Source organism: Anastrepha obliqua, chromosome 1, assembly GCF_027943255.1.
Source record: "Anastrepha obliqua isolate idAnaObli1 chromosome 1, idAnaObli1_1.0, whole genome shotgun sequence".
Classification (NCBI taxonomy): domain Eukaryota; kingdom Metazoa; phylum Arthropoda; class Insecta; order Diptera; family Tephritidae; genus Anastrepha; species Anastrepha obliqua.
In genome coordinates this window covers 177,552,848-177,841,205 of record NC_072892.1, presented here as the reverse complement: position 1 = coordinate 177,841,205, position 288,358 = coordinate 177,552,848, and the positions used below count along the sequence as shown (strand labels likewise).

General features: G+C 36.2%; 6 protein-coding genes across 8 annotated transcripts; 3 read left to right on the top strand and 3 right to left on the bottom strand.

Moving 5' to 3' along the window:
* Positions 1-57,871: 57,871 nt before the first annotated feature.
* LOC129235812 (uncharacterized) lies at positions 57,872-76,765 on the bottom strand. Its single transcript, XM_054869853.1, has 5 exons — positions 76,601-76,765; positions 66,409-66,525; positions 65,755-66,333; positions 65,591-65,680; positions 57,872-58,624 (listed from the first exon to the last, which is right to left on the bottom strand). The coding sequence occupies exons 1-5, from the start codon at positions 76,763-76,765 to the stop codon at positions 57,872-57,874; spliced, it is 1,704 nt and encodes a 567-aa protein (XP_054725828.1).
* Positions 76,766-97,709: 20,944 nt separating this feature from the next.
* Positions 97,710-227,165, bottom strand: LOC129241989 (all trans-polyprenyl-diphosphate synthase PDSS1). 3 transcript variants are annotated; one of them, XM_054878537.1, is made up of 8 exons: positions 225,774-227,165; positions 158,033-158,260; positions 153,664-153,803; positions 152,658-152,799; positions 137,824-137,913; positions 107,883-108,014; positions 104,343-104,537; positions 97,710-98,602 (listed from the first exon to the last, which is right to left on the bottom strand). In XM_054878537.1, exons 1-8 carry the CDS (start codon positions 226,044-226,046, stop codon positions 98,381-98,383), a joined length of 1,422 nt encoding a protein of 473 aa, XP_054734512.1. In that variant the 5' UTR covers positions 226,047-227,165; the 3' UTR covers positions 97,710-98,380. The 3 variants fall into 3 exon arrangements, with proteins under 3 accessions (XP_054734512.1, XP_054734523.1, XP_054734532.1); XM_054878548.1 differs by having other exon boundaries at positions 158,033-158,257; XM_054878557.1 differs by lacking the exon at positions 225,774-227,165 and adding an exon at positions 204,741-204,876 and having other exon boundaries at positions 158,033-158,257.
* Positions 227,166-227,868: 703 nt separating this feature from the next.
* Positions 227,869-228,774, top strand: LOC129241982 (39S ribosomal protein L32, mitochondrial). Its single transcript, XM_054878529.1, has 3 exons — positions 227,869-228,013; positions 228,072-228,338; positions 228,393-228,774. Exons 1-3 carry the CDS (start codon positions 227,926-227,928, stop codon positions 228,659-228,661), a joined length of 624 nt encoding a protein of 207 aa, XP_054734504.1. The 5' UTR covers positions 227,869-227,925; the 3' UTR covers positions 228,662-228,774.
* On the bottom strand, positions 228,729-230,212 carry LOC129241964 (methionyl-tRNA formyltransferase, mitochondrial). The gene is made up of 5 exons (XM_054878515.1): positions 229,972-230,212; positions 229,705-229,908; positions 229,428-229,566; positions 229,194-229,356; positions 228,729-229,128 (listed from the first exon to the last, which is right to left on the bottom strand). The coding sequence occupies exons 1-5, from the start codon at positions 230,175-230,177 to the stop codon at positions 228,755-228,757; spliced, it is 1,086 nt and encodes a 361-aa protein (XP_054734490.1). The 5' UTR covers positions 230,178-230,212; the 3' UTR covers positions 228,729-228,754.
* Positions 230,213-237,978: 7,766 nt separating this feature from the next.
* Positions 237,979-239,580, top strand: LOC129241953 (protein spindle-F). Its single transcript, XM_054878506.1, has 2 exons — positions 237,979-238,942; positions 239,009-239,580. Exons 1-2 carry the CDS (start codon positions 238,165-238,167, stop codon positions 239,371-239,373), a joined length of 1,143 nt encoding a protein of 380 aa, XP_054734481.1. The 5' UTR covers positions 237,979-238,164; the 3' UTR covers positions 239,374-239,580.
* Positions 239,581-253,072: 13,492 nt separating this feature from the next.
* LOC129241970 (carbonic anhydrase 2-like) lies at positions 253,073-264,991 on the top strand. The gene is made up of 7 exons (XM_054878518.1): positions 253,073-253,253; positions 259,940-260,061; positions 263,625-263,715; positions 263,785-264,050; positions 264,158-264,308; positions 264,380-264,459; positions 264,565-264,991. The coding sequence occupies exons 1-7, from the start codon at positions 253,145-253,147 to the stop codon at positions 264,676-264,678; spliced, it is 933 nt and encodes a 310-aa protein (XP_054734493.1). The 5' UTR covers positions 253,073-253,144; the 3' UTR covers positions 264,679-264,991.
* The last annotated feature ends 23,367 nt before the right edge of the window (positions 264,992-288,358 follow it).

Below are 288,358 nucleotides of genomic sequence, written 5' to 3'. Positions count from 1 at the left end.
TTTTTTAAATGCCCATAACTTAGTCAAAAATGAACCGATTTTAATAATTCTGGGTTCAAAATGATCGTAATTACTTACACGAGCGACTTCATGTAGAAACAATTGCAAAAAAGTAGTTGAAAATTTTTTATTTAGCAAAAAAGAAAAAAAAGTTGAAATTTTTTCGAAATTCAATATTTCAAAAAGTGTATGTTTTTTTTCATAACTTTTTCCAAATCAAAAGGACATCTCAAACTTTAATTGAGCTGAATGCCTAGTAGCTAAAATGAGTTGTTTTTGAGTAATGAATTTTTAAGTAAAAAACCTGTTTCGCACTTTTTGTTTTTTGCAAAATAAAAAATTTTCAACTTCTTTTTTGCAATTGTTTCTGCATGAGCTCGTGTAAGTAATTACGATTATTTGGAACCCAGACTAAGTTATGAATAATTAAAAAAAGTATTCTTATATAGATTCTTTCCATTTCAACTCAAAAGGGCTATTCGGGACATGTTCTTTGATTTCGATGTAACTCGAAAAAAATTTTTTTTCAAGCTTTGTCGGCAGTTTTGTTTTTCGGCTTAAAATCGATTTTTTTTTTTTAATAATGTAAGAAAATTTCTTTTTTAAATGCTCATAACTTAGTCAAAAATGGACCGATTTTAATAATTCTGAGTTCAAAATAATTAATTAATTACACGAGCGATTTCATGCAGAAACAATTGCAAAAAAGTATTTGAAAACTTTTTATTTTGCAAAAAACAAAAAGTGCGAAACAGGTTTTTTACTCAAAAATTCATTACTCAAAAACAACTCATTTTAGCTACTGAGCATTCAGCTTAATTGAAGTTTAAGGTGTCCTCTTGATTTGGAAAAAGTTATAAAAAAAAAGAAAATACACTTTTTGAAATATTGAATTTCGAAAAAAATTCAATTTTTTTTCGTTTTTGCTAAATAAAAAATTGTCAATTACTTTTTTGCAATTGTTTCTACATGAAGTCGCTCGTGTAAGTAATTACGATCATTTTGAACACAGAATTATTAAAATCGGTTCATTTTTGACTAAGTTATGGGTATTTAAAAAAATTTTTTTCGTATATAATTAAAAAAAAATCGAGTTTGAGCCGAAAAACAAAATTGCCGATAACCCTTGAAAAAAATTTTTTTCGGGCGAACAAAAAAATACGTGTCTCATTATTTTGACCAGAGAGCAACATATTTGAGTTACATCGAAATCGAAGAACATGACCCGAATAGCCCGGTTGAATTGAAATGGAATTCATTAAAAAAAATTTTTAGTTTACATCATTTTTTATAGGAGCACGGAAAAAACTGCAACTTTCTTGATAAGATAAAAACATTACTAAATGTCACTAATTTAAACATTTAAAAAACAATTTAATAAAAAATATATAAAAAACAAAAATTAAAAATAAAAAAATATTTAATATAAAAAATTTATTTTGTATTAATACTATTTTATTATTATAAAAATTTCTTTGTTCAGAAGTAAAGAAAAATAGAAAAATATTTTTTTTTTAATTTATAAATTTTATAATTTATAATTTTTGCTTAATAATTTTAATTTTTTTTTCAAGCCATGTGTCGTACTTTGATTGTACAAATTAGTGGTTCTGCCAATTTTGACATACGGTCGCCTAGTTTGGTGGGTAGCTCTTCAGAAGGGCTACAACACCACTAAATTAGAGAGACTGCAGCGGACTACATGTATTGGCATCTCTGCGGCATGGGGAACATACTCCACTACCGCCCTTAACGTCATTCCGCACCTACTTCCCGTTGATCTTCAGAGCGATATTAGATTGATTGGTCTCAAGAGGCAATCTCCTGCAGGGCATGGTAGCATTTTGAGACGTTCTCTAAACTTCTTACAGAACTCTCCATCCACAAACTGAGTTTTGAAGGTGGCGCTAGGGCTATCTTTTAAAGCAGGCTAGACTGGAAGGTGGGGGAGCCTGCACGGACAAAGATACCTCTGTTTTCGTCGATGGATTCAAGATGGACTCTGAAGTTGGGCCAGCCAATACTGCCGAATACTAATAGTGTTTTTCAAGCAGAGGTCTTCGCAATCCTGCAGGCGTGCAAAATGCTTAAGAAAAGCTGTTGGAAGGAAGGCATAAATATCTTTACCAATAGTCAAGCTGCGATCAAGGCCCTGTCGTCGTCATGTTATAGCTCTTGTTTGGTCAATTCCTCCCATCGAACTTAAATTCAGACTTCCGTCCCACTGTAGTGTTTTCCAAGCGGATGTATCCGCAATTAAGGAAGCAGTGAATCGGTTGCTTACCTCGGTAATTACCGTTAAGGAAGTAAATATTTACTCTGATAGCCAAGCGGCAATTAGGGCCTTGGGCTCGTTGTTTGTGCGTTCGAGATTGGTTGGGGAATGTCTGGCTTCTCCCTCGATTGCATCCGTATACCCCGACATCAGGCTCATTTGGGTTACCGGTCACAGCGGCATAGAGGATAACTGCTGGACTGATGAGCTGACTAGACAGGGAACTTTGGAGACGGTTTCGTCGCGAAATGAGAGGATTTGGGTTCCCTTAAGAACCTGTGGTCTGCTCCTGGAAAGATGGGCCTCGAGTCAACTCAGCGAACGCTGGGCTAGTGCGCAAACGTGCAAGGTCGCGAGATCCTTCTGTCCACGCGTAGATCGGGGACGCTCGAGGGAACTCCTACGGATAAAAAAGCCCCAGCTCTCGAATTTGGTGGGTATCCTTACCGGGCATTGTCTGTTAGGTGTTCATGCGGTGAGACTTGGGATTGCCTCAAGTCTGATCTGCAGAAGCTAGCTTGCGAACAAGGTAGAATCATCTCAACACCTTCTTCTCAGCTGCCCTGCTCTCGTCTGGCAAATATTTAAACATCTTCCGTACAACCCCCATTGCAGGATCTGTGGGGATCCGCAAGAGGATTAAACTGTTGAACTCTTAATTTGGAAATCTGGCGGATTTGGCACCTAGCCACTTGAGGCTCCTTAGTGTGCCTTTTGGGAGTAGCCTGAGGCAGTTCTTTATCCTGGATCCCGTTCCTCTCTTCCACTACATCTACAGCGCTGGATGGCTATAGATGGTTTTTCTTCTTTTAAGTTTTGAAATTTTTCGCTAGTAGTGGTCTACTTAGAGTATCAAAACGGCACTCTAATGAGATTTTTAATGTACCAGAGGTGTTCTTTCCATCTAAGTCACCTGCCTACCTTTTTGTTTGTACCATAAAAAGGATCGAAATAGAGTTTTATTTTGTGACATTTATTGAGGAAACTTAAAAGAGAAAATCACATCAAAACGAATATTTTCCTCCTTGAATTCACTCATAATTTCCAAAGTTTGGACAGCACAAGTATATAAAAATAAAACAATTAAATAAAAATTAGATTTTTTGTCTTTTTTTTTGTCTTTTGAGTCATCCTAGTACCTACACAAGTACTACCCTGTGCAGCAAATAACTACCGCCTCGGCGTCCATCGCCTTCATCATTGAATTTGTCCTCGCTCAATCTCGATAAATACTTGCCTCCGTGTATATACTGCACTGCACACAAATATGTATATCTGTGTGTACGCATAAGTTGGCTAGCTGTTAATTTTAAGCTGGCATGCCGAGCTCCTCGTTGCACTTTTATCGCTTCGCTTTGTTTCGGTGATTTTCCAATTATCGGTTGCAGTGCTGTTGAAACCTGCACTTTTGTCTCTACAGGTACCATGTCCAAATAGCTATGCATGTGTGTGTGTGTGTATGTGTAAATATTTTCCTTTATTTTACCAAATTCTTTGTTTGTTTCTTTAGATTTCCTAGTCATCTTAAAAACGTTTAATTCGACCTCGTTTCTTGCGTGAAGCTTCTCTGTTGCACAAAAATCTGTTTTTTTTTGTTTGCTTTTATCTGTTTTCTTGGAATAAAGTGCTAAACGAATTTAGTTTTGTTCATCTGCTTCATGACATAGCAAAAATACAATGTGGGAAATTGAAATGCAAGACTTCTGGCAATTTTCTGGCTTAGCCAAAATTTGTGCTGATTTTTATGTGCAAAAGAAAGGTTAGACTTGTCTTTCTCTCGACTGGCATTAGGTTTGTTCACGCAAAAATTATTCAGCAGCAATTTGCACGTTTTACGAACTTTTATATTAAAAATGGACAAGGACGAAAAATTCGCAAAATATATCACATCACTGGGAGCTACTGAAGCTACAAACTATACAGTATCGAAGGCCTGCAAAAAAATGGACAACGCAGTTATGCACCAACCTCCTCTAAGGACAAGGACAAATTCTTGATCGAAAACACCAAAAGAAAAAGAGAAATACTCGCTGATCAGTTCAAAAAAAACGTTTAACAACTCAAAATAATAACCAAGCCATTAACAATTCTGAATTTCATGCTCACCTCACAAATAACATAAATATACCAATCAAGAAAATAACTTCGAAAGAAGTACGAATAGCAATTGAGACAAAAATTGGCGCAAATAAATCCCCAGGATATGACGCAATCACAGGAAGGATTCTAAAGGAGTTATCTGACAAAGCAACTCTCTACTTAAGAAATATATTTAACTCAGCATTACGAGTGAAGTATTTTCCGCTGCCTTGGAAGGTTGCTGAAATCATCGCAATACCCACACCTAATAAAGACGCCTCTGAAGCTTCTTCATGCAGACCAATTAGTTTATTACCATCATCAAAACGATTTCCGCAAAATTTTACGCAAACATAATGGATTTCTTCTCCCCCAATATGGAAATGTTAAACCGCTTCCAAAAACATAAAGATATTATGTGTTTACTACCATCCCTCCAGTTTTTCAGTTTTTAACATTTTAAGAATCGCAAAAACTCGAATGATAAAAATCGATTACTCTTTAAAACAATTAATAAATGTTTATGAATTATTTCATTAAAGTTATTGTTTTAAATAAAGGTAACCGTTATTTAGTGCCTTAAGTCATTAACAAGGCTTTCAGCTAATTTTTAAAATGGTCAATTCCAAATTTAAAAACAGCTTTTTCACATGAAATTCACACAAAATCTCATACGACAAATACTAAAAATATGTTTCATATGCAAGTAATTCAATACCTCGAAACCAGAAATATATGACTTAGATCACTTTCATAATTATGGGCGCACATACCTGTATGTATGTATGCACTTATGTTTGTATGCAACCATTTATTTTTCATGAACTTTCAAAGCTTTTTCCACTCTAAGCGAGCTATCAAAAATTCATTTCAGCACATAGTAACGTGCATATGTATGCACTCTCAGTCACACATATATTTACAAACCTTTACCTGCATACATAAACATCTATAAGTGCGGTTGAATGCACAACATAGAGTCTTCTGTGGTCTCCCGGCCACTTAACGCTTTGGTCAGTCAGCCACTGCTACTGCTAAACTAAAAACTAGCTTTTGCTTTTTATGTAAAGAATTTTGCTTTGACGTTCTCGTAAAAACCGTGTGAGCTTGAGCAAATATTGTACATACACACAAAAGTATCGTTTGTAATATTTAAAAGCTGAGAGAGTTAAGAGTAATGAAATATTAAATTTTATTTATAAAGTTGAAGTTCAGAAGCAAGTAGTGCTTGGTGATTCTTTTTTTACTTACTTACTTATGTGGCGCTGCAACCGTGTGCCGGCTTTGACCGAATCCAAAATAGCGCGCCGGCTGTTCCTGTCCTGCGCTTGCTGGTTCCAGTTGGAGTTAATGGCAAATCACAAGTTCTGACAGGTCCTGTAGTACAGGGTTCTTAAAATGGAGATGTCATCTTCCTCTTTCTCGCTTTCCTTTTTGGGGTACCGTGTCATAAATTCGCCTTGCAGGTGCGTCTCCTTTCACACGGGTGACATGACCAAGCCAGCATAGCCACTCTATTTTTATAACTATGCCCATGTCCCTATATAGCTCATACAGCTCGCTGTTCCACCGTACGCGGTACTCTTGGCTAACGAAGATCCAAAGATCTTACGTAGAATTTTTCTCGCGAAGGCTCCCAAAACTTTCTCATCTGCTCTTAACATCGTCCATGCATCTGCGCCATATGGCAGAACGGCAATGATGAGCGTTTTGTAAAGTTTTAGTTTGGTTCTTCGCGAGAGAGCTCTACTTCTCAATCGCCTACTGAGCCCGAAGTAACATTTGTTGACAAGGGTTATTTCCCGTTTGAGCTCCAAGCTGCCGTCATTTATGTTGTTAAGGCTGGTCCCAAGGTTGACAAAGTCCTTCTAAACTTCGAATTGTTGGTTGTCAACACTGACATATTCTTATCCTTTCGCATATTGCAAAAATACTTGATAAGGTTACAAAACTCAAGGTAACCTCAGCATAAGTTGGGATGGTGGTGAAGAACTCAAAGCTAGTAGCAACTAACTGTTTTCTCGAAACCAGTGTCCCCAAAATCAAAATTATGTTTATCGATAGTTGGTTGAAATTACTATTATCTACATAAAGTTCTTTTTTGCTTACACGGTCAGAATTTAGTTTTAAAGGACGCCAGAACCAAATAGGGAACAGGGTTATGTGTTCATTTTGATGTACTATGCTCCAAAAAGATAGCAGTCTAATTCCATAAGATATATTTCTGTCTGGAAAGCACACGCAGAATCGAGCAGATGGGGTGATCTTAATACTCTCATAGAATTAAACACAACGGCCGCATCAACCCAACATTCCATATTGGAGGCACTCGTGGGCATATTTAGATAGGCATATAAATAGGTAAATAATGAGATTCAGACTATCTAACCTAAAAAAGGATTTTATTCGAATCTAAGTATATAAGTAGCAGCAATATATAAATTGGAAATTCAACTTCCAAGTTGGTCACAGTGGTGACCAGTATTTGAGACATAAGTTCTGATAAACTAAGGGGCAAATAATGTTTAAATAATAAGTTTCTCTCATTTACTTTTATTATATGTAGCACATACAAAGAATCAACCACTGCGTATACGTAACAAAATTTTTGCTTTGTCTCTCAACAGGGAGGAATGGTTTACATTTTGAAGCTGTGTGAGTTTTGAAAAAAAAGTATGCTTTATGGTATAAGCTTCTTAGAAGGAGAATACGTTCTAGCAAAAACCCTGCAGTAACGAAGGAAGAGTTCGGAACTTCGACTGCAGCTCCAACAGTAGCAGTAAGAAAGAAATATTGAGCTTAAAAGACTCTTATTCTCAACTAACCCACCGTTGGGCACCCAGGTCTGGACAGACTTTTTCGACTTTGGAAGTGAATTTAACATATTTCTATTGGTGAGCTTCCAGGTAGCTTCCTAAAATTTAATTTTCTATCGATTTATTAATATAAGCATTTAAAAAGAATCCTCGAGCAGGATGAATAAAAGGGTTTAAAAAGTTACACATTCGGTTACGCATTCGGATATGGCTGGACCTCCAAGTATTTACATGCCTTTGTATGGGAGTATGTGGCAAAAGCGCCACATTTATAATTAATTTTGAAATATCGCAGTTATACATTTTTAATTTCTTACCTTTTTCATTGGTTTTTGGCATGCATTGAGCCACCTACAGAAGCAAAAATAATCGCTGAAAATATATTGGTTTGTGAATAAAAGCATTGTTTTGTTTTGTTCTGTATTTTGACTCATTTCGAAGAAGGTTGATTACAATGAAATTTATGGTGATATATGAAATGACATTTAATTATGAATTCGGCGAAGGGCAACCAAAACATGTATACGAGATTTTTGAGTGCTGATGACATGATGGATTCTTGCATACAATACAATAGAAACTAGTTTTTTGACGAAGCTTTTCGCCTCCTTGTAGACAAAGACGACAATCTTTCTTCGCTGTGCGTGTTTCGTCTCCGGTTGGTTGGTTGACTACAATATTCCCAGGGATATTAATTGTTTTGTGGAAAAATGATTCCCTAGCCAAACGAGTAGTGAAATAATAGCCGGATTATTCATACGATTTTCGATGCTAGCAAGGACCAATATGTTCAATAAAGTCGCCAAAAAATTCGGTCTCGCATCACATTTTCTCAGCCAAACAATTTCCTTTATTCAACTTCTCTTTTGAATAAAATCTTTTTTCGCCAGCCATTTCTTCAAAAAAGGGAAAAAACTAATAGTCCGAGGGATCCGGGGGAGCCAAATCTGAAGGACAGGGAGGATGCGAAACGAGTTGAAACTTTATTTCCATTAATTTTACGAGCACAACTACTAAGGCGTGAGCTGGTGCGTTGTCGTGATGGAAAAGGAAAATCACATAAAATTTACAAGGGTCATTAAATAATGGACGAAACGAGAAATAGCTGCTCCATTTTTATTTTTATTGGAAACAAATCAAACTTTAAAAGGAAGAAGCAATTCCAAGCTATACAACTACAAAAAAATTTCGCTGTAACAACGCACGCCGTATATGAGTGGATCAAAATAAATCAGAAGGTCTCAAATGCATTTGCACGTAAAGCATTCAATTTGGGTTGCTATTTGCAGTGTCATGTGTGACTAACAAATGCAATTGTTTTTTATTTTTATTAGTTGCTGTTAGGCCTATTTTGGACTCATAATACCGCAAAAATGTTTCCCAATTTTGTCTACTTTTAGCTTTCGTTTTAATTTGAGTCTATCAGAGGGGTTCAATAATTTTTAAAAATTCCTCATTAAGACTACGTCGCTAAGATCCTCTAGAGACTACCCTGTGGTGCGATCCTTGGGTGCTTCAGTCCAGCGCCATTCTAATTATGTCAGTCGCTGGCTTACGCAGTATATGGTCAATCTATTTCCATTCTCGCTGTCATATTTCAATGCTTATTGGTTTTTGTCCACTTCGATCAACGAGTTGTTTGTTTGAAATCCAGTTGTCTGCCCACCAGATACGAAGTATGATTCTCAGGCATCGATCCACATATTTTCCGCGTTGCAGATGCAGATGCCAACCGCATTTCCCATCCATATAGTAGGACAGATTTGACATTCGAATTTGAAATGTGTCGCTTCGTGCTATTGACTTAGTCTTCCCGATATTGATTCGCAGTGCTACAATACATTTTCAACTTGGAAACTTAAGTCATTAGATTTTTTCTGCGTGGGTGCACTAAGCCTTGGTAGAAGAGCATAGTCAAGGTTATCTAGATATTCCATACTAATAGGATTGCAAAGGCATCCCCTCCCTGCTATCGAAAGCCTGAACTGGTATCTAAAGTACATCATCTATGTCTATTAAAAATAGAAGAAGCGAGGGTATACAGCCTTTTTGACACCAGTACCGGTTCATTAGACTCGGAAAGCGCAAAATCATGGAAATTTTTTCACGAAGAAACTAAGATTTTCTTGGTGATATATAAAACACTGATGGGACGATAAAGTGGCTACCGAAGTTACTCTCACAACTTTGGTTCGGATAGATTTTGCATTGCAGAAAAATACTCAAACAAGATCCGTGGGCCCACTCTCACATAAAATAAGATAGAGAGTTTCGCATCTAGTCATCTGTTTATTCTAAAAAAAATCCGAATTTGTGGTCAATATTACAGTTTACAAATCAGGTGTTTTGCTGACGTAATTGAGATTACGATAACAAAGGCGTCGGATATTATAAATTTTATTCCTCGATATCGTTTGATTTCATCAGAAAAGAGAATACATCGAAAAATGCATGACAAAAAAATTCAAAAAATATCTAACAAACATTGTATAGGTAGGGTAAGTTTGGCAGCCGCATCGCAAATAAAGACAACGATGGGGCTGGGCTACATTTCCCTCTCCATATTGAACCATCCTGAGCTTTTGACGAAGCGTAAAATGTTGCTGCTACCTAAAGTGTATAGATTATCTGTATTCGTAAGAAGTAGGATTTTAAAAATCGGTTCCTTCTTCTGACTAGAGCTGGGCATGTTCAAGAAAGGTGTTGAATTGTTTCCAATTCCTTCTCATTTCTGCAGCTATCACAGAAATCATGCGTGTAAACGCCTAATCTTCTTGCTTGATTTCCTATGAGACAATGTCCTGTGAGGGCCGCTACTAAGGTCCTGATTTGAAGTCTACTCAATTTTATAATACTCTTGGACAGACGTAGATTTAGCCTTGAACATGTTTGCCTAGAAATTGCACAGGTGTTAACGCTAATCCATCTTTGATTTGCAGAACTTATTAGTGCGTCCTTAATGAGAAGCTTACAAGTTGCGAGAGGTATCTCCATAAAATTACTTATGTCTGACATACAGGTACCTTCTCTTGCAACTGGGTCTGTCCTACTGCTCCCTGGTATATCTCTGCAGCCGGGAACCCAGCATAAGATTATACGATATTGTTTGGCCAACTCATTTAGAGATTGGCGACAACGTAAGACACGCCTTGATGTTGTTTGGAATGCATCCAGGGCTCATAGGGCAGCTTGGCTGTCTGATAGAATGCAGATATCCGTTGACGATATTCTGTTTATCTTTAACGCTTGAAAAACACTACAGTGATCCGGTAGTTGATAGGATTCACTAATAGAAAGCTTTTCGCAAAATAACTCTGATCCTACACCGGTGTCCATTTTAGATCCGTCCGTGTAGATCTTAACGGGTGTGTTGGTTGTTGGATCTTCTTCAAACCATTCCAGTCTAGAAGGGATTTTCATTAAGAAATTCCTTTCGAAGCAAAGAATGAGAGGGTGATAATCACAGTCACTGGGTAAGATGGTTGAATGTCCTTGTGTGGCAGTCCTCCATTGTTAGCTCGCTTTGAGCCTTAAAGCAGAGCAGGCCGCTGAGTATTCGCAGAAGAGAAGAGGGGTGGCAGATGATGTCCAAAGCCATGGATGGCTTGGTTTTCATGACGCCACATATTGCTAATTCCGCTGATCTGTGCACCTTATTCAATAAATTAGAATAGGTTTTTTTCTGCATAGCACACCACCAAACAACATTTCCATATAGAAGAATGGGTCTGACGACAGTAGTGTAAAGGCAATGAGCAACCTTAGGTTTAATTCCCCAGATCTTACCTAAAGCTCTCTTACAGGCATAGAAAGCTAGGTTCGTTTTCCTGACTCTTTCTAAGATGTTTGACTTCCAAGTCAGTATCCTATCTATGTTTAGTCCCAAGTACTTGGTTTCTTTCGAAATCACAAGAGCTTCCCCCTTGAGCATAATTGGACTTAGCTGAGGGGTTCTGTGTTTCCTAGTGAACAATATGAGTTGTGTTTTGTCTGGGTTGACTCCTAGACCACACTTTCCTGCCCACCTAGAAAGTATGTCTAGAGCATTTTGTATTAGGTATCTTAATGTAGGTACAAATTTACCAGAGACAGCAATAACAACATCATCGGCGTAAGCTATCACCTTACAGCCCACCGATTCCAGTATTAACAGAAGTTTAAGCCCACTTAAATTTTAAAGCTCCGAACTTAAGAGATTTTCGTAAGTTTATAAATATAAATTTCAGTAGCAAAAAACTACTTCAATTGCATGCTTGCCATAAATTCATATAAATCCACTCAAGCGTGAGCACTGACAATCACAACAACAACGAAAATAATGTAGAATTTTTACGAGAAATGAGAAGAGATACTCGCACAGAGCTGAGAATGTAGAAGATGTGCACACAGAATTATGCTGCAAGTAAATATCTTCTTACTGCTTTGCAATATTTCTACAAATACAAATCGACAATGAATGCAACGATGCGACCAGATAAAATGTATTGGAGGATTTTTATCATTTACTGCAAAATCAACAAAGCAACTGCAATGCAAGTGTCCTTCGTTTTTCTTAACGCCTGCACACACACACAGACAAAAAGTGCCAGAAAACAAATAACGACAACATTGCAGCCAGATGTGTTGCAGTGCACAACAAAAAAAGAGATGCTACAAATTATGTGACGCACATCGGTGAACCGACACGTTTACAGAGGCAGCCATACATTGCCTGGCAGATATGTAGTCGGGCTTAGCTTAAGGACGCAAATCCACAAAATAATTTACATGCAAGTTCTGTTTATTTAAGATTTCAAGCGGGTCTACACACACACATACATATATATATATATATGGCTAAGTATTTATGTGTACACAAATAAGGGCACAAATAAGTAAACTAAATTCGTAAAATTTCATTTTGAAGCACCTGCGACACATTTAAAAAATAAATAAGAAAGGAAATGTGTGTTGGTGTGTGTGTGTGCCTGACAAAGCCGCATATCCTTTATTATCCTCTGTAGTGCTCAACTTCACTGTCAACTTTTTATGATCTCCACTCGGATGTGGATTGTGTGCGAGATTGCGTACATGCGGTGTGAGGTTGTGTGTGGAAAGCAGAAATGCAGCAAGCGTGACGAATTCGCACAAATGTATGCGCGTGTGTAAGTGGAGAGATACTCAAATTATGATTTGTATGACATCTTTCAGCGTAAAGTTGCACACTCTAACCTCAATTGCTTGCCTCTGGCACATACACTTTTGCATACAATTGAATTTAGCGTCCTCATGTGCCCCATTTTATGTGTCATACGAGAGGTGCGCATTAGGGTGGTGCCCAAAAAAGCGAAGTTGGGGGTATTTTTTACGGCATGCCTCAGAACTGCTCTGTTTATGTGCAGTTATATAGACAAAATTGGCGATTTTTTTTTTTAATAATGGATATTTAATGGTGCGCAGAGTCCATGAAATCGCCCTTTTAGCAGATTTCGTAGAAAGTCGCTAAAAATTTAAATTTTTAAATAAGAAGACGCTTATCTATGGAAATTAATATATCAAACTATGAAATCGTATCTCTCCAACGAATGGATAGAGAATATGCTTAAAACTAGAATAGTCATCGGTGAGGTAGGCAGCAGCACGGTAAAACGCTCTGTCAACGGGGAACCCCTCAGATAGGCGACTTATCCCCTCTGCTGTGGTTACTAGTTGTCAACAATATCCTTACCAAATTCAACCGAAGGCGAATTAAAATAGTGGCGTACGCGGACGACATAGTGCTCATAGTTCCAAGAATGTACCCAACCACAATCAGTGAGATTATGGAAGGAGCTCTGGTATTATCCCAAACCCAGCTGGAATTCCAACGTACAGGGTTTGATTGAAAAGTAATGAGCTTTCACGCGCGGAGCGTCTGCCAAGCGATCAACCGAATCGGCTGGTAGGGGAAAATGATTGTTGGACCTTCCCCTTCCACTAGAAACCGGTCCGAGTTCGCTGGCAACAACGGTGCAGTCAACATCGCTTCGCGCGTGAAAGCTGTTTTAAAAGTGTGTTAGGATTTTGCAGTGGCGAAAATGCAGCGATCGTTGTCTTTTTCGACTCTCGAAGCATCGTCCATAAGGATTTTGTACCTCCAGGAAGCACTGTAAATACGGCATTTTACAAAAAAGTGCTTCTTCGGAAAAAAAAACCGCGTCGCCCGGGTTCGGCCCGACATCGTCAACAATTGGACCCTTCATCACAACAATGCGCCGGCGCACACCGCCTTCCTCTGCAGCTCTGCATTGGCCAAGATGGGGGTTCCGGTGCTTCCCCACCCTCCCTACAGCCCAGACCTGTCCCCTCCGGACTTCTTCTTGTTCCCGCCCCTGAACAGAAAGCTGAAGGGGAGGCGTTTCGACTCCATCGAGACGATCCAAAAAACTGAGACAGCCGAATTGAACGCGGTTCCGGCGGATAAGTTTAAAAAATGTTTCCTGCAGTGGAAGGACCGCTACCAGCGGTGCATTGACCTAGGGTCCTATTTTGAGGAATATTATAATAGTTGTTCAAGCCAAAAGGTTTAATAAAACTGCTTAAAAAATATAAGGCTCATTACTTTTCAATCAAACCCTGTAGAGTACAGGGTAAAGAAAGCGAATATAGCACTTTACACGTGTAAGAGAATATTAGGTAAAAAATGGAGACTCCAACCAGCCATTGTAAGGCCAATACTAAAATACGCGTCACTAGTTTGGTGGCCTGCAACAGAAAATAAATACAATAAAACTAAGCTGAACAAGGTACAAATAACTGCGTGTCTTAACTACAGTAGCGCTTAGCACCAGTCCTACTGAACCCCTGAAGGTTGTACGGTCACAGTAAGATCCTCCTACAGGGACTCTCGCTGCTCAAAAACAGATCAGACTACACTGTGCCCGACCTCAACTTCAAGAAAGATTTATGGTACGTTTCCCACCGAGAGCCGAATGGAGCAAAGGGAAGGTGATTTAAAGATACGATATCTAAATCTATATGGTTCTAAGATGAAGTGAGGTTTGGGAGCTGGCTTCCATTCGTCTCAGTCAATTCGTCTTCCTGACTATGCCAGCGTGTTCCAGGCAGAACTATTAGCGATCAGAGAAGCATGTTAATCACTAAAACTCTACAAGGAAGCTGGTGCAAGAGTAGCTATCTTCTCAGACAGTCAAGCAACTATAAAATCCTTAGACTCCAACTCCAGTTCATCCAAACTAGTCTTAGAGTATAGAGAGGAGCTGGAAATGCTTAGTCATTGGCTTGAAATCACTGTGATATGGGTTCGCGGTAACAGGAACATACAGGGTAATGAGATAGCGGATGAGCCAGCAAGAAAAGTTTCGACACTAGAAATAGCAGAGGCGATGGCAGTCTCCACCCCACTCAAAACATTAAAATCATCCATTGCTTCACACTATCATGCTTTAGCCGAAAGAGGATGGAAGCAAATAACTTCATGTATTACAACAAAAAACACATGGCCGTCAAACAAAATCTAAAGGACGAATGATCCGTTTGGATGCTCCCGGCCAACCATCTCACACATCACTGCAACGATTACAGGCCATTGGAAAGTAGGGGATCATCCAGCTAGACTTAATCTACCCTTCAATTCTATCTGCAGAAGCTGTCAAGCGGAAGGGGCGAAGGATAGTCTTTTACACTATTTATGTGAATGTCCGGGGCTAGCTAGGGCACAACTCCTTTGGTAAACCTTTCTTGCAGCAAATCAATGAGATCTCAGACATCGAGATAAAGAATTTGCTGCTATACTTGAACCTCACTAAATGGATCTGACTTAGAACAAAACAAAACAAACACCATTATACGAGAACGGTGGTAGTAAAACGGTGCTGGTCACTAATTAGGATTATTTCAGTGGAAATACTCAACCAGTTCAACAACAACAACAACTACAACATGAAATCGTAGGGGGTGTTTTATGACTTGCTTAGTGAATAAATCTTCACACATATTTATCCGTTTAATATGAGTAGCGGAGCTCGCAAACATTCGCCAAAATGAGACGCAAATAAATTTTAGGTACAGGGGGCCTGGTAACAGAATTAGGAATTATAATCTAAACTAGACTCCAAACTCCAATATATCGAACGCTCTCTAAGGGACAAGATTTCGCTCTCACCGAATCTGTGTTGACCAAGCCAACACTCTTCGCATAATAGTAGAACAATCAGCTGAGTGGCGCTCCCCGCCTTAGATGCTGTTTCATGACATTAAGAAGGCATTCGACATAATCGAATGAGACTCAGTGAGTAAGAAGGGAGTTCTCGCTAAGATAATCCGCCTCATCAGAGTTCTTTCCTAGAACTCCGAACTGACAATACTTAAAGCAAGATTGTCCCCTGTTGTCCCTTCCCTTCGCCTTCATCCCTGACGAAGTTATGAGCTCATTGACTTGTACATAAAAGGCATCGTATGGAGTCTCACCAAACATCTTGAGGACCGGGAATTCGCCGAGGACATCTGCCTCCTCTCTCACAAACTCACTGACAGACTAGTCATGCTGGCATACACTCTAAGATTAGAGGTCAAGATCGCCAAGACGAATGCTATGAGACTCAACCACAATAAAGCAAGACATATAATGATTGAAGGGTGCCCGGTGCAATTTGTCGAAAACTTCTGCTAAACCGGCTGCACTATCTCGACAGACAGCGGAGCTGATCAAGATGTCAACTGCCGAAAGGGCAACATTCGACGAATGCATACAATATGGGCGAGTTCGCAAATCTTCAGTCTATCTAAGCTGCGTATATTCAGCTTATGTGTGAAGTCGGTGTTGTTGTACGGAAGTGAAACATGGATACTCACCACACAGAAGCTAAAATTTTTCGTAAGCAAATGCTTCCCATCATCTGTAGAATATTCTGGCCGAACATCATCGGCAACGATGCGCTATGGAGATCAACGAATGAGGAATCCATCCTATAGCAAATCAAACGCAGAATGTAGGGGTGAACAGGCCTTAAGCTTAGAAAATCACCAGACAGCATCACGAGAATGGCACTGGACTGGAACCCGCAAGGGAACAGGCGTTGCGGTCGGCCAAAGATCGAAGAAGGTCGATGTTGCGCGAGCTAGCAGATGCCGACATTACATGGGGCGGCGCCGAAACAACAGTCCAGAAACGTGTACGACAGAAGAGTCTTGTCGAAGCCCTATGCTCCCGAGCGGAGTGAACAAGGATATAAAAAATAATAATATTTATTACTTAATTTCAATAATTATGTGTTGGAAAGAAGACAAGTGCAGATTTAATTTTTCTTAATTATTCCCTCTAAATATTACGTCGGTTGCACTCTTAGAGTTTGACCTCCATAAAAGTGTCAGAAAGAACGAACTAAAATTCCGCGGCTAGAGAACAAAAAAATGCTGAATCAAGTTACGAAGATGGTAATCTGAACACACTGATTGTCAATTGGACTAGGATAACGCCAAGCAAATCAGCTGATTATGTCAATTTCGCTTTGAATTCTGTCGAATTCATTATTCTCCCCATCGTTCATTCCAACAACATCGCTGTGTCAATAAAAGAATCAATAAAAAAAAATACATCGCGTTTTATTCTAATTTTTTTGTTCAAATATTTTCCCTAATATTAAATAAATGTTGCTATAAACTGATAAATTGCAAAAATTATCATCGGCCATAATTCGATCACTGATCACTGTACTCGTATGTATCGTTTCATAACAAATATTCAGTACATCGACTTTTAGTTGGCCACCCTAAAGTAAGCATATAAGTATGTACTGTATATAAGTATGTATTGTATTTTAGTTTGCATTTTTGTGGCTTGTAAGAGTTTTTGTGTGCTTTACTCGCCACTTTTGTGATTTACAAGTGTTCCGCCACTCGACGCTGACACTCTTTCTTGACTCCTTTCGGGTCATATGGTATACTTGCCACTGACAGCGCTGCAACATGCAAGTAAGACAAGATGTTGCTGTTTTTAAACACACCGTCAAGTTGTTACTGGTTTCTTCATTGCTGTCTTGGCTGCCACGTTGTTTGAGTGTAGTTGATTGCGTGCTCCGCCTCTTTCTACTCAGCTGCTCAGTTGTTTTTAAGTCGAGTGTCATTATTTTATGCTGCCGTTGTTCTGCTTTCCTCTTTATGCGAGTGCACTATTCTGTTCAACTAGTTAAGTTACTTACAGCATTGACTGTATTTTTGAAGTGAAACAATTTTAAATGATCACAAAAAGGGATGGTCAGTAATGGCAATAAAATTTCGCCACTACTCCACAAAAATTAAAAGCCAAAATTCACAAGAAATTCAGTATGAAATTTAGTGTGAAATTTGGTATCTGAAATTTTTATAATTTATGTAATATAAACCTTTCTGAAGTGATGAAAATGAAAGGGAACCGTACAAGGCGAATGCATGCCATTTTAATTAAGATATATTTTTTGTAATTACTTAGCGACTTATGAAAATGGAGGACGAGCCAATGCAGTAGATTTCTCAAAGGCAAATAAAGATTTTTTACATATGAAAATAGGCTTAAAAGTGAAAGAATGCTGATTTGGATATGGTTACGATTCTCGAAAAAGATATATTATGTCTCATATTATGAGATGCTAGAAAACGGGACAAACTGCTGTGGGTTTTTTTCATTTTCAGCACTTCAAGTTGGGGTTCTGAGAATCGATCAGATTTTGTGTTTTCGAACTGTGTTATTTATCTAAAGTTCGTACTTGGAGAAATGAGGCAAGAGAGAGACTGAATTGGAGGAGAATTGTTGATGAAGCTAAGGTCCACCACAGACTGTGAAGCTAAGAGAGAGAAAGAGAGAGAGTTATTGATCTAATCTAGGCTGATATGCTAGACAAGCTCTTTCAACTTATGTGGGGTGGACATCCTTTTCCCAATGTCACTTTCACTCATTTACCTTATCTTGGCGACACTGGGTGCCACTGTTATTCATTTACTCACATATGTAATTATCTAAAAGTACAAGGAGTTTCTTATAGATTATGACCTTAGAATTCCAGTGTGACTTACGGCTTAGTGTTATGTATGTTAAGTATTTCATTTAATAGTAATTTAATAATAATGCCATAACAAAAACGACTATAAATATATTCTCGGATAGCCAAGCGGCCACCAAATCAATGAACGGTTGCATAGGAATGTCAGGGCATAGAGATATTGAGGGAAACTGTAAAGCTGATGAGCTAGCCAGAAAAGGTACTGCTCTCCATCTGCTCAGTGACAAACGTACCATTGAAATACCCATGATCACAAGTAAACTATCATAATAATACCATAAAAAACAGCATTATCCAAGAGGACAATAGGTCATGGAGAGATGAAGATACATGGGTAACAGCTAACTATGGCAAATAAACTAGAAAAGAATAAAGGAATTGCTTAGTCTCTCAAGAGACAATATTTTGAAGGTTGAGGCTTGTTTAACCGGTCATTGGCTATTTGGCAGGTATTCCTCAATACTAGGAGTTTTCTTCCATAAATATTGTAGAAGTTGTAGAGATGAGGAAAAGGAAGAAACAGCTGAGCACTTCCTTCGCAATTGTCCAGCTCTAGCTAAAATCAAAGCAGGTTGTCTAGGTAAATACTTTTTTAATTCTCTTACAGAGCTGTCTGGCGTGGAGTTGAGATCAATTCTACGTTTCATAAGGGCCACAAAATGGTTCCACGAAGGAAGGTAAATGGGGTTCCCGTGCAGCACAGTGATATCACAACGGACCTCACAAGGTCTAAGTGAGTTGGTCGTGCAGACCGACTCCCCCCATAACCTAACCTAACCTAAATTAATAATAGTAATAAACAAAATAAAAGTTAAAGTTCAGAGGATGAAAAATGGAGAGCCAAAGATCAATTACATCAATCAATTAGAATACGTATTTCAAACTTAACTTTAAAGATGTGCCGCTCTTAGTTAGATCATAGGGTGGACGTGAGTTAGCTTCTTTTAAAGTTGTAAGTACAGTAGCATCAGAAACCTAAGTAGGTTTCACGCTAATTATAAAAAAAAGAGGTCATTACTCCAAAGCCTTTTTGGAAAAATATTATAATTAACCCCTTGGAGATGGAACCGCTTGCTGGGGAGCGTCCCTGAGGACGAGAGGTATTAGATTGCGCAGTAAAGTAAAGAAGAAAAGAAAATGTTTTCATAAAATCAAAAAATAATTAAAAACAAACTGCTATCGCTGCTAATGTTGAAATGCGTGAGTGGATTCCTTATTTCACAAATTTCTCTTCCACTTGTCGAAGTAATGCCGTTATCTTCCATCTTATCAGATTCAAAGTAATATTCGTCAGAGCTGTCACTATATAAAAAGACTGCTGGTTCCTCTGGCATTGACTCTGAGAATTGAATCGAAGAACTGAAATTCGTTCTGGCTCTACCGTAGTCTCACATCATACGTTTACATTATAAGGAAGATAAGACTTCATCGCTAATAGCCCCTAATGTCTATGAATGAAAATGTGACTCTTTTACTACACCTATGCGTACCTTATCGCTCAGAACGCCAAATGCCGCGAGCCTTGCAGCTACGAACTGATTTAGGCGGCTTTTTGCCGACACGCGTCCCCAAAGAGTTAATACGAGAAATAAAAACAAGCCTCCGGTCGTCCAGTGTACATCCAACCGCACTCTCGATTTCCAGTAGCAACTGTATTGCTCTGACTTTTTCTTATATACGAATGTATATAGTCACATGCCCATGCACTCACTATTAACAACACACACTTCCTTACTCATTCGCTCCTTCCCTCTTCTACTTACCTTCTTACATTTCTTCTTCGTGTTTTTTTAATCTACTCTTTTACTAACTGATCTTTTCTTTAATGACATTATCGAAACCAATATATTTCTCTTTGTTACATAACAACAATAGCAATTTACATTTTGACTCTCACTATTAGTTTTTAAGCAAATATAACATTTGTTAACTTGGAGAATTATATAGCTTTGGAAATTATTAATAAAGCGAACTTCGAAAAGAACTGATTATTATCATATAGATAATAGCGGCACTGCAGTTCTTTTGCATTCAGAAGCAGCTGATAGGTTTATAGTCAAGCGATTTAGTGTTTTAGTTGCAGCCCATTTTGTGAATTTAGACGGCGAGCGAGTTTTATCCCGAGAAAAAACACAAATGTAAGCATATTTCTGTATAATATAATGAATTAACTAAAATTTAATAAAGATTTCAGCGCGATCACCAAGCATCAGTTATTTTATTTGGAAGGCGGCGCTTGATTTCACTACCTAACAAGCAAGTGACTCAGCACCCAACATAGCTTTTGCGCCTTGATTAAGCAAAACTAAACTTATCAATACTTAAGTCCGCTAATATTTAAGTACATTTAAGTAAAGTTAGGTTAAGTAATACTTAAGTTGCTGTCACAAAACCCCGCACTGGATGGGAGAAGACAAATTCCACCCAAAGATCAATTTTTAAGACATTGTACGAGTATAAATTATAAAATATTTTTTTCTTAACAAAAGAATTTACAATAACCTTGTAAGCTTAGCAAAGCTAGCAATCGCAATCATCCCCAAGCTGGTCCATTTGAGAAAGAAATCCCATTAACCAATTCGAATCGGACGAAGGTGAGCTTCACACTTAATTGCTCTTTACTGTTTACTGCTCTGTTCGCTCTCCCAGTAGTTGACTCACACTTGCATGGCAATTGCAAGCAATGAGTATGATCTTTGGTGTTAACTACACTGGCTCTCACAGCAGCCAACTCACACATGTATAGTTGGGATGGTTTAGAGTCGTACGTGTATGATGTTCGTTACGTAGGTGACCAGCAGTTATTTCTCCTTAACTTATACGCTAAAGACCATAAATGCCGACACAGTTACTATAGACACAGTTAATAGGGACACAGTTGCACTGTGCAATATAGAAAAATCTAATCTATAAACAAAAGTGTTTTCAAAAATAATAGATCGGAATTGTAGTAAGTTAGCGCTAGATTGTTACTATTAAAAACATATGTATGCATGTTTTTGGGGTAAAGAAATTGCAAAATTTTGGATGAGTGAACATATCAAAATGCTTGGTTTCTTATGACTGAAACTTTTTACTACACTTTAAGGGGTTACATACGTCCAGCAGCGCCAAAAATGCACTAAAAGAAAAACGGTTTTAGAAGGGATAACAATAGAAATAAATATAAAAAATGTTGTACATTGGTTATTAGTACTTAAACTTTATAAAAAAATTATTTTAATTTTTCTTTACAAAAATTATGTACTCAAAGTTCAATCAAAAAAAGTTGCACCACGGTCTGCATCATTTCTCCTTGAAGTGTTGATGTATCTGTAAAAAGTAAAAAAATTCTTGTAAAATGAAGTTGTAATTATAGTCTGTCGAGCCGGATTTTTGAATTTCGAAAAATTATGCAATTTACGGCATTTTAAAAAATGTATGCGTTTTACGTCATAAATGTCAAACTTTAATTATTTTTATAAAATTTTTTAATAAAAATATCAAAAATCCGGCTCGACAGACTATAGAAAAAATACTTTCGAATATTAAAAAAAAAACCGCGTCAAAAAATATTAAAAACTGTATGAGATGCCATGCAGACCGCGCCGGAAGAAGCAGTTTCGAGAAAAATGAGTTTAAACGGCTAGCTGCCTCAAACGAAAGACGTGTGCGCATCAATTATGGGGAATTTTTACAATCGACTTCCACGGAAATACGCCTAAAACTATAAAGAATAAGATTATTATTGATTTTTTATTAATTCTGGACATAAATAACCCCTTAAGTTTGGTTAATATCGAATCTAAAAATTATTTACCTTTCCAAGGTAATACAGCAAAGTCTCATAATAAATTAATCACCCTTTAGCACGATTTATAATTTTTGCAAATGTTGAGAAAACTAATGAATTATAAAACTCTAAAAGTTTAAAAAAATATATATAAGTCATTTTCAAAGCCGGCCTAACCATATTTTATTCTAATATTGAAACTAATATACAATAAAAAAACAAATGTTGATTTGTTGTCATTACTTGAAGAAGCACGAACATACTTACACACATACGCACAGATTTTTATATGTAGGAACAATGTAAGGGGAACTCATTACATTAACTACATGCATATTCTCCTCACTCCATAACTTTGATTCTACACGAAAAACTGAATTTTTAATTGCAGACATGCGCTTGAGTTTAAATGTTTTGCAAGTGATGAGTGGCAAGTATTTGCACTGCTGCCAGTTCACAGATGCCGGAAGGCAGACGGTGTCACTTCAGGCCCGGTGACAATGCAACGCACCTACGAAAAGTGAACGGAAAAGACTGAAAGTACTTACCCAGGCCTAGGCAAACTTCAAGCCCCGTAAAAAGGCGCAAATTACATTAATACTTGAAGATGAATATACACAAAATAAAAAGGAAGAGCGCGCTTCACCAAATAAGGTTAATGCATGTAAGTAAATCAGTAATTGAGGACACAAAATATTTGGAAATAAAAAGGCTGAATTGTTGGGTGTAGCAACGCCTCTCTTTGTCTATGATTTTTGACATTTCGAAGGTGAAAAGATTTATGCGATTTTAGGGTACATTTTTCCATAAAAACAGGCGCGCAAAATTGGATAAATAAAAAGGTACTTACAAAATATTATATAAGTACCTATACTCGTATTTTAATATTTTATGTAGAGAAAAACATATCGTCCAACTAAACTGTATTTCTATGGTATATTATTATTATTATTATTATTGATTGGCTGTTTGTGCACTGCGACCTGAATAATTCTATTGTGCATCCATACAGCCTACTCGAACAGTTTTAGGCTCTTAATAATATGCTGGTTAGTCGCATAGAACGTGCTCTGCTTCTTCTTGTGCCTCTTTGCAGAGTCTACAAGAATCGTTTTCTATCACACCTATCTTTTTCTCCTGAAAATTATGTTTACAGTGTCCTGTTAGTAGTTCAGTGTAAAGTTTTATGTCCTTTCTGCTTAGGTTAAGGATTGCTTCTGCTTTTATGTCTTTTCTGCATAGGTCAAAGATTGCTCCTGCACTTATCTGTTCTGGATCTATGAGTCTTTCTGTTATGTATTGAACGTATGATATTTATTAAAATGAAACTGTATAATTCTGGTATACATATGTATGTAGTGTATGTGTAAATATTGGAATCCGCGGGACAACTTGTTCGGTCGGTGTCTCAATTACGTCTGTCTTTTTCACATACATGACACTTTCGATTGCCGATTGGGCTCTCCAGTAATCGATTAGGCCTCGTTGTTCCTGCTCATGCAGAAAAGCTGTTATTTACCCCCCAGAAAGGTTTAGGATCTATGAAGGCAGTCTTTGTCCCCTTTTTCGCTTAAGTGTCCGCAACTTTATTCAATTCGTGCCGCTCATGTCCCGCAACCCACAACAAGGTAACAAAGAGTGTTGAGGATTTTAAAACATTCTCAGACCAACCTTGATTGGAATGAGAAGCTATCCAGCGATTTAAGAGCTGCTTGACTGTCAAAAAGTTTGCATTTGCGGGCAGACATAATGAGCCAACATCCATCGATATCGGTTTCCATCGACCGTTTCGTTTTCTCGGCAAAAATATGCCCCATTGATGGTTTTGGTGCAAATGCTGGGCCAAACACTTATGATATTTTCCGGTCGTGCAATGGCGTTTCATGGATCTTGTGTGGATCCTCAGTTCCCCATATGCGGCAATTTTGTTTATTCACGCTGCCAGAGAGCCTAAAATGTGCCTCGTCTGTCATTAAAATTTGCATCCAAAAATTGGGTTCAGTGTCAACCACTCGAGTGAGTGTTTGGCGGTATTCCAAGCGACGTGAATGGTCTGTCGGCAATATTCTTCGTCAATATTCAATTGCACATTATACAAATTTACCAAATTTAAATCATCCTTTAAAATGCGCCGCGTTGTGGTTTCTCTGATTTCAAAATGCTGAGCGCGACGACAATTAGATATTCCTGGGCAACGCTCTCCCTCACTGCTTCAACAAATTCATTGGAACGTATTGGTCGTTGATAAACGGCATGTTGAGGATCTCCTACTGTCCCGTGCTCAAAAAAATTCGGCACCAAACGACAAATAGTATTGTCAGACGGTGCCTGTGTGCCGCGATACTTTTTGCGATGTGCGCATTGGGTTGGAATAGAACGACTATTTTCGATGTATAACGAGTTGTTTCAGTCTAGAGCGATCCATGGTTGAAATTGTACTGAATTAACGTATCGAAAACATTTATGTTGAAGTCGATCGGTTGGTAAATGACAAAGTTATTCAGCGTTTACATACCGACATAAAAGATAGCGCACTCTGTAGATATAATTATATACCAAGCCGGGAGTATTTTGATGCTGAAGGGAAGAAAATTAATTATTCAATTAGTTCATATAATGCAAATGCAAAATCGTTTATATATGCCTCCTAAATGTAGGCTACTGGAGGTTAGGTTAGGTTAGGTTGTAATGGTTGCCCAATAGGGCCCACTTGGACGAAATAGTTTGGTTCGTCCTTTGTGATACCATTGAAGGACAAAGAGGGGGAGGAAGGGAAGGAATGGGGAGTGGTGAGTGCTTGTGGACTACGAACGGTGACTAGTCCGCGGTTGTGTTATCCTCATTATGCTGCTGATGTAGTTCATCAGATTTTTGTTATCAACGCCTGCTATATCAGCAGGCGCAGAAAAGAAGTGAGAACCAAGATATTTGAATCTTAGTCCTGCGAAGGCTGGGCAGCTTAGGAGCAGGTGCTGAGATGATTCCACCTCATCCTCCATACAGCTGACGCAAAAAGGACTCGAAGTAATTCCGAGTCTCACGGCATGGGTACCTCGCGGACAGTGCCCCGTGATGATGCCCACGAAATTTGAGAGATGACATTTTGTCATCCCCAGGATATCCCTCGAGCGCCTCCTATCCAAACGTGGCCAGAAGGACTTCGCGACATTACACGTTCGTGTACTTGCACAGCGTTCGCTGAGTTGGTGCATAGCCCATCGTTCCAGGAGTAGAGCGCAGGTTGTCAAGGGGATCCCGATCCTCTCCTTTCGCGGACACATTGCCTCACAGATCCCTTGTCTGGCCAGCTCGTCGGCTTCGCAGTTTCCTGCAATGTCACTGTGACCAGGTACCGAAATTATCTTAATATCGAAGAATTCTGATGCAATCGAGAGTGAGACCAGGCATTCCCTGACCAGCTTCGAGTGCACCATAATAGAGCCTAGAGCCCTAATGGCCGCTTGGCTATCGGAGTAAATATTTACCTTTTTTGCAGTTATTACGCAAGTAAGTAGCCAGTCAGCTGCTTCTTTAATTGCGGCCACCTCTGCTTGGAACACACTACAGTGATCCGGTAGCCTGAATTTGAGTTTGATGAACAGGTTAACGAGGCCCTGTCCCCAGGTGTTGCCCCCGCTCCACTCCTCCCTTGGTGGAATATAGGTGGAGAAAGTTCCGCTTGGACTTAGCGAAGGCACACACTGGTCCGTCGACGAGGGGATGCTCAATGTTTCTGAGGATGCTTGAGTGCCCATATGTGAGGTTGAGCTTATAGCCCAAGCCCCTCAGTCTGATTGCGGTACGAGCAGCGGCAATTCTGCCTGCGATGTCTATAGGTACCACATTTAACATTACATTAAGCGCCAGAGTAGGAGTAGTTCGAAGCGCCCCACTGATCCCAATGAGAGCAGACCTCTGGACTCTCTCTAGCTTTTTGACTGATGTCGTCCTCTCCAGTGAGTTTCACCAGACAGTGACTCCATATAACAAAATTGGCTTTATTATGGTGTTGTAGAGCCAGAATACAACTCTGGGCGAGAGGCCCCACCTTTTGCCAATTGCGCCTTTGCACCCATACAAGGCGATTGTTGCCTTCCTTACTCTCTCCTCAATGTTGGGCTTCCACGTCAGCTTGCTGTCAAGGATTAGACCTAGGTACTTCACCTTGTCAGAAAGCACCAGCGGAGCGCCCCCCATCGAGGGGAGTTGAGCTCTGGGTATTTTATATTTCCTCGTAAATAAGACGAGCTCCGTCTTAAGAGGATTCACCGATAAGCCGCAATCTGCTGCCCATCGAACAACTACGTTCAGATATCCCTGCATTAAATCGTACAGGGTATCTATAAACTTTCCTCTAACAATTAATGCCACATCATCCGCGTAGGCAATCACCCTACAGCCCCTCCTCACCAGCTCCTCCAGCAAGTCATTGATAACAATGATCCAGAGGAATGGTGAGAGGACCCCGCCTTGCGGCGTGCCTCTGCTCACCTGCCGGCGGAGAGAGACGCCGCCCCACTCTGCCACGACCGTTCTGTCGCTGAGCATTCTGTAGATAAACCTGGAAAGATCAGCTCCGACCCCCAGCCTATCCAGAGCTTTAGTGATTGCTTCCGGGAGAACGTTATTAAAAGCCCCCTCAATGTCGAGGAAGGCGCCGACTGCGAATTTTTTCTGATATAGAGACTCCTCGATATCTTTAACAATTGTATGCAGATCAGATTCCACTGATCTGCCTTTACAGTATGCATGTTGGGTGTGCGACAAACGCCCCCGAGGAATTCCGCTTCTTATGTGTAGGTCAATCAACCTCTCAAGGGTTTTCAGCAAGAAAGATGAGAGACTGATTGGCCTAAAATCCTTTGGGGAGACATGTGAGCTCTTTCCAGCCTTGGGTATAAACACAACCCTCACAGCTCTCCAAGATCCCGGTATATAGCCCCTGGCTATGCAGCTCGCATAGATGGGGGTCAGCCAGCGGCATGACACCACTACAGATTTCTGCAGTTGGGCAGGTATGATGCCATCAGGACCAGGTGACTTGAAGGGCCCGAAGGATCCAATGGCCCAGGCCAAGCGGTGCTCATCCAGCAGCCAGCCCCGGTTCTGAAGACCGATTGGTGTACTTCCCGAGCTGGTGCTGCTAGATACCGGATTCGTTGGAAAATGAGCGTCGAGAAGCATTTTTAGTGATTCCTCGCCGCTCATCGCCCAACGTCCCGATTCATCCCTCAGGTATCCCAAGGGAGCCGAGCTCCTCGTGAGTATTCGTCTGAATCTTGAAGACTCATGACAGCCCTCCACGCTTCCACAGAAGTTCCTCCAAGAGTCCCTCTTGGCCTTCCTAATTTCGGACTTGTAGATTCCAAGTCCTACTTTATACAGTTCCCATCCTGAGGGAGACTTAATTCTTTTAGCCCTATTAAAGAGGCGTCTGCACGAGGCCCTAAGCTCAGAGAGCTCTGCTGTCCACCAAGGTGGTTTCTCCTTCCTAGGGAGCGTTCTAAGTGGACAGGAGCTTTCAAGAGCCTTATTACAAGCTGAGGTGAAGATCTCCACCAGATCATCGATCGCTCCCTCCGAGAGATCTAAATTTTCCCTGGGTGCTTCGGGGAGAAGGTTCAGCAGATTCCTGCCGTAAATATCCCAGTCCGTTCTCCTCAGATTCCTGTAGGAGGGTCTTTTTGGACGAGTCTCAGTGAGAGAAAATTGAATATACCTGTGATCCGAGAAGGAGTGAGTGTTAAGCACCCTCCACTCGGAAATTCGGTTTAACAGTGAAGAGGAGGCCAGAGAAAGATCCAGCACCTCCTCCCTGGTTGCGGTAATGAAAGTGGGGTCCTTACCCCTGTTGCAAATAAACAAGTCTTCGTTTAAAATAAAATCAAAAAGTGACTCACCTCTTGCATTTATGTTGGAACTTCCCCAACAGATATGGTGGGAGTTTGCATCCGTCCCTACAATTACGCCGGTTTTCCTGCGTCTTGCTTCAGCCAGGGCTTCCCTCAGCATCATTGGAGGTGGCTCCACCTCGTCCTCATGCGCCATATATGCCGACATCAACCTTAGCTTCCCCGCAGGGCCCTCTAGGCTCACAGTCACAATGTCTTCATTGCTAAAATTAGGCAAGATAAATGCATTAAGTTTCTTCCTGATGAGCATACAAGATCTTGGTTTACCTAACCCGCTGTACGCCATCAGTTTGTATCTTTTCGTCCTGAGTCCAGAAATGCCGCTGCTGCTAAGCCACGGTTCCTGGATCAGAACTATATCAACTCCCTTGAACAAGGTGGAGCAGTAGATTGGCGGACGCCGCCTTAGAATGCTGAAGATTTATCTGCATCAGCATCCCAAGGTCGGTGTCCTCACATTCCGAGGCCAGAAGCCTCTCCTCCTCCGCCCTGTCGAAGAATGACCCTATGCTGATAACGGACCCTGGTCGTGAGGGAGCGTCACCAATACTGCCAGCCTCCGACGTGACGGAGTCTATCTCCATGTCCACAGGAGCTTCCTCAACTGTGGGCCCTTCTTCCTCCCGCACCTCCGGATGAGCAGAGGCATCCGCTCTGGTATCGCTTTGGTAGATCCTAAGGACTACCTTTTCGAAACCATAGCTGATAACCCCCTTTGTTTCAGCAAGAGGGCCGAGAGATTCTGCATTCAGCAGAATCAGCGCTTGCCGATATGATCTCTCGGTCTTCTCCACCATAACCACATTCCAGTTGAGCGTGGGGAGTTTCGGGTTGCAGTACCGGAGGATTTCCTCCATTCCCTTTGAAGTAGAGAGTTCGGAAGGGAGCCAGACACGTGCTCGCGGACGCATAGGTAGATCCTTTTTGTCCACCGCTTTCAGCTTAGCTCCCTTCCATACCTCTCCCACCAAGGCCACTGCCGCCCTGTACATAGTAGCTGACCGTTCGTCAGCGCAGACAATTCTTTTAAACGTGCCGTAGTGCCATCCGGCACTCTCACAGCAGGGGGGGGGGGGGGGTCCAAGGTTTTCCCTTACTACCCTCATGAAGACAGCGGAGATGGCGGACGCTACTCTCTTCCATTCCTCCCTGGAAATGGCGCCGTCCTCCCTAGCACTGTCCATAACTCCAAGAGTGATGTGGCCGGCCTGTTTAGCGACTTCGCTAAATGATTTGGGCATGCCGCCATCAGTCCTGGGTCTCTTTTCGAGGGAAACATCCTCCTCCTGGATCGCTGCCTTTTTGCCCCCGAATCCACTTGTGGCGCACTCGCTCCCTTTCCTCTGCCCTCTTCCGCCCCCCGTAGAATCTTCCTGGCCCACTCAAGCGTCTGAAAATGTTTCTCAGATAGCTGAGAAGCACTTTGGTCACCGTAGCGCTCCAAGATTTTGGTCGCGAGACGGAGGTCGGAGAAGGACCGTTTGCTTTGCCCTCTCTGCCGTTTAGGCTTAACAGGGGGACCCCGAAGAGACAACCCCGAAGCCCCCGGAAAACTGATGGAGGACCCCTTGCTGGTACTGGCCATCCCATCCAGTACTGCTAAATTAGGAGACGCAGCCGGTTCCGCCTGCGGCCTCCTACCTACCATAAGCGGGTTCCCGCTTGTGACCCCCACGTTCTTGCTGGAAGTCGGTTCCGACTTCCCCTCGGGGTCCCCCTCTACTCTGCTAGTCGCTTCCGACATTTTGCTGCCACTGGGAAGTTCAGCCCTTAGGGTAAGACCCCGGGAGAGTTTACGAGGAGGCGATTTCGCCCCTCCTATCCTGCGAGAGATGATTTTTCGGTTGTTGGAAGTGTGTTAACAGTTCGTTTCCTTCCTCTTCCAGGACGGCCACCTTCATTACCAAGCTCCTTACATCGTTTAATTGCACGATAAACCAATGAACGTGCAATTCCAAGCTTCCGTGCTATCTCGCAGTTGCGTGCTTCTAACTGATGCAGGGCTATAAAGCTGAGTGACTATTTGACATCATTACACAAAGTATTTAAAAAGAGCTGGAACAGAAACGAATACTTTTGTTTGTACGTCAGAACACACACAAAAATCACAAAATCAGAGAATTCGCTAAAAAAAATTTACATTTATCTAATTGCAAAGAGAAGTTTGTATACAGTTATTTTTTGTCACCCGTATACCTCTCCCAGCGCTCGAACGCAAAGAATAGAGTCGTCACGGTTGACGATCTATAATATAAGAAATACTTAAATTTACGTTTTAAAAATTTTCTGGCATATTCTTAAGAGATTATATTAGTATATTAGTTAAAAAATGTTTTTTTTTTTTAAATTGTACAGGTATCTGGCCCCTTAAGAAAATTCAAGGTGGTTTTATACTTTTATTATTAAAGTGTTAAAGAGACAATCGGCTTCTAAACTAACAAAAACACAACTAAATAACGATTAAAAGAAAAAAGCGAACGCAGCTATTTCAATTGACTTCTTGTCATTTGATGACAATTTATTTGGAACTTATACTGTCAACTTATGCTGACAATTTTACCTTTTCGCTATTTCTTGCTGTCTACAACTTCGTCGCCATTAAATCGCAGTATGGGAATAGACATTTCTTCCAGCAAAAACTGACTACTCGAAAAATTACCACAGTTGTTATTTACACTTTGACATTGTTCATTGCTAATTGCTGCCACTTTTTGCATTTTCCTTTTCTTCTCTTTTTCATTCACTTCTTTTATTGGCACACTTTTTGCACAGATTTGGTCTCTGTGTTCGCTGGTTGGCTGCTTTTTCGCTGTGTGGCGTGAATGTTGCCGAAATTACGTCTGTCAATAGAACAGAAACACTCACAAACACAAACTAAGTACGTTTTTTTTGTGTTTTGACTGGTCGAATAAGAAAAATGTTGTCAAGAGAGGAGCGTAGAAAGAATTGTACATAAAAGGCTTTGCGAACCCTCCAACATAATTACAGCGAACATAAGGATTACTTATACGCCCCAGCGACCCTTTGGATGTTCACAATACCACTAACTAGGGGTAAACATTTAGTAAAGCATGGCGGCACAAACAAAATCAAATTAAATAGCAACTCATAAGCCGTGTATTTGTGCTTAGTGCACTAAATAAATAAAGAAAATGGTTTGTAAAAGTGTATGCGTGTAGTGCCATGAAAAGGCACGAAGTTTCTACGAAATTTTTTGGTAACATGCGCGCTCACGAGTATAAAGCTGGTCTTTAGGAAAATGCTATTCGAAGGGAAAGCTGGTCTTTTGGGCAACATGAAATGCTATTGGAAGCGGAAACAGGAAAATTTCGCAATAATTTCTTGTCAAAAATGCATCATAAGCTTTGGCATCTTGAAATAATTTCTTCACTAAATTGCACTGCGAACAAAAGAGATCTTCTGTCTCAGATCTAAAAGTCATATATTTTATAAGGTGCGCAACTAAGTTCCGCTGTTTGTGAATAGATGCCGCCAGCGGTGTCTGCTAGTCGGTTCTAACATAACCTAAACGTCATAAACCAAGCTTAGATAGGTATATGGTAAACAAACTGCTTCGACACATTAGTGATTTTTTTTTGGTATCATATCCTTTTGGTTTTGTGAAAATGTCTGATTTTGTGTCGAATAATCGTAATTTGCGGGAAGTGTTGATTTTCCTCTTTCATTCGAAAAAAACGGAGGCTGAAGCGCATCGAGAGCCACAAAAAGTTCATAGAGATGCAGCTTTAAGTGAAACAACTTTCCGAGATTGTTTCCGTCCCTTCTAAGACGGTGATTTTAGTGTTGACGACCGTTCGCGTGAAAGAAACTCAAAAACCTTCGAAGACGCTGAATTAGAGGCATTTCTCAATGCGGATCCGTGTCAAACGCAAGAATAGCTTGCTTCAGTATTAGGAGTTACCCGCCAATCCATTTCCAAGCGATTGCATGCTTTAGGAATGATTCAGAAACAGGGGACTTGGGTTCTTTATGAGTTAAAAGCAAGGGACGTTGAACGTCGTTTTTTCGCCAGTGAACAACTGCTCCAGTGGCCAAAAAGGAAGAGTTTTCTTCATCGCATCGTGACGGGTGATGGAAAATGGATTCATTCAATCCAAAGAAATGAAAGTCATGGGGACTGCCCGGTTATGCTTCTACGTCGCCTCGGCCGAATATTCACGCTGCGAAAGTTATTCTATGTATTTGGTGGGACCAAGTTGTTGTTATTTAATATAAATTGTTAAAGCCGAGCGAAACTATCACTGGCGATCAGTATCGACTTCAGTTGATGTGATTGAGCCGATCACTGCACGAGAAGCGGCCGCTATACGCGGAGAGGCATGAAAAAGTGATTCTACAGCACTACAGCAACGCTCGCTCTCACGTTGCCAAACAAACCCATTAAAACCTACCTGGAAACACTGAAATGGAAAATCCTTCAACATCCGCTATATTTTTCAGATATTTCGCCGTCCGATTATCACCTGTTCCCATCGATAGATTATGGTCTAGCTGACCAGCAGTTCCATTCATATGAAGACATCAAAAAATAGCTTGATCCGTGGATGGCCTCAAAAGATTAATAGTTTTACCGCGACGGTATACGAGATCTACCAGAAAGATGGGAAAAAGTAGTAGCCAGCGATGGGCAATACTTTCAATGATTCACTTGTAACCAGTTTTTCAGAATAAAGTTTTATTTTCATTCAAAAAAACAGCGAGACCTTAGTTGCGCACCTATTAAATTTTGTGAAATCGTTTTCAAAGAATCGGCAGGTGATGCTTTCAGATAAACCAATTTCGTTTAAGTGATATCTCGGACTACAGTAACCTGTAAAGCAACCAATTAGTAGTCTTAAGCCTACTCTGCTGAGCCAAAGTAGCTTATCAGTGATTCCATAGTTACCTTAAAGGGATGTACTGCTAATCTTGTTAAGAATAAAAACGTATTTTTACCACATTTTGTAACACAACTCCTTCTATAAGCTAAGCGTGGAAGTGAAATGCTGTGTATAAATTAACTTTGAATTGAGGAGGCTTCTAAAGCTTAAGCTATGTTTTGTCACAAAATATGTTACAAACTTTCCCTATTTGGAGTTTTGCTTTCAAATGCTACCAAACAGTCCTAGTTCGATTTCTGTCGACTTTCGGAGCACTGTGCGCCGGTTGATTAAGAAAATAAATACGAAGAAATTTCATTAGTTCTTGCGGTTATGGAAAAAAAATGGGCTCAGATTTTTCAACAAAGAATACAGACTTTGAGAGACCTTTGAGAGAGACCGGTGACGGCAGGTATGGAGTAAAATGTTCAGAAACAAAAGGGAATTATTTTCGTAAAACCTTTGCAATTTTTGGCGTGGAAAATTATGGATATCATTTCAGGCAAACCCAGGACTTTTGTTCATTAATTACTTACCATGCATTAATGGAGGGAAATTGTAAAGCTTATGAGTTACCCAGGAAAGATACTGCTCTTCAACTAATCAGTGATAAAATTTCCATTGCAATACCTTTGGCCACGAGTAATAATCAAAACAATATTATCCAAGAGGCTAAGAGGTCACTGAGAGATGAAGATACATGTGTAACAGCTAGGCTACTATGGCCACAAATAAACAAGAAAAGGATAAAGGAATTGCTTCGTATCTCAAGAGGCAATATCTCGAAGGTCGTGGCGAGTATAACCGGTCATTGACTATTTGACAGGCATTCCTCGAGACTAGGAGTTTTCTCCCAAAGGTATTGTAGATGTTGAAGAGATGAGGAAGAGGAAGAAACAGTTGAGAGCTTCCTTTGCAATTCTCCTGCCCTAGCTAAAATCAGAGCAGGTTGCCTAGGTGAAAACTTTTTTAAGCTCTTACAAAGCTGTCTGGCGTGTGGTTGGAATCAATTCTACGTTTCATAAGAGCGACAAAATGGCTCCACGAAGGAAGGTAAATGGTGTTCCCGTGCAGCACAGTGATATCACAACGGACCTGTAAGGTCTTAGTGAGTTGGTCGGGCAGACCGACTGCCACCATAACTACGTTGAATGGCGATACTACGGTAATTTGCTATATAAGGTACATGAGTAGCATTCGAGCACCCGGAAGATGGCAAAATATTAGTAGCAGCGAATAACTCTTGAATATTATAATAACCATTCGTTGCCACCTAATGCCCACATTTAAACATAGCACCGTTTGCATTATTGTAAGCGCACCCTATATTACCCTTCATCTCGCACAAAAGCGAAATTGTTACAAATGTTGGTAATTAGGTTCCACATATGCCGACATATGCCGACATCTTTGCAGACACCCAACTCGCGTTCATACGAGAAAAGACATCTGCATATTTACACGTAAACTCCAGTGCTGGCAAAAAAAAGAGAGCAAAATAAAAATGAGGGAAATGCCACGGAAATTTCATTAAACATTCTCAAGTAAGGTAATCATATTCCTCCTCCATTTAACCGCAAATTACACAGCATTAAGTCCACAAGAAAAAAACAAAAAAAGTGAAAATGTGGGGAAAATATCCCAACTGCGCCAAAAGCGGTGAAAAAGTACAAACACGCGCACTTAATGAGGTTGTAATTACGCTTGTTGGAAAACTTTTAAGTTGAAGCGTCAGAGTGTGGTGATTTGGTATTTTTTCTTCAGTGAGTTAAATTTTTTTCTTTTGAGATTTATTTGAATTGTATAGTTTGTTGTAATTAAGTTAAGATTGAATTACTTAATAAAATAATTCGTCATATGACTAATCAAAAAAGAAAAAATATGCTGTAGTTGAAAAATCAACAAAGCAAGAGAAAAGAAAAAGGTGAAATACGTAGAGTTGCTTAGTTGAGCTGACTAGAGGTTAGTAGGGTTTTATCATTCAATTTCTTCATATGTTTTGTGTCAATGTAAGCCCTTTAAATCACATTTTCTAATGAAGCTGTAATTTTTTACAAATCTAGTTTATTCCTGTAGTCCAACTTGATTCTTGGGTAGATTACAAAAGCATTGAGTGCAACAGTATTTAAATCCATTTGAACTATATTAACTATTTCTCAAATACTTGTGGCTAATACTTTGACTTAATTACTCGTTTCATCTAGATCTTCATATCCGAACAGAGATGAGCACAAGAGGACGGAGCTAAGGAGTAGTGAGTTTTGGTGCCGAAAAAAATGTATTTCTTTGTTTGTTATAAAATAAGAAATATTCGTAATTTTTTTTTTTTATTGACGTGATAACGTCTTATAATTCGATTTAACAGGCTGCACGCACGAAAAAATGTGTCGTTACCTTGCTCATTACTGTTCATATGTAGTTACCTTGCTCATATTAGTGTTACCTTGCTCATATTAGTGTTACCTTGCTCATATTAGTGTTACCTTGCTCATATTAGTGTTACCTTGCTCATATTAGTATTACCTTGCTCTTTAGTGTTACCTTGCTCAGTAGTGTTACCTTGCTCATATTAGTGTTACCTTGCTCATATTAGTGTTACCTTGCTCATATTAGTGTTACCTTGCTCTTTAGTGTTACCTTGCTCAGTAGTGTTACCTTGCTCATATTAGTGTTACCTTGCTCTTTAGTGTTACCTTGCTCATTAGTGTTACCTTGCTCTTTAGTGTTACCTTGCTCATTAGTGTTACCTTGCTCATATTAGTGTTACCTTGCTCTTTAGTGTTACCTTGCTCATTAGTGTTACCTTGCTCATATTAGTGTTACCTTGCTCATTAGTGTTACCTTGCTCAGTAGTGTTACCTTGCTCATATTAGTGTTACCTTGCTCTTTAGTGTTACCTTGCTCATTAGTGTTACCTTGCTCTTTAGTGTTACCTTGCTCATTAGTGTTACCTTGCTCATATTAGTGTTACCTTGCTCTTTAGTGTTACCTTGCTCATTAGTGTTACCTTGCTCATATTAGTGTTACCTTGCTCATTGCATTGAATGAACTGCAAGCGAAAGCGCGGAAGGAACGACAAAGCAAACAAAGCAAACGAACGGCAACGTTCGACATCTTGCTCTCCCCTACTTAAGTGAGCGTATATATGTATGTATATGCGCATATGTACATATATAAATTCACGTATTTGTATTTGCATATGCCTTCTTATTGATTATTATTAATTTGATATACTTGAAGAATTTAAAATAAAACCAAGTTTGTTAATAATACCTGTTGTTTTAATGTTATTATTATTAATTTTTTTATTATATATGAAGGAAAAAATGTATGGTAATATTTACCATATCTATACTAATATTATAAAGAGGAAAACTTTGTTTGTTTGGTTGTAATGAATAGGCTCAAAAACTACTGGACCGATTTTAAAAACTCTTTCACCATTCGAAAGCTACATCACGAGTAACATGGATTATATTTTATTTTGGAAATAGGGCTCGAGATATAGGTCAAAACGTGGACCCGGGTAACCTTCGAATGTGTATGTACAATATGGGTATCAAATGAAAGCTGTTGATAAGTGCTTTAATACGGGGTAATTTTCATACCTATTGATGACTAGGGTCTGGAAATATATGCCAAAACGTGGACCCACCGTGACTTTGAACCGAATTAAACCAAACTTACACACATTGTTAAGTAGGTATTGAAGATGATTTCCGTATAGTTTGAATACCTATTGGTAGATAGGGTCTCAAGATATAGGTCAAAACGTGGACCCGGGTAACCTTCGGACGTGTATGTACAATATGGGTATCAAATGGAAGCTGTTGGTGAATGCTTTAGTTCAGAGTATTTCCATCCGCTCCGTGACTAGGGTCTCGAGATAGAGACCAAAACGTGGACCCTAGAACGTGTTTGTACAATATGGATATCAAATGAAAGCTGTTGATAAGTGCTTTAATACGGGGTAATTTTCATACCTATTGATGACTAGGGTCTCGAAATATATGCCAAAACGTGGACCCACCGTGACTTTGAACCGAATTTAACCAAACTTACACACATTGTTAAGTAGGTATTGAAGATGATTTCCGTATAGTTTGAATACCTATTGGTAGATAGGGTCTCAAGATATAGGTCAAAACGTGGACCCGGGTAACCTTCGGACGTGTATGTACAATATGGGTATCAAATGGAAGCTGTTGGTGAATGCTTTAGTTCAGAGTATTTCCATCCGCTCCGTGACTAGGGTCTCGAGATAGAGACCAAAACGTGGACCCTAGAATGTGTTTGTACAATATGGATATCAAATGAAAGCTGTTGATAAGTGCTTTAATACGGGGTAATTTTCATACCTATTGATGACTAGGGTCTCGAAATATATGCCAAAACGTGGACCCACCGTGACTTTGAACCGAATTAAACCAAACTTACACACATTGTTAAGGAGGTATTGAAGATGACTTCCGCATAGTTTGAATACCTATTGGTAGATAGGGTCTCAAGATATAGGTCAAAACGTGGACCCGGGTAACCTTCGGACGTGTATGTACAATATGGGTATCAAATGAAAGCTGTTGCTGAATGCTTTAGTACAGAATATTTTTCATGCCGCTCCGTGACTGGGGTCTCGAGATATAGGTCAAAACGTGGACCCGGGTAACCTTTGGTTGTGTATGTACAATATGGGTATCAAATGAAAGCTGTTGATAAGTGCTTTAATACGGGGTAATTTGTTATGTTATGTTATGTTGTGTTGTGTTGTGTTGTGTTGTGTTGTGTTATGTCATGTTATGTTATGTTATGTTATGTTATGTTATGTTATGTTATGTTATGTTATGTTATGTTATGTTATGTTATGTTATGTTATGTTATGTTATGTTATGTTGTGTTGTGTTATGTTATGTTATGTTATGTTATGTTATGTTATGTTATGTTATGTTATGTTATGTTATGTTATGTTATGTTATGTTATGTTATGTTATGTTATGTTATGTTATGTTATGTTATGTTGTGTTGTGTTGTGTTGTGTTGTGTTGTGTTGTGTTGTGTTGTGTTGTGTTGTGTTGTGTTATGTCATGTTATGTTATGTTATGTTATGTTATGTTATGTTATGTTATGTTATGTTAAAGTGTATGTTATGTTAATGTTAACTCATTCTCTATATCCATACAAAATATGTATCAAACAAATAAAATTAAAATTTTCTTTTGAAAAATGCAACCATTCAATCAGTATTTTCTTATGACGTTATCACGTTAAACTATCGTCAGTAAACCGACTTTGCAGACAACCTCTTTTTTGTTTTAATTTTCAATTTTTTTTTTTGCTTGGAGGGTGGAGTAATGCAAAAACGACTTGCTCGGAAGCCCTGGGCTTAACTGACTTCCTTTCCATGGCAATACCACCCGCAAACTCAGTTTATTTTCAACTAACTACAAACTGATTATTTTGGTGTGGGTTTACAATGACTTATTTATGTCACGCGCCCTCTGCTATTAAGAAATTACTTATAATTAATTGTAGATTATTTGAGATGGCGGACACCGTAGCCCAATAGCTTGGTGCGTGACTATCATTTGCAAGTGCATAGGTTCAAATCTCCCTGCATGAACATCAAATAATGGAAAAAGTTTTTCCAAGTAGCCGTCGCCCCTCGATAAGCAATAATAAACCGCGCAGTGTATTTCTGCGATAAAAAAGCTCCTCCTATATGTGCCATTCCAAGTCGGTCTCTCCATTTGTAGAACAGCATCAAGGCGCACGCCACAAACAGGAGAAGCAACTTGGTCATACACCCAAAAAGGGCATAAGCGTCAATTATATATGGCAATATCAAGTAAATATAGACCTTTTTTTTAATTTTTAATTCACATTTTATTCAGAACTTTTCTAAATTACTTTTTCTCGCTTTTTTGAAAACTGCCATATATGCTTTCCATTTCAATTCAACCGGGCTATTCGGGACATATTCTTCGATTTCGATGTAACTCAAATATGTTGCTCTCTGTATTTTTTTGTTCGCCCGAAAAAAATTGTTTTCAAGATTTATTGGCAATTTTGTTTTTCGGCTCAAAATCGATATTTTTAATTATATAAGAAATTTTTTTTTTTTAAATGCTCATAACTTAGTCAAAAACGAACCGATTTTAATAATTCTAGGTTCAAAGTGATCGTCATTACTTGCACGAGTGACATCGTTTACAAATAATAGCAAAAAAGTAGCTGAAAATTTTTTATTTTGCAAAAAACAAAAAGTGCGAAACAGTTTTTTACTCAAAAATTCATTACTTAAAAACAACTGATTTTAGCAACTGGGCATTCAGCTCAAATGAAGTTTGAGGTGTCCTCTTGATTTGGAAAAAGTTAAAAAAAAACAAAAATACACCTTTTGAAATATTGAATTTCAAAAAATTTCGCACTGTTTGTTTTTTGCAAAATAATAAATTGTCAAGCATTGGAAAGCATCCATAGTTTAAGTACATTTTTTTTCAAATTTTGTTGTTACATATCACATTTTTCCGACCAGTTTTTCGGGTTGTGTTGTACCTTTTGTTGTTGGTCGTTTCTTCGTGGTATCAACAAATAAATTAAATAAAGGAGCTTACCTCATTGCATTATCGATTACATAATTAATAAAATTTTAATTAATTACGATAAGTTTTATGTCTGCAGGAGTTCACGATCACGCTTAATGTGACGTAAAACTTCCACATTAGAGACATGCTACGCAATTTTAAAAATTCTTCTAACCCCCACATTTCAAAAGCCTCAAGTCTGTTCATGTCAGCAACTTTCAGGGTCCAACATTTTGCACCGCATAGAAGTATTGTGCAAGCCACACGCAGTATTACTTCGCATGCTTCTAAAGAGCTTCTTGACAGATTTTTTCAGCATAGATGTTAAAAATGATAATTTTGAAATTATCACCTTTTATAAACCCTTTAATAAATTCAACATCTTTAGAAATATGTAGTAAAAATATTATAAATTTCATTCGATTACATTTTTTTTATTAATATTGATTCTTCTTCTTTATTTGCTATTCTTAATCGAATGTAAGCGATTATATGTAGTATAGTATCATCCCACCTCACTGTGACGATCCTTGAGCCGCTAGACCTGGTAGCGGCTGAGGTGTGTTACAGAGGTAGACGCGACTGGAAGGGCCGCCACCCGGAAAGACCACTAGTCTCGTGAGGTTCTGTGAGCGGCGCAATCTGGGCCTCATCCTATGTTGCGATGCTAATGCCTAACATACAATCTGGGGAAGCAGCAAGTGCAATGGACGGGGCTCTCGAATATTCGAATTTATCGCGTCCTCTTACCTAAACATATGACAGCTAGAAGGCAGGGTGTGATTGATATCATCCTATCAAACTCAAAAAGTGGGTGGTCAATCAAGAGCTGGAGAGTCCTTGCCGAAGATTCGTGCTCAGACCACAGGTACATTGAGTTTCAGTGTGGCGAGGGGGCACAAATGGCACTGCCCTCTGGAAACCCCAGAAAAACAGACTGGCAGAAGTTTAGGGGGACGTTGCGGGACCTTGACGTTGCTCCACCAAGACTTCGAAAAGAACAGGCCATTGAGGTAGCTGTTGAGAAACTTAACGCTGCCCTAACTGAATGTTTTGAGTCAGCCTGTCCAATTCGACCTCTCCCTAACCGGACTCCCGTTCCTTGGTGGAATCGAGAGATCCAGATGTTGAGGCGTGAGTTGAGAAAGCTTCTAAACCAGGCCCTCAAGACTAACCTTGGTGAGGACTGGGAGCGATACCGTGATGTTCAGAAGAACTACAAGAGACTTATTCGGGAATCGAAAAGAGCCTCATATAGGGAATTCTGCAGCGGTATTGAATCTCTGAGTGACACGGCGAGATTGATTGGGATCTTGAAAAGGGACCCAACTGCAAAGCTGGGGTCACTTAGGAAATCTGATGGCTTCTTCACGGAGCGGCAAAGTGAGACATTCAGCTTGCTGATGGAATCTCACTTTCCTGGTAATCAGATAATCGTCAGCCGGCAACAGCCCTTATTGATAGAGGTGGTTGTCAGAGCTGCTACACCTTCTCGGCATGACTGGTTCGTTGCCAGATCTGTGGTGAATGAGGCCGCCATTCAATTTGCCAACAAGCCTTTTGGCAGCTACAAGTCGCCCGGATCAGATGGCACATATCCTGTGATGCTGAAGGAATGCGCAGTGTCCGTGACAGCAGCCCTGAAGAAAATCTTCTCTGCATGTCTGGCACTGGCCTACATACCATACTCTTGGAGGATGGTGAGGGTCACTTTTATCCCAAAGGTTGAAAGAGACGACTACACCAGCCCCGAAAGCTTAAGTCCCATCAGCATGACCTCTTTCATGCTGAAAAGTCTCGAACGACTGGTGGAATTGCGCGTACGTCAGAATTCGCTGAAGGCCCACACTCTTTCTACATTTCAGGATGCCTATCAAAGTGAAAATCCTGCGAGTCGGCACTGCAAAACCTTGTTGCTAGGGCAGAGCTAGCCATCGACAGGAGGGACTACGCTATGGGCATCTTCATAGACATAGACATTAATCGAAAAAAAGATTATTTATAAAAAGTAGATTTTATTCACAGTACTATTTATTACTACTATATATTTGCCATATTTATTCTAATATTCCAATGCTGAAGAGGAAAATGCTACATCACTCCAGTTGCCGCGCCTGATGAACCCACCTTTCATTATTATTTAGCATCAACAACAAGTCCAAAAACTCACCACTAATGTAGTCTAAATGACCGCAATACCGCAACATAGTAGATTAAATGTCGGCGTATATTTGTGACGCAGGTTCGGTGCAAATTACATTTAAGGTTCAATTTGTGATTTAAAATTTCATTTAAATTCTATTCAACCGAAAATGGAACCTCAAATATGGTATATTAGCTTAAAGTTATGCAATGGCATACTTCCTTCATGCAAGGCGCACACAAAAATTTCAAGTGGTCTCGGTGTTGAGCGATTCCATGTCAAGTGATGCAAGTATTTTAAACATTGTCGTAAACTTTTGGGAAATTGGTTTAATTGTAAGCTTGAATATAATAAGAAGTAAACTGAAAAACTGTTTAAAGAAAATATCAATAATTTTGAGATTATTCGTTGTTGCAAATTTTGGTATAGAGTTTTCAAAGCGAAATAATATCTTCAGTTATTTTTAATATTTATTAATTTTCAGGATTAAATATATTTTTTAAAGAATTTTTCTTGGAAAAAATTTGAAAACAAAAATAATATTTTTGAAATATACTTTTCCAACAATTTTTTTTGGAAAAAATTTTAAAACAATAATATTTTTATTAAAACAAATTTGAACAAAAAACTATTTTTTTATTAAAAAAACTTTGAACAAAAAATTATTTTTTTATTAAAAAAACTTTCAACAAAAACTTATTTTTTTATTAAAAAAAATTTGAACCAAAACTAATTTTTTGGGAATTTTTTTTTTTGTCCTTTTTGAAAAGTTTTTTCCTTTTTTTTTGTCATCTTATATTTCATGAGTAGCTGAGAATATTCCCAGTATTCACTGTAAGTTTCTCAGCCGGATTCCCATAACTCTTCATGTTATATTCAAATACGTAAAGCGCTCCAGTGAAAAATCAGAGTAAAATAGTGCTTTAGTGTACATATACATACGGTTTCGTATATTACATCCATTTGCGAATGGATAGAATACTCGCTAAGTATTTTCGTAAGCAGATACACGATATGGTATGGAGGATGGTTCCGTGTGAGGAAGTCCACGCATGTGGGGAAAGTACCTGAATGCCTATTACCTGAAGGTGGCCAGGATGATTATTCTGCATGCGGTTCAAGCAGCTCACAGCATCCGGCCTTCGCCGTGTATAGCTCCCGGACATCCGTTTGAGAGCGAGCTAGCGAGAAGGCGAAGCATTCCAGGATACGTGGTCGTACACTAAGTTCGGGAATCGTCACGTAAAAATTCTTCCCCAATGGAATACCAAACAAAGCCTCAGAGGAGAACTGCTTATTCTGATCACGACCACTGCAAATGAACTACGGACTATGATTTGAGGGCATACACCTGGAATGTATGGTCCCTTAATAGAGAAGGTGCCTCTGCACGGCTGGTTGAATCCTCGTTAGAGCAAATGCTGACATCACTGCCATTCAAGAGATGCCATGGCCGGTGCAAGGCAAGAAAAGCTTAGGGCCTTGCGACGTCTACTACAGCTGCCATTATAAAGGAGTGCAAATTCGTTGTTGGATTTGTTGTAGGAGAGACCCTTCGTCGCCAAATACTTTAGTTCACTCCGGTGGTCGAGCGTCTCGCAGTAATCCGCATCAAAGGAAGATTTATCAACATCTCGCTAATTTGGGTCCACGCCCCGTCGGAAGAGAAGGACGATCCGAGCAACGATTTCTTCTATGAACGCTGCTCACGCCACGTCATAAAAATCCATCATTGGTGGCTTCAATGCCACGGTGGACAAGGAGGGAATTTTTGGTCCCACAGCCGGGAAATTCCACCTACACAACGAAACATCTGAAACATTTTCTATTTTTCTAGTTTCTCCTTATCCGTTCGAATTTGACCACTTTAAAAACCAAAATTCAACAAATTCTGTGAAATAAGATAGTTGCGGGCTAAAGAGTTCTACGAAAATTTTTGTCAGAAAGTTTCAGTGGGTTTTAGCGAAGGGTTAAAAGCCGTCTATATAATCGTATGCTCGTGATTGCTAGAAATATTCGCCCACCCCTAAATAAGGCTTAGTTGAAAGCATATTCGAATAAAATCACATTACTCCATCTGTCCAACTTCCGAAAACAATCACCAAGCACTTTTGAATCTTGGCTTGAGTTTAAGACTACCTGAAAAAAAATGCATGTTTTAATAAAATAACGTCACTTATTTAAAAAATTTCAACACCTCCATTTATACTTTTCTGTTCTCACACCTTTGCTGTGAATTTTCCGGACAACAAAAGGGAGAAATATTTCATATAAATATTTATTAAAAATATCCCACCGCTCAATATTTTAAAATACTCTGTTAGTCGCGTTGCCCTACCTTAAATTAAGCACGTGAGCACTTACATTCCACAACACAGCACTCGCACACATATACATATATAAAATTTATTACCTTGTTGAAGCAGTAATGCCAGTATCCATCACTCCTCTGTCGCCTAAGACTTTTTGCCATCTGCAATGCCAGCATTGGAATCACTAAGCCATGGCCCGCAAATGGCTTACAGAAAGTAAAACACTTTCCACAATTATTGTACATGTGTTGAACTTACCTTCCACAAGTGTTTACAATTTCCAGATAACGTTACGTATTCCAGATATGCCAAATTTATGCAGTGGCTGTCAAACAGTCTTGAAGAGGCGCAAAACAAACTGCTGGGAGGCGTATAACAGTTTGATGAACGAAGGCAGTTGGTTTGTTAACCCGCTGTTGTGCAGATATGCCGATTATTATGGCTCAATTTAATGGCTCAGATACCTATGTATAAAATTTCAAAAAAAAAATTTTTTTTTCATAAATTTTTTTTTCCTCCTTTATTAATTACACCTGTCATATGTCACTAAATAAATAATTCTTTCTACAGCTAGGATTTCACAACAATAATCATTATCAATATTACATTTTGGTTAAGGTTTTGTGTGAGTTTACAAGTGGATATACATAGCTTTAAATTATTCTATTTAGCTATCAGCTGATTTGGGGTTGGTCATTTGAGCCGCCTGGAGGTTGCCCTTTCTGTTGATGGGAGTTGTCGCATGTCAGTATTTATATGGTTCATTAAACGGACAATATGATTTGTGCTGCGATTGCTCATGATTTCTGCTACTGTATCGATGTTGAGGTCACGATGAATATCTTCGTTTGGGACGTACCAAGGTGCATTGGTTATAGTTCTGAGTATTTTTGATTGTAGTCGTTGAATAATGTCCCCCAGATTTCGATGCCGTATGCCCAGATTGACACAATCACAGTTTTGTATATACGGGTTTTATTCAGCAATGACAGTTTCGAGCGCCTGCCAAGTAGCCAGTATAGTTGTCGGAATCTGTTTTTTACCTCATTTCTTTTCAACGTGATATGTTCTTTCCAGAGAAGCTTGGATCCAATAGTCATTCCAAGGTATCTTGCTTTGGTGTTTATCGGGATTTCAGAATTGTTTATTGTCCGATTCGTGTGTCCTACTTTCTTGTTAGAATAAACTATGTTAGTGTTTTATTCAAAATCTGTTGTAACTTGTTTTTTGCTGCTTCTAAGGTTTTATGAGTTGCCAATAGGACGAAGTCATCTGCAGAAGTCGCTATCATGTCGATACTTGCAGGCAAGGTAATATTAGCTGTGTACAGCACATATAGTACGGACTCTAGTACACTGCCCTAAGGTACACCGGCTTCCATGAGTTGAATGTTTGAGTATTTGTCTCCATATTTCACATAAAAGTATCTGTTTGCTAAAAAGCTTTTCATTAACAAATAGTAGTTGAGTGGAGGATACTGTTTAAGTTTAAATATTAAACTCTTGTGACACACGCTGCCGAAAGCTTTCGCTACATCAAGATACACAGCAACGCATGTATTTCTTTTATCAATTTCTTTCCAAATTGGTGTGAAGGAAATAAGTTTCGCGCCTGTAGTATGGGGTCAAGGCGATCAAGTATAAGCTTCTCAAAAAGTTTGGATATTGATGGTAATAAACTAATTGGTCTGTATGAAGAAGCTTCAGAGGCGTCTTTATTAGGGTTGGGTATTGCGATGATTTCAGCAACCTTCCAAGGCAGTGGAAAATACTTCATTCGTAATGCTGAGTTAAATATATTTCTTAAGTAGAGAACGGCTTTGTCAGGTAACTCCTTTAGAATTCTAATCCAAAATTTTTCGAAAAAATAATTTTTTCGAAGCAAAAATAGTAGGAAAATTCGCCCCGAAATTCATTTTTTTTTAAGCATTTTATTGCGTGAATTCTTTTTTTTCATTTTTTTTTAATTCACATAGAAATAGTGACTTTGATAAACAAAAAGCTTTTTGGTTTTTTGTATTCAGATCACAGACGCCGATGCTATAATGCTCGCCGATTGAGAAGCCCCGCTGCGACCTTCCTGAAAGAGTTGACTGCACATCCGCCATTTTAAATGATTAAAATAAAAAAAAAATTGTATATTATTTTAATGTATAAATAAACTGTATTCCAATTTTTAAAAAAATATATTGACTTCTTCATTTTAAATAATTTTAATAAAAATCCCCCTTTGGGGGAACCTGTTATCCCTATAGGGCGCGTTCCCAAGTGGTGGATAGGGGAACGCCTCCCAGATATGGAAGGTAGGAGAGTTGGTCTCCCGCGAACCACACAGGTCGAAGACGTAAACTTCGTTAAAAAACTCCCTCAACCCAAGGTTTAACGCGACTCGTGCCTATTGGGTGGGTTTGGCAGCCGGGGGATAAAACTATGCTATCTTTTAACGGAGCTCTCCTGACATCAGGCCGCCTCAGGTTGTAACGGTGGCCTTACCATGGTATGGGGCGCTGCCATGGCGGACCGTTTATTTCCCCTACATCCTCATTGGTCACCGCACATGACGACATGGGCAGCCCTCTGGAAGGGCAGGTGACCGTAAGAAACAGAATGAACAAACAACAAAAACAAACAAAAAGTTCGGCTAACGGTACAAAGAAGTCGGACAAACGGACGGACACAAACCCAAAATGAACGGACAAACGGACGCTCCCATTGACAAAACAGATGGACAAATGGACAACACGGACCAACACTAACGAACTGAGGAAGTTGGGAACTTCCTTAGAGGAGGAACTCTTGGCCTCCATCCAAGAGACGGTTGATGGCAAAGCTGTGGGCCACAGCACGCCACCACAGCACGCCACCACATCCGCTGATGCCAAGGGGCAAAAGCGCCAAAACGTTAAAAAAGGCCCCGTCCAGAGGTCTCTGGCTATTCTCGGTAGAATAAATAAAAATGAGGCTGAAGGGAAAACTCATCCAAAGGACGCGGCCGATAAGGCAAGGGGCCAAAATCACCCGCGGATACAGGGTGATCAAATGCGATGATAAACTCTCCCTTAACTTCCTACAAATAGTTGTGGGCAAGATCCAGAGCGACTGGGAAGGTTGGAGGCTCAAACCAATCCCGGCCAGCGAAACCCCTCGACGGCCGAGGGCTCGCATCTGGATTCCAAACAACAAACTTCCGTTCGGCGTCAGGAAAACGCAACTGAAGATATTCCGCTCTGCAAATCCGGAGGATGAACAGGACGAGGTTGACGGCGCCAACGAGTTGCTCACAGGCATGCAACTTGACGACGCCGCATCTACCAAAAACGATGGCGCTAATGAGCAGCACCCGGGAGTGCAACTTGGCGACGCCCAAATAAACCTGCAGCACTCGCGGACTGCAAATGCCAACCTAACCGTTCTCCTGGCGGAGGAGGATGTCGGCATCGCTTTAATCCAGGAGCCCTAGGTGAAGGGGTTTACTGGAAACAACCACAACTTTTTTTACAAACGGACTGAAGGTAACCCCAGATCTTGTATTGTAGCTAAGAAACATTTGAACATATTTTTAATCCCATCATATTGTTCACAGGAAGTGACGGCTGTGGAGGTAGAAGCCGCTGACGGTGTCGGCATCATACTGGCCGGGATCATCAATGGCACATGATCGGCTAGCACCACCCGAGGAGGCTCGTTGGCTTCTGCGTGAAGCCAGAAATAAGAACCTGCTACTCGGATGCGATGCCAATGCAAGGCACTCTGTATGGGGCAGCTCGGAGACGAACGAATGAGGTGAATCTTTTTACGACTTTATTATCAAAACTAACCTGACGGTATGCAACAGAGGTAACACCCCGACTTTCACCTTTCCTAGTACGGAGTACTTTAGGGGATGGGCGGAAGTAATTGGTGTTACTTTACTGTCCGTAAACAGTTCGGTAAGGGTAGAAAAATGGAAGGTTTCCAACAAAAATTCTTTCTCGGATCACAGCTTGATCCTTTACGAGCTGGATCTGAGGGTGGATACATCCTTACCGTATCGAAACCCACTAAGAACTAATTGGAAAGAGTTCAAAAATGTAGTGAACAATAGGTTGGGAGGAATTCCGATCAGCCAAATCACTCTGACGGAAAACCTTGAGAGTAGAGTTGCAACATTGGAGAAGACATTCAATAGGGCCTACAAGACGTCGTGTCCAATTAAATAGGCAAAATAACACATCCTCCCTGGTGGAGCAATGAGCTCTCGAAATTAAGGGAAGAAGCCAAGAAAAATTATAATCTCAGCCAGCGCAAATAGGACTCGAGGTGATTCCAAGTCTCGCAGCATGCATTCCTCGCGCATAGTGACCTGTGAGAAAACCCACTAGATTCGAGAGCTGATATTTTGCGCCTCCGGTTCACACGTGGCAAGTTACAAGTTTGTGTACTTGCCCAACGCTCGCTGAGTTGGCGCGATGTCCATCTTTCCAGGAGCAGACTGCAGGTAGTCAGGGGGATCCTATTTCTCTCCCTTCGCGGGAAATCACCTCACATGTCCCTTGTCTGTCCAGCTTATCCGCCTCACAGTTTCCCGCAATGTCGCTGTGACCAAGAACCCAGATGAGGCTTATGTCAAAGAATTCGGACGCAGTCGAGAGTGGGGTCAAGCACTCCTTGACTAGTTTCGAATGCACCGTCACTGACCCTACTTTCTTGACTGTTGGTACGCATGTGAGCAACCAATCAGCTGCCTTCTTGATTGCGGCTACCTCTGCCTGGAACACACTGCAGTGGTCCGTTAACCTGAATTTGAGTCTGATGGGGAGCTCCTAGCAAAAGACTCCTCCACCTACGTTTCCTTCCAACTTCGATCCATCCATGAACAAGTTCAGCAGGCCCTGCCCCAAGTGTAGCCCCCGTCCACTCTTCCCCTGACGGAATTTACAGAGTACACAGAGCAACTTGCTAGCCTTATGCAGCTCGGCAGCTGAAGAAAGTATTCAGGTACAAACCTCCGCAGGACGATAGCCCAAGAACAGTCTGCTAGTCTTCATTAAAAACAGCGAACATTTATTTCAATAACAAAATCAGTTAATTCCAGATGAAATAAAATAAATAAAATAAACAAAAACTGGAAATATTTTTCGCTTAGCAAAAAAAAGTTAGTTTGGCACTCCAAACAGTTGCCCTAAAAAGTAAACTTCATTCCAAAACTGAATCCTTATTTGCTGCTCTCTCCCATTAATGCCACGCAGATTGAATAATCTCAGCTGCAGTTTAACTTTCATAATTTCACAACACTTAACTCGTAGCTGCTGCTTGTTTTCTTCCTCCTCCACTAGCAGATAATTTTCTTGTTTCTTTCAAAATTTCTTTTCAAAAAATGCACATCTCAAACCTTTTCTTCATAGACCGAAATAAAAAATGCATTTCATTTAACAATTTGACTTTATTGGTGTACGTAAGTAGATATGCATTTATTTACAATTTGCTCTGGATATTTATTTGGAAGTAGCTGCACTACAAATCTACATATATTTTTACAATAAACTACAAATTAAATTATTTCAACTACTCTTGCCACTAAATTCCTAAGAATTCCAACTGTTTGACTTACATAATAACGCGAAAGCCAGCTTTGAAATTGGAAAGAAAAAGTTTGCAATTCTTAAGAAAGTAAATTAGTATACAAATATTTTTGAAAAAACATATTTTCCTTAAAAAAACACAAATTGCTTAAAACTACATTTACACTAATGAAACCTTTGAGTCTTTTTTTTTACTTTTATTATATGTCAAACGAGTCGAGTGAAATTTTTTTGTTTTTGATTTAAAAAAATTTTTTTGTTAACACTTTTGTTTTGTGAAACATTAATATCGTTCAGAGATTTACTCCCTTTTTTATTAAATTTATTTAATACATTTATTTTATTTTAAATTTGTGTTAAATTGTCTGAGGCAGGGACCGTCTTGTCACATTAGAATTTTGAAACTCCCTTACAAAAGGTCGCATTTAAAAAGGGCGAAGAAAATGGAAAAAATGGTAGCAAAAAATGTTTTCTTTTTACTTAAATTATAAATGGTACAAACAGAAATTGCCAAGAATGATATTAAAAAAATGTTATTAAGTTAAACCCAGATTAATATTTTGTGAATTAATTCTTAAATTAAAAACTGGTCAAGAAGTTGGGAAGTTTTGCCAATATGAAGCTATTATATTACCTAAGCATTATGGCCCTAATGAAACCCTTTCAGAGGAGAAGCGAACTCATCATAAATTTAGTTGACTAACAATTAGTAGTGAACACGCCTTGCTTTACTATGTTATGCCCCCGTAAGTTTGCAGTTTTGACCCCCAAGTCGCGTTTATTCTTACATTCATAACTAAAGAGTGGTTAAATTTCAAAAGCCGATATTGAATTTGAACCACACCTAAACTTCAAGTTTTTTTCTACATTTCACTTGACATTTTTCAATCTGAGACTAACTCAATTTGAACCATGGAAAGACAGATAATCAAACAAAGCGTTCAAGTTATTCAGGCTTAGGTATTATAAAAACGGGCGTTCAAATCAAAATGCATATCACGCACTTCGTGAGGAAAATCATCTTCAGTGATGAGGCACATTTTCACCTCAGTGGATTCGTCAATAAGCAGAATTGCCACATTTGGGTGAATGACAATCCAAGAGTGCGGTTTATGGGCCGGCGGCATCGTTGGGCCGTATTTTTTCCAAAATGAAGCCAGTCAGGCAGTTACTGTGAATAGTGTTCGCTATCGTGAGATGATAACGAACCTTTTATGGCCCGAATTGGAAGATATGGATGTGGACGATATGTTGTTTCAACAGGACGGTGCCACTTGTCACACAGCTAACGAAACAATGGCTCTTTTGGACGAAAAATTTGATGGCCGAATAATCTCACGTCGCGGCGATGTCAATTGGCCACCAAGATCATGCGATTTGACGCCGTTGGATTTCTTTCTTTGTGGTTATTTGAAAGAAAGGGTGTACGTCGATAAGCCAGCAACAGTTCAAGAGCTAAAAGATGAGATAATTCGGCACATTAACGGCATAGAACCTCAATTATGCCTCAGCGCCATCGAAAATTTGGACCATCGGTTGGAGGTGTGCCGCCGAAGCCGCGGCGGCCATTTGGCCAATATTTTGTTCTATACGTTATTGAACCATACCAATATTATCATAATAAAGAGAAATAATAATAATTTCTTAAAAAAATCTATTTTATTCAAAATTAAGCCCGGCCCTTGAAACTTAACCACCCTTTACTTGACAAACTACCACGGGCATGGAACAGCAAATGATATATTAGGAAATGTTGTTTGTAATAGCAGAGGCACCTCGACAGGCAATGGCACACCTCCGAGTGTATATTTGAAAAAACTTTTCATAAAAAACCATCTGCCATCAGGAGGCTATGATTAGTTACATATTGCTAAATGCGCTTTTGTTGGTAACTTATGTATCTTTTAAGTAACGTAGTAAGTACTTCCCCAACCTGTATTTGAAAGGCATCGGACTCAAAAATTGTCAAAACGTCCACCTTGCACGTTCATTGCCCCAAAAAGATGCCTTATGATATCCTGATTTAAGCTGTATGTCAGTATCTTTTCCATATTGTTTTGGTTATTCACATACCGAGCAAGTGCTTATACACCCTTTTGAAAACGAAATGTTTTTCCTACAAATTTCACTTTTCTTCCACTTTTGCTAAAAATTTCTAAAGTTAACAACCCAGTGTCTTGCTAAGAGAGCCGATTTGTCAAGAGGGAATGAGAAAGCTGCTTACTGAGCAAACCTTTTATTATTGAATCATGGTCATTGGCAAGCACCTGAGCTCTATAAAATATAAGTATGCTACAATCTTTCTTTCTGATAAAATAAATATATACAGCTCAGAAAATATGCATTGTTTCTGTAGGCATGAAACACTAATTAATACTAATATCAATCACTGTGAGGCTAATGGAATTCCATTCCTAACACTGCTAAAGCTATGATAACGCCAAGATAGCTATGATAAAAGCCAAGATAACGGTCTTTTTCATATTTGTTATTCTTTTTCTTCTTTTTTTTTTAATGAGTATTAATATATTTTTTAAAATTAACTATTTAGATTTGAGCTTTTCGCATTTTTTTGACCGACTTTAATTTTTGCCAAATTTATATTTTTTTACAGAAAAATCAAAGTCAAATTTTAACTCTGTTTTTTGTTGACCGGAAATATTAAAGTCAATTCAAATTTATTTTTTTTACCGAAAAATTAAAATAAAATTTTAACTATTTGTTGACCGAAAAAATTCAAGTCAGGTTTTAACTTTTTTTGACCGTGAAAATGAAAGTAAAATTTTAATTTTTTTTATTTTGGTTAAGGAAATGAAAGTCAAATTTATATTTTTTCTTTGAGCGAAAAATTAAAGTCAAATCTTAACTCTATTTTTGTTGACCGAAAACATTAAAGACAAATACAAATTTGATTTTTAACTATTTGTTGACCGAAAAAATGTAAGTCACGTTTTAACTTTTTTTGACCGAGAAAATGAAAATAAAATGTTTACTTTTTTTTGCGAGGAAATGAAAGTCAAATTTAACTTTTTTTACCAACAAATTTAAGTCAAATTTTACCTCTTTTCTTGTTGACCGAAAATATTAAAGTCAAATACAGATCTACTTTTTTTTACCAGAAAAATTAAATTGAAATTTTAACTATTTTGTACCGAAAAAATTGAAGTCGAGTTTTAACTTTTTTGACCGACTTTTTTTATTTGGTTAAGGAAATTTAACTTTTTTTCAAATTTTTTTTTCTACCGGATAAAATAAATTCAAATTAAAACCTTTTTTTACCGAAAAAATTAAAGTCGAATTTTAACTTTTTTGACCGAGAAAATGAAAGTAAAATTTTAACTTGTTTTTTTTTGGTGATGGAAATAAAAGTCAAATTTAGCTTTTTGTGTTACGTCCGAAAAATCAAAGTAAATTAAAAAAATTTTTTTAACGAAAAAATTGAGGCCAAATTTTAACTCTTTTTGTGAGTGAAAAAATATCGGTGCAACATTTTTTTATTATATTTTTTCCCCTTGTTCACTCCACTCGGCAGCATAGGGCCTCGACAAGACTCAGTCTTGCGTTGGTTTGGTCAATTTATTTTGCTTTCTGGCAGGGTAGGCGATTAGCCTGCCGCTACTAATTAAAGAACTATTGCTTATTGACTAGTTTGAAAAAAAGCGTAACAGTTATGGTCCCTGTATTTTCCAGTTTGGAATATAATTTTTGTTTATTTTTCAATCATTTTTCAACGAAACAAAGATCAAAAATGTATTTGTTTTAAACATCTCGAATTTAAAGCTTTTAGTTTTCATGGATTTATAGGTTGGTATAGATCGAAAATTTTGACTGAATCAAAAAATATTTTTTTTTTCCTTTTCCCTTGTTTCATACTAACCAGAAATTTCCAGAAGTTACGCCAATAGCAAACTCGCATGTAGAGATAACTACCACTGAACATCACTGCTCTGTTTTTTTTATTTGTTTTTGTTTTTTAAAAAAACTCATTTCTCTACTACAGATAGTAAACATTTTTCCAAAGTTCTAAAAATAGTAAATAAAAATTTCCAATCTCAAAAAATATTAAAATATTATCGCCACTAAACTCGGTTCCCTCTTAAAGAAAGATATTTAATAATAATGCTGCGTCCGCGTTGCATATTTTCCGCGTCTGATAAGTTTCAAAATGTATCACTAGTGTAAATGTAACTTTATTTAATTAAACTGTATACAAAAAAATAAATTCTCGTTTCGCTTTCTCGACAATTCTTTTCGTTGCAACTTTGTGTAACTTGCGACCTGGCAAATTGACAAAATTTCTCACTCTACTCTTTCTCGCTTTCGTTTCGTTTCGCAGAAATAATTCACAAATTTATGTAAATGAAAATCTTATCGAAATTGCATAATTTTTACTTAAGTCAACGAGATATCCAAACCTAAGTCAATTTAAAGTGTTTTAGTAGTTTTTTTTTTGTTTTTTTTTTTCCATATTTTACTTTTCATTTTTTCTTCCTCTTGCATCACTACGAAAGCGGTCATTGCACTAGATTTGCTTTACATTCTGCATCCGTGAGACACCTCCTCAATCCCAGCACTCATTGCTAGCGCCATAAAGCAAATTGTTCAATTTCTGTTTTGCCATCACCTCACCGGGCGCTCCATGACCCGGCCGACCCCAGTAAGTGTCGAATGTTTCAAAGTGTTTGCTGCAGAGTTCGCGGTCGATTTGCTGCGCCGCGCACGTTGTCTGTCGCTTCTCAGACATTTGTGTGTTCAAGTCGTGCAGATAACGGATGTCTTGTGCTGTGGCAAGTCTGCGGTATGCGTGCGTACGGTGAATTGGCCAAAGTAGACACACACCACGAAGATCGAATGCATTGGAAACGTCGAAATCGATTGCATTCATTTAAATTGGAAATCGCCATAGAAGACATGTTTTGTCGTTGGTAGTGGTGTGGTGTAGGGTTGGTGTTGTGGCAGAATGCGAGTACAGAGAAGACGGGATATATTGGTTTGCATCAGTGTTTTTGCTGTGACTAAATTTAGATGTTTGCTTTGTTTTGGCGTATAAATTTTGCTTGAAATTTCTGTATTGCTTTACATTTCTAATTTTGTTTGCTATTTTTTTTATATTTGATATTTAATTATTTCTAAGATTATTATTTGTTGCTATATGATTTTAAATTTTCACATTGATTACAATTGAAATCTTTCTGTTTTTGTTTTTTTTTTTTTGTTTTTTGTTTTTTGCAAAATTACGGAAAATGAACAAATAAAGAACAAATCGATAAGCGACGCTAGTTTTTATATTTTTATAGTTTATGTTTAAGGTTTTGTGGGTGCATTTTAATTGCATTGCATTCTGAGCTACAGGGTTTATATGTAAATGATTACTTGATGGAATGATATGAATTGACAAATATTTTTAATTTTTTTTTTTAAAGCAAAGCATTTAGGCGCAATGATTTGAAGCTATAAATGCATTTTTTAACTTAGTATTTTTTCTGAAAATTTTTTATAGAAAAACGGTTTCCCCGTCATAAGCTAAACTAGGCTTAAAGAACTCTCATGTACACATGTACCCCTCATACTGTGGTCGAAAGATTTGGAGCGCGACGAATTAAGAAATTTTGAATATTTTTTTTTATCGCTTTTAACTAAAAATTTTGTTTTTTATTTTTTAACTATTTATTTTTAATTTTATTTAAGGAAAATTATTAATATATAACTTTATAAAAGTTAAAAAAATAATTAATTTAAGTAAAAATAAATAATTGATTTAATTTAAAAAAATTTAATTTATTTTAATAACAATAATTCATTTAAATTTACAAAAATATTCCCTTAATTATTTTAATTCATAATTTTTTTTTTTAGTTTTATAGTTATCTTCAGCAATACATATAACTCAAAGCTCCAGACAAAATTCACAAACTTCAAACTTTTTGTAAAAAATTTTAGAAAAATTCAGAGTATGCATTTGTATAACAATTCAATTTTAGTACAATAAAGCGCAAAAATTCCAGTAGCTCTAAATGATCGTTGATTTTTGAAAATTTTTTTTATCGAGGAGCAAAAGCTTATATGAAAGAAAACTCTCCACGTTGTAGGCAAAAAAATTGTAAAAAATCAACGCAATTTTAAAGTGGCTTGCACCTTTTTAAAATTGAAATTTGTTAATTTTTTTTTATTAAGTATAAAATTTGGAGCTTTGAGTCAAATTATTTTGATTGGAAAATGCCCTACACTTTTATGAAAATTGAAACAGAAAAACTATTATAAATACCAAAAAAGGTCAAAACTTGAGAATTCGTCACACTCTTATTATTGTGAACACAGATGTATGCATATTAGTAACCTTCATAAAAAATATTTCAAAGAATTTTGTTATTCCAACAATAAACTAAAGGACTAAATAAAATGTCTTTCTGCTTTGTCACTTTCTATAATAACAAATCTATTAAAAATACTATAGGTTCGACGCATAGCGCACTAATATAATCTAGTTTACTTTTAACTTTATTCTAAACTGCTACTCAAGGCAGGTTTAAATTATCAAAATTGTAACAAAACACAGGGAATAATATACCCGTATTTTTTTGAGTGATAAGTCTCACCTGAGGCGAATTCTGTTGAATTAATAAATGTTAATGCATGGAACTAAAGAGCTAAAGGGTCATTTATGAAAACTAATTTTATTTATTCCCCATAGATCAGCAAATAAAAAGATTGCAAAGTCTTTCTGGCCATGGGTGGATGGGCGACGCTCAAGGGAACTTGTATCGCTAACGAAGTTGCGATGGTGGTAGGTATCTCAACCGGTACGATGGACTGTATTCCAGTAAGACTCAACATAACTACGAGTTCTTTGTACGACGATTGTCTAGTGGATGATGTGACGAAATCATCACAGCATTCTCACCTCCGCTGCACTGCTTCCGTGCTCTCACTTTTCAGATACGCCTGAAAGGCCTTGCCAAAGCTTGCTTAACGGCCTTTCTTATTAGTGCTCAAGATTTTTCCCACTATTAGAAAAGAACCTTCGCACCTCTATTTTTTCATGTTTAATAGGAGGATAGTATCGAATTATGAGTTCGCTGACGTATGCCAAAAATTATCGGTTTGCTAATTTTGGGATGCATGGCGGTCTGAGTCTTAACTCCTATATGTTAGAAGCTTGAGCTTGCACACGAAGGTTTGTATATATCTTTTCACACGTCATAAAAGTTACACATATTACAAGTTATCTATACAGTAACGAAAGCAGCTGAATTAACGTTGGAATTTACTCCCCTCGACACTCCCACTAACATCTTCAACGATAGTGAAGCTACTATTAAAGCAATAATGGCTGGCAATAATGGCTACCTCGGAAAGTGTGCATCACTGAAAATCCAAAATGAACGAGCTCTACCAAAATGGATAGGTAACAATTTACTGGGTACCAGGGCACGAGTTAATAGAAGGAAATAAGAGAGTTAACGTGCTTGCTAAGGCAGGCATCCGCTTTCCTTAGATGACTACGTCGAACATATATCTCTCACTCTCAGTTCTGAAGACGGAACTAGACGAAGAAGTAACGTTGGTAGCACAGTCTATATGGGAAGCCTCGATCTCCCACAGGATTGCCAAAATAATGCTACGAACTTGCAACAGAAAAACAACCTACTTTATTCTATCACTACCAAGGAAGGAGTGTAAAATATTGGTTAGAGTACTGACAGGACATTGTTTCACTCCATATTAGGCAGCTGAAATGCGATTTGCTCAGAACGAAGTGTGTAACTTATGTGAAGAATAAAAGGGTACGTTACCACCTTTGTCACCGCTCTGCTCTAAGCAAAACTCGTTACCACTGCCTGGGATTAGTATACTTATCACCTCTACAGGATAAGCTGACAAAAGTTTAAGCTGTTTATTAAAAGTTGACAAGACATGTGTCACGAACTATGCTTAACACGACTCCAACAACACTGGTAACACTATGGACTTATAATCTATTGAAATATATTCAGATCAGCCAGATATACTTAACCTAACCCATACATGTCGAAATTTTCTTGTGAGAAAGAGTCGTAGATTAGATGGAACACTTTAAAAATGTATAATTTTTATAAGTTTCAGTTTCAGCTGATTTTCCCAGTGCATTGAAATCAGCGGTCGTCGTTGTCTAATGGTATACCCAAGAAAGGAGTTGTTTCGACAGGGAGGGACCAGAGAAATCGAGGTCTTGAGAGAGAGAGATGTAGTTAAGGAACTCTCGTCGGGAAGGTCGTTAATTGCCTCTATATATATTGTTAGATCTGGAGCCTCATCGTTATAGATAGATTTATTTATTTACTTTTGGTTCGTCCACAAAGGACATTAGTAGAAAAAGTTTACCAAATTTTTAAACCCCACTTGCACTTCTACGTGAATGAAGGCCACACTACATATACGAGATGATCACCAAGTCCTAGCATGTAAAGCCCTCATCAAAGCTATTGCTTTTGTATCAATAACAAAAGGAAGGAAAATTACGTCTACAACCTCCTCGTCTCCTGAAGCTTAGCGAATATGCAAAGTGAATTTCTTTAAGCAACATGAAGTGCTGCTGCCACTATTCTCATTGCTGTTGTTGTTATTGCTATTGCAGCTGATGGCATTGCTAAAATTACAAATTTTGTTAGCGATGATGCGTTTGTTCTTACATTTGCTAATGCTGTTGCTATTGCTGTTGTTCATATTGTTGTTGATATTGATGTTATTGCTATTTCTATTGCTATTGTTGCAGTGCAATTGTTGTAAATGCTGCAGATATTTGCTACGATTAATCAGGTTGCATGCGTACCTATCTTTGGAGGCAGTGCGCTTTGTCACATCCGTGCTGGACAGGCTGACTGGGCGGGCATTGGCGCGTCGCCGTGCCAACAATGGCACCAGTTCAACACCGTCACCACCCGCATTGGCACTGGTCTCGGTATTGTTCGAAATGTTATTGTCCATGGTGGGCGGCCCACAGTGGCGGACGAATCGGGGGCAGTATTTTTTCTTTAAGTCGGCAGCTGTTGTTGTGTTGCTTTGGCCTTTGTTGGGTAAGCTTTGATGTGGTTTCTTTTGTGTCGACAAAGGAATGATGCCACCGGCAACACCACCGCCGCATCCCTTATTGGTAACCATGCCCGGACAGCTGCAAATGCAGAGTTCACAGCAGCGTTGCACTTTCTTATTGGTACGCACTTTGCGGAATGTCGGCTTCTCGGCCGGTGTGACGGGATTATCCTGGTCGAGATCTTTGAGCATCTCCTTGTTGGTCCAACCCTGAAAAGCAAGAAAGATTGTGCGAAATCAAAATAAGATACACACAAAATTTACTGGTATAAATCAGTTTAATTCTCAAGTGGCTTCGATGACTCAGAAATATAGCTGGGCCGCTCTAAGACTACCTGTGTAAGCCACTTCTCGTTTCAAATTTTGAGAGATCTTAGCCATTTCGAAGACAGATTAGATTGGATTACATAGTAATAACATTGCCCCTATAGTAAATGTAAACAAAGCACATTCCACTGCGTGATCATCATCCAAAAAAAGGAGGATAATAATAAGAAGAATTTTATTATAGATGATAAATGAAAACTTCAAATATCAAAGAGCTGGAATGATAAAGTCTCCTAAGCTGTTAGCTCCTCATGCGTACGAAAAAAGGATGACCCAAAATGCTTGAGTATTAGTCTCACGAAAGCACGAAAGTATAGTTGAGATATATGTGATAAGATGATTTCATCTCATAATCCCCCATAAATGTAGCAAATTTAGAAGTAGTGACCTCTAGCGAGAGTTGCGGCCTTCTTAACATAAGGGGTTATACGCAGTTATGACTTTCAAAAAAATCGATTTTTTATTGCATTTTTGTAATGTACATATATTCAAAAGTAGACGCACGAAATTTGAAGTAGATCTAAGCAGTACTTTCGGAGTTATACCTAAATATGTAGAGATGCCTCGGCACGTTTTAAGTAGGTATTGAAACTTTAAACGTGTTTTTTTTTTCAAAACGGCATTTTTCAAGTCGGTGTACACGATATCTCGAAAACGGCTTGTTTGATCGGTCAACCGTTTTAACTCAATCTTTAAAGATACATTTTCTAGTAATTAATCGTTCCTTTTGTAAATCTGATACTTATTTTCCATTTTATAATCAATTTACGGCCAAATTTTAACGTAAAAATCGAAATCATTTCTTTTAAAAGCTGCCATTTTGTGAAAATTCACTATTTTGATTAGCCGAACGATTAATTACTAGATAATCTAATATATTAACAAAATTTGTTTGGTTTTTTGATTTCAGATAATCCAATCCTGAGTTACGATGTACACCGTAAATCGTCTTTTTTTAAAGGAGGTTCCAGAAATCGCCTGCAGCGCGCTCTATAATCAACATTTTCATAAATGAAAAATTTTTTTACGTTCTTGAAGGATGCTTTTATAACCACCAAAAATTTTCAAATTAAAATATTCTGAAGTTTCTTCAGGATAAATCCTTGACAACCCGTCTTTTATTTGCTTCATAACTGCATATAACCCTATAAATGCTAGCTCGGCTGCCTCCAAGTCCTCCGAGGCCAGGACGAATTTGCCTTCTTTCATGCCAATTATAGGCCACAACTCTTGCCGATTCCCACCTCTAGGAGAGTAAACCACGGGTACTCAATTGAGTTCTCACGCTCCATTTGTACGGAAATTCTGCTTCAACGGTGTCCTGCCTAATCAGCTCTTCAGCCATATACTTGTGTATCTTTATGCAATATTCCTGTTGCCTGGTATCCATAGAGGAGTGCAGGAAGAGGTAAAATAGAAAGATCCTTCAGCACTGAGTGGTCTTGGAGTTCCTACGTACCTACTTCGGATTATCCGGAGCTATTTCCATAACAGAATTCTTGAATACGACACCGATGACGGATCTCGAAAATATACAGTGACGGATGATGTCCCGCAAGACTCGGTTCTTGGTCCTACTTTGAGGAATGTAAAGTACGATGGCATCATCAAAATGGAGCTCCCTGTGAACGCAACACTGGTCGAAAAAGTAGACGATGTTGTGCCGATGTTGTGACGGTTGTAACGGGGGTGATGTGGATTATCTGAAGCTATTTCCATGACAGAATTCTTGAATACGACACCGACGACGGATCTCGAAAATACACAGTGACGGATGATGTCCCGCAAGGCTCGGTTCTTGGTCCTACTTTGAGGAATGCAAAGTACGATGGCATCATCAAAATGGAGCTCCCTATGAACGCAACACTGGTCGAAAAAGTAGACGATGTTGTGACGGTTGTAACGGGGGTGATGTGGAACTCGCCCGCAACGATGCGATCCCGAGGACTGAACACTGGTTGTGCAATGCCAAATGCATAGAAGCAGTTTTGTTGAGCAAAAGGAAAGAGAGGGAGAGTTTTACGGTAAATGTTGGAAGCCTGACACCCAGTCTAAGCCGCTATTATTGATTCGCACATGACCTTCACAGAACACGAAGGGCGCCCTGGTAACAAATGCTCTAACACGGTTGCTGCCGAATATTTGAGGAGCCCAAAGTACAAGAAGGAGGTTTCTATCTACTGTGAGCGACTCCATCCTGTTATATGACGCCCACATTTGGTCTCAAGCCCGAGAAACACACCTACAAGGGGCCAAGCAGGTTTATAGGGTGAGCGCTTTGCGACAAACCTACGCTTACCGGACAGTATCGCTAGTAAAACTTGCGTGATTGCGGGAAAAATACCACCGGATATCCGAGCATATGAACTTAAGTGTCTCTTTCCGAGGCAAGGTGCAAAACCAGCAAGTGATCAAAAGCGGGAACAGCACATTGCGTCACTTAACAAATAACAGCGAAGATGAGATCTTACTCTTAATTGCCACTGGACACGCGAGCTCATTACTTTCTCTCTCAGATGCTGAGCGGACACGGTTGATCTAACATTATCTGCATAGGTTTGGTCTCACCGCATCACCACACTATCCTACCTGCCCAGAGCAGTTTTAAGACGCTCAACACGTACTCTTCTACTGTCCAAGTCTCGCAAGAGAACGCGAAGAGTTAGCCACTATCTTTGGAAGACAGCTAAGTGAAACAAATTTAACTGACAGTATGTGGAATTCAAAACATCGCTGGAATGCTACATGCAAGTTTTCCAAGCAAGTGTTGCGCAGCAGGAAGAAGAAAAGCGAACAATACAGCTGTTTCAGCAGCATAATATCGACGTACTGGGCCGTGTCTGATTACAACCGACCTTCCCAACAAGTGCTGAAATAGTGTTCCAGAGGAGGTCAACTCAGATGTACCGACAACAAGTGCAGACCTTTGAATTAGCAACTCACGACTATATCATACGCAGGCCAGAAGGTAATTCACACGATATTATCGCTTATTTCGAAGTTCCATCATCTTTATAACGAAAGTAATGGAGACTTTTAACGACGTATAACCTCCATCGTAATAGGTGAAGAGCCTGGAAGCTGGTTCCTTTTGTGGTTGATAAACACAATCACGGCTCCACCCTCGGTGTACTGCAAATGCAGTAACGAGAAGGTCAGCCGTCAGCCGAAGAGGGAAGATTTGTTTTAGTTTTTAATCTATACTAATATTATAAAGAGGAAAACTTTGTTTGTTTGTTTGTTTGGTTGTAATGAATAGGCTCAAAAACTACTGGACTGATTTTAAAAATTCTTTCACCATTCGAAAGCTACATCATCCACGAGTAACATGGATCATACTTTATTTTGGAAATAGGGTTCGAGATATAGGTCAAAACGTGGACCCGGGTAACCTTCGGATGTGTATATACAATATGGGTATCAAATGGAAGCTGTTGGTGAATGCTTTCGTCCAGAGTATTTTTCATGCCGCTCCGTGACTAGGGTCTCGAGATAGAGACCAAAACGTGGACCATAGAATTTGTTTGTACAATATGGGTATCAAATGGAAGCTGTTGGTGAATGCTTTCGTCCAGAGTATTTTTCATGCCGCTCCGTGACTGGGGTCTCGAGATATAGGTCAAAACGTGGACCCGGGTAACCTTTGGTTGTGTATGTACAATATGGGTATCAAATGAAAGCTGTTGATAAGTGCTTTAATACGGGGTAATTTTCATACCTATTGATGACTAGGGTCTGGAAATATATGCCAAAACGTGGACCCGCCGTGTCTTTGCACCGAATTAAACCAAACTTACACACATTGTTAAGGAGGTATTGAAGATGGTTTCCGTATAGTTTGGATACCTATTGGTAGATAGGGTCTCGAGATATAGGTCAAAACGTGGACCCGGGTAACCTTCGGACATGTATGTACAATATGGGTATCAAATGAAAGCTGTTGGTGAATGCTTTAGTAAAAACGTGGACCCTAGAATGTGTTTGTACAATATGGATATCAAATGAAAGCTGTTGATAAGTGCTTTAATACGGGGTAATTTTCATACCTATTGATGACTAGGGTCTCGAAATATATGCCAAAACGTGGACCCGCCGTGTCTTTGAACCGAATTAAACCAAACTTACACACATTGTTAAGTAGGTATTGAAGATGATTTCCGTATAGTTTGAATACCTATTGGTAGATAGGGTCTCGAGATATAGGTCAAAACGTGGACCCGGGTAACCTTCGGACATGTATGTACAATATGGGTATCAAATGAAAGCTGTTGGTGAATGCTTTAATACGGGGTAATTTTCATACCTATTGATGACTAGGGTCTCGAAATATATGCCAAAACGTGGACCCGCCGTGTCTTTGCACCGAATTAAACCAAACTTACACACATTGTTAAGTAAGTATTGAAAATGGGTTTCGTAAAGTTTGGTTGTAATTCGGAGCACTGGCAACGGGTACAGCGTTCTTTTGAACCAGCCATAATGTCGCTTACTTTTTTAACGCTTGGAGCGGAACTGAACTGTCAAATTGACAGTGTGAGTTACAATGTGTCAATATTTCTTTCTGATTTGGATGCCATAAGGAAAAAACGTAAGTGCAACATGTAAAAATTGTTTGTGAATTTTTTTGGAGTGGATTTTGGAACAGTGAATAATTTCTTACGAAATTTGAGAATTTAATGTGAAATCCGAGTGAAATTATGTGTTCGTGGAAAAAAAATTTTTTTCGTTTTTTTTTTTTTGAAAAATATAAATGGATAATGGTTAAAAAAGCTCCAATGCTTAATAAAACATATAAATTGAAACGAAAAATTCATGGATGATCAGGAAAAAAGACGATTATTTATTCATATGCGTTGATTTGAAATTTAAAAACAATCTTCTTTTTTCCTGATTTTCAATTTATATTTTATATTTACTCAAAAACAAATAGAAAAACAAAAAATATTGTTTATGCCAAAGCGCTTGAATAAAGAATAAAGAAATAAATAATATGAAAATCATATATTTTCTGTTCTAAACCATATCTATTCTATTTTAGTGTGCCCAGCGAAGGGGGCCGGGTTTGCTAGTGTTTAATATTTCTGACATTTTTATCCTCCCCTTCCCAAAATAATAAAAAAGAACACAAAAGAGAGAGAGAGAGATGTATGTCCAAATGCCAAGTAAAGCGTCTCAGGAAGTGAAAAAGTGGTGTGTGGCAAGAAGAAAATTAAATGTTCTACCTACCAGTGGTGTAGCTAGTATGCTCACGGAGGTAATGATCCCCCAAAGAGTTTGAGAATTAACTCATACCAGGTGTGTTCAAAAAGAGTCGTGAATTTTATGTGTTTTTTCAAAAATTATTTATTTATTCATTAATATTATATCTATTTGGTCACTTGTGCCAACGTTTTTTCCAATCTTCGAAACACTTCAAATGTCTTTTTTTTTATCTTGTTCAGCTCCTTCTTCGATGCCGTCTTTATCTCGTCAATCGTAGCGTAGCGTCGTCCTTTCGTGCGCTTCTTCAGTTTCGGGAACAAGAAAAAGTCACAGGGGGCCAGATCTGGGGAATACGGTAGCTGTGACGTCATTAGTGTGTTGTTTTTGGTCAAAAAGTCACGCACAAGCAACGATGTATGATCAGGGGCGTTATCGTGATGCAAGACCCAATTTTTGTTCTTCCACAAATCCGGGAGTTTCTGGCGGATTGCTTGGCGCAAATTGCGCACAACTTGCAGGTAATATTCCTTATTGACCGTTATACCCTGTGGCAAGAGCTCATGATGCGCAACGCCACTGCAATCGAAGCAAACGGTAAGCAAAACTTCTACATTCGACCGAACTTGGCGCGCTTTTTTCGGTCTTGGTTAGTGCGGCAGCTGCCATTGAGATGATTGAGCTTTGGTTTCCACGTCATAACCATAAACCCACGATTCGTCATCAGTTATGACCCTCTGGAGCAAATTTGGGTCGTCGCGGACACAGTCCAACATCTCATTAGCAATGTTCATGCGATGCTGCTTTAGGTCGAAATTGAACAGTTTTAGTAGGAATTTTGCGGCGACCCGTCTAATGCCCAAATCATTGAAAAAAATCGAATGGCATGAGCCAATTGGTATGTCTAGGATCTCAGCGAATTCTCTAACGGTGATTCGATGATTGGCCAATACTATTTTCTTCACTTCATAAATTTTTTCGTCTGTTGTTGAAGTGCTCGGGTGTCCGGTGCGCTTTTCGTCGTTCACATCTTCTCGGCCTTTGGTCCAAAGTAGCTTCTCCGTATAACACAGTCAACATTAGGAATGCATCCGCGCACTTAATTTCGTTTTTCACACAAAATTTGATACAAGTTCTTTGATCCATCTTTTTGAATAAGTAAAAATCGAAGACGAGCCGAAACACGTGCAAACAAAGCAGCTGTCAGCAATTAACTGAACATTCAAAATGGCCGAACTCGTCAGCATGAGTAAGAGACATGAGTACCACCATACCGCCACAAAAAATTCGAAATTCGTATATACGTATCCTGCGAAGATTCAAAATTCGCTATACTTTTTGAGTACACCTCGTATAATTACAAAAGATTGAAAGTGCAAGCAAGACACTCTACTGCATTCCAGTTCTAGACTAATTGGAAGATGGAAGTGCGCTTTCGTGAGACATGTGACGTATATTAGCATTACCTCAAACTCGCCTTTGGTAATTCAGAAAATATTACCTAAGACCTCGAAAAATTAACTTTCTATGTTCTGAAATTAATTTTTAAAGCCAATTGAAAGATGGAGGTGCGCCTTCGCGTGCGATGTCTGTCTTTTGACACAAACTACTGCCCGGATATTTCTCACAAGAATATTAGTATAAACTCACCAGGGACTTCATGAAGGTACTACCGACTGCCTTCGGACTGCGCCACGGCTTACCACCCGGACCTGCTCTACCCCAAGGATCCTTGCTTGGCTGAAAAGCAACACACACAAAATGGAACAAGTAATATGAATCATTGTATTGCTTGATTAGTATCTGCAGCTCACCGGCTTTTCCAGCTTGGCAACGAGTTTCTTCTTACGCGGCGATCCCCTCACCACCGGCTCTGCTTGTATGCCTTGCACCAACGGACACTTATCGCTATCGGACACCACAATCTTTTCAAGCAATGGCTTCACCTTAACACCAGCGCCGGCACCCTGCTTGTAGCGCACCTCAATGTCGAGATGTCCTTTATTGCGAAACGACATTGAAGGGTGATCTTTGAGCGTTATATGCAGAGTCTCACCATTTTTCGTGGCGCCAAGGCCAACACCAATGCCACCACTGCTGTCGGTCACTTTGGTGTTGGTGGCACCAACTTTTGCGCCAACGCCAACATCGCCAGCGCTACGCTCGCAAACGGTCAGCACGCTGCCTGCAGCTGGATGACAGGCTTCGGTAGTGGTTTGTACTGTATGTGTATGGGTGGTGACGTGAGGTGGTGGTGGTGGCGGCGGCAACGGTGGGATGTGATGATGCAAATGATGATGGTAGCAGGTGGCAGGGTCGTGGCACTTTTTACGTTGTGAAAAGTAGTCGTTGTAGCGACAGGGTTGCCATGAGTTCAGTCGATGCATTGTGCTCTGAAATGAAGGAATGAACAAATTGAAGTTGAAGTAAATATTTGGTGTTCAATAAGAAAAAAATTGATTATTTACAATTGTGGGCGTCGAATGCAGGCCAACGGCTGTGATATCCTTGCGTCTGATATCCAAATTAGGCGCACCACCGCCAGGACGACCCCATGGATAATGCTTAACAAAGAGTTCGTAGTACTGCGAGGACAGAAAAGTTGCGAAGCATGAAAGTAAATAATTTTCGGGTATGCGATAGAAATAATTTAACTAGGTCAGTGATACACACTTTGTTGACTTTTTTATTATTTTGTTTTGTTTTATTTTATTTTATTGTTTTCTTGTATGTCGCATTGGGGGCTGTTGCCAACATTTACACCCACACTAACACACAAACACACGCACACAAAACACTATTCAGCTATTTTTGGGCGCAACAAGAAACCTCGCCAGACAGTCCCACACCCCATTACCAGAAATTTATTGTGAAAATGTGCGTACCTCGAAAACACTGCCAGCAGTCAGTTATTGTCTGCTTTTAGGCGCGCCAACTGCCTTTTGCAATGAGCACACGAAACCGTTTAGGTAAGCACAAACATATATTTAGCGCAGCTGTACAGTTGCTTGTATAGCAACACGATTTCCCCTGCCTCGCCCCCTCGCGCTATTTTCCATTTCTGCAGTACTGCTTTTTACTTTGTTTTGTTTATATTTTGCCAAAAATTAGCATCGTTTTTAGGTTGTTGTTATAGTTGCAACTAAATAACAGCAAAGACTAGAACAACAACGACAACATAAATCCATTCTATTTGCCTATCTCTACACAAAAAACCTATGGCCGTTACACAGTTTGCAAATGGCTTGACTTTTGCACGTCACTCCGCAACTTCATTACCAGCGGGGCTTATGGGAAGAAGAAGAAGCAGGCAAATTGTAGTCACGCGATATTTGCAAAAGTTCGTTGCTCGCCTTTCTGGCTGCTGGTTTCAGGCTTCTGGCTTCTGACGATTTTCATATTTGGGTAATTTTGTACGTTTGCGCGTCGCGATTTATGCTAAACTACTCCAATCAGCATTTGCAAGACACGCGAGTGAAGTGAAATCGTGAATTGTCAATCGCGACTTGGCAGCGACTGACTTCCTGGTTTTATTCATTGCAAATTGCATGGCAATATTTATTCATAGAGTATGCTCGAGCATTTCAAATCTTTTGCCCCATGGTTGTTTTTTTTTTGTTTTTTGTATAAAAATTCTCATTTCAATGCGGATTTGTAATCGAAGCAGGTCGTTAACCTCATTTGCTAAAATGATTTTTATTAAATGTTGATAATGAATCCATTATTTGTCTTATTTGCAATAACGGCGCGGAATAAATTTAGAATAAATTTGCACGACAAAAATTATTTGAAATCGTAGACTATTTCTCATTTGCATACCAGAGCGATGTTTGAATATTTTTATTTCTTTTTTTTTTGATTCGGTGCGCAACTAAGTTCTCGCTGTTTTTTTGATGAAAATAAAACTTTATTCCGAAAAAATGATTACAAGTGAATCATTGAAAGTAATTCCCATTGCTGGCTACTACTTTTTCCCATCTTTTTGGTAGATCTCGTATACAGTCGCGGTAAAACTGTTCATCTTTTGAGGCTATCCACGGATCAAGCCATTTTTTGATGTCTTGATGATGTGAATGGAACTGCTGGTCAGCTAGACCATGTGCCATCGATCGGAACAGGTGATAACCGGACGGCACAATATCAGAAGAAAATGGCGGGTGCGGTAGGATTTCCCATTTCAGTGTTTCCATGTAGGTTTTAACGGGTTTAGCAACGTGAGTCCGAGCGTTATCATGCTGTAGAATCACTTTTTCATGTCTCTCCGCGTATTGCGGTCGCTTCCCGCGCAGTGCTCGGCTCAATCGCATCAATTGAAGTCGATATCGATCCCCAGTGATGGTTTCGCTTGGTTTTAACAATTCATAATAAATAACACCAACTTGGTTCCATCAAATACATAGCATAACCTTCGCAGCATGAATATTCGGCCGAGGCGACGACGTAGAAGCATGACCGGGCAGTCCCCATGACTTTCTTTTCTTTGGATTACTGTAATGAATCCATTTTCCATCACCCGTCACGATGCAATGAAGAAAACCTTTCCTTTTTTGCCGCTGGAGCAGTTGTTCACAGGTGAAAACAACTTGGTTTTAACTCATAAGGTACCCAAGTCCCCTGTTTCTGAATCATTCCCAAAGCATGCAATTGGTTGGAAATGGATTGGCGAGTAACTCCTAATACTGATGCATACAATTTTGTATATACATATGTAGAATGGTTAGTTAGCATCAGGAAAGCCGAGCACAGCCTGGCAACTCTCGAATATTTCTTTAGAATGTGAAGTCGGGAGGTCGATGAAGCTGGATGTCGTTCAAAATAAAAAAGGAGCCGACATTATTATTTCCCTCTGACTCTTCAACTACAGGCAGACATCCAGACAGTAGACGCTGGTTAGTTCACAGACAGCCTGAGCTCTTTTGCGTACGATCTAGACCTCAGCATGGACAATTATGCACTAATACACTGGCTTTGTGACTGTAGAAGTTCGATGTCAGTACAAAATACGAATCGCCTCTATTTCACTTGATTGAGATTCTTGCATAAAATTGATAAATTTCTCACTACGGCTTTCATTAAATTCCTCTTTAACTCATCTAATTAAATTTTTTGTTATCCCTTGGCTCATATCATTGAATTTGATATGCCAGTGTTGATTCGTTTTTATTTGGCAGTAAATCTTATAGAAATTATTTCTTCATAACTCATTCGAGCAGGACAGATCATTTCATCCTTCAGTTATACGAGTTTTTTAGCCTCTTTGCCACACATCTTCCTGCACTAATGAGACTCAGCATCTGAGCTAGGAGCTGAATACTGCAAACCGCGTTTCTAGCGCATTTGTTTTCCTTGTTCACTCCTCTCGGAAGCATAGGGCCTAGAAGATTTGTCTTGCGTTGGTTTCGTTAATTTATTTGATTTCTGGCAGGGTAGGTGATTAGCCTGCCGCTACCAGTCCTAAATAGTGGGAATACCAACCTGTCGTTGCTTAGGAACAACGCCTTCTTACTGCTTGGAGCGTCATCTGTGAGTCTCATTTTTCTACTGCAAGGATCACGCAGATGGTTGAGAACTTTGCTAAATGGTGTGTCTACACTATTCCCGCGACAGCCCGCTTCCTCTTGCTGGCGCCACTGATGCAATGTGTAACTGTGAGTTTTTCTCTGTTTCTTCTTGTTTTAGCAGCCACAATGCAAATAATGCGCTGATGTGCGGGAATAAGGATGGAAACGATGAAAAGGATACGTTTTTGGGTTTGAGGAATGAGGTTTGTTTAGAAACAGGGAAAGTAGATAAACTTGGAAAAGTGTGAAGATCGTGCTTTAAGTGGGATTCGCTTACGCTAGACTACCGAGACCGGTTTCTAGCCCATAGCTTTTCAAATTTTATGCCTTGCCGCGGAATTCACAACCCATTAATCCAGTGGCCACAAAAATCCGCGCATCGACGTATTGGTGATCGACCTGGCAAACTATTAGAAATTGGTTTTAAATAAGTCGTGTGAATATCTAAGTTTTTTAACTCCCATCAGGCTTTAGGAAAGTCTTATTGTTTTGAACCTTGTGATAGTTCGACTAACTTATCGCGCTCTGTATAGGCAAATGTGCAAACAGTTATATTCCTTAAAGTTTCAATATTTTTGTTTGAGTCCATTTCATCAATTTTCGGGCTATAGCAATAATTAGAAATTATTGTATCCAAACAGATTTATTTCCGAACAAGCGGCTTGCGTAAACTGAAGCTGAATGAGAACTTTGGGAAATTGTATTTGGGAATAGTTTTAATAGTCTGTAATTTTCATTAAACAATCCAATGGCGAAAGAACTGAAAATAGTTTACGGTAGCACCCGCCGCATACTGAGAAATGATCTCAACGGCAAGCGGTACAAGATCCAAAAGGTGCATGATCTTACACCAGCAACAAGTCAGATTTGTTAGAGTGAAGGAGTTGCTTCACTTGGCCGAAAGCGGCCAATTTCCGAATATGGTGTTTTCTGACGAGAAAATTTTTCAAATTGAGCAATTTGTGAATTCCCAAAACGATAGAGTTTGTTTGACCGACCATTCATACGAGAATTTGAGTCGTCGAATCGATTGGCCGCCAGGAGACAGCACCCGCCACAATTAATGGTTTAGGCTGCTGTAACCGCATATGGGCGCTCTCCAATCGTTTACATCGAGCCTGACGTCAAGAGAAAGTATTCTGGAGGTTTCTTTGAAGCCGCGGGCAGCAAATATTTCGGTGGGCATTTCAACAGGACTCGGTATCGTCTCACAAAGCTAAAAAACAACGTTCCGAACTTTATAACGTCCCCACAATGGTTCTCAAATTCACCAAATGCGAATCCGATGGATTGTTCTTTTTGGGCCATTTTGGAGAGCAAGGTTCGAACTAAAAGATTCACCGGTCTCGAGGCGCTAAAAAAAGCCATTGTCCGCGAGTGGGCCAAAATACTTTTAAGTCACATTCGGGCAGCTTGCGATTCGTTTCTGGACCATGTCAATTTTCAAAATATTGTTTGTTTTGTATTTTCTTAAAGTAAAGTATCTTAAACAAATTGTGAAAATTTGAGGTGAATCCGACAAATACTTTTCGAGTTATTCAATAATTAACAAAGGGCGCTCCGGAACGTTCGCAAATCTTTAAATGCGGTTTTATCAAAACTATGTTTTTTGAACTGGTAATCACTGTAACTTAAAAACCGATTGGTCTATTTCAATAAAATGTATACTGCTTTTGAAAAAATTTTTAATTTCGATTTTTTAATCAATTAGTTGCCGATTTTTTTCTCGAAAATTTGAAAAATATTTCCTAAGGCCGCCGTATTGTAAATTACGAAAAACAAAAAAAAAAGCTTCGACTAGGCACAAGATTATCTATTAATAAAACTAATTTCTTTTGTCCGATTGATTTTAGATGAAACTCCAAAGACTTTTGATGATCACCGCAAGGGACTTCTGGAGAAACGGGCTCCACACAAACAGCGATAACTTTTACAATTATGATTTTTTTTTAATTTAGCTAAAGTCAAGTTATAACCTGATGTATCAATGCTATGTTTTTTTTTTTTGTAAAATGAAGCAATTGACTAGCGAAAACAGATTATTGAAAATCATCATTTTTTCAGGCCTCTGACTACTCCTTGCCCCTTAATCCTTTTTGCTTCTTTTGGTTAACACATATATATCCCCTTCAATTTTTTACATGGTTTTTGTAACGCCTTGTGTAGTATATGTCTACTAATATATGCAAAGTAAAAGCTAATTGTATTTTTCAGAAATATGCATTTTTATACGGAAGTTTTTATGAACCCTGGAGAAAGAATTTTACAAAAAAATTTTTTTTTTTTTATTATTTATTTATTTTAAACTTTTTAGACGCAGGCGTCTCAAGTTTTCAGGGCATAATTGGGATCACAAAAGTGTACAGGGGGTACATTTCCGTTTTTCTTATTTTTTATTACCTCACGATCCTCCAAATAGAGGCTGAAGTGTTTTTGTTATTTCTTATAGCGTTTTCTGAGCTACGTTGAAAATTCCAAGCCTTTGACTAATCGAAAAGCTTAAAAAATTTAAAAGTTTCGGCAAATATAAATTTGTGAATGTTCGGTTATGAAAATATAGTGTCTTCGAACCCTCCAATCTAAATATAAAAAAGAGTCTTCGTTTTTTGTTCATTCCTTATAGTACGGAGTACCACGCAAAGTACCTTGCAGTAATTTTGGATAGTAAACTATCATGGAAGTACAATATATTAGAGAGGAAGAAACAGGCCAGCAACGCACTATATGTATGTAAAAAGATGCTGAAAGTTACATGGAGTCTATCTCCTGATATAATGTGTTGGTGTTACTCAGCCATAGTAAATCCAATATTACTATATGGCGCTCTGGTGTGGTGGACTGCGCTAAGAAAACCAACATATAAAAAGCCTATGGAAAGTATTCAACGTCTTGGTGCACTTTGCACAACAGGTGCATTGAGAACTACTCCTACGCCAGCACTTGAAAGAATACTCAACCTACGACCGATTGACATTGCGGCAGAAGGTCGAGCGGTTAGATCTGCCACATAACTTAGCGCAACGGGTAAATTTACCTGTAAAATATTCATATATAGCTCAGCAGGTATGAATTATAGGACCAATACGGACTATATGACTCCGAAATATAATTGGGTGAAGAGATTCCGAACAACAATAGAAGGAGAGGGGTGGGAAAGACATATACCTAGCCCCAATATGCTTAACGGCTCCAAAATGATGGACGGAGTAGATGCAGTAGATTTATTGCGCAGAGCTGGACATCAGACTCCCTGACCATTGCAGTGTTTTTCAAGCAGAAGTCTTTTCGGTAGGAAAGGCTACAGAAATGGCATTAGCAAGGACATCGAGCAACTCCAACATAAATATACACTAGACTGGCCGCAGCTTGTATGGAGAAAAATAAAAATTGAAAATCCAAAAGTTTTCGGGTCGTAAAACATGAGGTTAGATGCAATAAAGAATGGTATATTTTTTCAGCCCGATCCGATGATGTCTAACCGTGCCCATTTGATCCCAAAGTATGGAAATTTTGAAAAAATCACAATTTTTACTAATTTTTTTTCGTTTCCAATTTTTTTGTTCGAATCTTATATTTATTGATATGATGCGATTTTAATTAATGATCTTGTTTACTTAATTGCGGTATGGCCCAATTTATATCGCGAAAGCCACCTGACAAAAGGCGCTTTCAGCACACATAACTGATTAGTGATACGTGGAAAATATGTCACCATCAGTTGAGTAATAGAAATTGTGTTTTATGAACGGTGTGTTGAACCAGCTGCTAAATGAAATAATTATTTTTAAATTTTATGCAAAGGTACTTTTTAAATAATTTTTCACACTTCACTATAATAATAAAAATAAAAATTTGTTTCATAATCAACACTTTGGTGATCACTAAACAATTCATCAACTGTTGTGTTCGCTGAATACGCTAAAAGTTTTGAATTTTTACTCGACATTTGATAGGCTTTGATATTGCATTCTTATTCAGTGTGAATTTTTTTTCTCGATATTTGAATTGGTAGGCTATGGCATTGCATTTTTATTCAGTTTCAGTTGTCTTATGCGTTTAATAGTACAAAAGTAATTAGTTAGTGAAAAAATGAGTTCAAAATCATTATCAGGCATTCCGAAAAAAAGATTACGTTCTGAGCAAAAAATATTTCTGGTGGGTGAATGTGAAAGTGTTATTTTGGGGGCCAAGTTGCCATCAATGAAACAGGTGCTCCAATTATTGTTTCACAAAATGAGGCACGAAAACTTGACTTTGGAAAGCAGTATGAAATACACGATTGGTGCCACGATTGAATTTTGGGAAAAAGCTAAAATTCCCACGGCGCAAGAATAAAATTGTATTAAAAAACTTAAAAAACTTAACGAGGAATGGAGAAATTTACAAAAACATTCCAAGACTCCTAACGAGAAGTGTCGTAAAAATGAAGCAGAGTTTAAGGATAAAATTGAAAACTTCATATTTGACATTGCAGCCATGGATGCCCCAGGTATAATGAAAATTGCCCGATGATAAAGACTTTCTTTTGCTCCAAAGAAATAGAGGACGTCCAGGTAGTATGTATAATATGGTGCCGATACTGTACTCACAAGAAAAGAAAAACGCAAAGAGCAACGAATGGAAAAAGAAAGAAAGCGCGTTGAAAAGCATTTAGTTCATAGTAAGTTTATTAAAGTTAAGCTTTACTGGTTCTTTTTTTTAATATTTGATCCCATTTGAAGCTAATTATGCTCTTGAAGTCTCTGATACCGAGGACTCTGAAAAGGATATTTCAGTTGGCAAAGAAAATGCTGGCAAAGAAAATGCAGCAAAAGAATTGAATGAAGGCGAAGATACAGACGGAAGTAACATTAATTTACTACCGAAAAAGGCAAATCGAGGAAAAATTAATTTTATTGATGATAGAATGCTTGCATGCACGGACAAATGTAACCTCTCTACAAGAGAATCCATGCATTCGGTGAGTGCAACGGTTGCTGCCTTCATAAATGCCATGCAAAATGTTAATGGAACGCCGTCAATAAAAATGGAAGATTTAATTCTTAATCGAACAACATTACATTCGATGAGGAGAGATTATCGTCGCAGACAAGCTCAAGAGATTATTAATGGATTCAATGTAATGGTTTTACTGAATATGTTTATAAGATTTTGGATTCTTGACCTTTCTTTTTACTTGTTTGTAGATTCCGACGTTTTTGTCCTTCACTGGGATGGCAAGCTGCTTGCAGAAATCCGAGGCACAGAAAAGAAAGATAGATTGTCTCTCGTTGTCACAGAAGAAAATATGGAAAAACTGCTGGGGATACCAGAAATTGAATGTTGAACGGGAGATGCAATAGCGGCAGAAATACATAATTTTTTGTGCAAGTGGAAGCTCGATGATTTAATGGAAATTGTATCATTTGATACAACAGCTGCTAATACGAGAGTTAATAATCGAACAGCGTTCTTGCTTGAAAAAAGGTTGGGCCGAAATCTACTTTTCTTTCCCTGTCGTCACCATGTTAGTGAGTTGCTAGTCAAAGCAGTGTTCGAACTAAATTTTGGCAAATCATCAGCACCGGAAATTCCCTTATTCAATCGTTTCTCTAACAGCTGGAAAAACATTAATTCTAAGTCATTCAAAAGGGTAATATCGGAAAATGAAGTTCGGAAAGTCTTTACATTGAAATTGATCACAGACTACAACAGATCGCTTACTTATAATGAAGAAGATCAACAGTACTTACTGCAAGTTGTTGAGCACTACAGGCAATTGTATCCGTCTTACACCAAAACATCTCTCATTAAATAGACAATCTAATTCTTTAATTAAAATGTTATTATATTAAGTTAAAATAAATTATATAAATAAAGTTAAATTATATATATATTAAGTATATACATATTAAATTAAATTAAATTATATAAATTGGAAACAAACAAAAATTTTGTAAAAATTGTGATTTTTTGAAATTGTCCATACTTTGGGATCAAATGGGCACGGTTAGGCATCATCGGATCGGGTTAAAAAATTACACCGTTTTTCATTACTCCTAACCTCATGTTTTAAGACCCGAAAATTTATGGATTTCCACAAAAAAAAAGTTACGGCCAGTCTAATATACACGTTGACCGACAATAAAGTCTATAAACTCATATGAAATTTCATCTAAAAACGTTCTTAGGACCAGGGAAGCCATAGAGAATCATGAAACCTTTGAAGGAGATGACCAATTGATTAGAATATGGATCACGTTTCAGGCTCATTAACCCCATTTTTTGCATCTTCCAGTTTTTAACCATATAGGCTATGCAGACGGTTTAAATGACCAACGTTTTTTTTTTTGCAGGATTTCTATTGCATTAGTCCTGTTTTTCTTTCCACGGCTATACAGAACTATGTTTTATTACTGCATGAAAAAAGCTTAGTATCAGCTATTTTTAACGAGTGTGAAATATGGCGCAATCCACTAGAAATAGAACACTTTAAATGACCTGGAAGAGTTAACAGATGATCGAATAAAAAAAATCCTGAAGATGAATAACGACAAGCAAAACGAAAAGCAGTTCCCTGACCACAACTTCAATACTCCGAAACTCACCAGACGGTTTACTATTATTACTATGTAAAATTTTTTTATAAAACAAATTTAAAAATTAAAAACTAAGCACTAACAGTTAAGGTTTCTGTCCAAAATTTCCAGCTAATTCCGCAATCGCGTACTTTCCTTTCGACAGTCGAAGATATTCTTGTTAAGCATGTTTTTTGCTACTGATCCATAATTTGATAAAGGGTCCCTGTGAGCAAATACCTCCCATAAGTTAAAATTAACCCCAAAACCAAAATTCCTACGTTAATACCGAATGTTTATTTTTTTTTTTTTTGCTGACCATAACTGTAAATAGGTATTCGATGTGAATTCTAACTTGATTCTTATTCTTATTTTTATTGTTATTTGCCATAATTTCAACCAAGTCACAACTCAATATTAGTGATTTAGAAAAAAAAATAGCAATTCATTAGCGGAAAATCATCCAGCACCAACTAAACTTTTCTAAATTAAAAGCGACAATTTTTATGTATGCAAATTTAGTTGAATAGTCGACTACTTACCTCAGCCTTATCCTTTTCCTTGCGCGCCACTTCCTCTGCTTTGCGTCGTCGCCACATACGCATACTCTCCTCTGCGTTCTTGCGTTCCACCAGCCGCTTTTTCTCATCGCACCACATCAACGGATGCTCGTAATGATCGCGGCAGAATTCATCGCTGGTAGTCATTTCGTGCCAGCAGTACGCGCACTTTTCAATTCACACACACACACACACACTCCCTCACACTCGCTCGCACACTCACGCACGCTGCCTTTGTAACACTTGAACGCTTGAATCTACGACACTTCTCCACTAAAGGATTATTGCACATTAAATGCAGCGGAAAACATTTCAAAGTGTGTGACAATGCGGATGCGAATTCGCAGTGAATGGTTGGAAGGCTTACGATGCTCCCAGGAAACAAATAAATCTGCCGGAAATGAATGCTTTGCTCAAGTGTTGCCAAACAACAACTGGCACGTCACAGGCAAAACTTCGCGCCACCAACCAGACAAACTAGGAAATTTCACAGAAAAGTCAGAAGCCAAAAGCCAAACATGAATGCGGTGCCTGGTACGGCGTGCACGTTGCCATTTATATTCGCTTCCACACAAACGCGCACCTACATGCAGGCACACAAAGAAATGTGTGTGTGTGTGTGTATGTGTGCTTTGAGCGCCTGAAATCAATACCTACCCGTAGGCGCACCACCTATTTACGAGTACTATTTAGGTGCTGACGGAGTTTACGCCTGGTGCGCGTTGTCTTGGAGTTTTGGAGCTGCCGTTTGGGCGCTTTACTGCTGCAGGTGCAACTTGTACGACAACAACTACACGACCCTACCGCACGCGCCTATTTATAGTCGCCTTTCAGTTGCGCACCCAGCATATTGGCGTGCCCGCGTGTACATGCTCGTATATGGGTGAAACGGCGCCCATATGTATGCAATGATTTTAGTGCTCTTGTTTGCTTAAGTTTCTACTTCCGTGCACGCGTTTGGCAAGTGTCCTTGAGGGCACTTGGTTTTTGTTACGAAGCGATACACATTTTTGTTTACCACTTCGCTTGCACATCTGCTCGTGCGTTTGTTTGTCAGTGTGTTTGCCCTGCAAAATGGCTGCACCGAATGCTCTGGGTTATCGGGCCAGATAAATATTTTCCCATTCGACGTTGCCTTGCTCATGCAATACACTACTTTTGTTTACACTTTTGAAAGTAAAATTTTAAGCAGTTTTTACAGCACTAATAGGGGATGGAGGAGATTTTAGCTCATATTTAAAATTCGCAAAATCTGCTGGAAAAAATTTAAGATCAACAATTTCCAGGAAATAAAATGCATTTTCTTTTCTCCACGTGCACAGAACAGGGTAAGAAACCAACTATTGAGATTAAAAAAAAAGTGCGTGGAGCGTAGTACACATAACAGAAGTGAAACTTTTAAGAGAAAGAATATATATCTAAATAAATTCACAACATTTGCAGAGAATACTAATAGACCAAATTTACAAAAAACGGAGAAGGGTCGACCGGTGTAGATAAACGCCGGACACAAACTGTGGCAACAACGCGCACTACTCCGAGCGTTTATCACCGGCACAAACGCAGCGATTCCACGACCGCAGCAACGGCACAAATTACCGCAAGGCAATACCAATAAATCCGACGCCGGAATGGATAGCACTTTATAGTATGCACAAGCACTAGCCAGGGAATGGAAATAAGCGCCAAAATGTAGTCACAAAAAAAAAAAAAACAACGCCGAAAAATTGGGACCAAAAAACGCCCCAAACAGTGGGCACCAAGGAAATATAATGCCAAAAAGTAGGCACCAAAAAGTAGGCAGTGTTATTGCTCACTAGAAATTAGCAACCACAAGGAAAACCTCAGGGCAAATAGCCTAAAGTGTATCTAAGATATATATAAGGTATAGCTCTCTCACTCCTTTTCCTCTACGTTATATCTTTTTTCTCTCTCGCGGAACGAAAAGGCCCAAAACGTTGCATGGCCTTGAAATTTTACTCTCCATTCACGCTCGTCCACCGACGCCTAAGAAGTTTCACTTCAAAAATGTATTAGTAGCAGGCAGCAAACGTTTGATTAAGCGGCTGCAGAGGAAGCCAGAAAGAATTTTAAATCCTGTTTTATATTTTTAACTTTTCATCTTCACATAACTTTAACTTTGATCAGAAAGGGTTGGCTTTAATTAAAAAAAAATGTTTATTTATTCATGGATATGTATTTTGCCTCCTTCATTGTAATTCTCGTTCCGGTATTGTAATCCTCCGATCTCGACGAATAATAAATTTTCGCTCTTTGGTGTGGCCTTGAGCTCTTCCAGCTGCCGATGCGCTCTTTATTTCTTCAATACTAGAAATGAATCCATTCAGTTTTAGTTTCTTACAGAAAAAGAACCGGGAGGCACCGTCCAGTGACTATGGTGGTTATGGCATGGTTACCGTGTTATTTTTTGCAAAAAAGGCTGATTCTTTAATTTTTAAAATTTTTTATTTATTTTCTTGTTTTGTTTTTGATCCAAGTTAAAACTAAACTAAAAATTAAAAATGATTCATAATGTTGTCAAAACTGGAAAATGTAGTGTACGAGTGTGAATTTTTTAATCTAATTTTTTAAACAAACGTTTTTTACAAAAGATAAAGCCTTCCCAAGTTCCGCCACGTCAGTACAGAAAATTAACAACTTAAAAGAAGAGGAAGAATAATCGGATGTGGGTGGAAAGTCAAAAATATAAAATAAATGGCACACAGAGATTTACTTATCTTCAGTACTGACATCACTAAATTTTCAAATTCACCGAAAATAAATTAACGATTTTTGGAAGACGCATCCATCATTCTCCACATCGCACAAATGGCTTTTTTCGACAAATTTTGTTTATAAATCCTAGAGAAGGCAATTATTGACCGATTTTAATAATTTTTGTCTTCAAATGCTCTTAAATGATTTTTGAAGAGATTGTCTAGGCCCGCATTTCAACTTTTATTTTGTATTATTCCAAAACATACCCCTCATATACCCCTTGACATAGCCCTATCTTAAAAACAAAATTCAAAAAAAAAACTTTCAAAATAAAAAATGTATGTATTAAAATTCGGCTTGGCATTTTTTTCTTGTAGTTCTATTCAAACGTAATACATCCCGTCAAGTACGCAAATTTCCAATTCCACATAGGTGAAATTATCCCCTAACTACCTAAAAACTTAAAAACTAGTTTTTTAAGGGCACTCTCTGCTGAATGTTGGCGACGGAAAATCTATGCGAAACCCATTTTCCCAGCTTCGAAACCTTTCCCAACTGAACCAGGTGCCTGTAAACTGTTCCATGCGATGAATTTAACCTCTGAGCTATCACATCGACTGCCAAATTTGGCTCAGCTTCCACGAGTTCGAGCAAGGCGTCGGAGTTAAAGACTTCAGGACGACCAACGGGGCATCCTCTACGTCGCAGTTACCACTTCGGAATTTTGAAAACCACTTTTGCGCAGTCTTTATACTCACGGCATACTCCCCGTGAACAGTGTTTATTTCTGCAGCAGCAGTTGCTGCATTTTTACCAAAAAAAATATTTAAAAAAAATACAAAATATGCCTCTTATACGCGTTCGAAGATTCCATTTTATTTTTTAACGGCACGTGCTTCTATCCGCGATTAAAATCACTTGTTGAATGCTCAATATATCAAAGAAAATATAAATAGTTCCGTTATATTCCGCGAATAATTTTTTGTATGCAAAAATCGTACAAAAGTGAATCTATGGGTAAAATACGCACGAGTTTATGGACTGACCTGATATATATATTTTATTTTGTTATTTATTTAATTTTATTATTTCTCTATTCTTTTACTTTTATCTTATTGTATATTTTTCCATTTTTACAATTTTTCAATTCTACATTTTTTATACTTTTTACTTTTTATTTTTTAATGTAATAATTTTATTCTTTTTTGAATTAAATTTTTAAATAAAACTTTCCTAATTTCTTACTAATTCACAATTTCTTATTTCTTTTTTTATATTTTTAATGTTTTTATTATTTCTCTATTTTATTAAGTTTATTTTTTATATTTTATTCTTTTTATTGTTTTTGAACTTAACATTTTTTATAATTTTTTACAAATTCAGTTTCAAGATTTTAATATATTATTATTCTTAAATTTTTAATATTTATTAATATTTAATATTTTTTAACTTTTTTCATTCACAATTTTTAATTTTATTACTTTATTAATTCTGTTATTCCCCATTTAATGCTTTTTTTGTTATTTTTCAATTCCACATTTTTTTTTTATTTTTTAAACATTCAATTTTATGTTTTACTATTTTTATATTGTTTTTAGTTTAGCATTTCGAAATATTTTTTAATTGTTTAGTGTATTAGTTTTATTATTTCTCAATTTTACTGATTTTATTATTTTTATATATTATTTAATAATTTTTCTATTTTTATTTGTCTTTAATTCCACATTTTTTTTACTAATTGAGAATTCCTTATTATTTATTTTACAGTTTACAATTTTTTTTATTCCTCTATTTTATTACTTTTATTTTTTACATTTTAAATTTTTTTTATTGTTTTTGAACTTAAAATTTTTTATAATTTTTTACAGATTCTATTTCAAGATTTTTATTTTATATTTATATATTTATTTTTAAATTTGTATTGGTTTAATATTTTTTAACTTTTTCCATTCACAATTTCTAATCTCTTACTTTAATATTTTATTAATTTTATTATTTTTCCACTTTATGATTTTTTTATTATTTTTCAATTACACATTTTTATTTTCCACAAATTCACTTTTTTATACTATTTATGTTTTACTATTTTTATATATTTTTAATATAATATTTCGTAATCTTTTTTATTTTATTAGTTTTATTTTTTCTGAATTTCGCTGTTTTTATTATTTTTATATTTTATCATTTTTCTATTTTTAGTTGTCTTTAATTTTCCCGGCGGCCGCCGTAGCCGAATGGTTTGGTGCGTGATTACCATTCGGAATTCACCGAGAGGTCGTTGGTTCGAATCTCGGTGAAAGCAAAATTAATAAAAAAAAACATTTTTCTAATAGCGGTCGCCCCTCGGCAGGCAATGGCAAACCTCCGAGTGTATTTCTGTCATGAAAAAGCTCCTCATAAAAATATCTGCCGTTCGGAGTCGTCTTGAAACTGTAGGTCCCTCCATTTGTGGAACAAGATCAAGACACACATCACAAATAGGAGGAGGAGCTCGGCCAAACACCGAACAGAAGTGTACGCGCCAATTATTTATTTTATTTTTTTTTTTTTTAATTTCCCATTGATGCTTTCCATTTAAATTCAACCGGGCTATTCGGGTCATGTTCTTCGATTTCGATGTAACTTAAATATGTTGCTCTCTGGTCAAAATAATGAGACACGTATTTTTTTGTTCGCCCGAAAAAATTTTTTTTCAAGAGTTATCGGCAATTTTGTTTTTCGCCTCAAACTCGATTTTTTTTAATTATATAAGAAAATTTTTTTTTTAAATGCCCATAACTTAGTCAAAAATGAACCGATTTTAATAATTTTGGGTTTAAAATGATCGTAATTACATACACAAGCGACTTCATGTAGAAACAATTGCAAAAAAGTAGTTGAAATTTTTTTATTTAGCAAAAAAGAAAAAAAATTGAAATTTTTTCGAAATTCAATATTTCAAAAAGTGTATTTTTTTTTTTTTTATAACTTTTTCCAAATCAAAAGGACATCTCAAACTTTAATTGAGCTGCATGCCTAGTAGCTAAAATGAGTTGTTTTTGAGTAATGAATTTTTGAGTAAACACCCTGTTTCGCAGTTTTTGTTTTTTGCAAAAGAAAAAATTTTCAACTACTTTTTTGCAACTATTTCTATATGAAATCGCTCGTGTAAGTAATGACGATCATGTTGAACCCAAAATTATTAAAATTGGTTCATTTTTGACTAAGTTATGAGCATTTAAAAAAAAACAAATCTTATATTATTAAAAAAAATCGATTTTGAGCCGAAAAACAAAATTGCCGATAACTCTTGAAAAAAAATTTTTTTGGGCGAAAAAAAAATACGTGTCTCATTATTTTGACCAGAGAGCAACATATTTGAGTTACATCGAAATCGAAGAACATGTCCCGAAAAGCCCTTTTGAATTGAAATGGAAAGAATCTATATAAGAAATTTTTTTTTAATTGCTCATAGCTTAGTCAAAAATAAGCCGATTTGAATGATTCTGGATTCAAAATAATCGTAATTACTTACATAAGCGATTTAATGGAGAAATAGTTGCAAAAAGTAGTTGCAAATTTTTTCTTTTGCAAAAAACAAAAACTGCGAAACAGGGTGTTTACTCAAAAATTCATTACTCAAAAACAACTCATTTTAGCTACTAGGCATGCAGCTCAATTAAAGTTTGAGATGTCCTTTTGATTTGGAAAAAGTTATAAAAAAAAAAAAAATACACTTTTTGAAATATTGAATTTCGAAAAAATTTCAATTTTTTTTCTTTTTTGCTAAATAAAAAAATTTCAACTACTTTTTTGCAATTGTTTCTCCATGAAGTCGCTTGTGTATGTAATTACGATCATTTTGAACCCAAAATTATTAAAATCGGTTCATTTTTGACTAAGTTATGGGCATTTAAAAAAAAATTTTCTTATATAATTAAAAAAAATCGAGTTTGAGGCGAAAAACAAAATTGCCGATAACTCTTGAAAAAAAATTTTTTCGGGCGAACAAAAAAATACGTGTCTCATTATTTTGACCAGAGAGCAACATATTTAAGTTACATCGAAATCGAAGAACATGACCCGAATAGCCCGGTTGAATTTAAATGGAAAACATCCATTTTAAAGTTTTTTTGTTTGCAAATGCAATTTCACAATTTTAGTTTTTTTTTAATTAAATTTTTCCTATTTTTTACTAATTGGGAATTCCCCAATTTTTTATTTTATTAACTTTATTATTCTTCTATTTTATTACTATTATTTCTTGTATTTTATAATTTTTATTATTTTTCAATTCAACATTTTGTATAATTTTGTACAAATTTAAATCCCCATTTTGTAATAATTTTTTTCCAATTATTAATTTAATAATTTAGTTTTTAATTAATTTTATGATTTAATAATTTTATTATTTTTTAATCCTCATTACTTTAACTTTTATTCTTCTTCTTAATTGGGCCGATAACCGTCGCCAGTTGAACACACCAAGTGAAGCCAAGTTCTTCTCCACCTGATCTTTCCAACGCAGAGGAGGCCTTCCTCTTCCTCTATTACCACAAGCTGGTACCGCATCGAAAACTTTCAGAGCCGGAGCGTTTGTGTCCATTCGGACGACATGACCCAGCCTACGTAGCCGCTGGATTTTTATTCGCTGCGCTATGTCTATGTCGTCATAAGGCTCATACAGCTCGTCGTTCCATCGCCTGCGATATTCGCCGTTGCCAACGTGCAAAGGTCCAAAAATCTTACGCAGAATCTTTCTCTCAAACTCTCAAAGCGTCGCTTCATCAGATGTTGTCATCTTTAACTTTTACTCTTTAATTTTTTTTTTTATCTTTACGATTTGATATTTTTGGCTTGGATTACTCTTAAAGATTTATTAATTTAATTTTCCCTTATTTTTCACCGAATCACAATTCCACAAGTTTTATTTTATCAATTTTATTATTTCTGTATTTTGTTAATTTTTCTTTTTTATAGATTAAATTTGTATTAATTTAAATATTTCATATTTTCCATCTCAATATTTTTCTATTTTCATTATTTTGCGATTTGACATTTTTTATATTTTGCTAGTTATTCATATAAATTCATTCAAATTTTTTAATTCTTATTAATTTAAGTTTTTGTATTTAATGTTTATAATTTCGTATTTGCTATTTTTTTTATGTTTTTTCTTATTATTTAATTTAATTATTTCTATAATGTTTCAAAAATTCGTTCAAAAGTTTTTTATTTTATTAAACTTATCATTTTTAAATAATTTTCAATTAAGTTTTACTATATAATAAAATTTAGGTTCGCAGTTATATATTTTCTATTTTCTTACTTTTTATATTTTATATTTTTATTATATTCCAATTTGGTATTTTTTGTTTTTTGAATTTCCATTAGTTTACTAATTCATATTTTTTATTTTATTATTCTTATTGCAGCTCTATTTTTTAATTAAAAATTTTCATATTTATTATTTTATTCATTTCTTTTTATACTTTTTTATTTTTCGTATTTTTAATTTAAAAATTAATTTGAAAATTTTAATCATTTTTTAATTCATTCATTCTTATTTAGTTCTTTCTACTTAATATCCTTTCTCTGTCACAGTTTTAATTTTTAATTTATATTATTTCTAAATTTTACAGAGCAAGTTTTTGTTATTTTTGTACAAAAAGTAGTATATTTTATTGTACTGATCTTAGTGTTGCTTTATCTTATCAATTTTAGTTTTTATTGTGTTAAATTTTTATTAATTCCAACTCTCATAATTTATATTTTTTTACTAATTTTTTTCAACTTTCTTTGAATTATTTATTTACTAATTTTCAATCCTTTATCATTTAATGTTTTACTAATTCGCCATTTCATATTTTTTAACAAATTTTATCATCTTTCTATTTTATGAATTTTTATCTTTTCTATTTTCCAACTTTTATGAATTTCAATCTTTTTCAAATGGTGCACCCGAGCCTAGCGAATAGTCAGAAGTCACCCAGTGCTAAGCCAGGCAAATACGGCGGTTGTGGAATAATACATTGTGAAAGAAAGAGCTGAGACAGAGAGAGAGAGAGAGAGAGAGCTCTCAAAGAATCTATGCAAACTAAAAAAAAAAAAAAAAATGATACTTTTTGAACACTTAGCGCTTGAGCAATACAAAGGCAGCATCTAAGTTGGCAAAATTTATATTTTAAGAACCTTTGCATAGACTGAGAGTAGAAAATTTCATTTCTGTGTTTTTTTTTCTTTCTTTCTTTATATTGAAAATCTTATCCGTAAAGTAACATTAAACGTGGATAATTTTTCTTTAACTATTCATAAAAGATATGGGTAGTAATACAACAAAATAGCCAGTGCAAAGTATCTAAGCAAATCCTCGCTTTCATGCCTTCCTCCTACACCATCACTTATTTTCATATGTAAAGGGTGGTTAAGTTTCAAGGGCCGGTGTTGATTTTACGTATAGAACAAAATGTCGGCCAAATGGGCACCCCGGCCTCGGCGGCACACCACCATCCGATGGTCCAAATTTCCGATGACGCTGAGGCATAATTGAGGTTCAATGCCGTTAATGTGCCGAATTATCTCATCCTATAGCTCTTGAATTGTTGCTGGCTTACCGACGTACACTTTTTTTTCAAATCACCCCAAAGAAAGAAGTCCAACGGTGTCCTTGACGTTTAGGTGTGGTTCACATTCAACATCGGCCCTTGAAATTTAACCACCCTTTATATCGAAAATAATAATAAAAAGCATATCGCCACATGAATATTTCCTGCCTTTAAATCATTTTGCTTCCCCTTCCGTTTGCTTTCATTGTTCGAGTATGTACAGTATTTCCGTTACATTTAATAACCCATTGCACTTAATTGAATCACGCAATCGGCATCCACTTAGCCAGCTGTGCCAGTTACTTAGTTAACGGTAAAATAAACAGAACTTGTTGATATTTAGAATGCACACAAACACAAATAACACACACACACACTCACATCAATATTTGCACACATACACATACGCTTGGACTGCCAGCCACTCAAATCTCGCATTACCTAAGCAGTGAGCGCTGGCATCAAGCAGGGCTTCCGGCGCATTTTACTCATCCGTCAATGCTCATGAGCCAATAACTGTAGCATCCTTTTCGAAAGGGAGAAGAAGTCGTCGAAATGGTGGCGCGCTTGCGAGGTTTGGCGCTGGCCGACATTTCTGACGACCCAGCAGCGCAAGCACTGAGCTTATAGAATGCTTCGGGGAATTTCCAAGAAGTAGGGTACATTCAAAGAGGAAAGCAGTTTATACTTTTCTGTATATGCATGAGTGGGAATGTATGCACATTAGGGTGCGACAATTCCTTTTTGACATCGTTAAAAGAAGATTCGGGTTTTACATGGAATTATAAGACAACGAAGCTCATTAAACAGCTTCTTTTAAAATTTGGAGGGCTCAAAATGGGCTTTAGAACTTTGCTTTATTAGATATTTTTCACATAATTTTATTTCGAATCCAAATCTGCTGGTAACAATATCGGAAGAAATACTAGGTATACTCTTCATACCAAGGCACCTGAAGTTTCATTTCAATCCGTCACTTCATTCTTCTTTTACAAGCCATTTAGTATCGACGTGCCAGAGTATTGTCTACAATGGAAAAAATCAAGTATCGTGCAGTTATTAAATTTGTATTTTAGGAAGGTTTAAAAGCAGTGTAAATTTATGAACGAATGTTGAAAATGAACAAGCACCTCTCGCCTTCAATTCGTACAGTACAAAGATGGGTTGCTGAATCTGCACTGGGTCGTGCAACCCTTGAAGAGGATCCACGTCAAGGACCCCCAAAAACACCAGAAATTGCAACAACACCAGAAATCGTACAAAAATACAGGTAATCGTATTGAAGAATCGTCGAGTGACTAAAAGAGATTTAATAAAGCCACATGCATCTCATTGGGCGGTGTAGTATTTTGAATGAAGTATTGGATTTCAGAAACCTGTATATCCAATGGATGCCGCATTCGGTAACAATGGAACAAAAACACATTCGAATGCGACTTTCTCAGCAACATTTAGAGGATAAAAAGTTTCGAGAGGATAAAAAGTATAAAGTGGATTTCGTGAGTCGATTCATCACTATGGATGAGACTTAGGTCTATCACCTATCTATCACCTAAATCAAAATAAGAGATTAAAGAGTGGTGCAAACCTGGTTTTTCGGTTCTGAAACGAGGTCGTGTCAAAAAATCGGTCTAGAAGGTGTTAGCATCATTTTTTTGGGATGCGAAAGAGTTTTTTTTTTATGGATTACTTGCAAACTGGTAAAACAATAAATTCTGAATATCGTTATTTACTTTTAGACCTGCTGAAGGAGGGGCCTCTTATCAGTGGCTTCAAAAAAGGTGTTTTTTCTCAATTTTTTTTTCGAAGCGATACACAGGAATAGTCTTTTGCATTTATTTGAAGGCATGATTGAAGATTAATAAATATTAATTAACATTAATAAAAAAAAAATGGCGGCCATATGAGGGATCTCGCACAGCTTCTCGTTGCGCGCTAGTAAAACGGCGTGTAAGATTGCGGTTGTAGTTTTCACCTGAAACACAAAAGAAAAATATTATCTTATTCAGAAGGCTTTCCCGCATAAATTAGACTACTCTTGTTTAAAAATATGAAAAAATTAACACACTATTAATTATTGAAGAAAAGTGCTTTTTTCGCTATTTTTTTTCAAAGAAGGTTTTAAATAATATTAAAAAATGAATTTTTTTTGTATTTTGTTAGTTAATTAGTTGCGCATTTTAATTACCTTTATATAGATTATCAGTTTGAAACGATCACTTTCTTCGCTTTTTTTTTAATCTTACACGCCATTTTCAAAAACATGGTTATGAGAAAACGTGTTTCAAAGTTTTCAGAAGGTAGACAGTATACTCACACGAGGGACGGTACACAGACCTGTAACTCCGAAATCACTTCGAATTCCGCAATAAAATTTTGAGAGCATATTCTCCTATAATATATCTATCGATTGCAGTAAAAAATCGATTTTTTGAAGCCGACTGATAAGAGGCCCCCATGAAGGAAAACATTGGAGAGAAGAACCCAGTTTGCAAAAGAAAAGAATTCTTTTTCCTCAGGGCAAAACACTGAGCATTTCACAAGAGCATTTTGACAATGGCTAAAATCTATGAATTTAAGTTCGAATTGTGGTTTCACCAGATTTAGTCCCTAGCGACTTCAATTTGTTTCCAAAGCTAAAAAATGCATGCGTGGAAAGCGTTTTTCATCAAATGATGAGTTCATAACAGCTGTGAAGGCGTATTTTGCACCCTTCCCGGATTCTCACTTCAAGAATGGAATTCATAAATTGGAATCTCGTTGAAAAAATTGTACTGATGTTCAGGGAGGCTGTACTCTTGTGTATTTCAAACTATAAAATAGTGTTTTTTCTAATCTAACCGTAAAACTTATTGAACAACCCTACCAGTAGCCTATAAATTGACCCCCCCTAATGCATACACAGCCACATATTTGCCCACACGCAAGTACACAAACATCCATGCAAGCAAGCGCACGTTTATACCCCCATTCAGTTTATACCCTACAAATAAGCTTTTGCGCTGGCTGCCGCCCCACCACCATTGACGCTCCCGAACGACCAGCGCAATCGCCATCGTCGGCCAACATCCTGGTGCCCAGCATCAACAGAGTCAACAATATTCTCGCTGCTTAAACTGTTAGCTACATTTTGTTTGCATACTTGCAATCAATGAGCCTGGTATTCTGCATGTAAACATTCATACGGGCAAATGAAATGCATATAAAACACACGCACACACATACGCATGAAATCAGTTCTGTTTTATCGGAATTGTGGCAAATAAAAAATACTCGCAAAAGAAGAAAAACAATATACTTAGAATCCTTTTGTCGAAGGGATTAAATGCATGGCATATTCACTTCAACAAATGCCAGCTGATGTTGAGTTTATCGCAGCTTTTTGCTTTTCTCACACACATACACTCACGCAGTGAAAATATTTGAAGCGCAACTCTTCTGTAAGACAACAGAAATATTTACTGCGGCCTCAACCGTCAGTCATTCAGTAGGGGCAGCAACAAACGAGTGAACGTCAACAATTCGTAACAACACTGACTTTGAGTGAAATACACAATCAGCCATGCACACGCAACATCTATTTGTTTGCCCTATTTTTATGCCATTGTGGCTTTGCACTACTTGCAACCTGGTCTTTAGTGTTTTCTAAGTCTATGCAGGAGGGTCATCCTATGAAAACTGCAGTAAAGTTTAGATATTAACAACGAAGTGCATAGATTCTAAGGCTAAGAAAATAGATGCTAATTAAAGTTTTTTTTTTCTTTTTTGCTTTGATCGAAAAGTTCCTGCAAGTCCCTGGGATCAGAAAGTACCGGGAATGTTTAAATAAAACAAAACAGAGTTAAATTTCAAGCAAATTTATTTTATCTCCTTCCAAATATGACCCGTCTGAAGCAACACACATGTGCCAACATTTAACCCAGTTCTCCATGCACCCCTGGTAGGCCGACGAAGGGATGGCCTCCAGCTCCTTCGTCGCATTCTCTTTGATCTCCTCTATCGACTGAAGTCTTCTTCCACGAAGTGTTAACCTCAACTTGGGAAACAAAAAGAAGTCGAAACACCGAATTCACCTGATATGGCCCCGTATATCAGGTGAACTCGGCGCTTGCACGAAGGTATTTACTATATGTTTGCTCAAATAATCCAACACAATTTGGGCTCGGTGCGATGGCGCGTTATCATCATGCAAAATCCAAGAATTTTTTGCCCACACTTTCGGCCGTTTGTAAGGTACAGCATCTCTCAAATGATTCGATGGCGCTAAAAAGTGACAGATATATGTCTTACAGTCCTACCAACATAAGAAAAAATATGGGCCGGTTCCCATGTGCACGGTTCGTTTAAATTAAACATTTTCGGTACTGTATATTCAGACAACTTAAAATACAAGTTCATTTCTATCGCCTTCAAAGTACTCCCTATCAGCTACAACTCAATTGTGCCAGCGTTTGATCCAGCTCACGAAACATTTCTAGAACTGAATTCTCGGTAGAGCCATGAGAGCCGTTATTGAATTCTCCATTACAACCTTTCGGCAGTTAAAACGCGTTTCACGTTCGCCGCAGCGGATTTTTGAAGATAGCCAAATAAGGTGAATTCGATAGCTGTTGGATGGCTGTCGTTTCGTTCTTGGTCGAAAATTTACGAAACATAATGACAAAGTGAGTCGGGACGTTGTCATGGTGCAAGATCTACGAGTTGTTCTTCCTTCATTATTTTGACGACTTGCCTCACGTAAATTTCTCATAACGTTGATATAATAGTCCGTATTAACTCTCTGACCTTCTGGCAAAAATTCGTGGCATAGAATACCATTCTTCCATTAATACATAAAAACCGTGACCATTGCTTCTAAACACGACGCGTTGATTCTTGGTCTTGGTTCATTCGGAGCTCTTCTCCCTCTCGCTTAATGTCTGGATTGCGTACTCATAAGCCCACGTCTCGTCTCCAGCAACGACGCATTTGAAGAATGCTGGGTCAGATTCAGCCTCGAAATTTATTTGGCGATATAAACGCGGTTCCTTTTATTGCACGAAATTCAGGACCCTCGTGGTCTTGGCGTAAATCCCAACAAAACAGACCTAATCATGCTCACCAGAAACACACAAAAAATGGGGTAGTGGACAATAGAAGAGGAATCACCTTTATACTGATGATTCCAAGCTAAATGAACAAGTAGGCGGAGGAGGCCTTCATTCTGAAGAAATGAATGCCAACATCTCATTCCGGTTACCGGATCACTGTAGTGCATTATATTTCAAGCTGAAATTCGCTATCAAGTAATTCAATAATTCAGATATCCAATCGGCCCTGAAAACTTTACAGTACCTCGTAACAAACCTGCTTTGGGTGCCGAGTCACAGCGGCATAGAAGGCAACTGCAAAGCAGATGAACTAGCGAGATTGGGTACCGCATTACCGATCCAACCAGACACAGCGAATATACCTTTACCTTTAGCAACTTGTAAGATACTTATAGACAATCACACTATCAGAGCTGTCAACAGCCTATGGACTCAGTCCCTGACCTGTGCAACAAGTAGAATGACGTGGCCGGAATGGAACATGTACCGCACAAACCAACTGTTGGAAATAAACAGGAAAAACATGAGAAATATTCTCGGGGTCCTAACAGGGCATTGTCTGATTGGCAAGCATGGCAGTAGACTGGGAGCGCCCAATAACGACTATTGCAGAAGCTGTAACGACATTGAAGGAGAAGAGACTATAAAACACTTTCTATGCGTGTCCAATATAAAAATAACAAGCCTTGTTAGATATATTAAAGCCACAGGTTGGTTCAATGAGGATAATGTGGAGTGAGGAGTGGGGACAGCCCTGGTGGTACCTATCACAATGGACCTACAGCAGGCCTAGGTGTGTCAACCGACAACCACTATACCTACCTACCTACGACCTCTTGTGAAGCGTTCATACCTCTCGTAAACGGCTGCTTTCGACAGAGTATCATTGCCGAAACAGTTTCACAACATTTTTAAGATTTTCGCACTATTGGATCCATTTTTGACTCAAAATTTAAATCATAAACCGAAAAGTGACTGTAAAAACACGAAAAGGTGGTAAGGTATGTATTGTTTTACGCTTTTACTGTTTTTATGTTCCTTTTATTGTACCGATTTGAATCACACCATTTGAATATTCCTGGTACACCCACCGTAGTTGTTATAAAGCACCACATATTGACAAGTTTTAACTATTTATTCATTTACTTTAGTCCCAATTATTTTTTATAAGAATAGAGTCCAGTTTATAACAAAAACCTTTGTATATGACCTATAAAAAGATTTTTAGTAAAACTTTCAAAACTTTGAATCAGAATTTTTTCTTATTAGGATAAGCAGTTTGTTATGCTCCTTCACAGGGCCTCGTCGTGTAGGTGTTGTATCGGGGACATCATGAGACATCCTGTCTGAAACTTCGTCCACTGCGAATCACTGGTTCCAGGCGACCAGACAGGCGCAGCATAGTCTAGAACCGGTCGGCCTATTGCCTCGAAAGTCGGCAGCAACATTTCTTTATGTGCTGCCGGCATGCGATTTGAGGACCTTGTTGCGATTCTGTATTTTAGTTGCAATAGCGGTTGGTTATAGTGTCTCCCACTGGTTTACAAATAACTCTGTGCAAGTTCAAAATTTGAACAAAGGTTTTGATAGGTCTTACTTAAATTAGGGTTTCTAAACTCAACGGGCCGCTAATTTCTTTTCAAGCTGAATTTTTTAGGAATATATTATGCATGCACTTTTATAGCCCATTGAATTTTGTATGGATGCTTTAACCGACCGATGGATTGGATGTTTTAACCGACTAAAACACCGCCTGGATTTTTAATATTTTTTCCGACGGCATCTTACATTTTGTTCCATATAAAAATTAATTTCCTGTAGAAGATTGTTTGCAAAAAACAATGGATAAGCATTAACCCAAGTTTTTATAAAGTTAAGTTATTATATGGAAAAAAATACGCTGGATCTGTTACCAAAAAATATTAAAATCGTTAAAGCAACGCGATTTTGTAGCCACTTAAAGCTGCACTTTATTATCCGAAAATTCAATGAGATCTAAATTGCATGCCCAAAAGTATGCTAAAAATTCAGCTTTAAAAGTTTTTCTAAATTTTGTAAAAAATTTGAAGGCTTGATTTGTATGATATTGGTTAAAGAAAGAATTTAAAAAAATTAATAGTAAATATTAAAGGAGTCATCATGTCAGTTATGCTCGCTAATGTAAATTCCAATCTCATAGTCATTAGATTATCATAATAAGATTTATGTACAGCGACTTGCCTCACCAGTTTAAGCAATAAAGACATGGTATATAAACATTTCTGAAAAGTGAATCCTCCTACCAGATAAACTCGCTAAGCCTTACAGTTTACGCATACCCATATAATAAAGATAAATATTTGGCCAATGAACTTTGAATGATACAAACTTGGTAAAAATTCTTTGCACTCTTTCTATTTTAGTTGAATGCGCTTCGTAGTAAGGATTCGAATTATACAACCATAGTTTAGGGGACTGCGCGCCACCGAAACACTCATTGGATCTGAGAAATATTCGGAATTCCTACGAATAAAACCCAATCACTCGAAGTGCTTTGGACACAATTTGGTCCACATGATCCACAAAATTTAATTTCGAATTGAAAATCAGACCCAAAGCGTTCTTATTATTATAAATTTTTCAGTATCTTGCCATCCAGATTGTAATTGAGAGTAATACTAATCCTTTAGAATACGACGTAACACAACATTTTTTAACACCTAGATGTAAATTAATCACTGTGCACCACGTGCTGCGGCCGCAACAACGTATTTTTGGTGTATCTAAAAGTTTCCTTATATGCTCAAACAACATGAAGCAATCCTTATTCTCAGCGTTTAAGAGTAAGCCTTAAAACCTTGGCTAAATTCCTAGCCTAGTGGATTTTTGTGCGGGCTTCCGATTAAGGCAGCTCCACAATTGTGGTTTGGTGAAAATTCCAAAGCCAACCAAGAACAGCTACGCTTTACCAAAAAGTTTCAGACCTAGAAGCCTCGTTAATGCTTAAGGGTCTCGAAGCACATTAGGACGAGGGTTCTAAGTCGAAACCCTCTCAACATCAGACAACATGCTTATCAAAGTGGGAAATCTTGCGAATCGGCTTTGCACAAGTGCTTTAGCATAATCGAAAAAGGTCTGGAAACAAGGGAGTACACTCTTGGTGTGTTTGTGGACATTGAAGGAGCTTTCGACAATGCTACCTTTGACCCTATTTGCTCTTCTATCAGAAGTCATGGAGTGGAAGAAATCATTGTCAGATGGATCCACTCTATGATATCCAAAAGACTGCTTACCATGGATAGAGAAAGCGATGAAGGAGTCAGGGTTGAGGTTAAGAAGGGTTGCCTACAATGCGGTGTACTCTCTCTCCTTCTTTGGTGGTTCTAGTGAGTATTAGTGCGAATTGCATGGTCTTTCGGTGAATCCTACAAAAAGTACCTTAGTGCCTTTACCCCTACCCACATTGAAAGGGGTAACACTGCAACTGTCTTCTGAAGTTAAATATTTAAGAGTAATTCTAGATAATAAGCTTACCTGAAAGCAGCACGTCGAGTAGAAAGTCTCTCGAACACTAAAAGTCTTCTGGCAGTGTAAGAGAACCTTTGTCAAGACATGGGGTCTTAGACCGGCGATAGTTCACTGGTTTCACATCACCCTGATTAGACCCATTATTGCATACACCTCTGTAGTCTGGTGGAAAGCTGCAATGGTTAATTCCAGAGTAAAACCCTTAAGCAGGCTACAGAGAAGTGTGTGCTTGGGTACCACAAGTGCCATGAGTACGACATCTGGTGATGTTCTTAATGCCATTCTGAACTTGCAACATCTAGATCTTCAAATTCGAAAGGAAGCAAAGAAAGCGGGTTACGGAGTCTGGGGAAATGAAGTAAGCACTGGTCACTGTCAGATATACCACCAGTTGTCGGAGCGGTGCACACTGTTCTTGATGCCAGTGGCCAATCGGGTGCCTGTCGTTAGCTTCGGTAAGAAGTATGATGTTTTGATCCCAGACAGAAATCAATGGGGAAGTCCAGAGAACCTATTAACGGGATATCAGCACACTTTCTACACCGACGGGCCCAAAACCAGTAAAGGTAGCGGTAGATCTGGATGGTACTTTTACGAAGACACTAAGTACTCCTATGTGACAGGACAGATGGCCACGGTATTCTTTACGGGAGTATATGCCATCTTGAACGTGGCATACTGGATAATTAAGGAAAAGTGGCGGGGTAGCAGTATTGGAATTTGTAGTGACAGTCAAGTTACACTGAAATTGAAGCGGCACTGCTAACCCACACGGCTCTTCGAAATTAGTCGGTGAATGCAAGACAAAACTGAACAGTGTTGCAAAACACAACAAAGTTAGTCTTATTTGGGTGTCTGGACATTGTGGTATTACAGGGAACGAGTTAGCTGATAAATTGGTCTGGTTGGTCTGGGTTGAACTCGTGCAGACCAGCCAAGTGCTTTGTAAAAGAACCAAATAGGAAAATTACGACGTTTCTCCTAAAACTCAGCAGAAAGGATCTGAGAGTACTGGTGGGTGTAACCACAGCGCACAACATCTGTGGTCAGCACATGGCTGCCTTGGAGGTCGTAAACAGCCCGATATGCCTGTCCTGTCTTGAGTATGACGACACTCAGAGCATTTTCTTTGTATCTGTCCGGCGTTTTCCAGAATCAGACTTAGGATATTGGGTTGCGATATACTGAGTATGGATACAATTCATACTCTTCCTCTTCCGGATCTCATAAGATTTATAAATGAATACAAGATATTCGTGAAAGAGTCATCTCAAACTAATTTATCCGTCTTACCACCCACATTTTATGATTTTTATCTCTATTCTTTCTACTGATATCTATCCGGGTGTAGTATCTACAATGGTCTCCTGACTGAGTGCTTGGACTTGTCCAGTCCCTCACAAATTTATCTAATCTAATTTAATCTAATCTAAGGCATTTACTGGGCAAACCTTTGTGAAGGTGCTAATCGTCTACGGATTACGGCTGTTGCCTACTTGAGGTTAATCCGCCTGATTCCAGTGTTGGCCTACGTATTGCAAGTGTCGTTCGGGTGGCATCAGTACCTATACATCCCGTTACAGTCCTAAGAGATGTGGGAATTAGTAAACTTCCAATGACAATCAAGTGCGATCTATCTCCAAGAACAACACTAACGACGCGAATGTTAAAGAAAGCACGCACTTCGTTACGATGAATTTGTGTGCGTATGACTGACTCGGCTTTATGCATACGGCCACCCAAAATTTCATTCCCTTCCATTCCATTCCATTCATCACTCTTCAAACCCTATGAAACTGCTAAGGTTGGACACTCATTAAGTAGGATTTTTTTATTCTCCACATTAACAAAAAACCTGCAACAACATTAACACCAACAATTTACTTTGGTTTTTATATATTTTATTATTCTTTATAACAAATCGTACATTTCTCAGTATTTCATTTTTTTGTATAAACAATTAATTAAGTTTTCCATTTTTATACGTCAACGTTTGTAAAATACGCTTCACATTTTAATATCTTTGTAAAGTTTCAACAATTGAATTAAAAACTTTTCATAGAGCTGCGGTCTTTTAATCATTTTTATATGCTATATTTAGTTGTAAAATTTTTCAAAAACAAAAAATAAATATATTAACTGACAAAATAATTATGCTTGAAAAACAAACTAAAAAAATGTTTCGTTTTTTTTTTTGAAAAAACAATTTTTTTGTTTTGGAAAAATATTTTTTTTTTTTTTTTTGAAAACAAAAATTTTTTTTCTCGGTTTTAACTGATACTTGACTTTATAAGCAGTAATAATTAATCAATTTAATTGAAAAGAAGCGAAGTAAATTTTTCTTTTTTAATTTTAGAAATTGACCAAAAATAAAGTTTGACTAAAATATGTGCGTGCGCTGCCGCCGCCAGGCGAGTAGCAGCCAATTAGTAGAAGTAGAATCTTGCATAAAGTTTTTTTTTAATTATCTATTACTCCATTACTCACTCTGACTGGCTCGCCTGAATGCGCATGTAGCACGATAAATTTTTCAAAAGTAAAAGAAGCATAACTCTTAACATAAATTAATTCAGCAAAAAGTTATACTTTACATTTTTACTGGCAATTTTTTTCTTTTTACGCATTATTTTCCGAGCCACTTTCCTGGCGCGCGCAAGCAACTAATGCCCTTAACAACTTTTCAAATTATATACAAACAAATTTTAACTTAAAACAATTCTCAGCTTTTTATAGTCTTGACTTTTTCGTCTCTACATATATATGTATATAGTACATAGGTGCATACAAATATAAAAAATCGCTTCTCAAATATCTTTAGTTACGTTTTCACGTTTTTTCACGAACACATTTGTCATAATTTCTTTTACATATTCTTAGGCTAACCGCTTCAACTGCTTCTGCTTTGTACAATGGTTATGTACATATGGACAGCTTTATATTTTTTACTTTAAATTATTAAATTTTTTCAATACATTACAAACTAAATTAAATTTTAACCAATCTTGCGCCCATTTTGCTTGCTTGTTTTTTGTTTGTTTGTTTGTTTGCTGGCCTTTTAGGTATATCAGTGAATAATTTTTGTTGTTGTTTTTGAGTTAGTTGGTTTGTTAATTATGCAAATGAGTGTCAGACACACATACATATAGAGCAACTAACACTTATGTGTGTGCATATTCATCCTTCATTGTTTGGGGTCCAACTGATTGGCTGCATGATTTTTTTTCATTTTGTATTTTTCTTCTTCCCTTTTAAATTACTATAAATTATTTACAATGTCAACAAGACTTACACACTAAAGCATAACATTATTAAAATAATATTTCTGTGTTTTAAACAAAAAATTGCATGATTTTTTTTTTTTTAATTTTTCGCAGTTTATTAGCAAATTTGTGCAAATATTTGTCCGATTTTGTTGTTTGCACAATTTCAAGTAACTTGCATAAACATACATACAAAGAGTCGAACAAATTGCAATCGTTTAATTTTTGCGCTGCTTGTTACGTATTTACTTTGTGTGTGTGTATTTTTTTATATATATTCTTTTTTATTTTTTGCTAACATAATATTTTTGCATATAAAATCTATTTATAATTTATTTTGGACTCTTTTTTTTCGTTTTATAATTATTTTTATTATAATTACAAATTAATGTATATATATGTAGGTGTGTGTGCATATATATTATACATATATATAAAATGTGTAAGTGTATTGAATTTATGAATCTTTTCAAATGTGTTTGTTTGTTTGTTTGGCAAAGCCACCCACGGTGTGTAGTTGCGTTATTTAATTTTTATTATTATTTTCTTTATGTTGCACATTTTTTGTTGCACCAGCTGCCCCCTGCACCCAGACTTAAACTATTATTTCATACGGTTAATGACTAAATCCGCCACCACTTGCAGACACTTTTGGTATGGCGACTCTGTCAGCTCCTGCGTCAATCGTATCGCTTCGATGCAGTGCTTTTTGGCCAAGAAGCGCGTCTGTTCGAGTCCGTGCGATTTGTGGACTAGTTCGAAGGCACGTTCGACATCACCGGGTTCGGTAAATCTGCGCATTATCATCGGATTGAGTTCGGGATACTGTAAGAGCAAGAAAAAGAGAGAGATTTAAATAACTGCTTCGAACATTGAATTATATATGCACATTAGGGTTAGTCGACTATGTAATTTTTTTAAGAAATATATGCACACTGAGGTGGCTCCACTTAAATGGAAATATTTTTTTGAAGTGAATGTTCTTAGGCGTTGATGGACGAGCGAGAATGGAGAGTAAAATTTCAAAGTCATGCAACGCTTTGGCATTTTCGTTCCGCGAGAGAGAAAAAAGATATAACGTAGAGGAAAAGGAGAGAGAGAGCTATGCTTTATATGTATCTTAGATACACTTTAGGCTATTTTTCATGAGTTTTTCCTTGTGGTTGCTAATTTCTAGTGAGAAATAACACTGCCTACTTTTTGGCGCTTGTTTGTTGGTGCAAACTTGTAGGAAATATATTTTGGTGCCTACTTTTTGGCGTTATATTTCCTTGGTGCCTACTGTTTAAGGCGTTTTTTGGTCCAAATTTTTTTGGAGTTTTTTTTTGATGCCTACTTTTTGGCGCTTATTTCTGTTTCCTGGCTAGTGCTTGTACGTACTATGAAGTGCTATCGGTTCCGGCGTCGGATTTATTGGTATTGCCTTGCGGTAATTTGTGGCATTGCTATGGTCCTGGAATCGCTGCGTTTGTGCGGGTGACAAACGCTCGGGGCACTGCGCGTTGTTGCCACGGTTTATGTCCGGCGTTTACCTACATCGGTCGGCCCTTCTCCGTTTTTTGTAGATTTTGTCTATTTGTATTCCCTGCAAATGTTGTGAATTTATTTAGATATATATTCTTTCTCTCTCTCTTTCATTCTCTCTCGGGTCTCTTTCTCTTTCTTTGTCTGCCTTGAAAGTTTCACTTCTAAACGCACTTTTTTATATTTTTTATATTAATATTTGCTAGCAGATACGAACGGATTATATGTACATAAAATTGTTGCAAAAATGAAACGATAAACGATTTAAATTGAAATAAAACAATGAAAATTTAAATTGATTGGGCCATCTTTATTAGTTTTGTGTAGAACATTTTTTTTTTGTGGTGCCGAAGTAGGGTTTAAAATGCCTTTGTGATCTAATTTCCGTATCTCACATTAGAAGAATGACTGATCTGCATCGTTCATAGGTGTATCTCCGTAGATGCATTCAGTGGTTTCCGTTTCCCCTGTTTTGTTTAGGTAGTTTCGAAACAACCCATGTCCAGATAGCATCTGAGTAATATAGAAGTTCACCTCTCCGTACCAGTCTGTCATACCATTTATCTATGTTTGGTAAAAGTCTCGCCGTCTAGCTGCCTTTCGTCTCTGCCTACCAGCGATCTTGCCATATTTGCAGCATGTGTGCTCTAATTTGTTGTTTTGCGCTTTTAGTACGGGTCCATGAATGATCCACTTTGACGTTTATCGTGCCCATTCTAAGGATCTCTCTTCGTTCTTTCGCTAGAGGATCTGTAAGTATCGTGTCGCTGATGATGAATACTGCCGCTTCTGATACCATGCGGTACGCTGAAGGAGGGCAGCAGTTCTTTGGGCTTCGGCAAGAATCTTGCGGCGACATTCAGCTTTATGTGTGCCCGCCCATACTTCACATCTGTATAGTAATGGCATTTATTTTAAAGGTAATACCTTTCAACTATTGGCCGCGATTGCCCAGTCATTTAGCCATCCATAAACACCGATTTTGAATGACTCGCTGGAGGACTCCAGTCGGTATCTCGTGAATAACTTTTGTAATGTTGGTTTCCAATCCCTCAATCGAAGCCGTTTTATCCACAAAGAATTTAGACTTAACATATCTTCACAAATAAAATTCCAAAGGTGTGATATCACACGACCTTGGTTCCCAATTCACTGGTCCAAGACAAGAGACGAATTGCTCACCGAAACGTTTACTAAACTAATCAATTTTCTGTTTACATTTGAGGTTTGTTGGCAACAGACGTCTATACGAGCTGTCTGCATTTTCATTTGAAGAGCATAATTTATATATTTCTTGTTTCTAGCTTGCTTTTTTAGTAATTGGTATTTCCATATAGTGGGAATATTTTCTTTGCTTATTTCAAATAATAGGCCTCGGAAGCTAGTGCTATACTATTACTAGTATTACAGATAGTAGCCCCGGAAGTATAAAAATTAGTTGTATTATAGAATATTTATGAAACATTTATTATAAAAACAAATGAAAAAGTTTCCTTTCGGCACAAAAATTCTTCCGCACGAAACTTCATTAAACACTCATCCATTGTTTGTGGTTACAGTTTTGCCTGCGCCAGAAACTATGTTATAAAACATGTTTACATTATCAAAACGGCTATGACTGTTAACATAACATTATCTGTTAAGCCCTAACATTATCTGTTAAGTCAAGTTAACACCGCTCTTTATAGGCGATGAGCCAGCAACTATTACACAGGCCTGCGAAATCTCGCTTTTTTACAGTTTCTAAAACCGCTATGGGTGTTTCCTGAAGGTTTTTTTATGCTGAAAACGAATATGACCTTGAAAATGACCCGGGACGTCAGGATTTTTGGCAATTTGAGGTTAAATAGTCAAAACATGCAGATTTTGGCCATTTTTTTAGTTTTTTTTTAATTGTCCACAACGGCATCGCAAAGTACTACTCTTTAGCTTTAAGGTCCTTTTTTAAAAATATTTTTACGATTAATATAAAAAAAAATTATTCCATTTTGAATTCGACCCTTACAGGGGCGTTAGAGAGTTAGAAAGGTTGAATTTGCATATCTAAAAGTCTCCAATTCAAAAAGTCTCCAAAAATCGATTTTCTTCTTATTTTATTTTCTTAATGTACATATATTTAAGAATGCACACAGAAATTTTAATATCGTTCCGGTGAATATTTTCGAAATTTGATCAGGCGTTCCAGAGAATTTTTACCCTATGTAAAGTGATTTTCAAACTTTAAACGCGTTTTTCTCAAAACCGTGTTTTCGAAGTCGGTGGACATCATCTTGAAATTTTAACGCAACCTTCTCAGATATATTCTCAAGGTATTACTCGAAGAAATAAGAATTCTGATGATTTTTTCAATTTTTTGCGAAAATTTTTGTAGAAAATTCGATTCTTTTTCATATAGCCGCCATTTTGTCAAAAATTAAAATTTTGACTATTCCTTCGATTAATACCTACATAGCTTTATCTATCTACAAAAAGAATCAAATTAGTTTTTCGATTTCAGATAATCCAAACCGGGGATAATTTGTCCACCGCCGAACGCTTTTTTTTTGGAGGACGCTTCGGAGATCACCTGCAGGAGCCGTGCACTTCAATATTTTTATTAACTTTACGTGCTATAATTAACTTTAAAGTAGACATTATTTGAATAATTAAAAATTGTATTTGTTTAATAAAATCGTTCTTTGTAAAAAATTCTCAAAAAACGTGATATTTCACCCTTACAAGTGTATATAACCCCTTAAAATAAACGACAAAAAAAACAATCTCCGAAATTTATCTTTGAGCATAAAACTCCTTCCGCATGGGAAGGCAGGCAACGTAGTTGGAAAAAGTAAGTAAATTGGTTGTACATTCCATCAGTAAATCGAATCAATCAATGAAACGAAATTGTTAATGAACTTTTCCTTTAACTTGACTGCCAATTACGCCAAGCAGTAATCCATTGAAATCCATGTAAAAAGAAGAATGACATTGAAAATGCAAATAGTAATCGGAAATTCACAAAAGTGTAAGCACAGCCAAAAGAGCTTTCAAAACTCCACACACTCCGCAACAGTGGTTAGTGATCTAAAGCGCCTAAAAGCGGGCCGTAGCGCATTCGAATGGTGCCAGAAATCGGTATTGCAATGCAGCAACACAAAAACGGGAGTCTCAAATAACTGCGCTAAAGTGATGCGCAATTTGTCGACATAATCGCATAATCCCCAAGCGTCTAGCAATCAACCACTGAACTGCACTACGCCACTTTTGACGCGTTTGAATGATACCCTGCAAATCGTTACCGGATCATTGCAAATTATGCGCCTGCACTACGTTGTAGCTGTCGCGGCGCACCTGTCACAGCTGTCAACTTATGACTGTCAACCGCTTGTGCACACACACACACACTCGCAGGTATCCACGATTGACATAAAGCAATACAATTTTTTTTTTATTTGTTATTTGTTTGCAGGCACATTTCGATTGACGCACAACATTAGTTGTTGTTTGTCACTACTCCTGCTACTAACAAATCACCGTGCGCTAGTTACACCCACACCCACTCGCCCGCTGGCGCTGAAGCACTTGCTGCAAGTTGATGTGCGCCTCACGTCCACACAAATTGCTTCGCATATCAATTTTCGAAAAACTATTCAATTTTATTGCGCTGCGTAGCGAGTAGTGCAGAGTGACACAGGTGGCTAGAGGGGAGGCGGGCATGGAGATGTCAGAATTGAGGAGAGAGACGATATGTGACGATTGACAGTGAATTACTGCAAAATTCCATACTCACTACGAGTACTCACATACAAATGTGACGAAGACTAGCCGTATGATGCACTTGTCCTATGCGCTGGCAATTAACATTGGTTTCGGATTTGCATAACATCGCTTCGTTTATATTTGATTTGGTTTTGAGTCATTGCTATTTTAATCGGTTATTATCTATTTCAACTTGGATTGCCTTTAATAAATGTGAATGCCCGGTAGGAAATGTGAGCAATAGCGAATCGAATTAATATTTGCAATAAACGTTTCCTAGATAAAACATAAAAGCATAGGCAGACGGTAGCGTTAATCGGGATTAGCGACTTAATTTGGAATTATCTCAAAATTTAGGTGCAACTAGTCTGCATGCGTTTTTACATCAAAGCCCCTAAGCGAATTTCGTTCATAACTCAATTTCATTGGCATACCAGAAAATGTTATGTTAACAGTGAGAGCCGCATTACAAAGATAAAAGGTACTTACAGGCACACCCAGAACCGTAACCTTAGAGGCAAATGTTCTATAAAATTAGTGGCATTTCACTCAAAAAATCTCTTCCAGATGCACAGCCAAACGCATTGATATGCGCACAAATATTCGCTCAGCACTCAACGAAGGTCAACATTAAACAATTTATTTATGTTGCTTCAAGAGGAATGTCGTAAATCTCAGCGAACAGCAGCTACAGTTCGGTCATGTGAAATAAACGCACTAAAGGGTAATAAAGCTTAAAATGAAACAATCAATATGCTTCAGACAGCATGGAGAACATAAGGAAGCGCATTAAGGCGAGCATGAATGCATACAAAAGTGCATAAATAAATGTTTATGTGAAGATTTATTTGACTAGAAGAAACATTAATCCGCCATATATCTTAACGCTTATGAAGCTAAAATTATTACAAATGAATAAGGAGACAACCAGCCTGAATGTCTAACGAGACGAATGAATCAGTGTTGACTTTATCAGAGAACAAGCAAATTGTTTATAGATAAAATACCATATACATACATACATACGTATGTGCATATATATTGAGGGTAAATAAGGAAGTGTCATTTATAGTTTAATACAACTTCTGAAATGCATTAAAGCATGTTTCTATTCACCTTTCTAGGCAAATCAAACTAATCAAATGGAAAAATCAGTGGAAGTGATGAATTGCTAAGGCATCTGCTTGGCAAATATGGTTTTTTATTACGTAATTACTGCTGCAAAGTAATTATTGCAACTTACGCACACACTTACAGTTACATACATAGCGTCTGTATGTTTGATGGGAAATGTTGGCCTTACCTTTTCGCATGCGAAGAGCACCGGCGCCGTGGCGAGACCCAATTTTAGATCGGCGGCCGTTGGCTTGCCCATTGTATCCGCGGAGGAGACAAAGTCCAGCATATCGTCGACCAGCTGAAACGCCAAGCCTACATTGCGGCCATATTGGAATGCCAATTCGGTGATGTTTTCATCAGCTTCAGCAATTACGGCCGTCTGCGGGTAAAAAAAAAGAAATTCTTTTAAAAAACGCAAAAGTAGAAAAAAGAAAATGACCACAAAAAATTAGAAATTAAAAATCGAATTATATGAAAAAAATGTTTATCATTAAATAACATAGCAACAACAAAACTCATTTTTATTAAATTTCATTAAATAAAATTTATTAAAGCAATTTTATTGAAAGTATTAATAAAACAAAAATTTAAGTTAAAAAAATTAATAATAAACTATGTACAATAATTAAAAAATGCTTGAAATTGGATAAGATTGTTATTACAATTTTTTCATATCTTTGTATTTAGTACAAAAAAAAATTGTTAAAAACTTTTTCGTAAGAAAAAAATAAGAATAAGATACAAATTAAAGTTAAGGGAATTTTTCAACATTAAACTGAATAAAAGTAAAAAAAACATTAAATTAATTTAAAAAACAGTTTGAGAAAACTATAAAATTAAAAAGAAATTATAAAATTGTTTGACATCAAGTTAAATTAAAACATCATATAATAATCAGTGCATAGGTGTCAAAAAAATTGAATTAAATTTTCGTTACTTATTTTTTTTTCATTAATTTAATATAAAAATAATACAATAATAATGAAAAAACATAATTTAAAAAAATTAAAATATCTTTTTAATAGTACGTAAAAGCTTTTATTTAATAAAAGATCGAAAACGAAATTTAAAAAAAGCAAAAAAGCAAAAAACCAATTTTTTTTTTAATTAAAAAAAATTAATAAAAAAAGGTAATTCTAATAAAAAGTATCTTAATTATCAAAAAGATAATTAAAAAAAATAGTTTTCTCCTAATAAAAACTGAAACAGTAAAAAAATTATTTTGTTTTTATTTCTTAACTTGTCTAAACTAATGTCAATGTTTAATCAATTTTTTTTTAAGTTTTTCAATTTAAAACTTTTTATTCTTATTTTACTTTTTTTTTTTGTTTAAAATTAGATATTTTTCCCATTTTTAAATGAAATAAAATATTTTTTAGGAATTTTTTTTAAAACAAACAAAACATAAAATTTCATTAAATAAAATTTAAATTTAAATTTTATTTTTAAAATAACAAAATTATATATAAAATAGTAAAAGTTTAAAGTTTTTAGTTTCGTAAATTTTTTAATTCGTTTAAATCTTTAAACTGTCAATATAATATTTCAAAATATTTTTTTTAATTGTTTTATAATCTAAACTTTACTTAAAGTTTGTTTCATTTTTCTAAATTTAAACAAATTTTTTTCCTATTTCCAAATTAAATAAAATGTGAAAAAAAGATAAATAAATAAACATAAAATAAAATAAAAAATAAGTAATAAAAGCAAATTAAATAACAAAATAGTAAATATTCTAATTTTTTTGGTTTCTAATTTTTCTAAATTAATGTCAATGTTAAATTTAAATTTATGGGTAATTTTTTAAAAACAAACATAAAACTCAACTCATTAATAAATTCAATATATATATTAGGGTGGTCCAAAAAAAATTTGTATGCTGCCGCCCCCCAAAATAGTAAAGAATGAAAAATAAAAAGACCCGTATTTTTTTTTTTTTTAATCAGACCATATTTAATGGTGCCGCCGGGGCTTTGAAATATCCCATGTATTTTGCATGGGAAAAAAATACTTTTTCGTAGATTTCATGTAAAAACCTGGAAAATGAATATATTTTAACCGGATAACTCAGTTTCTCTTCATAATTGGTCAGGGAATAACAACCAATTATGAAATAATTAATTTTTTTTTGTATTAACTATTTTCATAAAAGTAATATAAAATATTGTTTTTCGATTTTTTCTTAGATTTTCGTTTTATGGGGGCTTTTTGGGCTTCTATAAAAAATAGTTAATACAAAAAAATTAATTATTTCATAATTGGTTGTTATTCCCTGACCAATTATGAAGAGAAACTGAGTTATCCGGTTAAAATATATTCATTTTCCAGGTTTTTACATGAAATCTACGAAAAAGTATTTTTTTCCCATGCAAAATACATGGGATATTTCAAAGCCCCGGCGGCACCATTAAATATGGTCTGATTAAAAAAAAAAAAAATACGGGTCTTTTTATTTTTCATTCTTTACCATTATGGGGGGCGGCAGCATAAAAATTTTAATATAAATTTTTTCCCATGCATTTTTGGACCACCCTAATATATATATATATATATATATATTTTTTTCAATTAAATAAAAACATGTATAAGCAATTTTTTTGCAAACAAACAAAAAATAAATTAATTAAAAAATTATTTATTTTTTATTCGAAAAGAAAAATAAGAATACTATAAATGAAATAGTAAACATTTTTTTAAATTTTCTGATTTTTGTAAAGTAATGTCAATGTTTACTTCATATTTTTTATTTGCATTATTTTACTAGTTTCTTTAAGCAAAAATTTACTAAAAACAACTTTTTTTTAATTTCAAATCAAAATGTGTTTTTAAAAATATTTCATAAAATAAAATAAAAACATAAGTAATAAAAGAAAATTAAATAACAAAATAGTGAAAATTTTAATTTTTTTGGTTTCTAATTTTTCTAAATTAATGTCAATGTTTAATTGAAATTTAATTTTTTTTTGTATTAGTTTTTTTTCTAAAATGTTTTTAAATTTTTTTATTAATTTGATTAAAAATAAATTTATCTGTTCCATTTTTCTCTTAACTAAAATGTTTTATAAGCAATTTTACTAAGCACAAACAAAAAAATTGTGTATTAAAAAAATATATAAATTTGTTTTCAGTCTTTAAATAAATAATATATTTCGCAAATAAATCTTGGCCATAAAAACATAAACTAAGCACCATCGCTTCAAATTTAATATTAAAAACACATACATATGCACGCACAAGTATATAAACTAAAACAATTAATTGAACCATTGTAAACCAAACAAAGACATTCAATTATTTAAGAATATTTTGAAATCAGAAATAGAAATAATTGCGATAAACAATAAACTGAAAATGGCGCAATAGCAAAGCTTAACAATAAACAACGAAGCCATTGTAAACCAAACATATTAACGACATTCGATTTGGTCGCTTCTTAAAATTGCTACTTGGCTTTTGCAAAGCTCCGGCGCACGCATCACCGAATCTTAGGCATTTTCGTTACTTGTGCCACTGCACCTCAACCACTCGTCCACTCATTCCACCAATCAGTCAATTTACGATATTGCAGTGTATACTTAAGTTTGCTTAAATGCATTTATATATATACGTATATACACGTATGTTACGTATGTACGTATAGGATATGCGCATGCGCGCACATTTATTTTGCAAACGCAATGTTAAAACTGTTGGTGCTGCGCTCTTGGCGGCGACCCCTACTTACCGCTTTCAGCGCGTTCGCTATGAGTGAGGCCGTCTTCCTGTATGTCTTGGTCAGGTAGTGCGCAAACCGCTCATTTTCGGTTTCCTTTGAGCCAAGTTGCATGAATTCGCCTTGAACCAGATCGGTTAAAATCTAGAAGAAGGTTAAAATGGAATTAGTGAAAATATGCTTTTTTACTTTTTATGTGCACATTTAGGTATGTATGTAAGTGGATAAGTAAGTAAGTTGTAAAGATAAATGATATGAATGGGTAGCTTCAGTTTTTAATTGCTTTTTTGAATTTTTTGCACAGAATATTTATTTACACGTAGAGGGTTTCGAACTGTTGAAGGTGGACTCTTCGATATCAAGGTACTGAATTGATGAAACATCTATAGATTTTATCTGGTATTGATTGGACTGATGTAGAAATATTTGTGTGTATATAAATATGTAAGTAATACAACGGGTATTTTTTAAGAGCTTGAGAACTTACAGTATAATACAAAAAAAAATATTCATTTTGGTAGATGATTTCATAGCATTTATATTTATATGAATATCTCCAACACAGTTTGCCATTCTCAGCTGTCAAACCATATTTATCAATATCGATAGTTCTCATGCAGCTAAAAAAACACCCCATGCATACTTACACATCTGTACATTTGTACAAACAAATTTTTTCAAAAATGGTAACTAAAGAACTTTTTTAAATTTCCCAATTTTAACTAAAGAAAAGCTTTTTTAAATAAAAGTAAAATATTGGGTTGGTAACTAAGTAATTGCGGATTTTTTTCAAAGACAATTTTTTCATGGGACTAAATAACTTTATTCTGTAATGTATTGCCTATTTTGATCAATGACTTTTTCCCATCTTTCAGGCAGCATCATAATTCCACGTTCATAAAACTTCTGGTTTTTATTAGTAAGAAACTGAATCAAGTACGCTTTGACATCATCATCATTATTGAATTTTTTACCATTGAAGGAGTTTTGTAAAGAGTAGTACCAAAAGTAATCAGATGGTGCAAAGTCAGGACTATATGGCGGATGTGGCAAAACATTCCAACCACGCTCCAATAATTTTTGCCAAGTGGCCAAAGAAGTGTATGGAATTGCATTGTCATGATGGAATACAATACTTTTTCGATTCGTCAATTCGGACCGCTTTTCTGCAACTGTTTAATTTGAAAGAATTGATCATTCGCTTGCGTGGTAAGAGTACAAACTAGACAATTCCTTTGTAATCCCACCAAACTGATAGCAAAATCTTCTTTTGATGAATATCAGCTTTTGATGTTATTTGAGTTGGTTTACCTGGCCTTTTTTGGCAAACTTTTGCTTACTCGTTTTTAGAAGAGTGGAAAATAGAGAGTTTCGAGTGGTGAAAAAACACATCTGTGCAGTTTGAATGATGAAAATCATGGTTTACACCCTCGCATAGTCCTAGCGGAACATTCTCTACTCGCATTCTACCAAGGCAGCAGTGGGAGGGGTGCAGCATATGGAAACAGTGCTTGATGAATCTGTTCACGAATGACTTGAAGTTGGAAGGAAGGGTTGGCGGAGGAGTATTTTGTGAGGAGATCCTCATCAAGCTAAAGTCCAGGTTACCGGACCACTAGAGTGCGTACCAAGCCGAGTCTAAAACCTGTTTACGAATGGCTCAGAGTTGGAAGGTATTCTTTGCACTGAGCTCCATGCCAATGTACTCGAACTTGGTCCAGGAATGCTTGAATTCACTTTCAATCGCATCTGAATTCTTTGATATAGGGCTCATCTGGGTGTCTAGCCATAGTAACTTTGCGGGACACTGCGAGGCGGATGAATTGGCCGAACAAGGGACATATGCGGTAGTTTCCCCGCGAAAGAAGAGTTTTGTAATCTTCTTCTGTTTGATAAACCGAGACCTGCCGCTGGAAGGGTGGGCTTCGCGTCAACTCAGCGAGCACACAAACTTGTAAATTCGCGAAATCTTTATGGCCTCATGTGGATCGTAGGCGTCCGAGGGATCTTCTGAAGTTGACAAAATCTCAGGGAGTATGAGAACATGCTGTAAGACTCGGCATTACTTTGAGTCCTCGAACTGTATGGAAGATGAGGTGGAATTATCTCAAAACCTTCTCCTTAGCTATCCTTGTCTCGCTGGGCTAAGATTTAGTCATCGTGGCTCTTATTTCTTTGCTACTGTTGCTAGTATAGCAGGCCTTGATATTAGTAGCCTGATGAACTTCATCAGAAGCATAAAGCGGTTAACCCAACCGCAACTCAGTCATCCTTCGTGATCAACAAATAGTCACGTTTTCTCAAACTTTTTTATTTATTTTCTGTTTTTTTGAAGTGAAACTTCTTAGGCGTCGACGGACGAGCGAGAATGGTGAGTAAAATTTCAAGGCCATGCAACGTTTTGGGCATTTTCGTTCCGCGAGAGAGAGAAAAGATTTAACGTAGAAGAAAAGGAGAGAGAGAGAGAGCTATACCTTGTATACCTTGTACACATTTTATATATATGTATATATCTTAGATACATTTTAGGCTATTTTTCTTGAGTTTTTCCTTTTGGTTGCTAATTTCTAGTGAGAAATAACACTGCCTACTCTTTGGCGCTTGTTTGTTGGTGCAAACTTGTAGGAAATATATTTTTCGTGTCTACTTGTTGGCGTTATATTTCATTGGTGCCTCGGGCGCTTTTGGTCCCAATTTTTTTGACGTTTTTTTTTGGTGCCTACTTTTTGGCGCTTATTTTCTTGGCTACTGCTTGTGCGTACTATAAAGTGCTGTCCATTCCGGCGTCGGATTTATTGGTATTGATTTGCGGTAATTTGTGCCGTTGTTGCGGTCCTGGAATCGCTGCGTTTGTGTGGGTGATAAACGCTCGGAGTAGTGCGCGTTGTTGCCACGGTTTGTGTCCGGCGTTTACCTACACCGGTCGACCCTTCTCCGTTTTTTGTAAATTTTGTCTATTAGTATTTTCTGCAAATGTTGTGGGTTTATTTAGATATATATTCTTTCTCTCGCTCTCTCTCTCTCTCTCTTTCTCTCGCATTCTCTCTCTCTCTCATTCTCTCTCGGGTCTCTCCCTCTTTCTTTGTGTGCCTTGAAAGTTTCACTTCTGTTATTTTTCCTACGCTACACGCACTTTTCTTTTGTTTTTGCAAAATATGAAAGTTTTCGATTTATGTTGGAAGAATAAAAACCCATTTTCGGAAAGAAATTTTCTGCTAATTTTTTATACCTAACGTATCAAGAAAAAGTTTAATAAATAAATGAAAAAAATCATTTAATAAATATCAAAAATTATTCGCATGAGCATAAAAATCAACCAAGCAGCAATCAGATTGGGTTTGTATTAAAAGATATCAAAATTATTTTATAAAAACCGGAAAATGTCAAATGCATCATTGCAGTTTTTGAGTGATTTCTTTGAAAAACTAAATAATCGATTCATTGCTAATAAAGTCATATGCGAGTATTTGTTCCAGTGAAACATAAAAAACACTTGTAGATGCAATAAGACCACAAAAACTGGAAATTAGGCCATACAATTCAAATTAAACTAAACATAAATACTAATCACGCAAACATAACTAATAACTTCATTTTATTATTAATTAACATGGACTACGTATAAGTAAATCCTAGTTAATGCTATGAATATTAACTTATGTACGATTACTTACACACACACACACACACATAAAGAAGAGTGGGTCAATGAGCGTTAATTAAGTGCCACATTAATATGGCTGCTTAAGTTGGCTAATTATTCGCATTATCGCATACATCGAATTAGGCAATTAACAAAGTAATTAAAACTATAACTTCAATTCATGTTCTATGCAAACCAACAGCAGTCCCCAACAACAACAACAGCAAATTAACATGTACTTATTACAATGAATGGCCTGCTGAATAATGCAACACGCCATTAGAGCAAAGGCGTGGCATGTAAGGGCATAAACATTTTAATGAAAAAAACCCCACATTCATGTGCATGTTACAAGTGCAGGCGTGTACATACACGCATACATACGTACACACATAGAGGGGGAAATTCGCTTGGGCTGCAATCAATTTTTATTCATTTCGCCTTGAAATCGAAAAAGTTCGAAGACGAATCGCAACGCACGCAAAAAACTCTTAAATGTTAAGGTGCTGCTACTTATACACACACACACATATAAGTGCAAGAACAAGGTTTGTCTGTAAACTTATAAGTGCAGACATACATATATATGAATTTATAATACATTGGCGTTCATTGAAATAAGAGCAACATTTTTATATTTAAGTAATAGCCAAAACACACTTTCTACACCGACGGATCCAAAACCAGTGCTGGTAGCGGATCTGGATGGTACTTAGACGAAGACACTAAGTACTCTTATGCCACAGGACAGATGGCCACGGTATTCTTTACGGGAGTCCATGCCATCTTGAATGTGGCGTACTTGCTAATTGAGAAAAAGTGGCGGGACAGCAGAATTTCTAGTGACAGTCAAGCTGCACTGAAAGCCCTTATTAAACCACGCTGCTGTTCGACGTTAGCCGATGAATATAAGACAAAACTGAGCAGTGTTGCAATACACAACAAAGTTTTTATTATTTGAGTATATGGACACTGCAGTATTACAGGGAACGAGTTAGCTGATAAATTGGCGAGGGCTCTGCAAGTATGCCACTAAGCCCTGAACCATTTATAGTTGTCAATGCTGCATCGATTCAACTATGGTTTGACGACTTCATGAGTCCTACCCATAGAGGACGTTGGTCTGGGTTAAACTCGTGCAGAGTAACCAAGTGCTTTGTGAAAGAAACAAACAGGAAAACAGCGACCTTTCTCCTAAAACTCAGCAGAGAGAACCTGAGAGTACTGGTGGGTGTTATCACAAAGCACAACGTCTGTGGTCATCCGGTCCTGATAATGACGACACTGCAGAGCATTTTCTCTGTAGCCGATTTAAAAGATTTATTTTAAAATCGTAAACCAACTTCATCAAAAAGTTTCGAAACAACCGCCAGGTGACGCTCTAAGTCGGGTTATGTTTCTTTTTGTTAGGCTACCACATCTGTGATTAACATTCCTATTCAAATTTGATCGCCATTACTTGACATTTGTAAAAGTTACGCCGTCAGGAATAAATCTACCTTTGCAGGTGTTTTCGATTTTTTAAAATGGATGAATAAAACGATTTTGTATTACACTTTGCGTTCAAAATGGATTCAATGGTGTGAAAACCTTAGAAATGGTGGGTAACTGTTTCGGCGTTTCGGTAATGATACTCTAAAGAAACCAGCCGCTTACGATGACGAACTGTAGCTACGTTCACCGTCGATATCAAACACTGATGAAAACATCAAAAATTGCGTGTGGCGTAGTACATATAACAGAAGTGAAACTTTCAAGGCAGACAAAGAAAGAGGGAGAGACCCGAGAGAGAATGAGAGAGAGAGGGAAAGAATATATATCTAAATAAATTCACAGAGAACACAAATAGACAAAATTTACAAAAAAACGGAGAAGGATTGACCGATGTAGGTAAACGCCGGACACAAACCGTGGCAACAACGCGCACTACTCCGAGCGTTTATCACCCACACAAACGCAGCGATTACAGGACCGCAGACCAACGGTGGATTGAATAGCGCTTTATAGTACGCACAAGCACTAGCCAGGAAACGGAAATAAGCACCAAAAAGCAGACACCAAAAAACGCCAAAAAAATGGGGACCAAAAAACGCCCCAAACTTAGGCACCAAGGCGTTATGCCAAAAAGTAGGCATCAAAAATATATTCCCTACAAGTTTGCACCAAAAAGCAAGCGCCAAAAAGTAAGCAGTGTTATTTCTCACTAGAAATTAGCAACCACAAGGAAATACTCAGGAAAAATAGCCTGAAGTATATCTAAGATATATTCTTCTCTCTTTCTCTCCTTTTCCTCTGCGTTATATCTTTTTTCTCTCTCGCGGAACGAAAATGCCCAAAACGTTGCATGGCCTTGAAATTTTACTCTAACAAATTAATTAAATTAATCAGAAATTATTTAAGCTATAATACCCTTAAATATCTAGGAGGACTTTCCCAGTAACCCTGTCATCGTCTTCATCATTGTTTCCTTTATCTCCCGTTGGAGCATCCTGTACAGTTCAAGAACAAGAATGTTTAAGGTGTTGTATAGCTTTTCACTACAAGGGCATTTTGAAGTCGTCAATATTTTACGATAAAAAGTTGTTAATGTACCGTTCGCTTAGTCAGCGATCATTTTAGCTGGCTAAATGTTTGCTTTACTGGTATCGGTTTTTAAATTTGTTATTCGCTAAAGCGGCGGCTGCCGTAGCCGAATGGATTGGTGCGTGACTACCATTCGGGAGAGCGTAGGTTCGAATATCCGTGCATGAAACAGCAAACTAATAGAAAAAGTTGTTTCTAATATCGGTCGCCCCCCGGCAGGCAATGGCAAACCTCCGAGTGTATTTCTGCCATGAAAAAGCTTCTCATAAAAAATATCTGCCGTCCGGAGCCGGCTTAAAACTGTAGGCCTCTCCATTTGTGGAACAACATCAAGATGCATGTCATAAATAGGAGGAGCAGTTCGGACAAACATCTAACAGAAGTGTACGCGAAAATTATTTACTTTATTTTTATTTTTTATTTTCTATGCAATCTGTGGAATACTATTTTATAGAAAATCAATGGGCCAAATCACAATTTGGGACTTGTAATAAGACAAAAATACTCGTATAAAACTCCGATGACCTTAGTTCCACAATTTCACTGACTTACTGCGTACTATTCTATCATTTAACGTAGCTTAAATTACTTCATTCTGTCTGGCATCGACTCTAGATTCGACTCCAACATTAACTACATAGAGCTGATATTATCTCCAGTAGTTGAGCAACAGTTTCCTCTGAGTTTGCCATTTCATATTATTAATTTATTATTATTATTGATTCAACAAAAAAGTCTTAATGTAAAAAAATAATCCAAGAAAATATACCGCTAAAGCATGTGCACCTATTTCAATGTCTGTATGTGCAGTATATGTAGATTTCTTCAAGTCTTACCACACCTACGAACTACACATATTTTTGACTAAATCTTTTATACTCGTATGCACGAACTGCTTTGCTGAATGCTGATTGTATCAATTCTAAACTTTTAAATTCCACTGTAAGTTTTATGTGCCAAAGTTTGCACTATTCCGGTGAAAGTTTTGATAAAATTAACTAGCTAGCATCCAGTAGGTACTACATATTTATATGTATGTATGTATGTATGTATGTATGTATCTATATATGTATGTATGTATCTATATATGTATGTACGTATTTATGCATGTATTACCTGTATATTGAGGTAAATAGTCTGCAGGATATGTGCAAAATGGCGTGTGTAATCATTGTGACGGTACCAATTTGAACTTGCAGAATATTGAGGAACATTTAAATAGAAAACTTTTACGCCGTCAAAATTTGCGTAGCGCTTGAGATTTTCCCTTGAATATAGAATAGTTTTAATCTTGCTGTCTGGCGAATTAGACGGCTTTATGATGCGAAAATCAATAATTCGCAAACTTTTGAATTCAAATTCAATGTATCAGAAATGTCTCGTGGAGTTGAACTGCTTGGATAAATTGCTTTACACGATCTCCATACTTGCGGTGGATATTAAAGATAGTCCAAAAAGTCTAGCTTTTGTATACCATCAGCAGTCTTACTCGAGGAAAAATTTGTAAGTAACCGAACTAATTTTCCTAATTTTTCCCCCCATTTTTCAGTTAAATTACTGGCATTTTTCAACGCATATTCGATTCTTCAATAAGCTCCCTCTTCAATTTTGGCTCTCTGACTTTATCATCCTACGATATCTCGTAGGGATCGCTAAGCTTAAACCGTCTTTAAAAACGGATGTAGATGGGTTTTTTGCTTTTGTAATTAAAAATATTCCATCTTCGGTTCTAACATTATTTTTATTTTTAATTTTATTACTAATATTTTTACTTTTAATAAATAACTTACCTCAGGCATTTTCGTTGATAATTGGAAAGTTACCTATATTAGCCGCCGTTTAAGAGTGACAATAAAAATAATGTATGTAGCTATAGTCCTTCTGCTAAGCTTTGAACAATTTCTAAAGTCTTTGAACATATTGTTGAAGAAAAAATAAAGTCCCTCACTAAAACTTTAATCTCCCTAAATCAGCATGAATCTGTTTCTAATCTTTTAACAGTTTTTAACTTAAGTAAATGTTTTTAGCAAATACTGCACTGCTTGTTTTACATCAGGATAACAGGTTGAGTGTATAAATTATAAAATAATTATTTATTAAGAATAAGGATTTACAAAAATATTATATACTAATAATGCTAACTTTAACAGACGTAGTGGTATTTGCGACAGAACCCTCACTAACCGATTCTATTGTATGAATAAATAAAATAAAATAAAATAAATAAAAAATGTTCAACTACTTTTTTGCAATTGTTTCTACATTTAGTCGCTCGTGTAAGTAATGACGATCATTTTGAACCCAGAATTATTAAAATCGGTTCATTTTTGACTAAGTTATGGGAATTTAAAAAAAAAAACTTCTTATATAATTAAAAAAAAATCGATTTTGAGCCGAAAAACAAAATTGCCGATAACTCTTGAAAAAAAATACGTGTCTCATTATTTTGACCAGAGAGCAACATATTTGAGTTACATGGAAATCGAAGAACATGACCCGAATAGCCCGGTTGAATTGAAATGGAAAGCATCAACTGCAAGAGGTGCTGTGGAGTCAGTCGTATGTGTATGATGTTCGCTAGTTGGAAAACATCAAAGAACACGTCCGTTTATGTAGGTCGCCAGCAGTTATTTCTGCTTAACTTATATACACAAATTTTTCAAAAGCTTTTGATCATTTCATTTTAAATAGTAGATTAGCTTGCCTTGGATTTTATTCAGTTTTTCTGCAATGGGTTAAAAACTCCACGGGTATGAAAACTCCAAAAAAATAAGATAGAACAAGCGTTGATATATTTAATGCATATATACATATAAAGCATATACCAACACAAATATGAATACGTATACTTATCTACATCTACTCGTATACATAACGTTTTCGCGAATTTATTCCTTAAGGCGCATAGATTTTATTAACAGAGGCGGCATTAACAATCATGAATCACAAATGAATTATTTATACAACACAGCTCACATAAATTAATTCTATTTTTCGCACATGGAATTTATGTCATAAACAAATCAGAAGTAAATCGCAGAGTAATTTTATTGCCTTTAGAATATTTACATGTATGTATGAATGTATCTTTATTTGTATGAATGAAACGGTTGCGCAAAGCAAATACCCTTTAAATCACTTAGCAAAATAAAGTCAGTTAAACAGTTGCGCTCCAAGCATTACGTGAGCGGCATAACATCTACGAAAAATCTATATTTATTATTCCTTGGAGGAGAGGCAGCAGAACTGCGAATAATTAGAAAAAGGTAAATTTATGCCGTTATAATTATATAATTGCGCAGGCACTCAACACCCAAAAACACACAAAACAGAATATAAAAGAGTACGAAATAGAAATAAGCCTAAAATTTCAACAAATAAGACACAGGTTAATATATTATTTCAAAAACCAAATTGACAGATACGCGCACATTTAACTGTTTCTAGAATGTTAAGAGAAAGTGAAGAGAAACTCCGATTCGTGGGCAGTATGTTCGATGAACTGTTCGGCAGAGAACTTAGCCGAATGGTTTGAGAGCACTAAGGGGAAACGCAGCTAGCACGAAATGATAAAGTTTTAACACAATAATATTGAGACAGGTTCTAGAAGAAATTTCTTCCAGAAATACTTAGAAATAAAAATAAGTACATACATATGTAAATATGTACAAAATAAATAACTTTACTTCGGGAACTACCAAACTAATTTATGGAAATTCGCAACCACAATCCTATGCGTAGAGACTGAAGTGGATGAATAAGTGAATGAACTTCGCAAACTAAGTAAGTGCAAAATAAAATAGCACACACATCTACATATGTGTATATGAATGTGTATGTATGTATATATTTTGAGCTTTCTGAACGCATGAAAGCCACTTTTTATTTTGTAGTTATTATGCATGTCAACGTTTTTATAAAGAAAGTATTGAAGCTAAGTAGCTCGTATACAGTTTTCATTCATCACTTACCATGAAGCTGTTAGAATATCGGATAATTAAATGAAAGCCTTCTGTATCAATAAATATTCAACACGTACAATTTTTCTTCAATAACAAGGAAATCTGTTATGCATTCAGATCGGCTGTGTAATACATATAGCCTTCTGTTACATAACATAACACAAATGGAGAGATTGCAGAAAGTTTCGGATAAAGCGATCATAACTCGAAAGGTAGCAGCATATTTTTGACTTGAGAAAAAATCAATTAAAAATTACTTTAAATAGAGGAGTCTCCAACTAAGCTAATCATTAAAAACAACAATACACATACATTAAAAAAAACAAAAAAATGCTAAAATGAATAAAATTAAAACTTAAATGAATGGATAAAATAAAATAAAATACTATAATAAATAAAATAATAGGATACAATAAATTAAATATAAAACAAATAATAAAATAAAATAAAATGAAATAAATAATATAAAATAAGAGGAAAAATAAAACAAAAGGAAAAAATCAAATGAAAATGAAATTAAATATGAAAAAAATAAATTATACTAAAAAAATATAAAAGTTAAAGAAAATATAAAAATTAAATGAAATGAAAAAAGTAAAGTAAAACTAAATAGTATAATAGGAAAAAAATAAAATACAACAAATTTAAATGATATAAAAATGAAATGATATAAGATAAAAAACGAAATAAAAAAATGTAGTAAAATAAAATAAAGCTAAAATAAAAACAAATTAATTAAATTAAACAAAATATAAAACAAGAGTAAAATGAAAATAATAAAATTGAATTAAGTTAAATAAAAATATAAAAAAATCAAAAAAAATGAAACATAAAATAAAGTAACATGGAATAATATGAAATAAAAATAAATAGATACAAAAATTATTGAAAAAAAATTAAATAGGATGGAACAATAAAGTAAAATTAAATGAATTAATATGAAATAATATAAAATGAGAAAACGAAATAAAAAAAATGTAGTCAAGTATAATAAAGAAAATAAAATAAAATAAAATAAAATAAAATAAAATAAAATAAAATAAAATAAAATAAAATAAAATAAAATTAAAAATACAAAAAACTATATTATATATTTATATATAATAACTCCTTTTAACTACGAGTGGAGCGAAAGGGCTTTTGTTGGAAGGAAACTGATTACAGAAATCAAAAACAAAGTAAAGAAGAAAAGTAATGTGAGACCCATATTTTGCATAAAATATAATAAGTAAAATTGAATTAAATAAAAATATGAAATAAAAAAATGAAATAATAAGAAAAATAAACTGAAATTAAATTCAATAAAAAAATTTTTTTTTTTAATTTATTTCAATTAAAGTTAAATAAGTTAAACTTCATCACTTATAAGCTGCCAGCAGGCGTATGTTTGTAATTATTTTACTCGAAAACGGCACGACCGATTTTTTTCCGGTACTTGTGGGTTCATTTGGTAGATTTCAAGCTGGTTCCGCTGGGTGGCTTGTGGTCGAGATATTGCGAAAAATTTCTCTTATAGTCCGATTTGATTCATACTCTCTCATTTACTTCAATAGTGTCAATCCAAACAAAAAAAAAAATTAGATAAATATACAGAACTGGCCATGGGCTATTTAAAAACTTAACTCTACTATGCATATTTTTACTTATGGAGGCATAGTAAATTGAAAACTTAGAAACCGTTTTGTGTTTTTTCAAAATTTTAGTTTTTTGAATTACGAAGTAAATGCGTTAAAACCAAAAAAATCGTAATCTTTTGAAAAATCGTATTTACTCGCATGTCCCGAATAGGTAGATATTCAGAATATACATACAGACCGCGACAACCGATCATCATCATCTTTTGGTACTACAGCTCTTTGTGAGCTTTGGCCTACTGCACGTGGGATCCCCATACATCTCGATCGCTTGCGACTTTTTTCCCAATTCATTATCGCAAGTTTATCGATGTCCTCGTCTAGTTCGTAGGCCCATCTTGGTCTCGGTCTTCCTCGTACCGTCCATTCTTATTATATGACACAGTCATCTTAACCGGTGCACTTTGATGAAACGTATAAGATTGTTGCCATTTATTAGCTGCTCTAGCTAGGCGTTTCAACTTATACACCACTCGCCGTGATCTTTGATCGACAAAAGATAGTAACTCAGTATTTTGACCAGTTTTGACTACTTCCCTTTTCTTTTTTATGAATATTCATTGTTCTGTATTTGTACAAAAGAATATATATAATTTTTTTTTTTAATTATGTTTGAAGTCTAATTCAAATGTTGCACGTGTTAGCTATAAAAGAAATGTTTGAAACATTTAGAATTACTTGCATAGAGAAGGAATTTAATTATTGCGAAAATTAAACCATTTGTAGGCATGAGAGTATTTGAAAACAACACTTATTCATACGTAGACGTCTAAAGGTGAAACAATTACCCAGCAGGGAAAACCTGAGCTAGCAACAAATTTCTACTTTAGTATTGGAAAAATTCGTAATTACCAGTCATTTTGGCACCCATCTAACGAGCAACGGCAACTGTCTTCGTAATTTGATTGTTAAAGCGGTAAACATAAAGCTGATTCACTAGTGACTTTTGTATTTGAAAAAAGTATCAAATAAAATATAATAAATAACTATCAATTGAACTTCTTGGAGGATGGTTCCATGTGTAGAAGTACACGAAAGTGGGGAAAGTTAATGATCGCCAATCACTTGGGAGTGCCTAGGACGATTCTTCTGCATATGGTTCAAGCAGCTCACAACTCCCGGGATTAGCCCAAATACCCTCTGGGTAGCTTCCGAACACCCGTTCGAGAGTGAGCTAACGTGGGAAGGCGAAGCATTCCAGGATCGCTGGTTGTGTGCTGGGTTTGGGACCCGCCACTTAAAAATCCCCCCTAATGAAAAGATTTGCAAAGCCTCGGATGAGAACTACCTTTACTGATCAATTGAACTACAATCATTTAAAACAACAACAAAAAAATGAATAAAATACAGCTTTGGTCCTTTTAAAAGCCCTGCCCGTTGATGCGAAAATACTAGCTAGATTACAGTTATTAAATTAATCACTAGATACGAACTATAGACAGGTGGTTTAAAAAGTAGGGCAAGGTACTAACACTTGCGATGTTGAATTCCACACCAATACAAAGCTATCGAAGGTACAACGAATGTAATTAACACTTCTTATAAAGTTCACCAGTTTTTAATATACCAAGAAAGATAAGGAACTCGAACTAGTAATTAATCTGAACTCACTTTCAGCGCATCTGTTCAGTACTGTTGGTTTTCCTTGCCGGGTAATAAAGGAATTTATTTTGTTTGCATTTGCGTGCAAATATTGAAGTGGCTAAAGAACATGTGAAATTTGCAAAGCCGCATTCGTTTGTAAAGATGCTTAAACGATTGTCTCACATAAATTCCCAACCCGATATTATTACATAACATTTGCATTTAAATCACGTTTATTGACTTTTTGTGTACTGACCATTCTGTGCTGCTCATGACAACGCCTTTCACACACGGGGATTTCTAAAACAAACAGAATGCTAGAAGCGAGGTAATAAAATGTGCCCATGCAATTAATACCCTTTTTTAATCAGTTCTTTGATAATGTTCCGTTTTTTAGGATTTTATAAAAGAATTGTTTTGCTTTGCTAACTATTATGTGTTGGTTGGTATATAACCATGTGGGGGTCACAAAATTTTTTTAACGCAAAATTACTTATGAAATATGAAAGCACTGATTTGGCAGCCTGGAAAAAAGTGGTAATTTAAGAGTCTGACAGTGAAAACTCCCTGTCATCGGATCAGACATAAAATTACAGTTCTAGTCGAGTGAAAAACAACTGCATACTCAGAACTTTGAATCGACTCTCAAAATGTGGATTTATAGTCGAAAAATAAATTTTTCATAGATTAAAATATATAAATACGTACCTATAACTTCATAATTCTTTATTCAACTTGTATATCACCCCGAAGAAGATATTTAGCTGCTTATAATGGAATATAAAATTTGAATATATCTAAAGTTATCCCGGGGCCAAAAGGTAAAACATAAGATAATTCGATGTTTTTGAAAATTTGTTCAGTTGGAAATGTGTTTTAAATGACTATTTGGTTTACCAGTGTGTGTATAATAGTGTATGGGAATAACCTACTTTCAATTCTGTCTTCAACGAGCTATAAATTATTAAAATTCACTGTGGCCCGATGAAGACATTTAATCCTTTAGTTCATCATAAAAACAAATCATCACTCGTTTCCTATTTTTTAATAAATTTTTTGAAATTTTTACAGTGGCATAACTAATGATTTAAAGCACATGAATTTAGTAAAAAGTTGGAGTCACCATTTTTTATTTTTTTTTAATCTTCTTATGCTTTCATAAAAATATAGTCCATACTACAACAAATGCCATACAATGCAAAGTTTGAAACTTTGTACAAAATTAAATCAAAATTTTTTTAAAAAAGTTCAGGGTACATAGTTTTATAACCATTAGAATTTTGGTATAATGAAATTTAAGTTTTGATTTTTGACAATTTTTTTTTGTTTTTTTGGAAGTCTTGTCCGAAACACTGTCAGCTAAAAACGACATTAACGCGAATTTTGGCAATTTAATTGGTAATTTAATTGTCAAAATTGAATGGGCAACCTAGAATTCTTCTAAAAAATCGAAATAAAATGTTAGAAATTTGGATGAAAATTTGTAAACTTTTTTTTATAAATTTTTTACAAAGTTTGAAACTTTGAGTTATATGGACCTCGATGAAGTATGGAGTATATTTTTATAAAAAGAAGCAAAAACGTACGTTAGGCAAAATTTAGTGTTTGCAGAATTTTTCTAAAAAATTTCAATAAAAACCTTGAAATGTATTTCTATACAAAAAACTCAACTTTCAAATATATAAAAAATATATATAAAAAAAAGAAATTTAAACACAATATAAAAAATACAAAAAAAAAAGAATAAAGAACAACCGAAAAATTAAAACAAAAATGAAACAAAAAAAATTAAATAAATTTAAAAAACATAAATTTAATAAATAAATAAAAAAAATTAATAAAACACATTTAAAAAAAATAAACAAAATTAAAATAGAATAAAAAGCAGCAACAAAAATACATATAAAAAAAAAGAAAATGTATAAAACTTAAAAAAATGCAAATAAAAACAAATAAAAAACAACCAAAACTTAAAGAAAACATTAAAATAAACAAAACTTAAATACAAAAACACAAGAAAAATATTTATATAAAAATAAGAAAATAAATAAAAATATAACAAATATATAAAAAAAAATTAAAACAAAATCAAATATACATTAAAGAAATTAAGAAAAACTATACAAAAAAAAATATATAATATAAAAAACAATTAAATAAAAAAAAATTCAAATTCAAATTAAAAAAAAATAAAAACCAGAATAAAAAAAACAATAAAAATATATTTAAAAAATATAAGAAAATATATAAAAAAATAAGGAAATATATAAAAAAATAAGAAAAAATATAAAAATATAAAAATATAAAAAATGCTAATAAAAACAAATAAAAAACAACCATAAATTAAAAAAAAATAATTATAATAAATTTCAAAAACTAAACAAATTTAAAATAAAAAAACAAAGAAAAATATATATATAAAAATAAGAAAATATACAAAAAAATTTAAACAAAATAAAGAATACTTTAAAGAAATTGAAAAAAAAATATATAAATAAAAATTAAATTAAAAAAAATTAAAAAACAATTCAAATAAAAAAAAAGAAATAAAAACCAAAAACAAAAGTAATATGTACAAAATAAAAACAATATAAAAAATAAGAAAAAATATTAAAAAATGCAAAATAAATAAATAGCCACCTTGCAATAAATATTGAAAAGAACAAATTTACTTTTCAATGCAAAAATTTTCAAAAAAAAGAGTTTTAAAAACAAACTTTTTTACAAAAAAATGTGCGCATTCTCTATATCCACTTCCTAACCAAGACATCTACGCGTCATTCAAGAGTATTTGTTAATTCGCATTAAACGCGCTTTTTATACACACAGAACTCCACAAATCCCAGGAACGTTTGCTAAAAAAAACCTAACAAAACTAACAGTCAAACTCATTGATAGTGAGCACTTTTTTCTCCCTCTAATCAGATATGTTATTTACCTATTAACGTCTTTTTTACTTCAAGTGAAACCTAAGTTGATTACTTGACTTTCTGCTGTACATTCTTGGGCTGCTACATTAAAATTTAGGTGGGGCCGCAAACAAAGGCATTGACAGTATGGCACAAACCAGTACCTGGTACTTTGGCTATTTAGAAGCCTATTCACATCTGCGTGTGCAAGTGTAATTACCCGTATTTGCTTCTTATTAAACTCTTCAATTCTTTAATTCTTCGTTTTCAATAGTTTCACACGCCCTCCGATTAGCCACAACTTCGCCAGTTCGAGATGAATGGGCAAAATCATAAAGCATAAAATGTTTATTTAGCAGTTTACTGACTATTTATTTATCAGTTTACTGAGCAAATACAATTTGCATAAAGAACTCGCAAATGTACACCCTCTATTCCAAAACCCAAAAATTATTTTTTTAGCCACAACGAGCGACTAGCTAACATTTACTGAAGTAAGTAAATAAAATTTTACTATTTGGTTGCTTGGGAGTCGACTTCGTGGAATAGCTCTGACTTTGCCATTTTACTTGCATAAGTAACGACTAGTGATCTCACAGCCAAGAAGCTCCTCATAAAAAACCAGTTGCCATTCGGAGTCGTCTTGAAACTGTAGGTCCCGCCATTTGTAGAACAACATCAAGGCGCACATCACAAATAGGAGTAGGAGTTCGGCCAAACACCTAACAGAAGTGTATGCGCTAATTATTTATTTATTCATTGCTTTCGGGCCTGTTTTCTTTTGGATTTTTTTTTCTGCTAGAAATAATTTTTATATTTACAAAGAACTGGAATAAGCTAGACTGAGACTTTTTTCTACAAAAATGGTACATCAATGTTGTGTTCGGTCGAAATTTTTTGCTAAAAAAAATTTTTTTTTTGTTTGTTTTTGTTTGTTTTTGTTATACTTCACTAATTCAATCACTTCACTAATAGCGACACTTCAGGTAGGCAATTGTTTAATGAATTGGAAGATCTCAGTACTGTGAAAATCAAGAATCCTCTAAAATATTTGAAAAGTTTATATTGGTTTTAGGAGAGATAAGCACAGGTTTCCCATGCGGAATCACAATGGGCCCCATATACATCCCAATCTAACCTAAATGATACTAAATATGTAACTTTATCATACCAATAAAATATAAAATGGGTCTTTTCGGGTTTAAGCCCAGATCCGCATTCAAACGGTATTATGTGACGACGCAGATAGTTTAACTTTACATGAATTTTTCATTAAATTGCGCGTATTTTAGTAGGAACAAAATCGATTTGCTCACGAAATATTGAATGTTGCGTATACGCCATGTAACCAATTTGTACGAGTATTGCGATCACTTAGGAGGCTTTTAGAGTTTCTCTAATTAAACAAATTTCAAGCGATGCCCACTTGAGCTCTTCTAAACTTCATTAACTTATTTATTTATTATATTTAATGATAAAAAATAATAAATACCATAAATTCACGCATAGACGCCCCTTCAAACTGAAATGAACCATTTCGTGCAGTTAACCACCAGCAAAGTTCAAGCGAACGTAACAATGGCAAATGGAAAAATACTTTTAAGTTGCCAAAATGTTTATGTAAATATGCGGAAACAAAACATAACCATAAAATCCGAGCGATGGGCGAATGAAGATGTACGCACACATGTACATGCACATTAAATGGGCGTAGCAAATGAGAATTATGCAATAATTTAGTGTAAAAACGCTTCTGACACGCTGAGCTTTGTGCCGTTGTAGCGTAGCGTATGCGTTTTCGCTCGGGTAGCCGCCGCTTTGACAATTCAATAGACGTGCCGAATGGACAGGTGTGTGTGTCAAGACACGAGTACTGCTGCAGATGAGCGGAGCTGTGCGGACAAGACAATTTCGAATTTGTAAGATGAATATGTAAATTTAATTTTGCCACACCCTATGCACTCATAGCATTCCAACAAACGTAGTCACAACAACTGCCACCTAAAACGATGATCAGCTACAAATGAATGTTTGTAACAACAACAAGTGATCAACACATTTATTAGCATGGTATGGTAATACAAATAAATACAAACAAAGTTATAAGTACTAGTGCAAAATAGGAATTTGTGGTCTAAAAGAGCCAGAAAGCAGTTGAACTAAATATTTTATCCCACAACGCCTCTGTGCCATATAGGGCTTGGGTCGCCCTATAAAACGAATGCCAAATAGGAATTTGTGGTCAGCAATAGGCAGAAAGCTGTAAAGTTCGATATCTTAGTCAGCTAACGGCTGACGCCCTACCTAAAAAACTAATGCAAAATCGGATTTGTGGTTAACAGCAGGCAACAAGTTGTGAAGTTTGATATTTTGACCCGCCTGAAGTCGCTCATGCCTTATTTAAAAAACTAATGCAAAATTATATTATAATTTTACAGAAAGTTGTAAAATCGGATATTTGAAAAGAAAAATGAAAAATTTGAGTTTCTAAATTAATTTAAATTTTTGTAGAGTGTTCTAAAAACTCGGAAAAATTTATAAAGCGCCATTATTTATAATAATGCCATAAAAAGCTCCTCATAAAAAAATATCTGCTGTTCGGAGTCGGCTTGGAACTGTAGGTCCCTCCATTCTTAAATATTCTTTATTTACCGTAGAACCATTTGGAACGAACAACACCCTGATAATCAAAGAAAACAAGTAGCAGGACTTTTACTTTTCACCGACTTTGACGTGGTTTTTTGGGTTTCGGCTCATGTGAATAGCGCCATTCAGCCGCCTGTTGACTGGTTCACTGGTTTGCATGTCAAACTCATATACCCACGTCTCATCACCTGTTATGATACGCTGGATAAATGTTGGGTCCGAATTCACTTGCTCAAGCTTGGCTTCAGCCAACTTCTTCCGATGAATTTTTGGAAAGAAATTCAACCCTCTTGGAACGAGTCGAGCAATCACGCGTCTCATGCCCAGTTGATGGTGTAAAATGTTGCGAATGGTGCAAATGTTGATTCGTGAAACACGCTAAGGTCACGAGCTACCTCTCTCAAACTTCAGTGATGGTTTCCCAGCACCATTTCCTTGACTTTGTCGACGTTGATGGGCGACCAGATCGGGGCAAATCTTTCACCACCTCTCGACTCTCAGCAAAACCCTCATACCACTCCTAGACCCGGGTTTTTGATAAAGCTCACGCGCTACAGGCTTTCTGCAACATTATCAACGATTCGGCACACGAAATCTTGTACAAAACTTAAGGTTCAAAAATTTAAGACAACTTCTTTGTTCCACATTTTTATCCATAGAAATTCGCAGCGCTCACCAGCGATTGACTGATATAATTAAATGCCAAAAACAAGCTAATTGAGAGATCGCGTTCTGACTTTGCGCCACTATAGAGGACAGTTATACAAACATTTCAGCAAAAAAATTTAAACATCTGTGTGTTTTTAAATGAACAATTTTTGATATTTTTTTGACAGAATGTACTTCCCCTTCCAATACTCCTATTGCGCGATCTATTCCTTACTTTATTGCTACTCGTATTAGTCTTACTAAACATAGAACTCCAAATATAACTCCCCCGACTCTAGGTGGAACGGCTCTGTCATTCAGTGATGAGGCTTGCTACTTAGGTCTAATACTAGACAGAAAACTAAGATGGAAGGTCAATGTCGAAGATAACGTAAAAAGAGCGACAATAGCACTCTACTCTTGTAAACAGCTGATAGGACTAAGTTGGGGTCTTTCCCATCTATCGTATATTGGCTTTACACAGCAATTGTCAGACCAATCCTAACTTACGGTATACTTGTATGATGGCCGGATTTAGATAAGATAAGATAAATTAGATAAGTTATATATTAAAAAAACCATGTTACATGTGCAAAGAATGGCCAGCCTTTGCATCTGCGGGGCCCTTAGGACTACACACACAGGAGAACTAAATATTATGCTTAACCTTTTACCAATAGAGCAATTCGGCAGGCAAACAGCTGACAAAGCAGCTCCCAGATTAAGAGAAAACGGCCTACTCAGAACGAACCAGAGGGGGCACTCTTCAATTTTAGGAAAATTCCCCTGCATTCCTGGTACAACGAATTTCTGTAAGACCAAGGATATCAACTTAAATAAATCCTTCGTCACAGTATTTCCTTCCAAAGAGGAATGGGATAACGGGCTTGTTGTTAAGAAAACTGATACAAACATCTATAAAGATGGCTCAAAACTAGACAACAATGTAGGTGGCGGGGTTTACTCCGATATACTCGGGGTTAGCCAATCATTTCGCCTACCTGATCATTGCAGTAATAAAAACGTCAGTATTATACACAAATGAAGTCTTCATATACTCGGACAGTCAAGCGGCAATAAAAGCGCTAAATGGCGCTACAAAGTACACTTCATTTAGGTGTCAGACCACAAGAATATAGCATGGAAGTGCAAGGCAGATTAACTTGCTCGAATCGGTACAACGCTTGATCTCTAAGGGGATAAGACCTATGTCTATAGCCACTTGCAAATTACTTATAGACAGGGAAGCCATCAAAAAGGTAAATACAATCTGGCAAAACCTCACCACATGCGAACTAAGCAAACAGACATGGCCTAAACGGAACAGCGATCGCTCAAAACGCCTGTTAAGATTTAACAGAGAAGCTATAAGGGGTATTAACTGTTGATTGTTTAATAGGCAGCCACGCTAGAAGGTTAGGACTCCCGTACTTCGATTTCTGTAGAAGATGTCTTAGTACAGAAGAAGAGGAAACAGTCAGACACCTTTTATGTGAGTGTGAAAGCTTAGCTATGAGGAGGATGCGCACTCTTGATACGGCATTTTTAACTGATGTAGCGGACAAAGCGGATCTAAAACTAACGAAGCTTTGCTCGTTTATTAAAGCTACCGAATGGTTTGAAAAGAAACCCATAGGGCAAGGATAAACTCCAGTGGTATCACAATGGACCTGCGAAAGATCTAAGTGTGTCGTTACGACAGCCGCTCAACCAACTACATACCTGGACTTACTGTCTTCCTTGACTTTTTTGTTTCAAGGGTAGCTTTTCCACTCTTTTGAATTACGCCTTTTAGCTCTTAAAATTATTGCACGTTCGTTGAAAACTAATTAGTTTTACGTTACTTTGTGCCATTCGCAGCCTGTAAGATTGTAAATTCTGCGACGAAATAATTAAATAAATAAATATTTTTTTTAGGTTTCCGATAGAGTTTCCAAAATACTTTGACAACAAGCGGCTGCCATTGAACAAATTCTTTACATGGCACCATTACATACATACACTTGTACTTGCATAGATCCAAGTAAACACACATAGAGCACTCGTATGCATTAACAATTTAAGTGTGTTGTAGTGGTGCACATCAATTGGTTAAAGCAACATGACCCATAAAACTGGCTGTCTGGTATTTTGCAGAGCGTTTTGGGTGCGGAACACATATTGACTAAGTCGCTGCCACCAATTTGCAGCTGCAGCCACAATAGTCGTATATTCGATTTAATTTCATTTTATTCCGTTTGTTTACATTCGTAAATTGTGTAAACATGCAAAATTCATAGTGGCTGAGTGTCATTCAAATTTGATGGGATTTTCAATGTTTTAAACAAACAAATGAAAACAAATACAGATATGCCTGCATTTTGATCGAATTATATTCATATCCATACGTACATACATACATACATACACGCATACGAATGGTAAAAATAGTTTCATTTTCATTTGTCAATCGGACGTCTATTGAATTTGGAATTTCGCTTTAATTATGTATGCCTGCGCTTGATGGCTATTGAGCAGATATTCATATCCATATGTAAACATTGCCACTTTGCATTTATTATAAATTTTATTTGATTCATCTTCTTTTAGTGTGAATTGTTTTCTTTCATTGCTGACGAGCGCGTGGAAGTTTCCCAATCTGTAATAACTGCCTGCATTAGATGTGATCTAATGATTACGTGTTTCACAAATTAATGAAATTATAAGGCCGTATTAATCGGCACATGCAAATATTGAGCTTCGCTGTATTTATTTACTGTTTTATTATTTTTTTTTTTTTTTATCTGATGAAAATATCGGTTACTTCTGGTGCTGAAGAGGAACTGCCATGCCTTTGATGAAGCTGATTTACCAATATAATTGCGTGGATACGCAAGTCCGGATTTCTCTTTCAACGGTGCCTCATTTTGCCAGCTGCGACCGATCGATGACGTCTCTTTTGGTAGATGATAAATAGAAAATCTAATTTATTAACAGAAATATAAGCACTCATGGACAAGGCATTTTTTTGATGGTTTGGTACTTGTGGAAATTCTGCATGCCATGGGAAGCCATTATATCCGTGGCACAATGATCCGAACTCTAAATAACAGTACTATTAAGCCACATTATTTTTCTGTTTATTAATTTTGAGAAAATGTGCAGAAAACCCCCAAGTACAGGGTGATTAAATTTCAAGGGCCGATGTTGAATGTGAACCACACCTAAACGTCAAGTTTTGTTCTGCATTTCATTTGACATTTTTTTTTTAACTTTATTAGCTCGGGTTGTATGTATGTATTTATGTAACGGAATCTTTGAGCTTAATTTTCACTTGCTTCTAAAAATCTGATCGACTTGGAATTTTGCACACCTATCAAGGACCGATGACAATTCAATAATTTGATAAAAGTTTTCCATTATCCTTATTAGGATTGCCAAGATTAATATTTTCTTTTTTTTACTGTGGGCAAAAAGTAAGGTGAATTTGGTTGTAAAATGAAAAATCTTTATTTATTATTGTAAATCAATTCCATCCCCTTCAAAACAATCTCCTCTCGATGAAATACACTTATGCCAACGATTTTTTCAATCCCCAAAACATGCCAAATAGTCCATTTCTGGTAAAGCCATCAGCACCTTCTTCGATTCAGCTTTTATCTCCTCAATCGACTCGAAACGCGTTCCCCGGAGTGGTCTCTTGAGTTTTGGGAATAGCCAGAAGTCACACGGACCCAAATCAGGCGAATACGGTGGTTACGGAACAATATGCGTGGAATTTTTGGCGAAATGGTCATGAAGAACGAGTGCAGTGTGAGACGGTGCATTATCGTGATGCAAAAACCAAGAGTTGTTGGAATTGAATTGCTTCACGTAAACGAAACATAACGCTCAAATAATATTCCTTATTAACAGTTTGGCCAGGTGGAAGGAATTCATAGTGCACCACACCACGAAAATCGAAAAAAACTGTCATCATGGCCTTTATTTTTGAACGAGTTTGACGTGCTCCTTTCGGTCTGGCCTCGCCTTTAGCACGATATTCGCTTGATTGGTCGGTTGTTTCAGGGTCGTAAGCATAAATCCAAGTCTCATCTCCCGTAATGATGCATTTGAGCTTGTCTTGAGCATTGACACTGAGAGACTGAATCGAAGAACCGAAATTCGTTCTGGCTCTACCGTCGTCTCACATCGTAAGATTACATTATACGGAAGATAAGACTTCATCGCTAATAGCCCCTAATGTCTATGAAAGAAAATGTGACTCTTTTACTACACCTATGCGTATCTTATCGCTCAGATGGAAGGCTATATGCCGACACGCGTCCGGAACGGTAAAACGGCTTGGGCGGCTATATGCGGACACTCGTCCCCAAAGGGTAAAACTTTTTCATAAATCAATATTGGCGTGCAAAAACCTAATATTCAGTTGATTTCTTGCTATTTTAGCGTATAAATTAAAACCAACAAAATGTGTCTTTCCAATGCAATTTATCACCCTTCACCGCACTACCCGGCGACCGGGCTGTTCGGGGCAATATATTATATTTATTTTACCTTGTATCCCCAGTAAGCCTAGTTCACGCGTCCAATGCTATAATAAATAATTTACGTTCTTCTAAAAATGATTCTGCTCTAAGTCTTCTTCTTCTTCTTAGCGTCACAGTCTTTGGTGAACCATTACTTTTTTCACAGCTTCTGGCCATCAATCTCGATTTACAGCCACTTAGCTCCAACATTGCACGCGCCATTTCCTAACATCAGCTTCCACATCTTCCAGCCTTCATTTTCATCTGGCGTCCCCTTTTTTTTTCTCTAATTGGGCGAAGATCTAGTGCCTTTCTCGTTGATCGCTCCCTTAGCATTCTAGCAACATGTCCAAGCCATCTAAGTCGTTGAGACTTAATAAATCTTTTTATGGGTTCTTTCTTAACTATGGCTTCCAGTTCGGCATTGTGCCTAATGCGATAAGTGCCATCTGCCAGGCTAAGCGGACCATAGATCTTTCGGAGCGCTCTTCTTTCAAAGCACATTAGCTGTTTCGTCTCGTTAGCTTTCAGCGTCCATAGTTCACAGCCATATGTAAGCAGAGGTCGTATCAGTGCTTTATAGTGTTTTAAGTCTAAGCATCTATTAATGTATTCACTTCGCGGAGGGATTAAGGTCAGGCAACAGAACTGGTGCTAAATTGCATTTGGAGGAGAACTTCAAATTCCCGCCTTCCATTGGAGATATTCAATATATTCAAAAATGCAACGGAATGGATATTTGATAATTGTCTGCAATGATCTACAGGCTACTCAAGAGTCACTAGTGAGACCACCAAAATTGTTCAGTAAAATAAACCACGCCCAAAATTGTGATGAGGAACAAGTTTGAAATTATGTGGGCACCAAGCCATTGTGGTGTGGAGTGTACGAACTCCCTGATAAATTGGCGAACTAAGCCGATTGTCTGTGCAAGTTTTGCAAAAGCCGTTAGAAGAATATGGGATTTCAAGTACAAAACACACAGACGTCGTTGGTGCAGTCTCAACAGCTGCGTATCAACTAAGTACGGAAGTGGAATTTCTCATCTAACAGAAAGGGAAGGAGCTGCAATTACTGGTTCGATTGATCACGTGGCACAATTTATATCCATGTTACACAACATTTGATATCAAAAAGTTGGTGACAATTCATAGCGCTTGCTCTTGCTAGTGCCGATAAAAAGGCCGATTTGTGGGTCATATGAGAATGAATCAAGAACATTCTCTATTCTTTAAATCTCTGCTCAGATTCATCAAGAAGTCAGTGAAGTTTGAAGAAGAGTTCATCGTTTTCTTTTCTCTATTCTGACATACCGCTTTCTAGGTTCTAAGCTCAATGGACAACCTTAGTGCTTGGAACTTTATGAGCGATCTCCCGGCCTACTTAAATCCAATCCAATCATATCAACCCATTCCAAGCCATTTTTAAGAGTGAGGGTATTATTTTAAATTAGGTTTGCTATGTTACCTTCCGAACAAAAGTTACTGAAGTGCCTATTTATTTCTATGAGATCTGGTATAAATTTTATAAATTTGAATATTCATGTAAAGCACTCGAACTTTTCCAAATCTGATAGCATAGTAATTTAATTATAAGTCCATAAAATTGCTTATATTTTAATTTTTTTTTTATTTGAAGAAATTTGCGTAGAACCAAAAAAAATTAAAAGAAGTTGTCGATGTGAGACTGGTCAACTAGGCACCGCCTAGTGTTACTGACGATGACTTTTAATTGATGCCGAAATGTGGACAGACAAATAAATATAAGAAATAATTGAAATTATTCTTTTATTGTTAAGCCGGCCTTGAGTTCACAAAATAAAAATGCGAAAACTATAATAATTTATTTAAAATATGTAATTTCTTATATAAATCCTTTTTTTTTTTTTAATTTTCTCCTTTTAATGTGCCATAGCTAAAATGCACGTTTAAGTTTGTACAATGCAACAATGAAGAAAATTGGTGGAAAAAAAATTAAATTAAAAAAATGCATCATCAAAAACGATTACAAAACAAAAAGAGTGACTAATTGCGTTCATGAATTTAAAATGAAAAAAATTGTCATCATTACACCAGAAACAAACCACATCAACGAGGCATACGTGAAGAGACCAGCCAACTGGCTGTCAGTCAGGTTACCAGCGACTGACCTCCAAGAAGGTCAATATTGTTAAACAAGTTTTCTTTTGCGAGCTTTACACCGCAACTGCATCTTTATATCTTTTCCACTGAGCGCACATATTTTTTAAATCATTTTTTAAACGCTTTATATGCACGCACATACACATGCATACGTATGCCGGGAATATTGTAAAAATTCGAAATTTGTGCTTACTCATGCGGCATAAACGTTCAAGAATTGTGCAGGACGCAAGACAAGACAAAGGAGTATCAGAATAAGGCAAGTTTTTTTTTGGCGCGTAGCCTTCTTTGTGGTTGCATTATCGAGATTTTGATTTACTGGAGTTTAAAAATATAATCAGAAAGAAGAAGAAGAATAATACGCGCAGGGGGAGAGTCCGACATTGCGGAAGTAATGAATCAGCCAACAGGCAGAGTTTCAGGTTTTCGGATTGCTATCTACGATAGGAGTACCTAAGTTGCAGTCGCAGTGGTATTTTGAGGCACGCAAAAAATTAATTTTGCTGCAAATGAGTGAAAAAGGTGCAAATATTGTAAATAAATCGCATAAAACAGAAGGGGAAGCACATTTTTTGGGAATTACAGGAAAGACATTTAGCGCGATTCTGAATTTCGCAGACAATCTTATCGGCCATCTTGAAAGGGAGTCACAAGCAACTGCAAGTGGGATAGGTGTATTTTACACACACATATAGGCACATATAAATAGCGGCTCCAGAGAGAAAATGAGTTAATGCGTGACTACTATTCGGTAGTGCGCAGATTCGAAACCCACTATGGGCATGCAACATTAAATGATAGAAAAAGCAAACCTTCGAAAGTAGTTCTGTCATGAAAAAGCTCCGCTTGAAAAACCACGTGCCATTCGGCAGCTCTCCCCAAAAGACGCACACCACAAATTGGAGAAGAACCAATCAAGCAACAAATGATGTGAGCGCCCATTTATTATTAATATTATTTTATTAAAATTAGATACATATAACTGATATATATTTTTTAATATGAAGCAATTTTAAATTAGTATGAAGCAAAAAGCTTGGTGGTAAGAATAAATGGGAGAAGTATTAGGTGAAGCCTATTTGACTTTATTATTTTTTAAATATATATATATTTTTTTTTTTGGAATTTCAATTTGTATTCTAATTCTAATTTTAAATTTCAGTTTAATTTTAATTCAACTTAAATTCCAATTTTGATGAAGTTTTGATTAAACTGTTTGTTTTTTTTTAATTTTTATTTGTATTTAAATTTTAATTTTTTAATTATAAAGTTAGTGTGAATTTTAACTTAAGTTTTAAATTCAAATTTAACTCGAACTTTAAATTCAATTTAAATTTTTCTTGATATTTTTTAAATTTTTAATTATATTTCGCTTTACTTTTAAATTTTAATTTCATTACAGTTTTAGTTTATTTTTTATTTTTAGTTTAGGTTTAATTTTTTTTTATATTTTTTCTTTAATTTTTTTTACTTTTTTAATTTTTGTTTTGTTTAATTTTTTTTTAATTTTTTTTGAATTTTTTTAAATTTTAATTAAAAAAAACTTTTTTTAATTTTTTTTAAATTTTTTTAAAATTTTTTTAAAATTTTTTTTTTTATATTTTTTTTTATATTTTTTTTTTTAATTTTTTTTTAGTTTTCTGTTCAATTTTTATTTATACTTCTTTAGTTTTTATTTTAAATGTAATTTAAGCTTTAGTTTTATTTTTGGTTTTAAATTTACTTTTAATTTAATTTTAAATAAACATTTGTTTTTATTTGATTTTTTATTTGTATTTTGATTTTAATTTTTAGTTTGAATTAATTTCAAAATTTATCATTAATTTTACATATAGTTTTTGTTGTAATTTTGGTTTTTCTTTTAAACGTAATTATAGTTTTAATCTTACTTTTGGTTTAAGTGGCGGCTTTAATTTTAATTTAAAATTTTATTTTAATTTTAACTTTAAATTTAATTTTTATTTGAACTTACTTTACATTCTAATTTTGCATTAAATTTTAATCAAACTGTTTTTATTTTTATTTGTATTTTAATTAAAATATAAATTTTTCTTGAAATTTTTATTTATATTTCTACTTTACTTTTAAATTTTTAATTTTGTTACAGTTTTACTATATTATTATTTCTTTTTTAGTTTTAATTGTAATTGTACTTTTTTTTAATTTAATTTAATTTGTAGTATTAGTTGTAATTTTAATTTAAAAAAAATTTTTTTTAATTTTTTTTATTTTTGTTTAATTATTTTTATTTTGCTTAACATTTTTTTTTAATTTTTTTAGTATTGTTAATTTTTTTTTTTTTTAATTTTTATTTATATTTCTTCTTTAGTTTTTATTTTAAATGTAATTTTTGGTTTAATCTTTTGGTTTAAGTTGCGGCTTTCATTTTATTTTTAAATTTTACTTTAAATTTATTTTCATCTTAATTTAAATTTTTGTTGTAATTTTTGTTTTTTATTTTTGTTTTTATTTGTATTTTAATAATTTTTTTTTTTTTTAATTCTTGTTTACATATTTGGTCAAGTTTTAATTTCCACTTTTAGCTTTAATTTTGAGTTTAATTTTATTTTGATCTTCTCTTTAATTTTTACTTTTATTTGCGTTTTTATTTGTATTATAATTAAATTTATATTGAACTTTAAATATTTTTTAAAATTTTTGTTTTAATTAAAATTTTTATTTTTGATTTCATTTGTATTTTATTTTAATTTAGTAATTTAATTTTAGCTTTAATTATATTTTAGTCTCATTTTTCGTTTTACTATAAGTAATTCTGATTTTTTTTTCTAATACTAAAACATATAAAAATTGTAAAGGGTCTAGTTGTAAAAATCCTAAAAATGGATATCCTGAGGAAATAGATTTTTAAAATTTGGTCTCTGAGTATTTTAAAAATGATCACTTGATAATTTGGCTATCTACTTATATATTTTTCATTTATTTCGGACGAACTAAATGGGCTGCTAAATGACAAAGAAATCATTTGAATTAGCGGGACCGTGCAAAAAATTGTTAATAAAAATAAATTGGCAAAATTAAATCAATGAATTAGTTATCACTAGCGTTTCGAGTGTCCGTTTAAAAAAACCGATCATAAAAATTATAAATCGTTAAAAACGATAATCGAATGGTTAGCATATTTTATAAGGTTCACTATATTTTGATTGCTTTACACTAAAAGTAGTCTCCCAAAAAACAACTGGTTGGGTAGTTACCATTTTTCGTGGAATGTTTCACTGTCTCGCTGATATTGGTTTCGATGTTCTTCATGTGTATTTTCCTTTTACGCTTAAGCTTAAATTGAAGATCCAAATAAACTGGTAACTTGTAAAAAAACATTAATTTACACCTGAGACTTGACTTAGTTCGTGACTCAGTCACATCAAATTAAACAAAACAACACAAACAGATCCAGGGGATTTTTCTAAACCATTTTTCACAATGCAACCACAAAATCCGGTGCTAATTTATGTACCTACAGACAGTTACTAAAAGTCAACCCGATGTAGCAGCGTGTAGATAAATAAATATTTTCTTATGCAAAAAACAAAAGCAAACAATTCAATTAGATGATGATTTTCGAGAGCATTTTGAGTGAGATAAATATTGCGAGGTTGAAGTGTAGCATTTCCGCAGACTCATCCTGACACTTTTTAAATTAATAATTTTATATTTGTGTTTTTTTTTTTACTCACCTGACTTAGAACAATCGTCACATCGTCGCTCTTCAGACGTGCAATCATAATCGATGCAATTGACAGAATGTAATCACCAGCCATTGTAACCTGTAAAAAATGAAATGCGGAAAAATAAGAAAAATAAGAAAAAAACAAATAATACAATTATGATTTTGAGATTTGAAATTAATGGACATTTGCAAGTATCAACTGGCAAAAAAGCCAGTAAACCATAAATCACTCTGCTGTACGAGTAATACAATGAATTGCAATGATACAGAAAGTGCTCAACGGTACCATTAGCCTTGCCTGAGATACAGTTGGAGGGTTTCTGAGGTTAACTAAGCCGCAGCCTACGAACCCAGTGAGATCTTAACCAAAGACTGACTTGGAAGACCTTCTTTCGTTAAACAAAAGTTAGCTTTCTTGTATAGAACTTTGAAATTCTAGGTCAAGATAAATTGGAGCCCACATGAGACTTCACTTGAACAAATAATCAAATTCGTTCATTGTGATGCCAGACAGAGGAAACACAGAGGGAGAAAACCAACCAAAACCGTCAAGGGAGAAAGTAGGTGCTTTGGATTGGAGGATGATGACCAAATGGGGACTAATTACATTGCGTTAACCGCTTTAAGCTGCTGACGAAATCCTCCAGGTGTGTAATGTTTAAACCTGCTATATTCGCAGGTGTAACAAGAGAGCCTAGAAATGTAAAGCTTAGAAATATTAGTTCGTCGAGAGCAGCGCTGCTGAGGAGAAGTTGCAGAGATGACTCCACCTCCAGATAGCTTTTGCAGAAAGGATTTGAGGCAATCCCAAGCCTCATCGCACAGATAGCTAACGGACACTTACCAAATTTGAAAGCTGCGGCTTTTTTAGCCACAGAAGTTCTCTCGAGCGTCACCGATCTACCCGTGACCAGAAAGATTCCGCGACGTTTCACGTCTGAGTTGACGCAAGGTCCATCTTTCCAGGAGCAGACCACAGGTTCTCAAGGGAACCTCTTATTTTGCGGTGAAACCACCTCGAGGGTTCCCTGACTGGCCAGCTCATCTGCCTAGCAGTTTCCCGCTATGCCACTGTGACCGCGGACCCAAAAGAGCCTAAAAACGAGGTATTCGGTTGCAGTCTAGGGAGAAGTAAGGCATTTCTCAACTAATCTTGAATGAACAAACACTGTGTCCGGAGCCCTAATTGCTGCCCACCTGTCGGAGTAGATATTTACCTCCCTTACCGTAATTGCAGAAGTCAGCAACCAATCCGCTGCTTCTTTCATTGCACTACTACAGTGTAGCCTAAATTTGAGCTTGATGGGGAGCTCCTCGCAGAATACTCCGCCACGAACCTTTCCGTCCAACTTAGAGTCTCTCGCAAGCATTTTTGCCATCCCCTCCAAATGTTACACCCGTATACAATTCTTTTGAGAGAATATGAATGGAAAAGGTTCCGCTCGGACCTAGCGAGAGTGTACTATACATTGATCCAAAGCTCATCCCCACTCTTAAGTTTTTAAGGGGGGATTCTACTGTAAAAATCAAATTTTCATGGATTTTGTTTTCATACTTGTATTAATTTAATTAGTAAAAAAAAGTTTAGGGTTACATAAACACAGGTCTTGAGTGTACAAAAAAAATTTTTAAATTTATTTTCATTTCAAAATGGCAGCTGTACAGCCGCTCCCCCGAAACGCCTTTTGAAATCTGCCCACACTGTCGCGCATTTAAAAAAAATCTGAAATCAAAAAACCCAAATTTTTTTTATTATATATCATTATTTTTAGTTGTTAAGCCTATTACTTGCAAAAAAAAAAATTTTTTGTAAAATTTTTGAAGTTTTTTAAAAAATCGACATTTTTTTGTTGTCATTTTGTTATTAAAAAAGGGGTTATAAATAATAAATTTTTCTCCACCATAGCTTTAAAAACTAGTAAATATTGTTAAAAATATACTATCAAAGTTTGAGCTTGATATGTTAATTTTTCACGGAGCTGTGATGTGGGCAATTTTGAAAACGTGGTTTCGAGAAAAACACGCATATGACCGTAAACCTCTCGAGCGCTCAGTTTATACCTGCTTTGCTAAAACTTTTATAACTTGAAAACTATTCAAGATTTCTTTTTAAGATTTTCATGGAACATTCTGGAGTTGTTTCTGAGTATGTTTCAACAAAAAGTAAAAAATCGATTTTTTTTAAGTTTTACAGTAGAGTCCCCCCTTAAGAATACTTGAGTGTCCGCAGCTTAAGTCTAGCCTGTGGCCTGAACACCTCAATCTGATTGGAGGCATGCAGCGGCAGTGGTCTCTGCGATGTCCTCGGGTATCACATTCAGTATAGTCTTAAGCGCTAGAGTAAAAGTAGTCCGAAGATTCCACTAATTTTAATAATGACCTTTGAACCCTCTTCAGCTTTTTAACTGAGTTTGTAGCGAGTTCCAGCAGACAAGGACTCCATCCGGCAAAATTGGCTTTATAATGGCGGCCGCCGTAGGCGCATGGCTTGATGCATGACTACCATTCGAGGAGATTCGAAATCTCCGTGCACGAAACACCAATGGTAGAAAATTTTTTTCTAATTGCGGTCGTCCCTCGGCAGGCAATGGCAAACCTCCGAGTGTATTTCTGCCGTGAAGAAGCTTCTCACAAAAAACCGTTTGCCGTTTGGAGTCGGCTTAAAACTATGGGACCCTCCATTTGTGGAACAAATTCAACACGCACCTACCACAAATAGGAGAAGGAGCTGAGCCAAATACCTAGTAAAAGGGTGTAAGTGTCAATTGTGATTGATTCGGGGGACGATTTTTGGACCTTTGCACTTGGCAACGGCGAATATTGCAAGCGATGGAACGATGAGCTGTATGAGCTTTACGACGACACGCGTCAAGACCCAGCGACTTCGTTGTCATCCTAATGGAAACAAACGCTCCGACTCTGAAAGTATTCGATGCGGTACCAGTTGGTGGTAGTAGAGGAAGAGAAAGGCCTCCTCTGCGTTGGAAAGATCAGGTGGAGAAGTACTTGGCTTCACTTGGTGTGTCCAATTGGCATCGGTTAGCACGAGACGCGACTGGCGTGCTTTGTTAAACTCGGCCAAAATCGCGTAAGCGGTTATGGCGCCAATAAAGAAGAAGAAGGTATATAATTGAGTTATATAGCTAGAATGCAACTTTAGGCGAGCGGCCCCATCTTTTGCCGAGCCGATACCGGCCCTGCATCCATACAAAGCGACTGTGTCCTTCCTAATTCTCTCTTCACTGTTGGGCTTCTGTTAGCCTTCTGTCAACAATAAGTCCTTTATCACAAAGTCCGATGTCACAAAAGAATTCGTGTCTACATTTTTGAATGGAAATACCAAAAACTAATTTCAATTAAGAAGTGGGGCGTCCAAAACATTGTCAGAGGGGATCCAATAGCAATCCTATTCTGTAGCCTAAATAGTTTCCAATTTGAGTAGGCGATACCAGTAACACAAAATAAAATTAAGAAAATTGGAAAACATAGATTTAATGTCGACTTTAAAGGCATTTTTATGAATAAATGATAAATAAATCAAGTCACAAGTCCCAAACTCATTTGTTTGCTTCTATTATTAATTTTGTCCAACTTGTCCTTCAAGCTGTTTACAATTTAGTTGAATGCACAAACATAAAATAACATATGTAAATATGTATGCATAGGTATATGTATATGTATGTGTGTATGTATGCACAAGTACGAAAAACTAAAGCACGTTTTTGCAGCGCAGCGTTGGTGGTAAAAATTTCGATTGCTGATACCTTTAGCAGACCGAGCGCAGTCGGCCTGGTAGGCAGGCATCGCAAACGCCAGTTATCAGTTTCATTTCAAATGCGTTGGCGACCTGGGCTGGTGATCTTGTCAAAACCATGATCGCAAGCACGTTGCCGCACCTGCTGATCGTTTGATGAGTGAATCGTTGGCAAGGCGTTAAATTCAAAGCGCTGCTTGTTTACGCTTTTGCACCTTTTCTAGTTTGTGCGTTATTCTATTTAATTCTGTTAGCGGTACAAACTACGTACAATCGTCGAATGCACATTCATTTTTACACAGAAAGATGCGGATTTCACAAGCACAATTATAAATTTTCAACTACTTTGTGACCCTTTTTCTTATAAGGAAGAATGAGAATTGGAGAAAGACCTCTGTGGCCTAAGGCAGCCCAGTTCGCAACGCACACTACTACTAAGAGAAGATTATTATGTGTCAAGTATTTTAAATATAATTTGTGTTAAACAATTTGTTAACCATTTACTTAAAAAATATACTAAATCCAGTATTTTTAAATTTTTTATATTAGTATTTTTTTTTTTTTTTATTATCATTATTTTCTTATATAAGTATTTGCCTCACGTCTGCATACCTAACCACTTAACTAATGACACTAACATATGGCATGCCATTGAGTAGCAAGCGGGTTGAACGCCACTATTGACTGCTGTCTGTTGGTTGTCTGCGTGTCAGCTACCACTGTCAGCCTGTCCGCGCGCCGCCCGTTCGATTGGTATAGATCACGCTGGCAACGCGGGCAAAGTTATTTACACGCATTGCGTAAGTTTCGACTTTTGCCATGCAAAGTGTAAACTCGTCGTTTTAATTTTTTAATTTAATTTTGCTTGACTTGGCAAACCGTTAAGCCATTCTCATTTAACATTTTCCATATAATTGGTATTTTTTATCTTTTTCTGTCAGCATTTGAGGTTACAGCTTATCGAATCTGAGTTCAATACTCATTTGGCTTTTTGCATAAATTCAAAATTGCGGAAAAACATTTCGCTTTGCGCTTGTAAATGTTGTTGGTAAATGCTTTTGTACACAGCCATGTGCTGATCTTTAATACTTTCTGGTCTACAAAACAGTAATGCATGCATGTAAAAGTGGCCCGCAGTTGATGGTATTTTTCAATTTTGCAATTTTATTATTGTATTCTGTGTACTCCGAGATACTATTTTTTTTTATAATAAAAATAAGAGTACTGCAAGCATCAGAAAAATGAAGCATCAAGTAAATTTTAATTAAAAGTTTTAGGCTTTGGCATCCAAAACAAATTATTTGTCGCGGGCTGCCGAGTAACTGAATGAATACAACACATTATATATTTATTAATAGTATTCTTAGAATATCTTTTCCTTCTTCTTGATTGGCGCGATAACCGCTTACGTGATTTTGACCGAGTTTAACAAAGTGCGCCAGTCGTTTCTTTCTCGTGCTAACCGGCGCCCAAAAAACATGTGAAGCAAAGTCTTGCTCCACCTGATCTCCCCTTTTTCTCTGCTACAACCAGCTGGTACCGCCTCGAGTACATTCAGAGCCAGAGCGTTTGTATCCATTCGGATGACATGACCCAGTCAACGAAGCCGCTGGATCTTTATTCACTGAATTGTTCCATCGCCAAAGATACTAGCCGTCGCTAACGTGCAAAGGTCTAACAATCTTCAGCTGAATCTTTCTCTCGAACACTCCTTATCAGATGTTGTCATCGTCCATGCTTCTGCGCCATACGTTAGGACGGGCATGATGAGTCTTGTAGAGTGTTAGTTTTGTTCGTCGAGAGAACACTTTACTGCTCAGTTGCCTACTTAGTCCAAAGTAGCACTTGTTGGCAAGAAAGATTCTACGTTGAATTTCAAGACTGACATTGTTATTGGTTTTAATGCTGCTTCCTAGATAAATGAAGTCTGTTACAACCTTAAAATCATAACTGTCAACATTGGCGTGAGTGCCGATAGGCGAAAGCGCCGACGGTTCACCCATTCGCTTTGCTTCTTTATCCAGTTTGGAAAAAACAGACGCAGTTGTTAAGGCCGATGATGTCAATACTATCGGCATACGCCTGATGCTTTCCATTTCAATTCAACCGGGCTATTCGGGTCATGTTCTTCGATTTCGATGTAACTCAAATATGTTGCTCTCTGGTCAAAATAATGAGACACGTATTTTTTTGTTCGGCCGAAAAAAATTTTTTTCAAGAGTTATCGGCAATTTTGTTTTTCGGCTCAAACTCGATTTTTTTTTAATTATATAAGAAAATTTTTTTTTTAAATGTCCATAACTTAGTCAAAAATGAACCGATTTTAATAATTCTGGGTTCAAAATGATCGTCATTACTTACAGAAGCGACTTAATGTAGAAAAAATTGCAAAAAAGTAGTTGAAAATTTTTTATTTAGCAAAAAAGAAAAAAAATTGAGATTTTTTCGAAATTCAATATTTCAAAAAGTGTATTTTTTTTTTTTATAACTTTTTCCAAATCAAGAGGACACCTCAAACTTTAATTGAGCTGAATGCCTAGTAGCTAAAATGAGTTGTTTTTGAGTAATGAATTTTTGAGTAAAAACCCGGTTTCGCACTTTTTGTTTTTTGCAAAATAAAACATTTTCAACTTCTTTTTTGCAATTGTTTCTGCATGAAATCACTCGTGTAAGTAATTAGGATTATTTTGAACCCAGAATCATTCAAATCGGCTTATTTTTGACTAAGTTATGAGTAATTTAAAAAAATTTTCTTATATAGATTCTTTCCATTTCAATTCAACCGGGCTATTCGAGACATGTTCTTCGATTTCAATGCAACTCAAATATGTTGCTTTCTGGTCAAAATAATGAGACACGTATTTTTTTGTTCGCCGAAAAATTTTTTTTTCAAGAGTTATCGGCAATTTTGTTTTTCGGCTCAAAATCGATTTTTTTTTAATTATATAAGAAATTTTTTTTTTTAAATGCTCATAAATTAGTCAAAAATGAACCGATTTCAATAATTTTGGGTTCAAAATGATCGCCATTACCTACACGAGCGATTTCATGTAGAAGCAGTTGCAAAAAAGTATTTGAAAATTTTTTATTTTGTTAAAAACAAAAAGTGCGAAACAGGTTTTTGACTCAAAAATTCATTACTCAAAAACAACTCATTTTAGCTACTAGGCATTCAGCTCAATTAAAGTTTGAGGTGTCCTCTTGATTTGGAAAAAGTTATAAAAAAAAAAAAATACACTTTTTGAAATATTGAATTTCGAAAAAATCTCAATTTTTTTTCTTTTTTGCTAAATAAAAAATTTTCAACTACTTTTTTGCAATTTTTTCTACATTAAGTCGCTTCTGTAAGTAATGACGATCATTTTGAACCCAGAATTATTAAAATCGGTTCATTTTTGACTAAGTTATGGACATTTAAAAAAAAAAATTCTTATATAATTAAAAAAAATCGAGTTTGAGCCGAAAAACAAAATTGCCGATAACTCTTGAAAAAATTTTTTTTCGGGCGAACAAAAAAATACGTGTCTCATTATTTTGACCAGAGAGCAACATATTTGAGTTACATCGAAATCGAAGAACATGACCCGAATAGCCCGGTTGAATTGAAATGGAAAGCATCGCCTACAATTGTACGCTCTTTTAAAAAATTCTGCCCGAGCGACTAAGTTCTGCGGCTCGCGCGAAGGATTTTTCCAGCATCAGGTTAATGAAGTCATACAACAGCGAGTCACTCTGAAACCTCGTTTGATATCAAACGGCTCTCGTTTTCCAAGACTTGACGTATTGTGAATATTTGATCGATTGTGTATAGAATATAGTTATTACATATTTGGTAGTTCTATGCGCCAAACTTTATCTCCGATGTAAGATCTATTAGAGGTAATGATTGATAGCCGTTCATGCCTTAAAACTCACCTAGACTATGATGCCAAGAAAGACACGATGCCTTGTCCCGTCCGATATGAATAATGCCAAACAACTTTGGCCCTAACCATAGCAAAATAACACTATAAGTAGAGTTGTCAGCTCGGTCCCTTTGTATGCGATGCATTGAACACAAATAGCTACTGAAGAAAACTAATAGCCGTCTATCGTCCTCTTTAGCTTAGTCCATTTCATTTATTTCTATAAAATATGCATTTTTGGTGCCAACAAATTGCTCATAAATTTAAGAAATTAGCTTTAAAAATATATTTCTTGCAAAAAACAAATGTTTATTTCAATTCAATTCACATTCTAACAGCATAAAAACAGTAGAAGAAAATAACGAAAGATACATAAATAAACAAAAGTCCCAAAACAGAAAAATAATTACATTTTTCAATTAAAAAAAAATTTATTCATTTTGTAGTTGCAAATATTTCCACTAAATTTCGCAACATAAATCTGTGTCTATTGTCACGATAAATACGCTTGAAAATCGAAAATGTTCTCCCTACGACTGCAGACGAATCAGGCGCATATTTGAAGGCCACCACTTTGGAAATGGCAGAGTTGCAGATGGCACTGTCGTAAACAAAGAAAAATTCATTCAAGAAGTTGGACGTACACTAAAGTTGGTTAGAAATTCAAATGTGAGTACCTATTTAACAATTCAGTGATCGAACCGAAAGAAAGGTTGAGAAGTTGTATACAAATCAGTAAAGCAGTAAAACAAAATAAGGAGTATTTTTTCTGAAACTTTTATTTTTCTATCATCACTGAGGACCTATGTTCCATACAAGAATAAAAGAATCATATATATGTATATGTATATACTCAAAAGAGCATAAATTGGCAGTAATAACGAATTTCGAAATATTTGACTTTAACAAATGTGGCACAAAATGTTTAAGAACTTATAAAAACTGTCTCATATTAAGAATTATGCGATAGCTGGTTATAATAAAAAATTGTTTGATGCCACTTTCTGCTTGCCCTACTGATTGCATTCATTTACCTGTGTCAGGACTACTTCTATTCCATTAGTAAGCTTTGTGTATTTAACATAATTTCTTTTAAACAAATAGTGCGTCTGTCTTTTTTTCTTTTTTCCTTTTTTTCTTTTTCGCTTTCGATTGCTTTCATCTCTTCACATCTTCCGCATGGCCAGAAAATCCTTGTAAACTGCCTTACACTGATCGGCTCAATGCGCCAACAAGGTGGTCAACTTTTCTACTCACAAAGTTCAGGCAAGTTTACGTCCACACAGCACACATCTATGCACCCATGCATGTAGCCTACCCCTCGATCAGCGCAACCTGCAAATGATCAATATCAAATGCCACCAACACCATCCATTACCGAATTTCGTAATCTCTCGCAATTGCATTGACATGACAGTAAAAAAAAAAAAATTTTTTACTTTTTGTTTTTTTTTTTGTTTTTTTTTTTTTCATTCCACCACCAACAGCATTTCAGCTAAATCAAGCTGGCGAGCGCGAGCGTGCACATGAAAACGAAACCGAAACACGAACTCGTTTTGCACGCTACTCGAATTGCGCGCAAGTGGCAACAACAAATCATTGTGACAGTGGCAATGCGCTGTTGCATGCAACGACTAGCGGCCAAAAACAAAGGCAAAAAACAACAAAATCAAAAACAAATCGCGAGACAAAAATGAGTGCAATTATTCCAAAGCAACCCACTTATGGACACATAAATCGAAGGCGAAAAGCGCGGCTTTAGGAGGTGAGCGCCGGCGATCCACAGCGCTGGTGGTGCTGGTGGTGGTGGCAGTGATGCTGGCTACGGCGGCTTATGTAATGGCACGCGTAAACTTGTTCTCATTTCCCATATCGGCGTGGCCCAGCTCCACTCGGCCAGGGACCTTCAGCGTGCGATTAGGAAATTTCTACTAACCGAAAATGGTCAAATCGACAAATATTGCAAAAATCGAACAAGTTAAGCACTGCGACTTGCCACTGAAAAAACATAAAGCGCTAAGACGCCTTAAACGCTGGTAGTTTGCCTATGTAACTGCCTGGTAGCCAGCCAGGCGACTGGTCAACGACAAATCGAGTGCCTGCCCACCCCCCTGCGGCTTACAACGACAAAGTGTTTTGGCGCTATGGTTTTAATTTTCAGCTGGTCGATACCATGACACTTGGTAAAGTTTGATGTGACAACCAAGCGCTACGAGGAGTAAAAATTAAAAAAAAATGAAAACAAAGACAAAAATATCAACCAAAACAAGTCCAGTGTAAATTAAGATTTAGAAAAATTGCTGGGTTGTTAAGAGACATGCCATTATGGAGTATTAAACAATTATGAAAATAACTGTATTTCGATTAGCAGCCGTTGTCAGAGTGTTAAAGCAATTGCACGGCAATCAAAATTTAATCGATTCTTAATTTTTGCTTTATGGCGATGGAGTAATTTTTATTTATTTGTTGTTTAATATTCTTTAAGAGTAATCGTCCATTATGTGAATGGTTTTTTATTAGACAATTTTAGGTTTTCTATACGAGGATTTTATATGTACACAGTAAAAAATGAGAGTTTATATTTAATACCAGTTGCTATTGAATTTATACAATTTTGGAATTAAATTTGATTTTTAATTCTAAAAAGTTTTATTTTAAGACGATGAAATATTCTTACAATTATTTTAATTCCAAAATGGGTTTAAAACAAAACTTTAATTGGTGCTGAGCGTTGCGTTTTTGAAATTTAATACCTATTAGATTTAACGTAAGACCAAAAAAACATTAAAATGCTCTCTTTAATGTTTCAAGCTATTTTGGTTTCAGTTTAAGTTTCAATTATATTCAATTTAAAATTTATTGGTTTAAAAGTAAAACCAAAAAAGTATTAAAAAATTTTCTCACTCTCAATTAATTTTAATGTACTCTGAACTTTAGTATTATTTGCTTTAAAGTAAAACCAAGAAAGTATTTGTATTATTATTATTACTTCACTTATGTATTCGGCCGCCGTAGCCGAATGGGTTGGTGCGTGATTACCATTCGGAATTCACAGAGAGGTCGTTGGTTCGAATCTCGGTGAAAGCAAAATTAATAAAAACATTTTTCTAATAGCGGTCGCCCCTCGGCAAGCAACGGCAAAACACCGAGTGTATTTCTGCCATGAAAAAAATCTCCTCATAAACATATCATAAAACAAAATAAAATAAATGTATAAAAAAATTTTTTTTTTTGTGATTCGAACCAAGGATTTTGGATCGGAAGCCCACATTGCTAGCCGCTAGGCTATCGCGCTGTGCTGCCGGCGCTGGCCTAAAAGTTATTTTGTTATTTTTAAACCCTTAAAGTATATAATTCAGTCTCATTCTTGGTTTTTTAAAGAGAATATTTTAATTAACTTCTTTCTCTCTCTTTTCTGAAACCGGAATGGTTTTAATTTTATACTTTCTGGAATTGTTATATATAAACACCAAATTGGTATTAATATTAAACTAAAATTTTTACTGTGTACAAAAAAAAATTTGTGAACGCCTTTGTTTGATTAATGGCTTGTGGCAAATTGGCGCGCAACCTTTGTTAGGTATTTGGCCGAGTTCCTCCTCTTTTTGTGGTGTGCGTCTTGATGTTTTCATCGCAAACTGATAGTGTTGGGCTTCCCTTGAGAACTTGTGGTCTGCTACTGGAAAGATGGGCCTCGCGTCAACTCAGCGAGCGCTGGGCTAGTGCACGTGCAAAGTCGCGAGATCTTTCTGGTCATAGGTAGATCGGGGGCATTCGAGGGAACTCGTGGGAGTTCTAAGGCTAACAAAACCGCAGCTCTCAAATTTAGTAAGTATCCTTACCGGATATTGACCGTTAGGTGTCCATGCGGTGAGGCTTGTGTTTACTTGAAGTCCTTTCTGCAGAAGCTGTATGAATGACGAGGTGGAATCAAATCAACACCTTCTTCTCAGCTGTACTGCTATCGTCATGCAAAGCTCGAGACACCTGGACCTTCACTTCTTCGCTACACCTGCGTATATTATGGGTCGTCATTCCCTATTCCAAAGACCCTTTTTCCTATTCTTCCACCCGTTTGTTCCCTTTCATTCTACTTTTTTCCTACCCTCTACCTGTATGGTATCACAACGGACAAATTTTGAATTTTTGTTCAAGTGGAACCCTCGCAAGGACAGCCATTTAACCTTACCTAACATTGATATTTTGCCAAAAATGGAGGAACCTACTGTTTTACGCCGCCTCAGGACGGCAGATGGCTTTCTATGAGAAGCTTTTTCGTTCCAAAAATATACTCGGAGGTTTACCACTGCCTGCTGAGGAGCGATCGCAATTAGAAAAAAAACGTTTTCTTTTTTTTCGATTTCTTATTTTATTTCCTGGTTCTTTTCCAAATGCTACGAAACCCAATTGGCGAACAACAAACTTTTCCTATCGCCATCAACTTTGAGTTCCCGGTTCAGGGATATCTTGTACAGGTACAGACAAAATTCGTTGAGTTGAAATTTGTAAAAGGCCGAGGAGTTCTATCGCAAGGTGCGGCTCCCCCACCTACTTTCAAAAACAGCGACTATGTTTTCACTAGACCTGACGTTCGTTTGAGTTTCGAGTGTTGGGTGATTCTTTAACGAGCAGGTCGCCAAACATTGAAGAGTAAACTTTGTAGGTTTGATGCGTCTGAAGTAAAATTTTTCGCCACGCGCGCAATGTTCTCACCAGCAATGGATCAACACCCTCAAATGATAAATTTTACATTTATTTCTTTACTTCTTTGTAAAATTTTTCATTTGACGGTGTTGATCCTTTTTATAACTTGCCATCGTAAGTGATTTGGCACCAGTGACTTTATAATAAATAAAGGATTTGACAGACGCGGTCGACAACGAAAGAACCTTTAATTACAATATAAAACTCTTAAGCCTTTAAGCCGATTGCTATGAAATTTAAGTGAGTTGTTGTGCGCATGCTTCGAAAGTTTAACGAATTTATCGCCATCCGATAGGTGGCACTGGTTTCGAGAGTTTCGTACCGGTAGCCACTTGCCCCAAAACCACACCAAGAAATTATTTTAGATGAGTGTAGTGCTAGTTCGTGGAATAACCTGCAACTAGGTCTTCGGGTTAGAGACAAAGATACTAGCAACAGAGCTGCATGTGTCCATGTATCGAGCAGTGCGAGTAACTCGTTAATCTCTCAGAACTCGCTCAATGCCCAACTGCTGAAATGTTTCTTCGAAATTTTCGAGCATTTAAACAATTTTAGCAGCTAAACAAAAATGTTCAATGTTATTTATCAGAAATTTTTTAGTTCTCTAACGACCTGACATCGTACATAAATGATTTATAAAACTTAAAAAAAGGGTTCTGAAAAAAAGTCAAAATAATCAAAAGTATGGCTCGAATAGTTGTCAAGCAATGAGGCTTTCCAGGTCTCAAGCCACACTGATAAGGTCTAATCAGTTGGTTGATGGTGGGCTTCAACCCTTTACACAATACGCCCGCTAGAACCTTATATGCGATATTTAGAAGACTAATCCCGCGGTAATTGGCACAAATTGCAGGATCGCCCTTCTTATGGATTGGGCAGAGCACACTTAAATTCCAATCGGCAGGCATGCTTTCATCCGACCATATTTTGCATAGAAGCTGATGCATGCACCTTACCAGCTCCTCGCCGCCATGTTTGAATAGCTCAGCCGGCAGTCCGTCGACGCCCGCGGCTTTGTTGTTCTTTAGACTTTAGACGCGTTATCGATATTCTCACCTTGTCATGGTCGACTAGCCGAACGACAATTCCGTGGTCAACGATTGGGGTATCGGGATCTTCACATTCTCTCTGACATGCGCACCTGTCGCTAATTAACAGGTTCGAGAAGTGTACCCTCCATAATTTAAGTATGTTCTGGATGTCAGTCACCAGATCGCTGTCTTTGTTCTTACAGGAAAACGCCCCGGTCTTGAAACCTTCTGTAAGCCGCCGAACTTTCTGGTAGAATTTTCGAGCGTTGTTCCTATTGGCCAGCATCTCAAGCTACTCGCACTCACGTATTTCGGCCTATCGTTTCTTCTTTTGGATAACACGTCTCTCTTCCTTTCTTCGCTCTCGGTAGCGATCCAATATTGCTCGCGTTGCGCCCGATCGCAGCGTGGCTCTTTAGGCAGCTGTCTTCCATCTATCACAACTGGTTTCGCGTTTTTCGATCAGGGCACAGCCAGGTGGCTTGGTGTATCTTTTTATGCTGGAATCTGGTGCTGTAGACTACCATGTTTCGGGCCCCGGCGAAGTCGATCACCGGGTGTTTCATTGTGCAGGCTGAGTTTTCCGACTGTGGGACCAAAAATTCTCTCCTTGCCCACCCTGGCGTTGAAGTTGCCAATCACGATTTTTATGTCGTGGCGGGGCAGCGCTCATAGGTACGTTCCAGGCGCTCATAGAAGGAATCTTTGGTCGCATCGTCCTTCTCTTCCATCGGGGCGTGGGCGCAAATGAGCGAGATGTTAAAAAATCGTGCTTTGATGCGGATGATTGTGAGGCGCTCGTTCACCGGAGTGAACGACAGTACTTGGGGACGAAGATACTTGGGCTAATCCCGGAAGTTGTGAGCTGATTGAACCATATGCAGAAGAATCGACATGGCCACTCCCAAGTAAATGGCAATCAGTAACTTTCACCATTTGCGTGGACTTCTACATATGAAACCATCCTCCTCTATGGAATGAAGCCATCAGCTCTCTAGTTCACAAGTGTCAAATATGACTGACGAACGACGACATTTTCAAACATTATAGATATTCGGGTAGATTGATTACTTTTGCGCCACCTATAGACCAGTTTGATAGAATCTACAATACAAACCGATAACTACGAAAACTGTAAATATCGATATGGTCCTTGAAAATTGTAACCTTCCACCAACAGATTGGTTATATAATCGTTAGCGCACCACTCAAAAACCAAATCAAAAAGCCAAATTAACTCCTCACAAAATACTTAATATGGTCTTTTTAAAACCATTGAGAAAATAAGCCAATTTTGTATTACACATTTTTCACTATTGTCTAGGCACTAAAAGGCGTTCCATTATACAAACGACCTTGAATAAAAGGCATAAAAATTTGGACAAAAATTTACTAAACCACATTTGCAAAATAAATAACTAAATAATAACTGACATTAGCGTCTCACCTTTTTATGATTCCACAACGCATTCACGCTTGGTTTGCCGCGTCGAAAATCCGATTGATCGATGACATCGTCATGCACCAGACTTGCTGAGTGGACCATTTCAGAGAAGAGCGCAATGAATCTTTGTTTGTGCAGCAAATTGCTGAAAGGGAAAAAATGGCACATAAAAAATAAAAATAAAATTAAATATGAAAGATGTACAATAAACACAAAAGGGGCAGCAGCGCTGTGAAGGAAATAATTTCTGTTTAATTAGCACAGTTACGCTTTGGCCCAACTAAAAGCGAAATCACACAAAGGCACACAAACACGCGCGCATGCACAAAAGCGCCCAGTAACAAAAACCAAAAATAAAATAAGCGCGCTGCGGCTTTGGAGCGGCCGCACAACCTTTAACAGCCACCTTCAATAAACTCTATTATAGCCGGATTTATTGCTCGATGAGCATTTACGCAATGTTGCACACATTGTATGCATGTAATATGTCGGCACATGCAAAATAACAACAAAACAAGCAAACTTTGTCCATCGGCAGCGTCAGTGCCAGCGCTACATCAGCAGATCACTCATACGCCCCGTGCGCCCATGCAAACTAATGAATTTTTACGACACTAAGCGATGCTGAGTATGTGTGTGTGTGGCTGTGTGTACGTGCGCGTGTTTAGTGGCTGCAAAAATCTACCTGTAAACCGCAAGCGCGCTATACAAATACATTTTTTTTTTAATTTTTTTTAATGAAACAAAAACGAAAGTGCAGAACATAAAATCGCAAACTATTAATAGGCTTTTGCGCTGAAAAATAAATTGCAAAGCGCAATGTAGTGTGCACATATATTGTTTGCAGATTTAAGTTTTTATTTCAATAGAATTGTATTGCAGACGCTTGTGGATTAAAGTGATGCACATTTTTATTTCATTTTTTTTTATTTTTTTTTTAAGTTTATGCGCTTTTAATTGACTGCGTTTTATTACCGAAACCTTTAAATTGGATTTTCCCAAAACTTACCTTGATTCCTTATTTAAATGGTAGTTTATCGCTCTGGCCATCAGCATAGTAACCATTGGTCGCAGCGCTTTGCCCTGGCCGTCGAAGTAGTACGTGGCGATCTTATCCAATTCCGTCTGACTCGTGCCCTGCCGCAGGAGCTGCGAAGAAAAATAGAAGTAAAGCAAAAGAGAAACAAAAAACACGAATGCATAAGGAAGTCAACTTAACAAAGAGTAATAAAAATGTTTACATATTTGAGAAGAGTGCTAATTAAACGTAGTTCACATGCACCGTTTCAGCTGTGAATTAAAGCTTTAAGTGGCAATTAAAATAAGCCACTTTTAGTCAGAGGCAGCAAAAATTAGTAGTAAAAAATGCAGCACCTCCATTTAAGCAGTTCTAAAATTTAAACTTCGCCTATTTTCGTATCTTGAAGTTCTACGCGATTTCAAGGTAACAGTACTTTACACCAATACATACATATGGCATATACATACACACACATGCACAAATCAGCGCTAACGATTTGCTCACCCATTTGTGTTTTTAATAACATTTTTTGCATAATATACGGAAAAAAATTCCCACAGCGTCACACCGTATTTATCAAAGAAGCGATTTAAAAAAAAATCAGTCATCTAAATGCCGACAACGTTTCAGGTCGCAGCGTCTATCGTCGCGTCAATACGCGCTCACCTGAATTTTTGTCACATTTATAATGTTTATTTTATGAGGCGTATGCTACTTTGGGTTTAATAACAAATGCTGTATTTTATTTACAATTAGAAACCCACGCAAATTGTGTAGCGTTTCAAAAAGTTTATTTAAAATTTATTTTTAACTAATGCAATTCACGACTGCTGGTCACATGTGAAGAAATGTTTTAGTAAAAATATTTTAGGGATAGCAATCCCGAAATCCCAGTGACAGTGATCCCGAAATACCGAAATCTCGGGATCCCGTATATTACATTAGTTATGGGATAACATTCCTTTTTTAAGTTAAGTTAATTTTAGTTATTTGCTTTTTTTATTTGTAATTTTTTTTAATTTAAATTTTTATTTTTTCTCAATAAATTTTTTTAATTAATTTTTTATTTTCTGATTTTTTTAGGTCTATGGATAAGTTCGTGCGGTTTTACAACAGATGGCGTAACTTGATTATTATTCCATCGATCCACATTTCCAAACATTCATTGGAGAGCTACTGTCGTAAGGCACAAACGTCAGTATAAGTTTTTTATTTGAAGCGTAAACAACAATATTTTTACCACACTTGAAAATGTCGAATTTCGTGCCAAATAATGTGTTTTTGCGGGGAATTTTTTAATATGAAGAAAAAAGCAGCCGAAAGTCATCGTATCTTGGTGGAAGTTTATGGTGAGCATGCTCTAGCTGAGCGAACGTGCCAGAAGTGGTTTGCACGCTTTAAAAGTGGTGATTTTGGCCGCGCCGCCAAAGTTCATGGATACCGAATTGGAGATCCGGCTCAAACGCAAGAAGAGGTTGCAAAAACTTTGGGAGTTGATCAATCAACCATTTCCAAACGTTTAAAAGCCATGGGAATGATCCGAAATTCAAATTTCGAAAAAAAACCGCACGAACTTATTCATAGACCTATTAAATTTTTTTTTTTTTATTTACTTATTTTTTCTTATTTTTTTATTTATTTATCACTTTTTTATGGTTTTTTTATTATTTTTTTATTTTTTTATTTATTTATAATTTTTTTATTTTATTTACTTATCATTATTTTATTTATTTTTTATTTATTTATCACTTTCTTACATCTTACATATTATTATTTATTCAAATTTTTTTAATTAAATTTTTTTAATTTTTTTTTTATTTATTTATCATTTTTATTTGTTTTTTTTAATTTTTTTATTTTATTTATTTATAATTTTTTTATTTTTTAAGTTATTTATCATTTTTTGATTTATTTATCATTTTTTTACTTTTTTCTAGTTATTTATCATTTTTTTATTTTTTTTTTATTATTTATAATTTTTTTATTTTTTTTTTATTTATTTATCAATTTCTTACACATTACATATTATTATTTATTCAAATTTTTTAATTCAATTTTTTTTTATTTATTTATCATTTTTTATTTGTTTTTTTCAATTTTTTTTTTATTTATTTATCATTTTTTTTATTTTATTCATTTATTATTTTTTTACTTTTTTTCTTTATTTATCATTTTTTTACTTTTTTTTATTTATTTATCATTTTTTTATTTTATTTTTTGTTTATTTATCATTTTTTTATTTTTTTATTTATTTATAATTTTTTTTATTTTTTTTATTTATTTATTATATATTTATTTTTTTTATTTATTTATCATTTTTTTACTTTTTTTATTCATTTAGATATCATTTTTTTATTTTATTTTTTTTTTCATTTATTTATAATATTTTATTTTTTTATGTATTTATCATTTGCTTACATATTAACACTAAATTCATGTTTGTGTTCAATACCTTTGCGAGTTTGTATAAGAAAAAAAAAATCGCATTTTTATTTTTCAAAATTGAAATAGTGCCTACTAAACGCCACTAAGAAGAATATTCGTACGAGGGTTACCTTTTCACAGGGTCACCTTTGCAAAACAGCATGCGATGAGCTTTTATTCGATATTTTTGTCGAAAATTCGGTATTTTTTAGCACAAACTTACATATAATATCACGTTTTCACTTACGAGCCTTATTTGTTCTTGTTTCAGTGAGCAGAAAAATTCATCTCGCCTAAAAGATGGAATTAGCTCGTGAATATTTTCGTGGAATGATTTACTTCGATTTTCGATGTGGGTTATCGTGAAAGGAGTGCATTGATCAACTTACTTCGGCTTTTGGCGTCGAAGCACCACACTTAGCCACAGCGCAACGCTGATACAACGAGTAGTAATGTGGTCGTCGATTCTTGCTGAATGAATTTCGTGAAGACCGTTCAAAAACGGTTGTTGTGCCAGAAACAATTGATGATGAGCATCAGTCGATAACGCAAGATCATCGTGTGGAATATTTCAAGACAGAAGCATCCTTGAGCATTAGTCAAACCAGCATTCATTCAATACTGAATGAGCATTTGGTCCTCAAGAAGATTTGTTCTCGTTGGATACCGCAATTGTCCCAAAAAAGGACTAAAGTCGATTGATGTAAAAAAAATGTTCAAGAAATGCAGCCGCGGTGGTTCAAAGCACGTCTACGGCATCGTAACTGGTGACGAACTTTGGATCTACATATGCATATGAGCCGGAAACAAAACAGCAAACGAGAATATGAGTGTTCCAATACGAGCTTAATCCAGCAAAAGTAGTTCGCGGAAGAAGCACCTCAAATAAAATGGTCACCTGTTTTTTTCAGAAAATCTGACCACGTAGTAACTGTACCACTAGAGAACCTTAAAGCAGTCAATTTTGAGTAGTACACAACCAGAAGTTTTCGTAAAGCTAACGAAAACCAAACGCTGAAAACGAATCATCTTTCACCAATACAATGCGAGCTCTTACGTATCGGTTCAGACAACAGAGTTTTTGAGCACTCCAAGGATTGAATTAATGGGTTATCCGCCTTACGGTCCTGATTTGGTACCTAATAAGTGCCGAACATTAAAAATAAAATGTTAGGTCAATGTTTTTCCACGCCTAAAAATGCTGTTGAAGCCTTTAAAAATTTATCCACTTCTGGATGGCAAAAGTGAAAATTGATTCAAGCGAATTCAGAAATGTTAGGATTTGCAAGGAAAATATTTTCAAAAACAATAAATTAATTTTAATTATTATTTTACTGTGTTCTCATCATTGGGCGCAAACTGTAAGAGGTAATTCTCGTAGTTGATTTCTTGCAGATGAAAATTGCGGATTGTGAAATGGAAAACTTTGCTGAACAGCAGCTCATAACTTTTATACTTCCAATTGAAAAAAGAATCAAAGAAAATTATGAGCTGCCGCTGAAAATAATTATAAAATAATCTGAATGCCTCAATCACTCCAAATCAGTTTGTCCTTAAGCAGAAAATCACTAAAAAAGGCGTAAAAACTAACCTCCAAATAAAGTTGCTCTCCTTACTAAAAATTTTACACTCAACAAAACAGCAAAGCTAAGTATTTTAAATCTACTTATATTATCACAGCAATATAAACTCTTTTATAAATACAATTGCAAGTACTCGTGTATGTATTTGTAAGTACCAAGGCACTTTATGCCTTTCGCGGAAGTATCATTAACTCATTTCACACCTACTTAGGCGCAACATCAATTCACTTTGTATATCTAATAGAAATCGTTCCATCCTGTTATTTGTCATGCATAGAGATGCTCACAAACTTTTATATAATGACTCACGCGCGTATATAAGTACATATGTATGGGTTACATATACTTACGTCTCTGACATCATCGTAGAAATATTTCAGATCGTCTTCAATTATGATGTAAGGATCGATTTGTAGCTCTCGCACCGGCCCAGCTGGCTGTTGCGTATGCACCGAACTATATTGACGGCAACTGCCTGTTATTGTTGTAGGATTAGAGCTTTTATTATTTGCATTTGAGTTGTTTGTGCTTGTTGTGCTGCTGCTGCTGTTGCTGTTGCAGGTTCCGCTTGTGTGCTGCTAAAATTAGATAAGAGGAGAAAAATAATTTAAAATTTATGTGTAGATACAATAATATTTATATTAGTATCTATATAATAAGTAATAGATTTTAACAAAAAATAAGTAGTAGTAATAAGTAATAGAAATGTTAAGAAGCGACCACCTCGGCTCTCTGGCACCACAAGATGTACTCAGTTTTCTTCGGAGGTCCAGTAGATTTAAAGAAAATTATGAAAGGAATCCGAGTGAAGTACAATGGACTTAATTATGTCTGAGTGCTGTACTTGCTAGTCTGTCCCGACAAAAAAAAACAAAAAAAAATAGATTAGGGCAGCTGTATCATCAGCAAACGTCCTGATTAGGCAGGCAGATTATGCGTGAATAACAGTTATAATATGGGACCTAGGACGGAGCCACTGTGTCATATTCTCTCAAAACTTGAGAGATGTCGTGAAAACCTGTTGTGTAAAATTCTTTACTTTCGAAAATGTTATTTGTTTATTCGACGAGATGGTGCACGTGCTCAATGGTGCTGCGCTGCTTAAGGAAACCAAATTGATGTTTGGGAATCAACTGTCTTTTCTCAACTACCAGGTATAACCTTTTAAGAAATAAGATTTCCATTAGTTTGCAGATAATCGGGAGTAAACTTATCGGGCGGTATATTTCAGCAACTGGTAGGGCAAATCTTTTCAGCGAGATTGTATTAAAGATTTGGGAGAGAGATTGTACAGCTTCTTTTGTTAATTTGTTAAAAGTTTTGCTGTTATTTATTAAGTCATAACCAGGGGATTGTTTTGGTTTTATACCAAGTACAGAAGCATTTATTTTTTCCTTATTGGCAAATTTATTAGTAAATTTCATCTAAGAGTGTAAATAAAACCTTGGAGTTGGATGTTTGGGAGAAATGTTTAGCAAAGTAGTCCGTTTTCTCCACGTTCGTTTTGGCCCATGTTCCATATGACTTGATAATGGGAAGTTTTTATTGAATTAGGTATTTTATATATATTATGCAAAATTTCATAGTAATATGAACAAAAAAGCAACTGTTCGGCTAAGACTATACAGGCAACAGAATTGGGGATTCTGACATCAGTCGTTTATTCCTTTAAGATGAAGAGAATATCAGGTCTGCAATATTTCATGCTTGCACAGATTTGAAATACCAAATAAAAAGGGCCTTAGATTACTCTGTGGAGCACTTTATTTTGAATTTGTACCAAAGCAGTTCATAAGTACTACCTCTATTATATGAAACTGGGCCAATAAATCACTTAAGCTCAATATTTTGCTAGTCAAGAAGCATATTTCGGTAGAACGCACCCTGTGACTGATCTGTCAAAGACCTCTTAGAAATAGAAAACATTTGCATGAAAATGAAAAAACCAAGGCGCATTCATTAAGAGTATTGGCACAAGACCAACAGCAACGTTTTGTAAGTTTGATTGTCGTCACGGCAATGTAGAAATCCTCCTTTTACTCAGTACTGACAGCCGCATGGAAACGGCGAAAGAAAAAAAAACAAATCAGCTGATTTTCCGATATCACTTTTTATAGACTCGCTTTGCAAAAAACTCATTATTCCTGCTCATTAAATAATATTTTTTATATAAAACAGCAGATGAACCAAACACAACACGAGAGGTATTATCGAAATGTTTTAATATCCACAGGTTTACTCACTTTCGACGTGATTATTGGCTCGGGTTAATCAATTGACATTAAGCATTAAAAACACGGCAAGATATTGAGCGATTAGTGAGTGAGGGCGCGTGAACTTGGAAAGCTTCAGTTTCGCTTTATTCACAATTAAAAAAAATTACAACTGAATCCGAGCAAGTTTTTGCACCATTTCATAGCTGCGGACGAATCATGAGTGCAAAACAAAACAACACAGCTTAGGGAATAGTTCAGACAGTAGACTAAATTAACACTGACAACAGTGTTAAATAAAGGGTGGTTAAGTTTCAAGGGTCGGTGTTGATTTTGAATAAAATACAATATTTTTAGGAAATTATTGTCATTTCTCTTTATTATGATAATATTGGTATGGCTCAATTACGTATGGAACAAAATATGGTCCAAATTTTCGATGACGCGGAGCCATAATTGAGGTTATATGCCGTTAATGTGCCGAATTATCTCATCCTTTGACTCTTGAATTGTTGCTGGTTTATCGACGTACACCTTTTTTTTTAAATAACCCCAAAGAAAGAAGTCCAACGGTGTCGTTGACGTTTAGGTGTGGCTCACATTCAACATCGGCCCTTGAAATTTAATCACCCTTTATAAAAGGAATTAGACCAAAAAGCTTTGATGACAGTATTTTGTTTGCGCACAATGTTGCTACTCTGATTTACTTGAAAGGGAAGATTGGAATACACAATAACCGCACTGGCGAGAAAAATGTTCTATTCCTCTGTATTCCTTCACAAGCCCACAATCGCAATGGTACAGTTTTATGGTCTGTATTGCAAAGTACCCCATGCAATAGGCTGAGTATTTTCTATTCTCTGTATTTAGATCCTTGGGACTACTTCGCGTTTTCAAATATGAAGAAAAGGCATGGCTCTACTATATATGGGTTGAATGAAGAGGTCGCTGGTAAGGCGAATGCCTACTTTGGAGAAAAGTTGATTTAAGTGTTCGATGGAACAAAAAAAGGAATGTATGTTGAAACATTATTTATATTTATTATAATTATTTTTATAAATATTATATTAGGTGTTTGGCTAAGCTACTCTTCCCGAATGTCGTGGTAGTATTGAAGATGTTGCACAAATGGATAAGCCTGGAGTTTTATGCCGCCTATCTCAACACCCAGCGACTAATATTTTCAATATAAAAATAAGCCTTCAAGATGCCATGGAAAGTTTTCTACCTGCCAGAAAAGTACTAGCCTCTATCGGTACACTTACTTCACAGATAAGCTCTGACAATGAACAGTTACATATGCGCATGTAAAAGCATTTAAAATGTTCGTTAAAGTTGTGGTTACATGCGAATTACGAATTAAGAACTGAAAAAGCACTTTTCACAACATTCATTTATTCCTCATTTATTTTTAAAACTAAGTGCAACTGCGGTAACAGAGAAATTAGCAACACGCCAAGCCCGTAAATCGTGCCCATAAAAAATCACAATTGCTGATTAAGAAATCGCACATAATTTTCGCAAAATCATTTTAAGTAAAACAAATTATGGTCTTTGCAAAAACAAATACACCAACATTTGCTGAGACCAAAAAAAACTTACGCCTGACAATTTTGAAACACTTAGCAGAGCACGCGCGCTCACACACACACACATACAAACAACGAATGGGCCTAGAAGCGTGCCATAGTCATACTTGTGATTCAATGTATTTGTTTTTGTTTTTTTAGCAGCTCAAATGAAGTTGCAATTTATGACGAGCACACGAGCAACAACAAAAACATAGATGGTGCTGTGTTGTTGACGAATTAGCAAAATTAGTGGGGTACAGCGAGATTAATAAGTGGAAAATTGCCTCGCGCGATCCAGCCACAGCCACAGCCACAACCGCAGCATAGGGCACCGCTGAGGGTGGCGTAGTTGTAATTCGACCCACCTTCACTTTGTGACACTCACAAGCGCACACTTCGGGAGTGTTTTCGTACAGCGCAGGTGAACAAAGAAACCTTTGAGAGGCAAATTTAATGGTTGGCTACATTAGCTAAACGGCACTATGCATGTGTGAGTGTGTGTGTGTGTGTGTGTGCGATTCACATGTGAACGCGTTTACTTTGCTAACTTAGAATGACCTTGAGGGTAATTTGTATGTTTACATTTGCTAATTTTTGACCCCGCCGCAGTGACAACAGACCATTTTTATTGTTTGTACATATTTTCTAATACTTATTGTTGTTGTTGTTGTTTTATGACAAAACTAACGCACAAGCGTATCCTCACATACATGGCTGTGAACATTAACGACAATCGCTGCCTGTTTGTCTATATGTGCGTTATTAAATGCTGCAGAAAATTTCAACAAAACTATTACACCAACAAAAACAACAATATCAGTATCACCAGCAGCGCAAGCAGAAAAACGTCGTCGTCTGACTGTGTGCTGCACACCTGCATGGTAACGACTTAATTTGCACCCACTTTGACAATACTTGTTGTTGTTTTTGTTATTGCAATGCTTCCCAAGTAGTCATTGCTGTTAGTCCACGTACATATGTACGTACATGAATATCCACATGCATTGTTGTTGTTATTGTTATTAGCTGTTAGCATATGTTTTAAGGTTATCACATATGTTTGCTTTTGTGCGCGAGAGTGAGTGTGTGCTCCTCGCCTTTCTTGAGCAACTCAAGCAGCTTAACAGCAATAAACAGCAACAACAACACAGCAACTATTAGCAGCAATTTTATGTACATATTTCTACGTATTTTCCATCAATCAAATCACCGAATGATGCAAACTTTACATTTTCTATAACAATGCATTGTTGTCGCTGCTGCAATAGTTGTAGTTGCATTCAAAAATTAGTTTATTTGTATTTGATGTGTCAATACCCACGAAACTGAGAGCACGCATGCACAACCCAACGCGTTGAGCAAATGTATGCAATCATTGTAAATAATGTTCATTTACATTACCAACAACATTGGCAATGTTAGCATAACAGAAGCAGCAGCAGTAGCAGTGCTGGTGACAACATAGATACTATCAAATGGACGGCATATATACTATCAAAGCTGGGGTTAACACTTATGGATATTTTAAATAAATATTTATGCGTGATTGAATGCAGATAGAGGAAAACCTAAGCCAAATTAAAATGAGGCAAAACTTCTAATTCAAAACTAGTGACTTTGGGACCAAATAAGAACCAGTCTGAGTAGAGGTGAATGCACACAAATCGAAGTAATATAATAAAATGCGTCGCACGCAACAAAATATATTTTTTTTTAATTTGGGTTTATGTATACAAAACAAAACTCGAAATTTCAAAATTTTATTTTAAGCAAAATATTTTTACCAAAGTAAGTAAAAAAAAATCTTCACGTACAAAATGCGTTTTACATTTCAGGCCGAATTTTTTCGTAATTTTTAAATTATTGAATGCGTTTATGATTTCCAACATTATCTATAGTAGTACGACTTCACAAGGGAATATTAACAGGGCACTGATCTGTTACCCATACGATCGGAACCGATTTAACGACTTAACCGATGAACGGTTTCTGCAAAAACTATAGAGATGAGGAAGAGGTAGAGTTCATTCAGCACTATCTGTGCAATTTGAGGGTCCGGACCGTTTATGCATAGTTTCGCTGAAGGGCTGATTGAATACACCAAATAATCGAGATGAATATGTAAAGGTAGAACTAAGAAACTCATTCTTGAGAACCACACTAGACCTCAGTGGACACCGAGTGAACTCGTTTAAGGTGCATCAACTTTAACCAAACCCAGTCTAATCTAACCCAAACTAATCTATCCCAAACTAACCAAATGCAAACTAACTTCACGCAAACTATTGAATCAATTCATCAACACCTTCATCACCTTCGTCAAGGACATCTTATCGATTTTTTCTGATTAAGATCACACAATTGAAGGGAATTGAATAAAGTCGCAGATCAGCAGGCAAAATACGCTACAAATCAGCACTCCGATTTGTTATACTCCGTGTATCCACTGAGTCACGTCAAACGCCATATTCAGTCAGAAGCGTTTGAAGAGTGGCACTCTTGAAAAAGAGGCAGCGGGTTCCTGCACGAAGGTGTTCCTTTCTATCATTGCAGACGCACGATAATATAGAGAACATTTTAGTATTTCCTTCGAAATGACCCAGATCTTCACTAATCAATTTAAGATCATCACTGACGATCATTGTACAAACGATTCACTCTCCTTACAAACAATGCTGCATCTTCTCAAGGACTGTTATGACGTTATGAGTGCGGCGGAGAGCGCACAAAAATATGTTCGAAATGGAAAGACAATCTCTTTTAAGTAATATATATTTTCATATTTTCGTTGAGAGTTAATTGGGCATTTAAAGCAATACTGCACAGCACTTTTCTGGTGCATAATAATAATATACCTATGAAACCGGAATATATAGTAGAACAATATATTCGCTTTTAAGTACTGATTTCAAAAATTGTGGCAACCGGTAAAGTAGTCTGCTTCAATTTTGCCCCCTCAATTTTCTTCTTTAAACATTTTTCCTGCATATGAACTTTTCACCTATGAAACACCAAATCCTTACCATTTTTATCTGACAATATTAAAGGCATATTGGAAAATATAAACACATAAACAGAGGATCTATACAAAAAATTTACTTATGCGGAGCATGCTTAAGTTATTGGTCAATACTGTAGGTAGGCATATTTAGTATAGGCTTGTTTAGGTGCAAATTCCATTTCAATTTACTCGAAAATAGTATCCAACTTATATTTAGATTTTTTTCTCTACTAGTTTTTAATGCTTCTTCGCGTTTTCGTAACGCGCGTGCGCCTACCTACAATTATTCATGTCGAGGTGCTAATCAAAAGGACCTTCATCACTACGCGAAGAGATCACAGCAGGTGTAGTGAACTCACACATACATACTAACTAACGTAAATTATGCACACAAACATGCAAAATTACCTTCGCTTCACATACATAAATACATCAACAAACAATAAATATTGAACTATTAAATTTGGTAAGACCGACATGATTAGTTGCACAAACTTTGAAGACCTCTAAGCTTCACTATATGAATGTGTGTATGCATGTGTGTGTATATAAATGTATATATGTATGTGTTTTTTACTTTCGTTACAGAGCTAAAAAATACACGAGTTAGAAAATTTTAATTACAAATGTTAATAAGAACTTCACTGATAAATTTTAGTGCTACCTAATAAAATCTGGTGATAATCAGGCGGTACAGGGTATCATCGCCAGAAGTACACTGCTATGCAATGTTTTCTTATGCTATGTAAATACGATATGAAAGATGTTATAGAAAAAAATATCATTTCTTTCTAAATTCTCATTCAACGGAGAGGAGATTTGGTAATCCGAACTTCAAAATAGCTGAATTCTGAAGTTTTGATCATTTAAGTGGTAAAACTTGGATGAAAATTTAAGTTGTTTCAAATAAGGTTGCAAAAAGTAGAAAAAGTTGAATAAACATTACGTGGGATGCAGATGGCTTTTATAAGTGTTTTTTTTTTTCTTGGAAGGGCAAAGGTACAATCGGAGCTTTAACATTGTCTGACGGGTGGAGCGACCGCTGTTAAGAAAACCCCTTTCTATCAGCCAGGTGTCAATTTAGGCTCGAAAACATCTTGGGCAGCGATATCCAAGTGCACACAGGAGTAAGGGTGTGCGCTATGTCCGCTCTTGTTTAACCTGGTCCTGGACTTAATTATGCGGGAAGCATCTGCTAATAGAAGAGGCATCTCCTAGGGCCTAGACGGCAGTCTTGAAGACCTCGACTATCTGGACGATATTTATCTGCTCTTGCACAAGCACGCGCATATACAATCCGAGTTGGTAAGCGCATTGGCAGCGCAGGCAGGTCTAAAAATTAACATTGCCAAAACGAAGACTATGTGCATCAACCCTACAAGAGCCCCAACTTAGCGAATATGCGGTACTAGCATCAAAAAAGTAAAATAATTTTGCTATCTCGGGAGTATCAACAATAAACACGGCGGTTCGGCAGCCGATATACAGGGTTTGATTGAAAAGTAATGAGCCTTTCCGTGCGGAGCGTCTGCCAAGCGATCAACCGAATCGGCTGGTGGGGGAAAATGATCGTTGGGCCTTCCTATTCCACTAGAAACCGGTCCCAGTTCGCTGGCACTAGCGGTGCAGTCAACATCGCTCCGCGCGTGAAAGCTGTTCTAAAAGTGTCCCCTCCGGACTTCTTCTTGTTCCCGCGCCTGAAAAGAAAGCTGAAGGGAAGGCGATTCGACTCCATCGAGGCAAAAAACTGTGACAGCCGAATTGAACGCGATTCCGGCGGATAAGTTTAAAAAATGTTTCCTGCAGTGGATGGACCACTACCAGCGGTGTATTGACGCTCAAGGGTCCTATTTTGAAGAATATTAATTGTATAAGCAAAGGTTTAATAAAACTACTTAAAAAATAGGCTCATTACTTTTCAATCAAATCCTGTACGTAGCCGAATATCAAAAGGCCGTGCAGCGTTTGGTATGTTGGACAATGGAGGTCATCATATATATATGTATACTATGTATATATAGGGGCACGAAGCTCAGAATATTCGAGTCCAATGTCAAGTCAGTTGTACTATACGGATGCAAGACTTCGAACGGGTCTCTGCGTGACATGCATGACCTACAAGTTTTTACCAACCGCAACCTTCGTAGGATCATGCGCATTTTTTGGCCTAACACTATCTCCAACAACAATCTCTGGGCTATGATAAACCAAACGGTTGTCGACCTTGAAATTCGGAGTCGGAAGTAGAAATGGATTGGCCATACTTTATGAAAACCCAACGGAGACATCACCAAAGTAGCTTTAGACCAAAGTAGCTTTAGACAACCCATTCGATTACGATGACTGAAGAGAGTTTCATTACACTCCAAAAAAATTAGATAAAATTGTAAATGTGGGCTGCGCACAACAAAACACTTGCCTTCATTTTAAAGTGCTCCCAATTCTAGGCGAAGAAGTAGCTGCAGAAGAAGTTATCACCCAATTTAGGAAATGGCGCAGAAGTAACGTTTTTGGCCTCACTACAATGCTTAGCAACGGCTCAAAGTGTTAGAAACGGAATAGAAGTCTCTAATGGTAACACAATTTTCAATAACTTAAAATAATTTTAATAAAAAATTTAAAAAATAAAACTCTTTTACAAAAAACAAAATATTATTGCCTAAACCTGCATACTTTCGTAACTAATACTTTGCGCAAAGATTAGGCAAATTTCTCTCCCGCTTCTGTAGATGTTTTTTTTTTTCATAATATTTAAAAGTAACTCTAGTTTGACCCAAAAACTATTTTTTTAGTATTTTTTCTATTGAAAAGTTCGCTTGCTCTTTCACACTTTGCTGGCGAAAAACTCATTCGAAAATGTCAGCACATTCTGCCTATTTTTTTGAATTCTTATTAATACTTATTTTTTCCAAAACACGATATTCCTTTTTCGAGGTGTATTTTAAATGATGGGAAACGAGAAAAATCCACTCTGAGTTTGTATTCCTGGTAAGAAGAAAGGCAAAATGTAAAAGTTTGGCTAAAAGTTTTTATTCAGATTTAGACTGAATATAATAAGTGTTGGTCTCGTTGTATGGAAAATGTTCAGAAAATCCTCGTTTAAAACCGCACTGCTGGGAGTTATGGCTTGACTAACTAGAAAAACTCTAAATTCTTCTACACTGCTCCTTCTAACAAAACGCACCGGGGAACATGTCCGTAGATGCTCCTCATCTAGCATATTCAATATATTTAGCCCCAAATTGATTATATTGTAAGAGATATTGGTTGAATGGAAAAGACATCAATGAAAAAATGCCTGTGTTGAGCATCTCATATTATTTGCAGGCTCTTACAAAAATGGAGAAACTTTGAATGAAGTGTATCGAGTAGGCGGAAAAATAAGAAGTTCTATTTGCCAAATGGAGTTTTCCTACACAATTATTTTATTTCTTTGAACTAATCAAGTGTTTCTCAGGCCAAAAAAAAATCCTGAAAAATACTATGGCTACTCTTCACCATCTATTGGAACCATCAACCACAGGTTTACTCAACTTCGGTGTGGTTATACGAACACCAGTGGAGGAAAGTTTTGGTTACCCAATGAGGATCAATAATAAACACATATTTATATTTTGCTTCTTAGGTTAACAATATTTGTGTAACAAACTAAAATATAATCAAAAAGGAAAGTCATAAAGGATAGGCTTTAATTTTTATTTTTTTAAAAAGGACATCAAAGGATAGGCTATAAGGTTTAATTTTTGGAATTCAATCATCCAATTTAGTTTTTGAATAATTTATCACTAAATAAAAGAAATATTTTGAGTGATGAAACATTTCGTTTTGACCTTTACGCGCATCATTGCCTGTCTGTTTGTATGCTGCAGCTGTTATAGTTCGGAAGTGTCAAATATGATTGACGTATGACGCCATTTCCAAAATTATAAATATTTCGATAGGGTGACTAATTTTGCGCCACCTTATACATTATATTCAAAATGCACTGCTGAGGTACTTCCAAACTTTTGTTCAACTAATTGCATTAGAACGGAAAAAACATAATAATTTTACAACAAACTTTAACCACAAGCGGTTATTTTTACGCATAATATTTTATTGTATATTAAGTTTGTATGTGTGTGTGTGTGTGTGTGTGAAACGCATTTTTGGGTCATTCAGTGATTCAGAAGATTTGCAAAAAACGAGTGACTGTTTGCATGAATCAGCAGATGCATACTCGTACAATGATTCACACATTGCAGACAAAGAGGTTGCCCAAAGGCATATTAGATTTGGTAAAGAAGTAACTAACGCATGAAGTGTTCAATGAAGGTGAGCCCAATACTCAAATGAATTTGGTTGAAAAAATGTTAAACGAAATTGCAAGTGTTTAAGATGGATAGAGGAGTCGTCATTGGTAGATAGGAGGAATGAGAAGTTAATATTTATTTTATTATATTTCTTGTAATCTGGTTTTTGATTACAATCATCTTGGTATTAAGGAGCGCGTATCAAGTTGGACATTCATTTTATAGGCGTGATGGGAATTGTCAAGAATTCTGGCACGCTAATCGCACTAAAAGCGCCTGACGCGGGTGGAATTTTATATATGAGACGTTATATGGTGGGCGCTAATAAAGGTGACCGATAGGTCTCCGTGGCTTAGGATCTTAACGCGAACTCATGAACGTACATCAACGCAATCTCGAATTGCATCAACTTGATTTACCTTCATTATAGAATTGTTTAGCCAATAAGACAATATCCCGAGATGAACAAATCAGTAAGCTATGGAGGAGGACAGAGAATACAATTTTGAACTCAGTTGCACGGCGACTTAAGCCACCATGATGACGTTTTTGGTGAGATTTGTCTTCAATGGAAATCTGAATGGTAATCTATAGAGATGATATTACAAAATAATATCCCTATCCGGGAACAACGCTTGTGGTGATCACTCAATCATCTGCACGGAGAGGACCACACCAACAAATTTCTAAGTCAAAGCATACTTAGAATCGCACCAAGAACTGAATGGTTCAAGGAACTAAAACATGTGCATCGCTAACGGAGTAACTGTGGCCTCACCGCAGTATGGGGCATTCTCCTTTGTAATCGTTGGTTGTAAAGGTTGACATTCCGGCAGGCAAAGCAACCGCAGACGATGTCAAGCCGAGAAAATCAGGTATTAAAATTGGGCGAAATTTTTCAACAACCACGCCCACCTCTCAGTTAGTAGTAATTTTCAAAAGAGAAAAAAACCTTAACATCTCTGTTTTAAAATTACACAAATTTGATAAAAGTAATGAACATCACATACAAAATTTTATGGAAGAATAAATTTTTGCAGCCACGCCCACTTTGGGGTAAGTGCGTTCATAAGTTGGTACAAGCTTCAAATTTGGTACACGTGTTGCTCTCCAGCTCATTAAGATCCAACAAAAATATTTTTAAGATCCGTCAAAAAACATGCCCACATTTTTTATGTCAAGACTAAATTTCCGTGCGCCACTCTAACGTTACAAGATTTAACTCTCACTTTCTACGCATCTGTTTAATACTAAAAATTAACAGCCAGCCGAAATGAAATTTTCCTAAAATTTGCACGGGTATATAAAGTTTAGTTCGCACCGAATTTAGGACTCCCGTACAGTTCTTTTTTTTTGCTGTAAAATTTTGTCAAACTGATTTTATCAAAAGTGCTGCCATAATTTGCTCACGTTACAAACTGAAACATATAAACGCATGCTTGCACATACTATATATTACAATAACAAAAAAAAACAGAAAACCAAAAAAAATGTTAATGAAGTTCGCACGTGTGGAAATTGGGCAGGCATCGCATAGTGAATTTCAAGCGAATGAAGGTAACTTTCATAAATAACTGAAATATTATTATCCGGAGCATTTCATTAAAAAATTTACATATATCAGACCACACTGAATTTCACCTATACTCAAGTAATTGCATATGTGTCAAGCGAGCTCGTATACTTCCGCGCGACCCATCGAAAAAAAAAAAAATATTTTATACATTTTTTTTTTTTTTGCAGCATCACTCAGCTCAAAATGAGCTGTCTTTCAAGCCTGATTCCCCCTTCACAGCAGGCGACCACAAAAATTCATTAAAACCGGTAGACGACAAAGGTGCAGGGAGTCCCAACGCATTCCATGGCAAGCGGTTGTATGTAGTACGTAGTCCAGGTTTCTGTTTTAACTCTTTCCAATTTTGCTCTTTCGTTTTGTTCTTTTTTTTGTTTTCACTTGTAAAAACAGGTATGCAGAAGTGAAGTAAATTTATGCAGCCGTCCCATCGTCCTTGTACTGAATGGCCGGTCAACAGCAATGACCAGCAATGGCCAGAGCAACCGACAAAGGCAACATCTTTTGCGCATAATTGGAATGCGGCCACAACACAATGCGTGCAATGAAGGAGAATGTCAAACAAAAATTATAGCCCAATAATAGCCAAGTGTGGAGTATAATCAAAAATACAATAGCATCAACACTAAACTGCGACAATGAGGATAATTACAACAACACCCAATCATGTAATAACCGGCTTGGTCGCCTACCACAAGCAATGATTCGACCGACCACGGGCAACGTCTCGCACAAATAGGCCATGCTAAAGACGAAGAAGAAGCAGTGGCAATAGTGGCATAACAGCAGCTGTGAAAGATGAGGCGCTGGTGAAAAAGTATGTGCTTGTGTGTTGGTGCTAATGTGCATGCAGATGTGCGTGAGCGGGAACGCGTGTGCCGAACATCATTTTTATGACTAGTCGTAGGTTGGGCAGTTCATGGTATTGTTTTCACGTTTGCGAAGCTGCGCTGTTTGTGGGCCGTGTTGCGTTCGCAAGTGTGGTCAGTGTCAAGCATCTTGACTTTGCGCGCGAACCAACTTGACTCTCAACACAAAACACAAAACACAAAACACAATTGAACTCAATTCAACTCAACTCGAGTCCACTCTATGTTAACTTAACCTGGCTTGGCTTGACTTTACTTGACTTGACTTGACTTGAGTTGGTTCAGTTGGCTAACGGGACGTGACTCGAGTGATGATTATACGGTGAAGCGATTCGTCCTTGATATAACAAAGACCTTTTATGACACATATATGCATATACATATACATGCATACATACAGTTGAGTTCAAAATAATAGGACAACACTCTTTTTTATATCCGTCCATAGATTTTCTATAGGGTGGAGGTCAGGATACTGCCCGACATGACCTCAACTTCCCTGATCCGAAACCACTCATCGGCAAATTTACTTAGTATGTATTTTGGGTCGTTATCTTGCTGCAACAACCACTTCAATCGCATACTCCATTCAGCTTATGACAGCATTAAATTTAGCATTAGAGATTCAGTATTAGAAATTCAATTTCTTACCAAAGCTATTTCACGTTTCTAGGCTTGGATGGCCCACCTTATATATGGGTGATATATGTAGATATGTAGGTATGTATGTAACTTTATAAATAAACCTGCACTCATCTGCTCACTGCACTCTAAGCCTAAACTTGAAAAAACTTTACCGTCTGCGGCGTTAAATTAATGTAACAAAAAATATTAGATTTATTTATGACTTTTGTTGCCCAAGAAAGATTTTTGTTTACAGGATTTTCCACCGCACACACACATTTGGAAAATATTTCAAGTTGATGTTGCCGCTAATTTCAATAATCGTTGCATAATTATATCAAAACATTGATTAGCAGTTGGGGACGTCAAAAAAAATGTATTATTTTTTTTTCTTCATTCCAGTCATAGGCAATAATTTACAAAACAGCTAAGACAATTTTCCATCGGCTTTTCGACACTTGTTAAATAATTCATTGAATTCTTTGTTTGGTCCAGCTCTAAACACCAAGTGGGATTTTTTTCTTGCTTTTCAAATGTGTTTTGCTAGGCGTGTAAATGGGCACTACCTCATTTACATACACATGGATGTTTGTGTGTCGGCGCATTTGAACGAAGAATGCTTACCGCCTTGCATATGCGTGCGAGTGTGTATGTGCGCGAGGCTCTGTAGCAATAGTTGGCTGCTGTGATTCATTAAATATTTATGAGGCCCTACTTAGGTGATTGGAAGTTTGTCTATTTTGTCTCCGGTAAGTTTTTTTCTGTTGTTTTTTTTTTTGTATTTTTTGTTTTGTGGGTTTTGTTGTTTGGCAGTTTTTACAGACAGTGTGGCGTCTTAATATATACAAAAGAGGAAATTTACAAACATTGATATGCATATTACACTGTACAACAATAAAAACTTATCACCATTCTGAGGCAACGACTTGTGGTAAAGGGGTCAAGGAATAAAAACTACCATACCAAGTTTTTACAGTTGGCATCTGTATTTTTTTAAAGACCTCAAAGTTTGCATTTCAACATGCAACCGCATACGAAATCACAGAATCCCACAAATTTTTATGTGAAATAATGCATAGATAATTTTTCTGGAATATAAAGGGTGCTTCAGGAGTTATAAAATTGTTATATTCAAAATTTTTATGTGAAATAATGCATAGATAATTTTTCTGGGATATAAAGGGTGCTTCAAAAGACGCGCCTAGATTTTGTTTTAAAACGAAGAATGTATTGAAGTATTATTAAGTAACAAAGTAAAATTCACTATTTTTATTAAAAATACGGCTCTTAAAAATTCTCTATGTGTGAAAAATTACATGATTTAGAGTTCGGTCAAACAACCAGCAAATAATGCAGGTGCCATCTTCGATATTAAAAAATCTTCGAACATTCGTTACAAGGAAGATGTCAATAAAAATATTATCAAAAATTAATTTCTTCTCTAAGCCACTTGAAACTTGTGCTGTGTGTAATAAAATAGAATTAAATCTTCATTAAAAAACTTTCAAATTTTGTAAATTTTGAAAATTTGCTGAGTTTTTTTTATAATTTTACAAAGTGTGAAACTTGTACGAAATGGATAGGATAAGAAAATGTTAAAAAAAAAATTAAAAAAAAAGTTAAAAAAAAAGTTAAAGAAAATGTTTAAAAATTAAAAAAAAATTAATTAATATCTTTAAAAATATTAACAAATTAACAAAACATGTTTTAAAATAAAAAAAAAGTATTTTAACTTAAAAAAAAATTTACAAAATTTAAAGCATTTTTTAATTTAAAAAAAATTTGGAGAATAAACGAAATAAATAATAAATTTTAGCAAACGTTGTTGTGCTAAATTAAAAAAATTAAGAAATAATTTCAAAAAATTAAAATGAACAAAAATTTGAAAAAATTAAAAAAAAAATTCAATTAAATAAAAAAAATAATTTAAAAAAATTTAATTAAAAAAAAAATTTATTAAAAAACAAATTTAATTAAATAAAAAATATAATTAAATTTAAACACTATAAAAGAAAAAGTTGTTTTCTTTTAAAAAATTAAATAAATATGAAAATAAACAAAATAATAAATAAAGAAATAATTTTAAGAATATTAAAAAATTAGACCAAAAGCAATTAAAAAATTAAAATTAAAAAAAAAATTAAAAAATTAAAATTAAATTAAATTAAAATAAAATTAAATTAAAAAAAAAATTTAATTAAATAACAAAATTAATTAAATTTAAGAAACTTTAAAGAAATTGTTTTTCTCTCTTAAAAAATTAAATAAATTTGAAAAATTAAGATAATATATAGACAAAATTGAGTAAAATGTTGCTGTGCTTTTGTTGTGCTTACGGCTACTTTGTTTTTTTGGAATTTTGTACAAAGGGTGAAAGCAATTCAATTGAACTTTATTTTATTTTAGTTTATTTTTATTTTTCGTATTGCATTTGTCCAACTTTTTATTTAATTTTTCTATTTCATTTCCTTTATTTCTTCATTTTTTATTTATTATTTTTATTAATTTTAGTTAAATAAAACAATTTAAAATTCAGTTTTGATTTTATTTATTATTTTTAATTTTATTCTTTTGTATGTTTTTAAGTTATTTTAATTATTTTTTACAAAGTACGATAATTTTTTTTATTCGTTTTTTAAGTAATTTCATTGAATTCTATTTTATTGTAATATACTTTCTAGGTTTTTTATTTTATTTTTCTTTTTAATTTTTTTTATTTCTTCTTTTTTTATTTATTATTTTTATTAATTTAATAAAATACCTTAATAATTTAATTTTAATTTTATTTATTTTTAAGCTTAATTGATGGTTTTTTACTAATTTTTTGCTTTTAAGTTATTTTGCTCATTTTTTAAGTAATTTAATTGCATTTGTCTCGGTTTTTATTATTATTCTATTTCATTTTCTTCATTTTTCCATTTTTTTTTTGTTATTTATTATTTTTTTTATTTATTATTATTTTTTTTTTTTATTAATATTTTTTTTAATGTATATTTTATTTATTTAATAAAAGAATTTGATCATTTAATTTAAATTTTATTTATTATTTTTAATTTTATTTTTTTTTTAATTTTTTGCTTTTAAGTTATTTCTTTTTTTTATATTTATTTTATTTTTTACAAAATTAATTTTCTTATTCTATATTATTTCATTTTGTATTGTATTTTACTTGATTTTATTTTACTTTTCAAGCTGTGAAACTTGTACCAAATGTATAGAATAATAATATTTATATATAATAAAAAATACAAACACAATTTAAAAAAAAAAACAAAAAAATGTTTTTCTTTTTTATTTAAAAAACTAAATATTTTTTTACTTAAAAATAAAAAAACTTTGAATAAAAAACATATTATAAGTTTGAAAAGTAAAGAAAATAAATAGTAAAAAATTAGCGAAAAAAATGTACTTTTATTGTGGCAGCGCCTATTTTTTTATGTATTTTTTTAAATTTTGTACAAGGTGTGATAATTTTTTTATTATTCCATTTTTTAATTACTTTAAATGAATTTTCTTTTATTTTATTTAATTTTATTTTTTTATTTTTTATTTTTTTATTTTTTTTTATTCTACTCAACTTTTGTTTTTTCTATTGCATTTTCTTTATTTTTTTATCTGATTTCTGTTTACTTTTATTTTCTATATTAATTATTAGCTGGCATCCATAGTAGCTGATAGCATATAAGCCGCGTATAAGAAATACCGAACCATATATTGCAACAGAAAACAAAAGAGCTAGAGAAATGAGATTTTATCATCACTAAGTTCAAGTAAAACTTAAAATTTGATAAACATTAGAATACATGACTACTTTTCATAGCTACTCCGTTTGTTGGTTATTCATTGAACGTTTTTCGCGTTCAAATAATTTTTTAGCTGCATTAAATTATAAAATTATCGAAAATAACTCTCCTATAAATGGCGATCTGAATTTTAAAAGGCAAAACCAAAAGAAATCATTCAGAAAGAAAGCGTTTACAAAATCATAAAACTTTCATTTTTATTGTGTGAAGTAAATTTGAAATCAGTCATTGATGCGCTTCTGGCTTAAAAACGAAAAGAAATGTATAATAAATGCACAGACATACCTACACGTGTTTACATTGTCTAAAAGCTGCCAAAAGTTTGCTGTTAAAAGTAATGAGAGAAATAGTAAACTAAGTTGGCTTCTTTTTTTCGAATTATGGGACGTGAAAACATGTGTTTAACGGCTTTTACCGCGGCGCTAACGCAGCCCGTCAAGTGATTCCCGCTGTGAATAGAAGACGCAAATGCCAGCTGTTGGCTGCTTAGCTGCTTGGCTATTTGCTACTTTTGGCTTTTGGCCATCAACATTGCAAAATTTAAAACAATTGAATGGCAATGAAAGAAGAGAACCAATTTTTAAGTTTTTTATGATCTGCTGATCTAAGTACGACGTGAATAATCAAAAACAAATCAATTTTAATCAAAAAAGCAACACAAAAGTGTAATTTTACAAAAAAGCTTGTAAGTGATTAGCAGTAATCACAATGAATGGGGCTAAAAGCGAAATGGCTAAGAAGTATAGGAGTAGAGTGCAAAAATGTTTGAGATAATGAGTACCAATAACAACAAACATACCTACAATAAATGGTAACAGAAGAAAAACAAAATGAAAACAGCGGCAGTAATCAATAAATACTGGCATTTAGCAGTAACAGACAAAAAAAACAACTAATGAAGGTAACGAACGACAAGGTGAAAGAAAAGTGCTCAAGAAACCAGCCTCTGTGCGTTTAGCGAAGAGTAGAGAAGAGCAAAAAGCTAAAATGAAATAAACAACTAGCAATTGTAGTAAATGCGAAAATTGTGGAAAAATTAATAACAATAAATGAGGGAAAATATTTTAAGCTGTAACAAAACAAAGAAAAAAACCAAATTTTCAAGGCAGTAAACTGAAAAATAAATAAATAAATTATATTGCTATGAAATAGGAAGAAAATACATTCGCAAATTTGTTACACTTCGTTGGTTTGCTGTACACGTATTGGCTACACTTTTTTTTTGGTTTTTTGTTACTTTGTTTCCTTTACCTTTATTTTTCTCTTTGTGCAACCTGTTCATTCGTTGTCGCACAACTTGTCAAAGTGGCATAGTAAGTTGGTGATATTTTTCCGGCTATTAAACATTTTTGTTTATTTTATTTCATTTAATTAATTAGTTTTTTATCTATAACTCTTTACTTTATTTTATATATTTATTTAAATTTTTTTATATTAGTTCATTTTAATTTTTATTGTCTTAGTTTATTTTATTTGATTTAATTTAATTTAGCTTGTGTATTTATTTTTTTGAATTGAATTTTATTTTTTTTCTTTTCTTTTATTTTTTTTATTTTTTTATATTTTTTTATATTTTTTTATCTTGTTTTTACTCATTTTTTATTATTATTTTCTATTTAACGTAACTTTGTTGCATTTTATTTTATTAAATTTGTACTTAATTTAGTTTTGTTTTTCAATTTTATTTCTTTTCGATTTTGCTTTTTAAATCAGTTCTTTTTTTATTTTTTCTTTAATTTTTTTTATTTAATTATTTTTTTTTATTTTTTTTATTTTTCAATTTTTTTTTATTTTTTTTTTATATTTTTATTTTTTTTTTTTTGTTTTTTTATTTTTTATTTTTTTTTATTCTTTTATTATTTTATTCCTTTTTTACTGTTGTAATATTTTACTGTCTTTTTTATTAATTTTTATTTTTAGTATTAGTTTTTATTTAAACTATATTTTTTTTTAAATCTTTTTCTTATAAATTGATTTAATTACTTCTAATCTTTTTATTGCGCATTTATTATTTATTTAATGTTTTTATTTTTATTTTATGTTAATTTTTATTGCATTATTTTATTTTATTTGATTTAATTAAATTTAACTTTTGTATTTATTTTGTTTAATTGAATTTTACTTACATTTTCTTTTCTTATAATATATATTTTTTTATATTTTATATATATATATTTTAATTTTTTATATAATAGGTCTATGGATAAGTTCGTGCGGTTTTACAACAGATGGCGTAACTTGATTATTATTCCATCGATCCACATTTCCAAACATTCATTGGAGAGCTACTGTCGTAAGGCACAAACGTCAGTATAAGTTTTTTATTTGAAGCGTAAACAACAATATTTTTACCACACTTGAAAATGTCGAATTTCGTGCCAAATAATGTGTTTTTGCGGGGAATTCTTCTTCATTATTTTAATATGAAGAAAAAAGCAGCCGAAAGTCATCGTATCTTGGTGGAAGTTTATGGTGAGCATGCTCTAGCTGAGCGAACGTGCCAGAAGTGGTGATTTTGGCCGCGCCGCCAAAGTTCATGGATACCGAATTGGAGGAATTGCTCGATCAAGATCCGGCTCAAACGCAAGAAGAGGTTGCAAAAACTTTGGTAGTTGATCAATCAACCATTTCCAAACGTTTAAAAGCCATGGGAATGATCCGAAATTCAAATTTCGAAAAAAAACCGCACGAACTTATTCATAGACCTATTATATATATTTTTATATTTTATATATATATATTGTTTTTTACTAATTTCTTATTATTATTTTCTATTTACCATAACTTTGTTGCATATTATTTTATTGAATTTGTATTTAATTTAGTTTTATTTTTTCAATTCATTTTGTTTTTTTTTTGTGTTTTAATTTTTTTTTTTAATTTTTTTATTATATATTTTTAATTATATTTTCTTAATTAAATTTTTTTATTGTATTTTTTTATTACTTTTTTTACTTTTGTAATATTTTACTGCTTTTTTTATTAATTTTTATTTTTAGTACTAGTTTTTATTTAAATTATATTTTTTTATTATCTTTTTCTTATAAATTTATTTAATTACTACTAATATTATTGCTCATTACACCCTTTTTGGGTACTTGGCCGAGCTCCCCTCCTATTTGTGACGTGCGTCTTGATGTTGTTTTTTTTGTGACATTTTTTTGTAAATAAATTTACAACGTCGCTCTATTTGTGCTATATTTTCTTCACACATACATACACATTTTTGTATATTATGTTTTCCGTTTTTTGTTTGCTTGAAATTCATTAATTCATTGTTGGCCAAAAGTTTAAGATTTGCTAAAGTGTTTTGAATTCCTTGAGCTGCCAACGTCGATGCATTCAACCCAATTTCTTTTCGCTCATTAACCTCTTTTCAACACATTTGCTCGTATTGTCAACACTATTGTATTTCGCGTGATTATGTAGGTGTTCAAATGTCAGGTATGTCATGCACGAAAGGTCAATGTATTTTTGACGATTTCCCCTAGACATTGGTGCTGCATTTGGGTTAAGCGGCTATTCGCTACATAGATGAAAAAAAATCTGTTAAGTTATTGGGTTGCTGACTGATGACCTTTTCGTACATATTTTTCAACATTTTATATATATTTTTTAAACATATACATATTTAGCATATGAATGACCCAGTAGTTTGGATGATGAGGAAGGGAGACTAACTCGCTCTCAACTCAGGATTTAATTTCACCACCAGCATTATGAGAATTCGCACAAAATATCTCCAATTGTTCTGTTTTAAGAATTAATTGAGAAAAGTTCCAAAGCAAGTGGTGGCATCTTTGGCCAACAGGGAGTGCTACAACGCCATGATCATCGATTTTTTGTGGCCAGAAGTATCAGTCATAGACTTAAGAGATCTTTGAGACGCCTTATCGCCGCTTACGACGATATGACTCCACTTAACTTTTTTACGAGGTTTTTTTGTTAGCTTCTTCATTCACGTCCTTTTGAAGACTGAGGGAGTGGGCTTCTGCTTGTTTTTTAACTTATGAGGTGATCTGCAAAATCGAGGACAGTACTATAATAATTACAGTAAGAGAACATAACAGGATGCTTCAAATAATGGGAATGTACGAGTATAGTTTTTTGATAAAATCTTAAAATCTTTATTTTGGTGATTTTTATTTTATTTTAAATTTTTACAATAAAAATTAACTGGTTTTCATATTGTCCAATTTAAATTTAAATCTTTAATGTCAACTTATTTTAGTACGAAATTTTTTCTTGTGCAGTGGTTTTGCAATTAAGTCATTTACTGAAAAGTGGCATGCAACAAATAAAGTTAAGGTTGCATTTCTCGGAAGCAATTGCCATGTCACATAAATAGTTCAGCGTAATAAGAGGCTTTAGCAGCCGTAAAAAAGAGAAGCACTGGAACAACCAAAAAGCCAATAAGAAGCGTCAGCTGTATGAGTAAAAATGTATGCAAAGTTGAAAAGGTAGAGAATAAGAAAAAATATCTTATTACTGCATTTGACAGTTATTAGCGCTTGTTTTTCTTTTTCACATGTATACGTATGTATTTTTTTGTTGTAATTGCTATTTTCTTGTTGTTAGCGTTTCGTAGAGTTTTTGCTATTTTGCTACGCAGCAGTAAACTTTGTTTAGTTTTTTCCATGATTAAAAATTTTGTCGGTTTTACTTTCACATTGACTTTCGACGGCAGGTAACAATAAAAAAATTAGCAACTAAGCGTTACACATACACACACACATACATACATACAGACATTCCCGTCTTGGTTGTTATTTCTGGCAATACCTTCGCTATTATTTTGATTGCGATTGCCTTGCGCAAATTTCTTTGAACTTCAAATACATTTATGAATTTCTTTAGACAGCTGCAGAGCAAATTATTGTTGCCTTGTACATTTTACACTGTTCATAAACTATTTACTGTTTGAAATTTTTTACTGTTTTTACTTCGTGTCTAATTAGCGCGCGATCAAAACACAGATAAGCTGATATGCATACCGCATATGTGTGTTTGTATGGGTGTACAGGTATATGAATTTGTATTTTTAAATTTGTATATAATTTTTCATTAAGTTGGCATCCCATTAGTCCCGGCGCCCTCCCGCATACACACACACATACATTTTTTAGTACACACACACACACATATACATTTTTAGTGCGCACACACACACATACATTTTTTTAGTGCACACACTTACGCGTCACCTGAATCATCGACCCACTTCGATCGCATCTGCAATCTGTTGTCGGTCGGTCAATGCGCCAAGCAATCAAACAGCCAGCAGCAAACAGCCAATTAGTCACTTGCGCTTTCGTTCACTCACTTCATTCATTCATTTACTATTCACTCATTCAGGCATTCAAATTATCGATTACATAAGCGACGTCCGCTATCGGATGTAAACAGCTCATCGCCTTGCAATCGAGTTGGGCAAACAAATCCAAATTCAAATCCATAACGGATTTTATAATGGCGATGATCGCTATAAATTGTTTTGTATTTGGCCACGTGTATGTGTGCATGTATGCGTCAGTGTGTGTGTTTGTATGGCATCATTCATTTGTTAAGGCATTGATACGTCCGTCTACAGCTAAGACCTGGCGTTATTAAATTTGTATTTTCAGTTGACTAATTTTGCATAAATTTTTGTGTGAAATTTTATGTAAGCTTTTACAAAATCATGAATAGTATTTTTCTTGCAAAATTAATGAAAATCATACATAAGTAAATATCAGTAACACCTAATTTTTACAGCTTACCAGTAATTAAGCGAAGTACAGGTAGCAATACTGTGTTTTTATGGGTAATTTTGCAGCAAGATTTTTTTTTTTCAATTCTGTTTTGATTGATCTTAAGCAATGCACTTCCAATTGAAATTCATCAGTTATAATAAAAATATTTATTATTAATTAATAGCGAATCGTTTTTATTGATTCATATCAAGCAAAAAAAACTGGGGCAGTACGTACAGCTCGTGACAAATGAGAGCTCGTCAATATTTTAAGCAGTTTAAACATTTTTTTTGGTTTTTTTTTTTAAGTATTATTTTTTTGGAATAGTTTTTTTTTGTAAAAGTATATAGTTTTTTTAAAGCACTTTGTTTTTTTACAAAAGTGTACTATTTTTTTGTAAAATTATTTAATTTTTGTTTTTAAAGTATATTATTTTTTATAAAAGGATATTATTTTTTATAAAAGTATATTATTTTTTTATAAAAGTATATTATTTTTTATAAAAGTATATTATTTTTATAAAAAATATATATTATTTTTTTATAAAAGTGTATTATTTTTTATAAAAGTATATTAATTTTTATAAAAGTATATTATTTTTTATAGAAGTGTATTATTTTTATAAAAAAAGAATATTATTTTTTTATAAAAGTATATTATTTTTTATAAAAGTATACTATTTTTTTATAAAAGAATGTATTATTTTTTTTTGTTTTTATTGGAAATGTATTTTTTTTATAAAAGTATATTATTTTTTATAAAAGTATATTATTTTTTTATAAAAGTATAGTTCGTTGCCTAAATACCATATAATCCACGTCTCAAACCTTATACAAAAATTCGAAAAATTCCACAAACTTTACATCTAAATTTCACGATTTTTAATTAAAATTTATATAAAAGATTTTACTATGCAGTTTTATAGCTCGTCCGATTTTAGTATAGTTATTTTGTATAACTTTTGCCATTTCCTCCATTTCATAAATGTACAACATTTTTTTTTATACGACATATTTTTGGCAAACTTGGTCATGGAGCGATACTCAGTTGAACAACGCGCAAAAGTTAACTAAAAGTATTATGAAAATGGTCGTTCGGCAAGAAACACATTTCGGACACCAATAACGAGTCGTTGTGTCGTTCCCACGACAGTCGGTTCCACGTCACCTGAACGAGCCGAATTCATATCCGGCCAAGGACTGACTGACTCCAGCAGCATTTCACGTACATGCTACAACAACAACAACAACAGTGACTAGATGGTGTAGCTATTGGTTTGCTGGAATCATCGGACCAACTTCTTCGAAAATAATGCCGCTAACGCTGTTACGGTGAACGTTGAGCCTTGACGTGACAGGATAACAAACTGTTATGGGCTGAAATAGGTGGCATGGGCTTGGACAATATATGGTTTTAACAGGACGGTGTCACTTGCCACACAGCGCATGTAACAATGGCTCTATTGCGAGCGAAGTTCTCCGGACGCATTGTATCAAGAAGCTACGAGACAAATGGACGCCGGCGATATCTTGCGATTGAACACCATTGGAATGCTCACTCTCTGGGGCTACGAGAAAAGTATGGTATATGCCAATGAGACCTAGATGACTCTGAGAACTAAAGATTTTCTATAGAAAAAAATCTCTCAGCACATATTAGCGCTCCTAGCCGGAGCATGGGGCGGAAGCAAGGGCTCTCCAAAGATATCGGTCAGCCACTATATATCTAATTTCGTGCTAGGTTGCGGTGGAAGAGCTCTCACTTAGGATTGTCGTGGGCGTCCTCTGCGCCGGCTTCCTTGTGCGTTCAATTGGCAACATTATCGACTTCTTTACTGAGAGTATAGTTTCATTTTCGTCTTCTAATTTCAAGATTGATTTGGCTATCAGTGCGCGAAAGCAGGCCAGCATTAGCGACTTTTCTTGTCCAAAAAATTCGGCGCATAATTCTAAGGCATTTGTTGTTAAACGTTAGAAGACATCTGAGGCTTATGCGCCAGGTCCCAGATCCATGTGGAAGGACCGTTTTTACGCTGGTATTGAAAATTCTAAGTTTTGTTGTTAGTGACAGAATACGAGAGATAGCACCACATTCAGTTTAGCTTATGGAACGCAGTACGTGATTTATAAATAGGTGTTGCCACATCAGATACTTTTGGCCTTACCAGCATGTGAATTGCATAAATTTCGGCTGGAGACCCGACTAGAAATTTTGGTAAGGCGATGATTAGGCGCAAATAAGGCAGACCGCATTCCAAATTTGTGCCTCATAAGGCAGCCAAACTAGGCCCAAGTCCCGAAAGGTGTCGCCACACATCTGCCTCATTTGGGGCAGGTTCGAAAAACCGAACTTCGGTAATACTCCGGATGCCCTTCTAAAAATCAGTTAGGGATTCCCATTTATGCCTAAGTGAGACATTGCTACAGATTTTCGTGACCACAACCAAATTTGGTATTGTTCTGGCATGCCAATCTTTGCCTTGCCTAACGTGGGTCTGGTAAGGTAATAGTGAGGCCTGCCTAATTCGGGCCTAACTGATTCTTCGGTATGCCTCACTGTAATTCTAGTCGGGGAGGCTCTACAATCGGCTGGAAGCCTGTAAGCATCTTCTAGGAGAAAATGTCAGATTCTTTGACACAGTCTATTTTTGAGCTGTCTGTGAAGATTTTAATGCTATCATCTCCTATTTACAATGGATTCAGATTCAGAATGTAGCTATAGCTAAAGTTGATGTCTGTAATCTGATAGGCTGAGGTTCTATGTGCCACCAGGCATCAGGCATCTGTTCATCATCTCGCCTACTAGACAACCTAAATCATAGATTACACTAGGATGCAGAGCATTTCAAACGTGTTTATTTCTCTGATAATATCATTAGAGAACACAAAAATTTAGCATACTAATTGTTGCAATAACTAATTTTTAGCATTCTTGAATATTGTTTTTGCTTTTAATGCCAACTTACGCTGGAGCAAGGCAACAGGTTAACTTCGAACTCGGGTTCGTACAGACGTAAACAAAGTCATAAGTTAAAGTTCTCATAAACATAATCTGCAGTTCGGCAACACCTATTGTACTATTTATTAATGATGCGTGCACAACTAGAAGGTTTCTACCTAGTGGCGCTCTGCGCTATCTACTCGGTAGACGAAAGACTTTGCTAGGAAATTCCCCATATATGACCTTCAACGCGAATATTATCTGGTCGCCCTATAGCGATTTTGAGAAGGCATGCAATACATATGTAGATATGTGTATGTGTGTATGTTAATTACAAAACTATTGAAAATTTAAATATTCGAAACAAGTTGCTGAGCCTACAATCAGCCTACAGTCAATATGTCTTGGGTAGGAAATGCAGCATTCATTTGAAATTTGAATCGTGGCCTTTGGCATAGCAAGTTCAAAACATAAACTATTTTAATGGGTCGTCAATGAAGATTAAGTCGTAAAAATTCAAAATTTCAAATCGCACTATAATAAAAACAACCTGTGTAGAGTTGTATGTGTAGAAAGCATGGGAAAATCTCCTCCACAACACAAATGCAAAGCGTAAGTGAGTCAAAAAGGCAGGGAAAAAAAGAACAAACATAAATATATTACAATTTCGTAGGAATGTGCAAATGTCCATAAACAAAAATGCGGTCAATTCAGTTCAGCCACAAGGAATTTAATTGCATTAAGCTGAAAATTTAGTGAAGAAACCGAGTGGTGAACTTGAAATGCGTCATAAAATCAGTGCAGATCATTACCTAAATGGCCAAATGACCGTGACAATCATTGGATGCAATGCGTGTCACAACAACAAGCATACCGCTTACTGCCCACAGCGTTACTTAATAAAAACTGCACCAAACAACAACAATGCAAGTAAGAGATGAAAAAATACGCTTACAGCTTTCGATTTCAGTTGATGATTTGGTAATTGACGCTTTGACCATTGATGCTGACGCTGATTGACTTACAACCTGTGCCTCCTGATGTAATATACATAGTATGTATGTAGAGCCATTGATCTAACATACAGCGAAGGTGAAAACGCAGACGAAGACGATGGGTTTGGTTGGTTGCATTCACGAATTTCTCAAAACTGGTTGTGAATGCAGTTATTACTTTTGTGGTTTCAAGTAGGCATGCATTTGGTAAAATTGTGTAATAGCAACAACAGCAACAATAATAAAAAAAACAAAAACAAACACGGCGACAACAATAACAACTTGTCAACACAGATGTAGCAATCGCGCAGCACAAGTGCAGATAACCAGCAACAGTGAGAGTGATACTAATTAATATTGTTGTTGCTGCTGTTGTAGTAGTGGTTGTTATTGTTGTTTTTGCTGTTGTCATAAATTGTGGTCAATGAGCATTGGCCATGATCGGGCATGAATGGCAAAAGGGTCAATAAAAACGAAGTGCTCACGAAGAGGCGGCGACGCAACATGTTGCACACGACCAGAAATGTTGCTAAGAGCGATAAATGTTGCAGCGCCATGCGATGATTGTGACTTCTTCGCAGTGATGTTGCTGCTGCCGGATCGCAAGTGACAACAATGCATTGCTGTGTGTGACTTACGCAATCCGGTGACGGCCACAAATAAGTAAATAAATAAAAAAAAACACACACACACATAAAAATCAAAAACGAGTTAAGCGGCCAATGGGTGTAAGAAGACAAACACAGCAGCATCGCATCGCTCGGTTGAATGAAAATACTCTCATTGTACGCGCAGCCGCAACATTTAACCTTTGCTCAATATTCAATATTTTTCATTGCGACTTGGTGGATGCTGATAGTTTTCTTTTTCTGCTTCCCATCACTTTCTGCTTTTTACATATTTAATGACATTGATTTTTCGCTGCGGTAATGGTTTCTGATAGCCGCGACGTAACGGGTTTGTGCGTGACTACCGTTCGATTGGTCTCGGGTTCAATGTCTACTGTGAAGATGAAGCATTGAATGATAGGAAGTGTATTTTCTGAAATGTTTAAGTCCCTCAATAGGCAATGGCAGTCCTTCGAGTGCTTTTTTGGCGTGGCAATATCTGCTATTAAAAAACTATCAGATGTCCAAAGGCAGAACAAAATCAAAGCCGGCCGCAAATTCTAGGAAAGGCTTTTGCAAATACCTGACAGACGCAGTACAGACTAATCAGTTTGAGTTTCAATTAATTAGTGGCATAAAATTTATTTTGATTAATTAGACAAATTAAATATTAATTTAACTTTAAGACAGATCAAATGCATGTGGCTCTGTGAAGATACGTAAACATAAAGAAACGGGCGGATGGAGCAAAAAAACAGACGGACAAATGGACAAGAACGAACTGAGGAAGACTGGATAGACTCTTAGCCTCTAGTCAAGAAACAGTTGAGGGCAAAGCTGCGAGCCGCAGCACGCCAACAACTATAAATAAACCAAAGGTCTGGTAGGAACAACCCGTACAACTTGTTGATAGCGAGGATGTGGCAACAAAATAGTGCGGAAGAGCAAATCGAATTCTTGGTAACTTCCCACTTAAGCCAACCAATCAACCTCCTTTTAGGCTTACACAATTCGTGATTCCTTCCGAATAATAGGATTTATACAAGCCTGAAAAATAGCCATTCGTTTCTGCAATCAGACTTCAGTAGTGCCATCCGCTGATTTTGCGCGTACTTTTCAAACGACCCTCGTGCATACAAAATTTGGAAATGTGTACAAGGAACAAAGAAACAACAACAAATAAAACCGCAAAGATGGAGCAGATGTCGTCCTAAAGAAACCTGTTTGTTCATAAAGCAACAAAAATTTAATACTTCGGCTACAACAACAACAAATTTAAAAGCAATGGCAGCAACATCGTTATCTTGAAATTGGGTCAGCAAGTACAATCCAGTTCAAAGAAGTGTATTTTTTTTTACTTAAAAATTTTGGATTTTATGGCTTTTGAAGCTTCTGAGAGCCAAAATACGCAATATACGCATGGACAGGTGCAACTGCGCGCACACACGCACACACATTTCTATGGATATATATTACAAGTGTGAGCACATAAAACACAGATGTATTAACTCAAACACATACACATACAAAGAAACAAAAATGAAACAAAAAAATGTTAAAATTAAAAAAACACATGCACACTGCCACACGTACATATATTTAATATGCATATGCTTGCTTGTTTGGTTGTTTGTGCACACTTTGGTATGCGCTTACCAGCTTTTAGCCAAATATAGTTTTACTTTTTCTCCTTTTTTTATTTTCTTTTTTGTTATTTTTTTTATTTTCTTTTTTTTTTTTTTTTTTTTTTTTGTTTATTTAGTTAGCCCCGCTGTTGCTGTGGCTTTTGTTGCTTTTGTTAGTTTGGCTCACAATGTCACTGTGCGTAGTGTTGTTGCGCATGCGCATGCGCAACGGGTTCGTCTGCGCGCAAACTCTTTCTTTGCTTTCTTGTTGCCTTTGTACAATATTTTCTGCGAGTCCAATGCGCCGGCGAAAGTGGTAAGCGTACGTCGCTCAATTCAAATGCGCGAATTCGAAAAGACAACAACACAAACAATAATTTGGCTGTCTGATGAAGCAATGTTGCCAACTCAATAAAGACATGGAATTTTTGTAAATAGAAAAAAAATGTATTTATTTGTATTGGCTACATATATTCGGGTACCTGTGCATTGCTGCGCAGCGCTTTTGAATATTTAAGCAGCAACAACAACAAGCATGTGCGTATGTATTTCTTAAATTAATTAGCAATTCCGATTTATGCCCACTTTGTTGGCATAAAAATGTGTTGGGCGCCCATAGAACTCTGCGCTTACATAATCGTATAAAAAAATGTTAAACATAAAAACCCGTAACACTTGTGGTGGCCTGGCGTGCCACTTATCAATGGGTAGCTCATAAATATTGCCTACAACCGGGCGCTTCCTCATACTTTTTACGACCCAAATGCATAATTGTTTGCGTTTCGTTAGCCCACAAGTCATGTAAGTTCACACACATGCACATACTTGCATGCATACATAATTACATGCAACTGAGTGTGTGTGTGTGTGTGGGTATGAAATGTTCGAATTCCAGCATAGTTTTTTTATTTATGTATTTATGCTTTTTTAATTTATCTCATTGCTTGGCACAAACAAGCTGGAGATTTACTCGCCTGCATTACAGACAAATATATTTTTAATTTAACCGTTATCTGCATACATACTTATTATTTATATACATTTGTCATTTTTGCAGAAAGTGAAAGTGTTGACAGATTTCTGGGTTTTGAGTTTAGCAACAAATTTAATACAAAAACTTATTATGCAGCGATTTTCCCACTATTTTTATTTATGTTTTTTATCTGAAAACTATTTATGAGAGTAATAATTGTTTTACTACTTAACAAAATACAATTAACCAAATCCAGGTCGGTTGAAGCGAAGCTGAGATGGCGCACAGCTTGAAATTAATTGTGTCAGCATGACAAATGAGAGTTTGATTTTAAAATGGAAATGAGTTCACAAGAAATATATTTATGCGAGTATGTATGTGCATATATCAGGTCAGGCATGGAGGATGCCCTGCGCGCTGGTTGTCCCGAAGTCTTTAACTCCAACGCCTTGCTCGAACTCGTGGAAGCTGAGCCACATTTGACAGTCGATATGATAGCTCAGAGGTTAAATTCATCGCATGGAACAGTTCACAGGCACCTGGTTCAGTTGGGAAAGGTTTCAAAGCTGGAAAATGGGTTCCGCATAGACTTTCCGTTGCCAATCTTCAGCAGAGAGTGAATGTGTGTTCTCAGCCGCTGCAACGGCTTGAAAATGAAAGTTTTTTGAAGCATATCGTTACTGGTGATGAAAAATGGGTATTCTACAATAATCCTGTTCGCAAACGCCAATGGTTGGATAAAGATGAAACACCAGGACCGACCCCTAGAGATTGCCTTCACCCCAAGAAGATTCTCCTGTCTATGGCCGGTATTGCCTACTATGAACTTCTGGAACCAAACCAGACGATAACTGCTGATTATTGTTCCCATCAGCTATCAAACCTGAATGAGGCTCTTAACAAAAATCGACCGTCTTTAGTGAATAGACGTAAAGTTTTGTTTCACCACGACAACGCAATACCTCATACCACAAACCAATACCAAACATTAGGCAAGCTGAACGAGCTCGGATGGGAGCTAATGCCGCATCCACCATACTCTCCGGATATTGCACCTTGCGATTATCACCTTTTCCGTGGACTTCAATCTCATATGAACAAGAAGAAGCTATAAAAAGGGATATCGAAGCATATTTTGGCTCCAAGGACAACCAATTTTTTGAGCAGGGAACTAAAAATTTGCCTAAACGTTCGGAAGACATTGTAAATAATGAAGGAAAATATATATATTATTGATTAATAAATACTTTAAAAATCTTTTTTATTAATTTTAAAACAACCTTTAAAAAACGCACGAACTTATGGACTGACCTGATATAAGTTTATATTTTTTGGAATTTTGAACAGCGTGAGATGGATTAGCCAGTGGTTGAACAAAAAATGTAAAATGTTGCCAGAATATTTTCAAATATTTTAGCATGAATTTTTAATCCTCTCACACCGGTATTGGCAAAAAATGAATTAAATCGCAAAGTGAGATGGACTAGCCAGTGGTTCAACAAAAAATGTTCCCAGAATATTTCCAAATCACTTCAAATATTTTAACAAGAATTTTCAATCCTGTCACGCTGATATTGGCCAAAAATTAATTAAATCACAAAATTAATATTAATCATAATTAATAATATTAAATTTAAAAAATGTTCACTTTTTCACACAAAATCAACCCATGACTGAAGGCATGAATTCAAGGTGTGCTAAAGAAAGCAGGAGGTCACTCTCGCTTATCCTACAACACAGCACCACACTTTGACGGACACAGCACACACAAACGGATTACTATCTAGCCCAAATCCTCAGCGGGCATCGGGGCTGTCTTGCGAACCTCCACCGTTTTAATCTAGCAGATAATTCGACCTGCCCAGAGTGCCACAGCGAAGATGAGAGTGCAGAACACGTGACTTCACACTGCGCCAAATTTTAGGAAGAGCGTCTCGAGCTCGCCAAAGTCTTCGGGGTCCGCACACCGCACACCAGAAAATCTTGTAACGCAAATGCTGGACTCGAAAGAGAAATGGGAAGCAGTAAAACAGTTTGCAGCAAGGATATTAATAAAACTGCGAAACTTAGAATGGGAGCGCAAAGCGAAAGCAAAGCGAATGCGACCGATATAGAATATGCAAGAGATGCCTAGATGAGTCACCCAAAGAAGCCATTTTGAAACAGATCTCCTGTGGGGATTACTGTATTCACGAACAGACGGCAAGCACGAACGCGTGAGGTAAAGCCTCAAGACTAATCCAAACAGACGACAAGTCGATATCGAGTAACGATATTGCAATTTTCCAATGCCCCAATGGTGACAAACCAATGGATGCTATCGATAATGTATAACCACAATACGCTATTAAGAGAGGAACCCGAACGCAGGTACCTGGTGTGACTAAAAGGCATAAACACGGCTCCACCTTGATGAAATTGCTTTAAGCAGTCCCAGGGTGGAATCAGCCGTAAGGGGAGGAATGTTATAGGGTTAGTGGGAGTATGCCCCTAATACCACTGGTGTGACGGCACCTTTGATAATGTTTCTGACATTTTCGATTTTAGCCTCCTCTACTTTGTTGGCTTCTCGGTCACTCTGGAGTGGAGGGCAATGAAAGAGTGGATAAGTGTGCAAGGAAAGCCTCTGAGTTTGTCCTTCAGAAAGTAAGAAGTTCAGGACGCATTCCTCTAAATGAACTGTAAACAGCGATTGACTTGAGCGTAAACGCGAAAACCAATAGAAGATAATACTAACTGCAGGGTGTCCAAAGTGCTCTGGCCAAAACTGAATCTTAAAAGGACAAAATGTCTGGTTGGATTCAGCACACTCAGCTACCAGCGTACGCACAGGTGTTGTAATGGATCACTGCGCTGTTGAGACCCTAGCCAGTAGAATGGGTGTACTTCTCAATGACTTCTGCAGATGTTGGAGAGATAAAGAAATTAAATATCTTGGCGATTATTCCTTTAATTTTCAAAATGTCTCATTGGAGGTATTAGTTGTTTTATTCGTGTTCACTCCTCTCGGGAGCATAGAGCCTCGACAAGACTCAGTCTTGCGTTGGTTTCGTTGACTTATTTTAATTTCTGACAGGGTAGGTGATTAGCTTGCCGCTACCAGTCCTAAATAGTGGGAATGTCCACCTGTCGTTGCTTAGGATCAACGCCTTCTTACTGCTTTGAGCGCCATCTGTGTTTCACATCTGTCTGACAGAAGGATCGCACAGACGGTTGAGGACTAAATTTGGGGTGTCTGCGCTATTATCGCGATTGCCCGTTTCTTCTTGCTGACGCCACTGATGCATTGTGTAACTGTGTGTTTTGCTTGTTTTAGCAGCCAGCATTATTTGTATGCGCTGACCTTTATGCGGGAGTAATAATGGGAAGGGTAAGTTTTTGGGGTTGAGGAATAAGATTTTTTTTTTTTAGAAGGAGGGAAAGTAGTTAAAAAGCAGGACTCTTTTATGGTAATTTTGTACACTGCATGAAAGAATTATGTAATATAGATAAATAAGCTAAAAGGCTATAAGAAGTAGTTAACTGTGAGAAAATAATTTGAAAAAAGGATTATCGCGCCATACTTAAGCAACACAACCAAAGAATAGTTAATTGACTGCTAGCGCAAAATATATATTTTACTATTAAACGACAGCACCAATCAATTCTGCTTCATGTGCACTCTTCCCAAAATTAATTTAAAGCATCATTATAAAATTTAGCCGCTTGAGTAATTCAATAAACGCGAATCCTGGCAAATGGCTAACGACTAATATTTTCGCCACTAATTGAGACATTAAAATTTTCTCTGCCACTTTAAATGCAGCAGCAATCAAAGGCAACAGCGCACAAACAATGCAGAATTGCTGCTCCTGGCCAACGTCCATGGAGGTTGAACGATTTACACTTGAATTAAATTTGGCAAAAAGAAAATTGAAAAACAAAAACAAAAGGAAAAGGAAAGGAAACAGAAAGAGTAGTGCAGAAAATAAATATCCGAAACAGTTATAATTGTTCATGAACTCTGCGCGTTTATACTGATATGTATGTGCATGTGAGTGTGTGTGTGCAGAAAATGGCAGAAAAGAGCGCTTAAAAAGCTCATAAAATAATTGCGTTAATAACTCAAAAGTGGTGGAAATGCCACTGACCACTCACTACTCCGCAGACGAAAGCGTGGAAATTAGGTATAAAATAAGTCGTAAATGCAACGGGGTACGGGTAGAAGATGTGAGTACGTACGAGTATAATTGAAAATTCGAAACGAAGAAAGACGAAAAAAAATTAAATAAAATAACCACAAAACTATGGAAATAATGAGAGTAATCAGCAATAATACAGCAAACTTTTTATATTAAATAAAAATAAAAATAAAAAATAAAAAGTAAAATAAAATTGTAGTAAAGCGCAGCGAAGAGGAAACCAATCTTGAACGCTGGTCTGTAAACTATAATAACAGCAACTACAACACCAATGGCCACGGTGGCACATAAAAAATTACCACAATTTACAGCAGCGGCAGCAGGGCAGCCGCACAGAGCAAAGTTTAAGTGTAGATGCAATGCGATAATGTGTGGCACGCGCCAAATGCGGTACGCCAACAAAGACATGCACACGCTTGCGTAGCGGTAAACGTAGCGGGCAAGTGCCACTGTGCAGCAAACACACCCACACAGACAAACGTGGCACTATGAAACCAAATCTAAACATTTTTGGCATTTTATTTTTATACATATTTTTTTTTAATGTGTGCACACACACACTCACGCACAAGTAGGGCCATAAATGTGATTAACGCAAAATAATTATTATACGAGTGCAGTTTCAAGCAATTACGAGTGTGTTTGCAGCGCCATTCCATTTGTTTAGTGCAGCCTTTATTTGAAGGGGTGTGTTACTGGTCAGTTTTAATCCAATAAACTAGTTTGGGTTGTGTCATTTTTTATGACAAAGCGTGCCACTGTTGTGAAAACATTTGGTAATTTTTTTTTTTTTTTTTTTTTATGGGGTGTTTTTTTAAACGAATTCGTAAGCAGCGACTTTAAAATCTTCCGAGCACCGAAATTCGAGCAAACTCCACTGCCTTTTTGAACTTTGAAAATCTGACACCAGAATCGTAATAATTTGTTAAAAGCCTTTTTCGCGATACCTTGTTTTCTGACGTTTCAATACCTTTTAATTATCCAAAGCACATATCATATACAGTCAGCGTTAAAAGACATTGTACCCCACATATTGACAAGTTTTGACTATTCATAAACTTTTTTTTAATGTCAATTATTTTTTTTTGTAAAACTATAGTTTATACTACAACAACAACAAAAGCCACATAACGCAAAATTTCAAACTTTGTACAAATTTAATAAAATTTCGGTGAATTTGAATCAGAACTTCTGGAAAAATTCCGAGTATGCAAAATGCAAGTTCAGGCGGCTCAAAAATCACGATGCTTTCTTTTTAATTTTTTATTTTATTTAATATTATTTTTTATTAAATATAATTTTTTTTTTTTTAATTTTTATTAAAAGTTTTTTTTTATTTAATATTAATTTGAATTAAATATTAATTTTAATTAAATATTAATTTTTTTTTATTTAAATTTTTTTTTAATTTTATTTTTTTTTTTAAGTTTAAATTTTGTTTTTCTTTTTAATTTTAATTTTTGTTTTCGAGTGCACTTTAGTTCCAGTGGCTCAAAAATCACGATGATTTTTTTAATTTTTTTTTTACTTTTATTTTAATTTTTTATTTTATTTAATATTAATTTTTATTATATTAAATATTACTGTTTTTTATTTTTATTTTAATTTTTTTAATTTTTATTCTAATTTTTTCAATTTTTTGTTAAATTTTTTTTTTTGTAATTTTTTATGTTATTTAATATTAATTTTTATTAAATATTATTTTTTTTTTTAGTTTTTTATTTTATTTCATATTTATTTTATTAAAAATTAGTTTTTTTATTTTTTCTTAATTTCATATGTTTTCAATTTTTTTATTTTTTGTTTACTTTTTTTTAATTTTTTAATTTTTTACGAGTAGTTGCACTTTAGTTCAAATGTTCAAATGGCTCAAAACTCACGATGTTTTTTTTTTAATTTCTGGTCTACTTTTTTTTATTTTTTATTTTATTTAATACAAACTTTTATAAAATATAATTTTTTTTTTGTTGCTTTTTTATTTTTTTGTTTAGTTTTTATTTTAATTTTTTTAAATTTAATATTAACTTTTTGTGTTTTTATTTTTTATTTTTTTTTTTATTTATTTTTTATTTTTAATTTTTCTCTTAAATTTTTGGTTTTAATTTTTATTTTACTAATTTTTATATTTTTTTTATATTTTTTTTATTTTTTTTTTTAAGTCAACTTCCACAATTTGGAAGTCTCCTTGTTCTAGCGTTAAACGATCCATGATAACTTGCCAAACTTGCCTTTCTTTTGCCAAACCTTATTGCACAGAAATGTCAACACAGTTTGCCATCAGCTGTCAAACCATAGTTATCGCTACCGATAGTTCAGATGCAGCTAAATATAACACCCGATGCAAGTTTTTTTTAATTGCTTGCATTTTAGGACAAGTTTTATCATAAAAAATTATACTCGGAGACCAGGCTATTTGTACATAAATGGTAGCTGTATTAATTTGTTCCTAAATCAAAAGTGGGCGGTTTCTACAACCTCTGGTATGCATATTTTAGAAGCAGGGGGTCCAGAAGATAATCAACATATTCACCTGCACGTAGTTCATATTTACTCTTTTCTCTATGCTCTTTTTAACACACTTTTATTAGGTCGGGTTGTATGTATGTATGTATGTATGTATGTAACGGAATCTTTGAGCTTAATTTTCACTGGCTTCTAAAAATCTGATCGACTTGAAATTTTGCACACCTATCAAGGACTGATGACAATGCAATAATTTGATAAAAGTTTTCCATTATCCTTATTAGGATTGCCAGGATTAATATTTTCTTTTTTTTACTGTGGGCAAAAAGTAAGGTGAATTTGGTTGTAAAATGAAAAATCTTTATTTATTCTTGTAAATCAGTTTCTCAGGCTCCCTCCACGAAATAAGTTCTTCATCCCGATTACTTCTTTATCACGGCCGATAACTGCATAGCTTAGAAAGGAATTAAATATAACAGGAATATATCGAATCATTTATTCACTGACTGCAATCATAACAATAATTTTCATTCATAATAAAAAAAAAAATAGTTTAAAGAAACTAAAAAACACGCTTTTTTGCAAATTGAACTAAAAAGTAGAAAATAAATTTTAATGACAAAGAGACCTATAATGATGTAATAGCAAATCGAACGATCAGTCATAGTCAACTACCTCAGAACAGAATTATAACAAAAATTAAGATACAAATAGAGTAATTCAAATTAGAGTTAAAAGCGTGGGATGCTTGATATAGTAAATATTACAATCATTCTATTGGCAACTACCTATGTACAGAGGGTTATGAAAGTGAAGCAAAATGCATCCCACGCTTTTAACTCTAATTTGAATTACTCTATTTGTATCTTAATTTTTGTTATAATTCTGTTCTGAGGTAGTTGACTATGACTGATCGTTCGATTTGCTATTACTTCATTATAGGTCTCTTTGTCATTAAAATTTATTTTCTACTTTTTAGTTCGATTAGCAATAAAAGCGTGTTTTTTAGTTTTTTTAAACTATTTTTTATTTCTAAAGCTTCTTTTTGTGTCATACATTCGAAAATTTTCACACCACCGTTGAGATGTACAAATGACACCTTACCAAAGTTGATATTAGGTGCTCGGTTCCCCAGTACATTTAAAATAAGCACCATCAGTATAAAATGCATAAATGAGCAAAAAATTCAAAAATTAAAATTTAAAAACATAAAGTAAAATAAATAATTGGCGTCTCCAATTTTGCGCTCAAACGTAATGAAGTCGATCGATTTGTGAAGTGGATGGTAATTGGCGAAATCAAATCACGGTGAGGCGGCCCAAATGATCGCCAAGAGGATTTGACAGTGTTTGTTGGGCACTATGAGATGTTCCTATAGGCACAAGGACTCAGTTCGGAATTCTATTGTCAGCAGCTGACTATACTGAAGCAGACGATCGACTAGAAGTGACTGCGATTGGGGAAGAGAAAGGGTGAATAGGAAAGATGTTGTATTTCAACGTAAGACAGCATAAATCTTTAACAACGCGCCAAAAGCTCCGTAAGCTTGTCTGGGTGGTTTTTTTGTATCTGCCGCATAGACCAGACATTGGACCAAGCGATTATCACCTTTTCAAGCATTTGCGAAACTTTCTTTTTGGCACAAAACATCAAGAAAGGCCTGTGGAAATGGATTTACAGATTGTTTTAATTTGCATTTCGTCCCCTTAGAATTAAAATAGCCTATAAATTTTTTTATGTTTTGAGAAAATGAATTTCAAACTTTTTGTCGAAAGTAGCTCTCACTCAAATCTCGTTATGTCTGTAAATATTTATTATTTTTTGACTGACGTTTTGACCCACTTTGTGGAACTAGAATTTGACAAAATTTTGACCACATATAAAATCGACGATGGAGAATCCAAAAATTCAATAAAAAAATAATAGCCTATGAGCACATAGGCTATTGTTATACTAAGGGGACGATTTAATCGGTGCTATTTAGCTAGCCTAACCGAAAACTGAGATCAAAATTATTTCTAAATGTATAGTATTAGATGAGCAAACCAAATCCTGTTCCACATGAACAAGTTTCAAATCCGAACGAAGTATTATAAGAATACAAAAATGTGGGCGAGAATTTTTTAAACGCGGAATTATAAAATGGTTTTCAAAATGGAGAAATATTATCACGCAAAATGGAGCATATTTGCTTTAGATTGGACATAGGTTTTAAATTCAACGTCAATAGTGAGCGAGAAATACTCCAAATTTTTGCTTGACCCCTAATTTAGTATATTTCCTTTTTTTAATTTATTTTAATTAATTTTTTGTTTGATTTTCTTTTTATTTTTTTTATTTAATTTTTTAAATTTTATTTTTTTTGAATTTTTTTTTAAGTTTTTTTTATTTAATTTTTTTAATTTTTTTTTTAATTTTTTTTTTTAATTTTTTTTTTAATTTTTTTTTGAATTTTTTTTTTTTGAATTTTTTTGTGAATGCTAGAAAATAATAAATGTGCAAGGGGGTTAAATTGCTGTTATATTGTTGTACAATTGTAATTATGTAGAGTAAAACTTGTATTGAATATTATTTAATTGTATATTATTTTGTTTATTTAAATTTGTATCGCTTTAGCACTGGTCATTAAGCGATGTATATAAATCCTGGCCAAATTGTTAAACAACGTACTTAATGTCAATGGACAGATATATAAAATAAAGGGGAAAAAAAATTTTTTGTTTTAATTTGTTTAACTTTTTTTATTTTTATTATTTTTTTATTTTTATTTTATTTTTACTTTTTTTTAATAATTTTTAAATTTTTTTTTTAATTTTTTTTTTTAATTTTTTATTTTTTATTTTTTTACTTTCTTTTTAATTTTTTTATTTTTATTTTTTTTTAATTCTTTTTATTTTGATTTTTTTTTTTATTATTTTTACTTTTTTATATTTTTACTTTTTTATTTTTTTTATTATTTTTATTGTTTTAGTTTTCTTAATTTTTGTTTTTTTTATTTTTATTTTTTTATTTTTTTTTTTTATAAACTCATCTACATACCTCATCAGGCAACATTTGTTTTAGAATTTCATAACCAAAACTCGTAGACATGCCAAATACGTGTACCTATATGTATATGTATGTATGTATGTCTATATGTCTGTATGTATGTGTATGCGGCTAATAACATCAGCTGCAACCACCCACCACCCACCCAGTGGCGTTTCACGTATCGCAACACTTGTTTTCGTTCCACTTTTCGCATTTTTTCCACGTTTTTCTTGTTATTAATTGCCTTGTTATCGATTATCAAATATTTTATTGTTAGCAAATACTGCATTTTAAACCTTCCGCATACCGTTAGATTGCCAAAGTGATATAAAACACACAAATTGTTGTAGATAAAGAGAAATGAAAATCAAGAAATTAACACAAAACTAAGTAAACGGTAGAAATATAGAAAAAAAAACAAAAAAAAAACAAAAAAAAAACAAAAAAAAAACATCAAAACGCCTTGCTGACTTCATTACTGTGTGCTTCTGTTGTTTTTGTTATTGCTGCCTGCGGCACAAATCACAAATCAGAAATTTGAAATGCAAGCCACACTGCGTTCACACTTTGCAGCCCCCATACAATTTCTTCTGCATTTTAGACACATACGAAATATTTGTTCACACACACACACATACATGCATAGTTACATAGGTTATTTTGTCGTAAATAGCTTTTTAATTGCACGCTGCAATTTGCCTGGTATTGTTGGCTTTGTTGGTGCCACTACATACATACATGCATACATACATACACACATACACATAGAAATATAATATATGTATGTGTATTTACACTTTGGCAGCTCATATTTTGCTAAGTAGATTTTTTCATCACTCTTCTTTGCATGGTTTTCGCTTTTGGCATAGCGCAATAAAACCGTGACACGACGTTTCTCGACTACAAATCAATCGATTTTCGATTTGCAACAGACACAACAACAGACTACCGCGCAACGGCACATGCCACTGTGGCTAAAGAAAAACAAAAAACAAAAAAAAAATTAAACAAAAAACTGAAGACAAAAAACGGAGGGTTTTCCCGTTTAGTTTTCTTTTTTTTTTTTTTGGTTTTGTTTTTGGCTGTTATTTTTTTCACTGCTATGCTATGTTAAGCACGTGCAAATGTAGAAAATAAAAATCAACAGAGCCAAAAATTTGTTTCAACGCAAATGAAACGGAATAAGTAACAAAAAATTTGATTTTTAAAAAGCTTCAGATTATCTATCTCACTCTGCCAATAAAGCCTATTTCTTCTATAATAGTTATGCAGTCAAAATGGCGTGGCAGACGACATAGCAAAACAAATGTTTACCCTTAAGGTGTTTCTATTTGTATTAGCCATTTATGCTGCCAAGCATTTCGGATTCGACTGCGGTAGAGCAACGGCGCGCGGTATTCTATTTACATATTTACTTAGAAGCTGACTTAGTTGGCTATAAGTCACAGTGGTGGCCATTTCATGAGCATGCAAAAAATGGTGGTGGTGGTAGAGGTGTTGTCTGAATGACACAGCCCAGACCCAATTAGCACATATAAAAATAAATTTGATACTTCTTAAAAAATATCTAAAACACAAATTCAATAAAGTAAAATGTTTAAACTGTTCAGCCTTAATTCATTCATATTTATTTTTAGTCAATATGCAACAAAACAAAATTTAACTTTACCTTAATCGCAACAAAAATAAGAGAGATATGTTAAATTTATATTATATAAAAACAAAAATTAAATAAAAAAATAAATAAATTATTGTTATGTTTATTAACAAATTTTTTATTTCATAAACAACGTAAAGCCCTATTAAAATCAAAATATATTTAAAAAACTGTTTTGCAAACATTTAATGCTAAGGAATAGTTGATACTTCATGAGAATGAGTAAAATTCGGTTTCTGGAACTGGAGCATATTTTCAGATTTACCAAAGAAGCTCACAGGAAAATCCCTGTTGTTGTAACAGTAAATATACCCTATCAGTGTCGTCTTCGTCTAGCTCATCTAACGGTAGCCTAGGAAACTTGCTGTTTCGACAGGTTGGGTCCAGAGAGAGAGAGAGAGGTGCTAGATGAGTGGGTTTGATGGGGTGTGTGAAAAGGTGGTTTGCGTCGTGCGGGCTGCCTTCACATGCCGGACATATGTTTAGTATGTCGGGCTCGATTCTGTATAGGTAGGAGTTTAACCTGCTACAGTATCCAGAACGTAATTAAGCCAATTCCTGTCTCTGTCTCTAGTCTATCTTATCGCTTTCCATCTTTTACTTCTCTCCTTTACTCCTTGACTAGCTACCCTTTCACTTTCCAGAGCTTTATATACAATGGGATTTTTAGTCTGAGTGTTTTAGGAGTTGCCAATCTACCGGTGCTTCTTGGTTCGCCATCCTTAGCAAAATAATCACCACTTGCATCAACTAAACAAGTTGCGCCGAACGGAAGGTTGATCATTTAAAAAGAAAAAGGATATGATTTTTTTCACAAGACAATTCCTGTTTTAGGCGCGCTTAGGATCACTTCAGGCATATATTCGATGAGACCAAGAGCTTACACCTACTAAAATAAAATTCCTACAGATTTTTGCTGAATTTTAAAAAAATGCAACTTTTTCTCGCAAAACATTTAGTGAAAACATTTTTTCTCATGAGAAGAATTTTAAAAACAAAATCTTTTTTTTTTCGAACAGTAAATAGTTAGATAATGAATAGACTCTCTCTCGTGGGAGTCAGGAGGACCTTATCGAGACTACAACGCACTGTGGCCATCTGTTGCACCGGAATTTTTCCGACTACTTCAGGCCCGGCATTAAATGCTCTGATTGGTTTGCTACCGCTTGATGCTTTCATACAAGGAGAGATCTTGAAGGCCATCTGCAGGCTGAAACACAATGGGAACTGGTACGGTCTCTGTCCGGCATTGGAAAACAGAGAAGACATGGACTTCGATCCAACAATTCTCTCCATGCCGATTCTCGCATTTTCCATCAAGAGTCGTACTGGAAAAGAGATACAGTGTAGTGCTGCCAGAGGCTCAGTTGTGGTGAAACTCAAAAAATAAGCCCGGCAAACACTGTTTTCGCATTTTCAATCGGAGGTGTATGCAGTTCAAGAAGCGATGACCTTTGTTGTGGAAAACCGATAGAGAGGCAGGTCTCTATGTGTCTGCAGCGAAAGCGAAGCTGCGCTTATGGCCTTAGGCAACCGCCCAACCACATCAGGGGTAGTCGAGTCCTGTAAAGCCTGATGCTAACATGGATCCCGAGACACACTGGTATCGTGGGTAACGAGGCCTCTGACTCCTTAGCTAAGATGGGCTCTGGGCCAAAGAAGTTAGCCTTGGAAGTTTGCCACTCCTTTCTGCGGCCATCAAAGCCTCGGTTAACAAATGGGTAACTACAACCCACAAGCGAGCTTGGCGAGCTGAGAGAGGCTGCAGATGGGCTAAACTGATGTTACCTGTCATGTCCGATCGACTGTCGCAACCCTTCTGCCATTAAGCAGAAGAGAGTGCAGACCGCTGGTTAGACTGATGACGGGTCACTTTCTGTGGGCGAAGCACATGGAAAGGCTGAACATCTCAGACAGTGTACTCTGTCCAGCTTGTGAAGAGGGGATGAGACGGCGGACCACCCACTTCCTGTGCGTCTGCCCCGCCTTCGCTCGAATCCGGTTTGAGGTCTTTGGCACTGATGTGTTAAGAAACGACCATCTTGGCTCCTTGGCACCACAAGATCTACTCAGATTTCTTCGGAGATCGGGTAGATTTAAAGAAAATTAAAAGTGAATCCAAGTGTAGTACAATGAACTTAATTAATGACTGAGTGCTGCATGTGCTAGTTGTCCCGCAACATTGGTAGCCGTTAATTGTAGCACTATTAATTTTGATATTTACTCAATACTTAAAATTTTGGGGAAGTTTATTTGATTATTTTTAAGATTTAAATTATATTATGTTTTTAGTTTTTCATAATACATGAGCTTTTTAGATTTTTTTTTAATACTTTTTTAAAAAAAAAAAATTTTTTTTAATTTTTGTCGTTTTCGAAAAACACCCCTCAGATTTGTTTCCTATTGTGTTTATTAATAACGAACGCTTTGCAAATCAGTAAAAAATATCATTTATCTGCTTACTACTATATACATAGTGCATGAGGACTTTTCGATCGATTTGCACATGGATATGATATGCAAGGTATGTCCGCTAGCGCTTCTCTAGAGTAGTATGGTTTTTCTTGGGTCCCTGCACGTTATTGAATACAACTCGAAAAGTTAGGTTCACCCTACACTAAAACTTGCAGGGTATTGAGCATAGTCTTAGCTATTATGGGAAACACAATTCTAAGAGGCCAGGTTTTCAAAAATTACAAAAAAGTAAATAGAAATTAAAAAAAAAAAAAAAATTGTCTAAAAAAAATGTTTTTACGAAAAAAATGTTTAAAAAAAACTAGGTTTTTCAAACAAAAAATTTCAAAAACAATTATAAAAAAAAAAAATAAAAAAAAAATCTTTAAAAACATGTGTTTAAATAAAAACGTTTTTCAAAACAAAAAAAGTATTTTTCCCCAAAATGAAGAAAAAAAATGTTTTCCCAGAAAAATAATTTTTTCCCAAAATAATTGTTTAAAGGTATTTTATATTAGCCTAAACAATTCAATTAAATGATTTTTTTTTTATTTAAAAATAGCCACCACTGTAAATAATGGCACTCCTAGGATACAAACAACGTGGCGACCAAAAATTGTGTTTCTAAATTTATAAACACTCAATATTATTATGCAAATATACTTACACATGCATACACATACATATATTGTAAACTTAAGTGCACTCATACTGTGATACAGTACTTGGTGTCGAAGATTTTAAAGTGAAGTCAGGTGGACAAGTGCTAAAAATTTGGAACACATTATTAAACAACGGAAGGCACGAGAGCCACTATTGAGGTTTATTGTGAGCAGGTAGAATGGGTAAAATACACAGAGAACTATAGATTCGCAACTTGGTAGGTTGGCTGGTTTTATTATTATGAGGGCATTTAGCACTGGCTTCACTTGCTCTATGCTTCACTGTGGAGCGAAAGGAATACATATATACTCAGCGCTGCGACCTTAAAGATCTATTGTGCATTTTCATGGATTCAGAGTACAGAGAATATCTCAACTTTCTCGATGAATTTTAGTGTTTGTGCTATGTTATTGGGTTTTATTTTCTTCTCCGTCAACGTGGTTGAATCCCTCACTTTGTGAGAAAGCTGCGAGACGTCTACAGGGACCTCGCTTTCGACCACTTCTACTCAACTATCTTTGCTATTTTGTTCCCAATGTTGATGTCGGCTTGTTCGCTGCCTAGTTTTATAGTTAAGACTTTTACAACTTCTACGGGTGTTTTTAACAGACCCGATTTCGCTTCAGACATAGCTTCTCTTTTACCGCATCCTTTTTGTAAGTGGACGGAAATCATGCCAAATCTATAGGAGATCCTACAGAGATCAACTGTGATTGATTTTATTGACTGGTAGACGATGTCTATTGTTAATACAGGGTTTGATTGAAAAGTAATGAGCCTTCCCGCGCGGAGCGTCTGCCAAGCGATCAACCGAATCGGCTGGTGGGGGAAAATGATCGTTGGACCTTCCCCTTCCACTAGAAACCGGTCCCAGTTCGCTGGCAGTTCGATCAAATTTTGCGTAAAGCTAGACAGTTTGTACCTCCAGGAAGCACTGTAAACGCGGCATTTTATAAAGAAGTGCTCCTTCGGCAGAAAAACCGCGTCGACCCTTCATCACGACAATGCACCGGCGCACACCGTCTTCCTCTGCACCTCTGCGTTGGCCAAGATGGGGGTTCCGGTGCTTCCCCACCCTCCCTACAGCCCAGACCTGTCCCCTCCGGACTTCTTCTTGTTCCCGCGCCTGAAAAGAAAGCTGAAGGGGAGGCGTTTCGACTCCATCGAGGCGATCCAAAAAACTGTGGCAGCCGAATTGAACGCGATTCCGGCGGATGAGTTTAAAAAATGTTTAATAAAACTGCTTAAAAAAAAATAAGGCTCATTACTTTTCAATCAAACCCTGTAGATTCCCAGGTTTCAGCTCCTCGCTGCTGGACGTAAATCTGTGATGGTTGCAATTATTTTAAGTTCAGCAGAAAATTGGCAAAATCGAAGCATGAGCCAATATCATTGATAAAAAGAACAAAAAATAGAGGCCCGAGGATGTTGCCTTGAACGACAACTGGGAGGCGATGAAGGGTATTGAAGCAAGGTTATTAACAGCAACAAAGCAGCGCCTAACAGTTAAGTAGGATTGATGTGCTAATGTTTGTCGATGGCTGTATATACTTGAATGTATATGTATATGTGTATGTATATGTATGTAAGCACATTTGCACATATGTATGTATGTATGTATGTATGTATGTATGTAGGTATAACCATCAATAAAACTGAATTTGAATAATTAAAAACCCAACCAATTAAACTCATTTAAAACCGCAATTATCGCCACTGCTCAATGGACTCAGTTATTACAGAAATACGAACAGACAAGTAGACATACATACATAAAACATTTTACATTACCTCCATTTACAAATTGTCGTTTGTGTAAGTTTGTTTTGAAATGTGCAGCCACGTGCATACATAATTACATTAAAGCGATCGACACAATTTATATTCATATGCAGATATTCAGTATTAAGTGTTTATGAGAAACCAAAAACAAAAAAAATTTTTTTCGAAAATTAACCAAATTTAAATCAAATTACTAAGTTGACGTGCCAAAGCGATACGCGCATCGATATTTACGTGCTGATTTTTCCGCTTGTGCGATTGACAGTTGGTTGATGTAAAAAACTAAAAACACAAAAAATGATGGAAAAATGAAAAAGAAAAAAAACTATAAACAGTTACAGTTAAGAAGCAACTCGTACAAAGAGTATTCAATAGTCCACTAATACCAACAAACAAATAAAATACCAATACCAATAGCAAGAACAACAAACGCTGCAGAAAGAAAGAAGACCACAAAAGACTGCTGCTAAATTGTTATGTCAGCAAAAAGGGAAAGTAAAACTCATCCTCTGTCAATGGTGCAGGCGTAAGCTGTGACCGAAGCTAATATCGCTGCCGCTGCTGGTATTGCTGCTTTTAGAGTTACTGTTTCTGTTGCTGTTGCCGTTGACAACACGGCTGGTGTCGCTGTTTCTCTCTCAGTTGAACTCTTTTCTTACTTTATCTGAGCACAACTTAACTGAGCTGTACTGCGCTGCGCTTGGCGAGAGTGAACCGCGATTGGCTTGACCAAGCAAATTTCAATCAATGAGTGAGAGTTTTGTTCGAGGCGATGCAAATTAACGGTGCGACGAGTGGTAATAGGTGCGAAGTTGGGGAGACTGCAAACAATAAAATTAGAGACAGCTAGCGAAGTATTTGGCTGTCGTGGATTTGTGGGCATCTATGAAGAGGAGAACATATGTAAGCAGAGCGCGTAACTTTTTTTGTTTTTCGCTTTCTTTTTGTTTTTTTTTTTTTGTGATAGTCAAGGTAGCTTAGGTACTACAAACGATGATGCCAGAATGAAAGCGCAGCACGCATACCAACAGCAACTACAGTGAGGGACTCGTGTGGCTGCTAATAAAATTGGCATAGAGCAGACTTTGTCCAGCGTTAATTGTAATGCTCTGTGCGTGCGCCGAACTACCTGACTGCCAGCGCCTGTCAGGTGCAGTAAACGCTGAAGTATTTCTTCTTATTTGTATACAAATTTATTTATTTTCTGTTATTTTTTGTTATTTTATTATTTAATAATTTTTGTTTTTGATTTTTTTTATTTTCTTTTTTTTTTTGTGTCTTGTTTTGTAGGGCTAAGCGGCTTGGAGTGAAGCAAAGAATGCGAAAGCGGCAGTGAGCGATCGGTAAAGAAATGAGAAATCTTTTTACCAAAACACTCGAGACTTCAACATTTGTTGGGCATACATACATACATATATATTTATTTGAATTGAGCTGATATATCTACATATGTATATATGCAAGTATGGGAGTGTGTGCGTGGTGTCGAAAATGGTGAGCAGCGGTTCCGGTTCGATTTCAAATTCAAGCAACGCGTCACGTTTGGCTACTGCAAAAAAGTCATAAACCACAATTGGAATTAATTTATTAATAATGTAGTTAAGGAAAGTGTGCTATGCAGGTAAGCGCCTATGCATGTGTGTGTGTGTGTGTGTGTGTGTGTGTGTGTGTGTGTTAGTGTGTGTTAGGAAATACAATATTTATGCATTCGCAATACTGTTGGATTTGATTATTTTTTTTACTTTTTTCGGCTTTTTTTGGCTTTTTTGTTTTCATTTCTGTTTCTTGGCCGCTGGCGAATGTGTTGTCTTTCACGAAGCAAACTATTTCTTGGTACTTTCATAAATGAAAACTTGGATGCCGTTAAGCAAATTTTTTTCTTTTTGCTATTTTCTCATGCATGGCCAATATCCATCTCAGCTCAGTATTACAGTTAAATATTCCAATTTTATTTCGCACAGTCACATATTAAATTCATCAACCCACAATCACACACACACACACACATACATGCATAACCTTGCTTTCCGCTGATATGAGCGAGACTAAGAGCCTCAATAGCATTAATACAATTTACGTATCCATATACACACACACAACATACACACAAACATGCATGCAAAAATGGTGCAAACATTAAAATGACTGCACGTTCCAGCAGTTGTCATTCTGTTCATTGCCAATTGCAGCAGTATCAGCAACTAATTGTAGACTTTTACGGATTAAGCCGCACTTTGCTGCATACAAGTGTTTTCATTAAGCAAAGCGTTATTTATTTATGTTGTTATGTGTAATTTTGGCAACGTCCACTTGAACTCTATGGCCATGCCATACATACGAACGCATGCACTACATACATACATATACGAGTTTGTATGTATGTATGTAACTATAACAGCCACAAAGCCTTTTATTGCCATTCAGTTGTCGATTACAATTTTCAGTTTGATCCTGAGATAAACGCACAAACATACCTACATATTATGCAAACATACAGGCGTGGGCAACTAAATGGAGCCAATGTCACTTGCGTGTTGGTCGGAATTACTTCTTTTTTTTAGGTAACGTAGTTCTTTGAACCCTCGTAACGTTGTACATCAGACAATATTTCAGTCTTCTTGAAACTGCCATAAACTAGTAGTATTTTTCAAGCAAAGACCAAGCAAAAGGAGATCAAAACAGATCAGATCACGTTTCGACGGCAGTTGGTTCTACGTTATCGAAACGACCCGGATTTATATGTATGTAAGTATGGGGAATGTTTATGCTGCTACAACAACAACAACAACAACAAAGGGAGATCAAGACCCTGTCATCACCATATTGCAGCTCTCTTCTGGTTAACTCCTGAGATCAAACGTCTCGTGCGTGCAAAAAAAATGTATCATATCAGAGTTCCAGGGCGTAGAAACATAGGGGTGAAATAAAATTGCCGTTGAACTTGCCAGGAAAGGGTCGACAGCACCGGTTTCAATTGTCGCCATTTCAGACACCCTTGATCGTTGTTAAGGAAGCAATTTTTTTGCAAACAATCAAAAAATAAATTAATTAAAAAATTATTTATTTTTTATTCAAAAAGAAAAATAAGAATATTATAAATGAAATAGTAAACATTTTTTTTTAATTTTCTGATCTGATCAAATACTCGTTTTTTATAGATATTTTTTAGGATTTTTTTTTTTAAGAAAATAAAATGCGATCGTTTTGGTTTTATTTTATTTGACATCAAATAGTATACAAAAACAATTTTTTTTATATGTCAAAAATGTCAAAATAAAAGGTATTTTCAAAAGTCCGCCATTTTGTTATTTTTCAAAAAAATTCCCACCCTATACAAAAAAATATGTCAAAAAAAAGTTCTTTTCGTATACATGATCATATACGTGACATCAAATTGTCAATAATAACATACTATAAAATCAAAATGATCGCATTTTATTTTCTTTAAAAAAAAACTCGTAAAAAATATGTATGAAAATGAGTATTTAACCAGATATTTAAAATAAAACTGCACAATGTTTTTCTGAAAAAAGCGCAAGACAAATGGAGTTCCATCTTATCGGTTGCCATCTCAAAAACACCTTAGCCTCAGTACGACACGAGCAAGACTCTTAAAGTGCTGGGGATACCCCGCCATTCGACTTTCAAACTCTTAGCGATGGTCACCGCTTCGAATTCCCATTCTCAACGCCCATTGCAAAGCACTGGGGATCCTGCAGAGGAAGAGACTGTTGAACACTCTGTTTGCAAATTTCCGGGTCTGACGGCTTAAGGTTCCTTAGTGTGTTTTTCAGGGATAGCTTGAGGCAGTTCTACAGCCTAGAGCCCGTCTCTCTCCTCCACTTTCTCTTCTTCCACTAAGTTTTATAATTTTTCACCGTTAGTGGTCAGCACCAGCATCACCACTTCGCCTGATTATTTGATTTTCTTGACAGTGCGCAACAGAGCAACCGATCGAATGAAAATTCGGCTGCGTGGCACGTAACGCCGCCCACTTGAAACGAAATGTCATCTATGTCAGCCGCTTAAATTGTTGGAATAAATCGAATAAATTGGAAAAAATCGATAGGGCTCGCCTTCGACTGTAACGATCACTTTTAGAATAAATCGCCTTATCAAAATCAGCCCTTATTTCGACAATTCAGTTTACATCTAACATCTACGAAGATGATTTTTCGGTAAAAGTTCAGACTCTTTGAACGGCGTTTTTTGAAAATGTCCAAACTGAATTTCATAAACTTCATTTTTGGCAGATGATGGATGTTATTTTAGCTCTCCAAGTAAAAAAGCTGTATAATTCAAAGTCCTGCATCTCCCTGTATTTTAAGAAAGATAGCAGCGCTGCTGCAGTTTCTATGCAAAACCGACCACAGAAAGCATCTGCACACAGATCACAAATATAATAACGATCCCCTGCAAGATCTGCACAACGAGACTACTGTACCTACGGTTAAGAAGTGTAGAAAGATGCGCAGGAAGCAATTCCTACTGGGTTACTAGGCGTGTCAGGAGACATCTCTTCGACTATACTGACGAGCAAGGTTGCGCGATTCGCACTACCACTATAGTAAAAATAAGAGTTTCATTATTTTTTATTATCACTCAATCTTAAGTTTTTCAGTGTTTTAACTATCCGCTTTTTGCATGAATTATTTAGTGCACTATGACCAACCCCGCTAACGAGACCCAGGATCGAACACAGATCGAGATCGAGAGTCTCTTACCACTTAGTTTATATCGACCCCCGAATACCATCATCGGAGTCCAATCGCCACCTATCGCAGACGAAGAGCTGCAGCTGCCTCGTAAGATCTGCGTAGCTTTAGGACAATTACGTTCAATACATGTTCGGCATGTGAAGATACCCCGCACGATGCTAACAACGTACGCACATATCCTTCTGGAGCCAAGCACCCGAAAGAGCATATTTCTTGGGCCCACCGTTAGATGAGATAGACGATAACGAGCGGTGGATACACCGCACTGGTAGGGCTTGATGAACTGCTACGAAACAAACAACAATAAATTAACGAATAAAATCGCAGTTTTAGTATCGAAACCTACAATGCAGTGGCGTTTAGTTGAAGCGGAACTTTTTGAAAGTGCGAAAGGGGTCTTAAGCTTGAGCTCAATAGAGAAAGGGAGCTGATTTAAGCGCTAATCTATCACCTGGATCATTAATCAATAGTCTCCTCTATAAGTTCGCAATTCAGTTCAAAGCAGTAGTAAGCTAAATCCAATTGGCAAACCCTTGTCTCTATTAATTTCTCCACAACTGTATACAATTACACATTTCGTATTGCCCATATAATTATTAATTTTGCTTGATTTCAAGTGTCAATAATTTTGTTTCTCATCTGAATTCCAGCCGCATTCCATGCAGCCAACCGATTTACTTATCGTAACTCTTCACAGCTGTCGATTGACACCTGTGATGAGCCGCTTTGATGTCTTCAGCTTGATTTTTTTTCTATTTTTTTTTAAATTTTCTCCGATCGACTGCAATGAAAGATGTACGCATTTTTTCAATTCATTACTTAACAATGCGATTTACACTTGGCATTTCGCGTTTTTTTTCACTTTTTTTTGTGTTTTTTTTCACTTCAGTTGCTGTTACAATACATACTTACGCATACATACATAAATAAGTACTATTCATCTTGCTTGTGTGAATTGTATTGCACTCAATTTTTTTAACGCAATTTCATGTAATTATTTTTAGTACAATCTTTACAGTTATTATTCACTTTTATTTGTGGATCAATTACAAGTCAAAAGTGTTTAAGTGTTGCAAAAAGTATGTTTGCCTTGAAATGTCGTTCGTAGTTTGAATTCCACTTGAGTTTTTTTTCTTGTTATTTGCGGTCATTCCCATTGTGAGTGTTGATTTTTTGCACTCCATCAGGTGGAAGATATTTCAGTAGGGATATCTTATTTTAATGACACTAACCGAAAACAATAAAAAATTAACTTAAAGTTGAATCCATATTAGCGCCCTCGAAACAGATACCACCGTATGGATTTGAAGCGATATTGAGGCGCCCAGCATGAAATCCGTCTGAGCAGTGTATGCATTCAAGACCCCTGGTGATATCGAAATCAGACTTGAGTAGACTAAGAAGTTCTATTGATCCACTCTCAGCCAGTACTGCCTTGCGATGTTGCATATGCCGCCGACTTTCAGCCTGGCGCAGAATAGTGTTTAGGTCTTAAATAACGCCTGTTTCTCGATCATTATGTCAACTATGTCAGCATGCTAAGAAATTGAAATTATTAAGGGGACAGATACCTGTAAAATTTCGGAAAAAAAATTTTTTTTTTCATAGAATGTTAATATAATCCTTTAAGAATATGTCGAAAAATTTTTAGAACGTAAATTTAAATATTTCTTATATTATAGATCGTCAATCGTGACGACTCTATTCTTTACGTTCGAGCGCTGGGAGAGGTATGGTTACGTTGCCGACTTTTTACCTGTCTCTTGAATCTCTTCACCTTTCTACCTGTCCATTATTGAAAAGATGTTTTAAAATATTTTTATTGACGATTTTCCGGTAGTGAAAAGTGGGTATATTGGCCATGTGCAAAAGAGAATGGGTGCCCGCCTTCGAAAAGTCACAAAAGATAAAAAACTCGGAGGAAGAGGCAAACTCTTCCAAGCTTTCATCAACAAATTATCAGTATACTACGGGTTAGCTATTCGTAGAAATGTTGACAGCGTCGAGAATATGAAAAAAGCTGTCTGGCCACCTATTATCATTTGTGCTCCACGGATGACTCTCGCTCCAAAACACCTACATTCGGGGTCAAAAATTATTGAAATGAACTCCTCAAATATAATAATTGGCCGACAATGTAAATCTTACGCCGAAAAACTGGATGGAAAGAGAGTGATTCAAGGAAATCGGCTCAGCTCATTAGCCACTAAAGAAGCTCGTAAAGTACGTGGACAGCAACTATTTGAATATAATGAGTTCTGCGAGGCTTCAGAAGGACAATTATATGGCGCTGGAATTGCTGATTTATCGGTAAGTCACAAAAATCATAATTTTTTCGAAGCAAAAATAGTAGGAAAATTCGCCCCAAAATTCATTTTTTTTTAAGCATTTTATTCCGCGATTTTTTTTCCATTGGTTTTTTGTATTCCGGTCACTGTCGCCGATGCTACAATGCCCGCCGATTGAAAAGCCCCGCTGCGACCTTCCTGGAAGAATTGAGTGTACAACCGCCATTTTAATGATTAAAATAAAAAAAAAAAATTTTTATTATTATAATGTATAAATAAACTGTATGCCAATTTTGAATAAAATATATTGACTTCTTCATTTTAAATAATTTTAATGAAAATCAGGGAAAATATGGCCGTTTATAGGTATCTGTCCTCTTAAGAAGCCAGTAGAAGAGAAACTTTAGTCCCCGATTTGCTACCAGCTTATAAAGTGTATGTAATCTTGGGGGCAGCTGCCCGTGTATGCAGCACACTACAGTAATCTAATCATAAAATTTAGGGAGAGTTCCATACAAAAACACAATTCTTTCAATCCTTCAATCAGTATTCGACTCCGTCTTGCTTCGAATCGACAGCTCATCAGATCTTGATTTCCGATGCCACCTCTTCCACATCTCTATTGAAGGGATACAAGAAAAAAAAATCCTGGAGCTCGACGTAGGTGCACACTAATCCGAAACGAAGTATCTTAAAAACCGAGCACTGGATTGAATTAAACATAAAATCAGTACTCCGTAACTTTCTTCAGAGAATTTCTCCATCTATTATCATCTCATAAACCAAATAAATTCGAATGGCCATCCAGCAAAAGTTTAATGCCTTAGACGCCTTTTTTATTCTAACCTCAATCCAAGTTAGATTCGGTTAGTTTAGGTTATGGTCGTTGCCACTCTGCATGATGGTGAAAAGGTACCCACTTAAGTGCCCAACATATGAATTTTCTCGTCAAAACAGTGATTTACTACTTCACTAAGCGCAATCAGCTCCGACGGCTTAGATGGCACGTTTTATTGCATGCGCCTTAGAGTCCAGAATGGACACCAATCGATTATCGCCTTTTCACGTATTTGCAGAACTTTCTTTGGTGAACTCAAGAAAGACTTGTATATGTATGTGTGTACACTCCTACATATCTGTCTGGCAAGAAGTGGTTGCAATGAATTTCATTCAAACAAAAAATAAAAAAAAGTAAAAGCCACAATTATAACATCGAATCGATAAATGCAGGTAATACTACCAGGATATGATATCCATTTTATGCGTGTCTTTGCTCCATTGTTAGCATTGTTTTCGGCAATAAATAAAAAAGCGCTTTCATAACGCAATGGGATGCGTTCGCAGCGCGCGCGCCTATGCGTCGAGGGTGTTGTCTATGCCGATGTGCAGGCACCTCGCTGGCAGCTGGCAAGTGTGCGCGCGTATGCGCATACGAATTGGTGCAGTTCAATTCGATTGATGAAATTTATGTACGCATTTCTAGCAATAACTTACGTCCACCAATGCTTGTTAAAATATACTTATTTATTAAAACCAAGAGGCAATTTGGTGAACAAAAATAAACGCAAATAGAAAGTGTTCGCTACACACAACGCTTTTTGGACGAATTGTTTGCTCCCAATAGAAGAACGAAAAACCGAATGTGCCAATAATTAAATAGTTTGCCATCCAAGCTAATAAAACGATGGGTTTCGAGATGGAATTTTTGTTAGCTACTTTTCTCGCCAGCATTTCATTGATTTCACTAAGTTAAGTGCCACGAAAACCTTTCAGTTAATAATCAACAAGCAACATATAAAGAAATTGCTGTGTAGCCTTTTTTCTGGCGTATATCGGCGTGGCGTGCAATTTTTGTTTGTTGTATGTGTGTGTATGTACTAGGTTGTTCAATAAGTTTTGCGATTCGATAAGAAAAACAAATTTTTATGATTTCAAATACACTTTATTATTTAGCTAGCAGAAAAGATGGAGTTCCATTTCTTCATGTGCTATTTCGAAAGCCTTTAGGCTTCAGTACAATATACGGAGGGCACAGAAAGTCTTTTGGAGTCCTGACCATTCAATTTCCAAACTCGTAGCTCTATTTACCGGTCACTGGACGATCGGCACTCACGCGGAAAAGCTAGGGTTACCCTTTAACCCCCATTGCAGAAGTTGGGGGGACCTTTCAGACAAGGTGACTGTTGAGCACTTTCTCTGTAAATGTCCGGGTTTGGCAGCTAGACGATTAAGGTCACTGGATGCTCCTTTCATCGACAGCCTGGAGCAGTGCGCCCACCTAAATCCCATCAATCTTCTCCATTATATGAACAGCTCTGGCGGGCTGTAGATATCTGCCTGTTGGAGGTCTCATATTGGTATCAAAACGTCGCTTTAGTGCTACTTGAGGAGTGCCCGACTGGCACTTCAAACATTTCACCTACCTACCTACCTATCTACCTTATTATTTAGTTTAGTCTCCCTGAACATTAATTCACCTCTTCCAAGAAATGAGGGACACAAATTTATGAATTTCATACCTGAAGGGAAAATCTGGAAGCGCTTCAAAATACGCTCCCACAGCTGTTATGAGCGCATCATTTGATGAAAAAAGCTTTCCAGGTAAGCATCTTTTTGGCCCTGGAAACAGGCAGACGCCGCTAGGGGCCAAATCCGGGATATGTTCCAACAATTTGAACTTTAATTCATGGATTTTAGCCATTGTCAAAATGGTCTTGTGAAATGCTTGGTGCATTGCTCTTATGAAAAAGAATTTGTTTCGTTTGCAATGTGGTTAGTTTTTCACGCATTTTTGTCCTTCAGATGCCTCTAAAAGGTTACAATAATACTCAGAATTTATTGCTTTACCAGTTTTCAAGTAATCCACAAACAAAATTCCTTTCGCATCCCAAAAAACTGTTGCTAACACCCCCATGGCCGATTTCTGGACACGAACTCGTTTCGGAGCCGAAAAACCAGGTTCACGCCACTCTTTAGTCTCTTGTTTTGATTTAGAATCATGGTAAAAGACTCAAGTCTCATCCATGGTGATGAATCGACGCACAAAATCGGTTTTATCCTTTCGATTTTCTTATACGATTTCCTATATTTTTTCTACGATTTCTGGTTTTGTGGCTGTTTTTGCGCGTCCTTGATGGGGAGCGTCTTCAAGCGTGTCTGACCTTGTTTAAATTCAACCACCCATCTTTCTGTGGTACTAATTGATGGCGAAAAGTCCTTATGCACTCTCAACATTGGCTCATAAATTTCCTTCGCCTTTAAACCTTACAAAAATAAGATTCACGTTGCTTAATTTTTCCATTGTAAAAAATTCTAAGGCACGTCGATACTAAAAGGTTTGTAAACAAAGAATAAAGTTAAAGAAGTAACAAAAAAGATGAGGCTAGTCGCAACGCTCGTTGTAAAGGACTTCGTATACTTACGAACCAGCATTAACACCGATAACAATGTCAGCCTTGAATAAAGATCCAGCGGCTACGTAGGCTGGGTCATGTCTTCCGAATGGACACCAACGCTCCGGCTCTGAAAGTATTCGATGTGGTACCAGCTTGTGGTAATAGAGGAAGAGGAAAGATCAGGTGGAGAAGGACTTGGCTTTACTTGGTGTGTCCAATTGGCGCCGGTTAGCATGAGAAAGAAACGACTGGCGCGCTTTGTTAAACTCGGCCAAAATCGCGTAAGCGATTATCGCGCCAATTACGAAGAAGAAGAAGTCGCAACGCTCTCTCTTATCGAACCGCAAAACTAATTGCACAACCTAGTATGTAGAGGGGCTTTCATTTCGAACTTCGTACTTTGAGCCGTCTCTATTTTCAAACTTGCTCAGATTTCTATGCCATCACCTTCCATCGGCTTTCGATTTCTTCTATTACTTAGTTTTTATTTGATTAGTTCCACTAAAAGCCAGCAGATGAAACGTAAAAAACGTAAATCAGTCAAACAAAAAATCAAAAAAGCAAAGCCAAAATTAGCTCATATTAACATTTATGTGTGAATTGAATTCTTCAACATTTTCGATTGCACATTTTGGCTCGTACGTACATTCGTATTTTCTAACTACTTTTGCTGCTGTTGCTATCGCGTACATTCAGCGCTTCTTCAAAGGTTTAGCTGTACATTTATTTTAAATGCGTCTTATGGGGCGGGGTGGGGCGTGTTGGAGCCAAAATCCACTTGTACGCAACAATACATATACACCCATACATCCATACGTATTGAATCGCATTTATGCGTGTGACTTATTAAAAAATGAAAGTGCTTTGCTTGTGTGTTAGTGTGTGTGACTTTTTCTTTAATTTTTCTTACAAACTATTTTTTGTTTTTTTTTGTATGGCTCACTATTGTGACCGACATTGGTAATATATGCACTTGTCGTGTAGTATAAGTGTATGTATGCGTATGTGCATGTGTGGGTACGTTTTTACTTCGTTGCTGACATTATTTGAATTCAAATTCAATTTTTGTACCGTTTTGAAGTGTTAACAGCATTACTAATTGCGCATGTATGTATGTATGTGCGCATGCATGTATGCGTGCCTCTCGGTTACTCCGCTTGCTCAGGGCGGTTCACTGAGGTGTCCATGCCACCATCATTAGTTAGTTAAGTTGTAATGTGGATGCACCTATGCTGCTATACCCAATTTGTTGATGTGAAATCGGGCAGTTCAAATGTTGACGGCTGCTGTTGACCGCCTGTCGTTTTGTAATAAATGACATTCAAAAAGCCGATTGCTCGATCTTTAAATGTTGTTTTGCGTTTGTATCTTTGAACTTTGGGTATAAGTATATTTATAATTATTTCTTGACCATGGCTTCGTTTGCGCCATTTTTTGTTTAGTAAGTTTTAAATAAATAGGCCAAACACATGCACATTTTCACCTAGACATTGAAGCAGCCTCTTCACTGGTTTTCTAGATTTTTTTTTTCTAATGGTAAGTTACGAAAACTACACTTTGGGCGCTTACACCCACACAAACACATTCTTATGTAATAGGTTTTGTTCAATAAGTTTTGCGGTCCGATAAGAAAAACACAATTTTTTTCTAATTTATGAATCCCATCCCTGAAGCGAGAATCTGGAACAGCTGCAAAATACGCTTCTACGGCGGTTATGACCTTAGCACTTGATGAAAAACGCTTTCCACACATGAATTTTTATGGTCTACGAATAGATGGAAGTCGCTCGTGGCCGAATGGGTTGGTGCTTGACTACCATGCGGAAGTGCATAGGTTCGAAACTTCGGGCACGAAACATCAATTGATAGAAGAAGTGTTTTCTAATAGCGGTCGCCCCACGGCAGACAGACGTCTGCGTGTTTTTCTGCTCTGAAAAAATGGCCTGATAAAAAACTATTTCCCCTTCGTAGGCGGCATAAAACTGTAGGTCCTCAATTTGCGGAAAAATATCAAGACAAGAGAATGCCTTCGTCTTCCTCTGCTACCACCAGCTGGTACCGCATCGAATACTTTCAGAGTCGGAGCGTTTGTATCCATTCGGACGACATGACCCAGACAACGAAGCCGCTGGATCTTTATTCACTGAACTATGTCTATGTCGTCGTAAAGCTCATACAGCTCATCGTTCCATCGTCTGCGATATTCGCCGTTGCCAACTTGCAAAGGTTCAAAAATCTTACGCAGAATCTTTCTCTCGAACACTCCAAGCGTCGCTTCATCGGATGTTGTCATCGTCCAAGCTTCTGCGCCATACGTTAGGACGGGCATGATGAGAGTCTTGTAGAGTGTAGAAATACTTATATGTATATACGAGGGGTGCCTTTTATATGTCGGGATTAGAGAACAAAAACAAATTTTAATCATCGAAAATCACTTTATTGTTTTTCAAAATATTCCCCATGAAGATCTATACACTTTTGCATGCGCTTGAACCAATTGTCGAAGCACTTTTGCCACTCTGAATGAGGTACCTCCAAAACATGCATTCTGAATGCCGCAACCGCTTCTTCAGGTGTCGAAAAGCGTTGACCTCTCAGTTTGTTTTTTACGTACGGGAATAAAAAGAAGTCATTACGGCGGATGACCCATTAATTCGATGTTTTGGGTGCTCAAAAATGCAGTTGTTTGAGCCGATGTGTGAGAGCTCGCATTGTCCTGGTGAAGAGTGATCCATCTTTGGCGATTGGTTTTCCTAATTTCTTGGAAGACAACTGGCAAACAAATGGTTGTGTACCACTCAAAATTTACTGTTCTGTGTTGTTCTAGTGGTACGGTTGCGACATGTCTAGTTTTTCCGAAAAAACAGGCGACCATTTGCTTGGAAGTGCTTCGTGCGCGAACAACTTTTGTTGGATTTGGCTCATCTTGAAACACCCATACAGTCGACTGCTGTTTAGTTTCGGGCTCATACGCGTAAATCCATGATTCATCACCTGTTACAATGCCATAGACGTGTTTCGAAGCCCCGCGATCGTATTTTTTGAGTCCTTCCTTCCACCAATCGACACGAGCCTTTTTTGAGCGATTGACAAATTGTGTGGGATCCAACGCGAACAAATTTTTTGACAGTCAAATGTTTATGCAATATTGAATGTATGCTGGTCCCACTAATGCCTAAGATTGCCTCAATCTCACGATAGGTCACATGACGATCTTGCAATATCAGTTCGCGCACAGCATCAATGGTTTTCGGAACAACAACTTATTTTGGACGACCTTCACGAAATTCGTCTTGGAGTGAACTACGACCACGATTGAATTCACCATACCATCGATAAACACTGGTCCTTGAAGGAGCTTCATCGCCAAAAAATGAATTAAGTTCATCCATGCAATGTTGCTGAGTTAATCCACGTCGAAAGGTGTAAAAAATAATCACACGAAAATGTTCACGATTTAATTCCATTTTTGGACCGAGATGAATCTTTTAAGTTACTGTAAACAACACAAATAGCGCTGGTATTTCAAAACGTTCTAAGTATAATACGTAAAAGCCAAAAAATGTCAAACTTTGCGATACAGCCTTCAGTTGCCAGATTGCAACACCAGGGTTGCCAAATCCTGCCAAATAAAAAGCACCCCTCGTATAAACGCTTATATATATTCGTGGATACTGTACATTTCAATGGACAGTAGCATCTTCTCCCACGAAATTTCACTGGCAGAATATTTCAGACCTCCTGACCATTCTATAAGTAATGCTTTTCAAGATCTTTGAAATGAACATAATCGATGTGTCTCCTTGAGAACTTACTCTCGTTGTCCAACCCAACCTAAGTCATGAACAAAGGTCATTAGGCCGGGTACGACCTACTTGAAATGTGTACAAAATTGTCGCTTTAAGTAGCTCTGGAAATCTTCTTCCGTAAGTTTTTCAACCGCTTGTTCTGTCTCTTTCGACGCAGTCAGAACTTCTGCCTTTTAATGCAGATTTCGCCTTAGGAAACTAATACTGGAATATTGTACTAGAAGCCTCATGACCGACAATGCGAAGTGAGGCGGTTCACTGCCTTGTTGGTGAGCCCATGAGTTTTGCTTTACTTGTTCGAATCCTTTTTTTAATTTATTCTAATGAGAGATACAGAATAAATTACTGGAATTCTAAATTCTGAAGAAGTGAAAGGTACTAATTTTTTGTTTGTTTTTGTTCCATTGCTAGTGAATGCGGCACCCATTGGGCACACAACTCTCTGAAACCCAATACTGCAGTCAAAGTATTGCTTACACTGCCCAATGAGATGCCTATGACTTCTACTAAATCTCTTTCAGTCACTCGAGGACTACTAAATAAACTGTAGAGAATTTGAATTACTAGGCGATATGGCACTATTTGTTAAATGAAAGCTCAGACTAAAATTCTTCCTATGCACTAGCAGATCTGCGGTTCGTAAGTTTTAACTTTGTTCAATCGGTGGTGAGCTGCTTGTGCTTTCTAAAAGAGGCACTGGTTTGGATCCTAGAAGCCTTAGATTGAAAGATTAGAAGCCACCACATAGTAAGTTAAAGGAGGATACTGGATTCCAATTCCCTATGTCCCGCTATATACCCCCATGATGATGACTAAATCCCAACAAATGGTATCGCAATGGGCCTTCAGTCCTAAGTGGACACCCCCTTCACCATCATGGAGAGTGGCAACCTTCGTAACCCAAACTAATTTAACTAACTTAGACTGAGGATAGAATAATATAGAAGGGGTCTAAGGCAATACGGCCAGTTGCTGGATGGCCATTTGAATTTATTTGGTTTATGAGATGATAATAAATTTTGAAGCTCTCTACAGAAAGTTACGGAGCACTGATTTTATGTTTAATTCAGTCCAGTGCTCGGCTTCTAAGAAACCTCGATATCGTCCCTGATGTAAGGGATTAGTGAGCACCTGCGTCGAACTAAAGAGGATTTTTCGTCACTCGCATAGCTTCAAGCTTTTGCATTAGAAATCCAGGTCCGGTGAACTGTTGATTCGAAGTAAGGCGAATTCGAATTCGGGCGGAAGGGTTGAAGGCATTTTTTTGGCAGGAACACTCCACAAATTTTGGGAATGTTTTTCTTTTGGACAGAGATTTTTGGACAATTGCACGTTGGCGAGTATAGTAGGCGATGGAACAGCTAGTGGTAGCATAGGAAAAGAAAGACCTCCTCTGCGTTGGGAATATCAGGTGCAGAAGGACTTGACTTCACTTGGTGTGTCCAACTGGCGCCGGTTAGCACAAAAAAGGAATGACTGGCGCGCTTTGTTAAACTCGACCAAAATTACGTAAGCCTCTATACCGTCAAGCAAGAAGAAGAAGAAAGTACGATTTTTGCAAAAACCATGCGTTTAAAAAAAATTGAATTTTTGAAAAGATTTTTCAAATTATTTAAAAAAATAACAATCTAATATAATGAAAAAAGTCATAATCAAGTGTAACTAAGAATATTCAGATAAAATCTAAGTAAATTAAAAAATATAAAATTTAAGAGAAATTAAAAAAGATAAAATTTCAAATAAACTAAAAATTATTAAATTTATAATAAATTTAATAAAATAAATAAATAAAATTTGAGATAAATTAAAACAGATAAAAATTTAAAATAAAATAAAACTTTAAATAAATTAAAAAAGATAAAATTTAAAATAAAATGAAACCGATGAAATTTCAAATGAACTAAATATGATAAAATTTAAAATATATAAAAAAAGATAAAATTAATACAGATAAAAATTAAAATAAATAAACAGATAAAATTTAAAAGAAATAAAACTTCAAAAAATGTAGAAGTGTATTGTGCCCATTTTAATACTTTGAGAATGTAAATTTGGCAATGCATTTTTACATTAAATTTGAATTTTTTTTTTGTAATTTTTATGTCACTTTTTTAAACTACGTTTTGAATATGCGCTTTCACGCAGCATTTAGCAAGAAAAAACATTCAAAACGTTAAACATAAAGGTATTTATCAAGATTTTATATCTGCTACTGCATAAAATAATTATGTACGTATTTCAAAATGTGCTAGCCAAATATCGCTATGCACAGTTAAAAGCCAATATTTAGCTATTGACAGTTTGAGATGCACTGTACTAGCATCGAAATAAGCAAATGCCAGAGAACGTTGCTATAAATATTCTATTGCGCGCTCTCTGCCACCAGTCAGACTCTCTGTTATTCCCACTTACTAGCAAAATGTTAAATAACTAGAACAAGAATACGTACCAAAACAAAAATCAGCTGATGATAACGAATTGCATTATGTACATTGCAACTGAAATCATACGTGCGTGAAAGAATAAGAAAGTCACACTTGTGAGAGCACAAATGTTCTATCAAAAAGAAAATATGCCAAATACACCGAGAGAGAAAGAAATGGAGCAACAATGCGCAGTTTTAAATTGCTATGCATGAATGTATGTATGTCTGGATGTAGGTTTGTTTGGTAAGCTTCAAATGCAAATCACCATCAGGCTTAGTGCCACACAAAAAAAACTATAACAAAACAAACACAGCAACAATAAAATGTACAACATAAAAGCTGAACTATGGTGTAGTAAGGTTATTGGCTTAATGAAGAAAAGCATGCGAATGAAATATGAAAATAAATTTTGAAACAAATAGGACTTTGATGATGAACTAAAAAATAGGAATTATATTGAATTTTTTCTATAAATAATACAACTTAACGTAATAAAACAAGGATGCAGAAGAGCGGCCATTATTACCAAAAGCATTAGAGCGACAACTAAGTAGCTGTGGTGGAGTGAGCACATGGCTTTATGTGGGAATGAAGCAAACACCAAAACAAACTTCAGTGGAAGAAAACAAGCACGGTGGAACCCGAAATCGCACCTGCCTCGCAGTTGGCCATCGACATTCTCACTTCATTATCATCGTTACCATCATCAGCAAGCTCGTTGGCACTGAGCAACAGGCATGGCATTTCTTTCCGCTGCTCCATTCACACACACACACACATTGTACTTTGTTACCAGCAGCGCCACTTCATGTCCACACTTTTACGCTTAATGCACAAACAAACCAGAAAACACCAGCCAAACGCATGAATTAACAGCCAGCCGAACAAGTATGGACAACGAAAGCGAAGCTACGAAGAAAGAAGCCAAAGCAAGTGAAATAACTGCCAACAGTAATAAAATAAAATAAATAAAACGAAGAAAAAAAACAAAATTTTGCCAACTCCACTCCAAGTCAGCCAGCAACAGGCGACTTGCATTAATTTCACTTTCGTTTGCAGCAACGATCGCGGCGGCGTCTGCAATTTACAACAACAACAACAACAAGTAACACATCACAGCGCAGTGTATGGTGGTAGTAAATTTTTTGTGTACACATGCATACATATGCACGTTGTTGTTGACTAGTTAATGCCTCACAAGCGCAACAACTACAGCAGGCAGACACAGAAAGACAACTAACTTCCCAACCGCAGCCAATGCACTTTGCCGATGAGGAAGCAAAGCAAAGCGACGTCATCGCATACAACATTAAGGATGATAATGTTGTTGATGCACACGAGTCGTTGATAATTATGACAAATGCAACTACACCAACAACAGCACCGCAATTGAGCACGGCAAAGGAATACCAACAATGCGAGTTGGGAGTGCGCGCAGCCAATGTGACACAACAATTTTCAATTTATTGAGGATTTTAAACAACAACAAACTACAAATCACAACAAAAATCTATATAAACACAAAATAACATTCACTACCAGACACTTTGTAGTAGATTTCAAAAGCGCAATAGCATAAAAATACAAGTTGGTCATTGGATGCCCGCACTATACTCTCCATCATGCAGATGTCTGCTGACATTAAAATCAAATCACGGGCAAATTTAAAAATGATTGTAAATATTATATTTTAAATCCACAATGCCATGGCCGATGAAAGCCACTACGAAATTTCCTAATTCCAGATAATAGTAAGAAATTAAAAATAATGGAAAGCAATATCTATAATGGACGTTTCAATTTGTAGGTGCTTGGCCAAAATAGCTGAATTTAAAACAAAGTGATAAAATATATTATAATCGTAGAATCCATAACTACGGAACGAGAAGTAGCAAAAATACACGATTGCCTAGAATAAGAACTGAGAGCGCAAAAAAAGACTTTAGAATGCGCAGGTTGTAAAATATGTAATGAATAACTGTAAAAATGTGGATAAATGTAAAGAAAAATATTTTTATATTATGAAATGTTAAATAAGTAGTTTTAATGAAGCATAGAATTTAATTTGAATGAAGGACTTTGAGTCACAAATGGCGCCCTGAATAGACGGTCGCGTAGGCATAACGGATACAATAAAAATAAACAACTACATATACATACATACAAGCCATTCTATGTAAAGAAACTGCAACAAATTAAAAAAAAATCAAATAACAAGAAAGCTATATACAGGGTGGGCCATATAGCGTTTTCTTTTTGAACCACTTATTTTTTTGAGAATGGTATCATAAATCACGTGTCAAATGTGTTCATAATTTACTTAAAGGTTTGACATTTACGAAATGGGACGCTATACGCTTGAACAAAATTGGGAAATATTGAAAACCTATTTCCAAAGTGGTGAGTCTTCTTCTTCTTCCGCGGTTACAGTAAATGGCGAGCGTTACCGTGACATGCTCAACGAGTTTTTGTTTCCAAAAATTTAAGAGGATGACATGGACGACATTTGGTTTCAACAGGCCGGTGCAACTTGTCACACTGCCAAAGTTACACTCGAACTTTTGGCTACCGTTTTTGAAAACCGAATAATCAGCCAAAATTCCGATATCAATTGGCCGCCTCGGAGCTGTGATTTAAACCCGTTGAACTATTTTTTGTGGGGAGCCGTTAAGGACAAATGCTATGCGAACCATCCAGAGACGATTGATGCTTTAAAACACGAAATCGAAGTTGCCATTCATGAAATTGGATCCCAAACAATCGAAAATGTGCTTAAAAATTGGGTTGATCGAATGGCCTACTGTAAAGCCAGTCGTGGCAGTCATTTGAACGATATTATTTTTCATTCATAAATGACAATGTTCAGTTTTCAAAATAAAAAAAAGTTTGAAAAAATATTGATTCAAAAAGCAAATTTTACATGGCCCACCCTATACTTCGAAGATGGCATAAAAACATACTCAAAATGTAACGAAATTTAATGAACAAATGAAAACAAAATGCACTAAAAGAAATAACAATCGATTCAAAACAAGCCACCATTTTCATTAAAATTATAAAAAATATTTTTGTTCATCCCGCCATTTTAATTAATATTAAAAAGAAAAACAAATTCATCCCGCCACTTTAATTAAAATTATAAAAAAAAAATAAAAAGGTCTTTGAGACCAAATTATAATAAAATAAAACAAAACAAGGACTAAATTTTTTTTAAATTTAAGTATGCATTACGGCGCTGCTACAAAAAAGTTTGATGTATATCTTCATATTATCCTGCAAATGAGAGAACTTAGTTTCATTCCCCCTTCACACTGGAGTGCAGTTTTTACGAGTTGCTTTTTTTCTTGTCGAATATGCACTCGGATAATTGGCAGTGACTGCCGAGGCGCAACTGGTAGGAGAAAGAAATGTGCTTATCATTTGTGTCTTTATATCCACAGTAGATTTCGTCTACGGGACCAACCGAATTGCAAACAATGTCAATATTTTCTTATTTATATACTTATACATTCTTAATTACATGCGTATGTTTATATGTCAGTGTGTATATATAATTCACGCATATATCTGTTATGAGGGGTTTGCGGAGCTTCGGTGCGAATTTGTGGTGTGGTGGTTTTCATGTTGTTGTTCCACAAATGGAGGTTCCTACAATTTTAAGCCAATTGAGAGCGGAAAATGATTTTTATGAGAAGTTTTTCATGTCAGAAATGCACTCGGAGATTTGCGATTGCCTGCTAAGAGGTGACAGCTGTTTTCTTACACATTTACTGGAATTATTTCTTTATTCTATGAATTAAAAAAAAATTGTTTTTCTAATATTTGCTCAAAAATGACAGATTTGAAATCTGCTTTTTATTTTGCGTTGAACACCCGGATCTGGCCAGACTGCCTTTTTTATTTTTAACATATTTCTGAATTCAATGCGAACGACTTGAGCTTCTATCGATTTATGGATATAACCTTTTAAAAGGGATCCTTGCACAGGAAAAAAAAAATTCCAGATCCGAAGGTTTAAAAAAAGGTGTCCAACAGTGGCTTAAGACAATTTCTAATTTTGAAATAATTGAGCTTAATTTTTACATGGAAATAGTTAAATAAATTTATTATCGAGAAACTCATTTCATTTTCATTTCATTTATTGCCCAAAATATCGAGAAACTCAAATAGAGAAAGTTTTAATTAATTTGTTTACTTTTTTTCAAATATGTATGTAAATATACAATAACAACATTGACAAAAAAATAAAACCTAACTTAAAGTTAAAAAAAAAATCTTATTTATTGTTCGTTTAATAGTTGAGACTTTTGCATAATATTTGCACCCATTTTTTGTTAATGTTAATTTAATTTGTGATATTAAGATAATTTTACTTAATTCCATTTAATTTTATTCCATCAACTTACCAAATTGGCAAAATAATCCTGTCCTGCTGTCATGGCGGTGTTACGTTGCATTACCACACCCACTCCATGAAACTTGCGCTGTGGCAACAGCGAGGACATGTGGCCTGTAGCGCTTTTCCCAAGCAACGCTGTAGCAATGGCCGCGCTTGAGCAAAACGATCTGTTGATTTTTTGTTGCAAAAATAATTGGCAAAGATATTTTTGAGTTTGGTGGTTTCGAGTACCGACGACAACGTTAAGTCCTCGACGACCGGAAGTGCTTAAACAGGCCATTTTCGTACAAATGTATTGCTTCAAGTTTAAATATATGCAAAGATTCGGATGTAACACTTTCCTAGGCGTTTTTATTTTAATAATTTTTTTGTATTTTGCTTATATTATTTATTATACTCGTAGGATGTGTTCAACGGGTTTATAAAATAATTTGTATGCCCTTCATTGGTATACACCTTTTACTTTTATTTTTATGGGATTTTTTATGGATTGTTTAAGGTCGCCCGCTGGCCAATAGGAGGTCCTTTATAGGTTAAACTTTTTTTAATTATTCATATAAGGACACATGTCACTAGCTTATGTTTTCGTTGTTTTTTTTTTTTAATTTTTGTTGATAACTCGTAAATGCACGCGAAATCAAATATTATTTACAAAATAATTTCCTTTTTATTTAGCATCGATTATCACTTGTAAACTCTATTGCACATAATATGAAATTTGCTGCACACGCACAGTGACTTAGTAATTGAAATACGTTAAAGACGACCACGGAACGACGATTACTTGCGTCTGACTCCAGCAGCTCCAACAAAGTGTCTGTTGTCGCTGACAGCGTCGGTGGCTCACGCAGCTTATTACAATGTGACGGCTGCCAAGTAGTAAGGCAGGTTGAAAGAGAGCTTAAGAAACTGCAGCAGCGGCAATGGAAACTCGTTCACTTGGCTCAATCAGCTACGTTGTGGATAGTTTGCGGCTGCGCTGTGGTGAACTCGTGCGAGCCATAATATCATCTATGTACATATGTAGATCTCAAGCCTGTGTTAGTAGTAGTGTGGTTAAAGCCGCGCGCGACGTGGTGAAAATGAAGCGTTGCAGTTAGCCAAAAATATTTTGAACGTGGTTCAAATCAGAGCGAAGCTTCTGCCACATGCGGAAGTTAGGAAGCGTTATACACCTTGGACCGGTTGAGCACACACCGCTTTACAGATGCAGAACTTTTATTGCACCGCCGCTTTATGCTCAACCAAACTTGACTGACACCACTAAGCCATTACCACATTTCATTGATGAACTAACTACATTTAACTGTGAAATAAACTGTGATATTATTAATAAATTAGTCTTTTTTCGATTATTCAACTGGCTAAAACCACAAATTGGGATTGATCTTGACGTAACTTGTGCATTTTTTTTTATTTTATCTTCTACAATCCGCCAGACCATATGTAGAAACAGCTGATCGGTGTTGCCACCAGTTGCCGCTGCAGAGAGCGCCATCTACTTGTCAGGACCAAAGAAACCAGATAGTGAAATACTTCAATGGTAACTAAGAATAGATTTTATATAGATTTTAATATTTACATTTGTGGCTTCTCTTAATTTTTTAATTGTTTTATATTGTTTTAATATGCGTGCATAAACATTTGTTAAGTATTAGACTGCCTTTTAATATACAGATAATTTCGAAGCCAAACTCTGCTGTTCTGCATAAAAGTTAGCTATTTATATAAATTTTTCTTTTCAGACGTATGTTAAGTTCTTCATTATGTTAACATAATGTTACTTGTTGTTATTCTAGGGAATAGAGTTGCAGCAGAGAATGAACATTAACATTCTCTGAAATTAGTACTCGAAAAAAGCTCATTTAACATTTGCACCTTCTCATTCCATTAACATTCTCTGGTTGCAGAGAACGTCCAACATTCCGTCTGTACACTAAAATTCTGTGAGTGTTGTATACATAGTCGTTCATAACCTATCCACTTCATTCAAGCACTCTGCTATATTTCCACTTGGGTTTCGCCATCGAATCGCAGCACACTTTGCATTAAAACTACAAACAGCTGATCAAATTATCACTCTATTTTTCATTTATAACTCATTTTGAACGAAAATTTTAGTTTCTTATAAATAAAAATATTCTGAAAATATAATAAAAATGTCACGAACCGTCTATTTAGGTCTCCGTTATTTCCTTAATAGTCTTGAAAATTTGCTGTCATTCGGTTACAGAGGTCAACCGCCAAGTAAGTTTACCATGAGACCTGCTCAACTAGGTTATCCAATCACAGCATTCCTTTTCAGCGCAATTGGCTGTAGCCGGCTTTCCTAGTTTTGAATTGAACTCGCCACGAACCAGCGCAGACACCGAAAAATCTGGTCGATTTAGTCTCAAGGAGTTGTTGGGTGATGGTATTTTGTGGGCTGTGCCGAAGCATCGACGCACAATTGAAAAAAGGCTGAAACGCAAATTTGGTGTACCCGAGTATAACTGGAAACCATTGACCGTAAAGACAAATTTACGTAACTGTAATCAGTGCGGTCATGACCACGAACTGGGCGTACTATGCCGTAAGTTATTTGCATAAACTTACCAAAAAATGCTAACTTTCCCTCTAATTGCAGCTCACTGTTACAAAAAGGTGGAGCAGGAAACTCGTTTAATGCAAGATAAAATACAGGAAAAGTTGGGACTAGAACCCGTTGAACATGAAGTCGTCGTACTCTACGAGGGCGAGAAATTTGAGAAATATGCAGATGCGGCTGATGAAAAAAATGTACGCATTGTAGAAATGCAAAAGCCACGTCCTGTTTGGTTCAGTAAAAACTTGATGCAAAAAACTACCGCACAGCCGGCAGACACCAAAGAAGTAAAGCCTGCAAACTTGGGCTAAGCATGGCAAATATTAACAAAAATTTCTACAAAATTCTTTTAATGTTAAAATTGTTAAAAGCAATGGAAAATGTTCAAATCGTTATAAAGAACTTTATTTACTTGTAAACAAAAGCGGTTGTGTTGATTTCATTTCTTTAAGGAATCCATTATTAAATTCCATCGCCGTCATAACCTTTTTCCCCTCGACACGTAGTTGATGTAATTCTATATAAGAGTCACCAGCGCATCGCACCAGCACACAACGCCTTTTGCGATCATACATAAATTTACCACATTCACCGTTGTTTAGATATGCAGGTGTTTCTTGCAAAACAGGTAACTTAACGTCTACGAGTTGCACAATCTTGTTTTGAAATCTTGTGTTTAAGTGTTTAAAACCAAAGAGGGCGCGAAATCTTCGATGAAGTTGTTCAGCACTAATTTGTGTCCAATTCACTTCCGTAATGGCATTTGTTATTTTAGGCGCTAAAAAAGTAATTTCCAACAATTTACACGATATTTAGTACATATTAGCAGATTCGTGTAATTACCAAAAGTGGCGTTTTCATTATTTTGTACTTTTGCAGATTCTAGGCAACTGGGCAACCTTTTTATAGTATTAACAAGTAAGTTCGCACCTTCTATGGCCAACTCACTATGCAATTCGGGCATTAGAATGTCATCTTTTATGGCTACTTCACGCTGCGCAAGTATCTGAAATGTAAAAATTACCTAATTTAGCTTTTGATTTTTATTAATAAAAAAATACACAACTTCACACTTACATCTCCCACATCAAAGTGTTTGGGCTCTATTTTCATTATGGATACTCCTGCACGCTTATCCCCGTGCATTATGGCATAGATAATAGGCGCCGCGCCGCGCCAACGCGGCAGCAGACTAGCATGAACGTTAATCATGCCACTGAATGATGCAAATAAAGCGTGGAATTAATATTAAATCTATCAGAATGTGAGTCTATATACTTTTCAATTCAGAAATTCGTTTGGTTTAACGAATCCTTACTCACAAGATATTTCCCCCATCTGCTAGGATACTTACTTCGGAAATGCTTTAATTATTTTCTCTGGTATCAAATGACCAAATGAGACTACAACACCTAAATCATATCCTCGGCAGACATCCGGCACTATTGGCCAGCGATGAACTGCTAGTTGGTGTTTCTCCGCGTAACTGCGTACACAGTTAGCTGGGTTTTTAAATGAAGTTACCACGCCCAACGCACTACTTTCCAAACTATTATAACTATTCATGGAAGAAAAAATAATTAAAATGATTTTTCGCAAAATCTGTTAAGACATTGCTTACTAGTCTTTATGCAGCGATTGGAGACTAGGTAACGAAAACGCATCCGTTCCGAAAAACAACACTTTCCATTTCGTGTTTGTCGCTGATTCAATGGCCAATGTTTGCTCACATTTCCAACGACGATGGCTAAGAATTATGCCAACACTCTCATTGATTTTTCTTCGATATTTAAAGAAATTTAATTTAAAATTATTATTGCAAAGCATTTTTGGCTCAATTCGGTAGTTATACAAACCGGAACGCAACAGCTGACCGCTGATTTAACAGCTGCTATTGTGTGCATTTAGGTTATGTTTAATAAACACAGCGATAAGGTGGTGTTAGTAGAACAGCGGATTCGTTTTTTTATTTCTCTGGTTTTGTTGGTTTGAATGTCTTGTGTGAAGTTTGATTGAAATCGGTGCAGCCGTTCCTGAGTTATGACATTTTATGTGAGTAATGGTTTCCTCTCATACGAAATGCCTGTATGGGAAAAACAACAACAAATACACAGCCGCTTATGAGCGTTTCTGTTGTACTGTTGTGGTTGTAAGTGTATTATGTTAATATTAATTTTGGACGAAAATATAATAAAAACTGGAGCATTCAAGGAACTGGAAAAACATTTTTAACTTTATTTATTTTAGCATAATTTATTTAGCGTAAAAAATTTAAATGGAAATTAAAGAATCAAAGTTTAATTACAAGTTTTTATCGGCTCTTTCACCTTACCTGTATATAGGTGACCACCACAATCAAATTTTAAAAAAGTACAGAAAAGGCTATTATGACATCTTTAGAAAGTATGTTGAATGAAAACAATCAACTAACTCAACTGTTTAAACATTTTACGAGTTCTATAAAGAAAACTTGATATGAAAAATTTCTTGCGATATAAAAAAAACATTTTATGTATGGTGGTGCGAAGCCCACTGGGAAATGCTAGTATATTATAAAATTAAAACTGGAAATCATAGAAATTGTTTTAGTGCCTTTTAAAGTAAAATATTGTTTTAGTATTATTTATGGTAGTTGTAGATAGAGGATGCCACCACAACTTGAGATCAGGACACACGTGAATTTTTCAGGACAAATTTTGAATTTACTGAGGCCTGGCTTTTTTCTAATTTCCTTCGAGCTTTTTTCGGAAAGAAAAGGGAACATTAGAATTTAATACATTGATTTAAGCTGCGTTAATATTTTTGAAGTGAAGCTTCTTAGGCGTCGATGGACGAGCGAGAATAGAGAGTAAAATTTCAAGGCCATGCAACGTTTTGGGCATTTTCGTTCCGCGAGAGAGAAAAAAGATATAACGTAGAGGAAAAGGAGAGAGAAAGCAATACTTTATCTATACTAATATTATAAAGAGGAAAACTTTGTTTGTTTGTTTGTTTGTTTGTTTGTTTGTAACGAATAGGCTCAAAAACTACTGGACCGATTTTAAAAATTCTTTCACCATTCGAAAACTACATTATCCACGAGTAACATGGATTACATTTTATTTTGGAAAAAATAGGGTTCCGTAAGATATTTGGATTTTTCTGACACAAACTGAAAAAAATCTTATATATAAAATAAAGTCAACTTTTTGTGTGTGTTCGCTAACCGGGCGTGTCTGCACCGACTTAAACCAAACTTACACACATTGTTAAGAAGGTATTGAAGATGGTTTCCGTATAGTTTGGAATCCTATTGGTGGATAGGGCTCGAGATATAGGTCAAAACGTGGACCCGGGTAACCTTTGGATGTGTATGTACAATATGGGTATCAAATTGAAGCTGTTGGTGAATGCTTTAGTACAGAGTATTTTTCATGCCGCTCCGTGACTGGGGTCTCGAGATATAGGTCAAAACGTGGACCCGGGTAACCTTTGGTTGTGTATGTACAATATGGGTATCAAATGAAAGCTGTTGATAAGTGCTTTAATACGGGGTAATTTTCATACCTATTGATGACTAGGGTCTGGAAATATATGGCAAAACGTGGACCCGCCGTGTCTTTGCACCGAATTAAACCAAACTTACACACATTGTTAAGGAGGTATTGAAGATGGTTTTCGTATAGTTTGGATATCTATTGGTGGATAGGGCTCGAGATATAGGTCAAAACGTGGACCCGGGTAACCTTCGGATCTGTATGTACAATATGGGCATCAAATGGAAGCTGTTGGTGAATGCTTTAGTTCAGAGTATTTCCATCCGCTCCGTGACTAGGGTCTCGAGATAGAGACCAAAACGTGGACCCTAGAATGTGTTTGTACAATATGGATATCAAATTGAAGCTGTTGGTGAATGCTTTAGTACAGAGTATTTTTCATGCCGCTCCGTGACTGGGGTCTCGAAATATATGCCAAAACGTGGACCCGCCGTGTCTTTGCACCGAATTAAACCAAACTTACACACATTGTTAAGTAAGTATTGAAAATGGGTTTCGTAAAGTTTGGTTGTAATTCGGAGCAGTGGCAACGGGTACAGCGTTCTTTTCAGCCAGCCATAATGTTGCTTACTTTTTTAACGCTTGGGGCGGAACTGAACTGTTAAATTGACAGTGTGAGTTACAATGTGTCAATATTTCTTTCTGATTTGGATGCCATAAGGAAAAAACGTAAGTGCAACATGTAAAAATTGTTTGTGAATTTTTTTGGAGTGGATTTTGGAACAGTGAATAATTTCTTACGAAATTTGAGAATTTAATGTGAAATCCGAATGAAATTATGTGTTCGTGGTAAAAACAATTTTTTTCGTTTTTTTTTTTTTTTTGAAAAATATAAATGGATAATGGTTAAAAAAGCTCCAATGCTTAATAAAACATATAAATTGAAACGACAAATGCATGGATGATCAGGAAAAAAGACGATTGTTTATTCATATGCGTTGATTTGAAATTTAAAAACAATCTTCCTTTTTCCTGATTTTCAATTTATATTTTATATTTACTCAAAAACCAAGCGCTTGAATAAAGAATAAAGAAATAAATAATATGAAAACCATATATTTTCTGTTCTAAACCATATCTATTCTATTTTAGTGTGCCCAGCGAAGGGGGCCGGGTTTGCTAGTATGTTATAAAATTAAAAAGCGTTAAGAAAACTGGAAATCATAGAAATCTTTTTAGTGCATTTTAAAATAAAATATTGTTTTAGTATGATTTATGGTAGTTGTAGATAGAGGATGCCACCACAACTTGAGATCAGGACACACGTGAATTTTTCAGGACAAATTTTGAATTTACTGAGGCCTGGCTTTTTTCTAATTTCCTTCGAGCTTTTTTCGGAAAGACAAGGGAACATTAGAATTTAATACATTTATTTAAGCTGCGTTTATTTTTTTGAAGTGAAGTTTCTTAGGCGTCGATGGACGAGCGAGAATGGAGAGTAAAATTTCAAGGCCATGCAATGTTTTGGGCATTTTCGTTCCGCGAGAGAGAAAAAAGATATAACGTAGAGGAAAAGGAGAGAGAAAGCAATACTTTATATGTATATATCTTAGATACACTTTAGGCTATTTTTCCTGAGTTTTTCCTTGAGAAATAACACTACCTACTTTTTGACGCTTGTTTGTTGGTGCAAACTTGTAGGAAATATATTCCTGGTACCTACTTTTTGGCGTTATATTTCCTTGGTGCCCACTGTTTGGGGCGTTTTTTGGTCCCAATTTTTCGGCGTTGTTTTTTTTTTTTTGGTGCTTACATTTTGGCGCTTATTTCCATTCCCTGGCTAGTGCTTGTGCATACTATAAAGTGCTATCCATTCCGGCGTCGGATTTATTGGTATTGCCTTGCGGTAATTTGCGACGTTGCCGCGGTCCTGGAATCGCTGCGTTTGTGGGGTGATAAACGCTCGGAGTAGTGCGCGTTGTTGCCACGGTTTGTGTCCGGCGTTTACCTACGCCGGTCGACCCTTCTCCGTTTTTTGTAAATTTTGTCTATTTGTATTCTCCGCAAATGTTGTGAATTTATTTAGATACATATTCTTTCTCTCTCTCTCTCTCTCTCTCTCTCATTATCTCCCGGGTCTCTCCCTCTTTCTTTGTCTGCCTTGAAAGTTTCACTTCTGTTATGTATACTATGCTACACGCACTTTTTTTTAATTTAATTTGATATAATAAAAATACAACCAATAAAAATTCATGCGAAACAAATTTGTTCTTCTTTAAATATTTAAGATTTGTGCCGGACTTGCCGCCGACAAAAGTAGAAAGTTGCCAAAGCGCCAAAATTTCTAGTCAAAAACAAGAGAAACTTAAGGCGTTAGGGGTAGTCAGAATTTTCAGAAATTTGGATTTTTTTTGCATTTTCTCAAAGTAATAACATCTTAAATATATGTGTGAAAATTTGAATCTGACAAATACTTTTTGAGTTATTCAACAATTAACAAAGAGCGGTCGGGTGCTCCGGATCGTTCGAGAGCGAGTAACTAGCAGCAGGTAGAAGGTAGAATGTAGAATCAGCAAATCGATATTTTGTAAGCTGCTCTGACGGCTGAAGAACTATTGTATTATATGACCCAGAAATAGATGGCACAGTGTAAGTAATTAAATAATTCGTATAAGTCTACATAAATCGATAGCAAAACTTTAAATGCGTTTTTCTGAAAACTATGTTCTTTGAACTGGTGACTGTAACTTAAAAACCATTTGAAAGATTTCAAAAAAATGTATACTACTTTTGAAAAACATAAAAAACTCGTGCCTGATCGAAGAGCTTTTTTTCAAAATTTCAGTTTTTTTAAACAATTAATTGTCGATTTTTTTCTCGAAAATCTGAAAAATTATTCCCTGAGGTCGCCATATTGTTAATTTAGAGAAGAAAAAAAGCTCCCATCAGGCACAAGATTATCTATTTATAAAACTTATTTCTCTTGTCCGATTAATTTTAGATGAATCTCCAAGGGCTTGTGATGATCACCCCAAGGGACTTCTGGAGAAACGAGTTCCACACAAGCAGCGATAACTTTTACAATTACAAATTTTTTTTTGGAAATTTTGCTTAAGTCAAGTTGAAACCTTATGTATTAATGCTATGTTTTTATTTTTGTAAAATAAAGCAATTGACTAGCAAAAAAAAGTATTGAAAATCATTTTTTCGAGAGTAAATAAATTTACGTATGGTCACATTATTTATGTACACAAATATTTTTGCTAGCTTCATTCCTTCAGGTGGCCGCCGAAACCGAATGGATTAGTTATGGAAGTGCAGGGGTTCAAAAACCCGGGAACCAAGCACCAAATTATAGAAAAAGATTTTTCTAATAGCGGTCTCTCTTCGGCAGACAATCGTAATGTATTGCTGCCACGAAAAAAGCTCCTCATAAAAAACGATCTGCCGGTCCGTAGGTCCATTTGTGCAACAACAACAAGACACACGCCACAAATAGATGGAGGAGCTCGGTCAAACACACAAACAGGATATACATAAGTGTCAATTAAATTAAAAATAAAAAAAAATTCTAAAATACAAATATTACTACATTCACTATCACTTTCCTCGTCCTTATCGGCAAAGGAGCTTTCTATAAACGTATTCCAGAGAACGTTAAATATAGAGAATTCTCACGAGCTACGAATAGTGTGAATTGTCAAAAATGAAGTGAAGCCGCGAACACTATTTCACCTCGCTTAACTCGACAGCGGGGAAGTTCTTAACAGGGCTGATTACAGTGAATTATGTACAAGTACATTGGCTCTGCTCAGTTTTTGGTTTCTGTATGAAATCAAATTGACGAATGCCGACGGCATTTTGCAAGGCATTTGCTTGTGCATTTTTATGTTCCCTTGGTAAACGAAAATTTATTCAATTTGTATTTTCAAACAAAGGTGATGAAGAAAAATGATTGAAATTATTATATGCGCCAACATTTCAAATCAAAGTAACTTTATATTTTGATTTAATTTACCTCTCACATTTTGGTATGTGCGTTTTAGTAAATTTAAAACTAAACAAATTTGATGAAAATTTTTACTAATATTTTGAGTCGAAATTAATTCATAGCATACAAGTGTTTTGATATATCGACATATGTACATATTTACATTTGAATATGCATTTTCCTTTGGCAAACCAAATCTTTTTCAATTTACATTTTATTACAGGGAATAATAATATACATACATTTGTATGTATGCATTTTCTAGATAGTATAAAACTTTAAAATAAATAAAGGAAACAAAGAAACGTATTTGCATATATGGGACAACTAAATTCAATTGCATCTTTATTAAATATATATGTATATGTTGCACGCATATGTGTGCACTGAAGCAACATGACCTACCTCACGAGCATCGCCTTATATTTCATGTAAATAACCTAACGATCAAATTCCTGCCTCACAAAAGCTAAAACAAATTTCTTTTGAATACTCATGTACATATTTGTATGTGCGTATGTACACTTGGTGCCCATATCCCTTCAAACAAATCAAAAAATTCTGTATACAAAACGCTTCATTACCAGGCACACAGAAAGATGGCATATGCAAATATAAATATTGAATTCAAGCAAAACAATGCTTATTAATATACACATATGCATGTACATACAAGCGCACACACAGGGCATTCGCTTTATTCCTCAAAATGCGTATGTCGTTCAAAGCTAAAATTCTATGCCTAGCGACTACAAGAACAAAATGCAGTCATAGACGCAGGCGTAGCGGCCATCATTCTAGTTGCCATAGCGCTGAACAGTCGCGGCGGCGCCGAACAGTTTCAACTATTGTAGTGTGCAACAAAAACTCATCTTCAAAAAATTCATTGATAAATTCGAGCTCATAGTTCTAAGAGCAAGAATTTTCATTCATAAAACGAGCCGCCCATATGCCAATTTTCTCGACAATTCGAAAATAGTCAATATTGGAATATTTCGCGTAGAATTATTTGCCAATATTTGATAAATCTTCAATTTTTGTCAAGTCGAGTGCCCGCGGCATCGTACATATGTATGCAAAAATATATGTATGTAAATATGTCTTTCTAAATGCTCGACAGCCGCAGCTGCTGTGCGTCAAGTGCGCGCATGAGCATACAGTAAGTTGCAGAAGAAAACAAGTAGCTTAAAAAAAGGTCTGATTCGGACATTTTAATACTAAGATAAAATTTGGAAACAATTATTTTATGTTAACTGATAGTAGGCAAATAGTTAATTAGTAGATTACTTTACGTATGTAGTTTTTCAATTGATAAAAAGTGCACAAAACATATGCATATATCTGCAGTTAGAAACTTACTCTGAAATCAGAGCATTTGAAGATGCATGTAACATTTCAAGCTTACTGTACATACAATGCTGTGCCAATGAATGTGCGCTGCGCCATGAGTGCGCGCTGGATTTCTTGCGAAGTTTTACCGTTTTATCTTGAGCTGTGGCTGGTGAGCACACATACACACAGCATATACATATGCGCAAATGTATATAAATTCACAAATGTATATAAATTCACAAATTTACATTTGCATATGCCATCTTCCTGTGCGCCTGGTAATGAAGCGTTTGCTATAGAGGATTTTGATTCAGTTGAAGGTAATTCAACAAAGTTTTACAGACACCAGACAGACAGACATTACATATTTATATAATTTTGGATGATTTGGAAAAATTCAAATTATAGGTCATATTAAAAAGCTACCTAACATTCTTTGCTTCTAATCACCAACAAATTCTTATCGACTGCTGCTAAATTTACATAATTCAGCCCCTCACTGTTAATTTTTGTTGAAAAATCTGTCTATGGTGAATTGTCTTCGCGAGACGAGTACCCCTCGAAAATGAACACTTTCCAGTCATTAAGACTTCTCTATTCATTAACGTTCTCTGCGTATTCACTGTCTCTTTAGTTTTTTAAAGCTAGCTTCAATTTGGTTGAAAATAACGCTAATTTAAAAAGAATGGACTTGCTATTTTCGAGCGCAACATATTAACGAACCACCTTAATGACTTCTTATTGCGAACCATAGTGTAATGAAGCAGGAGGCAATTACAGCTGTCAAAATTTACTTACAGTTAATGCATTTCGTTGTACATTCATCTTCTCATTTTTACTCAGAATTTCACAGGCAATATTTCACTTTGTGTTTTTTATTATTGTTTTCTTGGGACCTGTTATTTATAATGTCTCAAAAGATTTTCTGAATGTTTTTTTACATTTAAAAACAGCGCAGGTGTGAAAAAGTTCGCATAGACTACTCTACAAATACAAACAAAGTATTAACAATACAATGGAGTCGGGGCCAAGCTCTGGCAATACTCTTGCCTCAGAGTATGCATTGCGTGTGGCGTTGCAAACAATGAAGGAGCGTTGCCTGGTACTTCAGCGACGCCTGGCTGTATTGGATCAAGATAATCAAGAACTACGGGAAAGCATTGAGGCAGGTAAAACGACATCGATAGCACAGAACAGTAATGGCCCCACAGCTGCCGTTGCGAATGAGCTGATGGTATTGCGTATGCATGTTTTGGAATTAAGTCGTCAAAAGCAACAATTAAGCGAAAGCATAAACATGGTTTCAAACGAAAACCGAAAGCTCTGGTCGCGACTCTCCCAAATAGCCAAAGATAATAATTGGCGTGCCGCAAAGGAGGCATATATAGCGGGAGTCGAGGGCGAACAAGATGACTTGCAAACAAGCCCACAAAATGGTGGTGGTGCTAGTCAAAATCTTATACGTTCCAAAACATTTACACAACACTCGCCCAATCCTAATTTACGCCACAAGCTAATACCAAATGGCTCCGAACTAAGCATGGAAGAAGTTGCCTTAGATGGCTACGAGCAAAACGTCGAAGTAGTCGAAGACAAAAATGGTTATGGAACAACCGCAGATAGTGAATTAGGGTTTGCTTTCCTGAATGTTGACGATGGTGCTAACGAGGCAGGCAATAACGACGATGCAGACTTAGATCCTGTAGCTAAGAAATGCATGGAAGGTTTACAAGAAATGCAACGGGAGGCAATTAAACAACAACAAGCACTTATTGCGCTTGAGAGTAAATTGGGTATATTTATTTTACTCACATGGATTTCTAGAAAACTGACATACATTTTTGTTTTAACTTTTGCAGCTCTTCAGCCGTGCACAGATTGTGCAAAGAAATCAAAGAAACCAGAAACTGCTGACAAAAGCCTTGAAACGGATGAAAGCCTCAGCGAAGCATTGCAAGTGAATAAAAAACTAGAGGACAAAGGCGTAAAAGCATGGCCGGGCTATAATGAATCTGAAGAAGTATATTCTTGTTCCAATGATACAGAGGAAGAAACCTTCTTGGGTGTAGATGGATATTATGATAAAGTACAGGACGTATGTAATATCGAATCTGCTGATCGTTTGTGTCCATTGTGTGGAAGGAAATTTGACCACACTGTGCCGTGGGAGCAGTTCCAGCAGCACGTCGAAGCTCATTTCACCGGGAGGGACATTGAGTTCTGACAAAACCCAAAAATATATTTTTCTTCGGAGTTGTGAGACGAAGAATTATTTAATGAGGTTATATTGTGTGCTTGTGACTAGTTACCTATAATGGACTGATTTTGTTGAAGAAAATTCATGTTTAGTAAATAGAAAAGTTATGGTGAGTTGTGTATACATTAACGGAACAGTTATGTATGTAGTTTTTTTTTGGTTTTTTTTTTTTTGGTTAATGCAAAAATGAAAATTGCATGAAAATACCAGAATAACCTATATATTATATTTTATATATTATAAGTAATATCATTTATAGGACTCAAATAAAAGTAAAGAATGTTTCAATTGATTCATATTATTAACTTCAAATATAATATTAAAAGTTATGTGTTTATTCGTAACCGGTAAGATCACTTTGCGTTCGAAATGGTTTTATGTGTATAATTGCAGCGAATAAATAATGCGTAGTTCTTATTGATACACAGTTAAAAGTGGAAAATAAAGGTTTGATTTGAGTAAAAATTAACGCAAACAAAGACTATACCTTTTAATATATATTTTTTGTTGACAGTTATGTCCGAAATATGTTAGAAATTCACTTGATGGTTAGGCATTTATAAAATTTGATCGGTCGCTTTTCGCTTGAGCAAAGTTCAAATATGTAGGTTAGTTCGAGGTCAATTTTTGTTGTTGTAACAGTTTATCACGCCCTGACAGGCGCGGTGAAGTCACTGGTAATCCCAAGAAACATGCCATTTCGATGGGGTGGTCCAAAGCTAGAGGAGTTTAAGGCGCCCGGGCAGAGGTGGTTAGTGTCGTGCGGCGTACTTTCACATGTTGGACATATGTTGAGTATGTCGGAGTCGATTCTGGGTAGGTAGAAATTTAACTTGCTTTAATAGCAAGAACGTAATCGAGCCAAGGGTACGCGGATGTCACGACACAACTGAAGCTCTTCGTCTTCGATGGGTGGCGGTTAGACTCCGATGACGCCTTTTGGAGGAGTGGGTGAAAAGGTGATAAGAGATTCCCGATGAATATCTGCCTATAAACTGGTGGGTCTAGTGAATGTTGTGTAAAGTCTTGGATCTCGTCAGTTAAGTCGAGGATGTACCTGCTGATATGCCTGGCAGGGGACTCAGTGTCCAGAAAGTGCTTGCAGAGGTGATTTCTGTGGCAGTATCCCAGCTGTAATCGCTTGCTGAGCATCCCACTATGCTTCTGATAACAGTATTTAGGCAGGTTTGGAGCTCAATTTAAAGTACAACTCTGATGCTGTGAATAGACTTTTCTTCTTACCTACCCTAGATTTGGTTGGTAAACAGAATGCAGGTAACACTGCTGCTCGGCTCGCCGCAACTAATCAAACGCGCAATTTAGAGGTTGGGCATTCGGCCGTAACACTCTGTATGGGTCCAAACAACCCTATTGACTATTGCTTGAATGAACCATACTTTAACATGTTATTTAGTACTAGAATCCCAGCTAGATGTGAGTGGGTTTACAATATACCTGGTCAGAAAAACTGCCTACGATTCTTTACTGATGGCTCAAAGCTTGACGATACTGTACGAAGCCAAAAACTGCAAGCGTTTCAGCTCGTTGTTGTTGTTGCTGTTGTAGCAGTGTAGTAAAAATCACCTGACATCTTTGTCTAACTCATTTAATAGGCCCAGGAAACTTTCCGTTTTGACAGGTTGGGTCCAGAGGGAGATGGGTGTTAGATGAGTGAGTTTGGTGCGGCATGTGAAAAGGTGGTTAGTGACGCGCGGATTGCATTCACATGCTGGATATATATTTGGTATGTTGGGTCAATTCTAGATAAGTAGAAATTTAACCTGTTACAATATCCAGAACGTAATTGTGCCAAGGTTACACGGGTCTCTCGGGCTAGTTGAAGCTTTTTATCTCTCTAGGTGGGGGTTGGACTCCGATTCCGGTATTCGGGGGTCGGGAGCTTAAGAAGGTGGTAAGGGTCTCCCGATAAATGTCGTTTATTGTCTGTCTAAACACCGTCCGGCCAGTAGTTGTCTGTTCGTTTTGTAGTCTACCTAATCTCTGTAGCTTATTTCAGGCTGAAATTCTAGCCACTAATGAAGTTAGGCAAAAATGTGCCTACTTCCAGAGAAATCTATATTTACTCCGATAGCCAAGAGGCGATTAAATCTCTTGTGAGGTTGTCACCAATTCCATCACTGCTCGCAAATGCCGAGCGTCTCTTAACGAGATGCCGAAATATTTTCGCATTCAAGGCAGACAAATTAGCGAGAGACGGCACTAGCACTGGCCCTCTCAACCTGCAAACCAACGTCACAAGAGATGGGTTGATAGTCTGGCATGCAATGTCACAAAAAGAAGCTCAAAGGCGCTACTTAATCGATCAAGGAAAAACATTTCTATGTTTGCTTTAATCACAGGCCACTGTCGCATAGGTCGACATACTCAGAGACTGATCGTGCCTCATTTCAACTATTACAGAAGCTGCAAAAAAGTACAGGAGGAAGAGGGTGTTAAACGCCTTCTCTGTTACTGTTCCGCGTGGCAGGCCTTTAGGTTTAGATACTTTGGCTTATGGCTCATCGTTTGTAAATGATACTGATGACCTTAGGGATATAAGTGCCAGCCAGATCAATGAGTTTGCACTTAACACAAAATGGTTTAACGAGGAGTAGCAGATAAACTGCTGCTGTGGTATCACAATGAATCGACAACGGCCTAAGTGAGTTGATCTAAAGGCCGATAGCCTACCTACCGACCTAGACCAGACCACTCCTAGTGTATTCCACTTTTCATGATAAGATTGGCCATGGATAGGTTAAATACGCTCGGGATGTAGAATACTCCTGTCGGTTCCATATTTTTCAACATCAGCATTTTGATACCGCCGATACCATGTTTTTACAGTCTGTGTCAGAAAAAAGGAACCGCGATTATTTATGAATTATAAAAGATATATATTTAAATTTTTTTACATGAAAGTATGTACGAGTACAAAGCTACAAGTCGCAATTACTCAATAAGCCGTGTAGTCGCCAACGTTGTCGAGTACATCCTATCATTTTCCTGGCATGCTTTGAACCAGCTTTTCTGCGTAGCTCGTCGACAAACAGGACCAGATTTTGCCAACTTGACGCACGAGCCGCTTTAAATCGTGTACTAGCTTTCCGGCAGGATTCGTTTTCATAATTCCTCACACATTTTCAATGGGGTTGGCGTCTTGGGACTGGGAAGGCCAGTCCATTACTGTGACGGCATTATTTGGTTTCCAAGCCTTACAGAGTCGACTTAGGAGTTTCGGGTCGTTATCCTCTTGCAAGACCCAATCATTGTTTTTTTTTGTATACTTTTTTTTCACCGACTTCAAAAGTCCTCGATTGTAAATTTCGGCGTTCAAATTTTGGGTGAAGAATTCCAAATATACGAAACCGTGCTCGGAGAAGCAACCCCAAACATTCACTTTCACCGTTTGATTAAAAGTATGCTGTACGATTTTAGTATAGCTCGTTGGCCAGGTTCGCTTAAATGATACCCAAGCCCAGAAAGTTGCTTCATCCGAGAAAACACCCTTACTCCAATCGCGTTCCCGTTCACGTTTTTCTGGGAGCAGTGGTTTTGATGATGTGGGACGATAGGCTATGTTTGCTTCCTTCAGTCGACGCTCGATGGTGTTAATGATGATCATGCTTGGCGCAGTCACAAAGAAGGGCCCCGTTTAAGGGGGGTAACCGGTTTAGGAGGCCGAATTTTTTGTGTTTTTCGAGAATTTTTTGAACAAGGAAGGAATAATCAGAAATTTTTTAAACATGGAGGGTAGTTTACTCATAGTTTTAAGTACACTTTAAAATTTTTTCAAGCCATTTCCGCCGGAAATAGTGGAGTTAGAGCGTGTTATCCATGGACGATCGCAATCCGAGTATCTTGCTGGTGGGCATTCCTGAAGTTGCAATTTTTCTCCGTAATCAACAACAATTTTTTTTTTCATTAACAACATGTTTCCTAAGAATATGAACCTAATTGTGATAAAATAATATTGAAAATTGCATATCTTTGAGGCGCTTGAACACAATGTAATATTTTCATATCATATTTTTTCATCTATTTTGCTTAAAAAAATGTTTTGAATGATAATATAATCCTAGAATTAGGTTCATATGACTAAGGATTGAATAAAGAATAGTCCAAAAAAAAATTTATAACGATTGGTCTATAACTTTTTGAGCTAGAGTGGCCACCAGTTGAAAAAAAGTAGTTTCGAGAAAAACGTCGTTCTAACTATCGCGCGCTATGCTGCGGAACCGACGGGCAGTCACTTAAGTGCTCATAGGACCACATTACACATATTCTTGAGTAGTTATACTAACAATTTATGCAATAAAAAAGTCGATTTTTTGATAAGTCTAAACTGGTTTCCCCCTTAAAAAGTTGGACGATCACCTTACCCTGCATTTTTGTCGTCACTCGCTTCAAGCCACGCTCGGAAAAGTCATCAACATTTTTGTAGTTTTTATATCGCTGATTCCACAACATAACAAATTTGTTTGATTTTTTAATTACTTTTGCAGCCGCGGCGTAAGATGATTTCGGCCTTTTCGAATGCGTACATCAAAATACCGACTCGAAACGCTTCGCGTACTTCTCACTCATTTTTATTTGGTTGCGTTTACGATAAAGTTTCGAACGACACTAACCTGAGTTAACACGGGCGTCGTATCCCTTCAGTGGGACTATTATGCAGCAAAAAGCAGAACGAAATATATCTTGAAGTTACAAGAAAAAAACCTGTTCTTTTCTTCTGCCACATACTGTACCTAGACCACTCTTCCTTTTTTCCACTTTTCAGGGATGATAAGGTTGGCCATGGATAGGTTAAGGGGACAGATACCTGTAAACGGCCATATTTTCCTTGACTATTATTAAAATTATTTAAAATGAAGAAGTCAATATATATTTTTTTTTAATTGGCATACAGTTTATTTATAAATTAAAACTAGCGTACCCTCGCCCGCTTCGCTAGACGATAAATTCAATGATTTGCTGAAAGAGAATAAAATTAATACGAAACAAAGCAAATTCTTTGATACAATTTCATTCGAACTTTATTGTAACACTTTTTGGTAGACAACGTTTTTGGTGTTTTCATCTTTCGCGTGAATAATGACGATGGTTTGCTAACTCGTGAGCAAGCTACATACAACTGTCCATGAGAAAAAATTGGGTATTCTAAATTAATACCGCACATTTGTAGAGACTGTCCTTGCGCCTTATTAATTCTCATAGCGAAGGCAAGGCGAATAGGGAACTGCAAACGTTTGAAATCGAATGGTAAATCCGCCGGAATCAGTGGAATTCAGGGTATCAAAATGTCTTCTCCTTTGTAGTTACTTCCCTTTCAAAATTGTTGCTTCGATAACGTTACCCATTAGCTTCTTCACAGCGAGTCTGGTACCGTTGCAAAGTCGGGGCACATTACTATTGCGCATCATAATAATCGGTGCTCCAATTTTTAATCGTAAATTATGAGGTGGTAAGCCTGGCAAATCGAGTGAGTTTAAGAATTCAGTTGGATAATTTACGACCTCATCTTGATCAGTAATAGTGTCCATTGACTTATACGCAACTATGTCACCAGGTATTTGATCTAAAATAGCTGAATTTATATCATTGACGTCCTTATTTTTCCCAGCTAAAATTGCTCTTTCGCTGAGTCAATCATGGTTTTTGTAATGTTGAACTATGTTTGGAAATACACTCTGTATCAATGCCTCTTTAGACTGTGCAAAAGTGCAGAAATTAAAAAGTGTTTTTTGAAGTTTTGAAAAACACTTCGCTCTAACAAATTTCTTCTCAGTTAATTGCTGAAAATTAAATATTTTGAAAAAACTATATTATTTTTTTTTAATTTAACGTTTTTGAGAAAATTTTCTTCTTGAAAAAATTTCATACTTTTGTAAAAGTTTAAATTGATTTGTTAAAAAAGATTTTTTTCCGCTTTGAAAAACACCCCCTCGAAAAAATGTATTCTCTATTAATAGTGGAATATGAAATGCTTTGAAAACACCATTTTTTTTTTAATTTTGTTTGGTTTTCAGAAAATTTTGTTTTAAAAAAATTTCATACCCTTGAAAAAGTTTTATTTTATTTTATTTGTTTAAAATTTTTGAAATTTTTTTTTTGTAATTTTAGAAAAACATCTCTTCGAAGAAATTTCTTTTATCTTTTTGAGGAAAATTTGGTTTCGAAAAAATTTCATGCTTTCGAAAACAATTTTTTTTATAATTTTCGAAAAACACCCCTTTGAAAAAATGTTTTCTATGTGTCATAGTGGTATTCCATTAACTTTTAGGATTATAGTCAAATACTTACAAATATCTACGCTTTCACAAATAGCAACAATAAACAAATTTCCTCAAAACCAAAAAATTTACTTTTTTTCTAAAAAAATTCTAAACAAACAACGTAATAAATTTAGAATTTTGTGTTCATGAAAAAACAGTATTGTTTTTATTGTATTAACTGAAAACCAAAATGTTGCAAAAAATCAAAACAAAACTAAATTATTTTTTTTGTGTTCATTTGGTCCATATGTTCCATAAAAAGTTGATATGGTAAATAATATGCAGGGTCTGATACACGCAAATTTCCATTGACCATTATAGTGACAAAATTATCGCTCACCAATTCCAACAGGATTTCAAAATCAGAGTTGGAATGAGTTGTTGTGTGGTGTACTTCTGAAAAAATGAGAAATAAACAAAATAAATCTAAAAATTCGAATTCTAACTTTATCTTGTGTATGTTCTTATTACCTTTGAATTTTTCCAATGAAGCACCATTCATTTTAAATTTTCCAAAATTTTTTTTTATCATTTCGCGTTTCTTTCCTTTTTCATTCGATTCCAACATTTGTTCATAGCCGAAAACATCGTTTGCAAACGCATTCATTTCCATATAGAATTGGTCAAAGAAAGCATTGCTCAATTGAATTGAAACATTATTTTCATAAATACTTAGGACCTTAACTAATGCACCTTGGTACATACCTAACGCAGATATTCATCGCGACCTTGACATCGATACTATTATACTATTGGTGAAACAATACAAAGCGCTAGCAGAAGACACATAAATAGACTATTAACGCATACAAATCCTATGATGAGAAGACTACCAAATAAAGAAAAATCTACCCAAAGTCGGCTTAACCGTCAAATACCAACAGATCTTGCAAAATCCTTGTAATCAATTGTCAACTAATCGTATATGTCATTGTTTGTTAACCACTTGTTTTTAAATAATATGTATATATTTCTTCTAAATGAGCTTGGGGGCATTGGCCCTTCAATATCACTCTCATTCCATCTTTTTGTAAATCAAATTACTTATTGTCTAACGACAGGTGTAATATTTTATGGAAGAAATAAAAAAAAAAAAAATTTTCATTCGAATCATTTGAAATTTCTGTATACAATAACGAAAAATTCAAAAAAAGTTGTACACATAAAATTAATGTCGATTCGAAACTTACTTTAATCTAAGAATCGAGCAAGTTTTGTTTTGTACAATATTTTGATTTTTTCTTTTTTTTATATGAAGAAAATATTTAAAAGAAATTTTTTTTTGCTAAAAACCTTCCCCTAGTGGATCCCTATAATATGAAAAAAGAACGAATAAAATTGGCCTCGTATCGGCCCAAAAAAATGCGTACAAACGAACATCATTTCATTTTTATATATATAGATAATATAAAACCTTGTTTTTTTTGATAATTTAAAATGGCGGTTGTACACTCAATTCTTCCAGGAAGGTCGCATCGGGGCTTCTCAATCGGCAGGCATTGCAGCATCGGCGTCAGTGACCTGAATACAAAAAGCCAAACATTTTTTTGTTTGTTAATGTCATAATTTCTATATGAATTAGCAATAAATGGAATAAAAATTCCCATAATAAAATGCTTAAAATTAATTTTGTGGCGAATTTTCCCACTATTTTTGCTTCGAAAAAATTATTTATTATATTATTAAATTAACATAGAAAGTAAATCATAAATAGATGTGAGCAAAATTTCAGGGAGATCGGTCAATATCTTTTCGAGTTATCGAGGACGCCAATTCGAAAAATATAGTTTTAAGATAAACGCATCTAAAGTTTGAATACATGAAAATTCCTCTCCCAGCGCTCGAACGCAAAGAATAGAGTCGTCACGGTTGACGGTCTATAATATAAGAAACACTTAAATTTACGTTCTAAAATTTTTTGACATATTCTTAAAGAATTATATTAACATTTTATGAAAAAAAAAAAAAATCGAAATTTTACAGGTATTTGTCCCCTTAAATACCCTCGGGATGTAGGCTGCTTCGTCGGATTCATATTTTTCAAGATCAGCATTTTGATACCGCCGATACCATGTTTTTAAGTACATTTTTGCGAGTTTCAGTACTCATTTTAATTTTTTCCTACTCTGTTCAAGCAAAAAATCGACGAATTTTGTAAATTTCTAACCGTACACTGAATTTCTGACACATGCGCACGGTTATTTTAACATATTTTGGACTTCTTTGCGCTTCAACCACAGAACCAAGATTACAATTATTATTATTAAAATTATTACAAATTTGAGAAAAAGTCTTTACACCAATGGCTCCGTAGAACGAATTCTTAGCATTTGCGTAATCTTGTATTTTTAATACAAACATACATACATACATGTGCACTTAAGTGCGTACAAACATACAACAAATCTTTCACTTGTAAACTGATAAGGCTGAAAGCCACCTTAGGCGCGTAATTTTCGGTTACCGGAACCACTCTTGACAATGACTGCAGGGCTATAACACACCTATGCATGCATGTGTGATTGCGTATGTATGGGCGGTTCGTTAAACCGCGCCGCTTCGGCTGTGCTATTCAGAATTCGTGTATACGAGCACGCAGCATACAAAAATATCTTGATTTGCTCTCCTAGACCGCTTTACACACACATCATTACGTAGAAACGTACGTACTATACACAAAAGTATGTACATACATATTTACACACATTCATATATGCTTGTGAACTAATGCATACCGGCTTCATGACTTTGTCTGATCTCTTGAAAAAGTAGGAGCTTCCGGCCAAATGTGAGCGCAACCGCTTAAGTTCCACTTGTGTTAGCCGGCTCCAATTGCTCTTTTGGATATAAATTGAATGCGGACACAGTAAGCGCTTTAGTCAATCGTACCAATAACTGATCTGCAACGGTGGTGTGATCGCATTTTGAAAGCATTTAGTTTTCTATTTTTTATTGCAGCGAATGCAAGAGTTCTGCTGAGTTTTTGAATAGAAAAAAATTCAGTTTCTAGTTTTGTTCAACTAAATTTTAAGTGAAAAATTATAATCTACAGTTTTTTAAGTCGTAGAAATCAAAGTGCATCCAAATGGTCGTTAAAAAACCGTTATTGTTACTACTACAATTATTGGCTGGTAATAATTTAACTATAATTCAGTTAAACTTAAAAATATATAAATAAGTCATAATAAAAAAAGTAGTGTAAATGTATATATAAAATAGTTTGAACTATAAAAATGAAGTGCAACATTTTTCATAATTTAAACAAGCAGAGTGAAAGATTTTTTTATGCTCGTTTATTTTTTTATAAAATACGATTTTGGGGTTATGTACACCTAATTCTCTTTTTACACGATAGAAATGTTCGCAAAAAAATTTATTGTGAAAAAAGAAAATTGTGTAAAAAAAATTCTTCTAAAAAGAGAAATACGTGAAAGCAATATTAAAAAATTCTCTTTAGAGTTCGCTTAAGAATTTATTTCGCGCTTACGCATTTTAATTTGTTAAATACATTATAAGAAATAAATTATTAAACAGCGAGAGCAAAATCTGCCGAGTCTTAGAGACTTTTCCTGAAACTAATTTAAAAGGCTTCGTACATGCGTGGAAAAATCTCACTCTATTTGCTTTGAGATCGAAGAAAAATTCATAAAATATTGAAAATCGTGTTAAAACAAAACAATTCGTGTAAAAATAGATTTTTTTCTTTTTAATTCGTGTTAAATCAAATTGGTGTACAAAATCATGTAAAAAGGAAATTAGGTGTATATGAATTAAAAAAAAGTGTTCAATAATGTTTTCGCGCACTTTTTCTACTTAATGGAAGTAAAACTAATAACAATAAATTCCGTTTTTAATTATACAACTATTTTCCATCTTTTTTTGGAATTTTTGATCAATTTATAATTTATAAAAACCGATGCCTTTTTTAATTTAAATAAAAAAACGAAAATTCAAATTGATTGGGGAATCTTTATTATTGAGAAATACTCTGTTTATAAAGGGTGATCTATGTAGACTCATCGGATTTTAAATTGAAATAAAACAACGACAATTCAAATTGATTGGGAAATCTTCATTATTTTTGTGTAGAACCATTCATGACATTTATTTTGTAAATATAATTCGTAATTCGACCATCCGTAAACACCAATTTTGAATGACTCGCTGGAGGACGTCAGTCGGTATCCCGTGAATAACTTCAGTAATGTTGGCTTCCAATGCCTCAACCGAAGCTGGTTTACCCACAAAGCATTCAGTCTTTATATATCCCTACAAATGTCCAATGGTGTGATACAGACACGTTTTCGTTGGCCAATCCACAGGTCCGAGACGAGAGATGAATTGCGCACCGAAATGACAACGCAGTAAATCCATTGTTTCACGGGCTGCATGGCAAGTAGCGCCGTTTCGTTTGAAGCAAATGTTGTGGAGATCACGGGCTTCAATTTCCAGTATTGCTATGCACTGTTACTTTGGCGCCAGCCTCGTCTTTGAAGAAATGTGGACCGATGATTCCTCCAGCCCATAGGCCGCACCTAGTGGTTGTTTTCAATGGTTGAAAAGGCTGTTCTTGAATAGCTTCGGGTTTCTCTTCAGCTCAATTATAGCAATTTTGGTATAACACTATAAGTTGGCCTGAGCGCGGTCAACACTTTTCACAGAGCGTCGATTTTCGTACGATTTGTAAATGCTATCGTTTCATGTTGAAATTTCAATGAATACTGAAAAAAAAGTATGTCTTTAGTTTGCCTGTAGTCACGCGTGATCTGTCAGAAAACCCCTATTGGAAAAAGTACCTCCAAACTGATCACCCCTTATAAATCAAATATTTCCAAAATTTTTTGATTACATGAAATAACAGGTGGCGCTAAAGTAATCCTCCTATCAGAAAATGCTATAAATTTTGCGATTGGCCCCTAATGTCAGTTCTGTTTTGACATTTGTGTAATAAACACATGCGAAATACACTTTAATAAACAATGTTACGCTACACTGCTCCAGAACGCGGAATATTGCTGACGTGCCACGTAAATGGGTATCAGTCGACAGTCTTTACAGCGAATTTTGGTACCAGATTTGAAGATTTTTCCGTACAAAGTCCAGACGGTGCATCAGCTGTTAACTGCTGACCGCCAATCGCGTCTAACATACGCTCAAGCCATCCTTAATCACCACCAAGAGGAAGATGATTTTTCATCAAAAATAATCATGAGTGATGAGGCCCATTTCCATCTTAGCGGGTACGTAAATAAGCAAAATTTACGCTTCTGGGGCACTGAAAATCCGCGTGTAACCCACGAAAAGCCATTACACCTGCTCAAAGTCACTGTATGGTGTGCTGTTTTCGCTGGAGGAGTCATCGGACCTTTTTTCTTCGAAGACGTCGCGGGCCAAACGGTTGCTGTGAATGGTGAGCGCTACAGAGCAATGATCAACGAGTTCTTTTTGCCGCAACTTGATGAATTGGGATTGGAAAACATGTAGTTCCAACAGGACCGTGCAACGGCACACACTGCACGTGCCACAACCGATATGCTGAAGGATGCATATCCCGGGCGCCTAATCTCCCGTTTTGGCGATTTGCACTGGCCAGCAAGATCGCCTGATTTGACCGCTCCAGACTTCTTTTTGTGGGGCTTTTTGAAGTCGCGGGCTTATGTCAACAAGCCTCAGACTCTTACCGCTCTTAAAGACAATATCCGTCAAGAATGAGAGGACCTATCGCCGGAAGTTTTGATGGAAAATGCCATAAAAAGGGCTCAAATGGCAATCAACTGTGGCGGCGGCCATTTACATGACATCATATTCTCGACTTGATGTAAAAAAATATTAAAAGACCGCATAAAAATAATCCACAAGAAGAATCAAAGTTTTTAATTTTTTTTTAAACTATAGCCAAAAAACATCGCAAGGTTACTTTTGCGCCACCTTGTAATTTAAAATTTTTAAAAGGCGTAAAAATTCCAAATAATTGTGAAAATTCGTAGCGCTTTTGCCGAAGACTTTAGTCGATGATATATTCACCGTTCCTGTCTACTACCTCTTCCCACTTCTCGACCAATTTGTTGATGCCGTTCCGCCAAAAATCACCTAGTCTGGTGTCACAGAAGTTGTTAAGCCAGTTTTTAAGGACCTCTTTGTTATCGAAGGTAGCGCCTTTCATATGGTTTGACAGGGAGCAGAAAAGATGGTATTCAATCGGTGTAAGGTCCGCAGAATACGGTAGATGCTTAAGCACCTCTTATTCGAGCTCTTGGAGTGCAGCTTTGGTGCCTGGCGTTGTCGTGAAGGAGTATGGTTTGATCATGTCGATCAGGTCTTGTCAGTCGAATAGCCTCATTTACGAGGTGTAGTCAGGCAATGTAGAGCTCCTTGTTGACCGTGGTATTCTTTTCGAGTGAACCATGCCCTCCCAGTCCCACCAAACACATATCATGATCTTCTTTGGACGAAGATCCGGCTTGACTCTCGGTTTTGGCGTATCTCCTGGAGCCACCCACTCCTTTCTTTGATTCATATTGATGTAGACGCACCATTTGTCATCTCCCGTGACGATTCCGTATAAAAAGCGCTGTTTATGACCCGCGTATGGCTCGATGGTGAGCGAGTTGCTGAGAAGCAACTTGAAGGCAATTTTTTTTTGTTGAGCTCATGAGACCCCCAGGCTCCTAATTGTTCGGTAAGTCCCATTTAATGAAGTTGATTGAGAATCGTTTATTGATCGCAGTTTACTTTTTCCGCCAATTCACGACTGGTTTCGCAGCAGTTCTCCTTCAAAAGTGATTTGAGACGTTCTTCACTGAATTCAGAAGGCCTTCCGCTGCGGGACGTGTCATCGACGTAAAAGTTGCCATTTTTGAACTTTGCAAATCATTTCCCCGTTGTAGACTCGCATATGACACGAATGGTCCTGGCTGCTTCGGCAGCTTGAAAAACAAAGAAAAGCAGGTGGCGAAAATCCACATTTGTTGGTGTTCCATTTTTAAGCCTGAAAACTAGTAAAAAATTAAATAACTCAAAAATACAATTAACATAGTTTTATAGAGCAGAAAGAGTTCTATCGAATGAATACCAAACAGTCAAACAGCAAGCAAATCGTTGTAAAATAAAAGAAAATATAAAAACGCTATGAACTTATTCCCCAACCCCAATATATGTATACGGTCATACATTCACACATACAAGGCGAAATCATTAAATGTGGGGCACTAGACCCGAAAAACAAGAATGTCTCGTCAAAGTAAAAAGCAAAGAAGCGGTCTATTTATTTAAAAGAAAGCGTGAACTTTCTCATTATTTCATTTAATTATAAAAAGCCTTTTGAATTTAAATTCATTACAAAATTCAATTTTCATTCAAAATTCGATAGAAAAAATGTTTACGGCCTTTGAAGTTTAGAATATCAAATTTAAAAAAATATCAAATTAAAAAATGAAAATATTAAAAAATCTGCGAACTGAATGGTTTGGGCATTAAGCTTAAGAGGAGGCGTTGGAAAGTGGAAGAGGTTCTCAAATGCAATCTGTGTAGAGAGAATAAGGATTAATAATTCAAAGGATTCAAAAACAGGTGCTGGAAAAGTATTTTTAAAAAATTGAATGCCAAGAAAATTAATAAAAAAAAGTGTTTTAACGTCGCGTATTTTTTCTCTGAAGTAATCGAACTTCAATATTCTGCAAATACTGAAAATAGCTGCTTTATAAACACATTTTTTTATTATTATTCTGATGAAATTTTAGCATAAATGCAAGGTGGCACAAAATTAAACACCTTATCAAGATTTGTGCAAATTGTATACGTCAATCATATTTAACCCTTATGAACTTGTGCCTAGCTGCAGTGTACATATAGACCATGACTGCGCGGAGGAGCAAAGAGCCGCAACAAGGTGCCTTCATTTCCCTCTGTGATGCGTTAGCCTCTTGATTTCGCTCCAGGTTTTATTGGTTTTGAATATGTCAGCTTCCCGATTCTTCTTCCAGATCAGTGCTGGTCTGCCTCTACGACGGCTGCCTTGAGGGTTCCAGTAGATTGCGCTGCGGGTGATGTCGTTCAACACGCGCCTGAGCCAGCCCTATTTTCTTTTCGGAATTTCCAAACGTATTGGTGTCTGGTTGCAACGATTCCACAGGTCAGTGTTTGAGATCGTGTCGGCCGAGAAAATTCTTAATATTTTGCAACGGTTGGATAAAACCTGTAGCATTTGGAGGTCAGAGGCTACAAGGTTCCATGTTTCTCAACCGTACATAAGAGCGAATTTCACGTTGGAGTAAAATATTTTTATTTTTGTGCGCCGTGTGATAATCGTAGAGTTCCACACAGCATTTAGAGCAACGAAAGCGTGCTTCGCTATTTTTATACGGTTTTCGATGTCTTCTCTTGAGCCACCATTAGCAAATATACGACTCCCCAAATAGCGCAATAATAGCACAATAACGCAACACCTGTGTTTTGGCAATGTTCATTTTTAGGCCTACTTTTGTGGCATTTTGTGCAACCAGCGTTAGTTTTTTAGATGTAGTATACAAACCGGCAATCAGGTAAAAATAAAGATTTCCATCACTCAGCAGTAAAAAAGGTTTTTCCACAACAAAATTGGATGACTAATTTTGCGCCACCTTCTATAAAGCTTTTGATATGGTCGATAGAGAAATACTTTGAAATGCGCTGCATCGAGCTGGATTCCGTGGCTTTAAGCATAAATGGTTTAAAACCTACCTCACCAACAAAGTCAAACCTACCTCACCAGTTAAAAAAAGTTAAAGTGGTAAATAACTACTGGTTGTTCAATAAGTTTTGGCGGTTCGACAAGAGGGAGCGTTGCTAATACTCGTAACCTAAATTCTTTGTTATGTTGGCACGCTCTTCGTATGATATTACGTTCATTTTTCCTAAATTCAACGTGACTTAAAAATTCATTTAAACAAAGAGAGGAAAAAATGTCAGCAGCGAATACAGAGAACGTCTTCAATCACTTCCAAATGAGCTGGCCCCTCTATTCTCATGTCGCCATTGCGTGTTTTTTTAACACTCCTTTGCCCACTCGGGTCTGGCCAGAGTGGCTTTTTCGACTAGGGACGTGAATTTAACATATTTCTATTATCGCTAACGAGCTTCTAGGTAGCTTCCTAAAATTTAATTTTCTATCGGTGTATCGATACAACTTTTAAAAAGGATCTTCGAATAAGACGAAAAGAAGGCCAGACTCGGAATTTAGAATTAAAAAAATATAAGGCAAAATACTATATTTAAACGATTTAACTTACGAAATTCGTTTACTAATTTTTATTGATTAATACTTATGGAGTTCTTTTAGATTATACAAATATTTATTAGAAAAAAATATATTTTCATATTGAAATAAGTTCGCAGAAAGTTGAAATTTCGGCTTATCAGAAAAACATAAAAATTCTTAGTCGATTTTTTTTTTGCCCAAAAATATGGCATACATAGATTTAATTTTAATGAAAAATGTAAGAATTTTGTATGAAGTTTTTTAATTTTTTTTTTATCGAAGACAAAAAAAATAAAAAGTTTTCATCAGGTGTTTTTCGTAAAAGTAAAACACATATTTCTTTTTGAATAAAAATGTCTTAAAAAATATTTTTGCTTGAGAAAAAAATAAAAGGTTTTAATAATTTTGTCTTTCCATAAAACGTATTTTTGTAACAAAATTTGTAGTATTTTGTAGTAAACGTTGGTTAATTTTTTTCACACCAAAGAAATTTTTCGGGAAGTTAAATTTGGGTGACTGAGCAGAAAATAAAACGTTTTAATAATTTTTTTTTCATAAAACGTATTTATTTAACAAAAATCTCTGAATTCTTTAGTAAAAGTTGTTTAATTTGCTTTAGCACCGAAGAACTTTTGCTGGAAGTTAAATTTGGGTCCTTGAGCAAAAAATAAAAAGGTAATAATTTTTTTTCGTAGAACGTATTTTCTTAACAAAAATCTCTGATTTTTTATTAAAAGCTGTTTAATTTTTTTTAACAACGAAAAAATTTTGTGGGAAGTTAAATTTTGGTGATTGAACAGTAAATGAAACGTTTTACAAATTTTTTTTTTATAAAACGTATTTATTTAACAAAAAACTCTGAAGTTTTAGTAAAAGTTGCTTAATTCTTTCAATAACGAATAAAAGGTTTTACTAATTTTTTTTTCATAAAAGGTTTTTTTTAAGAAAAATCTGAAAATTTCTTTAAAAATTGTTTTAGTTTCTTTAACAGCGAAGAAATTTTGCCGGAAGTTAAATATCTGAATTTTTGAACTGAAACTTCTTAGGCGTTGATGGACGAGCGAGAATGGAGAGTTAAATTTCAAAATGCAACGTTTAGGGCATTTTCGTTCCGCGAGAGAGAAAAAAGATATAACGTAGAGGACAAGGAGAGAGAGAGCTATACCTTATATATATCTTAGAAACACTTTAGGCTATTCACGTCTCTCTTTTGTGCGTATTGTGCTGTCAAGCATACAATATTAAAATTTGACTTTTGAATCTTTGTTTCCAGTAAAAAAACTGAGAGTAAGATTTTTTCCATTAGACAAACCCTTTCCACTGACAACCACTTCATCCTAAAATGTTTTAATGATTTTGAAAACTCTTTAACTTCAACGCTAAAAAAAGGGCTACTATATTTATTATGAAATTTATAACACAAAAAATCGTATCTGTATCAAAGAAGGTGTGAGTGAATGTACGTGTATTTCTCCCCATTTAGTGATTTGCTCGATGAAAGGAGATCGGAGTGGTACAACAATTAATCAATCAGTCAAATGTTTGATTTTGAAACAATCTTATGCTTGTTGACTCGTTTCTTTTTTATATTTATAGAGCTCCCGTGAGCTACCGTTAATATTTTCACATACATATTTTTAACACAAAATTCCTGATGGATTCTCTGCTCAACTTTATTCCAAAAATCCGATTTACCATAGTAAACTTTGCAGAATAGGCTAACTGCCAGGTCACACTCAAAAGTGATGTAAAAAACTGGCGGAAGTAAATAACAACACAGAAAACAAAATTTTTCGCATGTACATATGTATGTATCTATGCATGCATAAAGCGCGATGCGTTGAGAAACAAGAAATTCCGGCTACTTTTTGAGCAGTCGGTGCATTTATATGATAATTTCAAGTAAAGAAAGAGGAGTTTAGAAACAGCACCAGAATTTGTTTTTTGATGAAATATTTCAACTTTTTTGCAAAAAGAGAAATAATTAAATTAGAGGAAGTTTTTAAATATGACAATTATTTAAGAATGAAATATTCACGCAAGTATTGTAATTCCCCAAAAATTACAATTTCGGGTAAATTTCGGATTTTTCTAATGATGGTGACGATTTTTGGTATGGTGGGAATTCCATACGCAGAAACAAGAGTCCATCGATAATGACTAATGGGTAATGACTAGTCAAACGCAGAAAGTAAAAGAAACGCATAATATCTACATAAAATATTCAAAATACACGCATGCACACGCAGACATACATATAAGTGGGCACATATGTATGTGCATAATTAATTTTATTTAAAAAAAGTGTGGCTACTGTCCAATCGAAAAATACAAAAGAAGTATTTTAGTAATTACAAGACAATGGAAATAAAAAAAGGGTGTGTGGTTTTTTTTTTGGTGAACTTATACAAGTACAAGATGTGTTCAAAAAATAAGGTGAATTTTCAAATTACGCGGGCTACGTACATTCGACTTTCGATTATTATTTTTTTATGTTGGTACACTCGTCTCGAAGATATGTTCACGGTTTTAGCAAGATGGCATGTTTAGTTTGTTTGTGAGAGGCATAAATAAGACAAGTGTTTGGAGGAGTTACCTGTGTCTCAGGCACAATATTTTATAAGAGCGTACAATTGCTGGCGTATGCCGATGATATTGACATCATCGGCCTTAACCACCGCGCTGTTAGTTCTGTCTTCTCCAAACTGGATAAAGAGGCAAAGCGAATGGGTCTGGTGGTGAGCGAGGACAAAACGAAGTACCTCCTGCCTTCAAACAAACAGTCGGCGCACTCGCATATCAAAACAAAAAACAAAAACAATTTTCATAAAACTCCACCGCTCAAGAGCTGATCCTGTCAATTTTATTGAGAATAGCTTTACCGTGACGTTGTTCCTTTTGTATGGGTGACTGTACTTCTTAAACAGAATGTTTAATGATTAAACCTAAGCCATGCGATTTAAGCGCTAGCGACAAAGGCCATCGGTTTTCTAAATCAGAGTCAGTAATATTTATCAACTATTTACTTATCTAAGAAAATATTAGACATTTAGTTTACATAGAAATTTGATATATATTAGTGGTATTCACATTTTTTGGTATTTGTTCTACAAGTAATTTATTTTATTACTATTTCAAATACATTTAAGTTCTAGACAATCTTTTAATATATGGATTATAGTATCATAGGTATTGCGATAGGGACAAGTGGATGGCTGAGATTTGCCGAAATGAGACTTACGTGTTAAGCTCTTGGCCAAGCCACAGACATGTGTATATGACAAGGTAGATTGTAGGTAGTTCAACGGCAAACTTAGGCGCCGACCAACCAGGGTTTATTGTTTTGTATTGGGTATGGCAATAAGTTTCCGTCCTTTTTTAGCCAAAGTTACGAATTACTTAAACAATTAATGTTCCATTGGAAGCTACAACTTTACTCCATCTTCAGGCTGCATACGAATTCCTCTGACGAAAAATTCGAGTTATTTTCACTTGATCCATTCATTGAGCCAGTTTGCGATGCTCTCGTAAGAAGTGAACCGCTTTCTACTAAGGGTTGACTGCATTGATCGGAGCAGATGGTAATCCGAAGGTGCAATGTTTGAGGAATACGGCGAGTGGGGCAAGATTTCCCAATTCAGTCCCTCTAAATATTTCTGGCCCGATTTAGCAACGTGTGGCCTGGCGTTGTCATGCAGCAAAATCAGTTTGTCATGTCTACCGTCCCATTCCGGCCGCTTTTCTTTGAGAGCTCAGAGCTCGATTCAAACGCATTAGCTGTAGTCGGTAATGATCGCCAGTGATCATTTCAGATGGTTTAAGGAGTTCATAATAGATGGCACCTTTCTGATGCTACCAGATGCACAACATAACCTTTGAAGGTTACAATATTTTTTTTTCGCTATCGATGGACCTGGTCCACGTGGCAGGCTCCAACATTTTCAACGCTTAGGGTGATGATAATTGATCAATTTTTCATCGCCAGTGACGTTGCGATGCATAAAACCGTTCAAGAAGCATCTAGCACATCACCAAACGTCTCTCGATATCCCTTCTCGACATCTCCTTCAACTGAAGTGGCGCCCAGTTACCTGCTTTCTGGACCATTCCATCGCATGCAAATGTTTACCCACGGTTGATCTGTCGACATCCAACTCTTTAGACATATTATCGGCCATCCGTAAACACCAACTTTGAATGACTCGCTGGGGGACTTCGGTCAGTATCTCGTGAATAACTTTAGTAGCGTTAGCTTCCATTGCCTTAACCGAAGCTGGTTTATCCACAAAGCATTTGGGCTTTGCATACTCTCACAAATCAAATCCCAAAGATACGATATCACACGATCTTGGTGGCCAATCCACTCTAATAAGTATTAGAAAAATCTTCAATTATTGTCAGATACAATATGGTATATGCACATATTTACGATGAAGAATTTTTGATGTGAAATTGGGGTTTTATTTTAATATTTTTTATTTGAGATTCTTCTGCTCATTTCTTCTTTTTCGCAAATACTATACAAATTAGCTTTATTAGGCAGCAATGAACTCAGACCGGTATCATTATGAATATTTATGACATAATCTTAATTATCTTTTTCCTACACACCTGCATACATATGTACATATGTACACACTTACACACATATCGAGCAGATCTGCCTCACTTTCCATTTCATGCGACATCAATGCATGTAAGTGACCTACTATCAGATGTTATGTCTCATTAGAAATGCATACCCGAATTTGTGATGAACTCTGCGCGCGCTCGCTCGCACACACACACACGCCCTCATGCATATGTGAGCATAATAAATTGGCACTCTTTAACTTTTATCTCTGTTTATGTTACGCTTCATTTATTTATATTGCTTTTTTATTACAAACATACATTTTTTGCACACTTTTTCGCAAACTACTTTTAGCTATATTTAGATGAGTTACTGAATTAATTTAATTTATTTCTTTTTGCACATTTCATTGATAAACACAATTTTTTTATTTATAAACAATAACAGCTCGGCCAATTATGGAACGGAAATCTCCACAATTTGATTACTGTGACCCGAGTAGATGGAGTGATGAATTCCCGACTTGCGGAGGACTCTCACAGTCGCCGATAAATTTGGATAATTTCAATGTAAGTGATGATGAATGCGAATTGAAAGTTTGTTTCGGGATTACGGGATGTACGAGTATGTACATATGTCACGATTCTATAGTGATCCGAAAGAAGCCCTCGGTGAAACATGCCAGTTGTCAAACCTTAATGAGCCTAAATTTTACGCTGGGGTTATATTAACAACCTCCTCCCTAATCCTATTATAGTATATTGGAAGATTACCCCGGTTACATATATCAATATTAGTAGAGTGTAAGCATTCAAAAAGAGACGCACCTCGTCTGTTTATGTCGCTGCTACCCCGTGGCGAATGGTGCGCATTCACGTCGCAACCAACCTCCACGTGCAGACCTCTCACACTGGTCCATTTGTCAAGGTCTCTGAGAGCCTGCGATGGTAGGGCATCTTCTTCAAAAGACAGGTACGCTGATGTAAGCAGAAGGCTCCGACCTCCGCTCTGCTCGCATACTACCGTCACCAGGTCTGCGTTGCAAATCTGTGGAAAGAGAAATAGGTTAATGAATTTGTCATTATAGTTTTTCCTAACCAAGATGAACTTCTTATCTTACTTTGAGCGGCAGAAACCAATAGCGTGTAGTTGAACTTGTCAAGACCAGCGACTTTGTCTTGCGACGATTCCTGTATTAGAGCCACCCTCACTCCTACCTCATCCATATAGAGCAGCATATCCTCCGTTGCCGCCCTACAGTGATGCAAATTAATTTTCTTGTTTCTACGGATAGGACCACTTTAAGATGCCCTATCCCATATCTCAATTTACCGTGAAGGTCTTTAAGGATTTACTTCGATGATTGCTATTACTTCGCCATAGATCTTTGCCGTTTCCCATATCCCTTGCACGATCTCTCACTATAGTCCAAACTTTTGGATGCACCTCGTCACTTTGACCTTTTAGCAGAGAGAGTGTAGTTTCATCCTCCATTATTGGAGGTGGGATCCACATCCTCACAGTCGTTCGAAAAAGTACATCCTTCAAGGCCATAGTTCGTCAAGGCTACGGATATGAGCTGTAAGAAGCTCTAAGGACTCGTTGTTGCTTTATCCGACCATCTCGACTCCTTTGTGCGATTTGACGTCATCAGACAAGACAATGTTTTTAATAGAGCCTTGAGTGATCTATGTAAGAATAAATCTCATTATTTTCTCTTCCAAAAGTGGCCATTTATCGTTGGTTATTTTGCCTGCCGACTGACCACGGTCGATAATGACTACCTGTAGCTCCGGCGGAGAGTTAAAGCTAGAAATGGCTTCATACGCTTGTTATCAGACGCGCGTTTAACCTCGAATCTTTGGGACTTTGAAGATGCGCTTGCGGTTTTCCTTGCCAAAGCTGCTGCCTGTGAAGTCAAAAGTCTTAAGTCGAGGACAGTCTCCGTTTCCCAAGGCCTTGTTTCGACTGAGGCCTTCGACTTTAAAGGCTGTTTCAGCTTTTACAAGGAAGATACAGTCTCGTTCGTCTTTCCCATTTGGCTGGATTGCCAGGAAGCATTCAAAGCATGTATGCATGCTTCTTCATCAGCGCCTTATCTCGTCTTGTCAAGAGACTTGACTGAGTTTTTGTTATCCGATTTTTTCTTCTGCTCCAGGGTTTTGTCCGTCACATGCTTCTTTGGAGCATCATCCGATTTAGTTTCCAGATCAGTGATCTTCGGATCAGTTGTGGGCTTTACATTCTGGTTCTTGGATACTGCGGATATTCAAGAGATATCCTCTTCGTCCGTGGTGTAGAACGCGTCGCCGACTACTGTTCGATTCGACAGATCACTTTCGGCATCTCTCCTCATTTTAGCCTGCCTTAGGACAGGTTGTTTTACCCCAGTAGTTTGTCGATTGCCCAGACCTGAGTTTGCCATCTGAACAGCTGGGGACTCAGTAACATAAAATAAAATAATAATTCATACATTTACGATTATTGTAATGCTTTTCTAAGAATTTTGATTTATTTTATTCTCGCGCTAAAAAAATTCCAAGATATGCATACCTTTTCGCTGTTATAGTGGAGTAATTCCTAAAAAAAAATCATTAAAATTGCGAGAGAAAATGTTTTTAGAAAAAAATTTATTGTAGTTTTCCAGCAAAGTGTCAATCTTAGTATGCAAAATTTTTATTTAATATGGAAGCATACACACTTAATCCGCCGCCACTGGCCGCCGCAGCCACATGGGTTGATGCGCGACTACCATTCGCAAGTGAGTAGATTCGAATCTCCGCGCTTGAGTCCCCAAAAAGATAGAAAAAGTGTTTTCAAATAGCGGTCGCCCATCGGCAGGCAATGCAAACCTCCGAGTGTGTTTCTGCCATGAGAAAACGTCTCATAAAAAATATCTGCCGTTCGGAATCGGCTTTAAACTGTAGTTGCCTCCATTTGTGGAACAGCATCAAGACGCAGGCAACAAAGAGGAAGAGAAGCTCGGCCAAACACCAAAAAAGGGTGTACGCGCCAATTATCTATTCATTTATTTATTTAATTTAAAACAACACCTAAACGAATCTTTTGAAAAACGCTTTATTTTTGAGATATAATAAAGCCAATTTTTATGTGTTGAAATTAAATTTCCCTCCGTCCATCTGATGCTACTTGATATAACTCCCACTATCTAATGGACCCTAGGGGTCTAAGTGAGATCTTTTTACAGATCGGCCAGCACTACCTAACCTACTAATACCAATGCATATAAACACTTAAGGGGTTAGGGGTAGTCAGAGGCCAGAAAAAATGATGATTTTCAATAATTTTCTTTTGCTAGTCAGTTGCTTTATTTTACAAGAATAAAAACATAGCATTTATACATCAGGTTTAGACTAGACTTTAGCAAAATTAAAAAAAAAATTCATAATTGTAAAAGTTATCGCTGTTTGTGTGGAGCCCGTTTCTCCGGAAGCCAATTGTGGTGATCATCACAAGTCCTTGGAGATTCATTTAAAATCAATCGGACAAGAGAAATTAGATTTATTAATAGATAATCTTATGCCTGATCGAAGCGTTTTTTTGGTTTTCAAAATTAGCGGCCTCAGGAAATATTTTTCAGATTTTCAAGAAAAAAAAAACCGAATTAATTGTTTAAAAAAATCAAAATTAAAAAAAAAAACAAAAATCCTTCGATCAGGCACGAATTTTTTATGTTTTTCAAAAGCAGTATAAAATTTAAATTTATTGTAACCAAGTGATTTTTAAGTTCAAGTGATCACCAGTTTAAAAAATATAGTTTTGAGAAAAACGCATTTAAAGTTTTGCTCTGGAGCGTCCAGCACCCTTTGTTAATTGTTGAATAACTCGAAAAGCATTTGTCGGATTCACTTCAAATTTTCACACAAAATTGTTAAGACAACACACTTTAAGAAAATGTAAAAGCAATCCAATTTTTTGAAAATTCTGACTACCCTTAACCCCTTAAAAATGTATTATTGACAAAAAAAAAACTTAATGCACAAAATAACAATTCGGGTAATTATTTTTTTTTAAATTTATTATAATTAATTTTCATAATTTATTTTATGAATAAATGAAAATGAAATACTTTAGTTTAATATTTCTTACACCGTTTACGTACTATTTTTAGTCTCAGGCTGGATCACTTGGGCCTCTTATCTTTAAAAACTATGCAAAACCTTTTGCTCAACCGCTCAGATTGGTAAATAATGGCCGTACAGGTAATAAGCGACATTACGTTTTTCTTAATGTGGCCCATACATATATCAAATTTTCCTTTCACGCAACAGCTACCATTAGAATACCAGAAACTAGTCGCGGACCCTACCCAACCGTTACTGGTGGTCTATTGCGAGATGTCTACGAGGCGCAATCGGTGCATTTTCATTGGGGCTCGCCGACTGGTGATAAGGGCTCTGAGCATGCTATAAATGGCCGTCGTTATGATGTCGAATTGCATATTGTGCATAAAAATATGAAATACGGTAACAGAGAAGAGGCAAGACGGCATCCAGATGGTGTGGCTGTATTGGCCATTATGCTGGAGATTGTGGATGTAAGCAGGCAGAAATGTAGAAAAATGAAATAAGAATTCTACTGTTGCTATTTAGTGTGCCCTTTTTGTATGCACTTTTTTATACCCCATGACATAAATACTTGCAGAATCCAAAACAAGTCTATCCGGGATTAAACAAGGTTTTCAATAAATTACCAAGAATTGTGGTAGCTGGAACGAATGCAACTGTAAATGAACAATTAACTCTAAGCCATTTTTTGGGTGACGTTGATACCAAGAATTTTTATGCCTACAAAGGTGTGTGGCCATAACAGATCTTCCATAATTTATATTTCTAAGCAAAGCATCTAAAACTCATTCATTTTCAGGTTCACTTACCACACCACCCTGCTCGGAGGCAGTTACTTGGCACGTCTTCCCAAAACCCCTTTTAATATCGCGTGATATGGTAATGCATACTTACTTACTTACTTACTTACTTACTAACTAAACACAATTCGCTCAACATCAAATCAAATAACTTTCCGCATTTCAAATCTTTTGTTACATGCAGATCAGCAAATTCTTCCAACTTAGACAGGATAATGGCACACCGATTATAAATAACTTCCGGCCTCTACAACCATTGAATGGTCGTGCTGTATACAGACGTAAAGGCGGTCGTTAGGTACAACTACAACTTTCCAATCACAATGGCGTTCCAGTTGGGAAGTGTTGGGCTTGGGCTATCGGAACGACTCGGGCTTATATCCAGCCAAGGACTGACTAACACAGCAGCATTCCGCAAGCATTTGCGGCGAGTGTTTTATGCTGTTACAAAAACAACCACAATGGATTTTATTGGTCAAAACCTCCACCACCTATAATTTAGTGTAATTTATTTAATATTAAAGCGATAGTATATAATGCCATGTGTTCAAACAAGAATATTAAGCCTATAAAATATATCGAAAATAAACACATCTTCCTCTTAGACTTAATTCTGGTGTTTGAGTTGAACTTTGAGCCTGGGTTTATTAAAAGATTTATAGTATAATTATATGAAAAATAGTTTTTTTGTACAATATAACCCGCTATATCCCGCTGTTAAGAGTATTTTTGCCCTTTTAGTCAAAAAATACTCTCTCTCTCTCTGCTTAACTCGGCCTACAAGCTCTTTACAAATGTTCTCTATGAACGAATCAACGAATATGCTGAAATAATAGTTGAAGACTACTAATGCGGATTTCGTAGAGGCAAGTCTACAATCGACCAATGTTTTGTACTTAGCCAAATGTTTGAAAAACACTATGAATACGGGCTAGATGTTCACTGCCTGTTCATTGATTTCAAACAAGCCTTCGACAGTGTTAAAAGAGATAGGATCCAGCACATATTGCGTATTCTTGGAATACCTGCCAAACTAATAATGCTCGTTAGCGCAACGCTCACAAATACACAAGCAAAAGTGATCATTCAAGGGAAGCTCACAAAGTCGTTCCCTATTGAAATAGGTGTAAAACAAGGTGATGCCTTATCAACAGTCATATTCAATTTGATGCTGCACTTTGTCGTAAGGGAAGTCAACAAATCGCTATTCTCTCAAGAAATAGGAATAACTTAAAAGAAATTTTCTTAAAAATTAACAAAATTGCGAAGGATATTGGCCTTTTTGTAAATGAGGACAAAACCAAATATCTGTTGAAATCGAGGCGGCCTGCACAGATGCCAAATTTCCATGTGGGACCCTATACTTTTGAAGTAGTGCAGCATTTTAAGTACCTAGGAGTTATGTTGTTGTTGTTGTTGTTAACAGCATAGATAGCTCTGTCAGTGTAGGCATATCATCGTTCGTCTTCGTCTAGCTCATCTAGGGGTAGGCCCAGGAAACATGCTGTTTCGACAGATTGGGTCCAGAGGGAGAGGGGGGTTAGATGAGTCGGTTTAAGGGGGCATGTAAGAGGTGGTTAGTGTCGTGCGGGGTACCTTCACATGCCGGACATGTGTTTGGTATGTCGGGGTCGATTCTGGATAAGTAGGAGTTTAACCTGCTACAGTATCCAGATCGTAGCTGTGCCAGTGTTACACGGGTCTCACGGGGAAGCTGGAGCTCTTCATCTGCAATAGGTGGTGGTTGGACTTCGATTACGGCATTCACAGGACGGGAGTTCATGAAGGTGGTAACGGTCTCCCGGTGAATGTCGTTTATAGACTGTATAAATACTGTCCGGTCCAGTAGGTTACGGTCAGTCTTGTCCTGTATTTCGCCAGCGTAGTCAAGGAGGTGTCTCCTGACGTGCCTGGGAGGCGGCTCGGGCTCAAGCAGGTGCCTGCAGAGATGAGACCTACGGTAGCATCCGAGCAGGAACTGCTTGCTGAGCAATTTGTTGTGCTCCACAACTGGGAGCATTTGTGCCTCGTTATGAAGGTGTTGGATGGGTGACATCAGGAGGCACCCGGTCGCTGTCCGAATGGCGGTATTTTGACAAGTCTGTAGCTTTGTCCACTGCGAATCACTAGTTCCAGGCGACCAGACAGGCGCAGCATAGTTAATAACCGGCCGGCCAATTGCCTTAAATGTCGAAAGCAACAGTTTTTTGTCTTTGCCCCAAGTGCTGCCGGCCAGCGATTTGAGGACCTTGTTGCGATTTTGGACTTTTGTGGCAATTGCGGTTGTATGCGCAGAGAAGGAGAGCAAGCTGTCAAAGGTTACACCCAAAATTTTGGGGTTATTTACCGTCGGAATTGGTGTATCATCGACTTTTACCTTAAGGGACAGCTTGACCTCCTTTGTCCAGGTGGTCAAGAGGGTCGCCGTGGACTTGGTGGGGGAAAGTTGGAGTTGGAAGTTAGAAATTGAACAGCAAGGGAGAAAGGACACCACCCTACGGTACGCCTTCGTTAATGAAGGGGAGTTGTGTTGCTCCGATAGGCTCCTCACCGTGGAGGTGTGGGTAGTGGTGGCGGTTGGTAGTGCCGACCTATCAGAGGGAAAAACCCGAGTCATTCCGGTACGTAGAACCGGCTGCCATGGGAATGCGGTTAGGAGTTATGTTCGCATGTAGCGGTGATTCAACTTCCGCCGTCAGGGATCGCATCAACGCCGCCAACAAAGCGTATTACGCCCAGCTTAACTTGCTCAAGTCCCGACTTTTGTCTAAAGCTGCAAAGTTCACTATGTACAAGACTCTTATTCGACCAAATCCTAATATTTGGTTGTGAGGCATGGACTCTTAAGGTTGATGATTGTGCTCAGATTGTTCGCATATAAAGAAAAATTTTAAGAAAGATCTTTGGCCCAATAAGAATGGACAGGAAAGCTAATGGCCGTGAAGGCCAAAGGCAGAATGAGGAACCGTTGGATAGACGCAGTGGAACACGATCTTAAGAAGCTGGGAATACGTAACTACGAAGCAACAGCTCAAGATAGACCGCTTTGGAGGAGCATTTTGAAGGAAGCTTTGACGCACCCCGCGTTGTAACGCTACGAAAGAAGAAGAAGTCAAAAAATACAACAACAAAAAATCAAACGATTTAGGAATTATTATTGATTCACTACAATTAATTCCTTCCAGTTGTTGGCCTAGAGTTTCCCATGTCCTCTTCTAGTTCGTCAATCCATCTTGATCTTGGTTTACCTTTTGCCTTCAATGCAAATGTTTTACCTAAATTATTTTTCGTTGAGCTCTCCTGAGCTATATTCTTATGGTATGACCTAGCCATCTTAGTCTTTGAGCTTTGATGAACCGCACAACATGTTCCCTTCTTATCAGTTGTTCCAGCTTATGGTTCCATATTGTACTCGCCACTCGCCTTTATCTTTGACTGCACCGAAGATTAGCCTCAAGATTTTTCTCTCGATTACTTGGAGTTTGTGTTTGTCTTTTTCACTTATTGTACAGACTACGGATCAGGTAGTAAAGCACTGGTCGGACTATAGATTTATACAGAGAAATTTTGCACGGTCTGTTCAGCAGCTTCGATTTAAAAAGTTTTGCCTCCTTTATTAATTACACCTGTCATATGACAACAAGTAATTCTTTCTACAGTTTGGATTTCACAACATTAATCATTATCAATATTACATTTTGGTAAAGGTTTTGTGTGAGTTTACAAGTGGATGCACATAGCCTTAAATTATTCTATTTAGTTATCAGCTGAGTTGGGGCTGGTCGTTTGAGCCGCCTGGAGTTTGTCCTTTCTGTTGATGGGAGTTGTCGCATGTCAGTATTTATATGGTTCATTAAACGGACAATATGATTTGTGCTGCGTTTGCGGATGATTTCTGCTACTGTATCGATGTTGAGGTCGCGATGAATATCTTCGTTTGGGACGTACCAAGGTGCATTGGTTATATGTAGTTCTGAGTATTTTTGATTGTAGTCGTTGAATAATGTCAATGTTACTTTTACTTGCAGTTCCCAAGATTTCTATGCCGTATGCCCAGATTGACACAATCATAGTTTTGTGTATAAGGGTTTTATTCAGCAATGACAGATTCGAGCGCCTGCCAAGTAGCCAGTATAGTTGTCAGAATCTGTTTTTTACCTCATTTCTTTTCAACGTAATATGTTCTTTCCAGAGAAGTTTAAAGTCGATAGTCATTCGAAGGAATCTTGCTTTGGTGTCTATCGGGATATGTAAATTGTTTATTGTCAGCTTCTTGTGCCCTACTTTCTTGTTAGAATAAACTACAAGAATTGTTTTGCCACTATTGATTTGTATACACCAAGCATTAAACCATGTTAGTGTTTTGTTCAAAATCTGTTGTAACTTGTTTGTTGCTGCTTCTAAGGTTTTATGAGTTGTCAATAGGACGGTGTCATCTGCAAAAGTTGCTATCATGTCGATACTTGCAGGCAAGGGAATATTAGCTGTGTACAGCACATAAAGGCCCTAGTACACTGCCCTAAGGTACACCGGCTTCCATGAGTTGAATGTTAGAGTATTTGTCTCCATATTTCACATAAAAGTATCTGTTTGCTAAAAATCTTTTCATTAACAAATAGTAGTCGAGTGGAAGATACTGTTTAGGTTTAAATAATAAACCTTTGTGCCACACGCTGTCGAAAGCTTTCGCTACATCAAGATACACAGCAACGCATGTATTTCTTTTATCAATTTCTGACAATATTTTATTTGTTACTCTATGCACCTGTTCTATTGTTGAATGTTTTCTATGAAATCCAAATTGGTGTGAAGGAAATAAGTTTCGCGCCTGTAGTATGGGGTCAAGGCGGTCAAGTATAAGCTTCTCAAAAAGTTTGGATATTGATGGTAATAAACTAATTGGTCTGTATGAAGAAGCTTCAGATACGTCTTTATTAGGTTTGGGTATTGTGATGATTTCAGCAACCTTCCAAGGCAGTGGAAAATACTTCATTCGTAATGCTGAGTTAAATATATTTCATAAGTAGAGAGTGGCTTTGTCAGGTAACTCCTTTAGAATCCTTCCTGTGTTTCCGTCATATCCTGGGGATTTATTTACGCCAATTTTTGTCTCAATTGCTATTCGTATTTCTTTCGAAGTTATTTTCTTGATTGGTATATTTATGTTGTTTGTGAGGCGAGCATGAAATTCAGAATTGTAAATATCTTGGTTATTATGTTGATTTGTAAATGTTTTTTTTAAATTATCAACGAGTATTTTTGCTTTTTCTTTTGGTGTTTTCGCCCAAGAATTTGTCCTAGCCTTAGAGGATGTTGGTGCATAACTGCGTTGTCTATTTTTTTGCAGGCCTTCCATAGTGTATAGTTTGTAGCTCTACGAGGAGTGCCTTTTATATTTCGGGATTTGGCAACCCTGGTGTTGCCATCTGGCAACTGACAGCTGTATCGCAAAGTTTGACATTTTTTGGCTTTTACGTACTCAGAACGTTTTGAAATACCAGCGCTATTTGTGTTGTTTACAGTAACTTAAAAGATTTATCTCGGTCCAAAAATGGAATTAAATCGTGAACATTTTCGTGCGATAATTTTTTACAACTTTCGACGTGGATTAACTCAGCAACATTGCATGGATGAACTTAATTCGCACATGAAACAAGTACTTTTTTTAACGCTTGTGGAGAACATAACCATTAAAACTAGTGTAAAACAGTCATACTCCAGCATTCTTCCGATAAGCGAAACGACAAACGAAAAACGCTTACAAATCATTGAATTTTATTATAAAAATGCGGGTTCTGTTAAGAAAGTTTATCGCGCGCTTCTTCCATTTTATGGTCAGTTTAATCGACCCACTGAAGCGGCTATTCGAGCTACTGTGACTAAATTTAGAACCAAATTGACATTATTGAACATCAAACCACCAACACACTTACGTAGAGTGCGAACTGAAGAAAATATCGCAGCTGTATCGGCCAGTGTTAATGATGACCATCAATTATCGATTCGTCGCCGTTCGCAGCAATTGGGCCTCTGTTACTCAACAACGTGGAAAATTTTGAGAAAGGATTTAGGTGTGAAGCCTTTCAAAATACAGCTGGTCCAAGAATTGAAGCCGAACGACCTACCGCAACGCAAAATTTTTGGTGAATGGGCTCTTAGAAAGTTGGCCGAAGATCCACTTTTTTATCGAAAAATTGTGTTCAGCTACGAAGCTTATTTTTGGATCAATGGGTACGTAAATAAGCAGAATTGTCGATGTTGGAGTGAAGATCAGCCAGAAGAATTACAAGAGCTACCAATGTATCCAGAAAAGGTCACAGTTTGGTGCGGTGCATGGGCTGGAGGTATCATTGGACCGTACTTCTTCAAATTTGCTGCGAATCATAACGTAACTGTGAATGGTGAGCGTTGCCGTGAAATGATACCCAATTTTTTTTTGCCCAAAATGCAAAAGCTTGACTTGCATGACATGTGGATTCAGCAACACGGTGCCACATGCCACACAGCACGCATAACAACGGGCTTGTTGAGAGGCGAGTTCGGTGAACATTTTATTTCTCGTTTGGGATCTGTCAATTGGCCACCCAGATCGTGCGATATAACGCCTTTAGATTATTTTTTGTGGGACTATGTTAAAGCTCATGTCTATTCACACAAACCTGCTTCAATTGACGCATTGGAAGGCAACATTAAAGCATTTATATCTGAGATACCGGCCGAAACATTGCTCATAAAAAATCAGCCTTATTTTTGGAACTTTAATGCCAAAAAAGTGTTTAATTTTAAAAGCCTGTAAGGGCAATTATGAAATAATAAAGGGTAGTACAGTTTAATTTTCGCTTTATCTTTAGTCGTATGGCAAAATTATCTGAAAAGTAATTTTATATATATTTCTTTTTTTTTTAATTGTAAATTTTTAAATGGCCATTGTTTGCGTGCTGAAAAGATTTAACCACCTGGAAACTTCACGCAGAAAATATTTCAATAAAAATGTTTACTTTTTATTAAAAATTAAATAAAAGCTGTTTTGTCAAAGGCAACAGTTGTTGTCTACGAGAAAATAAATGTGTTTTTAAATTTGCGTAAGTAGCTTATAAGTACATTTCCCGTAAATAGAATTCCATAGCCGAGTACGTTCACTCAATACTTTTTTTACTTGTTAATTCCAAAAAATATTTACTATATTTTGTTTTAACGTTTTTTTATTAATTCTTAAACAAATATTATTTTTGGTGCCATTTTTATTTTTTTTTTTTTTGATGGGTCAGGTAGGGTTCAAAATGCCTTCGTACTTACAGCGGCCGTCGCCTACTGCGTCGTGTGGTGTGGCCACTAAAACGATCCCCCCTCACGTTCTGGGGAGACACCCTTCCCGGGACTGCTTTCTATATTACATTGGAAGGGCCCAGAACGGCATCCATAAAAGGCCAATTCTATTCACCCACCATATTTGTAGCCAGCTTTCATGCTATAGCCTTGTCTTCTTGTGTCTCTACCTGTGTGGTTTCGCTCTGTTGCACTGTGGCGAGGGCAATCTATGCTTTTCGTAGTACGTTCTCGTGTTCTTTACCGCGTTCCAACTGTCCTCACGTTCGAGCATTTTGTTGGTTATGTTGCTCGGCGCGATGTCGCCAATCTGCTCCCTCAGAGCATTTCTTTCCTCGAGCCATGTGTCACAACTAAAAAACGTGTGTTCAGTGTCATCGCTCAGCGCTTCGCAGTATATGCACTTGGAATCGGTTACCTTGTCCATGCGGTATAGGTATCTCTGGAAGTATCCGTGACCCGAGAGGAACTGAGTTAAGAAGTAGTTCACTGCCACGAAGTTCCTTTAGACCCATTTGTTAATTGATGGGATAAGTTCCGCCGTCGATCTGCCACTCGGTTCAGTCTCGCATCGGCTTTGCCCCCACAGCATGGTTTGGCATCTCCGTTCTGAGAAGCCAGTGATGACGTGTTTCTTCTTGGAGTCCCACGCATCCATTCGTTCCCGGACCGTGAGGTCGATGCCCGCTGATCACGAAAATTGCTGCGTCTGAGAGAGTGCGGTAGGCTGTGGCAACTCTGAGTGCCGCTGTTCGTTGCACAGACTCCAGTGCTTTGCAGTATAGCACAATTCCCCATACTTCGCTGCCGTACAGGAGAATTGAGTTTCTGTCTGCCATTATTAGCTTTCTTTTGATCTGTGTTGGCCCACCGATGTTTACCATTAATCTACTTAGCATACCTGTGACCTTTGCTGCTTTGGTAGTCGCATTTCGTATCTGGGCTCAGAAAGTGAACCTGCAGTCAAGTTGAATACCTAAGTATTTCACTACTTTTGGGTCACTAAGTGTTGTTGCCTATTTGCATGCTGACCTCGAGTGTTATGTGACCTCGTGTCAGAAAAATCACTTCGGTTTTATGTTTGGCGAGTAACAGGCCGTGGTCCTCAAGCCATATTTGCGTCCTTATCATAAAGTGATGCTATAAGGTTTGTCGAAAAAGCTTTAATAATAATAATTTAATAATAATAATAGTATGTAAAAAATTTACCCTAATAATTTTTTTCGACGGGCACCTTTATTAGTTCCTAAAAAATATATTATTTTTGTGTTTCAGAGTTCATAAATAAACAACTTTAATAATGATTTTCTTCCATCAGTAAATTGCATTCTTGAGCATCTGAATAAAATCCAGTTTCAGTATTTTAGCAGCTAAATTTTAAATTTATGTAAATAAGAGTAGTTTATGGGAAATATTTATACGTAACTAAAACTTTTTTATTTAACTTAGCAATTTTAATTTACGTTAGTTCTTTTATTTATATTTATGTGAGATTAGCTTACAACAAAAATTTTATAAGCTACTTATGTTAGGAGCTATAGCAGCTAGGCCTTAAGCTCTATTTATAGTTTGAAGTTTATTTCACATCTCTCAAAAAAAAATCTCCATTATTTCGTAGCTGCTAAAAATTCGTGCCGCCATTGGTTAGGTTATACTGGCTGACCGAAGCCACGCAAGGACCATTTTAGTCAATAGCGATGCCAGATCAGATTCCGTTTTTATGCTTCACTCAAGATGTGTGCACTGTTCGCGAATTTAGAAGTCGCTTAAGCTCCGGTTTAGTGATATATTCTGGTCATACAAAACTGAGAGCGTCAGGCCGCGCCGCCATAGTGAAGTGTACATTTATTCTTTTCAACTCAGAGTTTTTTTCTTCGCTATTTTCTATAATATATAATATTCAAGAAAGAAGTGGTAGAAGAATTAGTTTGTTTCTTGAGACCTGTGGACTATTTGATACAAGAAGTTTTCTTGACGATTTCTTAAGCCCTGCCTGCTCTATGTTTTTCAAGCAGAAGTCTTTGCGATCCTGCAGGTATGCAAAATGCTAAGGGAACGAGAGAGCAAGGCAGATATTAATATTTTCTGCGATAGTTAAAAGGCTCTGACGACGGCATGGTACAGCACGAAACTAATAAACTCCTCTAAGGAGGAGATCAAATCTAATAGGTGTGCAGGTAACATTTCTCTGATCTGGGTTCCAGGGCATAGGAACATAGAGGGAAATGAAATTGTTGATGAGCTTACCAGGAAGGGACTAAATTGGCCTCAGAGACCTCCTACTCGGTTATCGGCATCCCCCTGACAGTTGTTAAAGGGGAACTGGACAAATTATTTCTCAAGAAAGCGCAGAAAATATGGTGCCCTTTGGCCCCACTACAATATAAGGAGGACCCAGAAAATCCTTTGGGCTAATCGCCATTCAATTTCAAAACTCGTAGCTGTGTTTACTGGTCACTGGACGATTTGCACTCACGCGGAAAAGCTAGGGTTACCATTTAACCCCCATTGCAGAAGCTGTGGGGATCTTTCAGAGAAGGCGATTGTTGAGCACTTTCACTGTAAATGTCCAGGTTTGACAGCTAGACGATTAAGATCACTGGGTGCTCCTTTCTTCGACAGTCTGGGGCAGTGCGCCAACCTAAATCCCATCAATGTTCTCCATTATATCAACAGCTTTGGCTGGCTGTAGATATCTGCCTGTTGGAGGTCTCATAATGGTATCAAAACGGCGCTTTAGTGCTACTTGAAGAGTGCCAGACGGGCACTTCTACTATTTTACCTACCTACCTCTTAGGCCCTCTATTGAGTAGAGTTTTTGCTTTTTTTAAGGAGTGTGGAATTTTGCTTTAAATGTTTTTGCATTTATCGAACGCATGCCTCACATAACGATATAAAGATAACTAACGCACTGATACAACAAATACAAAATACATGCACCTTGTGGTTGTTAAATAATATTCTCACGAGTAATTTTACCAACAAATTCCCCAAGTTGCTAAGCTGATTCTAAGATTTTTTTGTAAACGAGTCTCCATTTAATTGTTTTATGATTGAATCTACATATATTATATTCAGTTGTAAGAAATTGCTTTATTTCATATTTTTCTCAAAGCGAATAAAAAAATTAAATTATCAGATTGAGGCTTTAAAATATTGTATTGTATTGTATTTATTCTATACTTTATAAATAAATTTATAAAGTATATGTTGGGGCTGGGCAACTAAAATATATTCATACTCTAATGGTTTATTTATTTTTCAATCTTATTTTATAAAGGTGCACATAGCAACTCCATTATTATACATATAAACTTATCATACCACACAGCACTAGATCCTAGGTGCTAATCTCTATTAATTTATTATTTATTAGCCTAGTAAAAAGAAGCAATGTGAGCTGGAAACACAAACCTGAAAATGCATTTGCAGAAAATCCCAGAAGGCTAAGGTGATGAAATAAAATTTTTATCGGTATCAAAGCAAACATACAGTTTGTCAAGTAATGCTTTGCAAAGTAAAAAAAAAATATAAATTCAGCTTTCATCTGTATTGTAATTTTTTTTAAAGAACTCAGAGTTATTTAAAAAAAAAAAAAATATATATGAACTCAGTTTTCATCTGTTTTGCATTTTTTATATATGTATACATTCAGCTTTCGCCTGTATCGCGAATTTTTTTAGCAATTCAGCGTTATTTGAAAAAAAAGTTTGCTGCCCGCTCCCGCCCTACCAGATATGCTGCCTACATCCCTGTCTACTGCGCGACCTTTTTAAATTGTTTAGCGCCAGCTCTGCAGATAAAAATCGTTAATGGATCTGTTTTTTGCCACTTCCGTAAAATTTTTATACAAAAATGTGGGAAATGAGTAGAGATTTTCCAAAACACTATTTTATAGTGTATTTTACGAACTTGTTTTCCCATCTTATGCAAATGCTGTGAGTAACCTTTTATGTTTTCTGATTTATTTAATGACCCAAATAAGCGCTTGTTTACTCTTAATGCACTATTGGTTAACAAGAAGATATTTAATTAAGCAATTGTGTGGCAAAAACTCTAGGAAGTAGCCACAGAAATGCAGAAAACAACAAAAAAATTAAAAATAAAAATAAAATAAAAATAACAAAGTATACAATTTCGGGATCAATAACCAGTATGGTCAAAGCGCATAAAATATGTAAATGACTTAGTTAGATTTATTATCAACACTTTGCCGCTAATGGCTCAAGATGCTGATTTATATCTAACAGTAGATCCATTGAGAAAGCTTTAAAGGCTTGACACGCAAAAGCACTACCCCCAACTCAAATACCTCGCTGATATTTTCACTAGTTTCAAGGTCGCATATCCGCATACATACATACATACATGCATAGATTTTAAATGCACGTATGTAGGTATATGTCTAGAGGAGTTTCTATGCAAATGGCCATAATAAAAAGCTAGAATAGGTAACTTGATTCAAACCGAAACCAATGCAAGCATTCTTAAACTGTAGCGTTCTTCTGTTCTTCTCCCGAAAAAAATAGCACAGTAGTGTCAAATAGGTGTGTTTGTGTGTATCTAAGCCAGCCAGACAATTTTATGCAACTAATGATTTGATGATTTCGTTATTTTTTTCACATAAATTAGCACATAGAAACTTGCAGCGCTGAGTAACAGAGTTGAACTCAAAAAGAAGAAGTAAAGAAGCGAGAATTTTATATACCCGCGCACAGTTCAATAAAATTTAATTTGGACTACGAAATATAGAAGCTGATAGCATAGCATATAAAAAGTGTCTCAAAAATAAAGGGGGTTTCAAAAGGTTTAAAAGTGGTGTTAAATTAAATAAATAAATAAATAATTGGCGCGTACACTTCTGGTGTTTGGTCGAGCTCCTCCTCCTATTTTTCGTGTGCGCCTTGATGTTGTTAAATAAATGGAGGGGCCCACAGTTTTAGGCCGACTCCGAACGGCAAACTATTTTTTATGAGGAATTTTTTCAAGGCCGAAATGAAAATACTTTCGGAGATTTGTCATTGCCGAGGAGCCGTTGCTATTAGAAACAACTTTTTCTATCATTTTGTTGTTTCAGACACGGAGATTCGAACCTAAGCACGTCCGAATGATAGGCAAGCACCAACTTATTTGGCTACGGCCGCAAATAAAACATGTAAAAATTTCCATTCTTTCAAGAGTCACTATTTTTAATCAAATTATGGCTCTTAATAATTGAATGTCCATCATGGGTACGTCTACCTGTAGCCAAACTCCACCAAACAATCGATTCATGAATGCCTAATTGTTGAGAACGTCGACTCATCGATTGTGAAGGTTGTTCAGCTACACTTTGCGCTACAGCAGCAAAATATTCTCAACAGAACGTAAAGTTTTTGGTCTGCTAGTCCTTTTATTTTTTTCTTTATTAAGCGTACTAAATTAAACAAAAAACTTGTATTAGTTCTCTTTGTTATAAACAAAATGGCGCAATTTAAATTTGACTCCTCTAATGAGGCGATGGACATGAGTTTTTGTTACGGTATCCGCTGCTCTCTGCCAAATTATTTTCAACTGCTGCTCATTTTTAATTTCTTTTTTTGTCTTTAGCCATTTTCTGTTCAGAATTATCCAATATCTTTCAATGGGTCGCATTTTTAGACAGATTCGTAGGTTGTACTCCTTTAGAACAATATTTACCCTTCAGCTCATGGTAAGAAGATGCTAGATCAGACCAGAACAGAACTCAGAATTTATGTCGCTTTATGAATGGCAGCAAACGTTTTTCTTATAAATTTCTTGATTTTTAGGGCCCGTAGTAATAAACGTTCATACCACTCGGGCAGATGGCTTGGCAAACCAAGCATTTATGAGGGCACTTGTCCAATATTTTTAGCTTAAACACACCTGGTACTCCTCCTCTGTTCGTTGCAGTATAAAACTTAGCATCCTGAATCTATTTAAAGTCTACTTTGACGTATGCTTCATTGTCCATAACCACTCAGCTATATTTATGGTTGCCTTGGCTACATAATTTTTGCATACGTGCTTTAGCACACCTTACTTGGTATATCATTTCGATTGGGTGGTACACTATTTTTATATGATCGTAAACCTTCACTTTTCGCACTTTTTGGTTTTAATACCTTTCGACATACGGACCTGTTTTGCAGCGTAATTTGGTATATCGTATATGTCGATATCTATTATATCTCGACTCCCTTATGCTGTTACCCACAACCGTTATGTGAACAAAATAATAATACCTGGAGCACAAATGCGTGGGTATAAGAAAAAAATACACTACATTAAATATGTAGCAATCAGATATGCATACATAAACTAGATGCATACATACATAGATGCATACATATATGAAATAAAAACGGGTCATCTAAAAAAGAATTTTATAAATAATGTTCTAATCCTACTTTAAAAGCAAAGTGGTTTCACCAGAACAAGAATTTGCGTTTGGAGCTTCTTTCTTGTTAAATGTGCATATAAATTTTCGATCTGCACAAGTGTACGAAAATGGCATTTGCCCAGATAAGAGGTTAGGTTCAGAGCACACGTGACACCAGCGCACATACTTCACTTACATACATATGCATGCATATAGCAATAACAATAACTATAACTATATGCATACTCACATACAACGGTATGCATTGCTGCATCCAAGCCCCAGCTACTATATGTAGAAGTGATATGTGATGTTGAGGGAGCTACAGCAAGCAGCGCTTAGTTCAAAACTAATGCTTTGAGCTGCACACACATACTTGCACACATACACATACACACCTTTACCTGCTGATGTCATTGGCTGCGCCAATTGCTTCCATCCATTCTGCACTAGTTTCAAGCCGGCTTCAGCTGGACGCTTACGACTACGCAAACAGTCATAATTCATACAAATACGCAGCGAGTTGGCGCGCATGGCGTCACCTTTGGCCTGTTACCTCTACTTATACATCAATTTTGTACCACTTCGGATTATTATTGGATTATTATGAGGCCATTTAGCACTGTGAGCTGAAAGATATGTATGTATATTGTGCCGTCTTCATGAATTCAGTGCATTTCTCTGAGCCCAACTTTCTTAATTATTTTTATTTTTAGTATTTGCTCGATTCCATTGAGCTCTATTTCCGCCTCTGGCAAAATAGGTTTACCCAGGTGTTTGGCAAATGCTTGCCGGTTTCATCTTTTTCCCTACATAACTTGCAAGTTCCATTCGAGTATTCTCAGGTTAGTAAGCTGACAATTCCGTCTACAACCAGTTTGGGTACTATCGCGTAAGGTATCGTCGCGTGTTACTCTTTGCTGGCGTATATTCCAAATTTTAATGCTGGTGTACATTCATTTGCCATTTACGCGCGCATACAAATGTGTTTATTCATTTGTTTGTTTCTGCATTTAATGCCATTTCAATTGCTCAATAATAGTTTTGACCATTCTTCGAATGTATAATTACTAATGCGATCGGCTAAGGTCAAAATGCAGCTACTTTGTACGTAGTATTTAATGCAAACGAAAATTAAAAAAAAAAAAAACAAATCCAAAGCCATTTCAGTGTCAATGCGCTCTTGCGGGCAGAAAAAAAGAACTTTTTTGCTGATTTTGAAAATATTTTTGTTATGCAGAAACTTTTTATGAAAAGCCATACCTTTGCCTCAGGCGACTTCGAAGCTTATAGAGGAGGTCTTTTCCCAATTCGGTGTTTTATTCTCGACGTGGAAATCGAACAAGTACCTTTTCCTATAATAAACCCTTACGGTGGTTCAACGTCCGCCCAACACGAGGAGCTCGGTTCGCATGACGCATGGATTATTTTCGTTTTAGCGCCGACCCATGAAAGGCAAGAGTAGTTCCTTAAGCATCGAGATTTACAGAAAAAAATCCATCAGTTGAACAAAAAGCTATACTTAAATTTATATATACCACCTTGATAAAAAAGTTCGCGGAACAACCGCCAGCTTAAGCTTTAAGTCAACTGATTTGAGTTCTGTTTATAATAGTTTTGGTTAACAAATTTTATTGTAATCGCTTGACATTTGTAAAAGTTACATCGTGCACGTGTTTTTCATTTTTTTAAGTCTTAAAAATGGATTTGAATTTGCAACAACAAGTTTGCAGTATTTTGCGTTAAAAATGAAGTCAATGGTGTGAAAATCTTAGAAATGGTGGGAATTTGTCTCGGTAGTGATACCCTAAAGAAACCAGCCGCTTACGAGTATGATTTTTTATGAGCAAATACACTTGGAGGTTCGCCATTGTCTGTCGAGGAGTGACCACTATTACAAAAATCTTTTTCTATCAATTATCCGGAGATTCGAACCTGTATTCCGAATGGTAGTCACGGACCACCCTAATCGGATATGGTATCTAAGTATGTCTACTGAACTAAATTATTGAAATGGACTACTCTATTCCTAGACTCACCATCAACAGGCACTATAAGATGAGCATACCGTCAAGAAGAGAGTTGCAGACACCAAGGCCATGGAGAAGAGGAGAGTTAAATTTCTATACAGATGGTTCCAAGTTAGACGATAGGATTGGCTATGGAGTATTTTCGAAGGAATTAGGACAGCTGCCAACTCAGCTCTCAGTTTAAGAGAAATCGACTACTCAGAATGAACCCTAGAGGGCACTCATCAATTTTAGAAAACTTTCCCTGCATTTCTGGTACAACGGAATTCTGTAAGACCAAAGATATTAATTTAAATAAATCCTGCATCACGGTATTTTCTTCGAAAGAGGGATGGGATAACGGACTTATTGTTAAAGAAAATGATACTAACATCTATACAGATGACTTAAAACTCGATAACAAAGTAGGTGGACGCGTTTACTCCGAAAAACTTGGCGTCAACCAATCGTTTCGCCTACCTGATCATTGCAGTGCATTTCAAGCGAAAGTCACTGCCATAAAAAAGGGACTTACGCAATAAAAACGATAGTACATATTATCCACAAAGGAGGTCTTCATTTACTGAGACAGTCAAGCAGCTATAAAAGTGCTATAATCTAAAACGCACTCATCAAAAACAATCATAGAATGTTTTAAACTTCTAAATGACGTATCTAAATACTACAAAGTACACCTTATTTGGGTGCCAGGCAACAGGAAACTACAAAGCAGATGAGCTTGCTCGAATCGGTACAACTATTGATATCCAAGTGGATAAGACGCTGATACCCATACCTATAGCCACTTGTAAATTACTCATAGATAGGGAAACCATCAACGTGAAAATACCATTTGGCAAAACATCACTACATGGGAACTAAGCAAACAGACATGGCCGAAATGGAACAGCGGTCGTTTGTTAAGATTTAATAGAGAAGTTACGAGAAACATGATAGGTGTATGAACTGGTAATAGTTTAATAGGCAACCACGCCAGAAGGTTGGGACTCCCATGCTACGATTTTTGTAGAAGCTGTCTCAACACAGACTAAGAGGAAACAGTCAAACACCTCCTATGTGAGTGTGAAGGCTTAGCCAGAAGGAGGCCCCGCACTCTTGGTACAGCATTTTTAACTGATGTAGTGGATATAGCGCATCTTAAACTAACGAAGTTAAGTTCGTTTATATAAGCTACAGGATGGTTTAAAAAGAAATCCATAGTGTAAGAATAAGTTCCAGTGAATCTACGAGAGGTATGAGTGTGTCATTGCGACAGCCACCCTACATACCACCTACCTCTCAAAATACGCATGAAGCAACAAAAACTACAATAAATATATTCTCCGAAAGCCAGGTAGCCATTAAATCAGTGTATGCGGCTATACTAAGATCAAAGGTTGCACACGAATGCCGGGCAGCCCTAAATGATATTAGATTAAAGCCTTGCCAAGAAAGGTACTACTCTTCAACTGTTCAGTGGTAGAAGTATCATTGGGATACCTATGGCCACAAGCAAACTCAGATTAAAACTAATAACTAAAATCCATATTATCCCAGATACCAATAGGTCATGGAGAGATAAAAAAAAAAACAGGAGTAACAGCTAGGCTACTGTGATCTAAATAAGAAAAAGACAAAGAAACTGCGTAGCCTTTCCAGAGATGCTATCTCGAAGGTCGTGACTTGTTATTTGGCAGGCGTTCCTAGAGCAGTTTTCTTCCATGAATATTTTAGAAGTTGTAAAGGGTGCGCCATCTTTTATGTCGGTATGTAAACGCTGAATAACTTTGTCATTTACCAACCGATCGACATCAACATATATATTTTCGATACGTCAATTCAGTACAATTTCAACCATGGATCACTTTACACCGAAACAACGCGAAATCGACGCTATAAAACCCGAAATGCTTGACAAGGTGATGACAAACGCAGAAAAAAAATCGAAGTTTGTGATTGCTAACAAAGGTGGCCACGTGATTCAAATTGTATTCAAAAAATAGTTTTAATAAATTGTAAATAACCAAACCAAATAAAAATACCTCACTTATACAAATCAGTTTTTTTTTCAAAGTTAGTCATTGTTTTCATACCGACATAAAAGATAGCGCACCCTGTAGAGAAACAGTTTAGCACTTCTTTTGCAATTGTCCAGCCTTAGCTAAAATCAGAGGAGGTTTTCTAGGTAGATACTTTTTGAATTATCTCACGTAGGGATAGGACCAATCTTAAGACCAATAGCCACAAAATGGTTCCACGACGAAAAATAACTAAGGTTCCCGTGACACACAGTGCTACCTATAACAACGGACCTGTAGGGTCTAAGTGAGTTGGTCGTACAGACCGACTACCACGATAACCTAATCTGACCGAAAGGTGGTGAGATTGCGTAATATATTTAGTTTTTCTAACAGTTAAAATCATAGCCTATACTATTTACAATAAAAACCATGTAACGCAATGTTACTCACTTTGATCACAATTCATAAAAGTTCGTCAAATCATCATCAAGTAAAGTTGATTTTTTCAAAAGTAAAGTTGATTTTTGTCAATTTCTTCGGTGTTAGGTGTTTTCCTTCACATAAAAAATGCTCGAATTTTTTTATAACTTTGCGTTATACGATTTTTTTGTAGTATAAAATAATATAAAACAGTAAATATTGTATATAACACAATAAAATAAAAACAATGTAATATAAAAAATAAGTGAAATAAAAAAAGTAAATACTCAAAACTTGTCAAAATGTGGTATACACATCCTTTCGACGCTGACTGTAGATATATATTTGATGTTTACACCCGGTTTTTGGGAGTTTGACTAAGCCCCTCCTCCTCCTATTTGTGGTGTGCGCTTTGATGTTTTTCCACAAATGGAGGTACCTACAGTTTTACGCCTCCTTCGAACGGCAGATGATTTTTTTTAAAGGGTGGTTAAGTTTTAAAGGCCGGTGTTGATTTTGAATAAAATACAATTTTTTTTTTTGAAAATTATTGTCATTCCTCTTTATTATGATAATATTGGTATGGCTCAATTACGTATGGAACAAAATATCGGCCAAATGACCGCCGCAGCCTCGGCGGCACACCTCCATACGATGGTCCAAATTTTCGATGACGCTGAGGCATAATTGAGGTTCTATCCCGTTAATGTGCCGAATTATCTCATCCTTTAGCTCTTGAATTGTTGCTGTCTTATCGACGTACACCTTTTCTCAAATAACCCGAAAGAAAGAAGTCCAACGGTGTCGTTGACGTTTAGGTGTGGTTACATTCAACATCGGTCCTTGAAATTCAACCACCCTCGGAGTTTTTTCATTGCAAAAATACAATCGGAGGTTTGCCATTGCCTTCCGAGGAAGCGATCGCTACTAGAAAAAAACTTTTTCGAAACATTTAGTGTTTAATGAACGTGGTTTCGAGCCTGGGCACTCGACCACATCAGGTGAAAAATATTACAATAAATTTGTTACAAAACGAAAAATCGTAGAAATAGTTTTAAATAATTTGTGTCGTATAGGAGAAATACTTCCTTAACATTTTCTTTTTTCTATCAGTGTCGTAAAAAACAATTTTTTTTGTATAAAAAGCCTTGTTTGGGCAAGTGCCTTTATGAGGCTGTAACTTTTACTTTACGAGGCAATTTTCACAATTATTTACCCTACTATTAGTTAAGTTTAGCTGTTTATTTAATTATCTGATAACTCACAGTTTACGACTGCTGCTAATTTCAAAAGAAAATTATGTGTCAACGCTGCAAAGAACACAAAATTATTGCATGTGATAGCTTTTTTTTAATTATTATAATATAATAATTTTTTATATATATAATAAAAATATGTGTAGGTATGAACTCTTATCAGCTCTTGCCAACCTTAATATCTTATTAATTTTTGTTGCAGCAGCTGCAATTAAAATTTTTGTTATTTATTTTAGGGTTCACACTCGTAAAAATATAAGAATTAACTAAATAAAATAGAAATGGTGCAATGTGGGGCAAACGAAATATGAGCAAATATTTCTAGCTATGAAGGGTCAGTCAAATTCATATTCCATATGTAGGGTGTTTTTTTAGCTGCATGAGATCTATGGATTTCGTTAACTATGACAGCTTTGGCAGCTGAGAATGGCAAACTGTGTTGACATTTCTGAGTTGAGTTGAGTTGAGTAAGGTTTTGCAAGTGATCATGAAGTTTAACACCAGAACAACGTTGGCAAGTTGTGAAATTTACTTTGAAAAAAATAAATTTGTTCGCGAAGTTCATGGAGCACTTCGTCCATTTTACGCGCGACTTATTCGTTGTCACGTGGGTCCTTACTTCTTTCGAAAAGAGGAAGGAGCTGCCATTACGGTGAATGGCGAGCGCTATCAAGCCATGCAGACTGAAGTCTTTGTATCCAAAAATTAGTCAGCTAAACATTGATAACATTTGGGGCCAACAAGACGATGCAACTTGCCATACAGCGCACTTAACAATCGATTTATGGGACTGATCGAGTGGACCATGTAACTCGTAGACGCGGCAGACATATGCCGGATATGATATTCAAAAAATAAATGCCTTGAAATTATCTACCGGGTTATAGTAAAAAAATCCATTCTAACAATATTTAAGTTTTGTAAAGGGTGATCAATTTAGAGGCATCGGATTTTAAATTGAAATAAAGCAACGAAGATTGATATTGATTGGGTAGGTAGGTGAAGTGGTTGAAATGCCGGTCTGGCACTCCTCAAGTAGCGCTAAAGCGCCGTTTGATATCATTATGAGACCTCCAACAGGCAGATATCTACAACCAGCCAGAGCGGTTGATATAATGAAGAATAGTGATGAGATTTAGCTTGGCGCACTGCCCCAGGCTGTCGTGCTCTACAGTCTCTTTCTCTGAAAGGCCCCCCCAGCTCCTGCAATGGGGGTTAAATGGTAACCCTAGCTTTTCCGCATGAGTGCCGATCGTCCAGCGACCGGTAAACACAGCTATGAGTTTGGAAATTGAATGGTGAGGAGTCCAAAGGACTTTCTGAGTCCTTCATTTATTGTACTGGGGCCAAAGGGTTTTGAAATAGCACATGAAGAAAAGGAGCTCCATCTTTTCTGCGCTTTCCTGAGAAATAATTTGTGCAATTTCCCTTTAACAACAGGGGGATTCCGATGACCGGGTAGGAGGTCTCTGAGGCCAATTCAGTCCCCTTCCTGGCAAGCTCATTAGCAATTTCATTTCCCTCTATGTTCCTATGTCCTGGAACCCATATCAGAAAATTAATTGGGTAATCTTTTTTACTTTTGTGTAGAACCATTCATGAAATTTATTTTTTAAAGACAATCCCTTTCAAAGTTGGCCGGAATGCTCCGTAATTTGGCCAATCGTCGACACCAATTTTAAATGACTTGCGACTTGTTGGAGGACTTCGGTCAGAATCTGGTATCTCGTGAATAACGTCAGAAATGTTGGCTTCCAACACCTCAATCGAAGCTGTTTTACAAACAAAGTATTTAGACTTCACATAGACCCACAAGTAAAAGTCAAAAGGTGTGATATCCCACGATCTTGGTGGCCACTGGTCCGCAACGAGAGATAAATTGCTCACCGAAACCACGACGCAGTAGATCCATTGTTTCACGGGCTGCATGGCAAGTAGCGCAGTTTTGTTGGAAGCAACTGGCTTCTGATGAGAAGATAACTGGCTTCAATTTTCGGTATCAAAAAGCTGTTTACCATGTCGCGGTAGCGTTCGCCATTCACTGTTATATTGGCGCCAGCCTTGTCTTTGAAGAAATACGGGCCAATGATTTCTCCATCCCAAAGGCCGCATCAAACGGTTATATTTAATGGATTTACGAGCTGTTTTTCACAGAGCGTCAATTTTTGTAATACATTTCTACGATTTGTAAACGTTGTTGAGGCGTAGGTTTGTCAATGATGAAATGTTAATGAATACTGAAAAAATGAATATTGAAAAAATTACCGCCAATCTAGTCACCCTTTATTATCATTTTAATTTATCAAGCTCGTAAAAAACCACCATTTTCAAGTAAAAAACTGATTTCGATAGTATTTCACAGATCCTTTTATTCTCTTTCAACTTTGGCCTTTACCTTCACTTCGATAAAAAGAAGTATTAGATGTGATAAAGCTTGATTTTCTGCTACGGCGGGTAGGCGAGCAAAAATAATATATAAAAACCGATTTGAATGAGCAAATTATTTACAAATTTGTTACATGTAGCTAGGGAAGTATAAATATCAAAGGCAATGCAGATTGGTTCACTGCCACTCCCACGACATACTCCATATGTTTGCATAAATCTTAAATTTGAACTGATTTTAACGAAATTCGTTATTTATTTTTTTTATTTTTCTTTTTTTTTTCGGGACAACTGGAAAGTGCAGCACTTAGACAACAGTAAGCGCTCGGGTTCCCTTTTTAATTCTCTTTACATCTACCCAACCTCCGAAGAAATCTGTGTAGATCTTGTGGTTCCAAGGTGCCAAGGTCGTCGCTTCTTAACACATCAGTGACCTCAAAGACCTCAAGCCTGATTCGAGTGAAGGGCGGGCAGACGCACAGAAAGTAGTCCGCCGTCTCATCCTCCTCTCTACATGCTGGGCAGAGTGCACAGTCTGAGATGCCTGCCTTTTCCAAGTGCTTCGCTCATAGAAAGTGGTCCATCATCAGCCAGCCAACCAGCTGCCAACAGTCCCTTCTGCTCAATGAGGAGCTGCGACGCGTATTTACTTAGGTTAGGTTAGGTTTGGCAGCCGCATCGCACATAGAGACAACGATGCTACTTAAACCACGAATGGGGCCGTTGTGAGCCGCGAGGGCTGGGCTACATTTCCCTTTCCATATTGAACCATCCTGAGCTTTTGACAAAGCGTCAAAGATTCTTGATACCTAAAGTGTATAGATTATCTATATTCGTTAAGATGTAGGATTTTAAAAATCAGTTCCTGCTTCTGGCTAGAGCTGGGCATGTGCAAAAAAGGTGTTGAATTGTTTCCAACTCCTCCTCATTTCTGCAGCTCCGACAGAAATCATGCGCGTAAACGCCTAATCTCCTTCCATGATTTCCTATGAGACAATGTCCTGTGAGGGCCCCTACTAAGGTTTTAATTTGAAGTCTACTCAATTTTATAATACTCTTGGACAGACGTAGATTTAGCCTTGCCCATGTTTGCCTCGCAATTTCACAGGTGTTAACGCTAATCCATCTTTGATTTGCAGAGCTGATTAGGGCGTCCTTAATGAAAAGCTTCAAAAGTTGTGAGAGGTATCTCGATAAAATTACTTATCCCTGGCATAAAGGTACCATCTCCTGCAAGTTGGTCTGCCCTACAGTTCCCTGGTATATCTCTGTGGCTTGGAACCCAGCATAAGATTAGACGATATTGTTTGGTCATCTCATTTAGAAATTGAGAGACATAGAGACAACGATGCTACTTAAACCACGAATGGGTCCGTTGTGAGCCGCGAGGGCTGGGCTACATTTCCCTTTCCATATTGAACCATCCTGAGCTTTTGACAAAGCGTCAAAGATTCTTGATACCTAAAGTGTATAGATTATCTATATTCGTTAAGATGTAGGATTTTAAAAATCAGTTCCTGCTTCTGGCTAGAGCTGGGCATGTGCAAAAAAGGTGTTGAATTGTTTCCAACTCCTCCTCATTTCTGCAGCTCCGACAGAAATCATGCGCGTAAACGCCTAATCTCCTTCCATGATTTCCTATGAGACAATGTCCTGTGAGGGCCCCTACTAAGGTTTTAATTTGAAGTCTACTCAATTTTATAATACTCTTGGACAGACGTAGATTTAGCCTTGCCCATGTTTGCCTCGCAATTTCACAGGTGTTAACGCTAATCCATCTTTGATTTGCAGAGCTGATTAGGGCGTCCTTAATGAAAAGCTTCAAAAGTTGTGAGAGGTATCTCGATAAAATTACTTATCCCTGGCATAAAGGTACCATCTCCTGCAAGTTGGTCTGCCCTACAGTTCCCTGGTATATCTCTGTGGCTTGGAACCCAGCATAAGATTAGACGATATTGTTTGGTCATCTCATTTAGAAATTGAGAGACATAGAGACAACGATGCTACTTAAACCACGAATGGGTCCGTTGTGAGCCGCGAGGGCTGGGCTACATTTCCCTTTCCATATTGAACCATCCTGAGCTTTTGACAAAGCGTCAAAGATTCTTGATACCTAAAGTGTATAGATTATCTATATTCGTTAAGATGTAGGATTTTAAAAATCAGTTCCTGCTTCTGG

Bases quoted from the DNA above. Each gene is read 5' to 3' on its own strand.
- LOC129241982 (XM_054878529.1), top strand. From the start codon at position 227,926: ATGTCACGAACCGTCTATTTAGGTCTCCGTTATTTCCTTAATAGTCTT. The intron at 228,014-228,071 runs GTAAGTTTACCA...ATTCCTTTTCAG, and splicing joins TTACAGAGGTCAACCGCCAA to CGCAATTGGCTGTAGCCGGC. The intron at 228,339-228,392 runs GTAAGTTATTTG...CTCTAATTGCAG, and splicing joins CGAACTGGGCGTACTATGCC to CTCACTGTTACAAAAAGGTG.
- LOC129241953 (XM_054878506.1), top strand. From the start codon at position 238,165: ATGGAGTCGGGGCCAAGCTCTGGCAATACTCTTGCCTCAGAGTATGCA. The intron at 238,943-239,008 runs GTATATTTATTT...TAACTTTTGCAG, and splicing joins TGCGCTTGAGAGTAAATTGG to CTCTTCAGCCGTGCACAGAT.
- LOC129241964 (XM_054878515.1), bottom strand. From the start codon at position 230,177: ATGCTTTGCAATAATAATTTTAAATTAAATTTCTTTAAATATCGAAGA. The intron at 229,909-229,971 runs GTAAGCAATGTC...TTCCATGAATAG, and splicing joins CAATCGCTGCATAAAGACTA to TTATAATAGTTTGGAAAGTA. The intron at 229,129-229,193 runs GTAATTACACGA...TTACTTTTTTAG, and splicing joins TAATGAAAACGCCACTTTTG to CGCCTAAAATAACAAATGCC.
- LOC129241970 (XM_054878518.1), top strand. From the start codon at position 253,145: ATGGTTTGGGCATTAAGCTTAAGAGGAGGCGTTGGAAAGTGGAAGAGG. The intron at 264,051-264,157 runs GTAAGCAGGCAG...AAATACTTGCAG, and splicing joins TTATGCTGGAGATTGTGGAT to AATCCAAAACAAGTCTATCC. The intron at 264,309-264,379 runs GTGTGTGGCCAT...ATTCATTTTCAG, and splicing joins GAATTTTTATGCCTACAAAG to GTTCACTTACCACACCACCC.
- LOC129235812 (XM_054869853.1), bottom strand. From the start codon at position 76,765: ATGACTACCAGCGATGAATTCTGCCGCGATCATTACGAGCATCCGTTG. The intron at 66,334-66,408 runs GTAAATAATCAA...CCTTCATTTCAG, and splicing joins TGCATTCGACGCCCACAATT to AGCACAATGCATCGACTGAA. The intron at 58,625-65,590 runs GTGAGTTTATAC...CTTGCTTTTCAG, and splicing joins GTACCTTCATGAAGTCCCTG to GGTTGGACCAACAAGGAGAT.
- LOC129241989 (XM_054878537.1), bottom strand. From the start codon at position 226,046: ATGGCCTGTTTAAGCACTTCCGGTCGTCGAGGACTTAACGTTGTCGTC. The intron at 137,914-152,657 runs GTGAGACGCTAA...CATTTTTTACAG, and splicing joins CGTTGTGGAATCATAAAAAG to GTTACAATGGCTGGTGATTA. The intron at 98,603-104,342 runs GTAAGGCCAACA...TTGCTCTTACAG, and splicing joins TGCTCTTCGCATGCGAAAAG to TATCCCGAACTCAATCCGAT.